General features: G+C 40.6%; 2 protein-coding genes and 2 long non-coding RNA genes across 7 annotated transcripts; 3 read left to right on the forward strand and 1 right to left on the reverse strand.

Annotated features, from left to right (window-relative positions):
* Positions 1-11,363: 11,363 nt before the first annotated feature.
* LOC146433390 (uncharacterized) lies at positions 11,364-18,682 on the reverse strand. Its single transcript, XR_014853945.1, has 4 exons — positions 18,565-18,682; positions 17,227-17,311; positions 15,287-15,368; positions 11,364-11,694 (listed from the first exon to the last, which is right to left on the reverse strand). It is a non-coding gene; the product is annotated as an uncharacterized LOC146433390 (long non-coding RNA).
* Positions 18,683-19,546: 864 nt separating this feature from the next.
* Positions 19,547-49,194, forward strand: SLC25A36 (solute carrier family 25 member 36). The gene is made up of 7 exons (XM_085069677.1): positions 19,547-19,750; positions 28,091-28,261; positions 32,708-32,785; positions 35,104-35,204; positions 42,637-42,703; positions 44,168-44,457; positions 45,183-49,194. Exons 1-7 carry the CDS (start codon positions 19,710-19,712, stop codon positions 45,374-45,376), a joined length of 942 nt encoding a protein of 313 aa, XP_084925803.1. The 5' UTR covers positions 19,547-19,709; the 3' UTR covers positions 45,377-49,194.
* Positions 49,195-82,594: 33,400 nt separating this feature from the next.
* Positions 82,595-235,458, forward strand: SPSB4 (splA/ryanodine receptor domain and SOCS box containing 4). 4 transcript variants are annotated; one of them, XM_085069682.1, is made up of 5 exons: positions 82,595-82,740; positions 84,987-85,062; positions 114,755-114,837; positions 178,111-178,967; positions 216,637-216,917. In XM_085069682.1, exons 4-5 carry the CDS (start codon positions 178,274-178,276, stop codon positions 216,672-216,674), a joined length of 732 nt encoding a protein of 243 aa, XP_084925808.1. In that variant the 5' UTR covers positions 82,595-82,740; positions 84,987-85,062; positions 114,755-114,837; positions 178,111-178,273; the 3' UTR covers positions 216,675-216,917. The 4 variants fall into 4 exon arrangements, with proteins under 4 accessions (XP_084925808.1, XP_084925804.1, XP_084925807.1 ...); XM_085069678.1 differs by lacking the exon at positions 216,637-216,917 and adding an exon at positions 234,156-235,458 and having other exon boundaries at positions 82,597-82,740; XM_085069681.1 differs by lacking the exons at positions 114,755-114,837; positions 216,637-216,917 and adding an exon at positions 234,156-235,458 and having other exon boundaries at positions 82,597-82,740.
* Positions 235,459-246,645: 11,187 nt separating this feature from the next.
* On the forward strand, positions 246,646-258,638 carry LOC146433393 (uncharacterized). The gene is made up of 3 exons (XR_014853946.1): positions 246,646-246,881; positions 256,905-257,046; positions 258,280-258,638. It is a non-coding gene; the product is annotated as an uncharacterized LOC146433393 (long non-coding RNA).
* The last annotated feature ends 29,720 nt before the right edge of the window (positions 258,639-288,358 follow it).

The raw sequence follows: 288,358 nt of genomic DNA on the forward strand, positions 1-288,358 counted from the left end.
TGGGCCTGCTTCCAGCTGAAGCTGGGCTCAAAGTGGGTTGGTAAAAGCCTGGCAGCTCAAAGCCTGGCAGGGAGGAGCTCAAAAGCAAGGTGGAAGACAAGTCAAACAGGTGAAAGGTGGGGAAAGCACATTAGGATTAAATAACCAACTAAAGTGAGTATGTCAGTAACTTTACGATGGTTGGTAGTTGAGAGCTCACAATCAACTACCACATTCAATTTGTGTTCTTGAGTATTTGTTTGCTTTGATGAGAAGCTGAAAGGACTTTGATAACTGCCTGAAAAAGACTATTTCCAGTTCTGCTTTGCCTTATCATGAGCTGTTGACACAACAATTCTCTTCAGAGCTGTTGCAGGTCAGACGGGGCAGTACATCAAGGCCAAATCCAAAACCTTCTGCATGTCAAAAGGAGGGGAAGACTACAGTATGCCTTTAAGATTATTTCTAGCCTAAACTAGAACTTCTGGATTTCCATTTTGTAATTTTTTTTAAAAAACTGGTTCTTTCCCATAATCTCTGCATGGTTTTACTAGATAAGCTCTAAGATATATTTCCTGTTGAGAAATGTTTCCATCTAACTTCAGAGTGAAATCCCAGCTTTACACAAACAGGCAATCTAGCTCCTAAGGGAACTCATCACACCACATGGCAATCAAATCCAATCTTAATCTCAGCTTTATCCATATCAGACTCAGAACACTTTGTCCTTCACCTCTGTGATTTTTCCAGGCAGACCATACAACAGCTCTTTCTCTGTCCTCCTCCAGTCACAGCAGTGGTATTTTCAGCCAAGCTTTTCCCAGTGCAGATGAAAGCAGTGGGCTTGTTTTGCACTGCTACCAAGGATCTTCCTGTCAAGGATATCAGCAGCTGTTAGTGTTAGCAAATCAACTGTCTCCACAGCATTACAGTTCTCCATAAATTTGTCTTTGATCTTGAAGTCAAACAAGTTAACCAAAACAAGGCCTCCAGCTACTGTTTGCATCAAAGAGCTCTCCATTTTCTCTGAGTTTTACTTGTTCTCAGGATTCTCAGCTAAAGAAAACACTTTGATATATAATCTCTCATATTGGCCATGGTTCCATAAAACAAGTTCTGTTTGTGTTAAAAATTGAAAGTTCACTGACTGTTTTCTATGAAAAAAATACTTTCTCTCTTGAAAAGCAAACAATGCAAAAGTAATTTACCAACAAGAAAATAAACTTTAATGAAAGTGAAAATACTCAATGCTGTAAAAAACCCAGCATCCTGGGCTTTAAGCTGTCTGATTTCCTGTTAGTTCACTACTTGATGTTTTCTCTCTCTCTGAGTTACAGAGGTTATACCCAGAGCCTGCCCAACATTACCCAAGCTGGCCTCTTCATCATCACATGTTCTGGCAATTCTGTCACTTAGAAATGACTACAGTCTATAAAGGTTTGGGGTTCTCAGCAGAAGGAGTACCAGCAGGGAAAACTGCTTTTAGAGAAGTGCCACAGCACAGATTGTAATAACAAATGCACTGTGACATCAAGACAATGACAGTGTATGGACAGTAGAGAGAAAGCAGCAAGAGCAGGGGGAAAATGTGGAGTAAATCAATGTTTTATCAAAGTCCTGCTGAAAAACCTACCAAGTTTTGTACCTTCTTTCTCTGAATACAGGGCTGAACCTGAAGTCCAACAGAGCAGTGCAGTGACTGTTCTCATGTTGCTGTGCACTTCCTCGAGGAAGGAGCTGGCTGATGAGTGTGGGGACAATCTCCAAGCACTCACCTATCCTAAACTCACTTCCAGCCCAAACGCTCACCATGCACAACAGCTGGTGAGTCCCAGCATGGCCACAGACTGCAGCCGAGTAGAAGAGGAAGACAGGAAGGAGAACAGTATTAGCTCATCTGTCTTATCTTCTTGGCAGTGCAGGCTGGTTCTCTGTGTTTAATAGGGTTTTAAATATTTCTTAGGAAAGCAGAACCTTCTAACTGAACCCAAGCCTTATGGGTTTTGCTGATAACAAAAATAGTTTTTCACATTTTTCAAAGCACATCTCAACATAACTAATGGTACAGCACTAATCCTCCTCTCCCTTGGCATTCATACCCACCAGAGATCTACTGACAGTGTATTTACACTCCGTACTGCACTACAGCTTAAAGTCTGAGCCAAACTCAAACTTTGCTCTTTAGAAATCCTTACTATCCTGTAAGATATATATATATATAGATATAGATATAGATATAGATATATAGATATAGATATATAGATATAGATATATATATATACATATATAAAAGAATTTTAATAAGAATATTTGCTTTTAGACTTAAATTTCCAAATATCAGACTGGCAGTTTTAATAATACAATTAAAGACCACTAAGTCATTTTTCTGCCAGGTTTAATATACCATAAATTCAGGCATACTGGATGCAAATACATGCCACCAAAATAAAATTTATCACAACCCAGCTGAAAAGCTAGTCTTGGATATTTTGATGAAAATTTGGAGAAATACCTTTAATGCTGGTCATTAATCAGTGTGAAGGTCTGACTGTGTAAATGCCTATGACTCATTCAAAATGCATATTTTAGAGGACTTCATAAAAAGGGCATCAAGCAATGGAAGGAAGAGTAGAAACAGACTGCCTTTGCTCTGAACCTTCAGGAGGAACTCACCAAGCCTTCCCCTAAAGCATCTGCACAGGTATGGCTTTGGGGTCACCAGATGTGCTTGAACCACTTCCTTGCTAGTAGGAATGTTTCAAAAAGTAAAATGGGAAAAATATTATCCATTGAGTTATTCTCTTCCAATACAGCCACACATTGATGCTGTTATTGCAACAACACTTCCACTGCAGGCAATAGTTTATGTAAGTTAGTATTAAAAGAAAAATTTCCTCCAGTTGTGGAACTTCATAGTTTACTGCAGTTTTCTCTTTGGTCTGGATAGCAGCTAGCAAAGAGTTAAAACAAGGACCATAGACAGAGCTCCAGGCAGTAGAAAGCCAGTTTGCCCTGCTAATTCATTTGGAGACTCTGAAGGCACTATTTTGTCTTCTGCTCTAATATGTTAAAATAGATGGATGTGTCAGGCATTAAACATAATCTGTGCTCTTGCTGTAGGCAGTTCCACTTGCAGGGCTCAAGCAGAAATGTTGCTGCTAATGGGTCTGCATTTGTCCAAACCTTGCCTGCAACACTGACTAGGCACAGAAAAAAGCAGCTTTTTGCTTTGCATACTTGTCCTAAGAATGGAGAAAGGAACAAATGGGGAGAGAAGAAGCATAAGTGCAGAGACAAGAAGGCTTTGATTGGCTCAGCAGCTACAGAAATGCAGCCTGTCTCTGCTCCTGTCAGGAGGCTGGAACAGGAGCTCCTGCCAAGCTCTGTACAATCAGTAAGTTTCCACTCTCTAGCAGCATGAGCATGCATTTTTGTCTCCAGGAGGAATGTGAGATCATCATGTGAACAGGAGTGGTGCAGAGTCCAAAGGGCTCCAGCAGAACAGCCACTGATATTGATAAAAACAGCGTATCTAGAGAAGCTGAAAACATCAGTGATAGGAAAAGGATTTTGCTTATCAAGATAAATACAAGAAAGGGAACTCCTGTCAGTTACAACTGCTCCAGTTCCAGGTCATGGAAGCACTCAGCACTGAACCACTTTTCTGAATCCAGCCGGTTTTATATGAAAGTAAATGGCAAGAAAGGAGGACAAGCAGTATGTCAGGCCTGAGCTTAGCTGCCCCACTTCACCCTGCATTCTCTGTAAATTTAGAACATTGCAAAAGCTGCCCTCCACTTTTATAACATCTATTAACTTTGCTCTTCAGTATGGTAAAACTGTAAGTTCACTGGTTAGGCTCCCTGCACCTGAACCTCACTATCACATTCTCTCTTTTTTTCCTTTCTTTTGTTACGGCTTAAAATTATAGGAAATGGTTATGGCAGGCACTGCTGTCTATCTTGAAACACCTGAGCTTTTTAATATTCTGCACTGTGGTTCCTGTAGGAGCAAGAAGCTTTCAGCAATACCAGACATAAAGTCTTGTCCAGCAGAATTGGTCTTCTAGTGGATGGCTCAGCTGAACTGCCCTATGGCATGTAAGTGTTTCACATACTGTGCCATATGTACATTTCATACACAAATGTCAAATGCATTTCTGGGTGATAATTTAACCATTCCAAAAGTTACCACTCACTTCCTTCTGAAGTTCACCTTTAATATTTGACAGCATTAGCATTATCATTCCAACCTGCTTGTCTGGAGCACTCCTAGTGAGAAAGTGAGAAGAAACCTTTACCTCTAGAGGCATTCCCTGATGCTCACAATGAACCACTACCACAGCACTGCAAAAAGGCAATTTTGGCCTTGTTTCCTGAACACCCTCTCAACAACAGAAGGTGAATAACTGGGCAGTCTGGTAGTGATTTGAAAACCTTGAGGGCTTATATCAGTTCTGGGACACGCACGAGTTATCTGCAATTAAAATCTGAACAGCTACCTGACGTGTGGGGTGATAGTGCACATATGGAAAACTGTGGGTGGCAACAAAGTGAGCAACCAGGCTCTGGAGAGGTGCTGTGCAGGAGTCACACTTCTGTCACTGGTGTTCTGCTGGCACTGTCTGCACACTCACAGAAGGACAGAGTCAGTTGCAAAGCAAGGAGATGGTTTCTCCCACCGGCCCTATAAAGTTTGATCACTTAGTTCTGTCAAATAGTTCTATTGAAGCATTCAAAGTACTGCAGATGACTTATCTCCAGTTTGTTTCTCCTCAACTACATCCTTAAGAGCAATTTAAAACTCCCCTGACATTGTGGCAAATCTATTGCAATACATTTAGACTGAAATATATTGCTCAATATTTTGAAGATGTTTCTTAATCTGCACCTTGTAGCTCCAGTTGCTCTGCCTTTCCCATTCTTCTGGGCAGGCTGCAGGCAGTGGGACTTGCTGCTACTGCACCAGCAACTCAGCTCAACTACCAGAAAGGCCAAATGGGAATGAATAAGCCAGCTCTTCTGGCTACTACTGTCACCAGAGGAGCACAGCAGGAACAAAAAGGAAGCCAAAAGGGTAGAAAGCAGGAACAGAGATAGGTGCCAAAATGTCAGATGCTGAGTGCCCTATTTTTCTGTTACAAGCTGGAGTAAAAGGAATTGTATCTTTTGGGTCCCTTTCTACCTTTCTTCAGCTCTTCCTGGAGTAGGCAGAATTTCATGTACCTAGAGAACTACATGTGTCAATTTAATATTAGGCAATTTGAACAGTGCTCAACACATCCTGACTAGAAATCAAGTGAGCTAATCTAGCACAGGGATAATGCAGCACTCTATGTGGTCTCTTAAGTCTCAGAAGTACTTAATAAAGCATGTTACAGGCTATAGGGGAAAAAAACACAATCTGCTTGGCTGGTTCTCTAGGACAACCCTGCAGCAGAAGGAAGGAACCCTCCATCTCCCAAATCATGTGGCACAGCAGTGTGTGATGTCACATAGCAGAATCTGTATTCTTGTGTCTGCTTGTCGGTATTGTTTCCAGCAGGCCATGGCTGGAAGAAAGAGAACAGCTAAACTGGGACACCACTGCCTAACTCATCTCCTGAAATTGGGACTCCACCTTTCAACAGACTCACTCATAGATTGGCTATGCTAATGTTTATAGCCCACCCCAAACCATTTACAACTTCCTATCTGGCTGTTAAGTTTTCTTGAACTTGTTTTACAATACATGCAGAATCCCTCAGCGTGTAGGATCCCTACTGTCTGAATTACTTTTGTTGATAGCAGTAATATCTGTCCCTCACAAACCAGTCTTCGCCAAGACAATGGGACCTACATTTTAGCAGTGCCAGTTATCTGCAGTTCTACAGCTTGAATTGAAGATTTGTTTAGTGTTTCTAAAAACTAACATCTCCTCAAGGAAATACATGTGATACGTAACAGAGAAATAGAAAATTACTAGTCATATGCATGTGATTTGTTCTAACATGACCTAGAAGAGATCTGCCCTCAAATGTTACAGTTTTTTTAAAAGTAACTTTGGAAGTGACTGGGTACCATTGGAATGAAAGATTTACAATTATGACTACCAACAGTATTTGGCTTTGCAAACTTTACTGCCTTCTCCCTCATCTGAAATTCTCTGTGCTTGCTTTAATCCCAGCAGTGATTTTTTTCCCCTTACTTACAAAAGGAAGAAAGAGTGTTATGGTACATTAAACTGACTGTAACAAGGGAAGGGAATTTGTTAGGAAGATCCAGTTATCTGTCTGCAAATTACCTTTAGTGCATTTCCTCAGCCCTCAACAGCTCTTAGCTGTGTGCACTCTGGGAGCTCAGTTCTCCACAGCACTGTTCTGATTTTATGTTCACATTAGAGATTTAATAAGGCTAAAACAGAGACAAGCCTTTTTAGTCCCATTGTCTCTAAAAGGCAGAAGATTAAAGGAGGCAGTTATAATAGAGAGTAACAATCTGAACATTAAAAAAATCTCCTGTAACTCACACCAGAGACAGCAGTCCTTTTACACATGCTGGCTATGAAGATGCCATGCGCTCCAGCTGTCCTGGGAGATACTGGCACTCCCTGATCTGTTCCCAGTCCAAGGATTCTGCTGCTTGGAATCAAAGCACTGCTGAATGAACTTTCTTCCCTCTACCTGATGCTACAGCAAGCAAGCAGGATCCTGGCTGGTGTCTATTCTCTGCTTTGCTGCAGAGGCTTAGCATGGCAGAAGCTCTAAGCTCATTTTGCAGTTTTTCAGTGCTGCAGCACGTGAGAGAAAAACATGGCATCTCTCTTCACACTAAACTTTTCTGGGTGCTAGTAGTGGCAAGGTGCCATTGGGGAAAAGAGAAGAAAGTGGGATGATCATTTCAAGTTTGGGAAAGAGACCTGCAACTCCTGCAATATTCTTGAATTCAGAATGGAATAATCTTCAAATACTTCTTCACTATTTACTGCTTTATGGACTTCAGTGCAAGAAAACTCTTTTATAGTCATAAAGTTAACACAAAAACAACCAATCCAAGTGAATTTATCTACAAATCCAGACATCTCAGTGTGAATAACCTTTGATATCATTCACTCAGCCTTATTTCTGACTGTAATTCTGTACACAAACCTCTCTCTTGGGTGTGGAAACATATGGGGCTCCATCTGTCTCACAGCTGGCTCTGCCTTCTTGCAAAATTATTGTGCAGTATCCAATGCAATGTAGGAAATCCCCATCAACTACCAGAGTGTGTTGAGCCTTTTGGCTCACTTTTCTAATAAGGTTCCTGTAAATCTTCTGAACTACAGCCAAATTAATACATCTGTTGTTGAGCAGCACACAACCCCATAAAGCTCTCATGTACTTCTCTCCTCTGCAAGCCCAAGATTACCAGCTCTTGGAGTCAGAACAACCTACTTCCTAGTTTTAAGGACAAACTCCCTGCCAAAGCACTTCTCAACGGATGTTCTGATTCAGCATTTTCTTTTCCTGTTAAAAAACAGTCTCAGCAATGGCACCTCTAACTACCAGAGGTATCACTGCTTGGGGCCTGTGAAACAAGGCTGGGAATCAAAATACCCACACAACAAAAACACAGATGAAATCATGCTAATTATCAAGTCTATTGGATTACAAGACAGTAGAGGAAAAGAAGGTATTTACATGAAACAGACCAGATTTAAAAGGTCAGTGGATAAATATTGTAGTTCCACTCACCATGGAAATGATCATTGTTGACAAAGACACTTAGGAGATAGCACAGCTTCCATTAGAGCCTCAAAGTGACATGTTGAGATTTGCTCAGTTTTTTCCAAACTGAAGTATTTCTTTCATCCATATGCGCATCACAACCAGCTTTCATTTTGAAAGTGGAAGTCATGCTGAAATAAGTAAAATAAACGCTGGAAAATTAATGAGATTGAAAAAAACCAAACCACTGCCTTCCGTAAAGCAGGTTTGGACATTGATGTTTTCACTCAAAATCTACACTCTGTGTTCTATGAAAGAAGTTTGAGCACTGAAGTTTTCACTGGCCGTGTCTGTATTATATTATAAACATAACCAATGATTTGGCTGCATTCTTTAAAGCTAAATTCACACTCCCATTTAAGAAAGGGAAATGCTATTGCACTGGAAGAAGCCTGTTGTTTATCCTGCTTTTAATTGATGTCTCCATTATCTGACCTCTCAAAAAGGCTACAAAAACAAACACCACAGTATATGTTTCTGACTTGCCTAATCTCTCCCTGCCCAGGCTGATTTATTGATTGCAGTTGAAGATTAGCCAACACTGAAGAGTAACTGATTACATTCAGTGTGAATTAGGTTCCACGCAGTCTGAGGAGCTGGAAATGTCACACTGTTTGAAGATGGCTGTTTTATTCCAGCTGAAGTAATTCCTTCACACACACACAAACACCTCCCAATGCATCACCTCCAACATAGTGGGAGAAGACATTTGGCCAAAGATCATTAAAGCCAATTGCGTCGAGCCTCTATAGTGGCTGCAGTCCCAAATTCCAGCTATTGAAGTTCTCAGAAACTGTAGTCAAAATAGGGGATATGCTTATCTGACCTGGTGGAACATAAGCTTGTCTTCTGATCACCACACAGTTTTGGTTTTGGGCTTTTTTACAGACTGCTGCTTAATTGCATATTCTTAATATTATGGCATGTGCTCCTTTGCAGCATTACACACCAGTACTGTTTAAAAATAATGAGCAACAACCTAGTTCAGCAGTCATTTTCTTTCTTCTAAAGCAGGCACAAAAATGAGGAAAATGTTGGATCTATATTTCTAAGCTATTCTTCTATCCCTTTCCTGAACTAGGCTGAGATTGAAAATAAACTTCCACAGCAATCCATTCTGATATAGCAAAACCAGCTATGTTTCTGAAATGGCATCAGCAGCTGGCAGTGCTGGCAAATCTTTCATGCATACAAATTTCAGGATATATTTGCCATCTGATTTTAATTACAGTTCCTCTAGTTATAAAATATCACTAATAACTACAAGCAAAAAGTGCAGAAGAAAACAATTTTCAACATATCCTCACTCCTTCACTCACTCCTCTGTGACTAAGTGACTGGGAAAAAAAATTGCATCCTAGACTTGGTCTAGGATGGAATTCCTAAAGGCAACTCACAGAATTAGAAAACAAAAATCCCATCTGCTCACAGAAACTATAAGTTATATGACATTGAAAGTCTCACTTCTATCATTTAACATATGTTCAGAGCTCAGGATTCCAAACCCACCCCCCTCCCCAATAATTTAAATATATCAATATATGCAATATATATGCAATTGGTTTCAGTAACTCAAATACTATGGGATGACTGCTTCCTGTAAATATCCTGGGCCCTTTTTCTTGTAACACTCACCAGTGTATTTCGAACTCCTTTTCACACCTACATTTCAAAGCTGGTTTGAACACACTCTTAATGAGAGTTCCATCAATAGCTCTTTTACAAAAGTGTCAGCCTGATAATTGTAGGGGAGTTGAATTATAACCTAGAGGCTTTGTTTCACTGTTTTTTATAAACAATAGGAAAGCAGTGTTCTTATTGTGATAAATCCTCGGTACTTGTCAAGCCCTGAGAATAATACATACTTAATTTATGTTTACCTGAAGGAAGCAGCAAATGTAATAACCTTAGATCCAACTCATCATTAGCTTATTTTTCTGGAAATAATTGTTGCAGAATGGCAATTAATTTTTACTCCAAATGCCACAAATTCAGATTTCTAAGGAGGAAATTTTAAGAAGGAAATTTAAAAATCCAGAATTTTTCAGAAGATAGTAGAAGTACTACTATCGGAGTACTGTGATTCAGTGCTTGTTCCTTAAAAAAAACCAAAATAATAAAAGACCAGAGGATAAAGCCATTCAAAGAGACCTTTACACATTTTTAAAATAAAAACCTGTCATTTTATTACTACCTTTTTTCTCAGAACAAAGTCAAAATGAGAACCCATTATCAGGATCTCTACCACCATCCCAGAGATACAGGCTCTACATATAAATTTGACAATTCCTTGAACAAAGTTGGAATGCTTCCCCTCTCCATCCTCCCTTAGATATTGGGATTATCCATATCTGTTTCTGAGGCTGATTTCAACATCCAGAACGATGGCTTTCATCATTTGAGTATTCTTATTCTTGACACCATAAAAATCAATAAAAGACTGTGGAGGACAGTGGGAAGGAGAAGTAGGAGCTGGGTCCTACCCCACCTTTATTCCAGGGAGGATGTTCCTTCCTTTCTTTGCAGTGACAGATGGTGGTTAGGAAAGATAGCTTGGTTTATGGTAACTGGTAGTATCTTTAAGAAAAATAATTCAAAACATCTGCTCTGGCAGAAGACAGACATAAGCCTCAAGTTACACAGCAAACCTCCCTTCAGACTCCACTTCATGGAAAAATGTGGTCAAATATCTCAGAATTTCAACACTGTGCTCCATTCTGGATAAAACACAGTGACAGAGAAGGAATCAAACTTCCACTAATCTGAGCTCAGAAATTGTAGGACACAGAAAACAAAGTCAGTACTGTACTACACAGCTGGATTTAGGAACATTTGAATTCTGTTTGGAGATACTTGAAGCACATGTCTATTGCATAATCTCACACAGACTTGGCTTTGTGAATACATAGACTTCTGCTTTGTGGCAAACTAAAATCAAGATAAGATTCAAACATAACTGCAAGTAAGAATAAGGAGTATATTCTTAGCCAGAAATTCTTGTCTTTTGAGAGATGGAAATTGAAAAGAATCTTTTTAAAAAGAGAGATGGAAAGTTTCATAATATGATTAAAAATAGGGGGGTTGAAATCTAGGTCACCATTGACACTGGGTTACGCAAAAGTTCTATTTCATTTATGGGGATAAATACATCATGTTTTACCATGAAATAGAGATAATAAATTCAATATCCTCATCACTTCATGTCACAGGTAAAAATTAAATATAGTTCTTCCCACCACAGTGACTAACAACCTAACTTCAAATCCAGTCAAGACTTGAAAGATTGATTTGTCAAAGCCACCTCCATCAAATCTCACTCATTTCCCATTACAAAAACCACTGCTCTTTCCACAAGGCTGATAAGATCAAATTCCTCCAAGCTGCAGTTTCATCAAGGGTAAAGCACATACAGCATGTTATGAATGAAACTACTTGAGGTTCATTGTGTCTAAACTCACAAAAAATGCACAGAAGATTTTTCAGACGATTTTCAGAGAACTAGGGAAAGATAACTCGCTGCATTTTGATTAGAGAACAGGTTAAAAAAATAAGTGAGCTTGTGGCTCACAGGAAAGGAAATAACAGCACTGAGAAATGAAGAATAACCAGGGCTTTGTATCCAAGACTGTGATGTATCCCCAGAACTTACATGAGCCTGCTTGTGCTAAGCAAATTCCAGAACAAATGAGGATTTCATCTTTTTGACCTGATGCTCTGTTTTAGAGCCATTAATTGCTCATCATAATCTTGTTAATTTGTTATCAAAGGTCAAGTAAATTAGTATTCCACAAAGTCTTGAATAAAATAGAGCAGCCTGTAAGTGTTCTTTTTTGTTTTGTTAAACATATTGTAAACTGGCATTGCTTACACTGTAAGCAGCTTCTTTCCACTTCTTAAAGAGCCTTTTCTAGGCAAAGGAATCATTTCCATTGGCTGTTCAGGGGCAGAAAATCAATTACAATCTAACCCTTCAAAAAAAAAGAAAAAAACAAACTTTGTTCCCCCACCATTTCTGGAAGTAAATGAGACTGTCAGAAGAATCTGGAACACAAGACATTTCCATAGCCTACAGGAAATAGCGAAGGCTTCACACAATGAAAATAAAATTTGAAATAATATTTGCCCAATTAGGATAAACAACCAGTTAACAATAGCCAACATTCTCCCTCTGTAGCAGAAGCTGATTTAAGAGTTTTCCTTCTGGTTATGGTTTCTATGCTTCAAAATTGAGGCTCTGAGCTTTGTGTCATGTGCACAATATCCAGGAAACAAACTATACTGCACAGCTACGCATCAAAACTTCCAGTGAATTATCTCTTGCAAAAAACAAGGCCTCCTGGCAATATTTCTTTAACTGGTTCATTAGCAGTAATGAAGCTTATGTCCCTAATGTACACCTGGGTCAGCAAATTCCTTGTCCAGGCTTAGACAAGCTAGAGAAGCAACATCTTGGATGGGCATTAATTATTAAACCACATTTATCAAGGGAGAGCAGCAAGGTAACTGACTCCCCAGGCAACTGGCTGGCCTGAAAACACTTCCATAGCCTCCATGCACATCTAGGATGGCTGGGTTTGCTGAGTTGTCCAAAGCAGGCTGCTCATGTAAAACACTAAAGGCCAGCACAGCCCAGAGAGCAATGTGTGCTGCTGTGATCTCCCCTGCACACAGACCTGGCTTCTCCCAATAAACACAACAGACAGGGGGGTCAGTGGCCACACTGCTGCTAAGTGTGGCTAGCACAGGCTTTTCCCATGAGAATTCTTCTTGTGTTTTATAAATAAAGATAAAGTTTGGATGTTATTAAAAACAGTGTCCCAAGATCTGGACAGTGCAGGCCTGGCCAATCTGGCCTAGGGGGAGGCTTCTGACCGACCAATCTGGGTGACTTTTGAAAACTCTATATATATGATGAAATCAAAACAATAAAGGTCTTTCCTTCTTGCCACTGAGAACTGACTTCTTTACTCTGCTAGCTGCTCAACAGCGACAGCTAAGCTCCCTGGGTTTGCTTACTCCGGCTTTGCAAACCCTATGCAGACACACATTCACCTTTCCTAAATGAGCCACACTTCCTTCTGCCTTTTGATTTAAAAAATGGAGAAGTTCTGCTTCATTTAGAACTGAGTAAATCTCTCAAATATTTGAAGCTTTTCACATCAGGAAACTTATCTCTGAATCATGGGACATTGTTCACACAGCTCTGTCAGAGTAAGCTAAGGGCAGAAGCCCTTGCTATGGTGATGGCTGAGACAGAATTGCACCTTGGATTCACACCTTTCAAAAGAGGGATGCCTTGAAAGGTAACCCACCCATCTTCTCACAATTTGAGACTCAACTGAGCACAGGGTGCATACAACACTTGAAATCTTTCATTCTGCCCTTCAGGTGCTGTAGAAAATCACATCAGAGCATCTCACATTTTTTTCCTCTACCTGAATTTATGCATGATCTCCTGTGACTCTGCTAATATTGATCTTTAGCTTATGTAGTATTTTACTTCTCTGGTCTCCGTAGTTTATTCCCCTGACATATTTTTTCAGCAGAAATTATATATTTTCTTAGCCTTTATTTATCCACTCTAAACAAAACAAATCTTTTAAGTGTTCTTTGATATGATAAGGCATCCATTTTCAGATAGTCTGAATGTGTCTTCTGTACACGATTCAGTCTAAATAAACCTGTCATAAAAACTGATGGCTTAAGTCACTCAAAATGCTCACCATGGCTGTCATGAGGGCCAACCATGAAAGAATTAACTATTTCCTTTTCTCTGTACTAAGTACCTGAATGTTCCTGACTGTAAAACCAATATACCACTCTCCCAATCCTCATTTTCATGATACTGATATCCCCACACCTCTTTTAAAGATCAACTGCTCCTCTTTTCTACTTTCCCTACTTATTTTCCTTTTCCCCTGTCCTCTTCTCATTTATCTTCTGAATATTCTGTAAGCTACAGACTTCAGATAAACAAGCAAATGAGTAATAGACTTACAAATATGTATTTACAAGTGTGCATTACAAAGGTTTATATGTCCTCAAGGAACAAAGGCTGCTCCATTCAAGCAAAAGAAGGCCTACACAAAGTATAATGACAGTTGTTTATCACACATTCTCACTGGGTTTTTTGGTCAAAAGGTTATTTCTAAATCCATCACTGATCTGTCCAATGGTTTTGATTGAACATCTGTCTTGTCTCATTCTGTTTCCTTGTTTGTGAAATGGAGTCAAAAATATAATAAACAGACTTATAGAAGTGTATTAATAACATCAAGGCACTTCTTCAATCTCTCAGAGTGGTCATTTTTGCTAGGAGAGAGTAGAAGTCTTGTACTTTACACCATTGCACAAATTCACTTCTACCTTTTCAAAGGAGCAGTACAAACACACTCATTTGGTTCACTTTCAGAATCAGCACATTTCATGAGCTAAAAAACATTCCTTGTAATATCTTGCTATGATTCCAGATTTGCAACTTAAAATATTCCCAACTCTTGGCAGCAAAAAACCCCAATTTCACCACTTATGTTGATGGTATTTATCCATGGAGTCTGAGTTGCACAAGTCAGAAAGCAAGTTATTTATAGGACAGTGTTAAGATTTTGGGGTTTATATGTCTACAATTCTTTTCCCTTCATTGAAAAGCTCTGTGAACATATTAGCAGCAAGAAAAAGGACACTGAGAACAGTTTATGGAAATGAACTAGATAAAATATCAGGAAAATGGTATTTAAAAGGGGAAAAAAAGCCAAAAACCACCCCCCACTCCCCAAAAAAATCTCATATATATCTCATATATATATAAAGAAACCCGTCCCGTTTCTTCCCAGTGGCTTACTTGAGATTTAAATTTAACCTTTCCGCCAGGTCTTCATTAGCAATAATGAAGCAGCTCAATTTCTCAGCTCATAATAGGAATGAGCTCAAGTCTCATTTTGAAGCCAGACATATCAGGAGATTAATGCTGGCTTCATCCACTTACAAACGTTGAATCAAATTGCTTTTAAAAATGCCTTCCATGGAACACAGAAAATAATATGAAAAAAGGAAGCCTTCATCACCCACCATTCCTTTCCCAAAGCACAAAAGTTGTAATTTAAAGTCTAATATTAGCCTGACTTCCTTGTGAGAGCAGCTCACTGTTTTCCCTGTTGGAGTAAGAGCCCACTCACATTTTGTTGCTGCCAAGTCTTTGAGCTTTATCTCACTTTGTGTACTTGTAATGATGCCTCATCTTAGCTGCCCCTCCAGAACCAGCTACCTTTAGCCATCCCAGTTTGGGGTGTGTTCCCAACACTTCATCCCCTGGAATTTACAACCTATGATCGTTCTTCAGGCATAGACACATTGTAACAGTACTAATTTAGGCCCTGCAGCTGAGTAAATGTTAAGCACTGGAAAACTGCTCCTGTCAGAGGGAATATTCCTTCTCCACTCCCTCCTCATTTCCTGTGCAGTACATGATATATTCAATCTTACTCCATTGGAAAGAAATACAGGTGAACATCACACATCCTCAGGGTAATCCACACCAAGTGCAATCACACAAAACATTACCTTATGAAATTTAAAGAAAATATGCTGTAGTGTCTGACAGTTTCTCAGATTATAAATGTTGAATTCCTAGAAATAAAAAATACTTAAAGAGGAGAACATTTAGTGGTCATAATTTTGTCTACATTCATTAGCTCTTCTAGAAGCTCTTGAAGAATTAGAAAGACTAAAGAAAATTAATAAAAAATTAACTTCACAGGCTTGAATTCTGAGTATTCACAATTTTTTTTATTTTCAATATCTTGTCATTCCTGAATGCATGTGTTTAAACACAAGACATCTCTGCTAGCTTTTCATGATATTTGGAGACAAACAGAGCATGGTGAATGGGATGATCATTTGAAGAAGGCATAAAGGAGATCAGGAAGAGAGTTCCTAGAAAGAAAACTAAGCAGCACACCACAGCAGGGCCTCTTCCTGTGCTCTCAGCAACTTCCATAGATTTCCTTCTCTAGGGAGATTGGTTTTTCCATCTCAGGGCCAGCAAGTTCACAATAATTGCTGTGCTTCCTGGGGCCTTAAAAGAGAGGCTGGACTCTGCCTCCACTCTCAGGAGCACCACAGGCTATCCACAGCCTGCTTTATCCACATGGTATTCCCTAAGGCAGGCCCTTGGCTGAGCTCTGTGCCACTGTCTGCTGCTCCTCAGCCTCAGTGCTCCATTCACCAACAGGGAAAGGGGGTTGGCTTTTGCTTGGGTTTCTCATTTGGTTTTGTTTGGTTTTTTACATTCACACAGACTTGAAAAGTTTATTGGACTGAAGGATCCTACTGACTTTTCAAGTCCCCTGGGGATACAAACTTCCCTCTGTCTGCATGAGCATGTAATACATACAACCATAACTGCATTCTATCAATAAATAATTTTCACAAGGCAGGAAGATTTCATAAGGAGAAAGAAGTGGATTAAAATTGTTCAGAAGCAAAATTCCCAACTGGATAAGCCTTCTTTTCCCATTTCTTGAAGAGAGAAAATATATTTCTGTGAGCTTGTTCAGGAAAAGAAACAATGTATCACTTAGATAAACAGAGCATCGAAGAATGCTAAATACTTTAAGTAGGTTTTTTAGTACAACTATTGTTTCCTGTTGTTTTATGAGGGTTAACCTTGGCACTGGTAAAAGACAGCAAGTGCTTTTTGTAGGAATACTGTAGGGTAAACAATGCCATGACTACACTAAATCCAGGTTTCAGATGGGGAGTTATGGTCCTATTTCCTGTATATTTTAAACTTGTGAAATGTGGTCATATAAATACTAGAAAAATTGAGGGTCATTATAACCATATTAAGAAGGATATGAATTAAAAACCATAGTTCTGAAAAGAAAGACAAATGTAATTTTTGGCAACCTAATTGGAAAAAAGGCAGTAGAGATTCTGCTCCTTGGGAAGAATCTATTCTCTGACCTTAGGCTGCTATAAAGGAGCAGAAAAAAACCAGCTGTATCAGGTATTCTAATATATTCTCTTGCTCTTTTTACATAGAAGGCCAATGAAAGCCACACCTTAAGAAAGGGTGAGTTCTGTTCCAAGGCTACATGTGGAAAAGTGCAGCAGGCGCTGTGTGTGTCCTCAGAAAAAGTTAGAAAAAACTGAAACAAAGTCTTCAATTTTTTGTTACATGTTTTCTCCTTATGACATCTTTGTTGAGTTCTATTACACCCCTAGCTAACACAAAGCAGAAGAGTAAAACTAAGTCAAAACCCAACCAAAAAAATTCTTATTAAATTATTAATTCTAAGGAATCAAGGGGTAAAAAAGACAGAATATTAAGTAGAAGAGTTACTCAGGCTTTTGCAATAAAAGTACGGAAAAACAGAATCTTACAAAGACTTGTATGAATGAGATCTTTTGAAAATGGGACTTCATACAATTTGGCTGCTTTTATTTATATTCTGGGGTCTCAGATGTGATCCCACATGGCATTTCCTCTCCACACTTACCCTCATGGATGAAAGGGAAAATGAACTGTAAGAATCCACATCCTTCAAATATTATGGGATATGCAGTCCAGCCAGAAAGTTCAGCCTAGCAAGGAGAATAGAAGTAGTATTAAAGACAGCTCTCAAGAAATACTGCAAAATTATTTTGAATCAAAGTGCTTCAGACTCTTAATAAAAATTGAAAATATTTCAGTTCAGGTCTTTTAAACATTTCAGTGGAATATCTAAATTTTCTATATGAAGATACATTTTTCAAAATTTCAAAGCATCTAATTATGTAAATAATAATATTTCAATGGCTCTATTTATTCTAGATTTTCAATAAATATTCTGGAAAGTCATCACATCACATTTTTTCACGTGTCACAGTGGAAGCCACGGGTGTCAAATGAAGTTAAAAGCTCCCAGATTAGGAATTCACCTATCCATAGACAGAATAAAGCAGAGCCTGTGTCTGGTAGTGAATCTTCTTTTGAGTTTACTGGGACATGTGCTCGCTGGATGGAATCACATGGCCTGCAGAAAACACATCTTCTGTTCCCTTTTAAGCTACTGACAGAATTTGAAAAAAAAATGGACCCACAACCTCACATGAAGTATTTGGCATATGATCATCTTTCATGTAGGATTTAATAAGATCACTGTGGGAGCTTTCCAATACTTTCAAAAGAATGTATCTGTTTTAATTAACCTGCATATATTTACTCTCTCTGTGTGAAATCTTGTGCCAAGCAGCACATAATCCTTTCTCACTTTTGAATATTAAATTTAATGTATCTCATACACATATGCTATAGGCTTGTGAAAGTATTGCATGTCTTTCTACTCTGGAACAATTATTCCTCATCCATTTGCTAGTTTCAACTACATGCTGTGTCGAGGGGCAACGCAGAATCCCAGCTGCAAAATCATTGTCCTACTTTTACTTGTCTCAGTTCAATGTGACAACTTTCTCCCCATCATCTCCACATCTCACACTTGTCCAAGCCTTCTCCCACCCAGCCTCCTCCTTAACTCCTACCACACTTCCAAAATCTCACATTGCACTTCCAACTTGCCTTCCACATGAGCTCACTTGCTCAGAGGAGCATTTCTTGTTTAAGAAATAGCTTTGAAAATGCGGTCCTGTTTTACCAAAAACTGTTCTGCTGTTATGAAATAGCTGCGAATACTTTTGAATACTTTTGGGGAGGGGGGAGTTTTGTGGACATTCATGAAGACTTTAGCTAGTCATTTACTTGCCTTTAGGTGCTTGGATTTTCAAAATATCAACTCTGATGACAATTTTACACGTGATGTTAATTGTTCTCCTGTTTAGCCTTATTTATTTTCCCTCACCTATATATTTTTGAGGAAAACCAAGATGGAAGCCTCTCCCTGAGGCAGGATCCTCCTTTTCAAACACACCCAAGGAGCAGTGGCTGTGTGCCTCTTTGGAGAGATGCATTGCTTCAGAAATGAGGGTATGACCCAGAATTCAAAACCAAGAGGAAACAAAACCCAAGGCTACCACACACCTCACTAATGCTGCTGCTTGGGGGTGCTGAGTGCACGGCGCTGTTTGCCATATCCCTTTCCCTCATGTTTTCTGTACTTGCTGGATGTGACCTCCCCAACTCCAGCGGCTGCAGGCATGACAGAATGGGTCACGTTGGAAGGGACCACAGCGGGGCATTTGGTCCATCATCCCTCCCTCAGGGTCAGCCCAGAGCACGGGGAACAGCGCCGTGTCCAGAAAGTTCTGGAACATCAGGCCTGCCGCCCGCCCAACGCGCCCCAGCCGCGGCCGCCTCACAGCAAGCCAGGGCAGTCCGCTCGCCAGGCCTTATGAGGCAGCGCGCGCGTGACGTCACACCCCGCAGCCAATGGCGGCCTCTGTTTACTTGGGGGGGCGACGAGAAGGTTCGTTGCATATTCACGAGGCGGGCCCAGTGTCCGCGTGACGTCACTCCCCCTCAGCCAATAGCAGCCTCTGTTTGCTGGGGGGGGGGTGCGTTATATATTCATCTCGTGCATATTCATAGCCGCGCGCTATCGGTGCCGCAGCCGCCTTGGCCAGGGGCGGGCAGGTCCCGCCCCGCCCCGCTCCCTCACGGGCAGCCTCGGCCCCGCCCCGCCCCGCTCCCTCACGGGCAGCCTCAGCCCCGCCCCGCCCCGCTCCCTCACGGGCAGCCTCAGCCCCGCCCCGCCCCGCTTCCTCACGGGCAGCCTCTGCCCCGCCTCGCTCCCTCACGGGCAGGCCCCGCCCCGCCCCGCTTCCTCACGGGCAGCCTCGGCCCCGCCCCGCTCCCTCACGGGCAGCCTCGGCCCCGCCCCGCTCCCTCACGGGCAGCCTCGGCCCGTGTGCCCGCGCAGCCCCGCCGCCAGCGGAGGCGGAGCCGGCCCGCCCCTATTTATGCTGAGCCCTGCCAGCAGCGGCGCCGTAAGCGCGGGGCGGAAGCGCCCGGCACCTCCTTCCTCCCGCCCGGGTGCAGGCGACGAGGATGAGCCAAAGAGACACCCTGGTGCATCTCTTTGCTGGCGGGTAGGTGAAGCGAAGCTCCGGGGACGCCTCCTGCGCTTTCCCGTTCTCCTCTCCGGGCTGCGGCTCTGGCCCCGCTCCTGTGCCCGCTGCTGGCTGGGCTGGGCTGGGCTGGGCGCGGGGGCGGCGGCGGCCTGGAGCGGCTGCCTGGGGACTTGTCGGCAGGGCTGTGAGGGGCTGCCCCGCACCTGTGTGCCCGAGAGGCCGCGGGGGGGAGAGAGGGGGCCGCGCTCTGCTTGCCGCCCCGTGCCCTGAGGCCCTTCCGGCCCGCTGCGCGCGGTCGGGCCCGGCCCCGGGTGTTGCGTTGTGTCACGGGTGGAACGCGGGCCCTTGGGGAGGCGGGGGTGGAGGCTTCCCGTAAAACCACCGCGGTCCCTCTGATCTGCCGGGACTCCCTGGCTGCTCCGTGGGCTGGGGGCGCCCCGCTGGGCACGCTCGTGTCCGAGGGCCGCTGTATCCATGGAATGCTTTTGAGCGCTCCGGTGTGCGCTGCATGACCGTGTGGGGCTTTGGCACGGTCATGCAGCTCTCCACCCACCAAGGCAGAAGAAATGGGAGGGAAGAGTGTACCCAGAAGTAAAGATGCAGACTTAGTTAGGTTTGAGGTAACTTTTGTACCTTCACAGTTATTAGTGAAGTTTCAAAATGTATGTTTTTTAGTTTCAAAACGTATGGGCTGTTGTATGTGGTTGCTCAGGCTGTGGTTCTTCCAGGGGCACGGTGGGAAGGGCCCCTGGCTAAAAGGGAAAGCTGAGAGTCCTCATGAGCCTGACTGTAAAAGTCTGTTTGGGCAGTGAGCCTGGCTCTGCAGAAGTGACAGGCTGAGGACATGCCTTTCATCCCACGAGAGAGCCTGAAGTGTGATTTCCCTTTGTGCTCTTCATTGACAAAAATGAGCTTGCTTGCTTCTGGACTGAGGTGTTTGAAGTGGAAGAATAGTGTATTGACTCTGAGGAAGTCTGAGTGACTTGAGTGCATGTGAGTACTTTCTCTGCTTCTGGCACACTTTGCAACACTGTGTATCTAGTCTAGGGCCTGTGCAGTGGCTTTTTTTTATCCCCTGAGTTTCTTGCTCTGTGTTTTAGAGGAGAGTGGTTATGCAGAGGGAGGCCCAAGATGGAGTAGTGTGTACTTTTTCCTTCAGACTTTGCATACTTATCATCATTCAGAAAAACAATAGCAGGAGCTCAAGAAAGATAAGGAGCTGCTGGAGAGGGTCCAGTAGAGGGCTACAAATATGATGAGGGGTCTGGAGCATCTCTGATACGAGAACAGACTGAGGGAGCTGGGCCTGTTTTCTGGCTCAGTCTGGAGAAGAGTGAGAGGGGATCTCATTAATGCATATGAATATCTCAAAGACATGCCAAGAGGATGGTGCCAGACTTTTTTCTGTGGTGCCCAGTGAAAGACAAGGAGCAGAGGCCATAAACTGAAACACAAAAAATTTCAACATTAGGAAGAATTTATTTATATTGAGGGTGGCAGAGCACTGGATTAGGCTGCCCAAGGAGGTTGTGGGGTTCCCCTCTCTTCCAACCCACCTGGACATGTTCCTGAGTTACCTGTTCTGGTGCCCCTACCCTGGCAGGGACATTAGACAATATGATCTCCAGAGCTCCTTTCCAGCCTTCAGGAATCTGTGAGTGTTGCCTTCTGGTAGCCCATCAGCTTGACAGCTCTGCACAAGAGCTCTCTTGGGCAGAGCTGTGTGTTATGTCAGAAACAGGTTTATAAACCTGAAGCTCGAGAGCAGATGAAGATTGCTCAGCTGCACTTGCTCATTCCTATTTATCCTAAGCAGTCTGGTCGATGGGTGGGTGCTGGCCAGCTGGGTCAGGGGTTATGCTCTGAGGAAAAGGCTGAGTGCCAGCCACATGTTTCCTGTAGCCTTAGTTCAGCTAAGCTAACACTGTGTGTTTGGTCACATTTTGCAGTAGAAAAGTTTTTTGGGGTCATCTCGTGACTTTGCAAGCATAGATCACCTGAGTGACCTTTAGCCTTCAGAAACTTAGAGGAAGAGAGCTTTGTTTTGCTTTAAGCTGCACCAGACCCTCTACGGAAACAACATATGATCTCTATCTGCTGGCTTTTGGGTTTTGTTTTTTTTAACGTTCAAGTTCTTTCTTCAGTTCCTCCTTTCTTCAATGAACTTTAACAGATGACATTGCTGGTGAAGTAACATAAGTGGGGCCATCCTGGGATTGCTCTGTAGCTTCCTAGTCTAGGGGTTTTTTGTGTATCTTCTCTTTTTCCACAGCTTAGTCAAATAGAACTGTTGTCACTGTAGACATTATGTTGGTAGTGTAAACTCAGGTGCTTTTATTCTAAACCAGGGATGCAGTTGAATATTTTCCATTCTTAAATTAAAAAGTCATGTGATTGAAATGTAGGCTGTAGATTAACATTTTTGCTTCAAGTAGTAAGTTGTAGTTACTTCTCTAGTTGTTAGACTCATGTTAGAAAGTAGTGGAAAACCTTAATGTTTTGCTTTATAGGAAAGATTAACATGTTTTGGATATACTGGCTTGCAACCATGCAGTGGAAATTCAGGTTTTCGCTACAAAAATAGCATTCAAGTTTTCATTATTTCCAGAAAGCTTATGACAGTAATTCTGTATCCTACCAACTTCCACCAGAGCAGTGAACTTGCCTGAGCATTGTTTCCTCACCAAAAGGAGGAGTTTGGGTTAGGACGTGGACAGCTGCTGTTCTGAGTTCGCAGTTGGATAGTCTCAGGTTTGCTTCTTTTCTTCACTGTTGGTGTTTCTTGTAGAAAATTGGGAAGAGTCTTTTTATTTGTCTTGATTATAGAAATGTCTGAAATTGGTCTGTTAATGAAATCACTCTGTCTGACAGAGGTCCTTAGCAAATCCCTGGCTGAAATGGTTAAGATGCAGAAAATGTATTTGAAATAAATGTTTGAATTCTCAGCAAGATCAGACACTGTTGAAATGTATGAAGTAAAGGTAAGAGACCCTTGGGCTTTTCTGATTTCAGAAGATCATTAATAATGTGTAGCAGGTATTGTGATGATGGGGGCTTTTTTACGCCCTTTCCGAAAACAGCCACTTGAGCCATAACTGAGTTGCCAAGTACTCAGCTCCTCTCTTCCCTAAAATGCATTCCTGGCATAACCCTGGATGTGTTTCAGAACAAGTGAGAAGGAGGTTAGTGCCTTTCTCTCCAAACTTGAGGTTATTTTTATATTCAGATACATTTTTGTGTGAAATAAAGCAGTGTTTGTTTAAAGCTTGTGGTTTGCTCCATGAGGTTACTAAATTGCATGAAAATTGCTGTCAGTACTTGAGAAACTGTGCCACTGGTATTCTTCTCATATTTCTTTCTAGATGCTTTGAGCTGTTTTTACCTAATAGAAATGTTATTGTAAATATTGATTTACCCTGGCTCCTAATAGAAGTTACACTGTTCATGTTGATGTTTATTTTGGATAATGGAACCCAGTGATGCTTAATCCCCTGGTGGTGTTTTTCCTGTTTTCACTTGTAAGTTTCTGTGTGGCAGCACATCAGGAGAATTTTATTTTGACACTGCTAATTAGAAATAGCAAGTTTGATTAGTATTTGTAGATTAAGGATGTGAGCTTAATTTACACTAAGTTTCAGCAAAGAAACATAACTGGTAAGGGTGTTAAGGGTTTCTGGCTGCTGTTACTCAATCTGAACAGTATAACAGGGAAACCCTGAAAATTCAGGATTAATGTATGCTGTTTCTTGCTGTTTCTGAAAGCTGTACTTGCTAAAGCCCTTCTATACTCTCTAAAGACTGACACTGTACACCTAATATCCAAAGCTGTGACTTTGTTAATGTAGAAGTAACTCTGGTTATAAGACAGCTCCATGAAACTGCTGTTAGATTTGGGACCTGAACTTGCAGTAAGTGATGAGGAGGTAAAAAGGTGTTCTGTTTGCAAGTGGCTTGGGTACTTTTTTTTTTTGACAGAGCTTTGAGCTTAGTTTTCTTGCTGTTTCTTTTGACAGCCAGTGTTTGCATTGAGCTTTCATTTTCATACAGGAAAGATAAGTAGCTGGTAAAATACATGAATGAATGTAGACCCAAGATAACAGGGTCAAGGGTTATCTTCAAGTCTTTAAAGCTGTGGTTACAAATACCGTGGAAGGTAACTCTGAAACTAGCACTAGGCAGCTATGGCTTTGTTTTTATAAAATACATCATTATCTCAAGGAAAAAAATTTGCACTGTTTTTCAGTTCTGAGTCAGCTTACACTGGCATTTGGAATACTAGTCTGCTTTAGAGCATTTTTACACAATCCAGAGTCCTTTGTCCCTACTGGAGCTCTTGTTAATTGCAGGATGAAAGGTAACAGAAGATACAAATAATACAGGTCTGTCTGAGGAAAATGGCTGTTAGAGCTGTATCTGTTTAACTGTTAACAGAATTTAAAGCCTAATAATTCCAGGGTTCTGTTAATGCAGTGAGGTGATGGACTTCTAAATGGACATTTTGCATCAAATTAAATGTGTTGGGGTGGTTTGGGGGGGGTGGTGTGGGGTTTTGTGGGATTTTTTTCAATGGGTGCTTCCAGGAGGAGAAATAGTCTCCTTAGTTTAGGAGAACATTGCTGTCTTCCTAGATTCTTCTGTCCAAGTGATGTCAAGTAGACAACTGTTCTTCATTTCATTGTTTTTCTTTTAGATTTATCGTGATCCTGCAGATGGTAACTATATCTTATCATGTCCATCTATCTTGTTTCACTGAGTGCGATGTCTCTTAAACAGTACAAGAAGGCTCAAGTTGAAAAGTTAATTTTCTAACTTGACTGTATTAATAGTAGTGGGATTTTAGTCTTCCTTTTTTAACCAGTGTCTTTATTTTTGTGTGTTTACCTACTGGTCTTTGCTTTTTTTCCCTTCAAATGACTTGGGCCCTACAGGTGGATTCTCATACCCCTTTATGATCAGGTGTTTCTGATGAAAGTCAGCTTTTTTATACCCACTTGGTAAAGCTGAGGAAGGCTTGTAGTAAACATTGATTAGAGGCAAATGTCACATTTAAGATAGATAAGATGATAGATAAGTGGCCTTCTGAACAGCAGTCACTGGAAACTGCAGTAAGCATTCAGACACAGGAGTGTCTCAGGTCTTGCCATTCTTCACTTCCCATTTGCACTATGTCAGCAGGAGTGAATTTGCTCACCTACATATTCTATCAGGTGAAATTCATCTAATCCTGGAGAAAAAGTTACATAATTAGTAAGTGTTCCTGCAAGTCATACTTGCTGGGGCCTAGTGCATGCATGAGGAACTCAAGCCCAGAATGGTTTCAGATAGTAGAAATTTCTAAAGTAGTTTACAAAATCTCATCTGCATTATCAAGGAGAAGAAATCTAATAATCTTCAAACTGTTAAAAAGATTTTCTGAACTATTCTAGTTCTTAATTTGTGTTAAACCACAAACTGAAAATACTCCCCCTTAATTTGAGCCAGCGAGGAGGGGAGCAGGAAAGGTGGCAGCAGTCTGCTGGCAATTTATAGAGCACTTGTTGTAGGCTGGAGCTGGTGGCTGCCTGTTAATGACCTGCCAGGATCTGAGCACAAAAACGTAGCTGTCTCTGATGATATTCCCAGCAGTGTGTTAAATAAGCAAGGCCGAAAATACATTTCCAAGTAAAATACACTGTCATTGATGCTGGTGACAGAACAGCTGCTGTGCTTCTTGGAACTTGCTTATTTGTACAGAGAGCATATTCTTGAATTGTTTCTCTTTGTTTACCCACAGAGCTCTGTTTGCTGACAGTTTTTCATAAACAGATTTTTGTCAAGCCTTGTGGTGTTTATCTTAAAGGTCAAGTGACGTAGACAAGTCAGGGTAGTTACTGGATTGTGCCTTCATTTAGTAATTTAATTAAAACTCTGTGGATCTTGTGACCATTGAGAAAGTTCTGGTTCCTCAACTATCAAGACCTTTCTTTCACTCCTTCAGTTTCAGCTTTTGTCTCTGTTCTATGGGGCTTTTTGAGGGCTGGGAAAGTGACGTATTACTTTGACAGAAGTAGAAATTGGGAATTTTGCCAAGACTCACATTACATAACCCCATAGCACTCTAAAACTTTTCAGCTTTCTTCGGCTCTAAGTAGCAATTTGAGATCTTGAAGATCAGGGACAGAGAACAAGTTTAATTGAAACTATCAATAGTTAGTGGAAAACATTGAAAATATTCTTGGGTTTAGTTGAGACATCTTAAAAATTGTTTAAGAAAAGCCTAAACAAAGACAACAGCAAGAAACTGCCAAGGGGGCTGATTATTTGAAGTTACTTGAGTGGCAGAATGTAGTGCAGGTAAAGGCTCTTAAAGAGAGGTGGGGGATCTGCTGCTTCCTTAGGATGGATGTGAACATAGTGCTGGCTGTGATTACATCTGCTGCCCAGTGCGTGCTGTAGGCAAACTTAGTAAGAGCATGCACAGAGTAGCTGTATCAGCTCTCCTCCCCAGTAATCCATTTCTGAGTGAAGGATGTCTGACCCATCCACAGTGCATGTCTGGCAGAAGTGCTGCAGTCGGCATCCCTCGTGATTTGGGTGTGGTGTAGGGGAGCATGCAGAGCATGAGCTCCAGGTCAGGGTTAATCTTCAACTTTAGGAAATTTTTCTGCTGTGGTGTAGCTAGGGGGACTATTAAGGGCTCCAAACTCCAAGCTATGTTCAAGAGTGCAGGTCAAGTTTTTTTGCCCTCATTTCTGCCCCACGTCCATAGCATTTCTCTTGTTAATATAAATCATACCTCGTGCTTTCTCTTGTGATTTCTGTTGCTTGAAAACAAGTTATTTTGTAACCTGTCCAAAATCAAACACAAAACAGTTTTCAAGAGAGTAAGCACAAGGGTAACAGAAATGGAGAGATTGCAAGAAAGGAAATAAACTCTAAAGCCAACTTCCTTCATTGCCTGCATAGGCACATTACCACGGAGTGGAGTCTGTTTTGAAGCAGGGAACACAGCAACTTTGTCTCAGAGCTTTAGAGCTTCTGTAGCTTCATGTCAAGTTGTTTTGAAAGCTGACCTACCTGTGCTGCTCACGTGCTGTTCATGTCATGAACCTTCACATGTTACAAGCTCCTACTGCTTCCAACCCTGGCTAAAATAAATATTAGCACATCTACTCTGTCTTTCTGCAACTCTAATTTTAAAATAAGCCTATTTGTAGCTTACTGTTTAAGCAAGTGAATTGCTCATTCAGAGCAGGCTGCTCTAAGGTCTGTGTCAGGCTGTAACTGCATGTGTTCAGCACGCACTGAAAGACTGACTTTCATCTTCCTGTGATGACACTTTTTTTCCAGACTGGAAAAGAAACTCGATATCTTTCCTCAATTAAACTTTGGAAGAGAATAGACTTCAGTCTAATGCTGGAGTTAGGGATGGGTAAGATGCCTTTAGGCTTAGTAATAGGATACCTCTAGGTCACTGGGTTTAAATGGAGTTAAGTGAACATCATCAAACTTGGCAGCTGTACTCTCAGTTCACTTCATACAAACAGATTAAGTTTGTAGGATGCAGTGCTGTAGTTGCACAGCTAGGAATGTAGGTATTAGTGACTGAGTTCAGAAGAAGCCCAGGAAGGCTCTGAGCAGCGCTGTGCAGGGCAGTGTGTTCCTGGCTGTGTTGTGCTCGAGCAGAATGCCAGGAATTGCTCTGTCAGCACAAGTCATGCATGGCTTGCCTTGGCTCACTCTCAGAAACAAGAGACAGACTGAAGCAAGCTCTGCAAGTCTTCACCTGCTCAGCCATGTGAGCTCTTTTAGCTTTGCAGGTTCTACTATACAGTGTCTCATCTGCTTTGCAGAAGTGGGCAGAGCTCAGGAAGCACTTGGACAATCACTGCTTTATGGTACAATGACCAAAATACAATTGGGCTCTTGAAGATGTTATTAAATTGCCACACCACAGATTTTATCAGTTTTTACGTGTAGCCCTGTGTGGATAGTGCATAAATCTTTTCTGCCCTTAAGGATTTTTGGCACCTTGTTTGTGGTCAGGAGCACACTACACATTAAAAAAAAAAAGTTAAAATTTACCATAAGAAGTTAAACATTTAAGCTACTGAGCTACTTTCCAGAACTGATTTGAACAGCATGTACCGAAGACTATGCACTTTCACTGGTTTTTGTCTGTTTAAATTTTCACTTCAAGTTGTGAGGTTTGCAAACTGACTTAACAGTTTGCTTGCCTTCAAGAGCAAATACCTGTCATTGTCACACATGTTCCCATTGGTTCTTCACTTTTTGTAGTGACTGTGTTGAGAATAATGTCAATTCTGTGTGAATGTATCTTTGCAGTTAAACATGGGATGATCCTATTTATCTTTGTAGATGTGGAGGTACTGTTGGTGCAATTCTGACATGTCCACTGGAAGTTGTAAAAACACGACTGCAGTCCTCCTCTGTGACTCTCTACATCTCTGAAGTTCATCTCAACACTGTGAATGGTGCTACCGTTAACCGAGTAACCAGAGTTTCTCCTGGACCTCTCCATTGTCTGAAGTAAGTGTACCTGGCACAAGGGTTTGGGCTCCTTTTGGGGAGGGAGGAGGACAGAGGTGTGTTGGACAAATCTGTATGAAAGATTCAGACTCTTAGATCTGTCATGTTCCCAATGAAATTACTTCCCATATGTTGCCTTTTAACTGTGTTTCCAGTTTTTTGAGTGTCCTTTGTGCTTGAGCTTGTATCTTGAATTAGCCAGAGCATGTATATTTTGTACGACTCACAGCTCCAAAATTCGCTGGGAACATCTAAATGCCAGACTCTCATTTTCATCCTGAAAAAGTGTTAGTATAAGACTTTGTTTGACTGTTTTGTGTCCAAATCATAGAAGCTACTGAATATGGAGGCAATTAAAATTAACTTAGCTTCTTAGTCTCTTTCAGCTTTCACCATCCCAGACAGTTTCTGCCTTTTAATGTCTTCTGCCGAGTGTGTGACTAGTAACACTCTTTTAGAGCTAGCTATAAAATAGCTAAGGCCAGCTTTTGCAGTGATCTGGAATGTCTCGTTTGTGTATTGCCTCACTGAATGGGGGCTGCCTTTCCCCTTCTTGCTGCCAGTGCTTGTGTGGTTCAGGAGCCAGCAGGAAAGTTGTAAGGCCACAGTTAAACTGCCTGTACAGCCCACAGGAAGGGTTCATTTCACCCTGGGCGACTCAAGGTTAGCTGGTTAAGGGGAGGGGAGGTACCTTCAGTATTTGGGACTGAGGGGAGATTTCCTCCAGGAAGGACCTGCTGCTCCTCACATTAGAAAGTTGGTCGTTTTGACAAATTCTATCTTCTATTCCCAATTAGTGAGTAGTTTGTAGAGAGCCCCTTCTGGCAGCTGAGGTGTAGGATTTAAGCTTAATGTGGTTAGAGGATAGAATTTGCTTAAATGGGGCTTGTGCCCAGATAGCTCCTTGAATGAAAGGATCATTCTTACTGTGCAAGTTTTCATTTGGAGCCTTTTCATGTGTGAGGATCTCATGGATGAACATGTTGGGAACAGGCGTGTGGGAAAGAAAGGCTTGGATTGTGGCAAGCAAGGAGAGCTTCATCTAACGCACTTGACTCATTGGCTTTTCTTGATGGAAGTTGAGCCCTTCAGCTTCTTTCTGAATGTTTGGTTATGAATTTATTTTCCATGTAGGAACATACATAAATGAGTAGCAGGTTGAATAGATGTGTGTTTGTTATGCTTCTCTGCTAGAAGCCGGCTATGCTTTAAATGCATCCCTAAAACTGAAAATAACTTGCTATTCCCAGGAAGCAAATTTAGATTGAAGCAGAGGTAGTCCATGATGAACTTCATTGGTAGGGCTTATTTTTTTGGTTTGTCTTAACAATTGCCCTCTTACACATGTTGTCTACCTGTTATACAAGAATGTGTCTCTTCTGCTGCTTTTGTTCTTTGCTTAGATGTGTGTTCTTTTAGATCATTATCAAAGGGCTGAGATGCAAAGCCTGGGTTTCAAATTCTTTAAATACAGTAAATATTAAAAAATCCCAAGTGACATAGCAGTGGGCTGTGACAATAAAAATACTTAGGTGTAGGACATAATTACCCTTGGTACTAGGGCTTTTTAATGAGGAAATAAAACTGGACTGCTTTGTCACTGTCATGCCCTTGCTGTCACTTCGTATTTTTTGACTCATAGTTGACAGTTTGGTTGTCTCATAGCAAATTTGGTGCAGTGCTCCAAGGCTTGCATTACTTAGTCTAAAAGCAGACTGAATCAGGCAAATTATGTCAGAATTTTCAGTGAACTGACTGCTGTGGAATCACTTCTGCATCTTAAGCATCGGTGGAGGTGACTTCAAAGGCATCTGTGTCAGGAAACAAACTCAGAACAGATTATTCTCTGGCAACAAAAGCAAGTTATTTTTTTCTTAAATATCTGTGTTGCATGTCATATTACATATTCTCATCATTCATCTTGTACAATTTTAACCTGAGGTTTTGCTAATGGAAATCTCGCCAGCCTCCATGTGACATAAAAAGGTCAGTTGAGGTTATATGGAGCACTTGTCCTGCTCTTCCAACCATGGATTTGCCCTTAACTGCTTTCAATAAGTGCAGGCTCTGGGATCAGCTCTTTATGCAGAAAGTTTGTGTCTTTATTTTCAGTGCAGTCTCTGGTACTCTTCCAGCTGGTGTCTGAATGCAAAAGAGTATTAGTATCTACCTCCATTATAGTCCTGTCTGTTGCAACCTCTCTTTAGCTCATTGCTGCTCTGTCAAATTCTGGGACTCTAGATCCAAAAGAAACTAATAGTCCTGGTACCCGTCACTCCTAAGTTTCTCTTAAGACACTGAGATTCCTGCTGCTGTGAATACCTGTATATGCTATATGTGCATATACACATGTGTAACACATGTTGTGGTAGTAGTGATGTCTAAGGAGTGGTTTAAGTGGACACAGATCACATTAATTTGGTTCAGCACTGCAAGGCACAAAAATGCTTTCAGGATGACAAACAGGTCCAAATAATTTGAATTTCCAATGTACCTTTGAGTATGTGTTCAATATTCCAATTACTGCTGTGGAGCAATGCTACTCACATAGTGAAATGATAGCTAAGTGTTATGGAGACAAAGCTAGGATGTTGCTGGACACATTATATATCAGCATTCCTAAACAGCAGTGGTAACTGCAGAACCACTGTTTGATTTTTTGCTTAGCAAAAGCAAAGGTAAAGTTTCAGTTTGATTCAACAGCAGAGCAATGGTGAAGCAGCTGCTGGAAGTCAGAATAGGCTCGGAATCTCCTTCAGTGCTATAGATTACTTACACTTCACTTGTTTGTTCTGATAGTAAATTCCAAACAAAATGGCCATTTATAGAAGGGTAGTTTACTTTATTGTGTAATTGAGTTGTCATTAACCTGCACGGCTCTTGGAAGATGAAATATTTTTGTGCATTGGCCAATGTTTCTAAATCAATAAGCACAGGGTTCTGTTTTGCAGCATCTGGGAATGTAGTTAATTCTTAACTTTAAATCTGGTTCTAAAGTAATTGTTAGAGCAATTTGTAGTAATGGATGCAGGTAGTCCTTGTTTCTCCTCCCATGTCCTACCATACTTTGTAAAATGCCAATGTGATTAGCATCTAAATTGTGGGGCAGATTGATTTCACCAAAACTGAATACAACACATAGTCTCTAACTGTGCCAGGGTACCTTGCTGCATAAGGATTTTTAACTCTTCCTAAAGTCCACAACTACTTGGGATCTGTATTGCAAAACGAAAGGATTCATAATGCCTTATTTGGGGCCTCAACTCACTGCTTGTATCCCTGCTTCTCTGTAAATTCCATAAATGGGGAATTTACTGCTGCCTCCCAGGCAGTGTTTCCTGAGCTGTGTTTGTAGTAGGCATGGTACAGGAGATGTGAGGACTGTGCTGTGGCTGTGATTCTGCATGGGTTATGCTCCTGTCTCAGCTGCTCTCAGTGAATTGCTTTGCATGGATAGATAAGGACTGTCTTTTCTGGAGCAAGTCAAAAAGCACAAAACCACTGGCTCCACAGCCCAGCAGCAGTGCTTGGGTAGGAGCACACAGGCAGCAGTTCAGAACTGATAGGAGAGAATCCCTGCTAGCCTCCAGGGAGGGCCACTTCTCACACTGACCTTTTCAATTTCCTTTTACTGTAATCACCATGTCTTAAAGAATAAAGCTAAGAATGGGCTTCTAGTTGAATACTTAGTGGATTTTAGTAATTTATGGGTATGAGGAAGGCAGGAAAAAGAGGAAAGCAGCCCTCCATATAGCAGCTTCTGCCATGCAACTTAGTGTCCTGTTGGGAATCTTGTGGAATCACGCTGGAGTAGCACATGCAAAGCCATGTTGAGGTTTTTCTCTTTTTGACTGGAGGAGATAATAAATTGCCCAAAGTGTCCCTGACTGGGTGTTGTAAACAGAGCAACATCTTCTAGAATGCCTCTTGGACAGCAATGGCTCAGTGAAACTGAACTTCTGAAGTATCTCTGCTCTGCTTCTCTCTTGCCCTTTGTTCCCTGGTCCTCCCACTCAAAAACATTCGCAAACATTGGGAGCTGAAGGGTGGTGAAAGGAATGTAGCATAGAATAAAGTATTTTTGCTTCCTGAACAATCTACAACCTACATGAATGGGAACCTTTCCATGCTTAGTATTTTCTGCCTGATTCAAGGACACTTCAACTTCCTAACAGACACCCTTGTGCATGTAAGTGTTCCTATATAGAAGTTAAATCTTTATTGACATCCTAGGTCTTACTTCTGCATTTCATGTATGGTTTTCATGGTACTTGGAGCAATAATGTAATTTTTTTATGCTGCTTCTAGGAAATTACTAATATTTTTGTGGTCAGCACTGTATTATTGTCAGTTACTATGAAGGTTTCTCACATGATGTAGTTTTGGTGGTTAGTGCATTCCTTAATTTTGCTCTGAATGTTACAGTAGTATCTTCTTCTTTTCTAGGATGATCTTGCAAAATGAAGGCCCTCGTTCTCTGTTCAGAGGGTTGGGTCCTAATTTAGTAGGTGTTGCTCCTTCCAGGTAAGTACAAACATGCACAATAAATGAAATACATTAAGGCCTTTAAGGTGTATTTGAAACAAGTCTTGCATCTGCAGTTGTAAATACTTAATTGGCAGCAAGTAACCTTTGGGGGAAGCCTGTTCTGAAACTTTGGAAAGGGTGAGACACTGGGTAAGGCAAGAGGCTCACCAGCTGTCCCAGAGAAAGCAGATCAAGCAGTGGGCTTGGCTCCAAAGGGTACTGGGGCAGTGCAGGGGCTGAGGATGTAAATCTGATCTAGTTGGCAGTGGTGTTGCTGTTGTCTGTTGCTCTGCATCAGCACAAACACTCCAGCTACTCAGCTGGTGCTGGCAGGCAGAGAGAGGAGCAGATTATGCCAGAGTTTGAATTTATATTTACCTTGAAGTGTTAGCTGAAGTTCAGTCTAAAAATAGGAGAATACATAGGAAATACTATAGAAACAAAGCTGTGTAAAAGTAATATAGTTACTTAATCCTGGGTTAAGATTCTTGAAGTTTCTTCCTGGCTCCTATTTTTTCTCTTCTATTTAAGAGAAGAGCCTTTATGCATAGGGAATATATTCCCCAAAGGTTTTATTCTTCCCTTGACTTAGTGCCTTGCTTTTGTTTATGTGTTTTGTTTAAAGAGAAAGCATTCCAATCTCCTGCACAATCAGTTGCAGAGTATCTTAATTTTGCTGGTTTGAGGTATTTGGGTGTTTCTGAAAAACATTACTAAACTGAGCTTTAGATCTGATGAAGTAATGTTCTGTAGATCCTCTGCATAAATACGAGAAAAACATAATGGAGGAATTGGATTATCTGTATTATAGCAAATTTTTTAAGGGTTTAGGAATACCTGAGGTATTTTCTGAGCACTAACTTAGCACTGCTCTTTGGAAAAGCTGAAGTAAATCCAGTAGCATTTTTGTTCTTGACACCTATGGGATATCAGCACTTCCTAGTCTGGAGAGCCTGTACTTTTGTAAAATAGACCTGTCTGTTCTATCAAATCTTCAAGATTGATATCTGTTTAATAGCAGTTTTTATCTAGGAATGGGATCCATTGCGTAAGTGACTACCCTCCGTGAAAAATATCCTTCATTGAAAAAAAAATATTTCTTTTCAGTTAATTACATGTTAAATCTTCTGTTTCCCTTTGCTTCTCCCCCCAGGTGAAATACTTAGCTTATTTCCTCCCATCCACCATACCAAAAATGTCAACTCGATGTAGTGTGCAAACCTTATTTATAAGCACATCTTTATTTCCCTCTGGCTGAGTCTGTCTTCATCCACTACTTCATTTCAATTAAGCATTAGCTAAGTGGGTTTAACATCAGCTCTTTGTTTAAATAAGCTGTAGAGAAGCATGTTTCATAACACATGCAGTGTACTTAACTGAGTTCAGGTTCCATTTTGGAAATTACACCCATAAAGCAAGCACTTTATCTTTTTTTTTGTAATAAAGAAAAACATGTTTGCACAGCTAATGAGGTTAATGTTCTGCTCAGGAAAAGCTGCACGTTCACTTTTTCCCTTGCACAGGGGCACCTGTAGATTTGAAACAACTGAGCTGCAACCTGAAATATGGGGTTTAGATGTGCCTGAAATAAGTTGGTTTTTTTTTCTTAAATGAGCAAAACCAAGCACTTTTCATAATATATTGGGATGCTGACTTTGGCTTTGTTTTGATACCAGCTCACAGACATGAGTGTAGCACAAGTTTGTTTTTCATGGTGTATTCAGAGACAAAAATCAGTGTCTATTATAAATGCTGAACTCTGGAAGCAAAATGTGAAGCTCAGCTTCACAGCTGTTCTAGCATTTAAGTCAAAATATTTATAACCATAAGTTATCAACATTTACATCTTAAATGTTATAGTAACAAGAATGTGGTTTGTTTTTTTTCTAAGGAAGCTACATACTTGCTAGTTCTCTTTTAAACTGTCCTGCTATTGAAATGAGTTTCGGTCCATTAGAAGAAATTTGTTCTGTTATTAGTGTTGAAGAATACTGGAACTTTTTCCACAGTCTTCTTCCCTGGCTGAACTTCCTGGTGTCACAAAAATCATTGCCACATTTCAAACTATCTGTCCTCCCCCTCACTAATTGGTGACTGGAGGTGTTTAAAAACAAAAAGCTCCAGTGTCACATTTTGTTTTTTCTTTTCCATTCCTGGAATAATCCCACTACTTTGCAAGAGTTAATTGTTGAGTAGTTCTTTGCTGAGAAAGGAAGTTTTAGCCCATGATCCCCTTCAGTCAGTGAATTTAATGGCACTGCTCAGGATTTTGACATGTAAAACATAACATAACTTGGATTTTGTTCTAATTTTAGAGCAATATATTTTGCTGCTTACTCAAACTGCAAGGAGAAGTTGAACAATATTTTCAGCCCAGATTCTACCCAGGTACACATGATTTCAGCTGGAGTGGCAGGTAAGGATCTGTAACTTTTTTGCCTCATCCTACAGTCATATCTGCAAATGAGAGGTGACGATAAATGTGAGGAAAAAATCCCCAACAAAACAGCACATTTTTGGTAATTGAATGATGTCTTTTTAGTGGTTATTTGCCTTGGCCTCTCATTAAACAGGGTCTCTGGAGAATATATGCATGAAACTGCACTGAGTGATAAATAAGTGTGTGTGAACAGTCTTCTCTAGAAAACCTGCATGCCTGCTTTTTCAATTGTAAATTCATGAAATGAAAAATGTAATCTTTCAAAACAGTAACTTGTTGCTCTGTAAGCTATAAACATTGTTTGCACTGACTTCTGGTTTAATTATTTTTAATCAGTTTTTTTACCACCACTTTCTGCTGCATCTTCGTATATTTGACTGATTTTTGTCTTTCAGAAATATGCCTGCAGACATTTGTAAATTATATGTAACACTCTCCCCTCCTTTGTTCATATACCAGTCTATGGGAAGTTTACCACTAAAGAGACAGAGAAGAGCAGACTTTTCATAGCTTTCATCTATTTTCATCTCTGAAGAAATAATTCCAGTTTTATATCTGCAGTGTAACTTTGGTATATTTTAGCACCTACCAACATTTGTTGATTTGTATATTCTATGCTTTGGGATCATTTACAAGAGGGAGTTAAAGGCAACTCAGCTGAGTTATGGTCATGGGCTTGTGCTGGGAAAATCAAAACCTGGGCTGGCAATGCTTTACCTGTTGTTGCCTGTGCTTTTCCTGCACAAAAACAAATTTTCAGATTTTTTTGTAGGCCATAGGCTCTTCACAGGTGAATCCTGACAATTTAATTGTTGAAGTTCCTAATTCCTGGCAAATTTTACAAGTCTATAGAGTGTGAGTACCAGCAGTGAATGAACTTGACAAATGTGTGATGTCAGAATAAAGAATAGGATTTGTTTTCTATTTAATGCTTGCTAATAATCTGATACAAAGAAATTTTATATAGCATATGAACTATAAGTGACATTAGCTTTATACTTAAATGACACTAAAGTTCATCTCTGGCACATGAAATGTTGTGGTAGTTTTTAATCTTTGAGATGCCAGGAAAGCTCTTTTGTTTTGTCCAAGTCAGACAAGGAGGATGCAGGGTTTGGGGTTTTTTTATCATCTAGAAGTGTGTGGTTTTGTTTGTAGTTCCCAGCATGGGGAATGGGATGGAAGGGGAGTTAATGAAGAGTTCATTTTTCTTGATGCAATTAACTGATTAGGATGAACTCTTCAGCTCCTTATAAAGGGAATACAACATGTCTTTAAATTTAGGAGCACAGGGAAGTATGGGTGATATAAACAAATCTGTCCTCAGTTGAAGGCAACTTGTGCATCTTGTGCAATGCTGCAGACAAATGAAGGTTCAGACTGTTCCTCATCTTTGGAAGTTCCTGCCCTCATTTTGTGTGAAAAGCACATTTATGGAGATTTGCTGTGGTGCCTTTTCCTGAGTGTTTGCAGCCTCAGGCTGTAGTTTGTCATGGAGTTCTGTAGCTGCTTCCCTTCCAGAAGGTTGGTGTTGTGCATTTGTACATACGACTGCAGGAGACTGGTGAAACGTTGAGCTTTAATTTCTGTTTGCCTTTTTTGCTTTTGTATGCAAGTTTTAATATTGAGCAGCTCTTGAGGCTGCTAACTTTCTCACACTTCCAGAGTTCTGCAGTTGTATTTCTAAACCACAGTCAGTAAAACAGAATGCTCAGTGCAGGCTCACACCATAGGTCTTGGCAATGGCATTTGGAGTACAGAAATTCTCAGGTTCTTTGACAAACCACATTTCAATACACTGTTCTGGTGTTCTGATACATGGAAAGGACTCTGCAGTTAAAATTAACAGTGCTTTCTTGGCAATGTGCTAACCATGTTTTTGTAATTCTAATATATTTCAGAAAATGCACTTAAACCAGCTATTAACAGTTTTACCTGTGAGGTTTGTATTGCTGTATGATGCAAATCACCTTAAAGACATGGCAAAATAACAGAGACAAGATCAAATGTGAGCTCTTATTTGGTTAACAGGTTAATACAGAAGATCATTGCAATATTTGATTTGGAACTGAAGGTTTTAGAATTGGCAAGGTAGATAAATACTTCAGAATTAGCAAAAAATAATCAGTATTGGTGTTTTTCTTTTTCAGCTGCCATTGGTTTCAGTAAGGAGTAATTCAGTTTTAAATGAGGGTTGTTGTTTTGTTGGTGGTTTTTTGGTGGGTTGTTTTTTTTTTATTTTTTTGGATATGACCTTTCTGTTTCATAAAGTCTAATACCTAATTAGCATGAAGTGGGATTTGCACTTGCAAAGCTTTTCCTGTAGGTTGCAAAATACAGTAATGATGCAAAAATATGTTTTTTTTAAAAGACAACTGTAACAATGTTTTATGAAAGTACTGCAAATAGTGAACTCTGGTCAACTTTAAATTCTGTTTATTTTTGTTATGTGCTAATACATGTCTCAGGCTAGATTAACGTCATTGTTAAATAAGGATTCTTTTATGCACATGGAGTTTTTGGGAGTGAAAAGCTGACACACAGTATTTTGAACTTTTTTTTATTGTTGGTTGGTTCTAGGCCTGATTTTTCCTTCTCACAATACATATTTATGGTTTTAAGATTCTTCTACCAAGTTTGTTTTATTCCAGGGAGAATGAATTATATACATATTAGTAACTGATGCCTTATGCAAGTGGAAATGAGTGCTGTCCTCTTGCTGTGCTAGTTTCCAGCATATAGTTCATGTCCCCTCATACCTAAAATATCTCTGACATGAAGAAGTGCTCAGCAGTCCTTTTTGCTTACTCCTCAGCATATCATGGTTCTCTTTTTGCAAACTAGGGCAGTGAATATATCTGAGCTTGCTACAAGACTGAGAGTGTTTACTTGTGCGAAGAGAGTTGATTCCTGAACATTTCCAAGTTAGGCTAAATTCTCAGATTCACTATAAACCCAGCCTTCTCGTTGCACTCAGCCTCTCTCACCACAGAGAAGAAAAGCTGTAGAAAACTGAATGAGATACTTGATTCCTGTATGGCTTTCTTGTTTGCTTTTTTAATGATTCATAGCCTCAATCAGACAACATGGTTGCAAATCTGCTGCAAAACTACTTTGCCTTGTATGCTGTTGCTGATGTTTCTAGAACTTTGCTGGCAAACCAACCCAAAGGCAGATATTTTTTTTCATTATTTCTTTATTAAAAAATAATTGGGACCATTTTATTACTTTAAAATGGTAAGTTTTAAAGAGTTAGTTTTTAAAGAGTAAGTTTTAAACATAAGAGTTACATTACTTTTGTAAGTTTTTAGTACTATGTACCCAGTTAATTCATACAAAATAAAATGAATATTTAGTTCACTCATCTTAGTGAGTTGATTTCATAAGGCATCTATCTTTGCTTTTTCAGTCCAAAGCTAGGCTAGCTTTTGTGAGTAATATTTTCAAAGGGAGTGGGGAAGGAGGAGGGTTAACTTGTAAATTTGCTATATAGGTAAGTATTTGGAGATGTAAAATTGAACTGCTGCAAATGAGCAGAAATTTCAGTACTCAGTGCATTTTACACATATTTTAATATCTGTGGCCTGTTGTGAGTATTTCTTTCTTTTTTCCCTAAACTTTTACCTGCAAACAGTTAGCTCTCCCAATAACTAATTGACAAATCCTTCCGCTGGGATTCGATTTGTACACTTGTGTCTGATGAGGTCACTGCTTGTTGTTATGATACAGAAAAGCCTGTGTCTATTTTAGGCATTTACTGTACATTTCTCCCGTGAAAAGAGTGAGATCGTGTCATCTCATGCTCCCCCTCCGCAGGTCACTTCCTGCAGCAATATGGACTAACTTAAACCTCGTGAGTACTGAACTGAGCGTCTCTTGCAGCCTCTAGTGTAAGAACCACACATTGGGTTTGTAATCTCTATTGAATAAACAACGTAAGGGGAAGGCACTTCTAGCTTGAACTCAGATGATGTGCATTGTGCAAAGACATCACTTTTCCTTAACTCTGCTTAGAGTGATTTTTTTTTTTTTTTTAATTTTTTTTTTCCCCTGTGCAGTTCAGGGAAAGGTAGGAAATACCTTTCACTGAGAGCTGCTACTGTACTTAGCTCTGGCTAATTGAAAGCCCCTACTGGGTTAAACAAGGCATTTTGGGGGTTTTTTTCAGTGTCCCAAAGCTGCCTTTAAAATGCTGCAGCTGATATTCTGTGTTGTCACATTTATTTCAAAGACCTCGTTTCTTTTTCTTTTTTAATATGTGTATATAATCTCCTTTCTGTCTTTCTGTTTACTCTTTTGGTTTGTTTTTATTTTACTCCTTTGGATTTTGAATTCAGCATTCCATGTTCACGTGTGTCTGTATCAATTACATTGGCTTATAGATAAAAAAGCACCAACCCTATCCTTTGAAATATGATGCATAATAGGAATACCTGGGATCTTACCTGTCAGTAGCTGGTATAGCTGAAAAAACAGATTGAGAATTCTGTCTGAAACTGGGGTACAATAAAATAAAACATAAAATCACAGGAGTCAGTAGTATTGCCCAATTTACCTGTACTTGTCATGAATCAGGATCTTTCTTGAGGATGCAACACATTGATAGGCATTGCAAAGCATTATAAAGTTTATCAAAGCTTTTTAAAATAAAAAAACAATTGATGGAGCTTTGTGGTAGTTGTTGAAAGCTTCCAACCTTTATTTCTTTAACAAATATTTTTACTACAGATTTTCTGCATTTAAAAATCAAAGCTTGTCTTCTCAAGGATCCCAAATGCTATGTTTCATGTTTTGGAGGGCTTTCCTTGGTGTCAGCATCACTCAACTCTTAATTCATTTTTCTTCACTAACTGCATTTAGTGCATTAGTTGTAAGAATTGAACTGTCAGTTTAGGCTTACAGCAGCCCTAGGGTAAAGAATTGGCCATGTTGCTGAGTGTCTGATCCTGCTGTTGGAGGTGCTGCATTTAAATAATGCTTAGAGTGACCCAGGGAGTGCAGTTTTGAGCAGAGTAGGGGCTGCATGCTATGCCAACCACTCTTCACTGGAAATTTCCAACATACTCCTCCCAGCCAGCCTAGAAGTATCAGGCTGCTGCTATTGGTCAGTACAGTCACTGCTGTCACTCAAACACTGCCACTGATGGTACCTTTGCGTTGCCTGTTTCTGATTTAGGATCTGCAGAGACCCTTAGTTTGGGTTGAATAGGAAGGAGGAAGACTGTTATGTTACAGTCTAACAGTGACAAAATCCCAAAACATGAAACTTAAATAGGAATGAGAGACTTTTTGGCTTTATTCACTTGTAATTAAGAACTAAGAGAGACTTAAAAACTAATTTTGGCTTTTAGAGAAGTCTTTCCTGGAAAATATGTTGTTAGGGGAAGTTAATTTTTCCCCACCCTATTTCCAAGCCTTTGTTGCAGTTCTGTGTTTGTCCTAGTGCCCTTCACTCCACAAAGATTCTGATTGGAAGTCAAAGAGAACTAAAACTTGCTTAGTGCTAGTGTAAAGACATTTAAAAATGCAAGAACAGTGTTTCTTTTCAGTGTAGTTGAACTTGGGCTCAAGCCCTGTTGGAACCAGTTGATTTTCTGAGACATTAAGTGACAAGTCAGACAGGCTCTGGCTACTTGAGTTACAGAGCCTGCTTTGCATGAGGGAGTGTTTTAAAGCATCCCATGCCTTGTTATGGCAGAGTAGCTCCCCTGTGCCTTGAGTTTTTACATAATTATTTACCCCCATGAACTAGAGTTATAAAACACTTGGCTAGTTAGGATTTTACTCCAGAATCTCAAGGGTCCATATGTACTGAGATATAGGGAAAAAAAAGAGTAGTGTATCAGGAAAAAAGAAATCCAACTCCAAACCTTTATTGTCTACCACAGGAAGTTGCTTAGTTTAGAAGTTTGAAAATAGTTTTAAAATCTATTTAATCCAAAGATTGATAACCTCAAATGTGTTTTTGTTCTTCTGATATAGAAAATCAGCTTAATCTGAGTAGCTGTCACATCTGGTAATTTGTTTTCAGAACTTGAACTGAAAACCATAATGACCTGTTTAAGATTTGGGGGTGGGCACAGATCAAACCTTAGAACAGTTAAGATCCTCTGGCATTTCTGAGTATTGCAGACCTTTGTATGCAATGTAAACCTAGACTGTGATTGAACAGGAGTAACTGTGTGCAACCAGTTCTGCTAAATCTATTTCTGTGAGCTGTTACTGATCTGATAAACGAGCTTATCAATAGCCTGTTTGCTGGATAAGTGCTGTGCCCCAGACATGCACTGAGCAAGGTAGCTGTCCTTCCCCACAACCTCAGTCCATCCCCTTTGCAGGAGGGCAGCATGTCTTTGTAGTGATAAACCAGCCATGTGTGTCACTTAGAGAGCCAAGTGTCTAAATTTATCATCTCTTGCCTGGCCATGTTCCAGCTTTTCCCTTCTCCTATTCTCTCCTGCAGACATGACACCTCATTGATGGTGCATGTGTGGTATTACAGCTCGAGATGATTTTTTTTAATTTTACTTTTTTTCAGAGCTGCCTTTCACTCTGCTTTCTCTCTCTCTCCACGACTGTGCAGAAGTAAGAGTGATTCTTACTTCTTTTTTTTTTTCTTTTGTTTTTTTTTTTTTTTTTAATTTGTTTCCTTTTCTCTTTTTCTTCATTTTTCTTTAGTGGACTGAAAATCAAAGCTTTAACCCTTGGCCCTTATGCAAACCTGACTAGCTGCTGTCTGTCTGAATAGTTAGAAGTCATAGTATTTACTTTAACAATTTAAACACTCATATGCTTGTAAAAGTATTCCAAGGCCAGCCAACAATTCCTGCTTTGAATACTAAATAAAAGATTAGCATTCAAATTTAACTGCTCTTTATAGTTCAGTATTAAAAGGTCTCTTAATTTACAGTAATAAATGCCTTTTAACTGCACCAAAAGTAGTATTTATTCAGTCTGCATGCTTTTAAACTCGGATTGTATTTCAGGTAACAACATAAATTGAGGCAATGTTTTATAGCATCTCAAATTGCTATTGCTGTCTCTGCAATGCATTCTTATTGATACTTTTGCCCAATTGGCTGATATTTGTCTAGTTGGCATTGCTGTTCTGTGGTGTCAAAACAGGGTTGGTATTAGATAGGCAGAGAACTGTACTTAATTTGGCTTACTTCATATGGGGCAACTCTTGCTAAGAATCAAATTTACTCAATATTAATGTAAAATTGAAAAACAAGCTAAGTTTATTGGCTGTATGGATTCACAAAATGTCAGTAAAACGGGGACTTCGGAAAAATCAGTATAGTCCGAGTTTTTGCATCCACTATACCTTACTGTGTGCGTTTGGAACTTAGATGCAGCTGTTCTTGTTCTTATCACATCTAATTTTGTTATTTTTACATTTTTTTAGGCTTTACTGCGATCACAACTACTAATCCCATTTGGCTGGTAAAGACACGATTACAGCTTGATGCAAGGTAAAGTGACAATGGGAAATATCACTGCTGTGATAAGGTTGTCCTCAAGTGTGTGAATCTGTTCTGCATCCCAAAATAGAATGAATTTTTGAACGTTCAACATTTCAGATGTGGAAAGTTGATGCTGTTCTTTCTACAAGTTATACTGTCATTTCTCTCTATTTCAATCCATTCTGAGACATGCTTGAGGCACTGTGGTAGACTGGCCGGTAAATTTGGAATTAATTACAAGGTTAACTATCTCATTAAAATCATGTTCTACCAGCCATATGCTTACGTTTTCATTCAGTAATACATTAACTGTTGAGCTAAATGTTCCTGAAATATGGATTAAGTATTATAGCAAATCTTCAGAAAAAGGCCTTAAACATCTTCAGGGCTTTTTTTTTTTTTTGTTTGGGTTTTTTTTACATACAATGAGTTCTAGCCTATAAAAAGGGAAAGACTTCTTTCATGGATAGAAACAGGAATTGTCCTAATGTGGGATAGTCAACAAATTGTTCGGACTTATGACAGAATTGACTACACAAACAGTTTATTATGAAACTTGTAATGAAGATAGAATGTTACACAAATAGGAAGATAGACCTCTATATTCCCATGTATTTAAAACTGCAGGGAGAGACTGATATGATGCCATGACATGTGTCCATATGAGTTACCATAACTCCTTTAGAGGTTATTTGCTGTTTTATTCTGTGACTTGCTCACTCAGACCTCTGCTGGCGCAATCCGTGTGGCTGCACTTGCAGCTGTAGTGAAGCACATCTCGTGCAGTGTTGTCATGGCTTTGCATAGCTGTGTACAGTATTCTAACAGCTTCAGTATGCCCAATTCAGTATGCTTAATTCAGTGAGCAAGCTCAAAATGGGAATAAAACTTCATTTGCCAAATATTGCTTGATAAATTCATGTCTAATGAGCGTTTTCCTTGACATCAGCAGTGGCTTAGTTCAATCAGCTACCAGTGTTGCTGTGGTTGCTGTGCCACTTGTTTGTGGAGAGCTGTAATGCTGAGGGCTGCTGTTTGAATCCTTAGCCACTGAATGCTGTGGAGCTCCTTACTGAAGCAACAATTAGGGCAAATCCATTATGCAAAAGGAAATGGTCATTTTCCTCATGATTTGCTGACATTGATAGCCCATTTGGGAGTCTGTTTTCAGGCAGTTGAGTCCTTTATTGCAGAGGACTGGGGAGGCCTAGAGCTGCTCAGCATTTCTATGTGATAGTTTTTCTTTAGTCAGTGTGAAATTTGGTTTGAATTCCACGTAATGCTTTACCCGCGTTTAGTGCTGAAGGCCTTTGAGATTTTCAAGTTGTGTTTCCTTAGCTGTATCTGACTTGGAGCCCCTCAGCATCAGTGTTGCATATTTCCTAAGTCTTCTCATCACTCCAAACCTGTTTAATTGTTTTCCAGTCTCACTGGTTGCACCAGTTGATATCAGACTTGTTTTCTCCTTTTTAGGAATCGTGGAGAAAAGCGAATGAGCGCTTTTGAATGTGTCCGCAGAGTTTATCGCTCGGATGGTTTTAAAGGCTTTTACCGAGGAATGTCCGCATCCTACGCAGGCATATCTGAGACTGTTATTCACTTTGTCATTTATGAGAGTATTAAGAAAAAAATGCTGGAGTATAAGACTGCTTCTGCCTTGGACAATGAGGATGAATCGGCAAAAGAAGCATCGGACTTTGTTCGAATGATGATGGCTGCTGCCACTTCCAAAACATGTGCAACATCAATAGCATATCCCCATGGTAAGTGGGGCATGTACAGAGTCAGATCCATCAAAAGGAGTCTTTTCAGTGAGATTTGTAGCCAACTTTGGTTTACTTGCTCAAGAATATTTCCCTGTCTAAAAATCAAATCCAGCAGGTCAACGTGAGTATAGTATTCAGAAATGGGAGTCTTTCACAGTGAATATCCTGCATGGCCTTTTCTTAGGTAATGTTTATTTTGCCAAGAGATTTGCCAGGGTATGGCCCAAGGTACTTAGAGATACTTTTTCAGTTGGAAACTTTCTATATTTCTATATATCAGCAATTTTCCATAATTTGCCAGCAAGTTCTTGTCCCCCTTCTAGGGAAACAGGTTTTCTGGTTTGTGTTTCGGTCGCACTTGATCTTCCTGCAAAGCAATTGTGTATACAGTAAGTTTGTTCATGGGTACTAAATTAGGGTCAACTTCTAAGCTAAAATGTAAGCCCAAAGATTCTGGATTGTAGCTAAGCAAATCAATTTGCCTTGTTCAGTCAGATACTTAATACTGCCAAAAATGTCACTTGTTCTCTTCTTACACACCTTTGGTTTGCTACTCTGTTTGTCTTCCTCCTCCTTTTTTTAAAGAGGACTTGTGAGTTTGAGAACTTGCAGAGGGGGATTTTCATGTAAAAATCACTGAGTAGCTGGGAAAAATAATGGAAAGTGGTGAATGTAACCACTAATTTTTTTCTTTTTTTTTTCCACTGGTTTTCTTTTTACAGAGGTTGTACGAACAAGACTAAGAGAAGAAGGAACAAAATACAGATCTTTCTTCCAGACACTCTCTTTGCTTGTGCGAGAGGAAGGGTACGGCTCCCTGTACCGAGGCTTAACTACACACCTGATCAGACAGATTCCAAACACTGCTATCATGATGTCCACCTATGAAGTTGTGGTCTACTTACTTGATGGATAGCAGTGTGACAAGGCTTCCTGGAAGAAGGTGGAAGATGGAAAGACTGGAGTGGACCACTGAATGTCAATGCCAGTGTGGTGGGCAAAAGGAACGTTGTATCAGAAACAAGCAGCTAAGGACAAAACAGAAGGTTGATTGTGGGCAACTCTGAATAATTTTGCTGCCTTTAATGTGTGGTTTCTTGTCAATGTGACTAATGGGAACTGCCCCTTAGGGAATGACTTCGTACATCTCTTAATTCAGAATTATTCCTTTCTTTTCATCTGTTAATCTAGACAAAGCCATTGAGTCATCTTCAGAGACCTGGTTGGTATGGGAGGGGCCATAAAATGTGTTCCTGGGCAGCCCTATTCACTTCTCTTAGTGATTGTTCTCAACTACATTTTTGTTGTTTTGCTGCACAGGAACCTGTTGGAAGAATGGGCAAGACTGTACTTTTATAGCTTTCTATACCTGAAACTTCCATTTAGTTGCTCTGAAGATTCATGAAGAGACTGAGGTAGTAGTCAGTGTGTAAAGTTCTCCATGTTGCTACCTCAAGACAAAATATGGTGCAGGGACCCAGAACAGTTACTTCTTCACTACAAAAGGTGATACCTTGTGTAGCTTTTTGGTTTGGTTTTGGTTCTTTTTTTTTTCCTTGACATTTGAGCAGTGTTGTAGGCTAGTAAGAGAGGGTCTGATGGTTCAACTCTTTAGGTTATCAGTCTGGTAATGTTGGTTGATGTGGACTTCTAGTCCTGCTGCATCATCCTTTTTCTGTTCTGGAACTTAAGTAAGAAAAACCTATGAAACATTGTCCTATATCATCAGTTTTCCTTGCCAATCTGCTCAGGTCACTGAGACAGCTAAAGAAGAAGTTGCTGAATGCTACTTTGTAGCCTTTTCAATGATTTGTAATGTGATGAGAAATCTCAACTAGTCCAGCCTCCCATATGTGAAGACAGGATTCACTCAGATGCTGTTTCATGCTGCCTAAGCACAAGCTGTATTACCTTTAAATATCTGGCAAATTCTGCTTTGGATTACCAGGATTTGTGTGAGTACTGGGGGACAACACATATCACTGTGGCTAGGGTGAGCAGAAAGCAGAAACCAATTGAAGTTGTGATAGATCTTGTCAGTGCAGACAGCCTCTGTGCAGAAGGATGGAGAAATTGTAATTGAGATTTTCTTGAAAGCATTCCCCTTGATAATTGCTGTATCACTTCTGTCAGCTTTAGTCTGTGTACTGAACTGCAGCTGGCAGTATAACCTTGTCCTCCACATTGTCTGATTATTCAGGCATTGTTTTTGTTCTGCAAGCCAATTGCAAAATAATGCCTTTGCATTCAGCAGTGAGGCTTAGCTGGTTTATTCTGTCATAATTTACAGAGTTTTCCAAAATCATACAACTGGAGTGTCAAGCAGTTTAATGTTACAGGAAGTTTTACAGCTTTCCAGACAGGTATTTTCTCAGTCTGCATCCATTATCCTTATGAGGAAGATGATTATTAAAAATTGGGGTCAATAGCTTTCTCCATATAAATGCTGCTACACTGGCATGGACAGAACTGTGCACTCAGCTCTTCCAGTGTGGTACTTCAGTACACTTGAACTGTGCATCATGTGCAATGGCTTTATTTTATGAATGACTTCTTATGCACTTTGTGGCCTTCTTAGGGCTTATGACTTTTCTTCCTCTTACTGATTATCTGAAATCAAACTGTGTTTGAAATATGTAGTTTGGCTTTAAACAAAGCATGTGGTTTGATTTCTGTGTAAGCTCTGCAGGGGTTTATGCTGTAAATCCATAGCATCTCTGTGGCAGTGGTTCTGTAGGCTCTATGTAAAACCTCAAAGCTTGCAGAACAATCAGTCTGGGTTTTCTCGTTTGCTTTCCTTTATTTTGACCCTTGTCATGTTCTCCACGCAGTGTCAAAGCATTTGAGTATTTAATGTAATTCTCTGTATTAATTGCTTGTCCTCTAAAAGCCACCCACAGTAAGTACAGTGACCTTGCAGCGCTGTATTGATTTCCCTGCTTGGAAAATGTTCCCTTTTTAAAGACATAGCATGGTCTGAGGTGTGACCATGGTGAACTTGATTGTCTCAGAGAAGTGAAAGGAGTGCTTAAATGTGTTTTAAAGTGGGCTTTTTCTAGTGGTCTCTCTAGGAAAAGACTGGAGTACTTATGACTGACCTAAGCCTTGATGTGATGCTTTTGTTCAGGTAAATAAATGCAGGAATAGTGACTTACTGTAATTTTTGTGATGTAGAAAGTGGGTCACTCTTCAGGTCATCCAGTTTACTCAGTTATAGCCAAAACTTAAACTGGCAAAGACCATACTCAGCTTTGGAGTTCATGAATACAGTGAACACTTGGAGTAGCCTAGGCACATGAGAGTTACTCCTGTTTGAACACATTGTCCCTTGGTTGTGTGTTTGTCTCCTGTTCCTGGGTATTCCCTGGGTCTTGTGTGTGTGCCTTCTCTGGGTGAGAGCAGAGCCCCTGGAGTTGATAAGTAGGGCATGTTAACCAGGACAGTTGAATATGGGAGACAGCAGCTAAAAGCAGACAATCAGCTTATTATTCCACCTCTTTATGGGTGTTCCAGCTTTGTTTTAAACTTCAGGGGTGATCATTTTGGTTTCCTTTACATAACCAAACATAACCTAAACATTTCTTGGGATTTTTCATTATTTTTAAACTACAAATACCTGCAAAATTACCTCTGATATATTTCCCAAAGATCTTTATTTATATAGTTTTGTTGATATTTATTATAAAAACTCAAAGGGAATAACAAGATGCTTCATTCAGTAATACCTTTAACTACAGGGCTGAAAGCGGTGCATTTAAACTTTCAGTAGCTTGGTCGCCTTGCTTTGTGTCTGGATGTCATGTATTTGTCCCCCTGTCTGTGCTAGAGGCAGAGGATGTGTGAAGAGCTCTCAGTGATCAATCGGTCGCTCATTTCCCTCGCTGAGCTCAGCCCGAGGTGGTGCCTGGTGGGTTCGGCGGGGCTGCAGTTCCCCCGCGCGGCCGCCAGGTGGCAGCGCAGCACGCGGGCTCGGCGGGACTCGCGGCGGGAAAAAGCCACGGCAGTGATTGCCGGGAATGCAGCTGCTGAGCCCTCCTAGGCCGGCAGTGCTGTGCGGGCTGTGGATCTGCCGTGGCTGTCCCCATTCCTGCTCTGGGTGCCTGGCAGCGCGTTTGCTCGGGAATGTTTTGGTTGTTGCAACTGAGACATCACCTGTCCACTTAGCCATTAACGCTGCCCCATCTCTGTTTACATAATGCACTCCACATCTTCCCTTGCTGATTGAGATATTAATGACAGCCCATTGTTTGTTTGTTAATGACAGTTTCTGCTATTCTGTTTTTCTTACGACATCTGTAACATTCCTCAGACTGTAGCATTGTCCAAGAATGCTTCCAGAGACAAAAGAGTGGAGAGCCTTTATAAATGTTGCTTCCTGTTTAAACTGTTCAAATTTGGAAAACAAGCTGAATGCTGAAGTGTGCCTAGGTAAATGTACTATTTTTTTCAACTTTCTGTCTGTTAAGACTGAGTTATGTAAGTTTTTTTCAGTTCTTCTATTTAAGAGTCTGCCTACCCTGCATATGTGAACTTAACTATGCCCTCAGAGTCATAGCTAAACACTCACAGATGACAGATTGAGAATACTTCAATACTCTTGTGAGGTTTGCTATTATTCTTGCATACGTGTAGTTGGCTGTAAACTATGTGCATTTACTCTGTATTTATAGTTAACTTTTTGTTTGGATTGCTTTAAACTTCAAAGCAAATTAAAATTATGTGCTTCTATTCAAATGTTGCCTTCTGTGCTAAACTATACACTGTTTTTAACCTTTTAATTTTTCTATCATTGCTACATACCAATGCCTGGATAGTTGTGATTAAAAATGAAAATTTTTTTTAGGAGATCCCAGTGAATCATTTTATCTTGTGCCATTTTAAAGTAGCTGAAAGTAATGTGTGTGTATTGTACCTTTAATATGACCTTTTTGGAAGGATTCATGGATGACTTAAACTACTGCTATGTGTTGTGCAGTTGGATTTGAACACAGTTATCTCTGCAGAGCCAAGTGGTCCTGTCTGTCAGCTGAGATTCAGGAACTGGTGACCATAAAACTCATGTCCATTGGAAGTGTCAGCTAGCACAGGCCACTGCTGACAAAACTGAAGGGCAGTAATTCCTTAAAATGCTCGGAGTTAATTGCATGTGAGGTTATAACCAAGTCCTTGAACGGTTTGATCTGAAGTGTGTTCACAGCTTCCTCGCAAGTCATTCTGGAAATGCGTCCATCGGGTTTGCTTGGTGACTGTGTGCTGTTTTTCCCCCTCAGTGTGTGCTCTGGAACTGAATCTTTGCAGCCTCTAGTATGGAGGCAGGCTGGATGTCTGATTTGATTCTTACAGCTATTCAAAACTACTTCAAAACTTTCATGAAATCAGCACACCTGTGATAACCTTTTTCTTTCAGTAGGTGTTAATGTGAATTGCCCTTTACCTTGCTGTACTTTCTAGCTCCCAGGCCAGCCAGGCTTAGAGATGATCAGTCCCGTGGAACCCTGACACATCTGACATGATGCCTCTAACTGGCATAGCTGTAATTGTCTCTAATTGATCTTTCACTTTTACCCTTCGAAGGAGGCACTTTGTCAGGGCAGAGCTCAGGGTAAGTCTGTGGGGATGTTTTGATGTTCATGCTGTTTTACAGCCCCTTCTGCTGGAGGGGTTATGTTGAGCTTGCCATGGTCAAAAAAGGTTGCATGTAAAATGAAGGTGTATTTCAAGTGCTAATTGTTATGACTTGGCATTAATGCAGCACTGCAGTCTGACAGAGATGCAACCTAAAAGCATGTGAGGCTTAACAATGATGCCTTTCACAAAGGAAAGCCCTTGAATTTGATAATGCACTTACACTAAAATAAAATGTATTTCCAAAGACAAACACTCCCCTCATCTTGTATGTGCTGCTGCCAGCCACTGTGTTCTGTGCTGACTCAGAACATCCTTATCTTCCTGCACAGCTTCTGTAAAAGGCAGAAATGCTAGGACTGGAATCCAGGTTTCATGAGTGAATTGATGCAAACAAAATGGTGTCTTGAGCTGTGGAAGGACTGGAGCACAGGAGCTTCTGTTTGTGTGGATGGAATATTTCAAGGAATGCTCTTAAGTCTGGTCTCTCTACTGCAGACACCTCAGTGATGATCTTGTGTGAAGCTGACTAGAAGCTTTTCAAGACAAGCTCTAGATGGTGAAACTTGCTGCTAATTCTGGTTAAACCTCTACAAAGACAATGTTTTCTCCCTTAACTGTGGTAGCTTTTCCTAATCCTGCGCTGTAGCAGACTCTTGGGATGGGAGTGAGGTTGTATGTGTTGGAATTGTCTGGAGTGTAACCAAAATGCAAAGCAGTCTGTTCTAAGACTTGGTCATGCCTTCAAACTTCTGAAAAACAATGTGCAAGTGAGGCAGTAAATACTTTAAGAGTTCTGTTAATGTGGGACTAACTACTAAGAGTTCTATTAATGTAGGACTTACATTCAGTTGCTATGTAATTAGAGACTAGGTAACATAGAACTAGTATCTGAAAGGGATATTGCAAGTTCTTGATGGCCTCTGTAGAAAACTGGTCTTGATATTGTCCAAATCATTTGGTATGGTCAAATTTATTTTTTATCTATATAGATGCAGATATCTTTAAGCAGTTTATCACTTTAATTGAACAATGTAAGTTATTACATTGCTGATCTGAATCTTTGCTGGTCTAGTGCCACGTGATGCTTTTCTGCCAGCATTATATTTTTGTCACTGTCTGAGCAATGACATTGTGATTAGCTGAGTTGCTAGGAGAGAATATATGGATTTCATAGGGAATGTCCTTCTGTACTGGTTCACCCTGGTGCATTCCTGTTTGTATATAGTGAGGGAGAGTTTCTGCATTAAGCAAGGGTGTGGGTGGGGTATTGACTGGGGGAGGTGTGTGGGCATTGTAAAATTTTCAAGGGAAAACTTGTGAGAATTTCTCACTTGGTGAGAAGCTGTCCTTTCCAAGTTACAGGCTGAGAATTTATCTGGAAAGAATAAAAAACTGGGAAGAATATACATCTGGAAGCTGGACATATCTGAGTTATAGAAATCTGAGCAATAGAAAGCAGTTTCCTTGCCATAACAAGAAGAAACAGGTAAAAATACAGTGGAAGAAGTGAACGGGTAATGTGATTGGGTTTGGTTTTATTGTTTTTATGATCTCAGCTTGGATGTGTAATAATATTTTTAAATGGAAAAGGTGAGGTGTCCCCTTTGTCAGCATTTCTCACCTAAGGGGAAAAAGCTCTCCAAGTACAATTCTGCAGAATTTTTATCCCTATTTAGCTGTGCTAGATGCTTCCATTGAGAAGGTAATATTATGGATACTTTTCAGAGCCACAGCAGACTGTGCTGTTTCTAGCACAATCTCAAAACCTCCACAAGAATGCCCAGTAGAAAGGTTTGTGAACTCATCGCTTTCCTCTAAAGAGAGAAGACCAGTTCTAGGACTGCTCAATATTCTCTCAGGATAGCCTTTGGCTAAAATGAGCATCAGCAAGAGCCTTGTGGGTGTGGATGCTGAAAGGAGAGCTCAGCTCCTGAGAGAAAGCGCTCCCAGTTGCTGTAGTTTATCCTTTGGGCAGGATAAGGAAGTGAATGCTGAAGAAAGAACAGCTCTGTTATTGCTAAGAAAGCCCAGTAAGTGTGAGTGTCTTCCCAGAAGTGGATCATTCTTCAAGGAATTCTGTGAGAAGTCACAATGGATTTCCCCAGGTATTCTCTTTTCAGTCCATCCAGGAGTGAGGTCTGCTTGGGGAAGAGTTTCCTTCTTCATTCCCTGGAAATAGTTGAAGACATATCCTGCTGTTAAGACTTTCACTGCCCACAAATGCTGCTTCCTGCAGAAAATTCTTACTGATGTGCAAGTAACTTTTTTTCCTCTGGTTGCTAAAGAAAGGCAGGCAAGCAGAATTAGTTTCTGAGCTGGTAAGTTTTCATTGCAGTTTACAGTTACTTTCATTCTGTCATTTCTGGAGGTATTTGTTTCCCTTCTGTCTCTCCTGGAATTCAGCTAGCACCAAAAGTTTAGAGTTCTGTTATCCTGCACTGCCACTGTAAATGTTTCTGGCCTTCGCAGTGCCTTGCAAGCTGATTTGGGGAGCTCCAGCTGGATTCATGCTGGATATGCTTAGAGACTTGGAAATATGCTTTGAATTACTTGAAACAGGCATGATCTATTATCATTCACACGTTTCCCTGAGAGACTACTTGCGGGGAAAATACTGAAAAATGACAACCATTCAGCTCTGCTTGTAGGGTGGTCCAATATTATTCCCTAATTCATTCAGGCAACAGACAAAGATTTAAAGTGCTTTCTTTGCAATACTAAAAAAAAAAAAAATCACAAAACCAACATAAATATTAACCTTTCCCCATTAGGGAGAAGAATATCTGCCCTAGTCCCTAATTGTTATAAACCAGGGAGAACATTGCCAAAACTTTATAGCTTGGATGTAAATGGAATATTGCCTCTCAAGTAGGAGCAGCTTAGAGCTGTTAAAACCACACACACACTTGGCCACACAGGGCTGAACCAGTTAGAGCCAGCATTCCCCAGAGCTCAGGGCAGCCAGAACTAAGCTTTCTTCCCATCACCTTCTTTCCTAGGGTAAAAAATTGTTTCCTTATGGCAGGGCAGGGACACTGGAGTGTTCCTCAGGTATGGGATATTTCTGTGGGACAGCATTCTTGTAGCTCTCAGGGTCTGAGATTTTTTACTTGGTGGGCTGCCACTTATCTCACCCTTCTCCCCCTCCACAAAAAGGTGGTCAGAATTAATTTGGGAGGGATGGGGTTTTTAGAGATGACAGACGTGGAAAGATGCTGAAAGCTGAGTGAAAGTATGAGAATTCTGGCTTACCAGAAAAGACAAAAAGATGTGGCCACCCACTGCTTCCCAAGTAGCTCAAGAAAGATAAATCTTCATGAAACTTTGGGCTTTAATCATCTCTAGCTGTAGAAAGACCTCTATTGTTCAAATGGAGAGTTGGCAACGTGTGGTGGCAGTATCTGCCAAGCTTCCTATTCCTGAAGAGGAAATAAGATTGGGATTCAGCACTGTAAATCCCTTCCTAAAAAAGGCTTCAGGCAAAGAGGTAGCATTTGGAGAAAGTAGGGAGTTGCTTTGGTTTTCAACTGCTTCTCTAAGTCCCTGGGATAAACAAGGCTCTGAACTGTATTCAGTGTTACACAGCATATACACCTTACTCAATTATATCCAGTCTTTGGAGTTTGCATGTTCTGGACAATGAGTAGAGGAGCTTTCCTAGCACCTGTTTGCTCCTCAGCCTCATGTCCACATGCAGCCTTGAAGGGAGATGGAGCAAAGCTGCAGCATTTCCCAGGCCTGTTGCTGTACCCCATGTCAGCCAGATATAGAAGAGAAATAAAAGATGACTTCCAACTCTTAACAAGGAACAAAAACTGTGCAGCTCTCCTGATTTGAGTCAGCATCTCTTTACTAGATGTTTACTTCCTGATGTGTGTTTGTACAGCTTTTCTTTCAGTTGTATATATTTGATGATAAAAGCGGTAATGGATGGAGAAAACTATTATCTCACTAAGTACAGCACTTTTTCTACAAGAAAACTGAAGTTAGCATTGCAAAAAAAAGCTTCTAACAGAAACATTCACAAACATCCTGAGCTGGCAGACTAAACAGCATTCTTGGGGCTGAGCAAGAAACCTGGCAGTCTCTGCTAAAGGCAGGGTAAGTGTGGAATGTCAGCAAAGTCACCCTGAAAAACAATAGGTGGGCTGTATAGAAGAGAAGGATAAAATGGATTGGGTTGGAAGGGGCTTTAAATTCATCTTGCTCCCTGCCAAGGGCAGGGACACCTTCCACTAGACAGTGTTTTTCATACTGAACCCAGCTAATTCACTCTCTCACATCAAATTAAGGCAAAGACAAAAGGAAAAGAATTGAGGTATTAGTCAGCCAAGCTTTGCATAAGGAAAAATGAGTTATCAGCTCACTCCACTGCAGGGAACAATTTAGCAGTAGTGTTCCCAAAATGGTTTATTATGCTTAAGTAGGTTTAGAGATGTGTTTCTACAGAAAGGACTGATGAGATGACCAAATTATGAGATGATTTAAAACCTCACTGTCAGCTGTAGTCTCCTATGGAATTGTGTTGAGGGAATTTGGATTACAATGATGATGATCATTATTGTAACACTGAGGACTGTTAATCATGAGCAGCCTGGGCTAGTGGGAGGTGGCCTTGCCCATGGTAGAGGGATTTGGAATGAAATGATTCTTCAGGTTTCTTCCAACCCAAACCCTTCTGTGATCAGGACCTCTTTGTGCAAGCCACAGTTGGGCACCTTTGGCATGCCAACAGCCTTCTAAGCAAGCCCCAATTAATGCAGAATATTTTAGGTCTCTACTTATACATGCAAATTAATTTTCTGCAAACTAAGTAAGAAAAATAGCATAGTCAAACTAATTCTTGATTTATCTTTCTCTTGGTTTAGTTGTCGAAGATTTAGGAGTGGTAGTGGGAAGAAAAACATTTCCACCTGTAAGATCTGATTTGATTTAACAGAGCTGTAATTTAGCCCATTAATTTGAAGTGTTACCAAGTGGTTCCTTGTGAAAAAGCAGTGTAAGTCCAGGCGACCCGGAGGGACCAGTGAAAAGATGCCTATTTTTGTAAAAGGTCATTCTGAACTTTTGACTCTGAAACTGGGGACTTGTTCTTGACCTTGGCATTTCTGGTCTCTGGACTGAGGGTCCAGATCCAGAATATTGAAAACAGAGCTCTAGAAGACTACCTATTTTCACTTATTATGGAAATTGATAGTTTTGCAAGTATGTGAAAATTTGATCCACTGTACAGTTTGCTTTTTCTGCCAGCCAACCCTCCTATTCACGGTGTAAATGACTGCACTTCCCCTCTGGGCAAAATGGTGATTTTACTCAGGCCCAAATATGTCTTTTCACGATGAAACTTTACCCTCTTCTATCAAAGGCAGCTTTTTTTTCATACAGTAACATGGTTTTCCCACTGTTTTTCTAGTCATAAGAATGTCAGTGCAGAAACAGTGGTGTGGTGTTATGGGAATTGCATACCAGCTAAAGCAATTCCAGTCATTGTTCTCCCAGCTGTATTTCCACCCCTCTGTGGACCCCCTGCTTCAGCTTTTCCAGGTTAATGGGAAGTCAGTAAGACAGAATTAATGAAGGTAAAATTACATGAATGCCTAAAAGATTAATTTATGCTGATTATTTCCTTGTTTACATGCAATCAAATATCTCCTAACATGAACAGAAAGTCTCTGACATAGTGAAAAGCTCAATACTGCTCAAGAAAGCACTCTGAAGGTTAAAGACAATGTTAATATCTTACAGTCAGAATTATGTGCAGCACAGTAGGGTCACCAACAGTAAACCATGAATGGGTCATAACACTTACAGAACAGAAGTACCACATGAATTCACATTCATAAATAACATCTGCAGTCCTCTAGGACAGGAAAGGAAGTATATTTGAGCTGTCTTGTACTTTCCCTCAGTATGTGAAACATTATGAGAATTACTTCTTATTTAAGGTGACTAACTGTAAAGGGATGTACATATAAATTGCAAAGATCAAGCTCTTAGGGTTGAATTGTAAGATTTTGTTGAGCTTATGATTGAGGATTCATATTATATTTGTAGTTTCTGATTATGTCAACCTATTATCAATCAAAATCTTGACCCACACTGAGTAAGAAATTTTTAACACCTAACAGCAAGTTTTAGAATTAACAAATCAAGTGAACTATCTACTGTACTTCCCACAGAGTCTATTTGCAGAGCTCTTTGTCTGAAATGTCCCTGCCCTCCAGAGATGAGGGCATAGGGCACTAGAAAGAGGTGTTTTTTATATAACTAGGCAATATAAAAGCATGATTTAGACTGGGAATTCTAACAAAAAGCACTAAAGCCAAGAGCCAGGTCTTGAATAGCCTGGATAGATCTGGAATATATCAGTGTATAAAGATGTTAATGCTTTTCATCACCCAACTGATAAATGTTTGGAAGTGGAGACATGGGTTGAAAGTCTCTAGTGGGTCGCATTTCTAGTAAAGTTTCCTTGTTGATATGTTCTTTACAGGTTGATATTAAGGAGAATTTTTGTGGTTGATAAACCTGGTAAATTCTAGTAAGTCAGCAAGTTGCTTATGACATGAAACTGTCTAACACCTTGTTGTGCTGTCTGTGGCACTGCTGTTTGTATAGATCATAATATAACTCCCAAGGATTTATAAAATTTGCAGAAATGGGACCTTAGTGTGTAGGTGTAATATTACTACTGAGAAACAATGTAATTTGCAGGTGGTTTATGGCTTAAAAGTGGCCTAGGAATGATGACAGAAGACTACGTAGTAGAAGATTAAAGACTGTTGAACAGGTTAATCGTTTATTCTAGTTCAGAACTGTCCTTGCCCAGCTCCCCAGAAGGGCTTTGTCCCTCAGCCAGCTTGGTGTGAACCTGGATTGTTTCTGTTCCATGACTTTTGTGCAAGGCTGGAGTAGCAGCCAAGGCAGCTACAGGCACATAAGGAATTAGTCTCCTCTCACTTAGCAATGCAGGACCAAACAGGGATTCTTGTGTGATTAATTCCCAGTCCTCTTTGTGGGAACTTGTGGCTTATACCATTCATAAATCTACCAGGCTTCATCTTTAAACTAATTAGGTTACTTGTTCCACTGGGAGGTTGCCTCAAAACCTGGCTTTCTTGTGTTGAAACTGTTCTAATTTGCCGTCCTAGCCAGAATCCCTACAAACTGACATCCCCAGTGACAATAAGTGCCAACAGCTCTCTAAAGAGTCACTTGTGTCATAGGTACTTTGTATGGGAGACAGTTTCCTTGTTTTCCCTTTTTCTGCTGGCTTTCTTCTGCTTTTGAGTAGCACAGGGGAATATCTTGCATATGGAAACATGGCCTGGGTTGCCTTGTTCTTGGATTTGTGTAGTAAAAACTCTGTCTTATTTTTATTTTAAAACAGTTCATCATATTTGTACAAACAAGCTGAATAATCAGCCAGCTATTGTGTCTTACGGTTAGCGAATGGCACAGCTGGCTCAGCTTCTGTGCACCCCAGCAATTAGTTCAGACTGACTCTCTGGGATTGTTTTTGCTGTATCTTGGCTCTCAATTGCTGGTTTGCAGCAGTGACTCACACATTCTGTACAAGTTTTTCTATGGCTCTATAGACACTAAATTTCCTTTTGGTTATATATGAAATTATGACACCATTGAAATACAATCTCATAATATTTTTGCTTGCATCTTTCTGTGGGGCTGATTCTGCTCTCCTAACTTGCCTAAATAAATCCTGCTCTTTTGATGCCATCATGCCAGCCTATTACTGCTTTTTCAGCAGCACAGTGCAAGGCTCTCCTGAAAAACCACTCCAGTGGATTTTTAGCTCTCCTTCATTGCTGCACACCTACAACTGCTGCAGTAACTTTGGGGAAGCTGTTGTCCTGATGTTATTGCACTGTGTGTGTGTGTCTGACCTTCAATTCTCCAGAGTCCTTCAGTGGTGGGGTTGTTTAAAGCCACAGGAGAGTCAGCACTTCCATTCCTGGCTCTGCAGCTGTGCACAGCCACCAGTAAATCACGTTCTCCTCTCGGTGGGAATTAGCCACACACTGACAGGCTGTGGATATAAATAACAACGTGTGTGGAATGTAAGGTGCATTCAATTGATCTGTCTGTTAATAAAATAATTCAATGGCAGCTGGTCTTTATTACAAATTTCATCACCGTTACTGAAAAAGCTGGGTTGTTAGCCTCCTTTTTTTCTGAGAAAGTTTTCCATTTCCCATTATTTCCTGCTGGGAGCTATATAATTCATAAAACAGGTGACTGCACTGTACTGATTGAGGCTAATGCCAACAGAAGGAGTTTTGAAGGGGTGAAAAAAGCTCTTCCTGTGGGGGAGAAAGCTGTTCCTGTAGAGAGTTAAATTGCTGAGTCTTATTTTAAAAAAAAAAAAAAAATCTTTGTTTGCACTACTCTCAATGCTGAAGAGAAGTAGATTTACAGGTATTTTAGTGAACCACAAAAAACTGTCTCTTACTTTTCCCTTTGACAGAAATAGCTTTCTGCTCATTTCAGAAAGACCTTCTGTGGACACTGTACTTAGCCTGGCTTCCTGGATTCCTCTAGATGAGAGTTTGTTTCATTCAAAAGGGATTATACATCCTGGGCTCAGAGAGCCTTTAAATTAGAGCTGCCTAAGTGTAACTTAATTTATGCCAGCATTCTCTGTTATCTTGTGCCCTCACAAAGCTCCAAGGTACTTTCACCTAACCAACTGCAAGGAGACTTGCATAAGTGAAGCCATTAAATTGACAAGACCCAATGGGGAAAAAAATATTATAAGTGTATGGCAGTCAAATTATAGACTTAAGTGAGCCAAATCATAGTTAATTTTCATTTTTATTATTAGAATTTTGTTTGGATTGTTTGGGGATTTGGGGAATCCTATGAAGCTGAGGTAAATCCTTTGATGTTTAACAGTTTATGAATATTTTCATCATGACATCTAATTGACATACTCATGCTTTGAGATTTTCTTCATTATGTGAATTTAGTTTATCACTGAAAGAGTATAAAACCCAAGTAAGTAGCAGGTTCTGTTATTCAAGTGAAGTGCTGTGCTGCTTTCAGTAAGGATTTTTCTTTGTCATAATTCAGTTGAGATTTTGCAGATGAAAACCTTTTGCATTTTTGCCCCTCTTATGAGACAAAGACAGAGGGATATTTTGATATAAGCAAAAATTGCTTCAAGATCTGTGATAAGTGAGCACATTGGAAATAATCTTTGCTTTCTCAGAAACAGAACATTTCAGAACAGGACTGGCTTTTGTCTGAAGCAGTGCATTGTCATCAGGTCTCAGCACATTTCCCTATGCTTCTCTAGGTCAGACACTTCTAAGGACAGAAAGTGCAGGAAAATGAAGAGGGATGTGGCTGGTGAGAGTGAGAAGTAACCAGAAGTATTGAAAGGCATCACACCTGCTATGGACACAGGACAGCTCAGCAGCTCCATGGGATGGACTGCAGGGAGGGAGAAGGGGAGCAGCTGAACGGATGAGTATTCAGACTATTTATAGGTTTCCTTCCAAATCTTGGTTGGAAGGCTGGCTTTCTTCCTAAATCTCAGTGAAGCTATCAGATCAGCTGTATTACTTGTAAGGATTTTTATTAATAGAACTGCTGGAGAGACTGTTGGTTTCTCATGCCAGAATGTAAAGGAACTCTCACCACAATGTAAAATGAAAAGCAGGCTTTTTAAAATCACCACAAAAAACCTCAATGGTTCTGAAATGAAAATAGAAGTAAACCCAGAGAACAAGTATAAAGCATAAATTTTGTTGCATCAAGCATGCTGTTCTGAAGGGGAGCTGTGAATTCAGCTTTGAATATTTTCTTGTCATAGGGGTTGCTGTGACCTTCACAGCAGCGAAGGGGAAGGAGATGTAGATTGAAGGGAACAGGGAATTCTTTTCCTTGCATGAGCGTCTGAAGCTCTCCAGTTTTCAGACTGGGAGGTTGTGTGTGACCATTCTGCACCCAGTTCTGACTGCCCTGCAAGAAATATTCCTGGAGCTGCCCATTGCCCTGGGCTGGAAGCAGCAAAAGCCAGAGATGGGACAAGCAGCTGAGGAGGGCTTTGGAGGGACTGTGTGTCAGTGGTCCAGGCACCTGGACACACCTGCAGGTGGGTATCTCTTAAAGCTGTCCTTTAAATGTTACATTTTCTTTAAATACTTGGTTCCCATTGAAAGTCATTCTGAAGGTCAGGAGCTGGGTGCTTTAACTCCCATCTGTGTCTTTTGAAAGTCTCCACTTTTAATTTTGCCAGTGTGCTGCAGCATTAAAGTCCAGCAGGCCCAGCTAATTTTGAGATACTCGACATAAGAAAAAAATTTATAATGTGAAAATGCTGTCAAATCTTACAAACCTGCTTTGCAATGCAAAACTCATTCACAGCAAAGAAGTTGAATCAAAGGCTCACCACTGCCAACTAATTATTTAATGTTCTCCAGCTAATGTTGTTATGCTGCCAAAAATTTGTGCTTCCATCTTTTTCTTTTCTCATTAGAGGAGGATAAGCTCATAAATTATTTTTCTGCTTGAGTTGTTTGATTTGGACTAAATTTTCTTTTGTGAAACTATATGTCTGCTCCCTCTGCTCACTAGCAAACTCGGAAAAAATGGCACATCATCTCTTTGTTGCTGCAGCTAGAAGCAAATACATTTTAACTGGGTTTTATCACACTCTTCAAACAAAATATATTAAAATTTTTTATATGGCAATCCAGAAACCAAAATGAACGTATGGCTGCTTGTTTCTACAAGGCTTTGACTATAAGGGTACAAAATGAGGAAGTGGTTGATTGCTTGTCAAAGACTTGAGAGATATGCCTTCAGTTTGTGGTGTTGTAAACCATTATAGGTGCTGTAAGATTGCTGACAAGTAGCTTAAAACAAGTTTTCTTGGTACACGCAGGAGAACAAACCCTGGAATTCAGGTGCAGTTCAGAGTTGTTCAGGGTAAAGCAGGGAGTTTAACCCCTGAGCACAGATGCCCCTCAGTACCACCTGCCACCAGCTCAGCGGGGTTTGCTGCACACCAGGACTGAGCAAACGCTGGCATTCTGTCCGTGTAACCCAGGGGCTGCTGATGTGAGTGCAGGTAGAATCCCCTGGGTTTGATCCTAACGTAAATTCACACCAAATATGTGCCTCCTTGTTGCATTATCCAAAGATAAGCATTTTCTAGTACAGGTTTGTTCTTTGGATACAGCAGCTTGTAGCTCTCCCTTCTGGAGCCAGGATTTCATCAGCTCTTTGCAAACAGTGTATTTTGGTCTGGTTCAGAGACTGGGAAAGAAAGAAACCCCAGGATGTTACTGCCGTGATTTAGTAAAGAGTGCTGTCCTGTTTCAGTGCCAGACTGTGCTTCCCTCAAAAGGCTCCGAGTATTGGTTGGTTACATTCCATCAGGACTCAGTTTCCTGACAGCACTTACTCCCACCCAGTCACTTGTTTGTGGAGACCTCAGTGGGATCTGTGACTGACAGGTCCCCCATGAGGCACCAGACAGCTGCTCTGGGCAAGGATTCCAGAGACCCTTGCAGGCCAGACTCCCAGCTTCAACTATCACCGTAAACAGACTTTGTTCTCTCATTCTTGCACCAGGTTCTGACTAACCCTCTGTGAAGCCTACCGGATCCCTGGAGATCACAGGTGAGGAGAATGTATCCATAAGGTGATGTGGCTTTTCAGTATTTCAGTGGCACCAGGGCACAGCAGTGCAATGGTTGGAAACAAGGGCAAGACACTGGGAAAAACAGGAGAATTGTCATCCCTTACATATCCTTAGTGAAGAGACAGCTTGCACTGGCCAGTTTGCAGTTCAGCTAAAGCAAACCTGAATTTATTGAAATAGAGCTGTTTTATGAATAGGAAGCATTTGTATTTGTTTTGAGAAGTAAAGCCAGCAGGAGATCCCTTTGGGCTTAGAGTCAAGGTCTGAGATCTTCAAACTGAGGTCTCATGACAAGGCATTTCTGAAAATGTGTAAATAATCAGTCTGTCAGATTTTTTGGCAGAGCTTTTGCTTATGCCTCCATAGTTGAACCTGACAGTTTTAGTGCATGGAACTGGTCAAAGAAGTAATTGAGGCATTAAACTTTTGTACCCCAAGATATCTCAGATCTGTCATAGCTGGATTCTTGTTAGCTAAATTCAGCATACAGCAGGCTGTGGAAGTAAATGTCTTCAATGCCATCAGGGAAAATGGAACACAGAGAGGGTGAGCTGAGGTATTGTTGATGGTGGTGGAAGAATCTGAAGCAGAACCTGGCAAAGCTGTATTAGAAGCTTGAATTTATCAGATCAATTTCAGCAAATGGATGTGTGAGACAGTAGTCTTAATGCTTGAATTTCATTGGGGAGAAAAGAGAACTTAATGATGAATTTCCATAGTCAGGGAGATGTCTCTGGATCTCAGCTGACTTCACGTGTGGTAGTGATCCAGTGGGAATCTAAAGTGTGGCAGGGAATATCAGATTATGAGTTGAATTCCTGTCCTGACGAAGGCATGAGTAGGGGTGGTTTTTTGTTTGAGTCTTGTTGTGGTTTTTTTTGTTGTTGTTTTTTGGGTTTTTTTGGTTGGGTAAACTGTATTTTTGAATTTATTGCTATTTTCTGGCTTCTGAATACACAATATGTTTAACCTCACACTGTGTAGAATTTGTAAATCAGATTCCTAAGTGTTCTTGGCCCCAGTGTGGATGTTCTGTTGCAGTTTGTTGTAGTACAAAAGGGAGAAAGATGCTACAGATGTTTAGATGGCAAGTTAACTTTCAGAGAAGATGTTTTCTCTGTATCATAGGCAGCCTTAAAGACCCTACACAGCACCTGCCTCAAAAGTCAAGCCTCAGAACTCTGGTGTTCTAACAATGACTGAGATGGTCCATGCCTGAGCCTGTTCAGTTCTGGCTCTTTAGGGGCATCACAAATTAAATCACAGCACCCAGGAGAGGAGCTTGAGTTGAGTACCCTGAGTACAATCCTACACCATAAAAACCTCCTGGCAGCATGGCACAGACCTGGAGTTTTGATCTCTTATTCTCCAAGTCTCCATATCCATTAAGCTTCTCAGCTGGGACTACACGCGCTTTTCAACAGAGACAAACCAGAAAATGTTCAAAGTGGTACAAATGTTACTCTGCATTCAGAGGTTGCTGAGCTTCCATTACCTATTTGCCTTCTTTGACCAAGGTCCTGCAGGCATTGAAATATGGCTGTGTAGCTGGGAGGGACTGAGCAGTGCCTGCAATCAAACTTTTTCCACCTGTGTTCCTGGCATCCAGACATGCAGTGATGAAATTCAGGGGAGTGGAGGTGACTTGCAGGGCTGAGCAATTGGGGTCCTGGGCTCATAAAGGTGCATTCACATTCAGCATGGATGTGTGACATCCTCAGGAAAAACACTGACCCTGAGAAGAGAGTACAGCAATCCTGTATATGCAAAAGCAGAGATGAATCCCCCTTGGATGTATCCAGGTCTCTTGCCAGGATTTAACTGCCAACTTCCTCCTCCTCAACTTCATTACAACCTTTTCATTGCAGTGGCCTTTTCCATATCTAACAATCTGAGTAAAATGGTCTCTGTGCAGTGGATACTAAACAGTGTAAGCCCCAGGCACTGAGTCCCCATTTAACCACTCTTCAGAAGGCTGAAGGGAGTCTAAAAAGAATTTTTAGAGGAGCTGCAGTAAAATCATTCAGAGCTGTCTTATTTGCTGTCCTGAGGTTCTCCTGCTGTAACTGAAATACTGCTCTTGCTCTAGGAGGAAGTGGCATTATTCCAGCTTACAGAATGTTTCCCTGAGCTGGTGCTCCTTGGTGGGTGGTGACTAATGGAATGATATCCTGAGAAGTGCCACCGTATGGCTCAGGGACACTGAGAACCATCACTGGGATCAAGAACTGCTCACAAGTAGCTCTGAACGTAACAAATGTTTCCATCAGGGTGAGTGGGATTCACCCAACTGTGCCCCTGATGAGCTGCTGTGAACGTGCACTGTGAGCTGTGATTTAAATTGACAGAAGCATCTAAATTTGTAATGAAGAATTTTTATCTTCCATCCTTTTTACTACATGGCTGTGTCCCATATGCCTGCCTCCCAACTGCACTTGTGGCACTTGGAAATCTTCTGTTTCTTCCCAGCTGAGAATCAAGTAAGGGGGTGAAAATACTGAGTTACTCTTTTTTCAATTCTTGCATTTGTTTGCTGTAGCTCAGAAATGTGTTGTGGTATTTGTTGCTGATGTTACTTTTCATTTACAAATGCACTCTGGGTAGAAGCAGCTAGTTTTAAAATGCATTAAGTAAGACATGCTTTAAAAAGAAATTCAGAAATCATTGCAGATGATGACTAAAGAATTTATTTTGTAAACTGCATGCTTTATTTTAAAATGCTGCCAAGTATTGATTACGGTCTAAAAAAAATCCAAAGGACAGAGAACCTAAGTCAGGGAGAGGATATTAATAGATATGTTATCAGGTACAAATAACAACTAATGTTTGGGTAGAGAAGGCATTTTCCTGTTAGTTCACCAAATGCCCTATAAGCAATACATTAAACTCATCTCTTCTGTTCTCTTGGCTTTCTGGTTTGCCACATGTCTCCCTAGTGCAACCTGCGAAGAGAATGAAAGGCAGAAATAGCTGTAGGGTTTGTACCAAATCCCTTTGTGCCTTTGACACGTTTTGCTTCAGATTTGTGCTGTAGTGTTTGACAGAGATGACAGTCTGCCTGCAGGTAACATAACAGCCTAATGCTGTACTTAAAAGTGAATGTATCCTCTGTCTGTGGCGTTCAGAGTGAGCGAGCAGGGGAGGGATGGATTGTGCCACTGCAGGCAGCTTCCACGTGTTTCATTGTACAGCTTGCATTGGAGGAAGTTGTGCTGCTGGGAGCTCCCAGAGAGTCTACTCCACTGCAGTTGCTTTCAAGGAGAAGTGTTTAATATGGTTTCCAGCTGTCCTTTGATGTGTGCTGAATGGTACTAACAGGTAAATCCTACAGAGAGACACAGTGTTGTGGGCTGTCCCTTCTCTGTGGGCTCCAGCCAGCCTCTGGGCAGAGAATGGGAATAGCTAAAATTGTTATGGCAACATATCCAGGCAGTGAGTGTTCAGGTCTCTCCACTGCAATCCTGTCAGTCTTGTGAAGTTGTACAGAACATCTCTGCTGTTACACCAAGATCTGTAGGGAAACCATGTTGCCTCCAAAGGACTTTTTGTTCTCTGGCCTCTTAGTTAGCCCTTCTTTTGGGCAGCTTTTCTTGCCTGGAAATGTTGCCGTGTGGTAAGCAGAGGTGGAAGATCTGGTACATCTGCATGCACTGAAGCACAGTCACTTGATAGATAACACATTTGAGGTTTTATTTAATTCAGTGTGGTCTGAAGTATAATTCAAAACTGGCATGAGCTGAGTTTAGGATGGTGGTGTAGACTGAAGTGTCAAGGTCAAGAGCAGAGTGGGTCCATTAAGGGTCTGAAAACTTGCAAATAGCTTTTCCCTGCTAATAGCACATATGGTGCTACTTTAAGACTATTCTGTTTGACAATATTGTAGTGGATGGCGATGAAAGAGGATTATGCTAAAACTGAGGGCATATGTTATCTAATTAACATTTATACATATAATTCTGTGGATTTCCAGTTATTGATAAGTTTGGGACTATTTTCAATTTTCCTTTTAAGTTAAATTAAGTGTAACTATCTTACTCTTTAGAATCATGCACACTCATTTTCACGTACAAAGCTTGTGCATTTTAACCAAGAAAAATACATTTGTACAGACTGAAAACTCCTCCTGAACTGAATGGGAGTTTTATCTTTGGAATGACTGTGTAACACACAGAGAGAATTTCTGCAGGGAAGATGTCAGAATATTTCATTTGTGTGAACTCAGGAAAATGTATCCTGGATAATGTCTTTGCTTAGGTTTAAAGCTGGATCTTAGAATTGGCTTTCAGAAAAGGACTGAGGTACAAAGAATGAAGCACAGACTGCAGATTTTCAAAGACTTTTCACTTGTCTATACTAGCATCCACCCATAATTTACACTTAACTTTAGTGGAATGAGCTGGAATGAGGTTTTTCATTGCTGGGGTTCAGTTTACAGCATGGATACTTGACACAGTTCTGGCTGAATTGTGTATGGAGTTGTGTGCTAGGACAAGTTGATGGTGTAGCGATGAGTCCTACCTTACACTTAGATCTTTCTACAAATGCATTTTTAACAGTTTCACTTTTACTGGATTATGCTCTTCCCTAAATGCAGGGGATGGTACCAGGTCTACACAGACTTTGGGGGAAGCTAATGAATTCCCATTATCCTTAACGTCTGTCTTGTGTCTCAAATTGCCTCTACCAATCCATTTCTCTCCCTGTTGGCTAATTTCTGTCAAATTTCTCTGAGGCAACAGTAAAACTGATGGTCAAACAAGTTCCTTCCTAGTAGACATTGTTTGGGCAAAGGATCTCGATGAAATGCCCCTGCTGAGGGGAACACCACAGGGTGAGTTTGCACCTGCTTGGGCATCAGAGAAACCACCACAAAGTGAGCTCTCTGCCAAAGCTTCAGTGAAAGCTCTCAGCTGTGGGAGATGGAGCAAAGTTCAGTAGTTCTGCTGCTCACAAAGCCAACTGGCATCACTCTGAGTTTTGACTGGTAACACTGGATTTTGTCTCTGTGGGTTTCTCAGGGCCTGGAGACTTCCAGTAGCCATCCTGTGGAGCTGAAAATCACAGTAATTAAATGCCTGAGTAAGATGGTGCTGTTGGCACCATGACAACAAATGTCTTTCACCAGAAGAAAATTTGTTTTCCGAGTTTGTAGTTTATTGGATTTAGTGGTAACTTGATTCCTCAACTGCTTTGTGAGCCCTTAGTCAGAAAAGCAGCTGAGACTCTGAATTTCTGCCCATCTTTATTGCATTAAACGAGGGGAAATTTCCCTAAATGTCCATCAGGTTTAACAATGACTAATCTTCAGAACAGCTGGAATAATGCAGAAAGCACTTGTTATGCAAAAATATGCAAACAAATGGCAAGTGCAGTTCCTTGCTTCTGTTTCCACAGTTGAAAATGAGAAAGCTTTTGCAAAGTCATGGAAACAAAATAGCTGTGCTAATCTGGAAACAGCAGCCCTGCATAGCTTTTCAAGGAGAAAAGAAGAAACCTGATGCTTGTGAATGGCTGAGTCTCTCACGTACCGGTTTTGGACTGGCAATTTAGTGCTTTTGTACCTCTTTCCCTAATATTCCACATGAGCCAGTGGTCCATCAAAAATAGTCTGCCATACTGCTATCCTTTGAGAGGAGAAATTCAAACGCATCTGGCTGCACGTTTTCATGCATTTGAAGAATATACTAGAATTAGCCTTGTTATTAAGAAAATCACTCTGTGTAGAGATACAGTACCACAGCAATCCTTCTTCCAGAAATACACACTTGTAGTTCTTTGGGGTCTAGTTTACTAGTCTCTCCACTGCATGTGGGAAAGACAAATGCGTTTTCTGATTTCCTCAATGACAGCACATTACGGATGGCTTAATAGCTAGCAGGGTTTCAAGATGGAACTAATAAAGCATCAGACAAGCTTTCCATCCATATTTCCTGTTAGAGTGTCACACCCCAGAAAGGTGACTATGAATAGAGGTCAGTAGCACATACTGAACATGGGAACAGTGCTGCAAGAACAAATTCATGTGGCTGCATTTGTGGTAAGAGGGATCCTGATTCTTCTTTTCTGATTCACATGCAATTTATGTGTAAATTCTCATCTTGTCACTGGATTTATGCTGAAATGAAGGTGAGGATGTATTCCCTCCATCTACAAACCATGGGCAGCAGGTTTATATGCACCAGTCACACTAGATGTGGGCTCAGTGCTCTACTTTTATATAGAGATAACAGGGGGGAAAAAAGTGCATGTCAAAACCTCCCTGGTGAAAGAGGCATTTCTAGTGATATAAAGTAAGATGGACTCAAACCAGGAAATAAATACTATTTTCTCTTTCTGCAATTGCTATAATTTGTGCTGTGGCAATGGCTGAGGTCCCACTTAGTTGGTCACTGAAGAAATAGACAGCCTCCTGAAGGTCTCAGTCCTGCAACTTTTGTAACTTTCCACTTTCTCCTTAAATGGTTTGTAAAATTGGCCAAATGATGAGAAAGTTTCTTATAAGTGAAACGTGTTTTAAATGAGAGAAATATTAATGCTGACCAACATTATTCCTGTTTTATGATATAAAGGAAGATTTAAAGTAGTATAACAGAATATTTTTCAGCTCAAATACATCTTCATACTTTTATGGTCTTGTCAAGTATCCCACTTGCATGTGTGAATCCTAAGTAGAGAAAAATGGAGTGTACAATAAGAGATGTGATTGCTCCTTTGAGAATTCCAGTGTGAATTCTTCTTGAAGTGATGAATAAATTAGGAGATGAAATCTGGGTGCTATTGCATATATCTGAGGGGATATGCTTTGTCACGCAGTGCAGAATCTATAGACAAATCAGTCTGCCCCTCAGAATTCATGCATTTCATTTTATGGTATTCTGCTTTGCTCCAATGCTGTCAGACAGCTCATGCTGTCAGATGACACCATCGAAAAGTAGAACAAACAGAAAATAATGTCATTACATAATGTCTCTGCTCTTTTCCTCATCTTAGAAAGTGACTTTGCCTCTGCATCAGACTGGAGTGTTTGCATCTCCAATTTCCTTTTAAGAAATAAATAGGTTAGTTTTCTGCAACAGTGTGGAAAGAGCCAGTCATGTCCATGGTATTGCCACAGGCATGATTACTTACAAAATACGATTATTAACCATGTAATTATGTGTTTGTCTACCATATTTTTCCTGGGGTGGTGCTGTTCAGTATTCTGTTGAAAATGTGCCTGGGACAGCCTAAAGGTTCTGATAACAAGGTTCCCTGCCTGGTGATTCAGTCCTTTCCAGTTTCCTCAAGGTCACCTCCAGCTGCCTCCCTGTTCACGCTTCAGTTTCTCCCAGTTCCATTTCAGTGCTCTGTGCAATAACAGGTTGCAGAATTCAGTTTCTTAAATTGGCATCCTTAAAAAGCCCTGCTCTGAAAATCCAAACACTTTAATGATTATGTGAATCCACTCTGCAGACTTTTATATAATTTTGGTTTTCCTCTTGTTGACATTCAAGCACTAAAGCAGAGAATCAAAAAAACAAGCAATGAATTCTTCCTGTTCTGAGAGCTCTTCAGCAATAGCTACTTCACTCCAGGAGCTTTCTTTTGTGATACCCTCAGAGCACTGCCCAATTTTTTGAAATGGCACTTCAGGCTTGATGATAAATTGCATTAATGTGTCCTCCATCTCCAGAGAAGCAGGATCTATGAATGGAGCCAAACCAAGCGACAGGAGTGGCTGAGCAATCCTGACAAGTTGGCTCAGAGGAAGTATAAGTCTAGTTCAAGTCACATGTTTTCATGATTACATGACTTGCAGTCTTAAAATACTTCAGACAATTGCTTCATCTCTGGTGTCGTAGCCAGGTGAATGCTACAGAGTAAAGTCCTTGTTTCTCTTTTACTGAAATCTTTAGATAAACCTATACCTTTGTCATCTGTGAAGGATTTTGTTTCATGATGTATAGAAAATTTGTATCTAATATCAGTAAAGACTCTTTGCTGTTAATATGCACTAAGGGATTCACCAAGGATGGCATTTTCAGCATCCTTAGGTCAGCACTCTTATACACTTTTGTGTGCTTAATGCATAGACACCACGATTCGAGAGACAGATTTGAACATGGCCCTGTGCCATGCACTTTTAAAATGTAAGTGCCTGAAATCAGCTGTAGGCTTTGGGATTTATGTTATTTGTGAATATGATAATAAGTTCAGAGTAGTTCTGAAGCAATAGTTATTCTGTGAGGTATGTATGGGAAACCTTTCTGTTTGCTTACACTGATGTTATGTCTTTGTAGTTTTTGTTTTCCTGGGGCTATGTATTTATCCCCTCTGCACAAGGCTTTCATGTCATTACTAAGCATACCTCAGTGTAGTGGTTTTTTGGTTAAAATTCTACAATATTTCAGATGGCTCACACCAGACTAAAAAGACTGTACTGGGGAAAGAAAAAAAATCTAGGTATTTTGGTTAGCCTGTCTCTCCCAGCAGGAAGTGGGCAATCAGCGAGTTTGTGGGTGAAACTGGTAATGTCAAAACAGAGGAGTGACAAACTTATAGAAGGAGGTTGTAATGAAAAGTTCTGGTCCATCTATGTCATCCTTTTGACTCACTACAACACCTGATGTTTTGGGGAAAGAGAACAGCAGGCTTTTTGGAGACCTAGACTATATGGGCCATCTCTGAAAGTTGAGAAGTGGCACCATGCGTTTATCTGCTTCAGACCTCTTGACCAACTTCAATAGCATTTTTCATCTGTCAGCTATGAAATTTATTTTTAAAACTGAAAAGAGCAGTTTGGAGAACTTGCAGTGGATGTTTAGAGCTTTAATTTCAAGGCACCTTACCATCTTAAAATGCTTAAAGGGACCTAGAGCCATTCATATGGCATGTTTAAAACTAGCTCAGATTGGTCTGTGCTGCACTGTCACCTGCATTAGAAATATCACTGAGGCTGTGCACTGCTGTAGGTCAGCCATACTTCCTGACCTCCTGACCTATGGGAATTTCCATTAGGATTTCTTGTCCAAGTCATGTGCCTGGACACAAAAATATTTTCTCTTTCTATGTTCTACTTCTGTCCTGTTTCTGAGCAGACACTGTAGTAAGGTGCCAACCATGTCCAGAGAGTGTGGTGGGCTGGGCTGAGCCTCCTGCTCAGGGCCTGTAGGATGAGCTCCTGAGTCTGACCTCCATCAGAGCACAGACCTGGCAGAGCTGGACAAACCCCTCAGCTGGCAGCTCCATGTCAGCTGTTCAGTGAAGTTTTTTGCTGCTGCTGCCTCTCTATTTTCTCCTTATAAAGGTTTGAGAGACAGACTCAACTCTATCTGGGTATGCTGCAGTTAAGGTAAAGGTGTCTTCACTGAACAAGAGTGATGTTACTGACAAAAATATTTTTTAAATAGTAAATATTAGGGAATACTCTGATAAAATGACATCTTAGCATATATGTTCAAATCCTAAAGTCATTTATAGAAGGAAGACATCCAGAATTAATTTCTCATTACAGATTTGGAGACTTTGAAGCTCCAGACTTCTCCTGTGCCATAAAACCAAAGCGCTTCCCTGACAAAAGGCATGAACAAGACAGGTCAAGTGAACAATACAGAGCACTGAATAGTAGTTCTGGAAGAGAAACAGCAGGGAAAATGCCAGAAATATCAAAAATCAATTTGCCAACATACAGCTCCCAAAGCTAATGTCTATTGGGGTGAGGTGCTGACCTCATTAGAGTTATCAGGAGCGCTTGCAGTGGCATCAGTGCAGTTTTGCCTGATGAAATGAGGATGAGTGCATGAGGGTGGGTTGAATTCAATTGATATTGCCTTTATTTCTCAGGTTGCTCTGAGGTCTAGCAGAACCAAGGGAGGAAAAGTGGTGAACCCAGAAGGGTGTGAATTCCTCAAGTTGGAAGCAGCTCAGCCAAGGTGCTGGAGCTCAAACTGCTTTGTATCACTGCTGCACAGGGATCTCCTTATCCATACTCCCAATTTCCCTATGAGGCTCTGTGATTCCTGAAACGTTCCCCAGGGCTGGTATCACTGAATCTCCACAGAGGCCTGCAAACCTGACTTTACTGTGCTCTAAAAATACTTTGTTACATTTCCTGTGCAAACTCAGAGCAAAGCAAAACACTGCATCTGCTTCTTGGAATAATTTTTTACATATCTAGAACCAGAGTTGAAATTATTTTTTAAGTTATTGATTTAATAGATATTGCTTAATATATTTTATTGTAGACATAAAGTCCTTCAATTACCAAGTTACTAGTTCCCAAAGAAAGTGTGGCAAGTCCTAAGTAAAAAAGTGAATTGCTGCCCAAAGTTGATAGTTTAATAGTGGAAATGCTATTTAATTTCATTATTATTCAAATTTATGTTCAGTTTACTCAATTAGCATATAAATACTATAAATCACTTATATGGAAAAAGCCTTATCCTGGGATATTTGTAATGATTATAAATTGCTGGGTAAGGCAAAATCTTGGCTAACACATAGCAGTGAACACAAATTAGGCTGAACAGGGTTATGGTACAGTGAAAAATGTTCGTTTTCTCCAACTTAATTCCTGTGGGAGAATTTTTGGACCCTTATGTAGGGATTAGAATCTTTCCCTCTTAAATCTACTCATGTGAAGGAGTAACCATTTATTTTATATGTGTTTATATACTTTTTCTAAATTTGAAGATTTGCACACCCATTCTTTAACAGAAGCCTTTTTTTAAGGATCAAGCTCCTCTTTGGCATCTTTAAAATTGGTGCTAAAAGGATACTATTCTTGTAGCCACCTTTTGCCCAGCATAGGTATAAATTAGTAATGCAGTTGAAAAAAATATGCTAAACCATTCTGCTCTCTCACTAGAAAGCCAGAGTAGAGACATAGCTTCAGCAATGTGGATGTTTATAAATGCTAAACCATTTTAGATCAATGAAAGGGAAGTGACAAAGCCAATGAAAAATGGTTAGAAAAATCTGTTTCCATCCCCATTTTGTGTGTGTGGCAACATATTCTGTTACAGAAGTAGGAGTAGGCAGCTTTCAGTTTCCAGTGTTTTTAGGTTAAAATTAACACCTTAATCTTGTTTTTGTTCTTAGCAGACAGCCAGATTAGGCAAAGGAATATCAATTTAATTTCCTCCCACAAAAATACTCAGCCTAGGAAGTGACCTATTGATACCATGTGTAACTTTTGACAAGGAGTTATCAACCCCTTTTGTAAAGTACAGTGCAGTGATCTGAGAGCAAATCCCCCTGGAGCATGTCAGGTGTTGTACTTCAGCAAGGGCAATTTGAGCCTTGAGTAGAGCTGAAAGCCAGACACTGGCCCCTGCCAAAAAGAGGCACTTTGGCTGCCAGAGGAGATGCAAGCCACCTCACTGCTCTGGATGTTCCCCTCCCTGCAGGTGAAGGACATTCTTCCAAGGACCTGTTCTTGTAGGCTCATGTAGACCCTTGCCCTTTGCAGGTGACACACACAAATCATGCTCTGCATCCAAAAGGAGCATCTGTGATTTGTAGTGTTCCCTGTTCTGGTTGTGCTGTGTTTTCCTAACAGGGGCTGGGAGCCACCCAAATCTCAGAAGGAGTCCCAGTTCCACAGGCAGATCCTCCCAGAAACAAGCCAGATACTCTCTCTGCCATCTCTTTGGGCTTTTGCATCAGCCTTATGTCATTTTTCAAACTGACTCTCAGGCTCTAAGAGTGACAATCCTTGCCCTAACTTTCCTTCAAGCCTTTAACTGGTTTGTTCCCAGACCCTTCCACTGCTGGATCTGGGAAAATGGGTATTGGCACTGATTTCTTTTGGGTGATATGAAAGTTTGGGAGTTATTTCTCACATAGCGTGCATGGCAATTGCCATTTGAACAGCTCTGAATTCAACTGTATCTGCTTCACAACTGCTGCTGCTAGGTCTGGTTTAAAAGGAAGAATAAATACTTCATTAACAACCGAGAATTAGATGTTGTTCACTCACACATGCATAAAAATGTACTGGTTAACCATACAAGGCATAGAGTTGCTGGGTCCCTGCCAAGCAATTGTTTGAAAGTGTTTGAGTATTTTGAACTGAGGTTTTTTTTCTTCCTTGGATGCTTTCTTAATCAGCTAAATGGCTCAGAATGACCATTCTGCCTGTTCAACCTACTTAAGCATCAGTCATCTCATTTTCTTGAATCTAACTATTTATAGTTATGACTCTTACAGTTCTGCATAAATTTTTAACATGGGATTGAACAATTACCTAGGCAATCTAGTAGAGCAAATACATATTTTTAACCTCTTTCTGGACCAAAACCAGTAAAAATAAAGTCTTTGTGGTGCCAGTTTTCCAGCCCAGCACAATCATGTTTTGTCCTGGTCTCTCAGCTGAATTAACTGCACTATATCCTTGTATCCCAGGTACTTTTGCCAGGAATTGTAGTTGGATGTGCTCTAAGGTGCTTTGTCTGGTTTATTGGGAGTTCAAGCAAAGACAGTGTGCATCGTGTTCATGTAGGAGCTGAATGGGCTGCTGACAGTTCCCTGCCTGGTGTGTCTGGGCTGCACTGTGACTGTGTTTGTTTGGGAAAAGAGGGAAACAAATGCTGTGTTTGATCTGGCTGCTTGCAGGGTCAGTGGGAATCATTAGGGATGTGTGAAGCATGTCCAGGAGCTCAGGTGAGCTGCTGCTTTCAGAGGTGGGAAACTTCTGTCAGTCCCAAAGTGCTGACACTCTTCAGCCAAAATCAGACCAGGGCACATTCAGACCTTCCTTGTGCTTTTTAACCACCTGAATTAGGAAGGAGAACTAATTAAAGATGTACAAAGCTTCATGTCTAACTTTATTATAAATGCAACAGTGACACAATTTTTCAGGTGAAACCTACAATGGAAGTGATGAAAACATGCATTTCAAATGAGAGCTCAAGATAAAAGGCAGGAGAGATTTTGCCTAGGCAAATTAACCTACCTACCCAACTCTTGTGTGCTGGAAAAATTATTTTTAGCATGCTTGTGACATGTTTGATAATTACTTTTTTCTGTAATCAAAGGCTGTATTTAACAAAATAGAGATGAAATGGGGAGTTCAGCATAAAGGGAGATGTGTGTAATCATCTTTATCTGCTCATGTTAATGCTGTGGGAATGCATTGCCTCAGAACCTGTAGTTACACTCTGAAAGAGAAGCAGAAATAATTACCTGTGCTGAGTGCTTGCTAATGTCCACTGTAATAAAGGTTTAAGTCACTGGTGGTGGATTTGGTCCCAATGAGTGCTTAGTAAGCTGCAGAACCAGAAAAATGGCATGTAAATGTGGCCACCTGCTTTGCCAGGTAGCTTCTCCTCCTTTTCCACACAGGCATCATTTAATATTGAGATACCATGGAATTTCCTGAGCTGAGTCAGCTCCTGTGTGGTGCTTCTGATGGGCAGTGCAGCCTGGATTGTCCCCAGAACCCACAGGGTGAGGCTTGCAAGAGCAGAATTGTTAGGAACTCCAGCACTGGGGTAGGCAGGCTCTGCATTAAGCTAACAGAGCTGAAAGCTGGCACAGCAGCCAAGGGCCAGGCAAAGCATCTTAGGTTTGCTTGCTTGCAAAAGAAAAGAGCAGCTTGGAGGGGGAAGAACCACACAAAAGCCAAAAAAGGATAAAATGTAGTAATTCACACAAAATTATAAAATTGATTTTAAAATTAGCTTGAATTTTATATTATTCCATGTATCTTGTCCATTTAGGGGTTTTGGGGTTTTTTTTGTTAAATTAATAGTGTTGAAGTAAAATGCTGAAGAATACTTTGACTGGAGAGTTTTGTAATGAAATGACATTTAATGTGTAGTTTGTCAGCAACTGGGGATAGAATTTCTCAAGCCCCATGTTGCTGAGGGCATTTTCTCTGTTGTTAGTCTCTTTCTGATCATCTCTGCTGCCTGAGAAAGGAAAAATCTATATTTTTATTAGCTGCACTGAAGAAATTGAGTGACAGGGCTTTTTTCCATGACTGACTGCTGACTTAAAAAAGAAGTCATGGCTGGGTTATGATTATTTTCTCCTGCTGTGATGAGATTAGAAAAAGTCGAAGTCAGCACCTAGTTGGAGACAGTCATCAATACAGATGATATACAATAAAAATGAAATTGTATTGTATTTCATTCACCATTCAAGCAGCAGCTCAGTTTCTGTGCTCACTTCCTCATTAAGAAACTTCCCTTCAAAGAACCATCATTAAATTATATTTCTCTACTTCTTGGGATGACGTGCACTTCCTAACTTAGCACTTTACACAGTAGGAAAGAAATAATTAATTTGGAGCTTTTCAGTTCTCTCCATTGTCTTCCAAGAGGAAAAAAAAATGGAATTGTTCCTTTCTGGTTTGAAAGAGGGTGAGATATACTTACCCATCAATATACTTGTACAGCATGTTCTCTACCATGAACATCTATTGTGTTCTTATAAAGTTTATTACAAACTTTGTAAAAGTTTTAATATGTTTAGCTTAATGGATTTCACTTGAAAAGTAAATGTAGCTACTTAAACTGTATTTTGAAATATCCAAAGTGAAAACTTGGAGTCCAGTATATTCCCTACATTGTGTTAAAATTCAGTGCTTTCACAGAAGGTATCAGTTAGAATTATTAGAAGGCTGCACTTATGTTTCAAGGCTTTACAAGTCAAGCATCAGCCAGATGAAAATTTATAAGTGGAATATAATTTTCTAAAAATAAACATAATTTGAGCCTGCCACATCCCTGTGCAGCATCACATGGGCACCCTCAGTTGCACACAGCTGCCTGTCCTGGTCTGAGCTGATGAAACTACCTGGCTGAGCTGTTATAGGATGGTAGAGAAAGCATAATTAATAGTTAAACACTCTATTTTTAACATTCATAGAATGGCCTGGGTTGGAAGGGATCTTAGATCATCTCATTCCACCCCCCTGCCATGGGCAGGAACACCTTTCACTAGATCAGCTTGCTCAGAGCCCTGTCCAACCTGAATTTAAACTTCCAGGATTGGGGTATCCACAACCTCTCTGTACAACCTCTGCCAGTCCCTCACTGCCCTCACAGTAAAGAATTTTTTCCTATTATCTAATCTAAACTAGTCATTCACAAGCTGTTTAAGAGCTGTACTATTATTTTACTCATTTTAGTTTAATTTTGACTTCATGCTCATTGTCTGAATGATTCTCTTCACTGGAGGAAATGGAAGGTAGCTCATTCTGTTACTCTGTGAAGAATCAAGTGGGAAAACTTCACCAGAGGCATCAGGTATTTTATTAACTATGCATTTGAGCACATTAATTTTCTCAACCCTGTTTGCTGAGAACAGGCAATGTTGCTGTTACTGCTCCATAATCCAAACATTGCTCTGGTTTGTACTTCCCAGCCTACAGATTTGTCACCAGACTATTGTGTTCTGCTCCACTGTTTTTTCTAATTACACTATATACCCCTCTTCCCATGGCTTCTATCCCATCCAAACAATACATTTTAATTATCTGATGGAACATTATTGTATAGCTTCCTCATAAATTCTGATTACCAGTATTATTTCACCACACAAAATCAGTTCAAAGTTACATGTTTCAGCTTTGATTAGCAGTTCTGCTTTGCTTAGTTCTCCAGGAAACATACATTTCAGCTGGGCTGGCTTTTGCTTTGAAAGCTGGGCTTAATATTATGGTATATGGAAATGAGGAGTATAACAAATGTGAGCGTGACAAGTTGAGTTTCTGCTTATTCCATTAACATTGCACTGTTGTGTTGGAGTTTGGTTGCTGTTTATTCATGGAAATAATCCATCTTTTCCTCAGCAGCTGGAGCACACCTAATACCAATTACAGCTTTTACCCTGTGTCAGACTGCTTTGAAATCCATGTTGTCATATTTACTCCTCACCATTTATATCTGGGATTTGAAATAAATAAAAAGTATAGGTCAAGAAAGCAGAGAAAGGAAAATATACCTGTTGAGTCAGAGGGCTCAGTTGTTTCTGATGTGAATTGAAGAATTCCAAAGTGGTACTTAGTCATCTAATTGCTCTCCATCAGTATTAATGTGCAGGTTATTATAACTACGCATGAACCATTTGGTGTGAAAAGCAATTAAGAAGTGAAATCATAAACCCTAAACCCTCAGGGTTCAGGCCATTTTATTATAACCCACTGATGATTCCCACACAGACTTGACTTTCCATTCAGGTAATCTAGTTTACAAGCTATTTGAAAACTCATCTTCAGTTTATACCTGATTGTTCCACATCTGAACAATATTACTTTGCTATTTTCAGATTTGGCTTCATTTATGATTGTTATGTAATGACATCAAGATAATTAAACCACTCTCCATGACAGGATCTGTTTCAAATTTCCTAGTGAAGCATCTCAATATGAGCCTGTTGTGTTACACTGTGCAGGAGAAACCTAACCCTGCCCTCATTAAAAAAAGAAAAAGTAATTTTGCTTGAAGGAAGACAACATAATATCAGAGGGAGCAAATTACATATCTTGCATTCTCTTAATTTCTCAGACATTTGGAGTGGGGGAACTCAGTCATTCCGCCTCCATCAACAGTCCCAAAGTGCTCTCAGGCATCAGACATGTAAAGGGAAAATCCCTGCAGCACAAAAGCCACGGAAGGGTTTCATTAAGTTTGCCAAAGCTGTCTGGGTTTCAGAGTCCTGGTGCCTGTAGATGGTTTTCCTGGGTGTGCACAGGCTTGCAGCTTGTGCTGGACTGGTGTGGTTAAATCCACTGCCTCCTCCTCATCTGGGGTGTGGCTGAAGGACATTCCTCCTCTCCTCAGAAACCTCTTCCACTGCAAACCCAGCCAAGCCTGAAATTGTCCTACCAGATGTACAAAGCTGTGCCTTTGTTGAGTCCTCCCCCTCCCTTCTCCCCTGCCTACATGCCTTGCAGCTTCACTCCTGGGAGAGCTCTGAACACACAGAACGATTTCTGTGGAAGAACAGAAGAAGCCACATCATTTTCCATACATAGCTAGGACATAGAATTTTCTTATCTTGTAGATGAGGAAATAGATTTGGCCTCAGGCAAGGTGCCCTGGGCATTATGTCCTGGAATGAGATAGTGAACAGAACGTTTTCATCTCTTCCTCTCGAGGTGAATTTACAGATGGCTTACTCCTGCCTCCATTTTCAGTAATTTATTCTTTCACCCGAATCAGCAAATTAAAATATGAGTTCTCTTCCTGGCTGACATTTGCATATTCATAAAACATTTCATTAAATTATTTCACAACATTTTTAATGATGCTCACTGACAGCTCAGGATGTACCTATCTCATGGCAATCTAAATTGGCAGAGCTGTACCTCCGACTTGAAAGGGCACCACCATTCCTCCCCACTGCTGCATTTTGGCAGTGTCAGAGAGGGGCTGAACTTCCAGCAGGCACTTTACCATTGCAGACTGTCTCCCCTTCAGTTCCAAATTCCTTTTAAATATTTCCATATTCAGCAGCACCAAAATTATCTTCATGAGCATACAGGCATAATAGGAATGCTTATAGGTCCTGGCATGTCATATTCTGATTTATATTCATGGGTTTGACACTAGGGTTTATTTTATATTTGACTCAAAGACTTTGTTAATATGAAATTAGCACAAAATGCAGTCCAATAATAGGACTGTCTTTTTAAATTCTGACTTGAACCCTTCTGGTGAAGTCAACATTTTCTAGAAAACACCTTTATTGAATACACTGAATTATATTATACAATCCTGGATTTTTAAGGACATCTGTAATAGCTGGAAGATTAATCCATTCAAATGAGAAAATAAATTACACTGGTATTTTATTATTTTGACAAACTATGTGAAAGACTGCGTTTTCTTGGGTGTGACGTAGAAACGTTGATTGTGTGAGCACTGCAAGGTGAGATTTGTGTAATCACAAGGTAGTTGCTAATTCAAAGAAAAATAGCAAAGTAATAAATCTTCATTTCTTCACTCAAATGCTTATTGATTAATGTTTATTTTCTCATTTTGGTTCAATACACATTTTGTGAAAAAGCCAACTGCTCATGACAAGATAGCATATATGATTTGGCAGTAAGCTAGTTTGGCACCAGAAAGCAAACTTGGCACTGAACAGAGTTCAGATCACAATTTTAGATATGACACAAAATAAAGTTGGGGCTGTATGACTGAATATTAAAAAGTTATTCCTATAAATTCACTAGTGGCTCCATTTTTCTCTAGGTGCCTAAGTCCCTGAAGGATTTACAACTGGCCCTGTCTTCTAGAAGTTTCATAACATACTTAATTGAAAAAACAGTATAATAGAAATATTTGTAAACCTTTAACAAAAAACAGCTCTGCCTGTTTGGCTCTTAACAGTTGTAATGAAATAGATGGCAGTAGAATAAATATGTAAAACAAATGTATGTTTAAGTCATATGCATAAGACAATGTTACTGTGATAAATTGCATGTAGCTTTTCTCCAGTGGGATTTACTGATTGTGAATACATGTGACCATGTTGGAAAGCACAGATGAAAACTGGAGGAATGTGAATTATTTCCTTCCTCAGTTAAAATGTGCACAAACTTAAACTGTCAGAGATATGTAAATAACCAGAATTTTCTAGAAGGCTTTTCTCTTATTTTCTTGCCATAGCTCTAATTTTGTTAAAATGCTTTAAAGAAACATTGCAGGTAGTAGCTTCTAGCGTTGGAAAACAAATGTGTAGCTTTCCTAGAAATCATATATTATATTAGAACATTGCAAAGTCACTTGCAATAATATCATTTTGACTGGAAACAGGTTCCAAGGTTTTATCTCTACATTACTCATGCCTAAACTTGATCTTTAGGGATGATCATGTAAATATAAATCAAAACTAATGTATCAGTAACACCACCAAAGATGACTTCAGGAGCCTATTTACAGCTTTCAATAACTTGGACAAAAGGCACATTTTCCCAGGAATGGTCTGGGCTTCTGACACCTTTTTTATTCATGAAGTGAGGAATGGAATAGATTTATTATGCCAGATCAGTAACAAGCAGTGGCAGGATTTGTGAGGCTTATTAGTACTTTGAAGTTTGTTGCTAACAAACTTTTGCTCAGGTTCCAGAAAAACTCCTTATTGCGTCTTTAACGTGGCAATGGAATATTGTGCTAAACCCATAATTGTATTTATTTTTATTATGTACAGAAACTACAGTGACATGAGCATTTTCTAGAATTAGGAAATTAAACAGGTTATTACTCTCTATCTGAACAAAATTATGACTGTCACTGCAAGGCTATTATTTCTATTCATTTTCAGTGCAACAAATTGGTTTTGCAAGATTTCGTTACTCTTCCCTCCCATCCCCCATATCTGTCTTATCTCTGCTGAGCTTAGGTTAATGAAGAGCCACATGAATGTTTTCTACGCAGAAAACATAGATCTCACTTTGGGTTCAAAAATAATTTTTCTTACAAAGAATATCAATGATGTTATTAATCACAGAGTGCCTTTTTAACTTATGTGCTAACTATTTTTGATGCTTACTCTTATGTTAGTTTATTCTTTTATGCCTAATTATTCTTTGAATAATAGACAAAATGATGCATGCATTTATTCCTTCAGATTATTCATTGGTGACATTTGAAGGCTTCTGTTTCCTAATGCAAGTATACATGATTGCTCTAGATAGTTTTTAATCTGATTTTTGTCAATGACTAGTGTTATAATTATTATTAAATATCAGGCAAAAAGCCCCAGCAGTAACAAGACTTATAGATAAGCCTCCTGTGCCTATCACTGTTCTACAAGTCTGTGTTGAAGAACAAAGAAAGTTAATTTGCTCTGACAAATGCATGAGCTCACTGCAAGTTAGAACAACTATGAAAATAAACTGGCATACTTGATGGCACTGGGAAGGTTTGTGATTGCTGGTTTCATTTTGCTGGTTTCATTTCTATTCTCTGTTGTCCTTTCTAAGGTCATCATCTGGTATTTTCTTTTCAGCAGGGAGATGCTCTAGGTTGTGTCTATGAATTAAGTCTTAGGATGAATCTCTAGGCTGGACAAGCATTAATAAGGAAAAGCTGTCCATCCCAGGTGGGACAGGTGTCTGGTTTGGGCCCGCAGGTAAAGCAGGTGTGTGATGAGTTATCCTGTGCCAGGCCTTCCTTCCCTGGCTCAGCAGGAATGCTGGGGACAGGAGGATGTAGCCCCACACTGCATGGGTGTGCTGCTGAAGCACACACAGGTCTCAGCAGATGTAGAGATTCCTTGTGCTTGTGAAAACAGAACATTTTGTAAATTGTTTAGAACACAAGCTCTGAGTGTCTATTAAAGAATCAGGACTAATTTATGCAGGTTCTTAATGTAAGTGTATAAAAATTACATAACCTGCCTATACTTCCCCTCAGCATGTATCGCATTTCCTGTGTGATCGCTGGTAACTTTGATTTGTGTATTACTTGATTTTTTCTTACACCTGAGAGGGCAAGTTACAAAGCAGACAGATGTTCACAACTCGCATTTACAAGCTTAGAAACTTCCTACCAGATGCCAAACCATCCCATACTCCCAGATACATGCTCCAGTACCTCTGGCCCTTCTGTTTCCGTGTGTGAGACAGCTGCCTTTCCACGGTGATCTACAGCAAACTGTTCAGTAAAACTCTCCACGGTCCACACCTGAAAGCTATGCATATTTCACTGATGTTTGTAGGAGCTCTAAATGTTACCTTAACGCTATTTTCTGTGAGAAGTGAACCTTCAGCAAGCACAGCCGAGCGCAGAAGGCTCGTTTGGCCGAAGCCGTGCCGGCTCGGGAGCGCTGAGCCCAACGGCGGAGCAGCAGCGGTGCTCCTCGGCCCGGGCTGTGGCCGCCGCGCCGGGGGTTGAGCGGGCGCGGGGCCGTTCGCTCCGCGGGCCGGGCTCCCTCAGCAACGCCTGGCACCGGCGGGCCTCTCAGCACGGGCACACCCGGGACCCTGGGCCGGACCCCCGAGCCCCGAGGGGTGCGGGGAGCCGGCCCGGCGCTGCCCGCCGCCGGTGAGTGCCTCCCGCGGGCTGGGGCAGGCGGGGGGCCGCGGGGCGGGCAGTGAGGGGAGGCGGCCGGGGCTGCGTGGGGTGCCCAGGGTGTGAGGGGGATACAGCACAGCCAGACTCTCGGTGCCCAAGGTGTGAGGGGAGCAGAGCACAGCACAGCACAGCCCGGCAGTGCCCAAGGTGTGAGGGGAGGGGAGCACAGCACAGCCCAACCCGCGGTGCTCAGGGTGTGAGGGGAGCACAGCACAGCCCGACCCGCCCGCTCGGCAGTGCCCGCTGCCGGGGAAGGGCACCCGCAGCCCCTCAGTGTCCCTCAGGCACCACCGCTGTCCCCGGCGCGGCCCCAGCCGGCTCCTCCCTGCCCGGCTCCTCCCTCCATCCTCCCAGCGCCTCGAACGCTCCCATTCCGAAACCTTCTTGCCAGCTGTGTGCTGAGTGCCTCCGAAATCTGGGGCGGAGGCACTCGATGCTGCCTATTTAACCACCTTTGTTTAAACTGCACTTTATCGACGTTGTCTGACGTATTTTCTTCTTGTTTCGCCTTGCTGCTGGCGCCGGCTATGTTTCACCTGTTGTGTGAGGCAATGTGCCATAGCCGAAGCGCGGGGAGGTCAGGGTGTGCTGTCCCGGGGTGCTGTCCCGGGATGCTGTCCCGGTGTGATGTCCCGGTGTGCTGTCCCGGTGTGCTGTCCCGGTGTGATGTCCCGGTGTGCTGTCCCGGGGTGCTGTCCCGGTGGCAGCGGGGCTGCAGGCGCTGCGGCTGGAGCGCTGTGGCAGCAGCAGCATCCCAGGAGCAGGGATTGCTGCGCGGAGCGATGAGCGCTCGCTGCGTTATTCCAGCACCGCTAATGAGGAGGCTGTGCGGCTTTGCCCCGCGGTGTCACGGGTGAGCTCCTTTCAAAGGGCTGGCAGCGGCAGCGTCTCCCCGGGATGGTGTTTTAACACTCGCTCGAGCTCGTGGCGAAGTGCTTTTCTCGCCGCTCCATTTCTCCCTCAGCGTTACACGCGCTGCTAGTGTCACACCGCACAGCTTGGCGCTTCCTTCAGCACAACGAAGAGATGTACAATTCCATTCGTAGTTTTCTTCACTCTGTCATCTCAGCTGGTGTAGAGCGCTGGGCAATGAAGTCAAAATATCTTAAACTTGTACTTTTGCGTTGTTTCTGGAGACACAGAACCCAAAGGGCTTTAATAAGACTGTTCAGGATAAAAGGAAACATTTGTTTCTACTGTATTGCAGATGCATCTTATTGAGCAATCCTGGTTTTAATTTTCCTTTTGTCACAATTCCATACCTATGACATTGTAGGGGATTTGGAAGAAGCAGAGAGCTCCAGGTGGAGTTCCTGGTCTTGCATTAACTGGCCTGAGAGCCTAGGTGACTGTTGAACTGTCTAACAGGTTTTGTTGAGCAAAGAAAGAAGTCCTTTGGATTTTTGCCTTTCTGTGGGTAGGGGTTTGTGTGCTCCTCACAATGAGTGGCTAATGGTGGCACCAGGGGTGTCACTGCTTTCTGTGTGGAGAGATGTCACCATGAGTGTATTAAAACCTATATACGTCTTCCTATTCTGTGGCAGTAAATGAAAAAATTGTGTATTTAAGTAAGTACCTCTTTAAATCAATCACAATTAGGCTCTTCATTAATAATGCTTTAATGGTTTAGATGTCTCTGTACCATTGGGACAAAGAAGCTGTTGTCACAGAAGACTTACTCAGACTTACACTCACATCTGCATCTGACGTTAGTGGCATTTAATCCTTATTTAATTCTGGAAAGCTTTAGAAGTTAAATGCTGTCACAGAAGAATTTGTAGAAGAGCTCAGTTTTTGGGTGACATTTTTGTTTTGATTCTGCATTTATCGAATGAAAAGTGAGTTTCACTGGTCTTTATAGTGACAGCAGGACCCGATCTGAAGAGGAGAGAGCTGGGCTTACTGTGTGCTCCACAAGGATGTTCTTATTGATTATAACCCATATTCATGATAATGCAATGACTGTGTACTGAGGAGGAAAAAGCAGTGGAGAAACAGGCAGGAATTCTGTTGCTGCACTGTTATTTTTGAGCATTTTCACATGGCCAATTTTGTAGCTATGCAATAGGTTTTAAAAAAAACTGGATGCTACTGTTTTGCAATGCTGGTTTCTAGCTCTCTTAAGCGTGTGAGGCTGTAAGTTCTACTTTCTTGCTGCCTTAATTTCATAAGGCTAAGTAGTGAATTTGCTAAACCAACACTAATTTATTTTGCAGATGCAAGCCTGGGACTGATATTTTCTGAATGTTAACCAGTCCTAGAAGAATTAGAACTGCCTGCTCAAAGTGTCAGGTTAGTTGTCATCAGGACATAAAAGCTCTCCTTTTTCTGTTGCCATTTTGCTTTTCCTTGTGCTCATGTCCTTTGCTTTGGCTTATAAATTCAGGTTTATTATGTAGGCTTGGTTTATTGTATGAGTTTACCAACTACTGGTAAAATAAATTAAAGTCATACATTAAAGCAGTGTAAAGCAAAGTATTTCAGCTTTCCAGCAGAATTAAATATTTTATTCTGACTTTGAACATTCAGGAGTTATCCACTTTTAAAATATGAGTGCTACATCCATTTATCTTTGGAATTTCTTCAGCATTTGAGACACTTAATGCCTGATTTTAGGCTGACACATTTTCTTAATCTCCACAGACAAACTTTACAAGCACCTCTGAGTGCCTGTTCCAGATGCTGGAGTGAGAGATCCCCAGTAATTCAGAACTTGCTTCTGGGAGGGGTCATTTCTGAATGGGATGCATCCATCCAGGGATTTTAGATGATTTATCCAAATTACCTTAAATTTGCTCTTAATTAGTGTAAATTAAAGCTACATCCCTTTAGTTTGTGTTAATTTTAAAAGCACAAACTACTTTTATTCTAAATGAGAGCAACTACATTGGGATTTAACAAGCTCACTGGAAAGTGGTTTTGCCTAATCAGAAGTGTTGCAAGTTTGTCAGTCTAGACAAATCTGACGTTGAAAAGACTGATCCTTGTTAAAAAACGCTTCTGGTAACTTCTCCAAAAGTTTCCATCTCCACACCAACACGTTGACCACATGTTAAGCAGCCCCTAAGACAGTATTCCATTGGCAGTAGTAAGTGTGAAGGACAATTGATTTTACATGGAACATGGGCAATATAACTCAGCTCTCAGTGCAAGCATTCCAATTATATAGGTTGGTTTTTCTTCCTCAGATAAATATTGCTTGTATTCAAGGCCCTGATTTTGAATATTTTACTGGGCACAGTAAAATACATGGTTCTCATGTCTTTTTTGTTTGTTGTAGTACCCATATGAAGTATGTGCTTCCAGTAAAGTTACTCCAGATTTTCTTTTAAGTGGATTCTGATGAGAATTTCTATATCAGATCCATTATATGAGAGGCAGGCTCTGATAAAATGTGTACAGACCTGACTGTGTCTGTGATAACAGTTAAATGTGGTTTTGCTGCAGCACAAAACAAAGATTACAGCAGAGGTTTCCTAAATTTTTCTGGAGACCTGGTGCATTCCCAGTAGTTGTGTAGTGTTAGTTGAATGGTTTTTTGGCCTACTCAATTATGGGCCTCTTAAACCCAAAAGTGCAATTTCTTGTTAAGAATCTCCTATTGTCTATTTATAAAACTGCCCTTTAAAACTCTGCTGAGACATGGACTGGTCACAGGGTGCTGGTGAATAATCAGCTTTATAGTCTGCAAATCCATTTTAAACATCTGTTGAACAACGTAAGTGTGAAACTTACAGCCAAATATGCCCTAGATGCTTCCCTTCTGCCCTAGAAAGAAACCAGCTTTTTAAGTCTTTCAGCTTTGAGACAAAGGAACAAAATCACTTCATTGCACCAGAGTTGTATGTTGTTTTAGCAAATAGGATATGTTCCTGAAAGACCAATTAACCTTCATATAAACGGACTGTGCTGTGTTGCGTAGTGTGCTTTGGAAGCTCTGTTGAAGTTTGCTGATGCTTACAGTGCCTGCTCACAAGGATAATTAGATGTTAAAATGATGATCCTTGGATATCCAGGAGGCTGTAAAGCATTCTCAAGGAATCAAGGCCCTGCAGAAGGAAAGGTGATACCCTGAAATCTGAGGGGGAGGTAGAGCAGTGCTTAACCAATACCATTCATTCTTATTTTGTTGGCTGAGAATAATATCCAGTTCAGAAATAGTTGAATGCTTCCTGATAAGTAGGGGGTGCATTTTTAAAAGGTGGTTGATAAGTCCTAGGTTGTTTCTTTGCACACCACTGCTTCTCCTAGGAGAATGAAGAGTGAAGGCAATCCTATGTCAATCCTGCTAACAAGCCTTGCTGCTGCCTAGCCAGCCTGCCTTAGTCAGTGCCTATTTCTTCTGTTTTGCATAAATAACATCGATAAGTTTTGCCTTCCTTTGAAAACTGTTATAGCATTTTTGATATATGCATATCTGTATGTTTTCCTGGGGCTATGGGAACTGGAGTGAAAGTCAATGGGATGAGGGGTGGGCTGTTGTCTGTTCACACAGGGAGCCTGATCAACATCCAGGAAGGCTGGGTTTAGCACTGTGGGACAGAGGTTCCTGTGACAGCAAATCCTGCACAAATTGGGTTTATCCAAAATGCTACATTAATTCAATTACAGCTTGCATGATGCTTACTTCTGCCTATAAGGTTAAACAACATATTATTGGCTCTTCCTGCGTAATTTCATGGTTTCTTCTTCCTTTGCCATATCTCACCTGGACAGCTGAAACAGGTTTAACACTGTTATTTGTTCCACTGACAGCAGAGATGATTCTTGCAGAAGAAAATGAGCTGTGTGCACTCTCATCACAGAGAATTACCAGAGTCCTGTTTCATCTGACTTCTCATGCAAATGGGTGTTTCAAGTTGTTTTTTTAAGAAGAAATTGCTGGATGCAATTTTCTGCTTTGATGACAAATGTAAGAAAAGAAACTCTTTGGGAATTATCAGGTGCTTTGGGAATTATCAGATGCTTTTTCTCAACAGCATTCTGGCTACTTAGGACAATGTGAGCAAATGGAATTTCCCCCACAGCTCATTCTGTTGTCAGTGGACTGCATGTGCAATTTCCAGCCTGTAGTTTATTGAATTCTTTCATGCTTTACTTTGCTACTGAAGTGTATTTTGTATGGATATTTAATTAGACATGAAAATACCCCCCTTTATATCTTCTTTTTACATACAGATGTGTTTGGTGTGTAGACACAGAGTGAACAAAGTTATTATTCTGTGTGAATAAAGCTACTAAAATCTTGGCTGTTAAGTGCAAGAGATGTAAGAATTATGAGTTAATGTTCACAGATCAATATATATGGAGGTTTTGGGGGTCAAACGAATTACCTCCTGGTGCATTCAGATGATTGCAGGGCATTTATTCTAGAAATATCTCAGAAGTGCTCAGACTTGAAAGACTTTTGGAAAGCAGAATAAAGCCCAAGTTAATGAAAATAAAACATTCACTTCTCAAAACTGTACATCATGAAATATTCATAGTTGTTCTACAGACAGGATATAGTTTGTGGAGAGGAATAAATAATTTTGTTACAGAATTGCAGCTTGATGTATGCTGATTAACACTGGAATGTAATTATTTGACATAATCAGAAGGGATAATATTTTGGGATAGACGATGTGTGGTTTTGACTGAAATGTTGATTCCTAAAGATGAGGGTGTCCTGCCAGCATTCTATGGGGTCTCTGCTGGTGACTAGGTTGAGAATTGGAAAAGTACATTACTGTTTCATCCCTTTTACAAATATTTCCACCATGAGAAACATTTGCTACTTCAAATGCTCTGAATATACTCAGCATCCTGTCCTGGTTTTGACTCTTTTTCTTGTTACCACTCCTTAAAATGATTTTTAATAAGATTGGTTGTCCTGCTTCAAAAATAATTACTTATCCTTAATTTTCTCTTTCTGGAAAGATTGCCCAACTTCTGGTGCACTACTACTTTAGACTTCTGGTCAACAGGGCCATTAGTCTTACCTGACTTCTTTCCTGTGCTTGTCAGCTCAGTTTCAGGTTGTCAGTGCCAAAGGAAATGCTCTTGGTGGTGGGGTAGTGTAGAGGGAAGTGTTAAAACCTGCTCATAATGGAGTTCCTGACTTCTTACTGCTGCACAAACCCACAAGGTTTTAGAGAAGAGCTTGATCTGTATCAAAGTTGTCTTATCCCCACTTCTTTGAAATTTTGCTCAGTGTGTGTTAGACTGAAATATTGTGTCACTTCAGATGCTGAAATTCTTTGTTGTACCTTGTGTGGTTGTTTAGAGATGCCATTTTTTCCCTCTTGTATAGGCTAGATTGTCAACCAACTATGCTGCAATAAAAATGCACTAGGGAGGAATGCATTTATTTTGCCACTCTAAAGGAAGTTGCAGCACAGCTAATTTGCAAATGAATATATTTAGAAATTCTTCTGTTCAAATCTTGTAGTATTGATCTCACAAGCCAAGTCCTTGTTCAGGGTATTCTTTTGAACCAGGAGGAAAAGTGAAGAGGCAGTAATTGCAACTGTGATGATCTGTGTTAATTTGAAACACTTCCAAAAACACCTTAAAAGACCTCTGAAAATCAAGTTCCTTCAAGTAAGGACTTTTCAAGACTTTTTAAACTAAAATGTGAATTTTTATTACTTCTAAACTGTCACTTCCATTTGTGAAGGGACTCAAGATGCCTTTGTTTCACAGCAAGCAGGTAAAGATAATGAGCTGCCTGTAGGTGTTAGCTGAAGTTCTTGACTGTATTTGTAAGACACTACTTGGAAGTGCAATAATTTGTTTTATGTCAGTAAAATAGGTGCATCCAAGGCACCACTACAAACATCATTAAGGTATCAAATACCCACCCTCTCTTTTCTCCTTTTGTTGAAGTTACTTATAGGTGGACATAAAAACAGAGGGTAAGCAGCAATATATTTTAAATAATCGTGTGACCAATCCAAAATCAGGTTTTTTCACAACAGTAATAAAGCACTGCCAGCCTAGGGGGTTGACAGCTATTGATCCTGACTTTTATAAGTTACTCAATTTTCCTCTGACATTGTGGTCTTGGAATTGTATCTGCAATTATTTCCAGGTCCAAACAGCACTTATCCAGAAATAATTTTTTCTGTTGTAGAGCTGCACTATGATATGTAGGCTTTATTTCAGCCCCCTTGCAATCAATAGAACCTTTTCCTGGTGACCTCGGTGAGTATTGGACTGGACCCATGATTTACACTTTCAGACAATTTTGGCAACAAAATCATATCTGCTGAAATTGAGGCAATTCCTCAAAACCAGGCTAACTTCTGCTTTTGAAGGTTTTTTTGGAAGGGAATTCAGTGACTGGCTGTGGAAACCAGTGAGTGGTTTTTCCTTCATCCTCTGGGGTTATCAGAAACACAGCAATTTTCAGCCATTGTCAGGTCAGGGTGGCATGATCTATGGTTGCTTCCTTGAAAGGAAAACTTTCTCTGGAGTTCAGAGGAGTTCCTGCATTGTGCCTGCTGTGATGAGTCACAAGGAAAGAAACTGCTCCTTTAGGGTAGCTCTGAGATTTTTTTAGCTATAATTTGGGGTTTCTGTTTGGAAACCTGTCAGTCCACAAAGCAGTTGATTTTCTCTAGCAAAAAGCACTGTAACTGGCTCAGGTGTGATCAAAGGTAAGGGGAAAATGGCTCCTGCTTGTAACAGAAACAAAGTGGATTTTGTTCTCTGAATCCTCTCCCCACAAATTCAGTCATGAAACTGTAAGGGTGCCTGTTGTAGGTTTAGCTGGCAGACACCAAATATTTGCAGAAACATGAAAAGCCTCAATGTGCAGATTTAAATGTTGGCAAGACAAAAATCCAATGTCTTTCTAATAGATTGTTTACCTCAGATGAACTAGAAACTGATTGACAACTTGAAGTCACACTCCAGAAAATATCTGAAGTACTTCTTTATTCTCAAGTAGAACTTTATTTAGAAACACTTTATTTAGAAACATGCTCTGGTAGAAATTTCAAGATTTATAAATGTCCGTTAATCAAAGGGTACAGGATCAGTGAAAGAGACAAATGGTTTGGTATCTCCTATGTGCTGGAGTAGAAGGAATGACAGTTGGACAAGATATACCTTTTATGTGCAGCACAGTGGGCCTGGAGCTGGAAGGCAGCATTATTGCTGTAGCATTAAGACTGATGCTTTCCAGTGAGCTGTGTCCTTTATGACTTTGTTCAGGAGGACTTCACAGTGAAATGTTTATTCTCTAGGATGGGCTATGAATGGCTTCTTTGAAAAATACTAAAAATCACATTACAAGTTAGTGGAAGGAACTTAAAGTGTTCTAAAAAGCAGAAACACCTGCAGTTTTCTTTGTACAGTTGCTTGCCTGCATTAATTCCAACCACGTAAGAGAAGTGGCACTGTCTTCCTCTACAGAGAATAAATAACTCTGTCAGTGATAGGACTTTCTGGAGATTTATTTTCTTTGCAAATTCTCAGTGTTCATGAGCATATAACTGCCATGACTTTCAGCATACTTGGTGTTTGTAAATTGGTTTGTAATTAATATTGGCAAGCCTCAAAACATGGTCCTTTGTACCTTGGTTGATGCAAATCAGATTCTGGTTTGCCTTGTGGGAGGGTTTTGTGTGTTTTCATATTGTTCTTTGCTTGTTCACAGCTGTGAAGGATATAACCTTGGAATTAGTCCAGTGATTGTTTACATAATGACAAGATGTGGTTTTCACCCAGCTCATCTAGGTGAAGAAGTCAATACCTATGGATTGTTTAGTCTATGGCTTCTCCTGTCTCAATTTTCAAAGATCAGAAATCATAGGTTTTAAATCTATAGTGCTGTCTTTAGTTGTGGTGATTATGGTGATGAATGTATAATTTTTAAATTATTACTTTTTCTGAAAATTACCAGTTTTCTGGAAATGTCACTCTTCAAAATAATGTCACTATCTTTAAACATTATTCATAGCTGAAGCATCAATTAAAGATGACTTCTTCCCTAACCAAGATGCCGAAGAAGGAAACCGGGACAGCCTTTTTAGATGGAAAATGTTGGTCTGTGACATCCAGCTCTAACTCTGTCAGGGAATTTAACAGAGTTTGCCAGATAAAAATTATTTAAATCTTGAGGGGTTTGGAGTCAAATGTGGTTAAGAAACTACATTTCAAACCATAAGTGCTGTGTCTACTTCATCTTCAAATGTAGCATGGCAAAATAGTAATTTACTGTATTTGCCTGTGTTGAAATGCCTTTAGTGTACTCATCACTGTTATCTCCACCCACTTTGGGAAAAGACTCACCTGGGAAAGAGGAAAATCTTGCAAGAGTACTTAACAGTTCAAAAAAAACTGAACAGAGAAGTTTTAGACTATCTCCTCTTCTATATGCCACTGCTAGGAATATTTTTGGGATTCCATTCCTGGATGAAATAGGGATATATTCACATTCCTGAAAGGAAGAATGAGTAATGGAGAAGATGAGCCTTGGCTGTCTTTGAAAGAGTTTAAGGGAGAGACAGTGTGACAGTCATGAAGCTCAGTGTGATGAAGGACAATAAATCCTTGAAGGTGTGTAGAGATGGTGAGCACTGTGCTCTAGGAAGGAGGAGTCAAAATCTCCAGGGGAGGAGCTGCTCCTCCTGCCTGCAAATACGGACACTCTCAGCTCTGTGTTTATACTGAAGCATGCTGTAATAAGTCCCAATGTGCTCAGTGCCTCAGTAAAGGACCAAATTTCCAGAAACAGTGGCAGCACAGTAGTGAAGTAGCACAGTTAGCTCTGTCTTGTGTTCTTCAGAACATCATGAAATTGCATTGGCAATTTCTGGATTCTGTTTCACATTCTGACTCCCAAATCCGATGAGGGCAAAGGAGGGAAGTGAAGGGAGCCTGCAGTGCTGTGCAGACACAGAGGAAAGATCCATCACATCCCATAACTCAGTGCTGTGTGGACTCTGCTTGTCTGGAGGCACCGGGGCTGGGACTGCATAGCCTCCTTTTGGGGTTTAGTTTGGGTTTTTTCTCACAGCTTTGTGTGTTCAGGCAGGGCAGGGTAGCAGAGGGCACAGTGTGGAACTGTGCTACCAAGTGCTGGCAAAGTTTTCCAGATACAAGAAGCCAGAGAGGTAAGGTCCAGCAATTACTCCTGACCATTTGGACTCTTTGGTTCCCAAATGCATCTTTTAGAATTTGGCTGCAAAAACATAAAAGGCCTGGTGAAACAGTCCCAGTTCAGAGCAACAATTCAGTGACTTGGGGGGTTGGGTTTTTTTCCACAAACTGGCTTAAGGAAATTTTAGAAAAATGATTAGTAGTCTCTCAGCCAATTTGGTTAAAACAAACACAAAATGGATGGAGCATTTGCACTGTAGAATTGATCTCTGAGGGCTGTTCTTACAGCATGTGCTTTGAAGAGAAATGTGCTGTCAAGTGCAAGCTATGCTGTATTTTGGGAAAGGGATCTGTACTTGGCATTTAAGCATGTTTTTCTCTTTTTTTCCCCCTTGTTTCTAATGGGGAATTAATTCAGCACAACTTTTTCTATTTCTTACTGCGCTCAGTTAAACTGGTCTGTAGAGGGTATGTGTACCAGGCTGGCTTCCTGGGGCAGAACTAATCCAATCATTTATGAGTTTAGCAGATGTTTTTGCATTTCAGGCCAGGTGTAATCTCATGCACCTTTTTTAAAATTCTTCCCTGGAGAAAATACTAGCTAGGCTAATGGCCAAAAATTTAATTACCTCTTTTCTTTTTTTTTTCTGTTTTCCTTCTAGATGTGTGCAGTGTCACTTTACATCAGACTTCCCTTCTTTTAGGACCAGTACCATGATGCATCTGTTCATACTTTGTGCAGAAAATTACCACTGACTGCCTTTCCTTTGCAATGGCATTTACTGAATTGATTGTGTCTGGCACACTGTTGGGCTTTGGTCACAGAGACAGATTTGTGTTGTATACCCTAATGGAAGGCTTTTCTGTTGTATTATACTATATATACTAGTTATATATACTATATATATACTATATATATACTATATATATACTATATATACTAGTTATATACTGTATTATACTATATATACTATATATACTAGTCTGCTTACTGTGCCAAGGATTTAATTAATCTTTTCTTTACCATGGTTTTACTCTGAAGTCAACATGAAACTTGGGTCAGAACTGGGCTAGAAAGGGAGACATCAGGGCTACAGACATGGAAGGAATGCTGAGTTGCTCTTTGGGAAGCCTGCATTTCTCTTGAGCCATTTGCTCATAATGGGGCTGTGTTGCTGCTCATTGACTCTACCAGTAGTTTGACCAGAGGAGAAAAAAAAAGAGTAATGGTAGCAAGAGGAGTATTGGACTGTTGGGAGGCAGGAGTGGTACCTTGGGGATCACTGTTAGGACTGCATTGATAAAGCTGTCTTTTGACTTACCTGGAAGGAGACACTGGCATGCCAGTAAAACTTCTAGAACTCATTAAATCGGAATAACTGTGCACCAGTGTCAAGCTATACAGAGGTTGGAATATGGACAAATGATAATAAAAGCCTAAAAACCACATAAAATATGAAAATATTGCCCATGGAGTCTGGAAATCCTTTGCTCATCTCTTCCCCTGACACACCTCAGGTAATTGTAAAACTTAAATGAAATAGATCACAATTTTTCAACTTTGCTGGAAAAAACAAACTGCCAGTATCAGAAAGGAGGGTTTAATTTTTTAAATACTGAATGTGAGTGCTTTGCCACAGAACTTTCTTGCAGAGCTGTAGTGGGACAAGAAAGGGGAGTTTTCTGCTCTCTTTTCTGTGCATGCAGGAGCCTTGGATGACATGGTAATTCCATTAGCCAAAATATCTTTTGCCGATCCATCTGATTTTGCTGGAGAAAGGATGTGTTTGCACTGTGCTGGCTAAGGGGTTGCACCTAGAAATGGCTCATGGCTTACATAGGCACAACTAAACAGGACAAAGAGCTAGAATTGTCATACTGGCAAAATGATACTGCAAAGAGCTGCCATTGCTTGGTTTAGGAAACAAATTTTAGGTGGTTTGATTCACTACTATTTTTAACTAAGTTTACATAATAAGCTATGGTCCCTAAATGAAAATCTTGGTTCTGCTGGCCTCCAAACCCAAACAGACTGATACTTTTGGACTCTGATCCAGCATTTTGCCAATTCAGGTTTGCTCTATAGAAGTCTGTTTGTAACTGATGTTCAACCACTTTAGTTAGAAGGTAGGAAGTGTGTAAGTAGGTGTCTGTGTTTTAATCCCCAGATGTGAATCTGGTTCATTGAGGTTGGCAGATGTGCTCTTGTAGTGGCTCACCTGCTGCTGCAGCATCAGGCAGTGTGTGCCTGTCAGCCCAGGAGGGGACAGCTGCTTCCTTGGGCTCACCTGAGGCCTGAGAAAAATCTGGGATGGTAAACTAACACCCTGTTGAGTTTATTCCTATCATCAAAACCAACACCTCTATTCCTAACACTTTTAACCATCTGGAATCTGAGCAAATTTGTTCTCTAAATGAGCAAGTACAGTTTTGTGGAGTTGCTGTTGTTACTACAGGCACTCAGCTGTCAGAGCAGCACAGCTTGGTGGTCTCTTATGTGCAAGAAAATTCATTGCCTGAACCAGTGTCAATTTGCAGGACATGTGGCATTTTAAAATGTCAGTAAGTTAAGTGGGGTCTGTAAACATTTCTAGGCAGGTTGTGGTTCCTTGGCTTATGGTTTGACCATTTTGAATGGAAACATCCGTGTGGTTTTATTACATCACGGCTTGATTAATTACAGCCTGTTGAACACTAAATTACAGCTCCAAGATACCTAAACACTGAAGAGCTTTTAGAAGAGAGAATTCTGAATACTGACAGAATTAAGTGTGGCATTTTCTGATTAAGATTGCTGTGGTGCAGATGTTAACACTGCCACTGCTGATTAAAACAAATTGTAAATAACACTTGCAGAAAATTCTGTGAAGGCTGCAGTTGCCTTAGTGGTTATTTCAATGACCAAATGTGTCCATTTTAGAGGACACTTAAGGTCTCCATTGCTAACTTCAAAAAATGGAAATAGAATAGATTGCAGCTTAATCAGCACCTTCATTTCTCCAAGAGCAAATATTCTTCAAGGTATTTAAGATGGAAATGCTGAGTCTCCCACAACATTTTTTGGTTTAAACTTAACTTCTTTTATGAAGGTGAAAAATACAAAGGATCTCAAGGCACAGTAAAGTCGTGGAGAATCCCAGACATTTTTACTTGCCTCTCTGAAGCACAAATACAACTGTAAAGGGTCTGATCTCTTGGCAGTACCCACTCTGCCATTAGGGCCCTCTTCCCATGAGGCTGGACACAGGATTTTTGAAAGTGAAAGCAGGATTTTTAAAACTGAAAGCATCCCAGCTCTGGTGAGAAATAGCAGTGCCTTTGAACAGCTTGACCCATAGCAGCAAGCACCCAAGGGAGTCTGGCACTCTGTAAATTTTCACTGCTTTCTTTGGAGATTTTGGGCTGTACCTCAGGTCCTGCTTTCATGAAGAGTAACTGTGCAAATGCGGGGTTTGTTTCACTGATAGAAGCCTGATAGAACACTGAGAGAAGTGTTATATAAAAAGCAGTTCAGAAAAGTAATAACTTTGAGTTGATATTTGTTTGAAGAGTATGAAGATTATAAGGGTGTGTGTGGTCCAAAAAATGCTGCATTTTTTGCTGATTAAGAAATTTGGCATTATCAGATAATGAATGGTGCTGTGTGACTCCCCATAACAAGCAGAATTTGGTAATAATAATTAGGTAGGGAGTTAATCTGTTCAGTTTCAATGGCAGTGCCATAAAAGGAGGCAGTAAGTTTAATGTGTGAAACTAGTAAACTGTCAGGTGTTAAATTAAACAGCATAACTCTCCTGCTGATGGGGATCTTAACTTTTTAGTGGTGGATATAAAACAGGGTACAACTTGATGTAGTTTTTCCACATATACCAATTTCAATGGAATTTAGCAGCTGTTGCCTTGGGAAACACTGGAGTCAGAGATCAGAGCTCTTAGACTGTGTGGTACCTCCAGTGCAGGGTGCAAGTCATGGCAGGTAAATGTCAAAATTGGATCATGCCAGTATGGAAGGGCTGGGCTGTTAAGAAATGTCATAGTCATGTGCTGAGACAAGGTTTCAATCAGTGGCAAACTTGGCCATTTTCTGGAGCAGCAGAAGTTTATTTATAAGCTGTGCTTTAATAGCAAGACAATTTTAAATCATGAATATTTCTGAATGGAAAAATCAGTTTTGAGTTTATTAGTGATAACAACTAATGCTTTAAATGCTTTCCCTCCATAAATAGAACATTGCAAATATATAAATAATCCCATTGCTTTGATGCCTAGATATGGTTGTGTCTTATAATTAATTCATTTCCCAATAAGAAAACCAATTTTAGAAAACAAGTTTTACTTATCTGCATTTCTTCAAAAGAACTTAATTTCACAGTAATTCAGTTATGTAACCATAATTAATTCATTGTTAATGTTAATTAGAGTAAATATTTCTAAAATAATTGGATAACTTTAAGTGTTGCTAATGATTTTGACTATTTTACTTTCAGAATTTCTCATTTAGTCAGTACTTCAAATGAGTATGCCAACAATACTTTCATGTTTTCTATTTCTTCTTTTGGTTTCTGTGGGTTTTTTTCTGTTTAATTTCTGTTCTCTTTTCTTAGACATGAAATCTAAAAAGTGTCAGTTATGACGAGATGTTGTTTGACCATCTCCTATATGCCCTTTTAACCTATTCTGTAGAGTTTTAAAACATTCATTCTGTAACATTGCAAAAGATACCTGTGGGGGCTCATTTCCTCTTGTATTAATCACTGCTAGTGGAGCAAATTGCAGTATGTCAAGTGAGGCAGATGCCTTTTTATTTAGCATCAAAGTTTAACTTTTCATTTCTATTTCAGGAAGACCTGTTTATGGTGATTTTTATTTTTAAAGGGCAGGTATGAGAGCAATGTGAGAACTTGGAAATGGCCTCAGTTTCTCATTAAACCAACTGAGGTGGAGTATTTCCACAAATCTTTTAGTGTTAGGCTGAAATTCCAAACAGAAGAAGAATCTTATCAGTGCAATAAACATGCTATGGGATAGACATGTAAGGCAGACTTGAAATCCTCCCTCACTGCTTGATTTTCAAGCAGAGAACCAAGAGGCAAGAGGTGGCTGTGGCTGAGGCAGGGCAGGGCTGTGCTGGCAGTGCCAGGCTGGGCACAGCTGGCAGGAGAAAGGTCCTGCAGCACCAGGTGCTCTTGTCATGCACTGAAGGCACAGCAGGATTGGTTTGGTGCTGATTTGTTCCAATCCCTGGCAGCTGATTTGTTTGGTGCTAATAGTGGGGGGACAGCCAGCCCTGGGGCTTAGAAACCCTGGAGTAAAAGACAGTAATTGTTCAGTCCCCAGGTATTTTCTCCAGCCTATCTCTGGGTGTGTCAAGCACTATCAGTTTTGCGTTAGGTGACACAGCTTAATGATGTTGTATAAAGCCAAAGAGGTATCAAAGTGCCTTTTTTGGTTTTTTGGTGGAAAAAACACTGTAAGATTTAGTAAGTGCTGTTTGGAAAGGGTAATTGATGTGCCTCATTTGTGTGGCAGCATGTTGCTGTAGAATATGGCAGAAATTTGTATTCTTCTGAGGACAGGGACAAGTTCACTTTCCTCTGTGATGGAGAGCTAATTGCCACACACAGAAGGGAGAGCAAATTAAAGCAAAAGTAATCAATAAAGCTTGAGTTCAATTTTGGTTTGGTTGGTTTATCTCCAGAAAAAGTACTTGACTTACAGTTCTTTGATGGAGAGAAGGTTCTAATTGTTGAAACTTTTCCTCATTCTCTTCACCCTTCACAGGTGCATTTCTAAGTACTTTTTATCTTGACTGAAAGTTTTATTTAGTTATTCCAAGGGAATTTTCTTTTTACCAGGTCAGAGATGAGGAAAAAAAAATCAATTATTTTCATTCTTAGAAGGTAGATGCTTAAAGAGAAATCAATAGCAGTGTCTGAATGAGCTGTTGGCCAATTGCCAATGTAATAGCCTGATTTTGGAGAAAACAGAAAAATGCAAAAGACAAATAAATTATATTGGAGGGAGATTAGGTTTAGGATAAAGATAGTTGATTTGAAAGCTGATCTAGCAGGCTGATGTTTTTTCCTAACATAATCTGTCATATAAGTCTTAATCTTTACTATAATGTGTGACTTGTCATTTTGATTTTTTATTTGTAAGGATTTTAATGAATTCTTAAAATCCTGTTTCTAATTAACCCTTCTTTCCATATACTTCTGCCCTGGGAATACCACTGAGCTAGCCAAAACCCATTAGTATTAGTTTTTAGTATTAGTCTTAGGAAAAAATATTATGCTAATTGTGCTGTGTCAAATTCTTTAGCACTTTTTCTGGGTAATGTATCAGGTTCAAAGTGAGCAAAAAATATTCTAAGATTCACCATTCATGGAATGATGGGAAGATTTAAATCAAGGAAAGATGAAACCTTGGGGAGCATCTTTCCCTTTTCTTCACCACTGACTCCAGGAAATTGAAGCTGATTTTGACTTTTCTGTGTATATGTGACTGGCATAATATTTTGATTCCCCCTGCACTCCTCATGCATCACGTGGCTTGGGAAAACCCAAGGATGATCAGAACATTGGTGTCTGTTTTAACTCAGCTGAGTAGTGTTAAAAAATACATGCAGCCAGCATAGCTTGTATTGGTTTTGGTTTTTCTGAAAACAAATGTCTTCTCCTCTATGTTGTCTGTCTAATAGTTATGCTCCAGTTTAGAGCGGTTTATGCAGTAAATTCTATCAAATACTGTATTCCAGAGGATCAGTGATAAAATCCTTGTCCTGTTAGAGTTGATGTAGGTTCTGTGACTTCAGGAGGATTAGAGTTCAAAGCCTCCCAGCTGAATGAACAGGTTTCCTTCATGAAATGGGTAGAAGATGAGACAGCATAATTACTGTGGAATGGATTCAACTGGGCAGATGTTTGCAAATCTTCTTCATTTGGCTTGTTACCAGAAGGAAGCCCATTGCTCTGCTGCCAGCTGGCACTTCAGTGAGTCCTTCTGCCTCTGCAACTCTCCATTTTCAGTTAAGCAAGTCACAAATGTACATTGCATAGAACAGCTCTATCTTGGCAACATCAGGAGATGTTGGCATCACAGATCTTGGGCTTGTAGTGATGGGCCTGTTTGCCAGGTTCCACAACTACAAACCTGGAGCTGTATGTATGTTGTCATGCAGGATAAAATTAGAATCTTCCTTTCTTATTTCTCCTGTAAATTTAAAGGCCATGTGTTATTTTTTTCTCTGTTCTATTAGATATAAATATAAATATAAATATAAATATAAATATAAATATAAATATAAATGTAAATATAGAAGGTATGATTTATAAAAGCAAGGTTTCAAATGGACCTCAGGTACCTGATGGATTAATTCTAGGAGTTTTGTTCCATATTATCTGGAATTAGGAATTTGAGGATAATTATTCACCAGTCCTCTTTAGAGAAGACAATGTAACATGGAAGAGAAACTCTACCTAAAGGTATTTTCCTTCCTTTTCTACATTTAAAAATTTAATTTTTTAATATGAAAGCTTGATTGATAATTGATTTACCTTGGTAAGGTATGATGTAAAGGCACCTCTCAGTTTCACATCTGAAGTCTTTATAAACTGAAAAGTCAAAAAACGTTTCCCTGGAGTATCAAAAGAGATGCTTAGCACAGGGGCTTAGTTAACCTGATTAGAATAAGCTCTGGACTCCAACCTCTTTCTTACTGAGAATCAGCCTGTGGCCAGGCTGGAACAGGGTTCAGGCTGTAGTTGAGGCCCATGGTGTTTGATGCTAATGGATTCTTTCTCTGGGAAGTTAATGTTTGCTTTGAGAGAAGCAACTGGTGTGTGGGGAATAAAGTGATGTCTCACAACTGTGGCAATCAGCCCTGGAGAAATGAGACTTTGTGCAGAGTGGTTGATTTTTGTGAACAACTTTTTGTAGTGTTGGCTTCTTTATCTGCAGCCAGGCAGATCCATGTCCACATTTCAATAATTAAATCTCTCTGTTTAGTCTTTTAAATCCAATTTGGGCTGTTTTTCAAAGACCATGGCTCCTTTGTCTGACATCTGAATATTTGGTTTATCTGAGCTCTGAGCTGGTCATGTAAATTGAGTGTCTCTGGTTTGGATCTGCTTTTTTGATGGGTAAATACCTCCTTGCAAATGGACTACGGATCCCTGGTTTGAGAGCTATGCTGAGTTTATTTCTTGATGTTGATTGGTTTTGTTATGGGTTTTGTCTTTTATGCGGATCAGGAGGGAGGCTGGGGAAGGCAGTGAAGGGCAAACAGTTTAAAAAAGTAGTATTGGGATATGAAATGTGTATCCTAAGGTGTTAAGAGCTATTACATAGATCTGCAACATTTTTGGTACCAACATGGAGTAATTACACTTCTGTTTATGTTTGATAGTTCAACTTCTGCCAGTGTTTCCATTATTAACTTCTGTTTTCATGGAATTGTACTACAGGCAGAGTCTGTATCTGGGTAATTTTATTAAAGCAGTTTTCAACAAGCTCTTTCGCAGTGCAAGTATGGAAAGAATATTAAATTAAAATAAAATTCTGAACCCAGGGAACCTAATGTTCTGATATAGGATGTTAAGCTATGTCATCACTAATACAGTGTGTAATTTCTGTTTTACTGTGTGTAAAGTCAATGATTTTTCAGCATCAGTAGCTTCACAACCAAGTGTTTTAAACATTGCAATATTAGCCTGAAAATCACAAGATCTTAAATAATGAGTTGGCTCTCCACTGCCTTGCCTTGCACTTTGAAGGGAAGTTTGACAACCAGGAGTAGCTGACCAGACTGTGAGCAACATATTGCTCGGAAGGTCTTCAAACACAGCTTCTGTGTGACTGTCCAAATGCTGGTACTGGTTTGCAGTGTTTACAAAGGCTATTTAGAATATCAGGTATAGATGTAAACTGAAGACACCTGACCTAATGAATTAATGGTTTTTCAAAGATGATAGCTGGGTAGTGATATCCTCAGTTTTTGTGTCTGGGCTTAGGCATAATCCCAGGTTATGATAGTCTGTGTGGGGGAGGCAGAGTAATCTGATAAAGTCCCAGCAAGATCAGTGGAGATTTTGGCTTTTTACATCTTCATCCATGTTTGTATGAGATATAATCTGCGATGACAAATCTGAATTATTTCATAAGCCTCGTCAGCACAGTAACTGGGAACTGCCTAGAATGCCTCCGAAAGACTTTTTTTATTCTCTAAATGAGCGTAAAATCTGGGAATTTGGCTTTGATTTCAGTATATTGAATGTGAATGAAGTTGCCTGATGCAGAGCAAGAGTCTGTGATGAATATAAATGTGGTGCTGCTGGTCTTTGTTAGTGCTGAGGTGCCTGGGGAGATGAAATGGGGGAGACCCAGAGTGCTGATCTAATGCTCACCTCTTGATGAAGGATGTTTGATAACTTATTATTTGAGGGTTTTTTTGCCTTTTTCTCTTCTTTTTAAAAGATTTAATAGAGCTCCCAAGTGATCTCTGACTGTAGTACTCCACAGCTTATTATTTTACCCTTTTTTAGATTAAGGGTTTAGTCAATTAAGCCTTCCTCCTTTCTAAACAAAGGAAACTTAAAATTTCTAATTTTTGTTTCAATCTCAAGACTTCCAAGTTAAAACCAAAAATCAGTAAGACAAGAATATATCAGAATTTCACTGCCTCTCCCCCCTACACACCTGGTACCCCACATTTAAATATAAATTATATTTCAGTTCAGATTAGTTAACTGATAAGAAAGATATAGAATTATGTTGTGCATTTTGCAGTCCTAAGTAGTATTTAGTGTATTTTTGGGGCAGTTATTAGAGCTGACATGAATTTACATTATTCCTTTTTCAGACTATACTTGACAAACACTTCTTGACCTATTTTTTAAATATAAATGTAATATTTATATTGTTTGTATATTCCTCCATAAATTGCAACTACACTCTGTAATTGTAAACATAGATTCTGACAATCAAATGATAGGTTTTTCATGAGTGTTCCAGTTTATTTTGGTTTTTCACAGGAGCTTCAGGTAATTAATTAACAAAAAACCCCAAACTATTTCTTTTCTCTCTCAAATGGAAAATGAAATAAATATAATCAAAGGAATTTTTACTTTAACTTGGAAGTTAAACAAGTGTATGCTGTACTTTTTTTTTTTAAGCACTGAAAGTATACAGGCTTCCTGCAGATATTGTCAGAGGAAAGCAAAGGTATTTTGGAGGTAGAATGGAATTCAGTAGATCTATTGTCACGTGAAGGATAGCAGGAATCCTGGAATAGCCTAGTGAATTGAATGGTTTTGCTCATGCTATGTATTTATGAAATGTCCCATGCTGCAGTCAAACTGTTGTCATCTGAGCTTCAGAATCAACACGTGAATTTAGAGCAATGGTTTCTTTATGAATATTTCTGGTAATACTTGAGATAACTCTCACAGAGTTTTGGGTTGTCTGCCTGTTCAATGGGAGCCTTGAGTTCTCAGCTGTCCCTCATAGTCAAAAGGAGTCTGTGATGTAGAGGGACTTGGGGAAGTCAGCGCGAGAAAGCTGGGACTGCACAAAAAACAGAATTGTAAAACAGTCTGTAAACAGAGGTGCTGCATGCAGAAAGAAGATGGAGGAGAAATTGTATTCCAACACACAAAGTTTCCCTAAGAGTTTCACAAGCACAACATAAAATTACAAAAAGTCTGCTTATTAAACTCTGGGAGAATTTTATTGCTTGTAGAACTGCAGTCTGAATGTCACAGCTGTTACTAATTACAACTAGGAATAATTACAGCATTGAAGATTAATGTAACTGTACATTTCAGAGCATACAGGATAATGGGAACAGAGTGGCTGCACACAGGGTGATGGAAGTTTAATGTAATGCACACATTCTTAGCTGATTAATAATAATTTGATGCCTTCATGTAATACCTTACATGTCTTTACCACTTTACCTGCCTCTAATTCATGAGTCTTTAAAACACCCCAGGAAAAAGAACTGGCTGAACATCCCAGGCTGCCGCTATTTTTGGATGTGTGTTAGATTCTTTTATTGGTAACTCCTTGCTCTTTTTTCTTCATAATGTATCTCACCTTGGTCTAGTTTTGTGGGTTTTCCGTGAAGTTTTCCAAAGCAGTAGATCCTAAGAGCTACTAACTGTGACTAGGTGATGCTGTGTTTCTATTTTTCGCTTTTTTAAGATACCGCTCTTGGGTTTTAGCTGGAAGGGTTTAATGTTTTGATGGGGCTTCTTTCACCATGCGACTTTTTGAAATTACTTTAACTAATTTCTTTGGCAATTCCATGCTGCTTCTAGACCCAGAGTTATGAAACTCTGGTGTGCAGACTGCTGGTACCTGCTGGGCTGGGGGAAATGATCTGCTAGGACAAACAGCCTATAGGGCCTTTTGGGATGGAGTTTGATGAGAGGGCCTTGCTCTTTGGGAAGAACCAGAGCTGACAGAGGAAAACACATAGCAACACTTTTCTCATGCTGTTGAAGCCAATGTATTTTTATTTTATATTTCCCATGAGCTAAGAACATTGGTGCAGTCAGTTCCTCAGGTCTGGTGGTGTCTGGTAACTTGTTAAGGAGTAGTAAATGGGTCACCTGCCCACCATTTCACCTAGTTTGTAACATGTTTTCTTGGTTCTATCTCTGCTGTGGACATAGCAAATCACCTTTTGAAGCTTTTCCAGTACACTTGGCATGGCAGTAACAGCACACACTCTTTGATGCCCAGATTTGGCAGTTTCTTGAAGGTGTTTCACTGCCCCATCTTCTTTTTAAAAGATGGATTTCATAAAGCATGATAGACTTCACCTTTTTTTCTCTTTTCAGAGCCAGACTCCTCCTTGTACTCAGATAACTTAGAGCCAACTGTTTCAGTGGGAACTTCATGCAGCTTAATTTTGTTACTGGCCCAGTCAGCTTGCAAAGCGCCACTTGACTTTGCTTCCCACAGAAGCTCTCTCTGGGAAAGGGAACTTTAATTTCCAGCTCTGACTGTCTCAAGTAAGCGCCTTGCACAGTGTGCTCATCCCCAGCGGTGGGGAGCAGCAGTCCAGGCAGCATTCCTGGAGTTTGGAGCTCAGAGTGCATGGCCTGCAACACAGCAGAAGGGAGAACCACATGAGGAATGCCTGCTGTGCTCTCAAGTGGCTGATGGGAGAAGCCTGGCAAAGCTCCACTCGCCCACACCAGCAGAACTGGAGGTGCTGCTGGAGGGTCCAGGTGCATCTTTTCACCCATTTTACGAGAATTAATGTAAAATCTCCTCTCTGTATTCTGGTAATCATTTTTATTTCCTTTCTAACTTGTTAAATTTTTTTTCGATCTCTGTGATGGTGTGAACCTCTCACACCTTATAGGAAAAGGATTTGGAGGACCTTGCCCTCCATGAGGAAAATGGAGTACCCCAGCTGTGCTTCCCAGGCTTGTTACTGGATGCGTTTTATTGTGTTCTGTTCCAGTGCCAGAGAATTTTGTCAGGCAATCCACAGTGATTGATTCTAGGGAAACAAAACACCATTTCCTTCTGTTTTCAGTCTTGAGTCACGTAGCTCTCATACCAGATTTTTTTCCCAGTAATTCCAGAATTCATGCACTTGTCTACCAACAGCTGTACAAAATTAACTGAAAATAACTTTCAATTCTGGTCTTCACGCCTAAAAATTATTACTCAGAGACTGATAAAAATGGCCCATCATCCTTCTGGATTTTTTATGGAACAAAAAAGGCCATGTCCCAGACAACAGAGTTTCTGTAACTTCTTGAGTTTCATATGGTTTTTCTTGATGTAAGGCGCTCCAGTGCTGTGTGAAATAATATTTTTTCTAACTGCTGGTCACCAGTAACAGAACTTGAGAATTTGATGCAACATTTACAGTTTACTTTGTCTTATTTTCCTTGCAGATGAACCTCTACAGAAAAGCTAGAAAGAAAGAAAGATCCAGAGAACATGAATGTTCTTTCCATTTGCAAACTCTGTAGGAAGCCAGTGTTCCATCATTAGTTGAAGCTGATATAGAAATATTTGCAATGGCAATACATTGCTCTTATTCACACATTTCAAGTGTGTTCTGCTAAGTAACAAAATGACAAATTTAAGCAGTGGCTGCAGGGGCCAGCATGCTGTCTGCTTAGCAAATTCCCCCTTTGTGACCATGGATTCACTGCACTTCCTAGGAATGCTGCTTCTCTTGAGGATCACACCCATACAGTTCTCTTCCCATTGGCATGCTCCATTAAGATGTTTGAAGTCTCTTGCTTCATAGTGAACATCTTTTATTGTGTTATTGTGCAGAACAAGTTGCGCGTTGAGCATGAGAAGGGGGGGGAGGATGAGGAATGGTTGGAAAAGTCTGCTGGGACAAGTAGGTTGAATAGAAAAGAGGTGATGGGGAGGATGGGTCAAATGTAAAAAACAGTCAGGTTGGAGTGGCTTGATGGCATGTAGTGAAATTTTGTAAAAAAGCTATTCCATAATGTAGCACATCCATTTTCCAAAATACTGTCATCCACGAGGCATGTGAATCCCTGTAACCTGACAAGGTGAATCCATGGCACTCCATCCTGCCAGGGTTACACTGCTGCCTGCCACAGCCTAAAATCCAGCCAAGATGTATTCACCTTTCCATTGCAATCAAATTCCAACACTTATTTCAGATCATGTTCTCATGGAACAAGAGGGGTAACGTGAGTTACCATTGGTTAATTTTATCCTAAATAGTTGGAAATTTACTCCTGACTTAGAATATTTGTGCAGTTCACTCCTCCTTGAAAAAAACAAGCAGCAATAGTAGCAGTACACTGTTTCTAGAGCAATTTTAGTTCTGTGGGAAGATCAGCCATGCTATTTGTGGTCCACCACATCTTCTGATGTATTTTATGAAGGGTTTAAGCCTTCGGTATTTCTCTGCTTTTTGGTTTAGCTCCCTGTTGATTCGTTTTCAAATTCTCCATGAATGAAAAGGCAAAAATTTTGTTAACCATGCTGTCATAGTATAATACTGCATTATGTAAAATGTAACATTGTTACACTTCCTTCATGGAATGATGAAATATTTTCATGCTCTTAGAAGTTTCGTCCTTTGGATTTTGTACCTGGTGCATTTTCCCAGAGCACTCTGGCTATGCAAAGCCAGCCAGCTTCCTTTCACAGAGCACGGTTCCATTGAGGACCAGTTCACTGGGGCTGCATCTTTGGCTTGGTGCAGACAGCTGACCTTTGGGTGAACTTCTAGTAATTTGCTTTTTCTATTTGTTAATGATTGGAGATTTTGTAGAGGATTTGTATGGCAGCAGAACAGCAGATGAACAATAATGTATGTCCTCATTAAGTCTTCAGTATTTCTTTTTCATTGGACTTCTCTTTGAGTGAGAAGAAATAAGCCCTTATTCAACAGTTAATGGCATCAGAATTGTCCTTCTTAAGTGAGCAAGTGCCTACTGTACTTCTTAATTTGCTTTTAGTGAAAGGATTGCACAGGGCATTATCTGGAGCTTAGCAGTGTAGCTGGCCAGTGTATGTTTGGTTGGGGTTTTTCTGTTTCCCCTGACATGGCTTTTTCCCCTCTCCAGGCTGATGGAAAGTTGCTTCATTATATGCTGTCCAAACAGCCTAGGAATAGCCAGAGGTCTTTTTATCAGTTTTCCAATACATTCCCACACCTCTGTTTCCCACTGATAACCTACTATTTTGTCACTGCCTTCCATGTTCCTTATGTAAATTAGTATCAAAAGGTTTCAGAATATTTTATGGAGCTTCTGGCACTTCTCCTTTTCTTCCCCACTTCTGGAGACAATATATTTTGCTGACTTCTACAGTGGTTTTAAATTTAAGATCCTGTTGTTTTTCTTTCCCCTTGTTTGTTCTCCTCACTATCCCATCCTCCTTTTTTATCCTATAGCAGAGAGCATTGCATTTATCTTTTAGCTTATGTTGATGATCCTCCATTGGCCTTGCTTTTTTATATAAGCATAAATACATTTCTGTGCATCACTAATGAGTGGTGTCTGCTGCAAAATCATTGTTTAGTTAATATTATGAAATTACTGAAACTTATATTAAAGTGTCTTTCCATATCATGCCACACTTTTCAAAGTGAAATTGCAGACACTGGGGAAGTTTGAATTCAATTCTGATGTGACATGTTCCTATGCATTTAACATATGGCAGCAGCTTTTCTTTGTCTGGCTATGATCCAAGCCTCGAGTCTCCTTTCCTGTTTCTTTGCTCATTGAAATGTCCATTGGCTTTGGGTGGATTTAAGGAAAGGCTATTAGGAAATAAATGGCAAAATAATGGTTAATGCAATGAAATGCAGTATAAACTGGATAATTAACTGCTTTCTGGTGCTCTTCATTCCTCTATCATCAACACCATTCCAACAGGTTTGGTTGCTTTTTTATTTCATTTTGAAAAGGGTTTGGGTTTGGATTGTCCTTTTTCTATTGCAAATGAAACACACTTATTTTTGATGGTTTTGTCATTGGTAACTTAAGAATTTAATGAGATGTTCCTATGAATACCTGTGTCCAATTACTGTGTGGTATCTCCTCATAATTTCTCACATTTAGATCACTTCTAGGACTGTGCTAATGAACAGCCTTGTTTGCATGTAACTTCCTATGTTATCATAACATGACAGTTCATGAAAATATTTCTTTTAGAGAAACTTCATTTTATCCTCTGTGGATAAATAATTACAGCACAAAACTTTTTTTTTTTCCCTGTAAACTATTGCATCCTCCTTTACAGCAAAGCATTGATTTTAAACCATACCCCATACTGTTTTCCAAAGCTTCTTTCTCTGGTTCTTCCTTGAGTTACTTTGTCTTTCTCTTCTGCTCAAACAGCTTGATGCACATGGTAACTTTTATGTCAATGTCAAACAGGATTGTTCTGAAAAGATCCACTGACAGAGTGAAAAGGAACAAACAAATCCATCAACTTGCTAAAATGAGGTTAAAAAGCCTGGAAATGTTAGCATTTAAATTTACAAAATGTTGGTCTCCTGCCAGCCTTCTACTTTCTGTGCTCAGTTCATATGAACTGGTAGGATATCAGCTGAGGCAAGTTGATCTCTGAGGCTTTTAGGGGGAAGCTATTTTGTCTCCTTCAGTTCCCTGCTTAGTCAGGGGGAAGAAGCTGGCAGGTTGAACTGGGAAGTGCATATTTTGAGTGGACACATTCTCAGAGTGATTTTACTTCCAGCTCTGCTGCAAAGTGAAGGATATATTTAAATACTGGTTTTGAAGGAGCCATGAAATAATCCTTCATGCTATGTTATCCTACTGTTAACGGAATTAGAGTACCTTCAAGCATTTATAGACAGGATGTGCAGAAGGCAGTGATTTGCAGTCTTGGAACCTGTTAAACTTGACACTTTCACTACCAGAATCACCAGCTACCCAAAGAACATGAGGCTCACTTAAAAATGACATAAGAAATTGTTATTTTCAGTTGCCTTCTATTCTGTGAGCCATTACAACTTTTAAAAGGACATCTTGGCAGTCATGAGAGCCAGAAGCCTTACTTTAAAGGCTAGGATGGTCATGTAAATGTTTCACTGTGTAGCTCACACCTGCCAAGGAGGGCACTGAATCTTGTGAGACCCTGCAGTTATTGGGAGCTGGCAACACTTTGGTTCCTAACCAAGTGGCATGAAAAATGTCCTTAGGCTGGTTAAGCAATGGGCCAAATTTCAATGATGGTTTTCCTTGCCATTCCTCAGTGATGTACTGCTTTGTCTTGCAGAGTTCTGTGAGCTTTGGGGATCACTGCAGGAATGGCAAAGTAAAGCATACTCTTCTATTTTTGTTATAATTACTTTTGTCTGGTAGCAATTAGGAAACCAGAGAGGCTAGACTGGTTTGTAAGTGGCAGGAAGGCTATGTTTGCTGAGATTTTCATACACTTTAAAATCAATTTTTCCAAGAGATTTTTCAGGGAGAAATCTTTAAGGACAAAGATAAACTAATGAAACTCAGACTGCAATCCAGTTGCTCTACCAATGTGTCCTTATTGCTCTTGAGAACGAATAATCTTCCATCTTTTGCTCAATAGCAAAAACCTACAGGGTATTACCTTGCAGTAGTATTTTCGTAGTCTGCATAAACATCATTAACAGGAAAATGTAAGAAGAATTGCATTATGTAGTTGACAGTTTGGTATGAGAGAGTAAATGAAAAAACATCTCTTTTATGATTCCTCAGCTGAGCAAGTTGCTGCTCAGGATGCTGAAAGGTCAAAGCTTCTGTTTCTTGGTGATGTGTCAGAGCTCATTTTGTTCTGTTCTCTTTCTTTGGCCACCTAATTATGGTTTGCCTGCAGAAGGGAACTGGGTGATCCATGATGAATACTGTGCCTTTGGCAGATGGGCATTGCTGTCATACTCTTGGGCTTTCATTTGCATGTTTCTTACATCTCTGTGTTTGCAGAGGAAGATTCTTAGAATACACATAAGTTTCAATTACTTGTTACATAGCAAACCATTTTAAAGACCCACTTCAGAGTTTTACCATGTGGCCAACACATAGCTGTTGTTTTTACACAAGGTGAGCCACTGCAGTGCAGACTGGGATTGTACTCCTATTTTTAACTGGCACCACACCTCAGTAACCCTTGTTTCTCAGCTGTGTATGCCTCAGCCTGGTTGTTGGAAAGAGGGTGGAGCATTCCCATCTGTGTGGAAAAATTCCTGGTGCATATTCATGCTGGATGGCATGAATTTCTCCCAGCATTGTCAAGATCACCATCCATCCCTCTATAGTGTGTGTATACCCAGTGCTGCTGATGTGCCTGGCCTCCAGGGTCCCCCAGTGTTACTGCTGTCCATGGTGTGCTCCCTGGGGCTGCCCTGAGCAATTCTGGTGTCACCTTGATGTTATTCTGCACACCATCAAAATTTGCACTTCTCTCTCTGTCCAGAACATTTTTTTTAATGCCTAAAAAGGCCATTGTTTGTAGCCAATGTTGCCATAGAAACCCACTGTATATTGAATAGAAAAGGATGAGCGCTATAGCAGTGAGCTGAACCTAAATGTTGGATGTGAAAAAACTTGCTGATACAGACTTGCTGTCTGTAGGAGAATGTTAGTTGAGGAAACACAGGGATTATTGCACAATCAGTTGATGATATTCAGATCATCCATTCACATGTATTAGAACTGTTCAGTTAATTATGAAAAATAACCCAGATGTATGATTCACGGGTATTAATTTCCTTAATGTAATGTTATGAAAAGGACTTCATCCAAAGAGATACAAGGCTGTGTCTTCCAGTCAGCAAAAAACAAACCATGTTTAAGTGACTTGCCGAATAAGAGTTTATTTAAACATATCCATAAATGGCTTAAAGAACTAGATGAATGTGTGTGAGTGTAAGAGCTGTAATTGTCTTTGAAATAAAAAGCAGAAATCTTCCAGACTGGAGTGAAATAAACTCCAACCTTCACTTAAATGCTTTTGGTGACACACTCGTAAGAATAATCCAAATGTGAAGATCAACTTGCAAATCTTGACTGAATGTGGAATATTTCAGAAACAGGTGAGCAGAGAAAGAGACTAGAGCAGGCAGTGAGGACATCCACAGGCAGCACAAATGAAGTTTGATGGGACAGGTTTCTACCTGGGGGCTTCCAAAATTCCCAGCACAATGAGCATTTTTTTCTCTCCAAGCCACAGCTATTACAGTGAAGCTGAGCCTTTCACAACAAAACCTGTTTCTGAACTGAAATAATCCATCCTGCCGCTGCTTTTCAGGGTGGAAATGGTGTGCAGCAGGAGGGGAGGAAAGGATTAAATGAACCTTGACTTAAATGCTCAGTGTTAGAATCCAGTTTAAAGGAAAGTAAACATCTTATCGTTTTGGTGCAATTATGGACTTAGAACAAATTTATGTTAGGAGTGGTTTTATTTTTGTCTTGAATTCAGTGTTAAGAACTTTAAATTCTCTTATTTGTACCCATTACCTTTTGTTTCCCTTGGCACTCCTTGTTTCTGTTGAGCCTTGTAAGTTTGTAATCTGTTGTACCTTTACATCTGTCTAAACACAAATGGTGTTTCTGATGTTTTTAACACCCTGAAGGAATTTATAAACTCTGACCCCATGGTTGACATGAATGGTTCTGACTGGCCGTGGTTTGTTTTGGGCTGGCTGTCCTTTGAGTGCCTGGGTACAGTAGCACTGATGTAGGGGGCTGAGACACCACTTTCAGTTGTAGGATTTAAGAAATAATTGGTTTAAACAGGAGTTTTCTTTGATGTTAGCAATAAAATGGGCTGGCAAGCACAGTGCTTCGATGCTTGTGCCTATAAATAGAACAATTTTTCCTTTTAAGCCTTTGATAAAGACTTGAACCAGCTGAAATGCCTGCTTTCTTATGTTCCAGCCACTAGCAATGAAATGGCTTTAATATTTAAGTAACTGTTTTTATTAGACTCTGGTAGGCTTTAATAGGTGTTCCTGGAGTGCTGTTGACTTGCTCTTTATTGGTTCGCTGAGAGAAAGAGCTTTTATTCTTTTCCAGCAGGACCCTCAGGGTGTCATTCAACACCCTAGGGCAAGATGCTGAGCCAAACCCAGCAATAGGAGGCAATGATAAATCTGGATTTGAGGGAAATACAGCAGGTTAGGCCTCAGCTGCACTCCCAGTTTGCTAAGTTCCACTTCTGACACATTCAAAATGTAACCATCAGGTTCTGTTTCCAACTGATGGCCATCAGAATATGTTTATTCACACGAAATAATTTCTGTTGGGCTTTGAGCTGGTCTAACTTTTACGTGAAAGATGGTTCTGATAAGTTGTCTCCTTGCCTTTCATCAAAGACAACTTTGTCACTTTCAAACAAACATTTTGAACAAATAATGAACAAAAGAAAATTTGAACATAAAACATTAGGTCTTGTGTGAGAGTAGACCCTGGAGTGAGACTTCCTGTCCTACGATCATAATGCTGCTAAGCATCATTTTAGCAGGAGTGGATGTAAAGGATTTTCATGGTAGACTTGAAAAACAAAACAGAAATGTCACTTCCACTGGTGTATGTTGAGTCCTTTGCAATGTAAAGTGCCATCCTTTTGTTGGAAGGTTTGGGAAAGAATAAAAAACTTCTGGCTTGTTTAAAACCCACCACCACAACAACAAAGTAGCAATAATCTTTAATATGGGGGGTGTTGAACTTCGTATCTTATGTTTGGGCTGCTCATTTAAATTAAGGGAGAAAAGTATATGTGGACTCTCCTAAGTTGTAGGACCCCCATTTGCTAGATAAATACTGCATTCCAGTAAGGAATGTTGAAGTATCATTTGTTACAACCCCTGTCCACAGAGATGTGGTGCAGGACTCTGGCTAAAGCCTGTCTGGAGGGAAGGGAAATTCTGCTGAGGCTTGAGAAGTAAACCCAAAGCAGCCACCAAGGCTGGTTCAGTGCAGAATGGGACTTGGGAGGTGTTTGCACTTGTCAGAGCATTGTGTTGATATGGTGTCCAGTCCTGGGGCAATTGCTAACAAAATAAATTATTAGCATTATTCAACTTTTTAGGCAAGGCTGTTCAGAAAAACTAGGCCTATTTATGGGAAGGGGTTTTTACATAGAAAATAGTTTACTGAGTGCTTACAGAAACTCAGTTTTGCTGAATTTGTACCATGGAGATGCAGTCATTTGTAAGCTACCTGAACAAATACGTAAGCTTGATGCATTATTCCATGATCCAAAGAAAATTAATGCCATTTTAAAATTTTAACTTTATAATTTAAGCCTTTCCCTCCAAATTACAGGGTAATTTTTGGAGTTTTTGCAATTTTACTCTAAAAGTCTAAAGTAGCAAAAGTATTCTTGTTCAATTAGGATAATTTAGATATCTTTAACACATCTTTCTTGAAAAAGAGGATCTGTAATATACCTTTGCAACTAAAAGACTATTCCAATTGATTTTGCTGGAAATACTGAAAGTATCCTCTTATACACAGGATCTGGCACAGGAAATACCACCTGAAAGAAGATTTTTTTATAGAAAGGTCTAAGCATATGTATCTAGGTTATAATAAAGTAATGACAGTATTTGCTGTCAGATTCAGATTCTAGAGTGTTAAACAGTCCAGAACTGAGAACTGAATGTGCATTTTTCTGTGTTTTCACCTTGTTTTTCTGTTATTGCTTTCAGCAACTACTGTTGTCAACTGGGCACTCAGGATATTTTTTCCCCTGCATAGAAGTGTTGATGGGTTGGGAACACTGCTTTAGGGTTAATTTTCTGAAGTGATGTTTTGAAGTGTGGTTATTTTTGTAAGTCACTAGTCAGAGTAAAGCAGACAAACTAACAAAATGTGAAATATTGGGGCTGCTGGGGATGGATTGAAGACTAAATATAATTAAATTGAAACAACAGGATGAATGATGTCACGCTCAAAATAGAACTCACATAATTTACAGTCCAATTTGATGTACTTAATGTTTCTTGCTTGAGCAGGTCTAGGACATTGAGCAATGGGCATGTAGTGGTTAGTTTTTAAAACATTACTGAAAAGAGGAGTTTAGTAACAGGATTCATTGTTTAATGTAAGGGATACAGCTTGATATAGAAGCTAAATAAGGTGAATCTCTACTTGCTAAACATAAAAAAGAATATATATTTACTTAGCTGGGGGGAGGTCCAAAGACATGGGTATAAATACGTTGTCCCTTTCAGTAACCATCTCTTTAGGATGAGATCAGAGAAGCAGAATCCTCCATGACTGAACTCAAGAGTTTTCTTGCTCTATGCCTGAGAAGACTTTACTATCTTTTCTCTCAGCAGTCACCTGTAGTAGAATGAGTCATGTGCTTGTGTAAGCACCGTTTTTAACAGCCCTGGAGTATTTTATAACAGCTCCTTCTCTTTCAGCTTCTTTCCTGATACCTGCTGAGTCTGTTCTAATCCTGACATTTTGAAGGCAAAAAGCACTTTCTTCTGCCCTGAGTTATAAGGTAGGATTCTGACTGTTATTAAGATGTCTCAGTGCTGCAGTGTAAATTAGGGATAATCACAACAGCCCTAAACTATCTCCAGAGGTACTGGATGGAGCCCAAGGGCACCTGCACCAGTAATTGCTCTTCCTGCAGTAACAGGAGACTGGGGCACTGTGCTGTGGCTGCATGTCCTGGTGTTGGAAGGATCAATTCCCACACACTGTGGGAGCTGCAGCTCCCTCAAAGCCCATTTCTCTTGGGTCTTTTGCCCTTTATTCTGATCCTTGTCTAACTGTGCCAGCAGCACAAAGAGTTGCTAATCCCCACGAATTTATCCTTAACTTCATGGATACCACAGTGGATTGACTTGTACTGAGCTGTGTGAGGAATTCAGGATCATCTCTGGTTATTCAAAGTACATTTATCTCTGCCTATTAAAGATGACCAATAGGAATTATCTACAGATAAATATGAAACCTTTTGTCAACTAAGGCTACCATTGCAAAGATTAAGAAATCTGATCAATTTTATATATATAAAAATAGAATATAAACACTGTGTTTTATGGACATTTGTATATTTGCATGTATACATTTTTAAGTTTGCTTCTTTCTTATTGTGGAATTGCTTGGAAAAAAACAGTTGATTACTTTTGCTATAAAAAAGAAAATGGATGAACAAACTTCTAGAAAGTTAGAAAGATTTGTTTGGCTTTCAGTAAGAATAAACATGTCAAGTTAAACATCCTAATCTAGGCAATTTAGTTCAGCTCTGACATTTCTGCCTTAGGCACTGATTGGAAAATTGTGGTTTATGTCACAACCAGCAAGCTAAGCTGCCTAATTTTGATCTTGATATTTTCATGATCAACATGTTTTGGTTTGTTTCGTCCTTGAAATTAAAACCTTTTATACTCTGCCTGTTTTTTAGCTAATTAATATTTTCCACTCTTCCAAAACATTTATCCTTACCATGAAGTAATGGGGAACTGGACCTTTTGCATGGGAAATGCAATTAATTTGAAATTTTTATTAATGCTGTGGGGTTTATTCTGAATTCCTCTCATCAGCTGAAGGAGTTTCCTGGAAATTCCCCATGTATTTAACCAAGCAGTCAAACTTACGGGGAAAAACAGTGTGCCATTCCTTATGAAGCAGCAGACTTTTCACTGTGAAAGGGTGAAAGACAAGAGACCTAAACTGAAACAGAACAGGTTCAGATTGGAGAAAATCTCTCTCTTTTTTTTTCTTTCTTTCCTTTTTTTTTTTTTTAATATATGAGAGCGAGTGAAACAAGTTGCTTTGAGAGATTATGCAGTCTCCACCCTTTGAGGCTTTCAAGACCTGACTCTATAAACCTTGAGCAACCTGATCTGACCTCCTAACTGACCCTGCTTTGAGCAGGAGTTTGGACTAGAGACTTCAGGTCTCTTCCAGGGTGATTATTGTGTCAATTCACCCCATTGCTCTGACAAACATGCAAACCCAGCCTTTTTTATATATAAGGAATAAATATGTATGTTACATAGGAAACACATGGTCTGAAAGTCAAAATTTCTGAAAAAGAGCTGTGCCTGAGACTTCAGTAGAAGGAGCAGTTAAAATTGTACCTGTTTTAGAAATACCTCCAACAGGCACTTGCTTCCCTTTTCTGCTGTCTATTTTTGGGAGCTTTTCTGCTTTTTTTTGCCCTAAAGACCTTAAAGTTGCCTTCATCCTTTCTTACCTGCTTAATCAGATGTGGAAGCACCTGTCTCAGAGCTGGTTGCTATTGACAGCACATTACAACTTGAGGCTCCTTTTTCATTGTATGAATAGGTTAAGATAAATAATCTGGGATATGCCTGAGAAGTTGTATTTAGGTATTGAAGCTGTTTCTGTGCAACCAATAAGGAAAGAATTACCAAACTCGAAGAGAAAGATACAAGATACAAATGCCTGATAAGATGATTACAGAACAGGAAAGAAAGCAAAGGGAAACTTAAAAAAGAGCACCTCTTTCCTAGGAAGGATTTTATCTTACTAGTGTTGAAGGTTTTATTTCTCACTCTCAGAGCTTAGGATTTCTTGGCTTGCTTGGAAAATATCTGGTTCTATTCACAGACTTTTCTTTCTCCATTACATGTCTCTGGTCATTATTTAACATCAAGCTTCTACTAACCCTCTGTTTCACTGCTCTGATTCAGCTGCTGCTGGGAGAGTTAAGCTCTAAGGTAGGTTGAGAAATCCTGTTTTAAACTTTTGAATGGGGAAAACCAGTGCAGTGGTAGTGGAAAAGGGGCAGAAGGTCACAAAACAGATAGTGATGTTTACAGCTCTCAAGTTTGCTTGTTTACAATGCACAACTGACAACTTAACTGGTCCAGTAAAAACAAATAAAAAAGCTTAAAATCAATGAATTCTCCAGCAGTCAACACCAAACCAAGTATCCAAACAAAAAAAATGACCAATGGAAAACAAACCCACATTTCTTAGTGCTCCTTTGACTGAGAGCAGCTGCAGTGGTAGCAGCAAAGCTCTGCAGAGGCTTGGCCTCTGACTTGCACAAATGGCAGGCTGCACAGGGAGTAACCTTGGAGGAAACCTGTCCTCTTTTCCATCTCACAAATCCCTTGTTTAGCTTTACAGTTACTTATTTAGATATGTTTATTTTTAAACTCAAAGTTCATCCCAGAGTAAGAAATCCAATTTCAGGTTGCCTCATGAATACCCCAAACAGTTTTGTGATTCCCAGGTAGAGCCTCTTCTGCGAGCTTTGAGTTATTTGTTCTCCTATCAGGTAAACCTTTGATTTACACTGATGAAGAAAATCTGGCCCCTCCTCTAATGCATAGTGTAAGGATATTGTCTGTAATGGCTGAGCAGACTCAGACCCCACATGGCTCAGGTCGTCATATTGTTCATATCCAGTGTAGAAAAACCTTGCTAACCAGCATGAAAGCAAATATTCAGTGGTCTGGGAGCTCTATGGAGAACATTAACCATAACACACTGTAAATGGATTTAAAATAATGTCATATCAAGAATATGGAAAGAGAATGTATACACAAGTTATTACTCATCTATAGCCATGTTTGATGTCTTTCCATCTTTGAGCTTGGATGGGATGGATTCTTCATTGCAAAGATGTGAAGGCCTCACTAATACAGAATTTTACTGTGATTCTGACATGAAAGAAAGCACTTCTTCTGAACCTGGGAAGAAGAGAAGCAGTGCCTTCAAAGTACTGTTGTTATCTGTGTTTACCTGAGCATGGCAGGTCCTGTGCCCTGTGCTCAGCTGTAGCTTCCAGGGATGAGAATTGAGTGCCTTCAGCTCTCAGTTGTGAGCACTTCTCTTGATTCTTTTCTTTTCTGACCCTTCTTTTTTGCCTTTCTTATGCTAAAAATATTTACTTTTTAAAAGCTTTTAACTTAAAAGAACATACTTCATAGAGAAATGGTAATTCTAAAGCCAGCTGAAAATGCCAACAAAAGTCCTGCAACAGCCACATGGCCTCTGCCTTCCTTTGTACACAGTTGCAATTTGGCCTTTAGGGAAAGACCAGCATTTGCAAAGCACCCGTGGGGTCTTTTGTGTGGCTGGGACCCCTGAGTGATGCTGGATGTGAGCTGCTTGTACCAAACTCCTGTGCCCAGTGGGGAGATGGATGAGCAGTGTCTGTGCTTCAGCTGCTTGCAGGAGAACATCCTTTGTGCTCACAGCTGACTTGGCAGCAGTGAGCAGACACTTTGTGGGATCCAAACCCCACCTTCCGGGCTTGTGTCACTGCTGGGAATGGAATTGCATGCAGGTGTAAAGGAAAAAAATCTGTGTTTGATGTGAGGATGGTTTGCAGAAAACTGATTAAAACACAGCTGATGCTGGAGTTCTGTTGTAAACTTGCGTGGAGTGCCCATGATGTTATTTGGGAAAGAGAATGCAATGCTGAGTGTGCCTGAAAGAAAAACCCACAGAAAGGAAATAAGCTATTAATCCTAGAAAACAAAGAGAAAAGGACACAAAAGAGACACTTTTCTTCCAAGCTACTTCTTCAAAGTGATTCTTCTTTATGCCATCTGATGTGATTTTGGCGCTGGCTGAGGTGATGTTTCTAGCAAACCACTTCACTCTGTGTTTTGTTTTCGTCTTTTTCATCTCTGATTGACAGTCCCACCAAGAAATAACAATGAAAAATTCATGAGGTCAATCCCCAAGTGATTCAGAAAGGACTTTCATGGGATTAGATAGAAGCAGTTAAATTTCCTGGGGCACAAGTGTGTTTTGAGGAAAGGGATAAAAGTGTATTATTCTCTGGATAATCCTGGCTGAAATATAAAGGACCATTTTTGGTGAATAATTAGAGAAAATGTCCCAAAAATATCTTTAATTGGTATGGCATAAAAACATGTAGGAACAGAGATGAAAGAAATATTTTTGCTTTGGCTCCTGGTAAGTAAATTGTCTGTAGTATTTTACTTGCATTGGATTGTAACATTTATTATTGGTTCACTTTAGTGGCAGTAGTGACTCAGTAATTCTGACTGAGTCAGAAGAGCACAGTATTATTAACCGAGTACTAAGGTGAATTTTTACTTTATGGCATGATTTGTATTCTTTTATTTTCCTTCATTTTCTTCCTCTGTAAGGAAGAATGTTTTATTTTCCTTTGTTTGTTTTTTAACTGCTCACAAGAAAACATCAAAATTATATGTATGATTGGCATTAATTTGTATTTATGACCTGAATTGCTAGGAGGTAAGAAGCTCTTTGTTCCTATCTATTGGAAAGTGTGCAGAAGTAGAGCTCCAGAATTAAACTATGCAGCATTCACCTCCCTCGTGTTGTGTGCTGGGAATCAGCCACAGGGCCGGAACAGGAGGAGGTAAAAATGTCCCAGGAAACCAAACACTTTTGTGTGTTGATCTGCTGGTACTTACAGAGGGACTTTCTGAGGGCAGAGGCAAAGGAAGTTCAAGTCCTGTAATGACATGTAGCCAGAGAGCAGCCAGCTCAGGAGCTCTGGAAATACCCAGTATTTCTCCTGGTGTGTGGGGAAGCTGCTCTGCTCACAGCTTCTCAGGGCTACTGGGAGAGCACCAGCACCAAAGCACATGTGCTCAGGGGTTGGCCTGGATCCTTGGGTGCAGCCCACAGGACAAGGCTGCTGAATCCTCCCTAGAGCTTTGGGGCTTCACTTGGATTGTCATGTTGAGCTGAGTTTGGACAGGTGTTCTTGTCCTTTGTGGAATGAGATTTACCTCGGTCTTGCTGCTTTTATCCTGTGTGCATTTTCTCTGTTTCTGTGGCTCATTGTAACTGCACTGTGTCCTTCTGCTGGGAAAAGAGGAAGCGAAATTACAAAATCTGCCTGATTTTGATAGAAGCAACATGCTTTGGTGCTTGCCAGTTTGAATAGTGTCAGCCGGGTCATTAGCACATCAGAACCACAGTTCAGAAGCATTGTCCTCGGATAATTCATTACCATGATAGCTGTAAGCTCTGAGCCACTGCTCTGCCTGAAAGAAAAACATAACATTTATAAAGAGATGTCACATGGAAAAGTGGTACTTATAAGAAAAAAAATCTGTACTTTTTATTGACAGTATTTTAAGTAATTCAGGCAGTCAAGATATATTGTGACAAAGTATTTACCTGAAGGTTACTGCCTTCTTTGTGTTTTACTGATGTGTAGGTATACATTTACCTATGTGCTGAAATAGGTTTTGTGTCTTTAAAGTTTTAGTTTTATTTAAAGAAAAAATGAAAATTTTTTTTAAAAAAATTTCAAATCATTTTGAAAAAAGATAAATATGCCCCCTTAGTCTGATGTCTTGGCAGTGAACATTCTCTGTCCATCTCATTCACACTGGGAATTGTCTCTGCTCTCCAGTGTGGTTCTGCTAAGATTGCCTAATTTCAGTGAATGATTTATAAATAGCACTGAACAAGTTTGGGGGGGATTCATTCGTATTGGGAAAATTTTGGGGTTGTACGGAAAGAAAAAATTACTAAGTAACTTTACTATCATGACTCACGAAACTTAGTTTCCATTATTGCTTAGTTTAATTAGATCTACAGATAACACATACAAAATTAATAAATTTCTGATTAGGTCATGAATCCTTAAACTCTCAGAACATTTGGACTGCCTGTTGCTGTTTTACCCAAACTCATTTTCTGCCTTTCAGCTTGTGCTTCTGCTGTTTTTCCAGGGAAGAGCTGAATCCCTTTACCTTTCTGTAACAGCCGAGGAAGCTGACGGTATGAGCACTTTGATACTGTGGGCATTAACTCAGCTCTTTCACAGAAAGCCTCTGGAGAGCGATTGGAAGGACTTGGAGTCTGAGATTCCACAGTTGGGTGGTCTGTGAAACAGCCCACCGAGAGTCTGGGTGAGATGGGAAAGGAAAGAATGCAATTACAGCCTAATTAGAAATCCAGATTCTCTTCTGCAAAATGTGTAGTTTCCTTTTCTGCCACAGAAGGGAAACAGACCTTTAAGGCACTTAAAAACAAATGCTCCAACAAAGAAATTACATAGTTCAGAATAGCCAGTAACCACTGGTTAGATTTTCTGTTTGATTCAACTCTGCGATCTCCAACCATTTTCCTAGTGGCTACTCTGATGGGAAAATAGAGCCCAGTCATTACAAATCCCTCCTACAAAACCTCTTTGACATGGGTATATTCCAAGAAAAAGGTTCTTTTTTCCCTTCCTCCTTCCCACACCCCTGAAATGAGTATATTCTGACTAGAAGACTTTTTTTTACTATCCCTAACACCTATAACTAGCAGCTGCTGAGTACTTTTTTTGTTGAGGACTGAAATAGTGTGCTCTGAGCAATGTGGGAACTGGCCTTTCTGGAGAAGTGGCAGTCACTTGTGAACATGATTAATGACAAATCCATGCTGTGGTGCTGACTGGGTACTTGCTCTGGGTGGTGTCTAAGGAATTTATTAGTGGGTAAAAACAGTTTGCAGAAAGATCAGTTTACTAAATGGGTCTAGCAGAGGTTTTTCTTTAAATTTACTACATGTTTTAGGATTGCAGGAAAGCATCTCTCTTCAAATGTGTTGTTAGATTCCTAGAGGAAATACTTGTCAGATATTCACAGTCAGATTTCACACCTGATTTAATCTCTACATAACTGTTAACTAGATTTTATTGATTATCTATGTTAATTATACATTTTAAAATGTCAATTCCCTTACTGCAGAGTTCTCAGATTATTTAAAGCTTTATTTTTCCCTTGACTTAGTCATGTCTCTTGAATCTAACCGAGGAAAGCAGGAAGCAACATGGAGCTGTGTGAATCACTCACACCAAGCAATATTTGACCTTGGGGTATCTTTTCTTCCCTTGCAGTGACTGTTTCACTGTCAAGGGATGAATTGTCCATGAGTCCTGTTAGAACCAAGCTGTGGATAATGAATTTCCACAGCAGAGAATGACTCAATACTTCCCAATGGCTGATGCAGGAAGGAGCAAAACAAATGAGGAAGATGTGCTGCAAGGCCCAGGCTCCCCACTCTGAGTCAGCTATGTCTGCCTTTAGCTTCTATTTCAGTATCCTTTTAAATCATCTGTTCCTCTGCTGGGCACCATCCGCTGAGGTCCTTTACAGTAATGCAAGCAGACTTTGTGAGTTGGGCCCTCGAAACTGACCTGGGATGGGGAAAGATTGCTGCATAAACTGGGACAGGAGTTCCACCTACATGTTTGGAAGATATAGTGTTGATGAAATCAAGTTAAAACTTTTTGTTTTACATAACCGTGGGTATTTTGTCACCATGCTGATGATTGGTATACTCCATATTGGTAACGGACTTTTTTGGGAAATAAAAATGGAACTCATCAAAATATTTCAAGGCAACGATGAGGACATCATCTGAATGCTGCTGGGGCAGGTTGGGAACAGAGATAGCAGCAATCCCAAGCCGTAGCAGAATCATGGGAAACAGGAAGGTACAGGATTTACGAAGTCATTTAACCTACTTCCCTGCCCCTGGGTAGGATTAATTTCATCTGGTGGAGTTTCAGACAAAATGCTACATGAAATGTTCATTTACAGTGCTAGGCAGAATTTCAGTTTGCCTGAGTTACAGAACTAGCTGGTGAATATAGCCTGGAGGGGAGGAAGCTCTGCTCAGAGTACTAGGCTGCGATTTGATACCTGAAAAGCGAATTCTGTGATACCTCGGATCACTCCGGTCATTCTTTCTCCACTGTATGTGTGCAGTGTACAAGAAAGGACTGAGCTGGCTGCCAGCACCTCGTGGAGCACTCAAATCAATGGGGCCATACAAAGACACCAGTTCTCATTGTCTGAAAAGCAGCGTAGCCCCGGGGCAATGAATGGCCTTTACTAAGCCCTGCTGGTGGGACTGTGCTGCTTTGTTTTCCATGGCACTCGGAGCTCAGGTGTCGTTTTACTGTTCTTTATCACACGATGCGGGTGAGCTCTGTCCAGTACCGGGAGACTCAGGAGGACAAGGTTTGTAAAGATCTCGGATCAGCTCACACAGAGAGGCACTACACACGAGTGCACAGCCTTGCTGATCACAGGTACCTACATGTGCTCTGTATGCCTCTGCCTCCCTGAACCTGGACATTTACCAGAGCATTTGTCCCTGTCCTGCTGGATTTTTTATTATTCCAGTACATGTCCCGTCTGTGGCATAAAAGTCGCTTTCTCCTCTCTCGCCGTGGTGATTGCGAGGTACACGGTAACAGGGAGTTGACAATACCCACAGGAGACAAAAGTTCAGCGTATCTATACCGGCGTAAGAAGTCTCTTGGGTCGTTCGTCCTTTTGCTTGTCTGAAGTTTTTCCAGATTTATATCATCCTGGTGGAATCATCAAGTCTGGGTTGGACATAACAGATGAATCTAGCACGGCTGAAAGGAGAGTCTCGAAGCTCGAAGCTGTGTCGGCAAACTCCCCCAGTTCAGTCCCAGGCACAGTAACCCCAGTCCCGCACAATGCCAGTGTCCTGTTTCACTGACGCCGTCGGTCCCCCTCATCCCGTCCCTGCTTTACATTTTGTCAGCCTCACAGGCAGCTCTGAGGAGCGTTTGATCTCTGGTGTTTCCATGTGTGACACTTTTCCTAAGGCTATCACAAGGAACAGAGAAAGGCATCTGCTCATCCGTAGCACATCTGAGCGCGGCGGGGCGCCGGGCTCGTTAGCACCTGTTAGCAGGGACAATGCCATTTGCATTTCTAAGGGTAAATGTGCAGAGCTGCGGTGGAGTTTGGGTGGTTTGGGGTGTTTTGTTTAGAATTCTTTGCACATGCTAGCCTAGTTTAGCTTCTTTATGTTGCTTTTCAGCAAAGAAGGTAAAACAATATTGAACTATCGACCAGGGTATTTAAACTGCTAAGTACCTTTGGATCTGTTCATTGAAGTCTGCTCAGTTTGACCTAAATCTGAGGCTCTTCTGCCCCATTTCAAGTTACTTTTAATGAGAATATTTTATTTCTTCTGCATTCATTTGTTTTAGCCTCTTGCTGTTGCAGTATGTTTATATACGTGTTGTGTCGGACCCTATAAAAATCTCATTTTTGAGGGCTTTAAAGATGACAGTACCTTATGAAACTGTAGTATGGTTTAATCACATTTTTCTCTTCTTAGTCAGCTGTCACGGGTTCTGCCACACGGTCAGATTACTGTCACCATTCGTCCAGAAATCTTGTGTTCTTTATCCTCTCTTCCTAAATCAGGGTACCCTCTTCTATTTCCTGTTTATATAACAGTCGTCTTTGAGAGAGCTTTCCTTTTCCAGCACTATTGTCTCTCTTAGAACCAAACGGAAACTGCCCCGTGTTGGTGATGGCCCATTAAGCACCATGGGCACCACTAAATTCAGCATATGCCAGCAGTTTGCTGCAGTTATGATGCAACTCTGATGAGAGCAGAGCTTGCCAGCCTGGTCCAGGCATTACAGAAACTCTTCCTGTTACTCACTGGAGCTGCAGCCTCCCTCTCAGGCTGAATTTAGCTGGCCTCAAGTGTCTTCTCTCAGCCTTTTTAATCAGACATCATAAAGTACATTAGTAAATGACTTGCTTTACCACTTCCATGGTTAATGAGCACAGGGCAGATCGGTGGGTCCCCTAAAAGCTCGCTGGTGAACGGATTGATTTCAATCCCCTTCGAAAGAGACTATTTTGTAACGGTGCCAAGTGAGGCATCTCATTCTGACAAATTCATTTAAGCACAGGCAGTTCCTGCAGGAGCCACATTCTCAGCTGACACACTGCTACAGGCTGGTAATGGCAGCGATATTAGGAGGTGCATTTGAAGGAGCTTAAATCCTGATCCTATCTACAACTCCCTGTGAGAGAACAGATTTGGCAGTGGACAGACAAGGATTATGTGTTACAGCAGTAATTAATGTGCTCCCTTGAGTTTTAAGAGTATATCCATGGTCAACGGGTATTCTTCTCTTTTTTTTTTTTTTTTTTTACCACAGCCATTACATATGAGCAATCCAAAAATATACTTTAATATGCCTCCAGTCTCAAAACAAAACCAAAAAACCCCACAAACCCCACTAAACCAACTCAAAACAGCAACAAAACATCACCAAAAACCCTCAACAAAAATAATATAAAGTTTCAAGATAATTTGTAAGCCTACAAAAGGTGGGAGAGGGGGATTGTGGTAGGGGTTTTGTTTGCTTTTTTTATTTTTTGTTTGTTTACATTTGTCTAAAATCTGGGATGATAGGAACACTTCAATTTTTTAACTATATACCAATAGTAAATCTCAAGACATGAAATCAAGACAGAATTCCCACTGCTTTTCCTAGTTGCCATTATATTCCAGGCTAGTCAGAGTAAGGTAAGGAAACTTGTAGGGAGCACTGAGCAAGTCCTAGCTCTCAATGTGTCTGAGTGAGATTTAAAATAAGAAACCTGAATTTCTTGTGTTTTTTAATGAGTATGACTTCAAGACAAGTTTATAATAGATAATAGTTTACTTTTTTTCTTATGCTCACAATATCTTTATTTCCTATATTGACATAATCTTGAGTTTCTTCAGTTATTTCCCCTTGATTCAGTACAGGCAATTAATGTCTCATATTTTTGCTTGCAAGCCTCAAGGATTTACATAATTTTCTGGGAAACACAGACCAGCTCCAGGCAGGTTTGTGAACCTTAACACTAATTAAAGAACAGATGATAGAAAATAGGAGTAAAATAAAATATCCAGCTTTGCTGTTTCACCATCAGATCTCATGGCATTTGTGGCCTGACTCAGCGTCTTTGAACACTTGGATCTGATAGTACTGCACCATCCAGAATATGTCCATGAATCAAAAGATGACAGTTAAGAAAAGCAAACAAAGAAAACCCCATAAACTGTTCATTTAATTTGCACTCCATGTCTAAATTTTAAAATTCCCTTCTGTAGTGGTAAAGAGAGCGGTCAGGAAACATTTGAGAGCATAGTGGGTCTTGGCAAAAACAGTCCTACTCTCACTTTCTAATAGACATTGATCCCAAAAAAGGCTCAGACCCATGTAAGCAGTTTTAGGTTATGAGCAGTGCTCTTGCTCCCTGTACAACATTTATTATCAGTGTATGTATTTCCCCTCCATGGAAATCCTCCAGCAATAGTCAGATTAGTAAAGAGGTTAATAAAGGATGAACTCCTTCCTAGCAGGCAACGAGTTACCAGCAGAAATTTTACTGTTATTTAATATTTTTAAAATTTAAATGCATGCAAATACATGGAGCAGGAAAAAAAATGTATAACAAATATTTTTCCATGTGCTATTTTCTTTTCATGTATAGCTTCTCCCGTAAAACTTTTGACATTCCTTTGCTTTTTTAAAAAGCTTTAAAAAAAAAAAAGGAGAGCAAATAGGAACTTTTTCCCCTCATTTTCTACCCTAAGCATGTTGATGTGCAGTTTAAATCACACTAGCTCCCCTTTGTGTGAACTTTCACTGGGCTCTGATGCAATCGGTAAGAACAATTAAAGTCCTGTAAACTACAGATTAATTCTTATTGATTGCTCTAGTTTGAGAGCCCCACAGGCTGTACAGCTTTATCCTACAGACAGTTATGCCCATGTATATCTGTACAACTTCTGGGAGAAGTCACTTTGTCATGTGGCTGGAAACGTAAAAACCTCTGATGCTCCTCAGCAGCAGTGGCTTGTGTGGCTTCATTTCATATATATATATATATATATATAATATATTCAGCAGCGTGTAGGTAGTGCTGTCTGAACTGGCAAAGGGCTCAAGGGTGGAAAGGGTTAAGGAATGAGATTTTCCCAGGCCACACACGAGCTGTAGCATTCCCATGTCCCTGTCAGCCTGGTGCAGATAGTGAAGGGACAGGGAGAGGTGTCAGCCTCCTGCCAGGGCTAACCCACAGCATCCTCCCCCTCTTGTTGCCAGCCTGAGGTGGCTGAGGAGCTCCAGCCAAGGCAACACAGAGGCAGAGCGAGCCTGGGGATTGGGACGAATTTGAGAAGCAGCTAAGGTTTATTTGGATTAGGACCTGTGGAACAGTTATGTGTTTTGGATGCACCGAGGCAGCGCTTGTCAGTTGGTGTTTCTGTATCACATTCTTTCCGTGGTTCCAATAATTGCGAGGTGCTAAAGCAGCCCAAATATAACCATCTGCATTAAGGCAAACCATATGAACTACTCCTCCCTTTTTGGGCACCTGCATTGCTGCGGTGGTGGTGGCTGCAGTGTGACCAGCTGACAAACTGGTTGTCCATATGGTGTGACACTTGGCTGCGTGCTGGTCGCTGGAGGAATGCGACCATGAACTGCCCAAATGGATGGATATGTTTAATGGAAAGTTTTCAGAGTTACAGAATTTTTGTCTTGATAATATATCAGGAGATTTTTAATCCCTCACAGCGTTTGCAACTGTTACTTCCCCAGAAGTCTTAGCAGCAGTTCATGTCATGAGATGTGTAAACCAAGGAAGGAAAATGAAGGCATAGGTGAGGGGAAGATAGGAATTCTTAAGGTAAGGGGGAAATTATCCTTGTGTGTGTGTGTGTGTGTGTGTGTACAAACCCTTTATTTTATTTATCGCTAGTCATTTTTGTGACAGGCAGATTTACAAGAAGCTCATGGGAAATATGTTGTTGTGCAGTAATTGAGATGTTCAAGATGGTAGTAGTAGTGGAGCACAGTGCACAGCCCCTGGTTTACTCAGTGTTGTGTTGCTTGCAGAATTTTCCATGCAGAAGGATTTGAAAGAAAACAATGGGGTTAGTTTTGTTTGGGGTTTTTTTTTGTTTGTTTTTTTGGGTTTTTTGGTGGTTGATGGTTGGTTTGGTTTTACCTTTTTTCCTATCCTTTTCTTCTTTTTCTAACACCTGTATTAATACCCTTTTATGCTTAGGAACCACATACTAGTTGAAAATAAATCCCAGGGACAAATCTAAATTTCACATTGTTTTCAATCATACTTTTGCAGACGTTGAAAACCAATACCAGTTCTCTCTGGAAGAGTTTTAAATCTTCGTGTTTCATTATTTGGGCGATGTTCTGCTGTAAATGAATAAGTGCAGTTGGCTGTGCAATCTGGAGCTGATTGACAGTGCACTTAAAGGGACTCTCAAATGTTAATGGCCACATGCACTCCTTTATGCATGTGAAAGAGGTGTGTAATTACCCACAGTTAGTGTGAACATCGGGATTCTTGCTTTCTGAGAGGACTTGAGAGTAAATTTTATGGTAAATATATGATGTTATTATGAATTTTCCCTGTAATTGTTCACAGGAAATACCACAACATGAATTAATGTTTGAAATTCTAAAACTATAAATATGTCCATTCTTTAACACAGATTTTTATACTCCTTCTGTTTATATTTAGATGGTACAAATGTTGTCATTTTCCTTCTTAATTCCTTTATTTTCATGGGTTGATTGATTGTGTGTCAGATGAGTTATGCCATGGGAAACTGACTCGTAGGCAGTTTTATTCCAGAGAAATCCGACTGAATTTTTTAACATGAAATCATTATGCTAGGCTTGACATTGAGCAGGAATGTCTTATGAATTTGGAAAAGGTATTGTTCTCTCCTAGAAATTTTAAACTTCTCTGAAGGAAATGTATTCACGCAACAGAATCCTATTACATTCTGTAGGAGAGTTTTGAGATAATGCATAAAAACCATTCCGTTTTATAATAGTAATTTTTATTAAGTTTGGATAACATATAGCCCTCTTTCTACTTAAAAAATAAGAAAATTCAAATTTAGCCATGTGTGTGATTGATGGTCTACTTGTCCTTTGAATTAAATTTAGTATCTAAAGTCTTTTAGTGAAAGTATCAGTACAAGAGCATGTTGCATCAGCCTTAGTTTTAACTAACAGAAAGGAAAGGTTCTGTTAATAATTATGCACTTGAGGAAATTAATCTGTGTAGAATTACTCAGGTAATGCTAGTAGATGGAAAATTGAAAGGAAGGGGAAACCAAATGGACTCCAGTCACCAATTGTGTAAACAGTGTGCTCTTATTTCTTTTTTATTTTTAACAGCACATGGTGAACTTAAAAATTGTGGGTATACAGTTACATGACATAAGTTGTTCATTTAAATATAGTTTTTAAGGAATCTTGTAAATCTTCGTCTTTATGCTATGGACTTTTTAATTTGTTTATACAAATGTTGAAAGTTTAGGCTCAGTTCAGCTGGGTTCAGCTGAAGGTGATGAAAATTGTAGGTTTGTTGTAAAGGACTTATTTAATGGCTCTTTTTTTATATTTATGAAGTAGACATCTTTAAATTATTTAAGAATTCAATCTGAAAAGTTTCTTTAAAAAATTTGGAATGATATACTGTGGCACTGATTGTCTAAACTGGGATGTTATTGATTGTCCCCTGATGCTGACAGAACTGTTTTTCTTCCTTTTGTGGCTTTTTCACCTTCAGAACTTGCACAAGGTGACTCAGATATCCACAGCCACATTCAGTGATATGTAAAATTAATAAATAATGAATCTCCAAGCAGAGTCTGAAGTTATAATTAAAAGGAAATGTTGGGGGGTTTTTTCACCCACAGTTTGTAGGTATTCTTAGGTAGTCAAACATGTAGAAATTAAGTTTTCTGAGGTTTGCCATCCAAGGGCTGTCTGTGCCACAGTTCAGAGTCCACAAAACAGGATCTCTTCTTTTACTACTAAGACACAAAATGAATATTTTTAAAAATATAGTCTCTGTTAAACATGTTTATTATATGACATAAATATACAGTTATTAATACAGACTGCAAATACACAACTGAAAATCCCTTATTTAGTTGTACTTTTGTGCTTGGGTAGGAGATGCTCTAAATTTAAAAACAACAAGCAAATGGAAGAAGTAAACAAGAAAATAATCCGAACTCCTTCAGCCATCTGCTTGAAATACCATATTTGAAATCTATGTAATGGGAGTTACCACTATTTGCTTTTCAGACCAAATACCATTGTAACACTGAATAAATTAGCAGTTCTGAGTTAGTGAATGAATTGTGGCTTTTTTTATCTTTCTATTTCCCCATTGTCCTCAAGCAGACTGTGGACCACTTTTTGTTTATTTTGGTTTTTGTTTGTCATTCACAGGTTATTTCAGCAAATTATTGCTGGTTGGCAAATCATTTGAGTCCCTTGCTGTGAAAATTTGCTGTTTGTTTTGTGATGGTTTGGGCTTCTGGTTCCACTGTGAGCTTCATATGTGTAGGATTCTCTTTAGTTTGATGCTTTTACATGAAATTTTGGGAAGAGTGCAATGAGAGTAGAAACTGAAATTGATATCTCAAACCTGTCAGAATTGAGTTACATTTTACCTCAGTTAAGGTTATGGGACCTTATATACCTACATATAGTTCTTGAAAGAACTGTAGGTTCGTGTAGCCTGTATAAAATCCGAGATAGAATTTGTCAGAGGAAAGGAAATGATGCAATATATTTTTCTCTGTTCACTTATACTCTGAACTACTCTGGAATCACAGGTTATTGTTAAACTGCAGAAATAATTTATACAAATGAAAATGCAAAAATCTTGATTCATAGCTTTTAACTAAAAAATTTTCATTTAGAAATAGCAAGGGAAACTTCTACATGGATTTCTCCCAGCACATCTGCAAAGAGTGAGGCAGCTAGTACTACAGGTGTTTAATCATAGTGCTTCTTATTTTATAGTTACTGCTGCATATTTGGAGGTTTGGAGGGTGAAGGAAAGAGTTTGTACAGCTTGATGGAGCCTCAGCAATCATTACAATCTATGTTTTGTACTGGGAATCAATAGAGCTCTCTTTTTTCTGTAGCAGATGGGGCAGATGATCAATGGTCTTCACCTCTTTCAGGAATTGGTGTTTTAGTTTTCGATTTGCATTCTGGCTGCATGAAGCACAGGAGTTTCTTTCATTTGCTGTTTAGATAGAAAAATACGATTTAAATATTGTGTTGGGCTTTTTCTTCATAGCAAAAGGTGCTTTTAAGAACACAGCTGATTTGTGATGCCCTTTGCTTGGTATCTGCTCTTGCACAGCTACTCTCAGACTCCTGCACAGCTACTCTCTACCCGGGCTGTAGCTGGTGGCAGAACTTACATGCAAACTAGGAAAAGGTTTACCTTCCTGAGGGTTGAAAGAGCTGCTAAGACCAAGTGGCAGGAAAAGAAACTAGTTAATGCCTCTGCAAAGAGTTGTACGCTTTCTAAACATTTGAGAAATCGTGTTTGTCAACACTCACAGGGCACAGATGTGAGAGAATGGGGATGATTCACTGGCAGATCTCTACCGGAGGCAAAGCCCAACTCAGCTGCTCAGCCAGGCTTTTGCTCTGCCCTTTAGACTCATCCGTTTGGATGGTGCAGCCACCAAATTCTTCATCTCCCACACTCACACTTGTTTACAACTATGAAATCTATTTCATTGAGATGAAACATCACAGTAGTATTTAGAATATTATCTTGTTATATTGAGTATTAGTGGTCAGTAGTTAACAGGTAGTACTTCTGCTTATTAGTATTTAGTCTTACAATCTTATTGTATGGATAGTGTGGGTCCAGAAGTAACATTTGTTAAATGTATTTACACTGCAAGTAGCTTCTTTGGACAGTAAGTGTCACTGATTTTCCATTCCATATAGAAAGTGGCACCAGGTTATAAAAAGTACCTCTGGAGTAAAAGTAATCCTGTTTTAGTATCTGCTTGATACAGTGGAAATTAGCTTGCTTAGGGCTTACTTTGCATTTAAAAAAACCCAAACAACCAAACCAAGCCTTTAGTCTGGCAGAAGTGTCCTTTATTTCCATATATTATTGATTTAAAATCTCTCAGTAGAATAACATGGATAGATTCTGGAGGAAACACAAATACCTGCCTGTGACAAGTTGACAACATCAAGGTGGTGAAGGAGAAACACTTGTCAGGAGTATCTGCAAATGCTTCCCTCACCTGCAGGTTGTCACTGTGACTGTCACCATCAGCGGGTGTGGCCAAAGAGCACCAAGAAAAGGTCCGGTGCCATGAGTGAGCACTCTGTCAGCAGTGAGTGTGGCACACAGGCACCTCGTTCTCTTCTCGAGTAAACCAGATTGCCTGGTGTAACCTACTTGTGACTTTCATTTGATATGGCAGGGGTACCTGTTACAGTCTCAAAAACTCCTGTGTGATTATGTGTTCTTGAGCCGAGGGTTAGATGAAGATTAGGGCAAACATCAAAGCTGCAGTTAAAACGAAAAAAGATGAGTTAAAGCCGAGTCATTAGAAATCCCTTTGAAGTGTTTACAGATTAAGCCCTGTCTCTTTTAAGTGGAATACTTATCTGCCTTTCAATATTTAAATAATAAGACATGACAGGCAGTGCTTTTCTGAAGGGTTATTGTATGGCTGTGCTGTGCTGAACGGCATCAGGCCAGAGGCAAGTGACTTCAGTCGTGGAAAACCTGTAATAATCCTTTCAATATCTCTCTGTGCTGATGTTAAGCAGACCTTTTGAAGGCGAGAAGACCACACAGTAACACACTTCCAGATGAGTGCTGTAGATGACGATGTGACACTGGCATTGGCCAGACTTGGGGGTGGCTTTGAATGTGTTGCTTGTGTTTTAGGACAGATAATAGATCTTTCTGTAAGATCTTTTAATGACATTTTACAAGAAACAACTTCATTGTCTCTTGATCAATTTGAAATTCTGCCTGTTCCTGCTACCTGTGCTAATCCCTTTTGGCCTGCCAATCTTACTGCGATTTTTAGGACAAGCACAGAAGACCTGGTGGACTGGTACTGTGCATATGTTAATGCAAACGAGGGCAAAGTGCTCAGAATGTTTTTCTGCATAGAAAGGGCCAGCTGGCTCTTTGTGTGTGGATATAGTGGATATACATATTGAGAAAAGTCATGACATTCCACTAATAATTCTAAATATTCATAGCTATTCCCAGAGTTATTACTCTTATAGTGTGAAATAAAAAATTGTGGTTTTTTGGTTGGGTCTCTGTACAAATTGTTTTCCTTGGAGAACCTGCAGTAAAAGGGTTAATGGAATCACAGAATAATTGATTTTGGAAGAAACTTCTGCAGGTCATCTGGGGTAGCTTCCTAGGATGAGCTATAACAGGAGAGAGAGATGGGAGGCAGGAATGGAATGATCAATATAAGTGCAAAAAGTGTGGAATTTTCATCCAGGTCCATCCACTGCCACTGGATGCAGACTTCTGTGTATTAACAAGTGGTGGTGAGTTGTGACAAATCCTTTGAGGGACAGCTTGGTCAATAGGTGCACTGAGCAGTGAAAGGCACTGAGCAGGAATGGGAGGGAAAGGTAGGCCTGTTTCTGCTTTTCATTGTAAAAAATGTATTCACCATTTTATAATGTTCAATTAGCATTCCATGGAAGTGTTTCTGTGCTTGGCTTTAAAAGCAAGAAACTACCTGTAAGCAGTGGAATGAAATACACAGTTCTGTCAAGTAACAGCATTTACTGGAGAAAAATAATCATAATAATGGCATTGGATAATTGCAACTATATTTCATGGCAAGATGGTACTCTAAACAAATATCTTCTGTGCAGTTTTACTGCAGCCTGTGTATTCATCCCTTCCCCTGAGAGCTGCTGCCTGTACTTTCTGTCGGGGCACCTCACAGGCTGTTGAAGAAGGGAGTGTTCCTGTTGGTAGTAGTTGATCTGCCATAGGAAATTGGAGTTAGATCAGGTGTTAACCTAATCTGAGGTGGGGGGAATACGTTTCAGAGGGAGTTGTAAAGTAAAGCTCCCTCTGTTTGAATGAACCTTGAACACCTACAGATGCCTCTGGTGGGCATGAACCTGTCCTGGCTGCTTGTCAGCAGGGAACTGGATTCCATGAGAATCAACTTTGCTAAGGTTCAAACCCTCATTTCCTGATGATGTGAAGATACAGCTCTGAAAACTGAGGTATTGCCAAGCAGCTGGAGTGCTCCCTTGCTTCCAGGGTCTTTTTCAAGCAGATGAATACTGCAAAATGATTATCTGTAGGTGTTCAGGCCTCATTGTTTAGTCAATATGCATCATAGTTTTTGTAGGTCACATCCAAAAAAAAACCTTGGCAGTCCATACCTTCATTTTCCTATTTATTTTTTTAGTGTCATTTACAGTACAAAAAAGGCAATTTTATTTTTACAGAAGGAAAAGATATCTTTTTGACATGGTGCCTTTCAATCCACATCTGATGCCTTTTTAGTGTTTAAAATTTTACCACTAGAATTACAGATCATTCATCATTGTCATTGCTGGAACGGAAGGTGTCTAATTGTAGCGCTTTTAGTATGACAAAGACTGACTTGCCCCTTCCCTGCTACATCACTGCCATTTTCTACCAAGATACCTGTGGAGTTTTTGTCAGGGCATGCTGAAGCAGCTGACTAAGTGCTGAGAAGCTGAATATTTTCTGTGTTTGACATCTGGTTCCGATATAAAGCAAAATGAAAGAAGTTACACAGCAAGCTGACTAGTTGATTACATTTAATATGTGTTTCTGATAATGTGAGAGGTTTCTAGGAAAAAGTGATTTCCCAAACTTCATGGTGCAGTCAGAGGAACAGCCCCTGTGGCCCAAAGCACCTGCCCAGGTTGGGCCAGCTGTGCTGCAGCTGGATCAGTGACAGCAGTCCCAGCCTGGGAACCTCTCCTTAGGGATGTGTCTGTCTCCCTGTGTGTGTGGAAGCTGTTATATGGTCTGGAGCTCTGAGCCTGTGGCTGTAGCCACGGCAGTGTGGGTGGTTTTCTTCTTTTAGGGATTTTTCAATTTAGCAAATACCCTTTGCTGAAAGGTTCACGTTAAATTCCAACCAAAATTGCTGTATGGATTGTATGAAGTCCCCTGTGGTTTGTTGTGGCATGAGAGCTCATGTGCAACTAGCAAGTACTTTCCTCTGGGCAGAAGGTCATTTTTCGGTAATGTACACCTGACACGTAATTGTCATGTTAAGCTGTTTTCTGCTTGCAACAGGTAAAGGCACAATATTTGGCAGCATTCCTGCTAAAAAATATACTATAGAAGATTGCTTTTTAATGATTTTTTTCCCAAATGCAAAAATTTATTTGGATTATAAATGAAACAAAATGTACCTTTATAAAATACATTTGGAAACTATACCCAGACACAAGCTTCCAGCTTCTCCCTGTCAAACATAGAGTGCCAAGACATCCTGTTAGGTGAGGGAAATGGATACAAAAAAAATCACAGAATTCTTGCAGATGTTTTAAGGGGTATTGAAAGGTCTCCACTGCCTTTTGGGTATCCGATATTGTGTTGTAGCTTGTGTGAAATGTTGTCCTCTAACATGGAGATAGCCATCAGTATCACATAATAGGAAAGCTTATTAATCATTCATGAATCTTGTATTGACTATTTCTAAATGTACCTTCATATGTTATCCAGAAGACACAGGCAAAAGGATTCTGAAGAAGGTAATAATTTATGGTGAGAATTCCTATTTTTGTCTGCCTCAGGTTTCCAGATTGCTGTGAGCTCTCCTTGCACAGGGCACAGCTGAATTGTTCTCAAGCAGTTTCCTGACATGTATCATTTTCAATTTCAATTCTTTTTGCCATTTCTCTCCAAAATTGTCAATATTTTAATTTTTTTTTCCTGTGGAAAACTCCAGAGTGTTTGTGTTTCTTTGCTAGGTGAGGAGGACTGGTAGATGAGTTGCCTATTATGTGTCAGGTGAGAGAAAGCTCAGGCTGAAAAGAGCAGGAAATAATTGCTTGATGAGAGTAGCTGTACTGCATGGTGGGACATGAGGGGCTTTAGGTTGGTCTGCCCGAGGTGTTTGGGTGGGAGAACACTTCCCTGGAATGGTTATTAAGAGTTGGGACTGTTGGATTGAATGCAGAGTTTCTATTTTAACTTGCTCTGTTTTACTGCTCAGCTCTCTAACAGGATGTAAGTGAGGAATGCTGTCTATCTGTATTCCAGGTCCCAATCTGTTTGGGATTTAGCTGTTTGGGGAATGTACAGTAGATGATGTTATTGAAACAGAAAGTTTTCCTCTCTTGGTGCCTTAGCCTCATTGTTTAGGAACTAATGGAGGATGCCGTTTACCTAGCCGGAGCTTTCTCTTCCAATCATATTTCTAAAAACGACTTTCACAAACATGTCAGACTTATATACACAGTAAAACTGTTCCCTCAAATTATAGCTCACGCTATTAAAGTATGTAACTCCCTCAGATCCATTTGGTCTACTTGCCCCTTTTGTTTCACTTGGCAGATTGAAGGTGGTAAGAAAAGTCTTTAGGATAAATCTTTAGATTGGAGTTGTCAGAATGGCCTAAGGGAATTCAGGTGTCCAAATCTCTGCCCCAGCCAGAGGCTTTAAAACAGTATTTTATTTCTGCCTATCAGCTCATCAGCAACCATGGGGCCAGATTAAGTCTTTCCATTCAGTCAGGTTTTGTGGGCTAATGTTTACTAAGTGTTTGACTCTAAGCCACTGGCTTTTTTCTACAGCACCTGCTGATACACCCCGGGGATTTCTCTCTCAACCCAAGGTCAGGCCCACCTTGGCTCCACTGTAGGGTCAGGTAGGTCCAGGCCAGTATGTGATTGTGAAAAGTATCATTTGCCAAAAATACTCTTTTTTTTTTTTTTTTTGTAAGATTAATTTTTCCACTATTGTTTTTTATTGTAATGAGAAATTATAGTACCTAAACAAAAACTAGTAGTGGTTAAAATAAATTAATTTTCCTCTTGTTTATATCGCCAAGGATTGTGCCTATAAAATTTTTTATTGACTACAGCATTGTGGATGTCTCATTAAAAACATTCATCATTGTATGCTGGCATCTTTTATTATGTCATAAAACTGCAATGCTACATAATGCCTGATTTTTCACCCTGCTCTGGTATAAAGCTTAAATGCTGCTTTCCTTTTGAAAGGTAGTTAGGTAGTTTTATACTAGCAAGATTAGAGCTTAATGTTACCAACCTCAGCCATATTCCTCAGGGAAAGCTGAAACAAAATTCAGTGAGATGGTTTGGAGTTGGAATTCTTCATTTTAGTCATATCCCCTACCACTGATAGGTAGTGTAGGACAGGAAGTCTGTTAACTGACTTAAAGAAAAAGAGCTGCCTGATTTAAATTTAAATTGTATTGTTCAACAATGTTGTGTAATTAGATGGAAAAGCAGCAAAGTCCTTTTATTAGCTATGTCTTTGTAGACAGTAGCCATGAAAGCTGCAGTGGTTGATGCTAATTACCATATTTTGTTTAAACTTCCATCTAAATGAAAGGATCATTCAATTCCGAAGCTGCAGCCATACAAAAACCACAAGTGCAGTTGAATTGCTGCTGCCAAGCAGATGGGGCTTTGATCAGAATAAGTTATTTGCAGCTTTATTGTCTGGCTGCCAGGGAGGGGCTTGTATTGAAGCACCTCGCTCAGAAGAAGAGGAAGGGGAGAAATGAGTCTTGCTGATCTGAGCTAAGTTCATGGGAGAATGAATTTTCCCATTCTTAGATTATTTTTGCAGATGAAAATCCAGGCTTGAAAAGAACAGCAGTAAGGTACTCGATATTGCGCTGCTGTAACGTGTCAGATGGGTTTGGTAGGATGAGATTGGAATGTTTACTTTAGAGGAACAGAGGGGGAACACAGAGTGTTGGACACAGCTGACTGCATATTTCTCCGAGGTCAGATCTGTCTAGAGCATACGGGCTAAAACTTGCACTCCTGTGCCTTTTCACTGATGTGTTTCACACTCTTTGGGATGGACAAAAACTGAGCAGCCTCACACATGCGGGATGCTTCCAGCAAAGACAGTGGTAGAGATGGGTCAATTTACAAAGCCATCGAGAGAGCAGGGCTGGGATGAGTGAGAAGAAATGCAGGAGAAGGGACTGAGAGTTCAGGGGGTTTTGGAGAATTGTGGGTTTTTTCCCAGCGATACAATATTTAGTCTGTACATAGTTATATAGTCTTATTGCTTAAAGACCTGTGCAGATGGCCACTCCTTCCACTGATCTGGAGCATGAAGCAGGAGCTGACACTGCAATTTGTTATCTTGACAGTACAATGGGCGTTGCAGTCTAATTTGCAGTTTTAAGAATTAATGGTGAAGCGATAAGAGGTGATAAAGATCATAATCTGTGTGAAGCAACAAGGAGCAAGACAGAGTTGTGTCATTTACTTTGATGCAAATAAGGCATTTGTTCCGCATTGCTCTGGTAGTTCAAATGAGGTGAAGCAGATGCAGAAAATCTGAGAATGAGGGTTTGTATTTACCATACCTGGTCATTTACCACCAAGCCATGCTAGAGACCAATATGTCTCTATTTGCTGGTTTAAATCTTTATCCAAAGATATTCTGGGTATATTTGAATATATATTCAAAATATATATCCAATATATATTTGGATATATATATTGGATATTTTTATCAGAACAAAAAAAATTTTGGTTAGCTAAAGAGAGCTATACTCAAGTAGCTTGTTTTCTTTTGGCTTTGTTTTCTGAAACTTCAAGGTATTTCACGAACCATTATCATAACAACCTCTTGATTCACAGGTTTCTGTTCTTAATGATTAATTAAAAAATAAAGCATGGCAGCTTTGTGGCAGCTGTAGTGATGGTTTGAAAATAAGAAATGCAGCATTTTTTTTAACCAGGAAAGAGGGAAAGACAAATGGAATTCCTGATCATGTGCAAGTAATCTAAAACTGGCAGCAAATCAGACAAGAACTTCCCAAATTGTTAAGGGTGGATTACAGCCATTTGGCATGTTTCCCTCGGTTGTGCAATGACATGTAATACAGTAGCTGGATGATTTTACCATTTTTTGGGGGGCTATGTAAGTACTTGAAAGCTTTCATGTAGTGATTTCAGTCTTTTCAGCCTTTCAGGAAATAGTTCTATTTTTGATACTGGGGTTTAAATGGTCTCTGTGAAAAGCATTAAGGATTACTAAAGCAAAAGGCTCTGTGGGTTATGGATTTGTGTTTCTTGGTTTCTGCAAAGCTGGTGGTGCATATTTGGGTGTTTTCTGATTTATCTGGGGAAATGATAAAGAAGCCCAGGTTGAGGGTGAAATCACAGTGTATTCCTGCTGTTGTACAGAGCTCCCACCTTTAGACTCTCCCCTGAGGCTCAGAGGATTTCCACACAGCTGTAAGTAACACTCAGGTATCCCCAGCAGGTGATTTATAAGGTCACAATAATTGTCACATAACGAATTGCTCTCTGGAGGAGTGTGCCCAGATCCATAGAGAGACACCCCTTGCTGCCCTGCAAGGAGGAGCGCCCAGGGAAGGGATGGGAGCTCTGTCTGTCTGGTTTTGGACGACCAAACCTTGGGAGCTCTGGGCTCTCAGCCACACCTCGGCAGCTATGCTTGGTCAGACTTCCACAGCTTTTGATGACCTCATTTTATAAACACACCTGTTAACGCCTCTGAATCACAACCATCTCAGAACCTGTTGATGTGGAAAGGTTGCTCCATGCAAGATTTTAATCTCTGTGATGTGCTTTAATATACATTTTGTCTATTGAGTGACCACCAGTGTCTCCATGTGCAGGGAGTTGTGATGGACTTCTGTTTTCTGCATAACAGAACTTTCCTTACATCATGTTTAAAGAACAATTTTTGTGCAAATATTCCCCACACACTTAGCAAATCTGCCACTCATTTCAAAGTGAGTCTACTTACAAAACACATGTAATTAAGGAAATAGTTTAAAAAGTTCCTATCCTGACAGTTCATAGTAGTTTTGTAAACTTTCACCAGAACATGAAAAAATCACAGGGAAAGCTTCAGCAGGGTATCAGTAGCACATTTAATCTAAATGTATGGTTCTGTGATAGATGCATGAAAACTCATGTAAATTTAATTTTCTAAAAACAAGAAATAAAACTTAAGAGATCCTAATCTAAGAAGAAGGTTTTCCTCCATCTTACTAAAACTAATCTATTTCAGAATAGATTCACTAGAACACTGATTAGTTTCACTAAATTGATCCTTTCTGTTCTGCTGTAAGAAAATCTGCATGATGAGTTGCTTAAACAATTGTAGTTAACCCATATTTTCTTCTAGAAAGAACATAATTGTGCGTTTAACCAATTTCAGGATGGTTTTCTTATTTAGAGAGAGCTCTCCTTTTGCAGAAGAGCCCTGGAAGGACAGCCTGCAAAGGAAACAGGGAGAGCTCCCTCCAGGTTGTTTTGCTAAGGAGTATTTTTCCCTTACAAGACCTTCCCCTCCCTGTTGGCTCAAGGTCAGCAGTGACTTTCCTGGCTCGCTTGAAGCACAGCAGTAATGAGAACACATTTCTCTGGAAATGTCTTTGTTGTCTGTTGCCCTTGGAACTCGTCCTTCAGAAGGGGTTTGTCCTCTAAAGTGTGGAGGAGAACCATTCCGCCTTAGCTCAGTTCCTTTTCCTTGGATTCACAGGTGGTGGGATTGGAAGCTGCGCATGTTCCTTGGGCTTTGTGCAGGTTTGTGCCTCTGTCCCCTGCCTTTGTGCAGGTTTGTGCCTCTGTCCCCTGCCTCTGTGCAGGTTTGTGCCTCTGTCCCCTGCCTCTGTGCAGGTTTGTGCCTCTGTCCCCTCCCTCTGTGCAGGTTTGTGCCTCTGTCCCCTGCCTTTGGGCAGGTTTGTGCCTCTGTCCCCTGCCTCTGTGCAGGTTTGTGCCTCTGTCCCCTCCCTCTGTGCAGGTTTGTGCCTCTGTCCCCTCCCTCTGGGCAGGTTTGTGCTTCTGTCCCCTGCCTCTGTGCAGGTTTGTGCCTCTGTCCCCTCCCTCTGGGCAGGTTTGTGCCTCTGTCCCCTGCCTCGCTGACCCTGCGGGGCTGTCACCCTGGGGACAGGCGACAGCTGAGCTGAGCTGCCTCCGCCTTAGCGCTGCTTCTCAGGGCTTGCCAGCCGCAATTCTCCGGAGCTGGACGTTAATTAAGACTTTGGTATATTGTCTTAAAGATTAGTTAATCCTGTCATTGTTTTAGCGCTGACTGCTAATGCAATTAACAGATATCAATCCCTGCGCTCTTTGAGAAATGAACAATAATAGATTTCCATATCAGCTTGGTTTTTGCTAGCATCTTTCCTGAGCTATTCCTTTATGGCAAGATGGCACTAAATGGAGCTATCTGCAGCTCCACTCGGTTGAACAAGTCCACCAAGAATTAGAAATGGCTTAGAAGGCCCTAAAAATACATTTGAATTGTGGTCACCTTCAGGTGCCTGTACCAGATATCAAGGTTTTTAATTTTTATTTCTTTTTTTTTTCTTTAAATTTCCATATTCTCAAAGAAACATTAATTTATGAGGTCTGTTGTCAGCAACATGAATTAATGCTCTCCATCAATATTCCTCTGTAACATAATTTTCAAAAGCCTTCATTTTGCCATGTTGCAGTGAAAACGAAGTTGATGCCTTATTTGGCAAAATGATGGCTGACGTTTTTATGTATATATTTTGGCTACTTTTCCATTTCTTTTGGCTTGAATTGGTTATAAAGGGTCCTATGCTTAATATTTTTGAAATTTTTTCCCATCAACATTTTAAGCTACTTGCATCATGGTTTCAATGTCACACAAGTAAATCAGATCTTGAAATGATTTAATGTAAATTTTCACAGATATGTTTAGCATCTTCATTTTAGAAATTTTGTAAAGAGATTATCTTTTACTGAGGGATCAAAAAAATTTCTGTAATTTGGTTGGTACAAGTCTGTAGATTTTTATAGGGGTTTTCCTTACTGGAATTTTTGAGGGTGTAATTTTGGGGTTCTGTTTGTTGGTTGGTTTTTGGGGTTTTTTTTTTGAGAATTATCAACACTTTTTTTTGTTTAGCCAACCAACCTTTTTCTGCACTGAAAATCTATAAATATATGTAGCTGAACTAACATTTTGAAATGTTGATTGAATTGTATTTAATTTTTTTAATTATCTGGATCCACTTTCAGGAAAAAAACCCCTGAGAATGTTCTCAGGAGTTCCTCATTCAAAGTCAAGTGTAACTATCTCGAAGCCCAGGGACAGAAACACATTCACAGGGAACCAGGTCCCAATAGCAAGGCTTCGGATGATTCATTGGCAAACAAGCAATTATTTAAATAATAAAACAAACACCTGCTCCTTAAAAGCCAAAAGCAAAGAGAATGCAACGCCCCCTGCAAGCCCCAAGGCAGACACACACTCCTGGGCACAGTGAGTCACTGCCTCGGCAGTTTGCTGACGTGAAAGGCTTCCCAGCTGAACAATACACCCAAGCTTACAGCATCCTCTTTAAATAGCTCTGCTTTGGCGAGTGCCTCTTTACTGAGCGTGCTTTTTGTTGGTTTGGGGTTTTCTGTAGCATCCTCCTCTTCCTTTCATCTCCTAGAGTTTGAAAGCATTTTTGACAGTGTGATGTATTTAAAGAAAACAAAAAAAAGGAAAAGCTTTATGCATCCTGTGTGTGTGACTTTATTATTTTTTTTAAACCTAAGAAAATTGTAAAGGATCTTGTCAAAGTTGAGTTCTTTGTGTTGATCTAAAGAACTTGAGTTAAAAGCTTTTTGAAATGTGTGGCAACTGCAGCAGCAATTTATATGGACGGGAGATCCATATAATAAATAACTAACTGCATATATATAACTTCTGAAAGCTTGCTATCTTGTCTATTAAATAACTTTATTTTTAATTAAAAAGGCCTCTAATTAAACATGTGGTAATGTTGAGGTGTGATTAAGGGAAGTTTCATTTGAGCTAGAATCCATTTATTTGCCAACAGTTTGACAACATATAATTTAACTGCATCTCTGACTTGAGCTTTCTGCATGGCAGTATTATTAGTTTAATGACAGAGCTGCTGAGTTACAATTCAGTGAGTGTGCAATTACAGAGCCTCCTGAGCAGCCTGGTCTCCTCCCTGCCCCACTGGCAGAGATTCCTGGGGATGATGATCCAGAGATGGCTCACACTCCATGCTTGTGGTTCACTTCAGCATCCCACAGTGGCAAAACATTTGGGAGAAGAGAGGCCTGTGTTCCTGAATGGTTAGTGGAGGGAAGGATTGACCACTCCACCCCTACTCCATTGTATCAGGGAATGCTCAGGTTCTAAAACTAACAGGCAACAGTGAAGTCTTCCTCCACAGCCTCGGCCATCACCTCCTGTGACTGTGTCCTCAAGCTTTGCTTAGCTTTCTTCCTGCAGAGGTTAGGGACAGGGTCTCCATGAAGGATCATTCTCCATCTATCTCAGAACAGGTGGGTGGTGAATGCAGTTTCATGCTCCTCTGAGCTGCCTCAGGGGCTTTCTCGAGTACCCAGCTCCCAGAGAGGTCCTTGTAGGGGGTGGCAGGCCTGGTTTTCTTTCCTGCTTCCCTTCCCAGTCCTATTATGCAGGCTCCTGCTGGAGGCACCTGCAACTTCCTGAGAGCTCACAGCCAGCCAGTGCCAAACCCACGGAGGATGCGCTGCTCAGACAATCCCTCAAGCTGTCTCTGCTGTCCAGTGTTCTGCTAATGAATGTGATTGTTTCGGTCATGTAGAAACACACACTGATTTTGTGCTAAAGCACCCACATAGTAGAACTCTGAGCATCATCTGAAATTTAGAAGTAACAGAAATTCTCTTCTTATGTGTTTTTGGATTGGACTGATTGCTGCCTGATATGAGAGGGGAAAAAAAAATCAATTTGACCCTCCTTCCAGAGGGTTTAATGCTAAACTTTGGTTTCCTAACCCATGATTGAAATAGTTGCCTTTAATGCTCTCCTCATGTGAAAAATCTGTGGCAAAAGCAGTTAAACACATGATCTCCAGTAACACACGAGATATATAATTCAGACTTGGCTTGTGCTGATGCTGTTCTGTCTACTGTGAGAAAACAAGGAGAGGTGACAAGATGACAATCTTTTTCTCCCTTTTTCTCAGCAAAGAGAGTGGTTTCTCCATATGTGTTTCATACATAACATTTTAGGTCCCATGTCTTTTCTCATTAAAAGTTCACTGCCTTTTTGGTACCCCTGAAATAGACTACAGTTTTGGTTGGTAAGGAAGGCAACTGACTGTCCAGAAGGTGTAAGAAAAGGTCTTTCTGAAAAAAAAAGTCGTGGAAGTTTGGCTTAAAACAGGGAAGTGCAGTTTTATATGCGTGTTTATATATATATGTATTTAGGTGCCATCAGTGATGTGTATGTCTGCTTTGGCAAGTCTTCTATTTCTGTTTTGCAAGAGTACGACATGGTGGGCAGCTGCTTTGGGCTGGGATAGAGGTAATTTTCTTCCCAGCACATCATCAAGGCCCTTTCTGCTTCTCACCCCACCAGAGAAGAGACCTGGGGGTGCACAAGGATTGGGAGGAGACACAGGCAGGACCCCAACTGACCCAAGGGAATTTCCATGTCATCATGCTCACCATGTGGAGCTGGGGGAAGAAGAAGGAAGGGGGGAACATTCGGAGTGAAGGCATTTGTCACCCATGATGGAGCCCTGCTGTCCTGGGGGTGGCTGAACACTTGCCTGCCTATGGGAATGACTGAATGAATTCCTTGCTCTGCTTTGCTTGCACGTGTGGTTTTTGCTTTACTTCTCCAACTGTCTTTACCTCAGCCCAAAAATTCATTTCTACTCTTCTGATTCTCTCCCCCGTCTGATGGGGGGAGTGAGCAAGCGGCTGTGTGGGGCTGAGTTGCTGGCAAGGGTTAAGCCATGACTGAGGACATCTCAGATGATGGCAGGACAGGCCAGAACCACATAAGTCAGCACCTTCTGTGGCACTGAACCTTGTTCTGTTTAGATCAAAACTCAGCAAACGAATTTTGGGAGCGTATTAGCATTTTTGGTACTGAGGGTTTTTTAAAATGGTACTACGTAGGCTTATAAAAACAGAAAGGGAGTCTGTAAGTAGTATCAGCTTTCCCCAGAGATCTTGCAGAGTGAGTGGGTTTGCTTTTTGGGAAGGCAGTTCTGATGAAGTTTAGTATTTTGCATGTACTGAAGATGGGGTTTATTTTTCTGGCACTACAGGTACATCTGACTGCTTGAGCATGCTGTAATTACCAGTCAAACTCTGAACTCAGGCACTGAACAACACAGGATTGCTGTTACATGTCCTCTTTCTTTCTTGGCAAATAGATCTTCTGTCATAGGACAGAACTGGGAAGAATTTACTGTTCAAACATACCCATTTTTCTTGACAGAACAATCTTCAACTGCAGATATTAAACATTCCGTTACATAGCATGTATATAGAACCCATAAGATATTTTATAATATATTTTGGAGTATACTCTGAGGATATAGGTATATATCCTATCTTATTATTATTAGAGCTAAACAATGACTTTGTTTCCCTTGAAGATGTCTTGATAAGTTTCTGATTACAAGAAAGAAGTTGTTTTCTCTAAAAAAGTGAAAGCAGTTGTAGTGCTTGGAATTCAGCATTGTGAAATCCATAGTACCATGCAATTATTATCTTAGATACAAACCAGCTAATCTTTCAAATGAAAGGAGCTCCTGGCATATCCTGTTTCATGCCCTGGCTGCACTTCCTTGTGTCACCAAGTGAGGTATGTGACAGCACTCCTTCCCAACAGGAAGGAGTTAAAATCTTTGGAGTCTTGTTAAAATCTTTGGATCACAGCATCTAGGAATAAATTAATTAGAAGTGAATAGCTTGTAGGGAGGAATGCTGTGTTGCAGGCTATGTGTTGATCCAAGTAACTGGAGGAAGAAAATTAGAGTTTATGAAGTCCTTATTTAACTTCCAGCACACAAAAATATTAATTTTTCCAGTCTTGCTCCCCACAGTTTCTATTAAATGTCTTTTCTTCCCAGTGAATTCAAGGAAACTCAAGCTGTTAACTGGCTTGTAGGATGGTGTTTGGAGCATGGAGTTTGTCTCAAGCTAAATGCAGGCTAAAATTTGGAAACTTAAGAGACAACATATAGAGTAGCATTAACTCCTAAGAAAACCAGGTTGTTATAGTGGAAATTCTGCCTGACTCAGCTACGTCGACATGAACAGGACCATTTGATTGATGACAATGTAAAACTCCAAAGGTGAAAAAACAAAGGTATCTCCAACTGCACACACACTTCATTTTCATTTCTGAGTGTTGGAGTTCTGCTGTGACAGAAGTACAAAAGAAATCCTGGGTCTCAAGGTTTAGGGGCCTTTGCACCAAAATTGCAGATAACAGAGGGGACTCCACATTAGCCCTGAAGAGTTTTTTCTGCTTTCTCTAAAGAAATTAACATAGCCCTGTTTGATTTCTTTTTTACATCTTTAAAGTTGCATTGTGTCTTCTCTGTGCTGATATGGTAGTGACACATTTCTAAATTGGTGCATCTTGATCTCATCCAAAATTCCCATGCTTCCTCAATGTATTCCTCATCCTTATTCTTCCATGTCCTGCTGTACTGGTGTCACAGCTCAGCCCCAGCTGGAGACTGAGCCCCACTCAGCCCCTCACTCACTCCCCTGTCAGATGGGGGAGACAATGGGAAGAGTCAAAGTGACAAAATTCGTGAGCTGAGATCAACACAGTTCAACAGGTAAAGCAAAGCAGAGTAAGGAATGCATTCACTACTTCCCCTGGGTGAAATGTTCAGCCATGCCCAGAACAGCAGGGCTCCATCACATGTAGCAGTGACTTGGGACAACACCACCATCACTGGGAATGTTCCCTCCTTCCTTCTCTCCCCCGTTTCTTTGGGGTCAGCTGTCCTGGCTGTGTCTCCCCCCAGTCCTTGTGCACCCCCAGCTCACTCACTGGTGGGGTGAGAAGCAGAAAAGCCCTGACTGTGTGTAGTCACTGCTCAGCAGTTACAAAAACACCTCTGCATTCTCAACATTGCTCCCAGCACAAATCCAAACTATAGCCCTACACAAGCTACTCTGAAGAAAATTAACTCTATCCCAGCCAAAACCAGCACAACTTGTGGGAGCAGCTGTTACTACAATACCACTTTTTTCCCCATCTGGCAGGCAGATGGGCTAATCCACAAAGAACCACTATTTGTTCATGGATCAATTTTCAGAGTCTAAAGTGAACAACTGACAACCTTTCCAGAGATGCTGAACATGTCCATGCCTGGGCAATGTTTCACAAAACAAGAAAAGTCTTTCAAGACTTTTAAATATTCCTCTCTCTCCCTCTATCAGAATAGGAAGAAAGACAGACCACAGTAAATTCTTTTAAATTAGGAGGTTGTTTTGTGTGCCGATATATGCAAGTGCTCTACATTTTTTAATTTCATTCTCTTACTTAAGAGAGAAAATATTACAAAAGGAAAAAGAAGGACTTTTCTCTCCTAGACAGCGACAACTGCAGTAGTTTAAGTATTTTACAAATTCAGAAAGGATTGTGCCTGATCAGAAGACTCATATGCTTGTTTGTATTGACCTATGATCTCTTTGATTTTTTGCTTTTCCTGCTGACATTCCTGCTCTTTATTTAAATGTTTGTGCTTTATTGCCTGTTGAGTCACTGTATCCTTGCTGTTTAAATAAGATGTAAAACATTTTATCCTCTCCTCTTTAATTTTTAGAGAAGTACAAGATGGGCTAGAAGTCCCCTTGGTATTTCAGAGTTTAGTGAGCAGTGGGATGTATGCCATAGTATATCTGACATTGTATAAACTGCAATGGGAAAAAGCTCTGTTGGAGGGCAGCTTATTACTTTATGAATCATATTCTCAAATCAATCATAAAAGATTGCTAGATAAGTGAATGTTGAATGTGTCAAATGATGCAATTGTTTTCTCTGTGCTCACTCGTGGAGCTGCAAAAAGATTGGTAGATAAGTGAATGTTGAGTGTGTCAAATGATGCAATTGTTTTCTCTGTGCTCACTCGTGGAGTTGCTCTTGCAGAAGTCAGCCGGTGAGCTGACAAACAATAAGCCAGAGCAGATCTGGCTGCAGCCTGTGTTGTTTTCCTTCACAGAGGTGCTACCTCTCTGGTGAGCATTGTCCCAGGTAGGGCTGGCAATACTTCAGGGACAATATTAACAGCCAGTTGCTGCCCTGTAGGACCACACTTTCACTTCACAGCACAGGACGTCACAGGAATTGTAGCAGGTTTGAAGGGAGGAGTGGAAGTGCTCTCCTGGCCCACGTGCATTGTGTGCTTTTCACCTTTGTTCACCATCTGTCCTTGCTGGAGCTGACTGCCATCTGAGGGCTGCCTCCCTGATGCTTAATTCTCCGATTAGATGCTTATGGCACCCTCAAAAAACCCCCTCAGAAACCCAGAGACAATCGGGTGTCTTTGTAAGGCACACACTTCCCTATCCCCATGGTGCTTTTGTGTGCACACCCTTCCCAACAGCCTTTTGTGTGTTCAGACCCCAGATGGTTGCCTGCAGTCACAGCCTTTAGCAGAAGAATCATATCCTAATTGTCTAATGGATAATAAACAGTACTGACTTTGCTTTTGATGTGAATGGATGTCTTCAAGTTGGAGAAACAAAAAATCTCCTGGGGAAAATTGCTGAAGATATGGATCATTGTAAATCTCAAAGTGGGGAGGGAGGGAAGCTGAATAAATTAAAACTCCATATTGGGTTTGCTGAGGAAACAAGCACTGCAGAAGTGGAAGATTAAACCCCAGAAAATATCATAGAATTAATAGAGTGTCTTTTAAATCCTGCTTTCTAGGTTATTGCAGCTAAGCAGCTAATACAGCCTTCTTTCTATCTTCTGAATTCGCACGGGCCATATTTGATACCTGGAATGCTTAGCAATTTATTTTTACTGAAACAAAATGCTTTCAAGACGACTTTACAGTTGCTAGAGTATTCCCAGAAATTTCCAGTGGCAATAACTGAAAACCTTTGAGGCTCTCTTCCCTCCCTTCTGCCCTTCAAATCAGGGAACAGAAAAATGTGACACATGCTAAGAGTTTCAGATGGAGTTTCCTGGAGTTTCAGATGGTGGTAGTCAGTCTGAGCAAAAAAAGAGCCCACACCAATATTAGTCAGGCTTAAGTGTTAACTCTGAGTAAGCATTCCAGGCTTGGAAAAGAAAGTTGTAGGATTTTCTGTTTGATTTGGTTGTTTTTTAATGTGATGAAAAAATGTGTTAATGTAAATTTTTTTAGCCTTCTGAGGCATGCCGCTAAGACATGTTTTTCTACTATCTAAACAGAGATTTTTAGTCTTTTTTGAAGTAGTAATTATCACCAGACTTTTTTTAACACAGAAAGTAAGATTATGAAAGAGTAAAACATTTAGGTATACTAATAGCTCCAGAATATTATATATACATATATATTTTTTAAAAACCCTGTAAATCAAAGGTGAATGTCTAGAATGTGCTGAGTAACAGCAGAGGTATATTTTCACAGGAACGACTGGAATAAATCCATCTTTGATACAGCTTCCATAACTTTTGGAAAATGCAAGATTTTTCTTCCAGAAGCAAGGCTGAATGCAGGATGAACTCTGGCTTTTCAAAGAGAAGGATCTTTTTTGGATCTACCTCTTCATTTGTCTGACAGTTAGATGTGGAAATCTCACAGAAGTTACCCACTAGGCAGTTCAGATATGCAGTTTTGAAACAAAAGGAGTCTGTTTCAGTTCAAAAATTTCTGGGCATGACGTAAGAGAAATATATTATTATTACTTATATGTCCAGAAATACATTGTGGGGAAATCTGGGTGACAGACCTACCCACATGAGCTCATGACAGGATTTGAAAGAACGGCTAATGTGCTATGGTTCTGCACATTCAGATTGCCTGTGACCAAAGTATGCACCTTGTGGCTTTCCACAAGTAATTATTTTGGGATGTTGTGTTCACATTAAAAGAAAAAAGATAGGGGGAAAGATCATTGCAGTCACTTCTTGCTAACTATAGTGTCAAAACTTTCCTGTGGGAGGCCATAAAGACCTATTGTCTCACTGGCTCAATGGACAAGAACCAATATTATCAAAAGTATCAATAACATCTGACTTTCCTTCACTTGTGCAGTAGCTGAGGTAACAGAATGAATACACAGGGACCAAATGTAGCCAGGAGGGTTGGATCAGTCGTGATTTAGCCTAAATCATGCTGAGATGCTATTGATGCATCAAAAAGTCTTAAGTGAGCTAATGAGGATCCACTTGCACCCCAAACTTGTTAGTGTCACTGTCCTTTAGCAAAACCACCACATTATATACAGTGTCAGTAGTCTTTTATACTGACTTGGGTTTAGGTGTTCCTGTGGCAGCCATTGTCCCAGACTCTATATCCATCTCTCCCAACTGAAAAATTTGGTTTTGATTTTTCTCTTGACATATGTGTTCCTCTATTTGCATGTGATTGCTGCAAAGTACTCCAGGCAGTGTGATGTAGTAATACCACTTGAAATTACAGCTAGTGCAATATGTGATTATGGCCATTATTAGAGTTCAAAGCAGAGACCACAGAGTCTGGGATGTGAATTAGCCACCAGTCAGGTTCTGATGGGCTTTGTGGCACTGTAATGACTTAAAGGGTCTGATGTAGTTTCAAATGCCTTTATGACCTGGACTGCAGCAGTCGGTGGATGTACAGGCTCTCTGAGCTTCCCAAACAGGAACTGCCACCTCAGAGGCCATTCTCAGACAGAGGTTTCTGTGTTTGAATTTAACCACTGGAATTTGCTCTTTAGGTTGTGCAGAACCCAAAACAAGTAAGCAGAAGCTTTGGATTGTTTTCAATACTGTAATAACAATTTCCATTGTTTATCAACTGACTCTGTTGCATCCTCTGAGATATCCCTACTCTGTTTACTGCTGGCACAGGCCAAGGAGTTATTACAGTGTTTGAGAGAAAACCCTTCCCTTCAAACCTTATATTCTCTTGTTTCCGTGTTGGTGGAAACTTACGGTTGTCAATGTCCAACTAAATTTTGCCTGAGGGAAAAATGTGAATACCAGCTCCATGGGGAAATTAGCTCCGTAGAGAAATCAGCTCCTTCACACAGTCCTTGAGACCATGCGCTCTAATGGAGATAACACAAAAGGAAAATAAAAGGGAAGTTGAGCTGCTTTCTTCTTACCTGAGTGTATTGTGTGTGTACAACCTGAATTTTTTTCCTTATCTGATGTGTTTGAGAAAGAGATTTGACTGTGTTGTAGGACATGAAGTACATAGTAGGCTTTGGAAATACATCCGAGAGAGTAGGTAGCTCTGCTTGTGGATAGACAGACTTCTGACATTTTGAAATACTCTACATTTGCATTGTTAAGTATTTCTGAATGCCATCCTTATTCCTCAAATGCAGTGTGCAGGATTTCTATCCTCTATTAAGAATCTTTGAACTAAGGAGACATTTATGCAAGTGCTGACTTCCTAATCTCTGTGGGTTTTTGTCATTGTGCTTGTAGGGGGATGAACTCTAAGAAGGTAAATTCTACCTTCTGCCCAATGAAACATCTCGGTTTCAGAAGCAATTTGTTAGTTCATTAAGACATGCAGTATCCTGGCTTCCCAGTTAATGGTTTTGCTAGGCTCCAAGGAGCAGAGGTAAAGTGTGAATTCATGGCTACCAGGATATGACCAGGTCAGAATGGAAACAGCTGTGCAGAGAAGCTCTGCCCAGACAGTATTTTGAATGGCTGGAGCAAAGCAGATGATTCTGTGCTTCTCTGGTACTTTCATACAAATGTCCAGTGTTCATGGTAGCAGAGCTTTAGGACTGGAATACTCTTAAAGTTTAAACATCTTGTGTGGGAATATTCTGGACTTCAGACTACTGTAGTTAAGGTCACTTTTTCACATGTAGATATCTCAAATGCATGATTACATAGATTTGCATCATAATTTTCAACTTTGGCTCCTGTGTAGGAATGATGACTGTATAAGAGGGTTGTTAGAAATAATATGCATTGCTTAAGCACCATGAATGGAAACTATAGTGCAACAAAACACAGTTCTTTACAAGCCATTTGTTTTCTTATGGATTTCTAGGTGAGCTTTGTCCACACTGTCCATTCAGCTGATAACCTTTTCTTTGTGGCCTCACTCAACTCTCCCCTCTGCCTTTATCTGGAGTTCACTCAAAACTCCAACCTGCATCTCCCTAAACGGGAAGAATTCCAGGGATGTAAACACACAGGATATAGAAGCAATGTCTAAATGGTGTTTTGTTGCAAGCTCCTTCTGCCTGTGCTGGGAGACAGCTTTGTCTGGAAAGCCAGGCAGCTGCAGGGCAACCTGGACTGTAGCAGAGCAGCTCAGCCTGCTACTAAAAACCAGAGATGTAGCCACCCCAAGTATAGGAGTGCCCAGAAACCCAGAAAGGTGGAGAAAATATTAGTGATCTGATGGGATATTTAGAAGGATCACAGAATCAGGGCTCAGTACTTTTGTGAGTGTGCATAGGAAATGTTTCCCAATTGGTTCTGAGTGAAGTTAAGGGTGTAGAAAGGTTCACCATGCAGTAATGTGGAACTTACCTTGAAGGTGAGTTTGAAGGGGAGGAACAAATTCAGGAAGTTACATTTTTTTGGCCTGTTAGCAATCAGATAACAAGATACAACTTCAAACAATAAGTCTCATGTGAGACACAAGTAGAAAGCAGATTACCATCTTCTTGATCTAAAACAACTCTATTTTTCCTAATTTCTTTTTCTTGACTGCACTTACTGTTTCATGGGCAGCAGTGAAAAACTTTTACTCTCACCTGTCTGCCCAGCAATTCCAAGGTGACTAGGGAGGCAGGTTTCTCACCCGGCCCTCACCACCTAGCCATGATGTTTCTCAGTCAAGTATAAAGTATATTATTCTTAAGATTTCCTTTCTGACAGTGATTTTTATTTTGTGAGGTAATTTCAAACAGTGGAAGACTTTGGGAAATGTGAGTAACGCACAGTGCTTATGATACAGCCTGCGTTCTGCCCTTTGTGATGCACAGCTCCAGTAACTGTACCAAATAGTTCATTTTGTTGACTTTGTGTCGAAGAGTTTATCTTGAAAGATTTGTAATGTTACACAAACATGTGCCTCTTCCTCCTCTCCCCAGGTATTGTATTTTGATCAGCTCAGAAGAGCTGGCTGTATCTGTACCATGCTCCAGTCTGTTTTAAAATCATGTTAATATTTTAAAATGTGATTGTTTCCTATCCTTTTACATTCTCATCTATATACAAATAGCATGTTGTAGCCATCATTAATCAAAATGACACTTTCTACACCCTCAAGTGTTCTCACATTTGCACATGAAGTGTGTTCCCAAAACTCTGTGCTGCCCGACTGATCTCTGTATTGTGCACTTTTCAGACCTATGTGTCTAAAGCTGGCTGAAAAGATACAAAGCTTGACTTCTAATGTGATTTCTTTAATCTCCTTTGGTAGAATTAGTACTACAAACTATGTAAAAAGTCTTTCCAAGTTCGCTTTTTGCATCAAGCTTGGCAGAGGCACGAAGGACCACATCCCATCTTACACTGGAAAACACACTGCTGGCTGCCAAAAGAAGTGTTAGGAGACACTGCTGTTTTGGGAAAGGGTGTAAGAGAAACAAGGCTGTTAAAAACTGAGGAAAGCAAAACATCCTCCAAGTCACAGGCGTGCCCCACGGACTGTTCAGACGTGGCTCTTTCTAGGGCTCCTCTCCCAGATGAGTGCCACAGAACAGACATTAGCCGGTGCTCACATCCAAGAGAAGAATTTAAATTCAGTAACTTGTCTGCTGGTAAGAGCACAGATGACTACTCATGTCAAGACTTCCATGTATGTATATATAAACCAGACAGAGACTGCCTGAGGGAATGGGAAGTGGCAGAAAGCCTTTTCTAGGCATAAAGAACTGTGGAGCAGAGAGAAAACTCCCATTCATCCTTTGTTTTCTATATGCTGTATATCCCAAAGGCGGTGGGGACGGGTGTGTATGGAGGCCCTGGAGAACAACTGGAGTTTCATACTCTCTTTAAAATATTTCATTGGTGTTCAGGAGTGTCTGACCCCTGGGGGCACCTCTAGGTCCCCACAGAAGGGGTGCTGCCATTATCTGACAATTTTTCTGCCCACATGGCATGTGTGAAACACACACAGTTTTACTGCAGCTCGTATGGAGGATTTCTTGACTGAAGACTCTCAAAGAATTTGCAGAATTTCCTTTCCATTTTTTTATGGTCTGAGCACGGGTATTTCTCTTGTCTGGCTCAGTTTTTTGCTGAAAACCTGCCTGAACATTTTAGTAAAAGAAATAAAAATAATGTAGAAATAAGTAGCACCACGAAAGTGGAGGGGGAAAAGATTTTGCCCTCTCCATCCCCAGAAGTATAAAACATAGGCATAACAGCAGAATTTGAGGAAAAATACTAATGTAAGTTTTTAATCTTTCTCAGTTTTTATTGTCTTGTCCTAGAAGAGGCAGTTATGTCACCTTTCTGGACTGGTCTAAGGTCTCTAAGAGAGGATAACTGAGCATAGCGTGAGGAGAAGCAGCATCTCACATTGCCTGAGTGTGGACCTAAGCACTGTATGCATGACAGAGAAAACACAACCCGTGTGTGAGCCTCTGTTGGTGTTCCTGGCGGGCAGGGAGGGCGATTTAGGGCCGGAGCTTATTAGGGTTAGAAACCGCTGATCTTGAGGTTGTTATTTACTGATATTAACGAGCGCTGATGGAAGCGCCTACCTTACGACTGTTTTGTAAGTTCCACTGGTTTGACAGGACTTGCCTTGTCTGTAGCCTTCTAGAAGACGTGAAGCTGACCTACAAGTGTGGGGCTGGTTTTGGCAGCCAAAAGGATAATTAGAGTTTCACCCGCACGTATCTAGCTTACAGAGCCCAAATAATGCAAACCTGCCGTGTCCTGCCGGCAGCCCCAAGGAGGCGAGTGCCGAGTTTTCATGGCACTGCCCGATGCGCGGCACTAATCCCCGTGCGATCCCCGCCCGGCTCGGCTCGGCTCGGCTGTGCCCCGCAGCCCGTGAGCCGCCCGCAGGGACTCGCTAGCAGTACTTTGGGCACTTCGCTGTGGCTTCCATCGCGAGCGGCACGCCGGAAGATGCTGCCGAGCTTTGCCGGAGGTGCGAAGCCGCTCGCTCTGGCCCGCGGGGCGGCGGCGATGCGGGCGGCAGGCGGCGAGGCGAGCGCCGAGAAAGTTTGCCGGTGCCCGAGGGTGAGTTTCACGCGGGAGCGGCGCGGCCCGGCTGGGCGGCCCGGTCGAGCGCGCCGCGCTGCCCTCAGCGGGTGCCGGAGCCGCGCCGCGTCCGCGGGGGCCGGGCCGGGGCGGGGGGAAGGGGCGTCGCCATCTGCTGTTAATTCCCCGGTCATTGGATTAGTAACCCGCGGTGATGAGATCAGCGGGATCGGCTTTCGCGAGGGGGCACGGCGCTCGCCGCGCGCCCCAGCTGCGCCGGCTCTCGCATGAGGCGGCGGCGGGCGGCGCAGGGGGAGGCAGCGCGCACAAAGCCCGGTAGCCGCCGCAGGCCGCCGCCCCCGGGCACCGGGCGGGGCTCCCGGGCGGCCCGGCCGAGCCCAGCGCAGCCGCCCCGAGCCCCGCAGCCGCCCGCAGCCCCCCGGGCGCGGCGCCCGCCTCGCTCCGGGCCGCGGCTCCCCCCGGCCGGCCCCGGCTCCCGTCGCCTCCCCGGGGCAGCCGGCGGCGGGGAGCAGCCTGTGCCGGGCGGGCGCGCTCCGGGCGGGGGGCACGGGCTCCGAGCGCCGCCAGCTCGGCTACGGCGCCTCCCGAGTTTGTTTACTTGTGCTCCGCGGCTCGGCCGCGGGATCCCCTCTCTGCCGGCGTAGCGGATCGGTGGCGGTGCCGTGCTGGGGGTTTATGGTAAGTTTGCGGTGGGCGAATCCTTCACTTCGTGGGAATTCGGTGTTTTGTTGCAGTGTTTGTCAAGGCGCGTTTTGGGGGCTTTTCTTGTATTCTTTTTAGTAGTGCTGGTTTTCAAGCTGGTGTTTAAGGAAATACGCTTGTGAGTCGTTTTCTGCTTTATGATGAAACGATTTACAATAGAAATTAATTTCATGAGGTATGTAAGAATTATTTCTAGGTGTTGGATAACTAGAGATGTACATTTCTCATAAATCGAATGTATCTGACTTTGCGCTGGCGAACGCAAACCCTCTTGCCTAATGATTGCCACAAGCTAATGTTTTACAGTGCTTACTTGGGTGCTTTTTCAGGCAGTAAAAGCCAGACCTCAGTTCAACTGTTTAGTCGGATCTGAAACACTAAACTATCTTCTCCGTAAGAGGCAAGCTGAACCTTTGTCAAGACAAGCCTGAATTTGTATGCGAGACTTGTGTTTCAACAAAGGAAGGTATTGACTGAATTTGCCCTCACATTACTTGTAAGAACTCGGAGCCAGGCAGTGGGTTTGCTGTCGCTGGTAGGAAGCTGTTCCTGCCGGAGGACCAAGGGCAGGAGAGCTGTACGCTGCCCTCGCAGCCCCATTCGTTCCTGGAGGGGCTCCGGCGTTGATGTGGCAGCGTCCGTGCTGGCAGCAAGTAATTTTTATTTCTTTGTGCCTAGGACTAGAACTGTAGACTGCTACAGGGTGGAAAGTGTCCTATATAGAGAGATGGCCAGCTACCACTTCAGCTGCTGGTTTGATGTTGGCTACAGCCCTTCGGTGCTTAAGTCATACCTGATATTTTCACAGTGCTCTGTTTGCCTTCCGGTGACAGAAGCAATCCCTGATAAGCTCTTTTGCAGAGTGCAGATATCTTATCAGGAGAAAAAAAACCAGTCCCAGAGAGTTGATGCTTGTGGCTCAAACTGGCCTGACTTGTGTAGTGTATCTCGAAGGATGCTACATTTTTAATGTTGTTTCTGTAACTAAAGCAGCCCGTCAGGGACATGAATATCAAATTGCTGTTAGATTATTTGGTGCTGCTGACAGAGAAATGCCAGATACTGTATGTTCTCCTAACAACAAGCGGAAGTTTTATAACTGGACTTAGTCATGTAAGTCTGGTTTCCTTGGTAGCTAATGTGCCTCAGTGTCTTGCTGCTAACTCCGGATGTCCTTGGATGACCGTCCTGTGCCTCAGTGTCCCTGCCAGGGCTGAAGGGAGGCCCGGTACTTCCCTGCATCACCAGGATGAGAAAACTTCCCAGCTCCGTGCCTTGCTGAGGCCCTCATGTGGGTGTTGCTCTGGAAGTACACACTGGTGCTGTTGGGCTCGGAGAGCCCTGTGTTCACACCCATCCCATCCCATCCTACCGGCCTGTTTGTCTTTGCAAATGTCACTGCAAAGCTCTGAAACACCGCGCTTCCTGTTCAACAGGCTCTGGGGCTCAGGACTAAGAAACCAATGCCACCTTTTTGCGAGGAGCTTTTCAGAGCTGTGAATATTTTAATTTATTTTGGGCCTTTTTTTCTTTTTTTTTTTCTTTTTTTTTTCTTTCTTTTTTTTGCGGAGAGGGGGGATTAATTGGGGGGGGGTGTAGGTTTTTTTTTTTTTTTTTTTTTATTTTACCAGAAGCATAAACCACCCCATGAAAATCACTAATTGGATATTTTGTTTCTTGAAAGAACCAATACTTCTGATTTTTGGTTTGATCATCTTTATGACTGACTCGTGTTTGTGCAGCATGGGAATTTCTGAGCGATGGGACATCTCTCCTGTGACTCCACAAGCAACAACTCACTAACTCATCAGGGTTCATTGTTGCTGTGTAAACTTTTGTAATGGATTTTCCATGTACCAAGAAAAGTCAAGGAAGATATTTTTGTCTTGTTTTCCTTCACAAGCACTGTTTTCCCCTCTTCTGTGTACAGAACACTGACCTCTTTTTGTGGGGAAGGCAAATAATTTTCACAGTGGCAGTCAAAACCATGTCACAGGACTGCCTGGGATGGTTTCTTTGAGTTGGCTTCTTCTAACTGAGACTGGAGAGTTTTCCTTTGAGGAGCTCATTTGCTTACACATTTGATATGTAGTGACAGCAATCAAGGAAGAAGGCATTATGTGATTTTCTGAGATATTACTGTTAAAAATACTTGGCTAAAATGATTAGCTAGATCATGTTAGATACTGAACTATCCCATCACTGTAATCTTCGTGGCCAAGAAGAGGAGAGGGTGGAGAGAGGGATGCCTCATTCAAATTCTGTAAGCCATGCTGAGTTTTAGCTGTCTGCTCTCTTCAGCCTGCTTGGCTGCTCACTACTGCTGCACTGACATCCTCTGCTCAATTCTTTCTGTGCTGAGGCGACTTCACTTCAGAGTAAACTTGAGGCTCCTGCAGTGGTAAATCCCAGGTTGAATAATGGTAATGCAGAGTGGTCTTGATACATCTGTTTCCTGCATCAGTTAGTGAGGATAAATGCACTCTTCCTAATAGAATATCCATGTAGAGGAAATCTAGATGTGTTTTCTTCAAAGCAGGTTTACCCGCATAGAGGATGGATGTAAATGTTGCTGGACTTCATAAATCCTCTCTGAAGACTGAGGTGAGGCTGATGGTGGAGAAGAGTGGAGGCTGGTACTGCTGGGTGCCTGCCTTCCTGGCACCATCCAGGAAGCAAAGCTGGGCTCATGGCTCCAGGGATGAAGGGCTCCATGCTGGCAGAACTCTGGATCAATGCCGTGTAGTGTCTCTGAGCTATGGCAATGTAGTATGGACCTTGAAGCTAGTGGAGATGCAGGCCACACATGTTGTCCTGGGAATTTCAAGTATTTCTAAAGCCAGAAGGGATCCATTTTATGTGATGAAGGCATTGCTTAAACCTGCCTGCTTTAACTTTTAACCAGTTTTTGAAATCAAAACTCTCTGTAAAGTTTCTAAGTATGGCTAAATATTTACTAATAATTCTGGAAGTTGGTGCTGTGGGACTGACGCTTTGAAAATAAACAAATGCTGTGGATTGAAACTTGGCAGACCAGATGGCTCCCTTGCCCACTGTAAATTTCATGGGATTGTGCATGTGTGGTGAACCTGTGTCACTCCCTGCAGCACACACAGCCTTCAGGGGTGACTTTAGGCTGTCCTTGCAACTTCCAACCCAGGCAGCCCAGGGATCGCTTAGCTCACCATAGGTTGTGCTGTAGGATAAGAGGTTAATGCATCACGCACTTCCTGGAAGGGCAGTTCATGTCTTCTGACTTCCTTGACTTCAGTCAACTCATGCTCAGGTTGTTTGTGGGGTTGGTTGGTTGGGGCATTTTCCTCTTTGCTTTGAAAAGGTGTGTGTGCATCACTACCACTGGTGCTGGGCAGTGTACTGCAAATGCACTGCAGACTGCTGCTGCAGAAGGGCTGAATGCAGCTTCACTGATAACTTGCCCAAAGAGCAGCAGTTGTCTTTATTTTGTTAGTGTCCAAGCTGCTGTTGCTTGAAGCCAGCAGTGTAGTGAACTTGACCTGTGCTCTCTCAAGAGTTAAAGTATTTAAAAGTTCTGAATCCTGCTTTCAGGTGATGTTCGGAATGATGTCAGGAAATGCCTTTTCCTCAGCTGTTTGTATAGCTCTGCAGCCCACAGCCCTTTAGATTGCATGGTGATAACGTTAGTTTTGGTTTGTTTTTTTGTGTTTGGAAAGCTGACAGTATAATCAGTAGCATTCACAGCCTATCAAGGAAAAATCCTTGCCCTGAAGAGATTTAACAGTGTGCTCCAGTGGCCTTGGTTTCAGCATGAAAAAATGCATAAAGAGGAGAGGAAGAAAATATGGCTTAAGTTTTTTGGGAGCAGTCGTGGTTAAGAGAGATCAGTGCCCACAGGATTCCAATGGCTTCGGGCTAAGAACTACCAACTGACTGGCAATAATTGATTAAAACTTGATGACTCTATTTGGCTACTTCTGTTGTTTTAAAGACTGGCCCATCAAGAGTGCTGGGTAGAGCTCACTACTTTTCTTCCTCTGGCTCCTTTTCCACCAAAAATGGAGTAGTGTCAGGTTCTAGTCTATTGAAATGTACATATGTATATGTTTGTCGTTTTTATGCAAGTGTCTCTTCAAAGTGGATGTCATCTTTGCCTCAGAGACCGGTGTGGTGCAGCACTCAATTTCTGTAGCAATTGAAATTCAGAAATTTTACATAATTTGCTGTGGTTTGGCCAAAGTAAAGAAGTATGTGAGGGGAATTTATATCTATTTCCATATTTAATAAGAAGTGAGGTGCCTGTACTTAAATATGGGTGCTCTGTGACCTAAATCTGTTCATAGTGAATAATTTGAACTTAGACCAATGCTGAGCAGTATTCTGTATAATTTTTTGCTTCTCTGTGCTTATTTTGTGTATCTTTGGATTGAACATCGTGGGGTAATCCTGCTCCTGACTGGCGTCAGATGACAAGTTTTATTGTGTTGCATTGCAGAGTGTGGTGACTTAGCAACTTTATCTTTGAGGATTTGTCAGAGGCTGAAGTGACAAGTAAGCTTTGGTGTATGGCGTGAAGTGCAGCAATGTATGAAATCCATCTTGGAGCTGATTGCAAGCTAATTCTTTCAGAGCTGTACAGCAGGCTCCTTAGTTGAGTTTGCCTTCTTGATTTAAACTTGCATTTCCAAAAGCTCATTCTTGTACTGCCTTTCCTGACCTGTTGTTAAAGTCTGATGTCCACTTGCCTGCTGTTGTGCCTTTCTGCAGTAACAACTCCTAAGGAAAATTTTGCCAAGAGATTTTGCAGAAGAGACTGGTTGTATTTATAGTGTCTCGTTAGAGGAATGAGGATTTGCTTCCGACAGAAATGGGTCCGTGCCTTGGGACCTAGCCAGGGTCCAGACTGCAGCTCATCTCCTGAAAGCTGTCCTTGCTGGGGTAGGGAGCTGCTGCGGGAATTCCCTGTGGAGGGCTGGACAGCCTGGGACGCCTCTGTCCTGAGGCAGCAAGGCACTGCTGGCAGCTGACTTGGCTGTTCTGTTTCTTCAGTGGTTTTTCTGCTTGGCACCTGAATATGGCCCAGCTCTGTGTGAGAAGGCAAAGTCAGGCTGGTACCTAGAGGCCAGTCAAGCTCCTTCTACACCATGTAGCAGCAGCAGCAGCCTCATGTAGCCTCTGTTAAAAAGGGTGTTTCTTGAATGTTTAGAAATCAAGGTATTTAGAATTGCTTTTTCAAGGAGTATTAATTGTGTGAGAGTGCTTGCATAACTTTAGGCATGGGAAAAGTGGGATTTTTCAAATCTGATGAAAGGTTTAGGTACTTACTTATAATTTAATTTTAACTGCTTCTCCTCTATCTCTTCTTCAAATGAATGCAGAAACAAATTGCCTCCAGTAGAAGGATACCTTTTTTCATTAGATATTGGAGGTCATACTTTTAAAAGAAAGGCTGCTGCACCAAGTATTTACATCAGTACTACGTTTCATGCTGAGAATGTGCTGTCCACAGAAATCTCTAGGTGGGGATGGTAGGTATAGTCATGATCTGCGTGTTCGTTCTTTGCTTTTCTATAAGAATATTCTAAAACATAGTTTTGCTTCAGAAGGATGCAAACAGCTTGGAAGAAAGTTGGCTGTCTTTGAACACTGAACTAATTCTTCAAAATGTTGAGCCTGTTTTCTGATTAAACTATTTCATGATAGAAGCCACACAAAATTAAGCAATAAATTCACAGTGTTGTCAAGAAGGATTGCGTTTCTTCACATGTGAGAAAATGCCATGACAGTCAAATATATGCATAGCCAAGGAAATAGTTGGTTTAAGTGGTAAAGGGTATTTTGAATTTTGAACTATTTTCTGAGTTACTAGTGAAATTATAAATGGTTTCTTGTTTTGAAAATGACTTTAAGGGTAGCTTGGACACACACAGTAATCTGGGGGCCAGTACCGGTACTTGTGAAACTTTGTTTTCCAAGTGTTTTAGACTCAATTTCCAGAATAAGCTCGGCTGTCATTTGCTTTTTACAACAGAATCATTGCAGTATTATGAAGTGAATGGTTGCTTTAAAATCAAGTTTAAATGTCAATTCGTTAGTACTTTTATTCCTTGCTCAATGGTGTCAATGCATGTAATTTTGTAGCGTGCCCTGTATTTTACTCCATTTATGTGAATTGCTGACCAAAGTGATAAATAATCCCAAAATCCAGTGTAGCTGAGCTGGGGATTTAAGAGTTAAAACTGACACCTGGTCCTTATGGTGCTGTTTGTGGCTTTCTGGCTTCACCACTTTCTGTCTGAGACACTTTCTTGAGTTTAAAAAAAAGCCTGTTAAAATTTAACTACTTCATTTGTTTGATTATCTTGAAAGTTTATCCTAATTTAACTTGTAAAAAGGTGTACTTGTAGATGCTTCAGATTTGTGTAACATTTTTGCATGGGGAATTGAGTATCTGTTCCTCATGGCTTATCACTAGTTTGCTTGGATTTAAATTGAGGAGGCTGAGAGTGTGATAGGAGCACATGCTGAACTCTTTCAGGGACTGAGGGTATTTTGAGGCTCCAGCTGGTTCACTTGGGCAGAGCCATTACTTTATTCTTTGCCGAGGAAAGGAACAGCAGCAGTGCACCTCTGGGCAAGTGCTAAATCTGAGACTAATAAATTAAATGAGAATTATGTCAGGCTGATAATTTAAATTCTGACCTTGGATATTTTCATTCCATTCTTGAGCAACGTCCCTCTCTGTGGAGCACATTTCGGGGGTCTGACCCTGCAAGGAGATTTAGGTGTATTGTCATCTTGCTTTCAAAAGTTACGATGCAGCATAAAGAAATCAAAATACTGTTTTCCTTGTTGTTGAAAGCTGTTGTCAGGCATGTCAGAGATGACAGAAGTTGTTTGAACTAAAGATGGTGACACATCAAAGTCTCTAAAAGACAGAAACATAGCTATCCCAACCTCATTTTACTGTTACTGCATATTAGTATTACATCTGGTTTGTACCAGCACCTGACTATCCCTGCATTTCAGTACCATCAGCCTCTGATGCTGTTAACATCTGGGTAATACTTGCTGTGATATTCTCACTTCTAAGTGTACTGATCATTTACTAAATATTTATAGAGTCCTTTGGTTTTGATGTTGCAGGATGAAAAGGGTGGATTTTCTATCATCTTTTGTATTCAAAGGCAAATACTGCACTGAAGCTGGTGATTATTTAAAATATTATCACATCAAGAAGTTCCTTTGTACTTTGGTCAGTGCTGATGTAACTGTTTCCAGTAGTCTAGAAAACCTTGCACATAGTTCACTGAGGGCTTGTTTAGACTAAGATGCATTGTTGAAAGTGCAGTGATCATCTACCAGAGATGTGAGAATGCGCTCAGGAAGAATTTGTTACAACATGTGTAGTATCTTATCCTTTGAGGTTTAAATAGAATAAGATGTATTAAACAAGCATGAGCATGAGACCTGGAATATGCCCTCGTTGTTTTAAAATTTTTTAGCATTCGTATTAGTGTTACTTGAAACAAAATGTGTGGGTGGAGAGAATGAAGGCAGGCTCACCTGTGAGATCTCTTGGTAGCAATATTCTGAAGTGTGGACAGGGAAAGAGAGGAACATTCAGCAGCAGTTCTTGAAGATGCACCGGGGGAAAAAGGTGATTCATTGGTCAAAGGGACTAAACCTAAGTATTTGTCAGGATTTAAAAGATGAAACAGAGTGAAAACAGACATCACAGGCAGGGTGCACAAAGGGAACTGTCAAGAGTTGCTGCAAGATCCTCCTGTGATGCTCCAACTCCTGTGAGGGGTCAGCAGTGATGTGGTAACAGAACTTCCCTCACCTCAGTGAGCTGCAGTGTGTTGGGAGGGAGTGCATGAGACTGCTGCCTTGAGTTCATGTCTAGGGGTACAGTGGGCTTGCAGTTTAAAATAATTACTTTTTTTCAGTGAGTCACCTTCAGCATTGATAACTGGCTTGCATTTCCTGCTCTCCTACCCTGTAACAAGAATCAACAGTTTGTTTTTGCTCAAATACAGGTCTGTCTAGCAATGCTGAATAGTAGTGCAAGGGAAGAAAAGATTCATACATTCTAGTTCATCACAGTTTGACTGCTGGAAAGAGACACCAAAGGGAAATTCAAGCTGAAATGTCTCAACACTCTAGGGACCTGAGAGTGACTGATGAGCTCATTTTTACTCCTTTACTCCATCCACATCCTGCTAATAGAGGACATGGGAGCAGGAAGTCTTCATCAATGCAGAAGCCAGTCCTCTCTCTTTACTTTATTTTTAGATTTTGTTTTGCCTGTGATAAAATAGTTCAGAACCTGAGAATCTGGGTGAGCAGTGCCCAGGGTTAGACAGAAAGAAATGTGACTTAGCAGTACCTGCTGCCTGGTGTGCAGTCATTCAGGAGATGAGCAGAGACTGCTTCTCTCACCCTGTAGCTAGAGGTTGGGGATGTAATTCCAGTGTGTGGAGTTCTGACATCATGTTTTCTTCTGCACATGGATGAAGATAGTGAATTAATGCAGACCTGTTTTTCTTTTTGTTTTGACTGTTGGAAGAAGTGGAAAAACCACTGGCTAAACCTGGCATCTAAATTTAGACATCTGAATTAGCAATGCAGGAAGCAGTAGCGCAGCAAACAGCTCAGTTCCTCTGGAGCACTGCTGGCTGGCAGGAGAGAAAATCTGGGTACTTCACAGATGCAGGCATCTCTTTACACCTCCTGGGAAGAATGTGTGTGGGATGCTTCCTCTGGATAATCCTTATGCCAAGGCTAAACTGGCAGTTTAACTTCAGTCAGAACTCCCAGTGAAGGGGATTTCACAAGGGATTTTTTTACTTGTAATATTTTTTGTCTGAATATTTGCATATAGTGGGGTTTGCTTCCACAGCTGTTCTGCATTTGGTTTCCGTAGTGGTAAGGAATGTGGTGTGCTGAAATCAAAGCTGTGCGTAATAGTCTATTGTACAAATAGGATTGTAAGGAAAAATTCAAGCAGTTACTTTATTACAGCAAAGATGTGTGGGTTGATGGTCTTGGTAGAATTCAGTTCAGTCTCATGGTACAAGAAGAAATTTCATTACATGTAATAATTAGCTTTTGAAATAAAGAGGATTATCTTTCATTTTAATCACCTTGCCTTAATAGCAGGGAAAAAAAATCATTGTTTTATAAGAGTCCCAACTCTGTTTTCAGTGTTTTCTAGAATGACATTTTAATTGAATTTTATATTTATGGGACTGATACTTAAAACTTGTGATTCTCATGGGTTCTTACCCGTTTCCCCCCTGTATATTAACCAGTTGTATTTTTAAAGAGTGTAAGCTACTGTCCTGCTTGTCTTGTGACATAAACAGTTCTTTGTAAAGAGAATTATTATTTCTATTGGTCATTTTTAATATGCAACTCTTTAATATTCAGCCACATTTCTTTTGTTAACACAAAACATTGTATATATTCTTCATATCCAGTATGTGAATAGCTTGTAAATAAATTACAAAAGTAGGTTTAAATTTCATGCCTGTACTTAGCCAAACTAATGGATGGTAATCAGTGTAATGGCTGATGATAGATTGTTCTGTGCCAGCAGGGGAACTGGCGCCCAGAAAAAGTAACAGCAGCTCAGGAATGGCTAGAGAGTGCCTGGTGAATGTGTTCTTCTCCAGATGCTTTTTTAATTCCTTCAATTAACTTGATTAAGCAGCTTAGCTTAAGTAAGCGGAATTTGTGACTTGGAAGTTGTCCCATGTAGTATTTTCCCATTGCCTTAGGAATTAATTCCTTTAATATTGTGTCTGTGTAAAGCAGGCAGCCGTGGTCGCTCCTGTCTCGCACAGACAGGAGATGGTGTGTGCTTAGTATGAGAGGCACACACAGGGGTGGTGTTTCCCCTCTCTGCAGTTGGTTCTTGGCAGAAGTCATAAATCACAGTGATTTCTGCACAGTGCAATTGAACGGAGCCTCACTACCTTATTTTTTTATTGGTGTTGAAAGTTCCCCCCTGCTTAGCTCACTCTGAATCCTCCATCAGTAGAGAGGAGCACGCCCTCTCCTCTGTGCCTTGTGGTTCCCAAACAAGGGAATTGCTCTCAGGGACCACTTTGGAATAAAACTGAATTTCCTAACTGTACCACCAGTGTCCCTTCCAGGTAACCTGCTGCATGCTCTTTTCTTGCCAATATTTTATCTTCACAGCATGTGTCATTAGATAGGAGCAGGGATGTTAAATAGGGAGTTAGATGGTAGCACAGAGTTCTGGTCCATCTGTTTGCTTTCCTTGAAGACATCTCCTCCCTGTCCAGTAAGGATGGTGGTTATGTTACAGTATCCTGTATCTTTCAGAGCACAGAAAAGTGGCCTCAGCTGGAGCCAATTTCTGTGTATCCTACAGACCCTGGTGGTACTGGGGAACCTCCCCACTAGTAACCACTGCAGCACAAAAAGGATTGGCTGCTGTGGCAGACTGCAAGGCTCAGTTCTTGTGTTTACAGCTGCTGGCCCAACAAATTGTTGTTTTCCAAATGGTAAGTCTTTTGTTCTGGATCTGGCTTGCAGTTTTTTGTGGAAATATAAGTCTTTCTGCAGTATCAGAAGTTGCAGTGTCTCACACAGATTGTCATTTAATCCATGCATTTCTAAATTCAGAAATTTAGATCTGTGTTTACAAGTATTTTTTAAAGAGAATTTCAGAGATGAGCCTGACACTACATCTACTTTTTCTGCTCCCCTTGATGATACTGTGTTAATCAGAAGTGATTGTGTGTTTTGATAAATACTCCCGAGTCTAGATGGGGACTGAACCAGGTATCAGCTACCTAATGAAAGGTGAAGGTTGAGTGTGCTTCCATGATGCTTCTTTTTCTAGCAGTGCCAGGTGAAGAGATAAATGTCTTAAAAGGATGGTAAAAAATGGTTGAAATTTGAAGCCAAGTGTGGCTTCCCAATATTAAGAACACTGACAATGGGATGTACAGGAAAAGGAGGGGAAGGGATGACAAGGAAAGGGAAACTAGAAAGACTGGGCTTGTAACAAAAGCCCATTGCCAGAAATCTGTGATGAAGATGATATATGGGACAATTGAAAATACTTTCACTTTCCATTCCTTCCTTCACTGTGGAGGAAGATGTCTATTCATGAGAGAGATTCTTCAGGTAGTTAGAAGTGTTAATAGAGTTCTGGGTTTTAATGCTCCATTGAACTTACATACTGTATAAATTACTTTCTTCAAACTTGACTATTTTTGATCTCTTTACTGTAAATTGTAACAGAGTTCATGCTAAATATGGAAATGCATGACTGCTCTTGATCCCATGATTCCCGCAGTGATTCCTGTGTCTGCACAGCGCTTCAGAGAAAAGTGTATGTCAGTTTATCTGTTCAAAGAATGGTTGGAATTTAAACTCCAGTATCCTTAGGTACTTTTTTATTTAACCCATTGGCCAAAAGGCTTCCTTTCCTCCTCTGAAAGTATTTGTAGTGTTTGTGTAGTATCCCATTCAACAGTGGTGTGGCTTGCATGTGACTTCCAAGTCTTTTGCAGCAGTAAATGATGGTTTGATAAATACAAATTTGCATTTAGGCGCAAGTGAACATCTCGATTAGTTGTCAAATGATTCTGGAAGGATCTTTGTATAAATCTACTTCATTTTATGCTACTCATGCCGTTCTTGAGGATGTAGTAAACAAAAACAAGTCTAGCTTTAATGAAGTTGGAAAAGGAATAGTTTTGCCTGTGTTTGTTCAGGAATGCAGGACATGCATGAGTGTGTTATAGTTTTTATAACTCAATGGGAAGATGACTTGTTTTCATGGAGATAGTCCTTCACTTTTAAGGATATTTCTAAATGTTACTTTTTTTTACGCTGGAAATCAATATGATCTATATATCCCAATGCAATCGAGGGTTTTGTTTTTCCAGAATTAAAAACTCCGAGCACTTTGTTTTCAATACATTACACCTGTTGCTGGAGCTTAGCTTGTAATTACTGATGTGCTTTCTCTTTGTCTAAAGTACAGCTGATCCAAATTTAGACTGAACACATTTTTCTCCTGGGCAGAACAGGTCCCTGCCTGAGTTATTGGAGAATCACAGTCTGGCAGATTTAGATGATGTCTCAGAGATCCTTTGCAATCCTAGCAAATGTGGGGGGTTTGTGCAAAGATTAATTGGAATATGCTCTTTTAAAAATTTTTAATACAGCTTTTGCAAGGCTTCCAGAATGTGATGTTACTTATTTTATTTTAGCAGCAGTACACCTAAAGATTAAATGCCAGTATATTTTTATCCCCATCAAAACTTGCATCCTGGTACAGTTTTCTTCCAAATAACTTTCAATCTTTCTTCCCCCCCATTTTCATCCAATGTATTAAAGAAGGAAATATAGTTAGTAATTAATTGTTACAAATAAAATGCTGCTTAAAAGAAAATTCCCTGTGGAAGACTGCTTAGCAGGGGGAACTAGAGTGTAAAGTTATTTTGAGAAATACAGACCTTGTGTTTGAGCTTATAGATCACACTCTGTGTTGAGTTGTCCTGTAGGCCGGCACAAAGCTGATTTATTTTTATCCATACCTCTGTTAGGAAGTCTAGCACGGGGTTTTTTCAAGTACTTTCCTGTGCTTAAAAATACCTGGAATTGTTGGCACTTGTAACATGAAATTCTTTGAGGATGTAAATTGTTAGGTTGGTAGTAGAAGGATGTAAATGGTTCTCCAAGTAGCAACTTCTTTCGCCATGGCTTTTCCTAGCTGGAGGCTGTCTCTGATTTTAACACTGCCAAGTCTGGGATAGCTTTTCTCTATAGAACAGTATTGATTTGAAAAAGCACCTTTCTGCTTAATCTGGCTCTAGGACAATGAAAAAGCAAGAAAGGAGATAGCATTCCACACAGCCAGCAGGGCTTCACTAAGGGCAAACCGTACCTGATAAATTTGTTGACCTTCTATGGTCACTTGATGGATAGGGAATTGGCTAGAGCAGGATGGCCAGAGATTTTGTGGATGCCCCATCCCTGGAAGTGTTCAAGGCCAGGTTGGATGAGGCTCTGAGCCACCTGGACTAAGGAAAGGCGTCCCTGACCATGGCAGGGACGTTGGAACTAAATCATAGAATCACAGAATATCCTGAGTTGGAAGGAACCTGACAGGATCATCCAGCCCAACTGTTGGCTCTGCACAGGACACCCCAAGAATCACACCATGTGCCTGAGAGCATTGTCCAAATGCTTCTTGAACAGGCTTGGTGCTGTAACCCCTTCCCCGGGGAGCCTGTTCAGTGCCCAACCACCCTCTGGGTGAAAAACTTCCTGATATCCAACCTAATCCTCCTCCAACTCAGCTTCATGCTGTTACCCTGAATTCTGATGATCTTTAAGGTCCTTTCCAAACCAAACCATTCTGTGATTCACCACTGTGAGACCCATCCTGGGTTCTCATCAAGGTGTCTGTGTCTTCGGGAGTCAGGTTCTTGACATGGGGACATAACTGTCTGTAAATCTTTAACTCCTTAAAGCCTGTGCCTTGTCCCAGCCTCTCCTGTGTTACCAACTGCCCTATTTCCTGAATTAAAAGCAAACAGACACAAAGACACTACTCAGTAAAATAGGAAAGCTTTTATAGCTTAGGGAAGATCAATTTTGTTGCTTAGAGCTTAGGTGGTTTGTTTCTATGATATTACTTTCTCCATCATCCCCATTTGTCTGTGCAATTGTTCTCTACTGACAGATGTGCTTTAGCAGTGGCTGGTGTTTGAAACAGATGAAATTCACTGCTGTTGCTTAAAGAAGGTGGGGGTTTTGAGTAAACATTTATTTGTTTAACAGGAAGTTGTTTTGTCTTTTTGTCAGTACTCCAAAGAAACTTGATTTGTTGCCTCACCAGGGAAATACAAAATCATCTGTGCAATCTGATTCTGTGATCGTGCTTCCTGAACATATGTAAAGTGTGTTTACTTAATTTCTGTCCTTTACAAGAAGGAACTGTGGGACTGATGAAGCATTGCTTCCTGGTTTTGTGTCTTGTGGCTGCCTTGACATGACATCTTCAGGTCGCTTTGCCTGCAGTTACAGCTTTGATGTGAGCGCATTCTCTTCAGGGTTTCTTGGCAAGATGTGGCCTTGCAGCCCAGCCTGGTGTTCCATGTGCTCCCTTCTGGGCTGTGTGTCCTGTCCTGTAGGAAGAGTTATCCTTGAGCCTGCTGCTGCTCCGTCAGATTTGGCTGAGGGTGGCTATTGACTGAAGTAGCTGAGGGGGAAGGGTTAGGAGGGATGCAGATGGTGTGATTGTGTAAGTCTATTTTCCTATTAAACAAAAGAATACGCTTTTGTTCAGGATCAAACTTGTTCTCATGCATTCATCTCCTGCATGTTTGTGCAAGAACAATGGCTGGGTTCCCTCCAGCCTTGCCCTTCCCCTCGCACTGTGCAGCCCTGAGTGGGGGGAATGGCCTGACCCCCTCGTGCATCTACATCCTCCATGGTTTGTCGAGGACAGCCTTTTGGGACATCTCTTCTGCACCAGTCTGTTCAGTTCACTGCAGGGGGAAGAATACCTTCCGCTCTTGTCTGCTGTGTTTGGCCAGAGGCATTGTGTGTTTGTGTCACTGGAGTTTTGCAGCACTGCTGGAAGTATTAAAGTCATCCATGTCACATCAGGAACTGCCTCTGATGAGCTGCTTCAGCTGGAACATCAGTGGGTTTGCTTCCTGCCCACCAATAGTGAGTGCATCTCCCAGGTATTGTCTGTACGCTGTTCCTTCAGTCCAAATGGGAATTAAACAAAGAAAGGCTTGGATGCAAAAGAAGATGATGAAAGTATCCTGGTCATTCCATAAGCACTGCAAATTTTAAGCTGTCAGTGAATGTCTTTTTATAAATTATACAGAGGCGAAGCCCTAGAATCATCCACTGCAAAATGTACAGACAGGCACTGTGAGAGTGGAGCCATCTCTTGTGGAGACTGGCAAATCCACAGCAGCCTTGTGATGCTGTAGATGCTCACAAAACTGCTAGTAGGTGTTCCTCCATATCCCCATCCTTACCATGATGCTGCCCCTAGAAAACCAGCTGCAGACCAAGGCTCCCTTGTGATTTACAAAGACTTGCCAAGCTTGGAAAACACTGACACAATCAAAGACTGAAGCTTGAGCTGAGGGGCCAAATTTTCACTGCAATGTGTTCTTACAGTTCCTGCAGTTGCAGTGAAGTTCTGGTGAATGACTGTGTCAAGCCAGAGGAGCTCTCATCAGTCTGATTGTCACTTTCTACCATCTGCACGCCTTCCCTCAGTCTGCTCAGGGATCATCTCTGGCACGTTCCCTGGGATTTGCAACTGGCTAGACTGAGGAATGATGCTTTCCAGGAGTATTTCTCTCATTTATGGCTTTTTAACTTATTTCATTTTAAAGGCCAACTGGCCCCAATATGCATTACAGCAAAAGGAACTGCAGTAAAAGAAAGGCAGTGGGAATGTATTCAGCCACATTTTGAGGCCATCACTTAATGGATGTTCTGGATTTGAAATTGAAGCTGTAGGGCTATTGATCCTCTACAAAGATGTAGAGTAAAATGTAAAATAAGTTGTCTAAAAAGAAAATGGTTAGGCTGGTGAAAAGTAGTAGACTGGTGAGAAATTGCAATATCAAAACTTAATTAATTCTTGGGCTTTAAATCTCACGTGTGTGACACTATTGGTATTACTTACTTGGTGAAGCACAGTGAGCAGAAATGTGAAATGGCAAATGATCCAGTAAAATGCAAAGTGGAGCTGAAAACATAATTTTCAATTTAGTGTTAAGACTTTTTCGTGTGTTAATTTGCTCTTTTAATATAACCCTGACACTTGAGTATTAGAAATGGTCACATCAGCTGTTTGGGAAAAACAGGAAGTATTCACTGTGACAGAAGGGTGGCTGAAGGGTGAAAGATGAATGATTTTGTGCCAGAAGAGAGAGGCAGATGTAAGCAGAAGCTCATGCCTGTGCTGAATTCAGACATGAAGTTCAGCTGTGCCCCTTAGGGCAGCTTGAAGTGACTGTGGAAATTTGTTCCATGGTTTGGGCTGCTGCCTAAATAGATGGTTCTGCCTTTGAGCTTTTAATTTTTTTTCTTTCTCTCTCTTGCTTTTTGCCAGAGCAAGTATTTACATAACTGTCTGATATTCCAGATCAGAGGGCTTATCCACCTGAAAATAACCTGGCAATATAAAACTAGATTTTGCTCACTTTAGTTTTCTGAGGCAGACCCATTTCAAGGCCATTTGAATGCAGGTGGCTGAAGACAAAAGGGAAGAATGACTAGGAGGGAGTGGTAGAAAGGATGTAGCAGCTTGAACATCTGTACCCTTATGGTAATTGTGGGATCATATGGGTATTCCTGTTAAATACCCTGGAAAGAAAATTACTGTTTCCTTTCAGGAACTTTGGAACTGAAATATTGCTGGTTTTAAAAGTACTTGCACAGTAAAAAGCAATTTTTGTTGTATTGTGTTACTATATTTGTTTTTCAAATTGCGTTGCTGTATTCTGAGAAGTGATTACGCCGAAAAACTGTTCACAGAATTGAAGTGTTCTCAGTCATCTTTCATGTTTCTTCAGAATAGAAACGCCTGCATCTAAAACCAGCTTTCAGTATGAAAGGGGAGAATTCCAGAAACACATGCAGAGAGAGGAAAGCATAAAGCCTACCCAAAACCCCAAGTGAGCTCTGTTCCAAAGTGTACAGTAGATGGAAGTATTTAAAAATATACATTCCACTGTATTCATGGCTACTCAGGATTCTTTCTGCATTCTTCATCATATGAGTAAACTGCTTCTAAGTCGGGTGGTACAGGTGGTGTGGTATTTCAGATTATTATAATTCCAAGCAGCTAAATGTACAGTCTTTTTTAATAACAAGCTTATCCTGAATTTTGAAACAATTGCATTTTTGTACCATTACAAACCAAGTTACTCTTTACGGAGGAATGTCCTTGGGTTTTCAGGATTTGCATTCCTTTCAGGAATTGAAGAAGTCATGACTTACTGCTGCATTGTTCATCCCACATATTAAATGTCATCTGCTAAGTGTGCATGCAGCATAAAATTTTGTCTGTAACACAGGATAGCTTAGAGTAGCCAAGCATTTTTGTCTGGTTGTATTGTTACTGCGTATTCCCAGTTTGACAAAGGAAGCCAACATTGTTGATTTATTGCCCATTTTGAACAATGTTGGATACCAGGATCTGTAGTTGAATCCAAGCTAGCCAGTCTTTTTAAGGTGCCAAAAATGTGCTTAATTCATTGTCACCCTCAAAACAGTGTTGTCATGGTTATGGAGCTGTTTGCACACTGGGAACAAAGTTGATAGACACTGGGCCTTATGCCTTTACATTGTCTGGGTGGGGGTAAAAGTCCTTGTCCTTGAACATATAAATGCTTTTCATCGATTTGCCCAGCACAGCATATTATGTGTTTTTCTTCTTCCAATCCCTTCTGTAAGGGACTTTGGGACTGGAGTTACATTCAGAGTGTTCAAACACTGGGGGCATCTGTTCTCTTCAGGCATGTGGGGAACGAACAGTTTTGGTGCCCACAGAGGAGTGGCCTTGGTTCAGAGCCTCCTGCTGCCTCTCTTGGCATTCAGGAGTCCTTGCTGGCTGGTGACAAAGCCCACGTTGGCAGGGGAGGTGGCACTGAGGTCTGGCTGCAGGAGGAAAAAAAAGGAATGAGGGCCAATAGCAGAGTGAGAACTGCTCTGTAGGCACTGGGAATGCTGTTGGATAGAGGCATCTCCTTGCTTCCCTGCTTTTCTGATAGCCACTTCTGCTGGTCACTGTCATTAGCTGGGACTCATCTGCTGCTTCTTGCTCTTCGGGTAAGCGTCAATTTAGCAGGATTAACCTCAGCCTTAGCGTGTTCCTAATGTAGTTTTGAATTGTATTTGTGTGGTGTCATTTCTTATGCATGTTTGTCAAGCTTCCTGCACCTCTAGTTTGTGATCCAGAGGGAAATGCAACTATGAATGCTGAAAGCTGACTTTGCAGAAAGTGTGTTTCTTTTATCAGAGTTATGTTCTAATGATGCCAACATACCAAACTGTTTAAAAATGCTCCCTATTTAATTACAGCAAAGTGATGTCCCTGCAAGCCTTCCTCTGGTAAGTATAATTTGTGGTTTTATTGTGAATAATTTCCCTAAATATTTTAGCAGTCTGAATGAAGACACTGCTAAGTGACATTGACATACTTTTCATGTTTGGAGTTGTCTTGTTCCTGTACAGTACATTTAGTCTAATCGTAGCCTGACAAAGCTCGGCATGAATGGGAAATTGAGAGACAGAAATTATTTGGGTTGCAAAAACTAAGTCTCCTCAATCAGAGATTTCCAGGTGGTGATTATTTTCCACAAAATACCTTTTGTCTCAGGGATAACTGGTGAAATTTCGTGTTAGTCACTAAAGCAGTGTAATGGAGAGGTCATCTATTAAGCCAGTTTGAAATTTTTTTTTTAAACTCCTGTAGTGGTTTGAAATTACTGGAAGAGCTAAGATTTGGAAAAACCTTCAAAGCAAAACTATACAGAGAAAATTCATGTTCTTTCTATTTCTGAATACTCACGTCTGGTGAGAAGATTTAGGCAAGGAAATCTAAGTTTCTCTAAGAGGTGTAAGATTGCAAAAAGTCACAGCAGTCGAATGACACTGGGCTTTGGCAAGTTTTTATTAACTCAGGAGACGGTAAGAAGGTTTTACAACCAAATATTTCTGTAAATGGATTGAACAGTAATGAGTCTGACAGGAATAATCTGTCCCTAACCTACAGCTTTTGCTAATGCTGGGTGGTGTATTCATCCAGTGCTGCAGACAGGAGGGAGACCTGGGGTACCTTTGCCAGATGAATTGTTTGTCACTCCACTCCCCTTCGGGGGCATGTGCTCAGCTTTCTGAGAAGCTGCCTGCATGTCCCCATAGTAGTAGGGCAGGTAGGACTTTGCTGAGTCTTCTGTGCTGGAAGTGTGACCTGTGGAAGCAGGGAGGGGATGTTTGATGGTGGAGACAGGCAGGGCCCTGGGGAGCTGTGTCCCTGCAGCAGCAGCTGCTGGTGGGCTGGAGGCAAAGGGATGCTTCTCTGCTCTTCTGTGCCTCAGTTGGGCCTCTGCTTGGTGTGAAAGGACAGGACACAGGCAAGGGAAGGCAGCAGATGATCTGGGTTTTGAGACATGTCGCTCCTGCAAGCACCCAAGGGAACTGTTGTGAGCTGCCAGGAGGGCTTTGTGGGTGAGTTGCTCCCTGTGGAGCTCACATTGCTGCTGCCTGGCTTGCGAGGCAGGGCTGCTCCTCACATAAATCTGCTCCTCACATAAAGGCTTTGTGTCAGATGCTACTCAGCTCCAGCAACCAGAGCTGCGTAACTGCAAGATTTTTCCACTGTTGTTCCATCCTATGTCCATACAATGCTCTTTAGCAAAATATTCCATTATTTAATGAGTTTATATGGTAATGCTCATTTGTGATGCAAGACCTTATATCGTAAGATACAGTTTCAAGTCAAAGTACTTACTGAGGCATCCCAGAGTGCAGGCATAGTTGTGTGTGTATCACGGTGATCGTAATGATGCATTTTACTCCACTGAATTACTGATCTATCTATTAGCAGCCTATTTATGTTACAGTTTGGGGCACATGAGGAAGAATGTCTATGGCTTGCCAAGTGAGTCAATTCAGTGTTTATAATTTCTTGGTGACTTGCCAGGTAAACATCTGTGCCAAGTTTAGTTTCTCATGTGATCAGGAAGTGATACAGCAGGATGCACTGAGGACTTCCCCGGCCGTCTCCCCTCAGCACCCTGACAGGAATGTGGCAATTGTCTTATGCTTTAAAGTAGAAATTTTCAAAAGCACAGAGAGCAAAATCTCAAATCAAAATCATTGAGGTTCCCTTTGAAACTGTGACGGTTTCCCTTTTCATTTCCTTTCAAGCTCAAATAATCACCTTTTTAAAGGAACTACCCAGTCCCTGAGCACATTTCCTTCTATGAAAGTTTGCTTACAACATTTTCTCCTGTTGCTTCCCTGTGTGTGTATTAGTGTCACTATTTAATTTCCCCTGGGATTATTATTGTGAAATAAAGTACTGAACTTGCTTTGCTGGGCCAAATTGGCATTGTAGCTTTGAAACAACCCATGAGTGCTTCTGCGCTTCTGGAAATGGGAAGCATCAACTAAAATGTAATTGCTGTTTAAAGTTGTGGTTCCTCTTCCATAGTTTGGAAAGGAATAACGGGGATCATTCATGTTGATCTCACATGGAGAGCTCCTGTGAGTTGTGAATCTTCCTGCAAATGTGGTAGGAAGGGGTTGGATACTTGGGTATATTGTTGTATTTTCAAAGATTAAAATTAGCTGTAATGAGTTGGTTCTTTTACACTGAGGTGTGTGCCTATGCCCTTGTGGGAACCAGTCACCAGAAAATATTTTCATATAGTAACTTAACTGTCACATGACTTTGAACCATTAACTGTCACATGACTTTGAACCATCCGCTTTTTACTCTTTTTTTTTTTCTTTTTGTTTTTTGGAAAGAAGGCTTTCACCTAACATAGATGTGGTTTAATACATGCAGAAAACACTTTACACAGTATTTGCCATTTGAAATAGTATAAGGATTTCTTTCACTTCTCAAAATCGGTAAATTTTACAGGGTTTTTTCCTAAACTTTTGTTTCCTTCTATTCTGCATACATGTTTCTTATCTTCTTTCAGAAATTATCTTTGGAAGGGGACAGTGTGTTTGGAGTAGAAGGTCTTTAAAAGGAAGGACATGGACTTGACTTACCAAGTGAAATCTTGCAGGATGTTTTTTGCAAGAATGTTTCTACCCATCTGCTGTTTGGTGACAGCATTTTATGACAACCAACTGTCACCTGGGCTCTTCAGCCTCTTGAGCGTGTGGAGATTTTTTGCTTCTTGAAACACTTCATCACCCTGTCAGTAAATAAACAGAGTGGGTCTACTCAGCTATATTTGAGCATTCCTGGACTTGGCACTGATTTTGCTAGAAGACAGAAATATGTCTGCTACTGCAGGCACGCTGTTTGATCCCATGTCAATCACCTATTTGGGTTTATAGGACTTTGTTGTCATTTTTATTCCTTTAGTACTTTTAGAGGTTCTTGATTTTCCTCTGCACTTTACCTGAGCTCTAAAATGTGAATAAATCTAACTTAACCAGGCCGCAGAGAAGCGCTTCCTGGTTCTTTTTTACCATGTTTTTCTATGGAAAGAGAGAAGTAATGCATTTTAAAATCATGTATTGCCCTTAATGTGTCTTACTGTGTTCCAGATCAGTTGAATACTGAAATACAGGAACTGTGGATTAGCCTGCTGTCCATTAGCATGAGGAACATCCCCAGTTGCAGTAGCTGCCCATTAGAAATGTCTGCCAGAGAACTGAAACTGCTGTTCTTCATTTGTCCTTTCATGGCTCCTCTTCCTCACTCCTTTTCTTTTTTTAGCTCCTTTATAAGAAGACCCCTAAGCCTTGATGAATTTTTGGTTGTTTTCTCCTTTTATTTAATGCCAGGATAAGTTAAAAAGAAACATTTACATTTTGCTGTACATTACCATTTACTGTTGACTTCATTTGTTTTAATAAGGGCAGAGAAGCTGAAGTCTCTGTCACCAGGGCCCAGGGCAGAGCTCGTCTGGAAATAAAGGGAGATTCTGACCTAGTGCATGTCTGAGACTGAACCAAAAGCACAAGTGAAAGTGAAGCTGCTGCTGCACATAAAGTTTATCACTGTTGCTGGGGAACAGCGTCCGCCTGCTTCAGGCCCGCTGTGAACTTGGCTAGACAAAATAGGTGGAAGGGCAGAAGGTGGGGAATGTCTGCATCCTATTATGAATTGGAGGAAATGACTGTCTGCGCTCTGTGCGCCGGTGGGCTCCGCATCCTGCCGGCAGCCTGGGTAGCGCGGCAGGACACTGCGCAGGGAGGAGGGAATTGCAGCTCTGGTGTTTAAAATAGTTCCCAGGGATGAGAAGAAGCGCTTCAAAAATATGCTGTGGGTTTGCCATTGGCTTTCTTAAACTAACTAAAAACTTTCTGCTTTCTTCCAGGAGCATTTTTTACTCTGAAAACACTGCTGCTAAAAAGCTCCGAACAGGAGGAGCAAATCCAGTCAGCTTGTCGGGTCACTGGCTCAGTGTAACGGTGCTTTCATGAGGTGACGTTGGGCCAAAGTCAACTCTTCCTTCTCCTTTGTAAACCTGCAGCCAAGCAATGGGCCAGAAAATCTCAGGGAGCATCAAGTCTGTGGATGTGAGGGAGCCCCCGTACAGACCGGTGAAACGAGAGCTGCGAGGCCCGGATTTCTGCAAGCCCGCGCGCCTGGACATGCTGCTGGACATGCCCCCCGCCAAGCTGGAGGTCCAGTACAAACACGCTTGGAACAACGAAGATCGCTCTTTGAATATCTTTGTCAAGGAAGATGACAAACTGACTTTCCACAGACACCCGGTGGCCCAGAGCACGGATTGCATCCGGGGCAAGGTGGGCTACACGCGGGGCCTGCACGTGTGGCAGATCCACTGGCCCACGCGGCAGCGCGGCACTCACGCCGTGGTGGGCGTCTCCACGGCCGACGCGCCGCTGCACTCGGTGGGATACACCTCCTTGGTTGGGAGCAATAGCGAATCCTGGGGCTGGGATCTGGGGCGCAACAAACTCTACCACAACTGTAAAAACCAGCCCGGGGTCACGTACCCTGTCTTTTTGGAACCAGATGAGTCTTTTGTACTCCCAGACTCCTTGCTGGTGGTATTGGATATGGATGAAGGGACGCTTAGCTTCATGGTCGATGGACAGTATCTTGGAGTGGCCTTCAGGGGACTTAAAGGGAAAAAACTTTACCCCATAGTCAGTGCAGTTTGGGGGCACTGTGAAATTACAATGAGATACATCAACGGACTTGACCGTAAGTGTTACCACATTTCTTCATTACCCTCTCAGCTTTTCTCATGTAGGAGTTTTTCTTTCTGCTTTTGCTGTGGATGGTTTGCTGAGGGAGCAGACTGTTCAACTCTGAGGAGATTGCACCCCATATTTACTGCCCACAACTAATCTCTGTTGTGTCTTCTAATGATGGTATGGATTGTATCAAAATACTTTCCTCTTTGGCAGGCAGAGTGGCAAGAATTCTATGTCCAAAGAAACTGAACCGGCTGAGAAAAAGAAATTGAGAAACTTTCTGGGTATATTTAACAGTAAAACTCTTGTTTACTGGAGGATATGTTTTAAATCTGTGGTTTCCAAATAGGATTTGCGAATCCTGTAAAAATTTCCTGTAGTAGTGGAAACTCTTACATGGTGTGCATAAACATACTTGAACGCAAGCCAGACAACTTTCTTTCTGTAGTTGCCTTCCCAGGACCCTCAGAAGCAGCTGTGGATCCCCAAGAATCTGGAAACTCAGGTCAAATACTGCTTTCAGCAGCTTTTCTGAAAGAGAGCTCTGTTCCTTAGTTTATTTCAGAAGGTGCTCTCTCAGGGTATTTTCTTGTCCAGAAATCCAGGTTTTTGGACAAGTGTGAGCTATTTCTGATCTGACAGGGTAATACCTAATGAAATTTTACATAATAAGGAGCAGCATGTTGCTGCTGTGACCTCCAAATAGGGCCCACCAGCAGGTGAGTTGCAGAAGTGGGTCCTGTCCAGTTTTCCATGCACAGGAAGGCATAGGCTCTGCTGGGTCTGTGCCCAATTTGCTTGAGCCCAGCTATTCACTGTCAGCTCATTGGCTGCTGGAAACTGGGGAATAAAAGGATGGGCAAGGTGATGAGTGAAACTTGGTTCTTGTTTAAAACCATATTTTCTGAGGTGTAGTAAGAGCTACAAATATCAATATATAGAAAAAATAGATAGCTGGGCAACATTTTCATGTTATTTTGGGGTCTTTGAATGGAACTTGGTCTTTAAAAAGAGAGCAAGTGTTCAACACTTGCCTTTCAATTAGTAATTTCTAAAATAATTTACTCTTCTTTTCCATTAGGATGGAGTGGTCTAAATTTTTTTCTGTCAAAAATTAATTCTCTGCTCATTAACCTTACATCTACATACCAAGTAGAAACATAATTAAATAGTTTGACCCTGTTTAAGGTTACCTTTTCCTAAACATCTGTAATGAGCTCTGGGGGAAAGACTTTTTATCCACAGAAGCCCTGCAGGTTTTACAGCTAGATGCTAAATGGCAGCTTCCCAAGTGCTTTCATACAGGGGAATATCTGAGGATCTTAAGTATTTTGCAATTAACTCACTCATTGCAGAATGATGTGCTGACAGTCTTTTTTCTTTTTTTTTTGGATGGTGGGGGAGAGAGACTTTTGCAAACTGAATATTTGTTTGTGAAAGCAGTTTTTATAATACTGTAAATATCTGCCAAACTAAGCAAAGTACGGCTCAGCTTGGTCCACCACGTCCACACAAGGAATTGTTCTGCATTCCTTTTGTAGCTTTCACAGGGCTGCTCAAGGGAGCTCTAGAAGGATGAAAACACAGGAGGAGGATGTGAATGAGTTCGGTAGAAATTATAAAATAAAAGGGGCTAAATGGAGAAGGATAGCTGTGGTCTGTGAGATGGCAGAGAGAAAAATTCCCATCCGGTTTCTCGTGGGATACTTTTGCTGGAAGAGGCAAGATAGCTTCCTAAACTATCCCTGAGAAAGTCAAAGTCTCTATTTTCTTTTTCTTTTTTTTTTTTTTTTTTTTTTTTTGACACGTAAACTGATGAACTAAACTTTTATGTGGGCCTGAGTGTTAATCTGACCATGTGAAGAGGAAGTTTAAAGTCAGTTCGCCGTGGGGCAGTTTGACATCCTGGAATCACATCATTTGTTATCACATGTTCACTGATCCATTACTGTCCTGCAACAAAAACAGCATTCAAGAAACCAAATGAGCTTGTTTAGCTGGTGCTCTAAAGCAAACACTGTCTCTTTTCTGCTGAAGGTGTTTCTATCCAGCCAGCCCTTGTGCAACAGTGCAAGTTTGGCTGTGGCACTCTCCATGTTTGCTCTCACTGCACTGTTGATTGCAGGTTTTTATAATTGCTTGTTCTTGTGAAAAGCAGTGCAAGTGTTAAAGAACAGTTGTGTTCACAAATTTAAATATTTTTCAACGTACATGTGTGTAGGGTGTTGTTACTGTTTGGTTCCTTTCTAACCTTACTAATTACCTCTTTTATTTCCCCTCTGCCCCCTAATCTTTCCTCCCATTCCCTGGAAGGATCTCCTCTTCGTGAGTTCAGCTTTTAGTAGATTTGGCCACAGCAACTTAGCTGGTTTTGAAGCTGCTGTCAAACAGTGCCTCGTAACTTGCTATTTAGTGATTGATTGTTGCTGCTCAGAATGCAAACCACAGCTTGTGCTGGTTGTTTGTGTGATGTCCTGCAGAGCAAATGGAGACCTCCACGGCAGGGATTTCTAGTGTTTTCAATACTTTCTGTTTAAATGGAAGACCTCTGAATGCTTTAAAGGCCCATGTATTTCAGTTGCTTGGCAAAGAGTGAAAGGCTCAGATGATGGGCTTTCATGCAGCTGCAATGAACTTAAACATACGTCACAGATGATGCAGACTTCCAAGTGTGTTAATTACTGCAGAGATGGCAGATTCACAGGAGGATAAGGCTGCAGGTCAGAGATCAAGGACCTGTGTGCCCTCTGGACTCTGGATATTGCTCCTAGAATAATGCTGTAATTAAAAGCAGTTGTATTTCTTCCAGCTGCATCTGATACCCAGAGTATCCTGCTTCAGAAACTACTTTGAACATCACATGAAAAGTCACAGATCATCATCATAAGATCTTTTTTTTTGCCTTTTTTTGAGAGACTTGGAGTTGCAAATATTTGTCAGGGTTTGGGAGGAAAGGCAGAGAGACAGGACAGAGAGTGCTCATAGTAAGTACATTGAGTTCTTCCCAGCACAGACTCCTTTGATCAAATACTATCAGTATTTACCACACTGGTGTTAGCCGAGCTTCTAAGCTGGACAGAATTTTACATCAGCCTTCGGAATTACTGTGTATTGCAATAATTAGAAACCTCCAATAACATAAAAGCAGTAAATGTTACTTTTCAGATCAGGGTATGTGCTTGTTTTACAAAAAGCTGATCTATTTATATCTGGTGTCTGATGAGGAGTCCTGGAGACTATTTATAGACTGGAACAGAGAAATAGCAAAACCTTCTGTGTAAATGTACATTGCAGATCATGACTGATCCATTAGTGTTTAAACAGAGCATTGGGAGGACAATCAATATAACAATGCTGTGACAGAAAACTTGGTCGTTAAGTAGGTAAACTGAAGTTGTTGCACTAAACCTCCCATAGCCCTTACTCAGTTCTGAAAATAATGGTTGAGCTCAGGAAGCTGGGAGCATTTGTTTTGGAAGAGAAGACTTTACTTACAAGTATAACTTATGGAATACATTTGTCTGTACCTATTTGTATTTTAACCTGCAGATCCTCCTTGCAGTATTTGGCTGTCACCAGCGAGGGTCCCTGGGCTCTGTGTCAGCAGTTACTGACAGTGCCATGCAGCAGATCCACTGCTTTTAACATCTGTATTTACAACCCCAGATGAAATAGATGTACTATTCAAAATATCTTCTTCAAACTTACCTACCATGAAGGAGTAGGTGGACTAAAGATCATCCAAACAAAGTCTGGCTCCCGTTTTTGTATGCCAGCAGCCTGCTTGCTCTGCCTGCGAGTTGGCTCAGTTCAGGGAGTTGTGCATGCTCCTGTGTAGGGGCCCAGGAGCAGTAGTTGATGCTCCTGGATCCTGGGTTGCCTGGGGAGAGGCTGATGATCCCTTTGGCTCCTGCTGGGGCACTTGCAGCCCACCAGGCAGGAGCTGGGGGATTGTTCTGTGCTGCAGGTGTGAGGAGGAAGGGAGGGAAGAGGAGGCTTGAGGCACATCCTCTGCTCGCTGATGGAGCTACAGAAGGTTTGGCATGTGGGATCTGCTCACACATTTTGCCTTCAGCTGTGCAAAGACCACAGTGTAACCCCTGAAATTCTTTCTGGCGTGGGGCTCTGTGAGTTTAGCATTTTGAATTAAGGGGCAGAAGACCACAGTGTAACTCTTGAAATTCTTTCAGACCTGAGGCTCTGTGTGTGTAGCATTTTGAAATAAGGGTGATGCTTCTGAGCTAAAATACCAATTTTGGAGCAATGCACAACTTCTCTCCTGTTTCTTACTGTTATCAGTTTATTTTAATTTGCATTGGTCTGTTTCTAACATACCACAATTGCTGATTATAAACATACTCTTCATCTTGGAGCCTTTTTGCCATAAAGAAATCCAAGTCAAAATTGTGGCATTAACAACTGCCAGGAGAAATCCATAATCTCACATCAGACTCTGGGTTTTCCCCCCAAATGGTTTTCAATTAGAACTTCTAAATGGATTTGTTGTTTTGTTTATCTAAACCCATTTTATGCTATTTATATAATACATGACTCTGGAGACTGCAATGGAAATAATGTACTCTGAAAATCCAGTATTGCTAAACCTTAGAAAGGATTTTCCCTACAGACATGCAGTGAGAGCATGAAGCAGCAGCAATTAAGCAGCCAGTGCTGTGAAGAAGCAATCTTTAACTTTCAAGATAATTTAACAGGGAACAGCATTTTCAGTGCCTGCTTTAGGAATCAGATAGCTGTTGTTGGGGGTTTTTGTCTTCTACATGCACCTGCCTTCCCTGGCTTAAGTGCATTTTTTGTCCTTTAATCCTAATTTGTTGACACTTTCTAATTAATTCCCAGCATTTTCCCAGCAGGTTGAAACCACTGTATTGTCACTAGAATATGCTACTCTGTTAAGTGGCTTTTCACCCAGCCACCCCCAGCCCCTTCTTGGTGGTCTCTGCATTACAGCTGTCTCCCAGATAGTCCTCATTTATTCAGTCCCTGTTTCTTTCTTCCCTTCCCCAGTTGAGTTTCTCTTCTGTTACCACACTAAGCAGTAATAAATTCTTACTTATCTTGGTTTTTTTTGCTTTGTCCCTAACTTCTGGTAGGCATTTTTGTTGCTGCTAACTGTAGAAGATCAGTGCAGTATCACTCTTCCAGAGAAGGACGTTTCAGATTTAAATGTGTGACTTTAGCTGTAATGATAAATGGGTTTTCTAATGGTCCTTTTGGGTGACTGTTGAGTATTTGTTTCTGTCTTTTGAATAAATTAATTGTAATTATTCAGAAAATCCTCTGATTACCTCAGGTTAATAGTAAATAGCTGCTTGTGAAATTATGTAGCTAGAAAACCTTCTCAAGCTCTTACACTTGTAGCAATAGCCTTGACAGATTTTATATGACTTTGTCCTGTTACGACCTCTAATGACAGAGCCTCCTCAGACAACCTAAAGCACACATCAGCTTTACAGATATCAGGTTTTTTGGTTTGGGGTTTTTTGAGGGTTTGTTTCCTTTTTGTTCCTTAGAGTCTTGTAGAATTTGTTTATTGGCAAGGAATCCAGGTATCATTGGCCTAGCACTTCAGAAGGTGCTGGGATGCTTTATTTCGAGCTCAGTAGTTCCTAAGGCTAAGAACAGGCATCAGCAGTCCACAGCTGTGTTGTGGCTTCTTCACATCCTGACATACCTGTGCTTTTTCTTCCCTCTCTGGCTCATGAAGGTGCCATGGCAACTGCCAAATCTAGTTTTCAGGAAAAGGTGCCTAATAATGTTCTGATCATGTTTCCACTGATCTCCCATGTATCCTATTTTTAAGACATAAGAACCTTGAAGAGCAGTGACTACACCTCTGTTCTTAAAAGTGAAATGAATGTTGCAGTCTAAAGTTACAGTGTGATTACTGTACTTAGTACACTAAAATAGCAGCTTGATAGTGTTGCTTAATTCTTTTATGAATTTGCTCAAGCTATGATGCTGGAATTGCTCAGCAATGTGAACTAATTCTCACAGATTTGTATTAGAAGCGGAAATTTGTAGAGGATTTTATTTTTCGATTTGCTCTATTTGTATTGGTTTTGGGAATTGCAGATTGTAAATCCAAGTTTCAGGGCAAATAATGATGCTTCTGTCATTCAGTGAAATATTTATTTTATTGCCGAAAATGCACATGCTTTTTTCATTTTGACTGTTTTCATACACATTTCCTCGTAAGTTATATTTCTCCTTAAGACACTGCTTTGTCTCTCTACCCATGGAAGTTTCTACCCTTCCTGAATCACAAGCTCTTTCTACAGATGGCCTCTTTCTCTTAAATCCAGTGTAGCTTCTCTATGCAGAGAAGCAATTAAACAACCTGATTTCTAGTTTGAACTCAGAGAAAATCCCACTTAGAAAAAGAATGTATTGTGGTGAGTGGCAATTCCTACACCAGTCTTCATATTATGGCAAAATCCGTATTTTTATGGTAAATTGACAGTCAATGAGCCTGAAAATGATCCTGCCCAGAGCTGCTGCTTTGTTCTGCAGGTGGCCACTGAAAGCAGTGCTGGTGCTGTCTGCCTCCCTGTGTACATGTGAATGTTTTAACACTATGTGAAAATAGTGCTGAGGCTGTGAAGTCAAGCACTTGGAAGCTGGCAAATGGCACAATGGGATTTGCTTTTTTGCTGCTGTAATTCTGAGCTGGGCGGCCTTATGCTGCTTTCTTGAGATAGTGTTTCAGTCTGCTAAAAGGTGGCTAGTTCAGCTGCAAATCATCCTTTTGTACACATTCTTTCCTTGACTCTTTTCTCCCCAGTCCTGGTGTATTTTGTAGTTTTCCCTGGACAGTCAGTGTGGAAAACCCCAGAGCATGACAGTCCCTGTGCTCTCAGCTTCAGGTTTGTGTTGCTCTTTGAAGATAACAGCAGAAAAGCCCTGCTAGCAGGACAGCATGGGATCAAAGCTCTCGCTCATCTGGTTTGATTTGGCAATATACCTTCAGTCTTTCACTTTAAACTGCTTTGGGGTGGGACTGATGATCAAATCTGTCTTCAGGTCTGTTACCAAACCTGATTTTTGCTGACATATTCCAACACTAGAAGTGTGAGATGGGGCATTTCAGTCCAGCCCTGGAGCTCAGGGTTGAGGCAGTGGAGATGTTATGTTAGAAGTTACTGACAGAATTGAACTTCATGTACAAGAACTGAGACGATGTTTTCAGCTGATTAAATGTTAGTTGGTGATGAAAAAAGATAATATGATGACACTACAAAGCTAATTTCTGTTGGTAATTTCCAGTGTAACCTCAGATCACTTAGTCAAAGCTATACCTGTCTTTTCCATGGTCATGCTTAGGACACCACAAGCTTCATTTTCGTGCACGTGTTAAACTCGTGTAATGAATAACAATATAAGAGTATATCCCTGCCTTCTGTGAGCATTTCTTTCTGAAAGTAATGAACTTCCAGACATAGGATGTCTTTGAGCTGGGTTGGCTTTTTTTCTCTTTACTTTTTTTTTCCTAAGAGGGGATTGTTATCAGCCAGTCTCTTATCACTAGTTGGCTGAAAATATTGCCTAGTTGCAGGGAAGTGATTTGTACGAAACCAGAATTTATTGTGAGCAATATAGGTAACATTTAAAGGGGATAACTTTTGTTTGAGAGTTACATTTCTCACAACAGACACTTTAATTTTTGCAGCCTGCTGCATCCTCATTGGAAATGGCAATTCCATTTCTGTATGTGTTGGTTCAGACATGACATTTAAAGATGTGGTGCTTCTGCTTTTCAATAAAAAGTAACTATAAAGTTTATAATATTCTTATGTATGCCACATATCTGCATGTCTATTCAGTGTGCCACTGAATAGACCACAAAGGTTTGAGATGGCATCTTGAAGCTAAAAAAAATCTGCTTCCTTCTCCCTCTAGTTTCAGCAAGCTTGACAGCTACAATATATTTGAGCACGACAAAGTGATTAATTTCTTTTAGATCCTGGTTCTTTTCCTCATTTCTTGTACTGTTTACCTTTCGTATTTTGGCATTCTTGTAAGCATAGAGCCTGCAATTGTTCTCAAAAATACATTCCTCTGTCCATCAAAACAAAACTGAATGTGGGTTATACTAATGCCCTGTTCACGTGTTCAAAACTGAAACACTATATGCTTCTGAAAACACCTCATTTTCAAAGGATTTGTACGATGTAAAATTTACTACTTGGAGAGGCTTTTTAAGAGATCTTTATAAAATTTAAAATAATTTTTACAGGCTTAGGAATTTGGTTTGTGTAGAAGCTGATCCTCAAACAAACGCAATCCGGCAGCACATTTGGGGTTTGTGTACTGTCAGCCACAGCTTCTCTTCCAGACCCACTTTTTGAGCTTTTATATTCTTTGCTCTATTAACTGCCACCCAGCTGAATTAGCTCATGCACTTAAAATTTTGTAATATTTTGACACTGGTGATGTCAAAGGCTGCCACTTCTCATGAAACAAGCAATGCTGGAGTCAGTGACTCAGACTAGGTTGGTGTGGAATGTGTGCCTTGGCTCCTGAAGAAATACCAGTTAATTTCTTGGTTTGTACTGAGTTTCACTGCACTGGAAGGTCTCCTCATCACGTGTGTGGACTCACTCTATCTTTGTTGTTTTAACTAAAGCAATTGCTTTAATGTGCTGTGTTGTAGCCATGACTCCAGCTCTGCTCCATGCATGCTCGCCATATGTGTAAACAATTTGCTGATTTTAGTGGTATGACCTGCTGGCCTCTGCCTGTATAAACAAATGAAGGCCAAAGTTCAGAGAGATCAGAGGGGAAACTTTAAACATCCTGCAAAATCTGCAGTCCATTAAGTGTAGGTTAGTATTTGGTTACAGCCAATCCTTTTGTACTTCTGGGTAATTTGTTCATGGCACGTTTGGGAAAGGAGGGATGGCTTCACCTGGGGTTTGGGCTTACACTGAGAAATCAGCTTCAGTGGTATTTTCTTGACTTGGGAAGGGAATGCTAGCACATGCTTCACTTCTCATTCAGATTGCAATTCGAAAATTAAAGTTGTGGGGATATTGGCCAAAGGGCTGTAGTGTGCAAAGGATGAAGGATATCATGAGAGACCTGTGACCCACAGGCAACAGAATGAAATGTGAGGCAAGGGAGGAGGAAAAGCAAGAAGTAAAGGGAGAAGTGGCAGCAAGACCTATGAAGATGTACTTGAAAGAGCAAATGTGAAGGCACTAGTGCTTGAAAGGAAGAGAGAAGGCAGACAAGACTGGAAAGAGTGTTTAAAAAACAAAAAGATGCTGAGATTTTGACAGAAGGAAATAAGCGTTGATGTAGTAAGCCAAGTAGCACATGGAAAAGAAAGGTCAGGACTATCCAGACTCCTGAATGACCAAACATCCCTCCTGTACTTTCTTTACTTTCAGCGCCAGTTTTTTTGGCAGGAGCTCTGATTCCAAGCCCCAGCTGTATGGTAGGGAATGAAAATTCACCTGGCTCCTCCTGGTGTTCAGCACAGCCATGCTGAGCTTTCCTGGTCACTTCTTATAACTGCTTGTTCTTGTAAATCAAACTAAGAGCCTGTGTAAGTCAAAGAACCTGACAAATGTTCCCTGTGTTTTCAGTATGAACTTTATAGGAATCACTGTGATGCCATTGGCATCTCCCAGCAGTTTTTGTCATTCGTGACTTTACAACTGGAGTTTTCAATTTGAGTAGAAATGAGCAAGATGTTATTATTTGTGGATCTGAGAGGCTGAATTAATCCTGCATATTTTTGAGTGAAATATTCTTAATTTCTGATGGACCTTTATAGGCTTTTAAAATTCTTTTTCCTTTCAGTTTTCTGAACTTACTGTAAATTTAAATCTGTTACTTCTACATAATAGACCTTGTGTCCTTTAAAATAATTTGCTAAACTTCCAGGTGTAACTGATCATCAAGTAGATGTTCAAGGGTTTTATGATTTCATTTCAATAATTAAGCAGAAACTAAATAGTCGGTGATGCAAATGTTTTTGGAATCTTGCATGTAACTTTATGTACTTAAAATACTGGAGTTCCAGCCTTCTAGCATCATCCCCAGCAACATTTCTGATATGAAACTCTGATAACATTTCTGGAACGAAACTCTGATAACTGGGCAGCATCTGTATGCAAGCAGCAGCTTCCTGAGAATGTGATTTTTTTTCCTAAGTCACTTATGCAGAGGAAGTTCCAGGCTTCCTCTGGCCCATTTTTTCCAAACACCTTTAATACACAATGCACATATAGGCTATAATCTTAAAATGTTAATGAAAATGAGTTTGTCTTGAAAACAGAACAGAGGTGGAACAAACCAGGATGGTTTGGACTTTGTTCCAAAAAACAGTGATGCTTTCAGCAGCTTCCCTGGCCACAGAGTAGCAGTTCTGTGCTTCTGCTTCTTGGCAGGGTTTGGCTGGTGTCATGAGAGGTTCTCTATCAGAGGGGAAGCAAGAGCAGCCATTGCACTGTTGTGGTGGATGGGTTTCTCAGCAACCCACGGAAAAGTGCTGATCAACAAATCCCACAGCTCCCAAGAACTTCTCATCAGCTGGAACCACCATCTGCTTTCTGTTCCCCAGGTTTCTGTGCTGAGAGAAACTTCCTTAAAATGGAAACACCGAGAAACATTTTGTGTATGACATGTGAGCAAAAAATCTGAGGGTCACTTTTATTGTGGTGCACTAAATCACTTCTTCCCTGTTATTGTGAATTACTGTAATTTTGGTTTAACAGAAATTCACTTGTTTGCTTTATAAGGCATCTTAAGCTGTTGCAGTAGGCATCTTACATTAAGTAAGGCAAAGGTTTGCTTTCCTAGGTAGAAAATAACAAAACATTTTGTAGAATTATTTGTTTTCCCATCGCTGACAATTCCTTGCAATAACAAATGTCATTGTTTGCTATTTTTCCCTGTTGTGTGTTTAGCTATAGATCCAAAACCCCATAAATTTTAGCGTATTCTAGGTATGTTTTCTCCTCAGTACACTGCAAAATTGCCTTTGCAGTGGTAATTTTTAAAAAAGAGATTAGGCTTTTAAACTAGAGCTTTTGGCTAACTCTGTATAATTAGTTTTTGAAGTAATGCATGAATGGTGGTGTTTGGTAGGAGCTGCTCTTGGAGCAGATGAAAATTAAAATCCAGTGTTCTTTCTACTTGGGAAGTTGCTCAGTACTAAGAAAAGAAGAAAACCACATTTATATAACCAATACAAGAATACACATTAAGTGTACAAAAACTTTAGTTTTCATACTTTTAGGATTGAGATTTTGAGCCAAAAAGGCAGATGGTAAATCCATTTCCCAATGCTAATCTGACAGTAATGTTCTGATCCTCTGTGGAGCTCAGTAATGCCTCATGCTTCTCCAAAATCCACAGGCTGCTGGGAAATGGTATCTCCTTGTACAAGGAAGTCTTCTCTGCTTTAGCTAGAAATGGAGGAGTGTCTCCTTTTAGTGGGCAGGTGGGCAATACTGTTTCTCTGCAGGTGGTATTACAAAATATTGTTTTTTCAGGAATTGGGGAAGAAGAGTGCTTTGGTGTCCTTCTCTGAGTGGCTGTAAGCTGTCTTTTACTCATTCTTTCCTTTCTTTAGTCTGCAAATGATACTGTCTTTGTTTGTACAGATTTGAAAAATGGCCTGTGTTCAGCTGATTCTGCCAGTTGTTTTGTAAAAACAGTATTTTAAAACAGTCTTTTGAGATAAAATGTGAGAAATTACCTTTGAAGAAACTGGGGTAAATCAAGTGAGTCATACAAATGCAGTTGTGCAAAGCTGTCTAGATGTGTCTCGAACACAACTAAATTTTACTTGTTCCCCTGAATAAACTCTAAATTTCTTTTATTTTTAAAAAAGAACAATTTTCTTTGGTTGTCAAGAAGTCATTAGTTTTGTTTAATGTGGAAAATAATGATAAAGCTGATTCTATTGCAGAGCACTCCTTTAACCTTGCTGAATAAGAAGCTGCCAAAGAGATGGATTTTCAGGTGGTAGGTGGGGGAGGTGCTGACTTTAGGCCCTTCTGGATCTTCTGGCTGCCAATGTTTAGAAGGACTTGTTTTGCTTCTCTCTGTCAAAGTTAGTCTCAGTCCCAGGGTTTTTTAGGAGCTGTTTCACTTGGTTTGACAGCTTGTTATTCTGCTCTACCTAGAGTGCAGTAAATGGGTTACCCTTTTCACAGAAGGGCTGATGTTCTGTACTACATGACACTTCCAAAGAATGAAGTGTTCTGGATTAAGCAGGATTAGACCTGTATTTATTCTAGATCTTTATCTGTTTTTTAGGTAATAACTTCTACATTTAGCTGCATTATAATTTTACAAATAAGTTTCTGCAGACAAAGCCAAACTGTCCATGTCCCCAGTGGACCATCCAAGATAAATTTATGTATATATTTGATATATGTATATATCTCATTCTTACCCATTTTAAGGCCTTTTGAAATTCTCATGGAACACATTCAGCCATTTTTGGAAAAGTGAAACCAAATCCTTTATTAAACATGTAATTGTGTGGTGCAGAAAGCTCTCTCCAAAGATGCTACCACTCCTTTTGCCAGGTTAATTGTAGCAGGGAATTCAGTGCCTCCCAGGGCACTTCTGCCAGCAGTCTCCAGTGGTTTCCCACCTCTGGGGGAGAACAAATGAAATGAAGTAAATGATTTCTGGTTTTAATTAGGCTGCCAACGATGCATGCCCTGAAGTACATTAGAAGATGCAGTCATTAAGTGTAGTGTGTCTCTGAAGGCATTTCCTGCCTGTGCCTTGGGAGCTGCATGTGTCCTGGGATTTGCTGGTGGGCAGCATCTCCTTTGGCTTGCATTGCACTGGTGACTCTGCAGCCCTTAACTGACATTTTGTGTTCAGGCTGCAGAAATTGTCACAATTGCTCCTGTTGACACCTCTTGATACCTGCTTGGGCAGTGCTTTTCCTTTTATCTAGATGTTCCAACTGAGAAATCACCTATATTTTCAATTATCTAGTCAACATTATGTACAACAGATTCCTTTACAGAGGGCACCTGGTCTAGTTTGTGCTTCCCATTGATCCAGGTTGGAGATCTAGTATTCAGATAAAGATTAAAGAAAAGTTTTAGCAAGAATTTGGGCTCTTGGTAGTAGAAATTATAATAAAGAATAGGATGATTAGACAGGTGAATATAGATGATGCTTATTAATAGAAAGAATTGTAATTGGTTTTAGTTCTCAGAAGGTGGTAATGCAAAAGGACAGTCCAGTAAGTTTTGAAATTTCTGATACTGCAGGGAACCTGATGAAAGCATCCCTTCTGAGAAACTTGTATGTTGTTAAATGTGGGCAGTTATTTTGGGTATCTTTTTTAAAAACAGGCAATAAAAGAGAAAAAATCAGATTCTAAGTTGGGAGCAGATTATTAGTGGGGTCTCTGCTGGGATCTACTCTGCTCAGTATGGTAACAATGAATTGGAAAATAAGGTGAGGTAATTTACACACAGTCTTTCAAGGTAGATAAATCTAAATTGGGCTCTGAGCAGAGTCCTGCAGTGATTAACTTGACAGTAAAGCAGTAGGTGAAGTTTGGTGATGTTATGTGCCCAGTAATGTGCAGCAGGGGATGGGGTGAGGGCAGCAAATCTGCCTCTGTGTGCTGTGTGAGGGGTTGTTTGCACAATGAAGTGTTGCCATCTGGGAAGAGATCCTGTAGATGTTGTGCATAACGTGATGAAAATGTCACTAACAAGTGACCCACTAACGAGTGACCCACAGGGTGCATGTGGTGCTGTGAGCTGGGACAGGGCAGGGAGCCTGGTGGTGTTACTGTGGCCAGCTTGTGCCTTGAGTACTGCATGTTCTTGTTGTTCCTACCTGCCTTCCCCTACCCCTTCTCCCCAGATGTAAAATCATGCAAATAAATACTAAACTAAATAAATACTAAAAATATAATATTTTTAATAAATACTAAAAATTACTAGGCCGAATAAGAATAGAAATATGGCTTCTGCACAAGGAAAGAATAAATAAACCTGGATCTGACCAATAGTCCCCCTAGATGTGTATCCAGTCCTCAGCAGCAGCAATTAGCAGCTGGCTAAGGGGCAGTATGGGAACTGGGTAAGCTTAGAGACAGAGTGATCCCTTTCTTTTCCCTGATTCCTCTGCAGCTTTATTTCATCTAGGTGATCCCTTAGCCTCTAATCATCTGGATTTCATACTTAGCCAGATGTATATGTGTTTAGTAACCCTTAATAGTTAGTTTCCTAAACTTCTGGTCTCCTTTTGTGGAGCTGTGTAAGCTTTTTGCATCCAGAGCACACTGTGGCAGCTTACATATGTGTTATGTGACAAAACACCTCTCTTGGTTTGTTTTGGCTTAACTCTTCAGCCTGAAAAAGAAATAACTGCAGAGAATATTAAAAAAATGTCTGTGCATTCATAAATGTCACAGAAAAAGTGACTGTGGAAGGTTCTGTGTCAAAATCTGACGACTGAGGTGTTTCAGTGAAATAGCAGGTGCCCTATTTAAAAAAAAATACATTGAAAAAATCAGTCCTATAAATTATTCCAGTGAGATTATGGGAAAATCAAAAGTATAAATGGGCTTGAAAAGGGATGAAATATATTTGTAAAGGATCTACTGATACTAGTTGAATGTGGCAGTCCAGTTACATCCTTCAGCATAGGAAATGTCATTTAAACAGAAAACAAAATAGCACCAGGCAAGCTATCATAAAATTACCTGCTCATAAAAAAAGTTGAAATTTTATATGGTGCTTCCTTGTATATTAAAATAAATACAAGATTTAGCTGTAGGTTTTTTAAAACACCAGAAGGTAGCGGAAGTGAATCTGTGATATGCACATTCTGTCATCTCTGACAGGAGAGACAGGATAACTTGATATTTAGTAAAATGTCAAGTATTTCTGAAGAGCACTAAAGCTGCTACAGGAGTTGCAGCAGGGATTACAGGTTTGTCTGGTCATGTAAGGTGAATTTCATTTCCACTCTACCTCTATGAATAAGATGAAAATAAAATATGGAGATACTACTGCTAGAATTATTTGATATTCTGTTTCTCACATGTGTTTTCCATTACCAAGTAAATGCTTAAAAATAGTTCCAGGAGACTGAAAACAAGTTTTTGTCAGACACAGTTTATAAAATAGTTTCAACCACTTAAAATGGAAACAGCTTAAAATGGATTATTATAGGTAAGCCTAAAAACTGCCCTCAATAAAGATTAGACCATGGCAGAATTCCTGCTGTTGCTTGGTAGTGAAGTTAATTCCACCTTTTTTCTTGAGTTGAATATGGGCATCTGTTCATATTTAGGTAACCTTTAGACCGAAAAGAAAGCTGTGCATGTTGTTTGCAGGTATCCTTATGGCTACTCAGCAGCTGTTCATTCACAAGTGGTCATAACAAGCACACTGTAAATGTAAATCCTCCCCTGATGAGGGAAGGCAGCAAATCCTTTGCCTTCTCTCTCACTGCAGAAAGCAGATGCAGCCTAACCTGTGAAGAGGGACAATGTTCTGTTTAGAATGAGGTACCTTATTAGGCCTGAACTAAAAATCCAGCTGTTAATTCAAACCCAACTCCAGTGCTTCAGCTATTTTATAAGAGTTGTGTTGCACTGATCAAATAAGTGATATGGTATCTCAAATAGGAGTTGTATTCAAAAAATTGGGAAAAATGGGTATTGCTAAAATTCCTGATAGGTATCCTTGAAATGGCTCACCTTAGGCAAATTTCTCTTGACTTAGAGCAAATCTGCCCTTTCCAGTCTGCTCATACTGTGTATCTGTGGATTGAGTCCTTTCAAAGATGGTGTATTTCTATCCTAAATGTGTGGTGACTGACATAGTCTGCCCTGCCCTGTTTCTGCATACAGCTGGAGACTGATAATCCATGATACATCCTTAAAGCATCATTCAGCATGGCACAAAAGCTATCTTTTGCCTCACATCCTTGCAGTGCTGTCACTCCCAAGTGTTGGTGCAAGTTGGCTCTCAGTGGGCTCAGTGGTTGAGGAACATAATTGCTGCTGAATCTGAGGGCAGGCAGTGAAGTTGGTGTGACTCTCTTTGTTGGAAATCCTCACCTCCACCAAAGCACTGCCTAAAAATACATCACTGAAATAGTGTCCCAGTGGAGCTATCTATTAGCAACACTTTGCTGTCTAAAAAAGATGGATTGTAAGAAAAAAAAAACCTGTTTGTTTTTAACTTATCTCTTTTTTAACCCCGAGAAGTTTATTGGAAAAGATATTGAGTTTTTAGAAAAATTAGTTACGGATACCTTGAATCCCTGAACCAGCTGGGAGTAGTTCATTTGCAGATTGACTTATCTGCCAGCAGCCTTAATCTATTTGACATCCATTGATCCAGTCCATTAAAGAAGGTCACTTTCTTGTTATTGCCTGAATTGGAGCTTAAAATTCCAAACTGCCCAACTTTGGCAAGGTCTTACATTAGGTAACGAAGTCTTCTCCCAGCTCAGAATGACACCACCACCCTCTGCCTTGTTTCTTCCACATTTTATCCTTCAATAGCACCAGATGTTCATGAGCTTATCTTTTCAGCAAACCTCCGGGGCCTGTTTATTGTCAGACTGTTGCACTGCAGTGTCAGGGAGGTCAGCAGTTGACCTATTAAAAAAAAAAAAAAAAAAGTTGATTTCAGAGGAAAATTAAATGCCTGAGGTGACATGTGAAAGCAATGTGCATTTTCAATGTTTAATTCTGTGTGAGAGAGTGAGTGAATGAGAGATGGTTTGTTGTTGGCACCTAGTGATAAATTCTTGAAATAAAAAAACCAAACAACTAAACTGTGGGATTTAATTAATTGAGCTGGAGAGCCTGCAGTAGCTTCTGCATGACAGTTTAAAACCATACCACAAGCTTGTTTGGTCTTTTTTTTTTTTTTTTTTTTTTAAATTTGGTTGGTTGATTTAAATTCAGTGCATTTCCCTGCAGAGGTAGTGTGTTGCTGAGGCAGGGATGCAGTGGCTCACCCCTCAGCTGCTGGGGTTGTGCTGCTGGTGCTGCTGCAGCCCAGCACTGGGCCAGCCTGTGTTAGGTGAGACCTGGAGCAGCTTGAGGGCCCTCCTGAGCATTTCCCGTTTGGCTGAGGTTTGCAGGGTGTTGTACAGGCCACTATGGCAAGGCAAATTCAGCTTGATACCTGCTTCACCCTTCTGGCTTTTCCCTTCTTTGGTTCAGCCCATGGTTTCAACATTAAAGCTCTTGGAGTTGAGTGTGTGTCCTTCTAAAGGAGTTACCTGAACTCTGTATCTCTTCTACTTTATTATTTTTGTGTCTCTTAAATGCTCTTTTTTTCCATTTATTATTTATTAAGCAGTGTAACATGACAGCGTGGTCTGTGCAATCCTCTTTTACACTGTCTGCTGCTGTTCTACTGAGAGAAAGTGACCTCTTTGAAAACAGCAATGTAACAGTGCTGTGATGATGTCAGGGCTTTGAAACACTCAGTGTTCTTTCTCAATATTAAAGTCTCAATAAAGCACCAAAAATACCTAGGAAGGGAACTGATAACATGTTGTGCACATCACACAAGGAACATGGCTGTGAAAACATTGATTTCCTTTTAACATTGATGTTTAGTGCTTATTGCCTGGGTGCAGTTGAAAAAAATGGTGATCTACCCCTTTCCCCCCCTCTTTCTCCCCACCCTGCACTGTGTGTACTTGGGGTCACTTTTGGAGGTCTGGCCATAGTTTGGTTTTTCATCCTTTGCAAGCATTGAATTTGCTTTCCCTTGGGAAAGTGAAAATATTGGAAGTAAGCAAACTTGGACTGCAGTCACGAGATAAGAAGGGACTTAGAGGGTCAGTGTTGTCCAATGACATTTAATACTTGACTAGATTGCTCCCAGAGCATAGGAGCTAAGTTTAGATTCTGGGGCTGTGTTAAACATACTGAGTTAAGCTTCAAGAAAAGCACATGAAACCACACAGCATAATTCTTTGCGTTACTTATAAAGCTCATGTTCTCAAGTATCTGGGAGAGTAACATATATTTTAATGAAATTGTAATAAATCGTGGAGTGGAAAGAAAGGAGGGTAACTTCACAGTATGGTTGCTTTGGGCTACAGGATGATTTTGAGGATAGTCTTAAGTATGTTTTCATAAAGAAAATTATTTGAGCTTCATATTGGGATTGACTCCCATTTATACAGATATCAGCATACTTAGAAAATCAGAAATGTGAAAAATGGACAGAGGATAAAAGAGGCTTTTGTATAGTAACCAGTTTTATCAGATGCTTTTTCTTGTTTATTTTTGAAGCATTTGTTGCATAAGCTCTCCGTGCAAATTTTTATTTGCTATTAGAATCTATTACAAAGCCCTTTTGACTGGAGTATTACTGTATTAAAAATACAGGCTCTGTCATTAAGACACATTCTGCTTGACATTGCTTTATTACAAAGGAACTTTTTGTGGAGAAAATGGTTGTCTGTCTTGCTTTAGGTAGCTGTGATTACTGCAGCGTTAACGTGGCCATGTGCTCCTAGAAAGTTCATAAGGCAAGGGAGAAAGCTTGGCACTTCTTGAGCTAAAGAGCTTGTGTTGGGATGAGGCCAAGCTAAACACCTCCAGGTTTATGATTTGCATCTCTCTTCAGCTGTTGGGGTTCCCTGGGATTTGTACCATTGCTCGGGGGCTGCCTGAAGGCACTAGGGATCCCATTATCTTGTAGAACAAATACATGGAGTGCATCTGGGGAGAAATAAAATTCCCATTCTTTGACCTTTTTAAGAGAAATTTTACTGTATCTGCCTTGACAAACAGTCCCTGTAGGTGTGTGATTCCTGTTTTCCATGAGGGGAAGTGTTGAGAAATGTGTGGGTGAATCCATGCTTTTTTCCATTGCTGTTTAAATGTGTACTTCAATGGCAGATTTTAAAAGTATGTGTAAACCAACCAGCAAGCCATAAATCCTTATTAGAACTTACTGAAACTGTTGAAATGTGTATTTTTCTTGAAATCACACTCAAGCCTTATTTGCTTCTTTGGTTTTTGTTTAAAAAAGTTCAGAAAAATTTGATTTTCAGAAAACTCCACATCAAATCCTATATCAGATTTTTCTCTCACTCTCCATACACCTACATATTTTTATAGGTATAAATAATAACCATAACATTCTTGAGGTTGAATAACCCTCTTCTTAGTCCATCAGAGAGGAGGTTGCCCTCTGTACTCGGCTGTCAGCTGCCTTGCTCCCCTCCCTGCATGGTTCAGTGCTCCTCGCTGAATGCTCCTCCAGCCAGAAACCACATCATGCTCTAGGAGTTGGTATTCAAGGAAAAAAATGAGAAAGAGCTCTTTGAGTTAGCATGTGCAGGGCCCAGCAGGATCTGCTGGTTAGAAGGAAAATATGAACTAGAAGTTGTATGTTTGAATAGTGCAGGTAATTTATTATCCTTTGGAACACTTGATCAGGATATGCAGTAAATTGCCTGGTTGTGTGGCTCTTTAAATTTAGGTTCAGCTACCTCAATACAGCTGCTAATTCTGCTTCCTGGATCAGATGGGGGAGTTGCAGGGTGATCTTTTGGCTGTGCAGGGTTAAAGTTGGGTGATTTTGGCTCTTCTGGATGAAGAGAAGCTGCTGAGATCCATTCAGTCACAGCAGAGGCGAATTCTGCCTTGGCTTCATTCTGCTGCAGCCAGGCAGCTCTGCTCCTGATTTTCCCGTGGGAGCACAACTGATCACCTCTGGAAATGCCCCCCTGGCCACTGGTGTAGTCTGTAGCTATGGCAGCCAAGGTGACTGGCCTGTTGCTGCTCAGAGCACGTTTATAGCTGTGACAAGGCACATAATGTGGCCTTTGTGTTCTCCATTCTGGAAATGGAAAAGCAGCGCAGGCTGGGGATCTGTCAGTTCCTGGGCACATGCAGGCAGCCGCTCATCCCTCCCTCCCTATCAGATCTGGAAGTTGAAGGTTTTCAGGAACACATGCAGCAAAGTAACCTCTAATACTGGGTGATGTCCCTGGCCAGCTGGATGAAGCACAAAGGCTGTGACAGATTTTTGGTGTGCAAAGCTCTGAGGCCCTTGAGTAATGCCTGGCTGGCAGCTGCTTCCATGGATCCCTGGGCAGGACGAAGGGCTGGCGTGTGAGATCTGTGCCATGGGGTTCTTGTCTCTTTGTCATTAAAAATCATGTACTTACTAACATTTCTTTCAGACAGCAGCTAATGGAATTAGGGATATTCTATGTCATCTCTGCATCAATAATGCAATATGGGCCACATCAAGAATTGATTTTTTTGGTGTGTGTTTGGGGAAGGAAGCGGAAAAATAATTTAACTCTCGACGGTGAGAGATTTCTTACTATAACTCCAGTTTGATGTAGATTCTGGTTGTGACCTTGAAGTCACATCTGGAAGCAAGGAGGCTAATTAGTAGAATTTTGTAATTACTTCGGATGACTCCCTAAATTACAGCCATGCAATAAAATCAATACCCCTGGAGCAAAGCAAGTTGTATTGTAAAGACAGGTTAGTGTGTCAGGCTGCTCTGGTTGCATTGCTGTGCTGCAGAGGTTGTAATTACAGTATTTTATTGTGTCTGCAAACTGGGCGTTGGTTACTTTTGTTTGGTTTTTTGGGGTTTTTTTCCCCATGGGGTAGCCTGTGAGCAGAATTGTTAATTCTTCCATGTGCTATTTCTACGCCTGCTCTCCTTCAGTGAGAGAAAAATCAGTATTTTTGTTGGCTGGTGCCAAGTTTGCTGTGTCCTTTGAGAGGATCAGTGGCGTCCTCTAAGCTGCTTCCAGAAAGGAAGAATAACTTGAGCCTGCCTGTGCCTTTGCAGATGGCGAGGAAATGCTGTGACTTAGCAGAAATAATCCAAGGCAGGAGCATATCCAAAAGGAGATGGCAATTCCATGGGGCAGTAGAGAGCACTGGCAGTGTTTGCCACTTGTAGATAAGCAAGGAATGGACTCTTACAAGCTGCAGGTTCGGTTGACAAAACTTCCCCTGAAGGCTGCCAGGAAGCTTTTAATTCAACATTGAACAGTTCAGAAGTCTGGAGTTTGCATGCATGAGCTGACATACACCTGCTTAGGTTTGTTTGCCCAGGGTATTAAGTATTGAAAAAACAGTATTGATGTGTTTATTTCAATAATTTGATTTTTTGTTTGTTTTGCGCATTGTAAATATATATTCAAACATTTGTAGCAAACATGTGTTTGGGGACATTGATGTGTAAGAACTGATGTTTTTAACATGGAATTGTTTGTTTGTTTTTTAAGGAGAAAAGTATTTCAGATGAAGTTTTTGTTTATCTCTATGGTGCCAAAAACTTCCTGTTAAAGATGCAGCATTTCTATGTAGCAAATAATTCAAAAGTCTTATGGCCATTAGTGTTAATTCATAATTCTAGTGCAGATTATTTGCTTATTTGTCAGTGGAAGGGTAGCATTCCGGTAGCATTTCCAGATTAATATCTTGCTTTTTACCTTGTTTTATAGGGTGATCAAGATAAGTGGAATTTCTCTTCCATGCTGTTCTCTAGTGATTTTAAGTAATTCCTTGAATTTGCAAATGGGGTACTAAGAAATGAGGAAAGCATTTTGGTGCTGAAAATCCCCCTGCATATATAGTTCTTTTCACAAGAAGGCTTTTTGGTAGGCTAAACCTTGTGTCTTGATAGAGAAGCTTAGAAGGTCCATTTTGATTTTAGACAAGGGCTTCAACCATAAACAAGCAAACTCTGTAGCTGAAGAGACATGAAGTCAATATGAATGTGTTGGATGCCTGTTGCATAACACAGAATATTGTATTTTATTAAAAATTAAAGGCTCTAACCCTGTGCTGGGATACAAACAGCTCCAGGGTTTCCTAATATTTTTCAAGTTCATACAGGCACTATTTGTATGTTTGGCCACCCAATGTTTCAGGGCATTGGTGTAGCACAGAATTCAAACTTCAGTGTCCTCAGGTTTAGTTTAGCAAAGGCATTTTGGCTCTTTTTGTTATGCAAAGTGCTCAAGCCATGGCTGTGTACTGAGTGCCACTCCCAGCTCACGGCATCACCTCTGCTTACCACATTCTCCCAGTGCCTAAATTTATTGGAAGTCAATACAATATAGGTACATGCTTAACTGTACTTGAGGACCTCCTGGTGCTTAGCCAAAATCTGTAGAAAGAGCCTGAGCTACCTGTGGCAGAGGCTGGTGATGAGCACATCCTGCTGAGCCAGCTGATCCATCATTACTGATGGAGCTTAGGGAGCCTCCTCTTGGTACACCCTGCATTAAGGTAATAGGCTGTGATTACAGACTGACTTAGCCAGTTTGAAAAAAAACAAACCCACAAGCTCTTTTCAGCCTTTCATCAAATATTCTTCTGCTGATGCTGACAGAAATGAGAGCAGGCAGGCTATGAATACACTTACTCTCTCTAAATTTGTCTGTGGCGATGCAGACTCGCATCCTTGCCCACTGACACACGGAGCAGACGTGCTCCTCGCCTGCAGCCTTGCTGAGTTGACAGTCTCTGTCACCAGTCTGTGCTATCAGCCCATCATCTGGTCATATTTTTGTTCTGCTGGCAAATCTGCCCCATCGAGATAGTTGATGGAAAATGTCATTTTTTAGTTTCTTCTGACGCGTCATCTTCCTGTGATGTGTTTATGATAATCGATTTTTCATTTATTGCACACTGTTTAATGTATGTGGCAAGGAGATGTGCACTCATGGCACTGGGATATCAGCCTTTGCAAGCACACAGGTCCTGGAACTTTGGTAGGTTTACATGTGCCAAAATATTAAAAGTAATATATATTCTAGGATTATTTTGTGTTGTTGCATACATGACTAAAGGCTTGCATTTTAAACACAGAGCAAGGTCTTTCCAATTCACCTCTCCCTGCCTCCCTTGGGCTGTCATTCTGTCTCCATCCTCCTTTGTGTGGTTTCAGCTGAAGGGGGAAAAAGGATGAGTCATCCATCAGCTTATTGTAAGACAGTGTAGACAGCTGTAAATATATCCTGTCTGGAGATTGGATTCTAGTAATCAGCACAAAATAACCATTGACATCACACAGGGTAACTCAGCTTGTCTCGCTCAAAAAAGGGGGTGGGGGAAAGGGATTAATGGTGCCAAAATAGCAAAGGGCAATGCTCCTTGTGTACATCGTGTGTGTGTCCCTGTGGTGTTTATGGCCTCCACAAACTGCATAGGAACAATTAACTTGCAGACTGTTGCTGTGGGCTGGGATCTTAATATGGCTTTCTTTTAAATTTTAAATCTTTCTTTTAATATGCTTTTCTTTTAAAAAGTATTAATATTAAAAATCTAGACACGAGAGTACAGCAGTTTCTGTAGCTAGGGCTAAACTCGTGGTGTGGGGAACAGGTACATCATGGTACATTTCCTAATTGTAGACAACTTGGGTTGAAATCTTGAATTCCTCTTGCAGAAACATTTGAGGAGGATGTGGCTAGAATAGGATGTGTATTTAATATTTATGAGCATGGCTTTTGTATACCTGTGGTTCAAGGCTTATGACTTGCATGTCTCCACTTGAAGTCTGAAGTGAGTGAAGTGAACCAGTTTCCCCTGCATATCTTGTGTTTGTTTATTTGGAGTGCTCAAAGCTACCAAGGCGTTAAGGCAAAATAGCTGCTTCCAAAGGCAAATGAGAAACATGGCCAAGAGCTAGGAATAGCATGAAGTCTGGCATTATTTTCTGTCTGGCTGAGCAACAGCCAGGGAGACAACAAATATTCAGGATAGATTGAGGAAGAGATTGCACTCTCTCAATGTCACAATGGCCAGCTGCTGTTTCCTTCAGGAATAGTGTTTTAGCAGTATGAGTCTTTATTAAAGCCACTTTTTCTTTCTGGAGTTAGTAGAGTGGTTAGGCTCACTCCATAATAACCCTGCCCAAACCAACACTTACAATTGATATATTTTATTTTACCTACCATTATGAGTTTCATAATCTTTTGAATATGTGCACAGTGTAAATTAGGGATTTTGCATTCATTTGAAAAAGGCTAATTTGTAATGCCTCATGTAAATCAACTCTTTATCAAAAAGTCTCAGGGAGCATGCGTATAATTTGTTTTCATGTCCTTCTCAGATGCATCTGTAGGTTGGAAGCTTCCACAGTACAGACCAGAAGAAGCAGGTCTCTGCCTGGCATACGGAAACAAGATTTAAGAAATCATTCAGTGATGCCTAGATTTGCTGCTTTGAAATGGAAATCGGTTGCAAAACAAACATGTTGGTTTTATATGGGTTCTGATAGTCTTGCTAGTGCTGCTACAGGAGGCAGGAATGAAGTGAAAGATATTAAAATAACTAAACCACCAAATCCTCTTTTTTTCCTTTCAGCCTAGCTGTATGTAGTCAATGTTCAAAGAGCTGTTGCTTCTGTTGGAAACTTCTCAGAATAACACAGAGTCTGTAATTCTATTAAACAAATGTTTGAAATGTTCACATCACAGGTGCAGTAGGATCTACATACATAGATCTGGGAGTGAGTAGCCTGCAAATCCAGCTTGGCTGGTGGCTCCCCAAGCTCCTGTGCCTTCAGGAGGCCCCGAACTTGGTGTGCAAGTGCTGGCAGTCCTGGGCCTCTGTGTGTGGCTGAAAACCAGCAGGAAATGGAGGTCCTAGATTGGGGATTTAAGATGCTTAATGTCCTGGAAATAGTGTCTCTGTGGGAGCATGTATGAATTAATCAGTGCTATTACATTGTTTGCGGGGTTTTTTTTTTTTCCTTCTCCTTGTTTTCCTCCAAGTTTTTAGAACCTAATTTTATTAATTGTAATTTTAGTTATTTTAGTGTGTCTCTTCCTCCTTGAAGCAGCAGCAGGTGTGCTGTACCTGCTGTTGCTGGGGACAGAGTTCAGGTGACAATGCTGCTAATGAAGAGCAGGTCTTGAACCAGCCAGAGCAGCAGCCCTTTCTCATACATACAGTACAAATAATGAGAAGTTTCCTCTTCTGATTCAGGATTACTTCTCATGCATTAAAAATTTCAAAAGAAGAGGGGGGTGGTGACTGTGTGTGGTCTGAGGAAAGAGATTTACCAGTTTAATACTGAAAGATGTGCCATAACTGCTGAATCATCCTCTTGGGGATCCTTTGAACTTTAATGTGGCTGGAAAGAAGTGAACATACTGTTTGTGTGCAGTATAGCAAAAAAGTGGTGTCTTTCTCTAAGGGCATGGTATTTAATGTGAAATTTGTTATTTGCATTTAAAAATTTATTCAGAAGTTTGTAAATAAGCAGCTCGGGTTAATTGTTGGAATTAGCATGTGCAAAATGCATGGTGTTTCCCAGAGGGAATGCTGGATGAGCTCTTTGAAGTTTATTCCTTGTGCAGCTCCCTAATTTTTTTCGGATGACCTGAAAGGCTGCCAGCATCTCTGCTGATTCAGAACAAGCTGATAGTGTTCTCTGCAGAGCTGTCTGTGTCTTTGGGGGCTGGCCTGAATGAATTAACACAATGTTTACGGGGGAAAAGTCTGGGAAACCACGGCAGAGTCAGTTTTAGAGAGTCTCTCTTTTCATGTAAAATCAAGCAAACCAAAATAGAAGCATATTTCATATACGTGTAATTAGGCAATTTCAGCGGGGTGTGTGGTGAGCGCTGTGCTCTGGAAGCTCATGCCTGGGTGGAGATCAGGAGCTTGTGTTTCTGTGTGTTTTCTAGGAATTCATGCATCAGCTCAAGCTGCTGACACAAGTGGTGTGGTGGTGTGCACTTCTTACAGCTCTTGGAATTGGTATTACAGGAATCACTGTTCCTGTGTCAATGTCTCATTTAATTTGGAAAAACCCTTGACTTGAACACTATATATTCTGTAAGATAATGGAGAATATGCACAAGGTTGTTGTAAACAGTTGCATGCAATATGGAACATCAAATTCTCTTTTATTCTTGATTCTTTTCCTTTACTTTTCTGGGATGAGGTGATTGTTTTGCTGTATTGTGGTCTACTTCCTGCCTTAAAAACCTAGGGATGAGTTGCAGCCAAGAGCAGAGGAGAATTTCTGTGGCTTTGCTTGGACCTGGTGTAATGCTGGAGGAAACCCTGGGCTCCCTGCTGTCAGTAGAGTTTGCAGGACTTGGTTAAAGTTAATTCCTGTAGTAATTTCACCAGTAATTTCATCCGCTCTTCCCCGAGGGCATCTTGCCCTTTTTCTTAGTGTTTCCAACCCCTCAGCCTTTTGGTTTCAGCTGATGTGCTGTAGCTCCGTATATTTGGAATAGTGTTTATATTCTGGCTCTCCAGGTGTGTTGCTATAATCGAGGGTAGCTTTTATCCTTTTGTTAACCAAGGAAACAAGTTCAGAAGCATGTAATTGTGTCACATTGCAATTTATAAAAGAGAAGTTATCAGATTAGGATTTACAGGATGGTTTTTCAAAACGTATTTCTTTCCACTTTATTTCTGCTTTATTAAAAATCTGATAACGATACTTCTGCGGGAAGTTTGAGCACAGAAATAAAGTCAGTGAAATGCAAGAGCTGACGAAGCAGGAGCAGCCTGTGTAGAGAAGCCATGCTGGCTCCCAGGAAGAGTGGTGTTCTGGCCACTGGCTCTGCCCCGGCTAGTGGTGATCCGTGATGATGGAAGCCCATTGGCAGACTGCTGCAGACTGTCGGATTTTTTTCTTAAAATCTTTGCCTAAGAGTATGAGGAGAAGGAATTCAATCCAGGCCACATGTGTGTGTGTGAATAATGATCCTCAGCAAGACAATGTTGGGGAATAAATCTGTTTTTTATGAACAAGCACCTGTTGCTCCTCATGGAAGCGATAATCCTGGAGCAGCTGCTGATCAGGACCAGTGGTATCAGCTCTTGGCCCTGCTTTAGCACAGTGTGTTTCAGCCCCCTGTGTGGACTCACTGATCTGCTTTATGATAAACACAGGCAGCCCTTGGATCACGAGGGTTGCCAAATGGAAAGTCACAGAAGGCTCCTTGTTGCAGCTCCACATAAGTTCCTTTGCCCACTTGAGGAGGCATCACTGCAGGGCTCAGTCACCTCCATGCTGCCCTAGGCACTGCCTGCTCCTGTCCTTCCAGCTTCCCTGGAGCACAGAAACACCCACAGTGTTTTAAAGGGAAGAAATGGGTATGTTTCTGTTTCTTAAACTTCATTTTTGGAATGTCACATCATAGAAAATTGCTGGATTGTGGTTGTGCTGCTTCTCTTGTGTGCTGAACTGGCACTGACAGGGAGACAGGACTTCAGGAGGTTCTGATGTAACAGGAGCTCGGAAGCCTGGTGGCACAGATGAGCCCTTAAAAACTTATTTTTAGACTGGGAATACTGAAGACTGACAATGTAGTCCTTTGGGATCAGTCTTTTCCCATCTTTCTCTGTAATGCCAGCTCAGTGGCTGTTTTGTGTGCAGAATGTTTGCATAAAATGAGGGGAGAAAACCAAACTCACAACATTTTAAGCTCTTGTAAAATCTAATAGAGGCACAGAGTTGTTTCTCTGTAATTACAGGGAGCTTGCTTCTGAAACAAGTCATGTTTTTTCATGTACCTTTCTTTCTTCCTCTTAAAGCACCTGCAGATGACTTTGCAAAGATGCAATTGCCCTTGCAAGGGCTGTGCAACATTTTGGTAATGTCATTTATGTAAACATGCATTAGAAATTACCATTTTTTAATCTATGTTCATCACAGTGCTTTTTGGAAGCTGGGAGGAGGACAAGAGGAACAGCAGTTGCCTGTTAGATGGCTGCAGCCTAAAGCACACAACTAGCTCTGGAGATGACCAGACATTTATTCATCCTTCAACTTCTTCCTGTTTAAAATACAAAAGACAATTTTTAAAAAGTCTTTGTTCTGGCTTTTGCTGTTCAAGTATCATTTGTCAAGCTCAAGCAAGCGTGGTAAATCCATTGGCAGAGGCTTATCTGGGCCTGCAGTGCAGCACCAGCAGCACACTGAGCCCTGGGCCTGGGCCAGGTGCTTGGCCAACCCAGATAGGTTGATAAATGTTGATAACCCAGTGGACAGTGAGGCAACTTCCTGCATTTGTCAAGGTATCAAATATGTTTTTGGCAAAAATCCTGATTACAGTATTTTTAGGTGTGCAATACACGCTAGCAGTTGTATTAATTTTCTTTCCTCATCACTGCAGGTTTTCCATTATTCCTTCTTTCACAACTGATGAACTTCAGGGTTTCCATGACTGAGGATATAACTTCGTTAATTTTTCAAAACATTTATCACAGTATCGTTAGCCCCAGTGACTGAGACAATACACTTTGGAATGTGCACAGATGGATAACTGTAAGCAATGGGTTTATATCAGCAGAAAATAAAATCAGATTGCTAGCTGAGGCACTGGAGTGCCCCTTGCACAGAGCACAGCCTGTCAGGAGCCATCTCTGTGTCCTGTGCTGCCCAGTGTAGGAACACCTGCCCTTGACAGGACATCTCTGGCTGCACACAGCAAGGCAAGTTGGTGGATGCATCTCCTGAGCCTTAGAAGTGATAGCAAGATGAGGCCACATTTCACAGAGCTTTTTTTAGGTCCTTGTGGCTGTTTGCCTGCAGAGGATAAGCGTTTGTCAGTCAGCACTGCTGCCATGAAGCTCAGTGATGTTGTTCTGCTGGCTGCAATAGCAGCAGATCGAGCCCCCTCATGTTTGTAACAGCTGAAGCTCCGTTTTCCACCTCACTTCCCACTCTGGCAGCATCTGGTGAGCATCTGCACACTCTGTGTTGAAGCCACAACAATGAGACTTCTGTTCCATGGAGTATTTTGGGAGAGGAGGAGGCTGTGTGAAAGTTATCTGGGGGGGGTAGCAGCTCATCCTGCCATGTTTCCCATCAGCCGTGGGTTGGTGCTGCTGATGCAGTGATGTGTTGCCTGGTAAGGAAAATTGAGCAACTTTGTCACAACAGAAATTAAACCTTTGAAAAAGAAATAATTCTCTGGAGCTGTTTGTGGCCTCCTTAATGGGTGGGAGCTGGGATTTGGGCAAAGTACAGAATAGGGCTGATGAAGTGAAACTTTCCCTGACTTTCATCTCTCGTATCTTACAATTCAACTATGGCTTTTGCATTCAGTTATTTCATTTGGTCTCCTGCTGCAGCCAGGTTTGGAGACACAAGCTGATTGAATTATTTACTAGTAATAGGTCTGAAGCACTCACATATAAATTTACAGGAATATTAAAACAGTGAAATGCTGTTCCAGGTGGGAAATAACATTTGAGTAGACAATTCATAATAACATGAGCTCCTAAAACTTTCTCAGATTGAGGGACAGAAGGCAGTTTGTAAAAACAAACTCGAAATGTCAAGTTTATTGCTTTTGTTGTTAATATTTATATATTATTGATAATAACTTATACTATAACTGTGCTATGCAACCAAGTTACTGTTTTCCAGTTAAGCAAAAGGGTTTAGTGTCTGATCAAAAAGCACAGTGCAAAAGAAACCATTAAAAGTCTGTGCTTATGTTTGCTCTCAGCCTCTTCCTTAATAACAGAAGTGGCTCAAAGCTGTTTAGGTGGGCAAGCTGGGGGTGCTTTTTGTTGTTGGTTTTGCCCAGATCTTTCGGTAGAAAAGCCTTAGGATTGAGAGTGGGGATTCCTGTTTCTGGATTGCCAGAGGGCCTTTCTGCTGGTCACACTGCTGTCCCTGTGTCCTCATACTTAACACGGGAGTGGGCACAGTCTGTGCCCACCCAGCCTCTTCGTAGTCTAGTGTTTCAGTCACAGATTGCTTTTTTAGTACACATCAAAATTTACTCTAATCCAGCTTTTAAGCAGTCACTAAGATTCCTACAGATTAATGTTTTTAACAAAGTCAGAACTGACAAATACTGGTTTTACACTGAAGGCTGAGCAAGTTTTACCAGAAGTTAAGAAAGCATGACCAGTGATAAACCTGCTTAATGCGTTCATTCCCTATTTACTGAATGTTATTAGCTGTTGTGTTTTTAAAAGGGGAGGGACTGGGCAGCCTGGATGAAGACTGTTTTGTTTGGTGCTGGGCTTGCACCCTGCCAGCATGTGGGAGCCGGGAGAGGAAAGGAGTTACAGTTCCTTCCTCGAAAGCAGCTCTGTCTGCTCAGCCACGGGGGTGGGAGGCAGCCGGACATGAGCCCAGAGGTGACCTCGAGCTCAGCAGGACTCGAGTGGCTGCCAGAAGGAGCAGGAAGCTGATGCACGGCCAAGGTCTGTGTCTCTGAGGCAATGGAAGAAACAGCTTCTCTGTGGAGGTGTTGGGGGAATTTGTTCCAACACGGAAAATGGCCGAGTGGATTAGCAAAAGGCAAGCCAGACGACAGGACCTCACTGCCAAACCATGGCAGGAAGTTTCTTTACAAACCCTAACTTGAGTAGTTTTACCCATGGGAGGCGAACTTCATTATTTAACATTTTCTTGTTCTAGTTTGTTCTGATGAAATGAGGCTTTGAAAATGGGTGTTTCTGGCATGCTTACTTTAGGGCAAAGGTTTTGAGAAATTTTTCCCCAAATATTTGCAGACCTGCACATCCTTTCCTGTGGATCTCCAAATATTAAGGGGCAAGTAAATTTCTTGAACTAGAGTGCAATTTGAAAAATAACCCTTTCATGTTACCAACCTTCTTGTTTCATATTTAAGCTCTCTTTATTTCTGTGAATAGAATAACAAGCCAAAGGGAATGTATTTGCTCTAAATATTTGAGATCTGCAGAACTGGTGTATGTGATGATGAAGCAGTTGGATTCAAATATTACACAAGATACAGCAAGGAAGGTGTTTGAGGTGACACTTGCTAAGGAGTTTAAAGCAGAGCTTTGTCATGGGATTTAATGTCTGTATGCTCTGGAAAGGAGGGTGGGATTTCAGAAGGGAAAGTAGGCTGCATGGAGCAGTGGAAAGGTCTGTGGTGGTGCTGTAATGTAGTAGTAATTCATCAGTCTGGCAACCTGCAAAGGGATCGTGTGGGGAAAAAAAGCTCTTGGCTGAAATGATGTTTGACAGATAAGTGCTTTTACCATACATCTACAGAATAATAGAAAAATTTTACTGGAAAACTCCTTACTTTTATAGTCTTAGTTAAACTTTGAGTGTGGGAGATCTGTCTGGAGCAGCCAAGCATGTTGCTCTTTTCTGTCCCCATCTCTGGGTTGGGCAAGGCTGGGGGAACTCTCTCTGGCTTGCCCTGCCTGCAGAGGAGCTGTCAACAGCAAAGAAAGGGATATTGTGGGGGAAAGTACAGCTAAATCTTCTGTAAACAGTGAAACTACCAATGCCTCTGTCTTTGTCCCAAGGTTCTGGAAGTTGCAGCTGGGTGGGGCAGTGGGAGCTGGGGTTGGTGCCTGTGTTGGGGTGGCTGTGCTGGCAAGGGACAGTGTGCAGGGCTGGGGGCAGCTTGGAGCACCCAGGCAGCCTTTGGAGCCAGGGAAGAGGGAAGCTCTTAGGCATAGAAAGATAAATAAGCAAAGAGGTTTGAAGCATTAAATATTTCCCTCACAGTAAGGGATTGGGCTCACAGTTTTTGCTTGTAAAGGAATCAAAAACCCTACTTGGAGCTGATTTGCAGAGCACAGTGAGCACCATGATTGACTTACAAAGCAATGAAAAACTGAAGCCTCTTCACTGGCAGCAGCATCCCCAGCACGGTGTTTCTCATGGCTGTGGGGAGGGCAGGAGGTGGCAGGTGATGCCCTGTGGCAGCTCCAGTGTGTGGTTGGAGGGACAGTGGAGTTGAGAACCAGCTTCTTTGCAATGCTCTTCATGCTGGGCACAGCTCAACAAGCAATTGTATTTCTGTATTTCTGCCTCGAGAGCTTTGCTGTCACACACCCACCGCAGGCCAGCCAGAATGGACCAGGATGAGCCTAAGGCTGCACAGAAAAGGAGATGCAGACAGTGGAGGAGGGGCATGCATAGCCAAAGCAGAAAATGGGGGAAGGAGGGAAGAATCAATAGTTCATCAGATTTATAGAGTAGAAGGAGAAAAGGGATCGATAGTTCATCTGCTCTGGAGACTCTGCTTGTGAGATGTGGGTGGTTAAGACAAGGACGTCATGCACCAGCTCATATCAACATATGGCAAAGAATGAAGGAGAAGTAGGAATCAAGGACAGCCAAGTTGTAAAGCCTGGCTTAAGGGAGAGCACCCCCTTAAAGACAGCTTGTTGACAAGTGTGAAATAATTCTTTGAGGTTCTTCAGCCTTCCTTCACCAGCACTCTCTGTGGCATGAACAGCATTGCTCAAAATTCTGCAGTTTTCAATTAGGATTTCAGTGAATGTGAGGTTTGTCTGCACAATTTAGCGTTGTGGTTTTAATAGTTTACAGCCCAAGTAAAAAGTAAATACTGTATTGTAACAGACAGATTTCAGACATGGGTGTGAAATTTTCTACAAAATGAGCTCACTTATTTAACACATATGGACTAGAAGTAATGCAGTCATGCAGTTTCCATGATTATACTGTAGAGAAATAATAGCTACTGTACTGAGAGGGTGTATTTTTAGAAAGAAGGTTGCAAACATGCAATGTTAGCTTGGACTGGCACTTCATAGAGGATGTAAATAGTTTAGGTGTAAAGGGCTGCTTTTAGTACAAAGCAGCTATTTTCTGTGGGTTTATTAATTTCAAGGATTGTGTATTGGTCAGCATTAAGTGCTGATGGTCTCATTAGAGCCCACGAAAGCTCTCTCTGTGTAAGAGCCACATGCACTGACATCCTCTAGTAACACAAGAATTCTTTCTTGCCTTTAGGAATATCAGTTGGCTTAAATATTCCTTCATGTTTCCTTGCTGTGCCTGGGGGACAACAGTCAAGTTCTGCTGTGAGCTCTGCAACAGAAGCTCCTGCAGTGCCTGTGAGAACCAGAAGCAATCCCTTTGCCTACGTGTGGCTCTGTGGGAGATGGAGCAGTTAACAATCTTTTGCTCTCAGATAAAATAATGCAGCTCCCCTTTTTAATGGCTACAAATCATGGGAGCTTCAGATTTCGAGTTCCCTGTAGCCCTCTTAGCTGAGTGTAGTCCTGTCCTCCATGCATGAATAATGGATGACCTCACTGGCTTTAGTAAGATACAGTTAATTCTCTTGGCCTTTAAGGGCTTTTTCTCTCCCTGTTACTACTTAGCTGCCATCCTGTTGGAAAAGAATGAATTAACCACAAGACTACAAATGCTGGTGAATTCAGGAGGCAATAACATTATATGGATAAAGCAGCTCCAGAGTTCAAATTCTTCAGCAGAGATTTGTCTCTCGAGACTTACTAAACATCTCTCTTGTGCTGTGGACACAATTGGTCTGCCGATATTCAGCTAATTTTGCGTGTAAAGCTTTATTAGACGCAGTGAAAGCCCGTGGGTGTTGCTGTGTGGGCAGGGTGGGCAGGGCAGAGCAGGGAGCTGCACACCTCGGGCAGGATCTGCAGCTGGTCCCACCTGTTCTCCTGGCCTTGCCAGTGAGTGTGGCACTGAGGTGCTGGCAGGGTGCCCTTTGCTGTCCTTTTTCCACGTTTGATACCATTTCTGAAGGTCAGACAACCGTTGGAACACAGATGCCCCCTTCTAGGGAAGAGAAACCTGCCTTTCTGGATTTGTTTATCCAGATGGAATATCCTTTTGAAAATCTTCAATCTCTTTTTCTCCTATTTACCCAGCATGGCTGCAGGGAGAATTTTGGCGTGGTCTGTTCATTTTAGTGACATGTTCTCTCCATGTTGAGTAGGTAAGGCAAAACTTGAGAATGGTAGGGATTGACAGAGCACCTGCTAAAACAGACTGCTCTTTATAATCTGTAATTCAAATGTTTATTTTAAAAGGAAATACTTTGGTTGGCAGGCTGAGGAGTGTGTGATGATAGCTGAGTAAGCCTCAGCCTATCTGGGTAGCAGGAGGTAGAGCCAGGTCGTGACATGTTGTGCTTTTTCTCAAGGCACAATTTCTCATCTGGTTAACTTGATGTGCTGACCCCTGTGAAGAATAACTGAACCCTAACAAAATGATTTTGAATTCATGACAAGCTGTAGCTGGACTGGCAAATCAGGAACATTTAAAGTCTTTTGTAGTATCTAGTGACATTTATATACAGTCCTAAATGGTTGGCAGTAGGTGAGATTTTTTGGCATAACATGCTAACAGCTCAGTGCTGGGTCTTACTTTTTATTCATTCTACAGTGAGAAAGGGAGGTGATTTACATTGTTTCACAGTACAGGAGAAAAATTTTAGGAAAACAGGTGATGGTAAAAGTAATTTAGGCTGACAAAATTGTGTTATTTTCTATGCTTAACTGGTATTTTCCTATAAAAGAGAAGTGTTATTGTAAGATAAGATTATTTTAAATCCACAGATGCTGCATGTTATAAGCAGTATTTATCTGATTTAAATTTTTGCAAGTTCAAACAATTGTTTAATTGGTGCATAAATTACTTACATGTCTCATTCTCCCTGACAGTGTTTCACTGAATTTTGTAAAGGCTAATTGCTGTCATCCCCAGTAGAGTTGCTCTTTTACATCAGCAATTATTCACAACTTACTAGGTGCCTGCAGCTACAAATCAGTCATTTAAGCAACTCTGGAAAGTGTTTTATAATTTATTTTTCACATTAAACAGCCCATCTGGTAATGGCAGAAGCTAATAGCTCTAACCATATTATCAGCCTGAAATCCAGCCATTTCAGAAGTGTCGTACTTCCCAGTTCCCTCCGCCAGTGACAGGACTCAGAGTGTGCACATGTGCCACTCTGTGTGCAGAGAGGACAGCAGCTTTTCCTCTTTTTTGTCTGCCTGAAAGACTTCTAGGAGGACAGAAGTGATAATTGGAGCTCTGATGTGAAGACAGGTAATATGTACAAAATCTAAACTAAAGGCCACAGCTTTGTTCAACTGACCAGGCAATCTCTGAAAGGATTTAAAAGTTCCGGGAAAACAGTTTATATCTTGAGTCCCACCTTGTTTGAGCTATCCCTCTGTCCGGAACAGGGCAGTGACAAGCTTTAACTTGGGAACTAGTCACTCATGCATCAGTTTAAGAGTCAGTGGAGGTGACTTCCAGGAGCAGGAGTCAGGTTTGGCCAGCAAGAAGAGCCACCTGTCCCTCAGCCCTGTGTCACCTGCCCCTGTGCCTGTGCTCTGGCCAGAGGTGCCTGGGAGCTGCCAACCAGCACAAGCACCACGTGGAGCCTGCTTGAAAGGCATATTTTGCATTGGTCCATGGTAATAGAGGGTATATTTTATAGCAGGAGTCAATTTCAAAAATAAAAATAAAAAAATAATGAAAAAGGTGTGTGTTGTTGGGTTCCTCAGCCATCTATCCAAAACCAGTTTATTTTAAATGGCCTTTGAACGGAAGCCAACTAGAAGTTTATTGCAAAAATGCAAAGTAACTTTCCTGTAGGTCCTGTAGGAAACAATATTTCTCTTTTAGCTGTATATTTGGTGTTTCATTTTCCAATGCCTGTTGGAGTAATAAGAGGATAGAAAATAAAAATTTTTACTTATCCCTTTTCCAATTTACCCAGTCTATTTCTAGATGTTTGGACTGACCTTTTGCTACTTTAATACTTGTTACAAGGGAAAGGAACTCAGACTGCTCTAAGATAAGACTCAATCAGCTAATTAATTAGTGTATATTGCATTATTTAGAGCAGCAACATAGTAAACTCAATGAGCCTTTTGTTTTATTTTTTCAAGGCTTTTGTTCATCTGCCTGAAGGTTTTGTTGTTCTGGGCTGAACGGTTTTAGCATCTTTCCCCCCCACACCCCCATTCCTATTCTGCACGTACCACATGATAAAACTCCCATACTCTGGCTCAGGAGGTTATTCCACTGCTCATTTCTGGTATTCATCTTGGTTCACTTTTGTTTCCAAAGTTGTAGGATTTCCTGAGCAGTTGTTCTTCATGCTGAGAGCTGCCACATTTGATTTTTGTGTGCCACATCATCTCCTCATTACAGCTTTCATTTTAACAAGTGCTGTGGTGTGAGTTCTTTTAATCTCCCCTCCTGAGCTAAATTTAGTCAATTTTAAATCAGGCTTAAATGTTGCATTATTGCATACAAGTGTTGGAACATTAGAATTATACTAATGTAATGCAGTCATGTACCATATACTACAATTTAATGGTTCTGCACCAGGAAACTGGATTAGGGATTTCATTTTACACCAAATTTGAGAAGCCGAAGGCTGGTTTTTTTCTTGCAGTGAACTGGAAGGAGCGGGAGATATGGCTGAGCTTTGCCTTGGACTCACTCTCCATAATTCACTGCTGAGAGACACTTTGTGTGTCCATCCCCCTGACATGTTTTGCTGCCCAGTCTCAGAACAAGCCATCTGTTACGCTCTCGTTATATTTCACAGTCACTTTTATTCAAATATGCTGAAAGCTGCTTAAGAAAGAGATTTTTTTTCGGACTCTTAAGTGTGACTGCGTGGAATGAGTGATGTGTAGCTTCGTTCTGCAAGAGTGAATGGTTTAATAATGGAATTAGGCTGAGCACATCCAAACCCAGAGCGCTCCAATGTCATTCCTGCCCACGTGAACAGCCACTGTGAGTCTTTCCAGCTTGTCATGATAAACCAGGCTAAGACAACAGTATTCATCCTCTGAAAAATGAATTTGACAGCCACTTTTGGTAAATTAGCACTGGGAGTTTTGTCAGCAGTGCCCAGGCTGGCTCTTGGTGCTGGGAAGTGAGTAACCTCATCTCTTGGCTTATTTGCAGGAACTGTTGGTGCTTAGGTGAGCCTTTCTGAGAAGAATGCTCCAAAGGCAGTCTTGTTTGGTTGTTTTCTTTTAAAGCTTGATTTGGTGATTTTGCTTCAAAGGCAGGGATGCTGACAGAGTGCTGGAGCTGTTGGTAAATAATGCAGGCCATGGGTTGCCACTGGGTTGTGGAGCACTGTCTCCATATTATACCCTTTATGAGCAGTAATGAGTTAAGGGAAGGTGAAACTTCATATATAAATATAATATATATATATGTGTATATATATGTATATATGTATATGGTCCCTTTTTTAACCTTTAAGGAAAGGTGAAACTGCAGAGTAACCTGCAGTGAGCGAAGCTGTGGGGCCTTACAGTTCCTGGCTTTCCTTGCCTGCCCTGCAGCAGGACAGGCAGGGCACGTGTGCTGCTGGGGGAGGAGGGGATTGGGGTGTTCCTGGGGTTCCCACCATTCCCAAAGCCCTTGTTCCCTCCCTCCTTGCAGGACAAGGTGGTTTCACAGTTTGCTCATTGCAGGTCTGTCCCGTCTGTCCCAGTAAGGTGGGGTGTGTGAGCCAAGTGGATGGCCCAGGCTAAGTGTAATAAACACTGTAGCTCCTCAAGAGGTGACCAGATGTTACAGTTCATTTATCCAGCTTAGATATTGTAGCATCTCTTCTGGATTCTTGAAAATTGAAGTATTTAGGTCTCTATCACTCATTTTTATTGGTAACAAGAATGAAACAAGCATGTGATTTAATACGTGAATTGTCTCCCTCCCTGTTCCTCCCAAGTGGCACAGCTGGTTTGTTTTCAGAACTCCCCTCTCTGGTATTGTTTTTAACTGAGCAAACTTAATTTCATGGAGGAGGCAGGTGCTCGTTCTGTTAATATCTTTATAATTTTCTTCACTGTGTGAAAACTGCTATAATGGAAGCCAGCCTGGCAGAAAGGTCACCTCCTTTTAATGACTTGGTTTTTTTCTTTTCTTTCTCAGTAATAGGAACAGGAGAACCTTTGGAAATTGGTCTTTAACATATGTGCTCTGGGAAGGAAATGTTTTCCCCAGTGAGAAAGGCAGACCATGAGGATGTGTTGTGAAATATTGCTGACAAGATAGAGGTCCACTAAATGGACCTCTCCTGGTGATAAATTACAACGGTGAAGAGATGGTCAGGTGACAGCAGGAGATTGTGGCAGGAGCCACTCGCAGCTCCTGCTTGGCACAGGCAGCTCAGGCATCCCTCAGCACAGAGCCCATGGCTTTCCTGTGCCAAGCAGGAGCCACTGCTTTGAACTGGAGTGGCTTCTTGGATGTAAGTGCTGGGTGACAGATCCACCAGGCTCCTTGTGTGGTTCTGTGAGGGTGTTTGCTTCTGGACCAGGCTGTGGACCTGGCTGAGGTCATTGCAGTAGGATGTACTTTGTGGTCTTTTATTGAAATAGGCAAATTTCTCAACTCTTCAGGCCTGCATTATGCACAGACAGGATTTCCCAGGGTTGCCTGCCAGTTTTTGCCATGTCTCATGTTCAGCACATTCCAAGCAAACACTGCAAGACAAACACTGCACCTGGCACAGCCCCTTGGGCTGTATCTTTGCTGCTTCAGACAGGACACAGACAGGAGCCTCTGCATCTAAATGTTCTCTTACAAGACGCTTTTAAGGCACAGCAAAATGGTGTAACTCTCCTCCAAGAAGCCCCCCAGGGATGTGTCAGGTCTCAGTGCAGCCCAGCTGTGTTAGCTGGGACATGGCTCAGTGCTGCAGTGCAGCTCCACGAATCCAGCTCCTCTCCCTACGTGCAGCAGAGCTCACTGATTGCGAGAACCCAAGTGGTGTGGCCAACCTTGTGTAGGAAATGTGGCAGAGTCCTCTGTGACTGCCACACTCACACATGTGCTGTGGTTTGGTGTTCTCAAAGCCTCCAGACTCCCAGAAAAACACTGGTGGTTCTTACAGTGTTGACTTAAAGATTTTTGTAGAGTTTTGAAGGTTCTGGGTAACCAACCCTGATGTGTATTTACACCAGATGTCCATGATCTTAAAGTGATGCAAGATGATAATTTCTTTCTCTGATGTTTTATTAGTTAAATGCATCATTTTAAGTTGATGACACTGTATTTTTTTTCTTACTACATATGTGAGCGGCAACTTCTCAGTGCTCTTTCATTATACATCTAAACACCAAAGTTACATAACTCAAAATTTGCTGACAAACAAGTAAAGTATCACTGGACCTGAGTGAACATAGCTCACTCTCTCCCATGCCTTTCATGTTGTTTTCCTAGTTAATTTCTTTCACTGCTGACGGGAAATAAAAGTGTGCATCAGATGATTAAATCATCCTTTAGTGGTAAAGAAAACTAGTGCACCAGTTTGATGCCAGGTGAAAGCATTTACCTTCAGTTTGCTGGAGTGTCTACTGGCTTAAGAACTCGGCTCTGTCATAATGCTCAGCTTCAGTGAAAACTTCCATTAGTAATGCACAATCTTAGTTGTACTTTATTTATTCCTTTCCACACATCATTTTATAAATACTTTGAGAGCATTTTTTGCCTTATTTGTAGCCTACAGTGGTCTTGCTGGAATAAAAGATTCGATGAGGAGATTGGCCTGTGAGTGTACATTCCTTTATTAACAGAATTGGTGTGTAGGAGAAGCTCTTGCAGGGAAAAATGTACCTGCTGTCATGTACCAGAGCTGCAGCACTTGGAAAGGTGCTGCCTGTTGCCTGGCCACAAGTCAGATGCTCTTACCCGACTTAAAAAAATACTTTGCAGTTATTTAACAAACCATTTTGGAGCTCATAAAAGTGAACTGTTCTTTGCAGAGTGTTTTGATGCCTTCCCCAAAGCTTTCTTGAACTCTTGCAATATTTGTTCCGTTTCAGATGGAGCAGGTTTCCATAATAAGGGCAGGTTTAACTTCCTCTCTCTATGGCTGTTAATCCATGTAACATATAATTAATGTAGAAAAAGCAATATATAATTTGTTTATGCAGATGGACCACACTATTTTATTTTAAAGAGTCTAGTAAAACTTGATGGTTTACCACTTAGAAACATTCTTAAGCATTCAGAGTCCCTGGTATTTCCCCAGAGTGATTTATAATACAGCAAGAAATGGAAAGCTTAAAAAAAGGGAGGAGGGTTTGGATGGGAACACTTAAAATTTCTTGGCAGATGTTTACTGCTAGGGAAGCTTAGGGTTTTTTCTCTTTCCTTCTGGGAGTGAGAGACTTCAAGGAGGAAATGGCAGATCTGGGTTCCTGAGAGTGTTTTCTGAAGGCATGCTGAGGGAGCATCTCATTTACATGGCAGACCACATCCCTGGGAAAGTGGAGCCTGGGCTCCTCACCTGGGCTTTGGGCAAGGAGCCCCAGCTGTCTGAGCAGCGTGGCTGCCACTGCTGCCTGCCTGGGGCTCCCTGCACTGCCCACAGCTCATCGGGGAGCACTAGCAAACAGCCTTTTTCTCCTTGGAGAGAGTAGAGTCACAGAGGTGCAACTAGAAATTTAAATTATTGTTTCTGAAACCCAGGGGTTGCATAAGATTTAAACTGTTCTGGCAGTGCGTGAGCAGTGCTATTTTGCTGTTATCAGATGCACTTCAGAGTTGTGAAGTGATGTTTGAAATTCTCACAAATGGTAAATGCAGGGCATCGTGATATTTATTACATTAAAACCAAAACCCATCAAACAAATGAATTTCCAGCATTATGCATTGTTTATTACACTTGGGAGAATAAGCATTATTTAAATTTCAGATAACAGTTAATAGTTTTACGTTCTTCTGAGCAGAGCTTCCCAAAAACCTGGCTGGCAGTAGGCAGAGCTTCTCTGAGGCTCTGCAGGGTAAAGATCATACCCCTGTTAGAGCTGCAGAGCACAGCTTGCACAGAGCAGTCCTCAGAAGAGCTGGAGGCTTCAGAGAGCTGCTGATTTGCTTACTTTTTGCTTTCTTTGTCGTTCTTTCAACTCCCCTGCTTTGTGGGCTCTAGATTACTTTGTGCATGAAAATATAATTAGTTTAAATGTCAATGCTAAAGTTTTAGTAAGGGGTTGGAGGTTTATTATGGACATGTTCCATCTGTATGGCAATGGGTTTAGCTGTACATCAGCAGTGTATTTGCTGTAATACTTGTATGTCTAGTGCACCATGCTGCCCAGGAGGTGTGTTTTGGGAAAACAGGAAAGACAAAGCATGGCAGGTGTCATCGTGGCTACCTGTCAGCCAAAAATAACTTTGGTGTTGCCCTCTCCATGTGGTGATGTTTGCCTTCATTTTCTCTGCAGTTCAGCTCTGGCTTGGATAGGCAGTGGAAAAGAAATGCCAAACTCCAGAACTGTGACTCTGAAATGTGTTTTCAGGAAGGAAACAGGCAGTAGCTATTTAGAACAGCACTGAAATGCCAATGTCTATAGGGAGCCATCTCTGACCTGAGGGGTCACCAGGCATTGGGAATTTAGGGAAGACAGAAATTCATGTAAGCTTGCTCTGAAGTCCTTTTTCTCTAAATATTTTGTTAGTACTGATAAATCCCCTACTACTCCTCTCCCTTCCCCCTCTGGTGCATTTGTCCTAAGGAGAACCACAAGTCCTGGGCATGGTTGGAATTCTGGTGGGGAGTGGCACAGTTTACTCTAGGAGCTCAGGGAGGAACTGAATCCATGCTGCCAAGAGCGTGGCAACGAGCTGAATCTATCATCAAAACTGGGTAAAGCCCATAAGGAAAAATGTACCTTAAATTAATTGAGCTTTGCATACTTGGAAGCAAGGATTCAGTCATGCTGTGATTACTGAGCAGTGGAAAAGGAAGAGACGAGTCTGGAACAGGCAAAATTTGAGACCTTTCCTGTCAGTGGTAATTGCTAAATCTGTATGGACCATCCCAGGCATGAATTTGATGAAATTACAAGTATCATGCCCAACTGACTTCTAAAATAATATGGGATGCTTCTGAGAGAAGTGGATGAAATGTTCTTTATTGGGTATGTGTTCTCAGGGTGCTGGGAGGTTACAGACCCAATGTGCCCAGTCCCAGTCCACACTGGAGATCTCTTCAGAAGGGCTGTGGTCTCCTGGCACTGCACGGGGAATGTTGCTCTTCCATGAGACCCTCAAGCAGTGATACAAGTTGCTCTCTCTGAAGTTTGCTTGTGCCCAGGCAGAGAAGTTCTTGTTCAAAGCTGAAGGGGAGAGAGGTCTGGGAGTTTGGAAGAATTGTCATCTGGCTTTGTTGTTTTGAAGGGAGAATGTCCTGGAAGGTCAGTTTTAGTTGGTGTTACCTACCAAGGAAGGCACAGTGATGAATAATATACAGTCCTGCTTTTTTCTTTGGAAGATATATCAATAAAAGGAAAAAAAATAAAAACATTGCTCTTTTTACTAATCTGGAAAGTTACCTTACAGACAGTGAAAAGTATATTTCAATTGGGTACCAGGATCCCAAATATACAAAGCCCAGAATTCTGGTTTTATGTCAATAAATAAAAATTGCACTACATATTATAAAAATATTTTGTTCAGAATATGAAACCCATGACATCAACATTCAAATATGTCATCATAGCAGAGATGATGAAAGCAATGCACTGAACAGAAACACAGCTAAAGGAAAGCCTTTTTTATTTTACTTCGTGCATTGACATTTTTCCACTGATCTTGGTGTGGTGCTGGCCAAGTTGCTTTTTTTCTTTGTCAATTGGTAATATTTTCCTCAATCTCCTGATCTCTCAGCCTTCCCAGGAAAGGGGTCAGCAGGAGGAAGCATGCTCTGCCTCCCTGGGAATGTCTGCAGTGGAAAGCAGGAGGGACAGGCAGTGGAGAGCTCCAGAGCTCCCCTCCATCACTGCTGCACAGAGCTGCATTTTGAGTTCCTGGGGAGTGTCTGGGTGGTCACAGACCTTCTCTCCTCATCACCTCTTGTAAGATGCTTGGAAGGATAAAGTCAGCCCAGTTCTCTTTGCTTTGGTGCCCCTTTAGTTTTTGCTTCTGTCTCTCAGCTCTGAAGGAAAGCATCTTCCCTGATGTGTTAATCTTTCCTATTGAAGAAATTTTTCTGATTTTTGAAAAGACAAGGAGATGTAAAACAAGTCCCAGCACTTTGGGAAGTGAGATGCATCCTGTTTCTTCCCCTTAATGCTGGACTACAGTCTGCTTTGGGGTTGTGGGTTTGATTCTCTGTGGTTGATTAAGATGTAACACAAGCACGAGGTCCTGCTCTCTCCTGCTGGGGTAAATGCATATCCAAAGTAAACAGGGAACTAATGCCATGGGTTTAGAGGATGGGTTAAATGGAATGCTCCCCAGGAATTCTGCTCTGGGTGGTTGTTCCCACCCCTATGAAGGATGGTTTTGGAAAGCTCTGTGTAGCTTTTTGCTCAGTCATTGTCTGCATGATTAACTTAATTAGTTAAGAAATATCCGAGGCATCAGAACGGCCTGGGCATGTTCTTACGCCCGAGGGGTCAGTGTTTATCTCAGAACTGTGAGTACTGGGAAAAAAATCCAATTAATCTTACAGGCAGATTGACTTGGCAATCAGGAATGACTTGGCAACAGGGCTAAAGTGAAATATATATGGATGGGGGACCCCATTTAGCAGTATTTACCCTGGCAAAGATCCCTTTGGCTTTGCTGACAGTGCTGGTGGAGTCAAAAAGGCTGAGTCGCCTGGGACTGGAAGGAATTCGGTGGGAAGCATTCTTTTGTGCTCTGTGTAATTCTGAATGTGCTTTTAATATTTTGGGGGGGTTGTATTTTGCATTAAGTACCAAGTTAAAGAATTCAGGTTTATAATGTAGCGTTTCATCTGTTGCACCAATGTCACCTAGATTAATACAAGCAAAATATTCTGAGCCACAAGTAGAAGGGCTTTTTCTTTTTAAAACCCAGTTCACTGAGTGACACTGTGTGAGAATAGGAGATTAGAGGATAGGGAAGAAGATAACTGATAAAAGAGAAAAATAAGACATGTTTAAATGGTTTAATAGGTCAGAAGATTTGAGCGGAGGTTTACAGAGAGAGAGAAATAAAAATAATACGTATTTATATCTGTCACAGAAACATAAAATGGGATTGAAATTTGTCTCTTACTTTTTGGTTTTGTAATCACATTAATAAAACACTAAAAATTAGTGGTCAAAATATGAGTCTGGTAGTAAAGGAGTCTGTCCAGAATCTATTATGGATAATTAGAATCAAATTGATAGTCCGCTAACTGAAAAAAACTAAAACAGGAATTCCCACTATTATTCCCATTGAAGAAATTACTGTGTATGTTTGAAATTCATATTCCAAACTGTAAATAAAATGTCAAAAACCCAAAAAATTACCAAAAAAGCCATCCCTGTTTTAGGGGCTGGAAATGGCCTCATTGTGTTCAGTAAGCTGTGCTGTCTGCTTGGCACTGTAATGAACCAAGTAATTTATTGGGGTACCTCAGGATGGCATAAACTCACTCACTGTAGAAAACTGTAACCTGCATATTTACCAATGCCCAGGTAAGAAAATTGACCCTACTGGAGCTAAAACCACGTTGAAAACAGTTTATGTTTTGTATTAAGAAATTATTATGCATCTGCCCAGGTTGTAGAATTCTAGAAGTGTTTTTTTCTGTGATATTAATCACACATATGCATGTAATAGTGAGCTGAGTGCCTCAAGCTCCTGCCTGAATCTCTTCAGGAATCTGAAAACACAAACACAGAAACAGTGATAAGGTTTTTGGTACATATTCAGTTTCTTCTATCCTAGTTTTTTATTGGCTATCAGCTGTATTGGTGGGTGAATGGGGCTCCCTTTCCTACAGAAATCAGGCATGCAAGTACATGAAAGAGGTGGGTGAATTGCTCGGCTCTGCTTTGTTGTTCCCAGATGCCTTTTTTAATTGCCAGCCTCACAGATTGACTTTGGGACCTGAAATTCTAGATAAATCTTTGTTCATAATAGCTTTTCTGCCAGGCCAAATGATGCTTTCATTTACACCTGTGCAAGTGCTGCCAGCTGGCAGCTGGGGCAGAGCGAGCTGGAGCAGGCTGTTTATGGCCAAGGCGTGTTTGATAATGAATCAGTGCAAAGCAATAAACCCAGACCCTCTGTGGCATTCTGTAGCTCCTTCCAGAGCACAGCCACACCACTCAGTGCTTCAGCTGCTCCTGGCTTCCTGCTCTGCTTGTCTGACACAGTTGGCTCCTGTGCAGATGGTGGTCATAAAACCACTGTGGGGACAGAAGGACCAAGGTAAGCTGGGAGATGTGTGAGGAGAGGGCTGGGGTTAAAGTCCCCCTGGTCACTTCTTGCTGCCCTTCCCTTTGTGTCTGAATTCACTGGAACAGCAGGGGAGCCCCACTGGGAGAAGAGTCATGGTGTGGAGTTTGAGAGGTCAACAGGAGCTGTGTTAGCTGGATCTGGTGGGCTGCAGAGGACGGGGAAAAGTCGTGAGTGGTATTATGCTGCAGGCCTTGTTTTCAAAATCTATTAAGCAGTGTTGTGAGGAACAGGCTGTTGGCTGGCTGGCTAGAAAATGGCAGCAGGTTCATCACAACTCCCCCTTTCAGCTGTTCTGGACAGAGAAGACAGCTCAGAGGGGGCTCCTGCTATCCATGTATCCAGCAGGATCAAGTACAGGAAAGTTTTACTCAGTGAAGAAATTCAGTGTGAGCAGAACTCGAGCTAGGTATCAGATTCTGGGAATCCTGTGTGAAATTCCAGGGGGTGTTTCTGTGAGTTTTAATGTTTGTACTCGTGTTGTATCACCCTACCCCAACATGCCCAGGGACAAGAAAAGTCACTTCAGTGGGCAAACCACTCCCTAGCCCACCTAAACTGCTCCCTATCCCACCTGCCCTCTCACCTCCCCCATCCTGTCAGTGGGTTTGTGCTGGTGCTTCAGAGGTTTAGGGGGTGATAACACATCTCATACAGTGGCTGAAAAATGCACAGTATGGAAATCCTCTTTCCACACTCGTATTTCTCACAAAATAGGTTTGTAAGATGACATGGCAGGAGTGCCGATTGTAGGTGGGCACTGGGGTGTGACGTTTCAGAGAGAACTTTGCCAGCGTTGAGGGATGGTAACAGGAGGAGCTTGTGATTGAGAAGAGCTAAGCAGTGATGAGAGGTGGCAGCCCTGTGTGCTCCACCTGTGCTGTGAGAGTGCATTTGTGTTCAAACTGAATGCTTTAGAAATGTGTTCAAAGAGCATCAGCTGTGCTTGCTTGCCAGGAACAATGATGAATCCTCAATTCAGTGTGAAAAGAATTCAGATCATCTCCAGTACCCATTGTCTGCTGGTGAAGATTATGGTACTTAAGAAAAAACTCACTTTCAAGAAGTCCAGATTATCAGTGGTACTAAACTAATGGGATCAAATTCATTACATGATCTTAATTGCAACTTCATGGCTCCAGATTTATTCCAGTGTAATTCTGTTAATATCAGAACTAGAACAACAAAGTGATGAGTCAGGCCTATTGTTTGTGAATCTCCACTAGAGATCATTAGCTTGTATACAACTGCATTAAAATTTAAATGACATGCTGCTGTCATTTTTTCGCTTGGTTTGAGAAAATGTGCATATATTGGAGCCTCTGGGTAATTTAAATTGAAGCAGTTGAGGAAATGTCGTGTAACGATGATATGAGGAATGTAGTCAAATATTAACTGTCTTAAACAGCTCAGCACAATTTGTATTAATGTAAGTAGGAGAGTCATCAATTCCATTACCCTGTCAATACGGTGAAACTTTGAAGAAAGCTGCAATGTGGTGCAAAAGATGCTTTGAATAAATTTAATTGCTAGCTAGGATAGATAACTTTAGTATAACACCAAACAGCCATACAGAAAACTATTGTGAGAGGTTCCAGCTGAGAGTGGGAGTTGTAAGCAGTGGAAGTCTCAAATGAGGGTTTGTTATTTCGGTATGGTAGTGTGGAGAAATTCTGGTGAGGCTCCAGCATGCTGGGCACAGTACATGAGAAGATAGCAGGGAGTACTTTACTGTCCCACACAATGAATGTGTCACACAATGCAAGAGGTAAAAAAGAGACCAGCGGGAGAAGGGCAGAAGGGGCAGTCAGGCAGCCAGGGACCCACTGGGTTCACATCATTTTGGTTCTTTGCATGCTTCTCATTCATTCTCTTCCCTTTTCCCTCTCCCTTTGTCATCCTTGATTAGCTAACCCAAAATAAAAAAAATGTGTTTAAGAACAGCTGTGAAAATGTACAGGTTTGAATTTTGGAATGTTTTAATCAGTGTGATTAGGTTCCCCACCAAGAAATCTCATCTGCTGTCATACTATTAAGGCAGAAATAGGAGGAGGTTCACCAAAAATATCTTTGACTTCCTGCCTCCCTTTCCTGAGCAATAAGGACTTGTTCACAGCCATAAATGTGGTTATAGGTGTGTATCTATGCATGCTATTTTATATGCCCTTTTATGAAGCACATCTCATAAAGAGATAAAATGCAAGGAATAGTTTCAGTGTGTTTCAGTCAGGATTTTGCTCGCAGTGTGCTGGTGCCTGTTGCAATAGTTGTCTGCAGTGGTTCGTCCTTGAATCTTGAACTTTCCTTCAACTTTTTCTGTTATTACTTTGTCTATAAATCTGTCCATAACCCCTGAACAACATTGTCTTTGAATTTCAGTGCATCTTCTCAGTGAAATTTTCATCCAAGCTTTAATCTTCTCTCACCTTGATATATTTCAACTTCCCTCTTTATGGGCTGGCACACAAGCTGAATTTAATGGTGATAAATGTGTTTCTGAGATTAAAAGCTATAAAGTATACATTACAGATTAATCTAAGCCAAATCTTCATTCCCAACGTGGTAAACTTGGGTGAGTTGGAGCAGGGTGGAGCCAAGGAGCCTGTGGTTGTAGCTTAGGCACATCTCTGATGTCAAGCACATGGGTTTTTTGTTGGTTTTAAAGACCATGTATTAATTTTTTGTGTCTTTGCTACTACAGAACATTTAAATCATCAGTGAAGCAGCTGTCCCAATTTACCTTCACACTGTGTTCAAGAGCAAAGCTTGAGATGTGGAAGTATCTGAGGGGAGGAGAACAACAAACAAATCAAGGCAGAAAAGAAATCTTTCCAGCCCATCCTCCTTATTTGCATTTTCCTGATGCACACAGGGACTGAAATCATATGTCTCCTTCCTCTTTTGGAAGGGAAGTTGACACTGTTTTTGCTTATGCTCTTTGTCAGCAGGCAAATTTATCAAGATATGGCAAAACCAGTTTATTACACAGCTTTGCTCCATTTTAAACAAAGCCTCTTGTTTGCTGTTAAAATTAGTTATTATCTGACTCTGTTTTGCAGTTTTGGCTTCATATAGAGAAGTACAATTTAGTAATCTAAATTGTTGAAATAGCGTATTAAAATGTTTTAAAATGTGAGTCATACCCGTGGTTTTGGTGGTGGTGATGGAAATTGAATTATTATGATGCATACATACATTTAAATTAGCAGTTGTAATACAGAAAATGAAGATTTTCAAGTGAATTTCCACCGTGAAGTGTGCTTGTAGATGTGGCCTGGGCCAGACTTTGTACTGTGCCTGTTCTTCATATTAAATGTGGTGGATCAGGGTCCTTTTTGGGTGGATGGTAAACCTATCTGGAGGGAAAGAACTACAGAGACCCCACGGAGCCTCTCAGAGGAGGCTTGCTGCAGGTATAGATGTGTGTATCTATAAATATAGCCTTCCTACACATGTACACTGACAAATTACTTTTCTGAAATGCTCCTGTAACCAATATGATTTAAAAAATGTTTAGGCCTATGCTTAAGTGTACTAAATTGAAATCTTTAGGAGTAAATTTGAAGCCTGTGTTGAATTAATTGAATTTAGGCTCTGGTGCTCGTGAGTCAGGACCAGAGTTGTCTGAGCCTTGTGTCCTCGCAGGAGATGACAAACTCTGAACTGCAGAAAAGCCAATGCATGGAGGTGTGTATTTGTGCTCAAAGGATGGATTCTTTATGGAACCCATAACAAGAGGCCACTGGCTTTAGGGCTTGGTTTTGGTTTGTTTTCATTCTGTTCTGCTTTTCACCCATTTTCCTCTCAAGAAAGCACAGCTGGAGAGCATTAACTGAAAACAAATGATGTTGCAGAATATCTGCTTGTTCACTGCTGCTTTTTCAGCTTAATTCTGCTAAATGCTGCTCGATTGGAAGTTTTGAACTGCCCTTAACTGCATTTAACACTTAAAAGCCAAAGGGATCTGTAAACCAATCCTCCCTGCCCAGCCCAAGGCATGCAGAGGAGGGGGAGGGAGGGTTACCCCTGAGTCCTTCCCTCCGTCCAAGCTTTCTTGCCTTCCTTTCTCCCTTTAACATATTAAATTTCAAGTGCAGAATTTTTGCGGGATGCGGCTGAGCTCAAATACAGGGCGGTGTTGGTGTTGTTTTTGTATTTCACCTTCCCCTCCGTGCCTGCTGAAAGCAAGGTGCTGGTGTGGACAGCACAAGGCTTTATTTGTGCTGGCAGACAGCTGCTGGAGACAGTGGCTCCTTATCAGCCGTGCATGATAGCACAGCATCTCCCCATCTGCCACCCGGGACGCTCTGCAAACGCGAGTGTGAAAGCTCCCAGCTGCCGGCAAGGCGGGGGGATGGATGGAGAAATGTGGGACTTAGGGAAACATGGCAATGCTCTCCTTAAAACCACGCTGTGCCCTTCAGAACTGCAGAATTCTTGAGAGAGGTGATTGCTCTGGATCGTCCGGACCGTGATTTAAATGTGATTTCTAAGGTGCTTCACTGGGTTAGGCTGCAGAGCTTAAAGACATCTGGGGGGAAAATAGATAAGTGTTATCCTTTGTCCGAGTTTTCATTGCTGTTAGGAGATTTATTAGCATTTTTTATGGCTGGTCATACCCTGTGTTCTTTAATATATTATTTGCAATTTCCTTTCTCTAGATTGTGCCATTTGAGGAACACAACTCAAATTTTCCATCAGTTGCATCAGGGAAGCCATAAATATGTCACAGGGGGTGTATTTATGTACCCTATTATGCGTTGGAAAGAATTTGGCCTGTACTGCGTAAAATTAAAACAATAATTAAGCTTTGACAGAAAGGTTGGAAGGAAAACTCCTGGCTTACATATATTTGTGTGCTTATTGTGTGTGATAATTAAATGCTAGTTAAAAATTTCTGCATACTCTAAATCATCCTAATGGAAACACTTAGGCCACGTTACTTGCTAGCAGGTGTCTTAGTACCTGGAGGAAGGGTGAAAATTGAGGAAAAAGGATTTAACAAGAGTGTGCTGCAGTCTGTAGTACAGTGGGCACTCTGGGGGGAGGGACACAAGATTGTCCCTTGGAGCAGGTGGGTGTCAGGGAGGGTGACAAGCCACGGAGAAGCTTTCCCTTCCTGCTTTCTGGATGTGGGATTCCCATCAGAACAGGCCCAGTGCAGGAGTGTTGTCTCATGTCCATATTGCATCCTTTTCTGTCCTTTGGGAGAAGGACATGTCATGGTATTGACACGAGACAATACCAATCTTTTGGGGATGTGATGCTCACTGATCTTGGCCCAGAATGAGGTAAAAATGAAGCAATGAAAGCAGGGCAGGGCAGAACTGGAGTGCTGCTGACTTACAGAGGTAAAAACTAGGGGCAGGAGGGGAAAAAGCAGGCAATAGCCACAAAGTACAGAAAATACAGAAAACCTTGGGGCCAGGTAGGATATGAGCAGTGGCATCGGGATAGGAGCAGTGGCATTGGAATAGGAGCAGTGGCATAATGTTTTTTCCTCTTTTCCAGACTCCTCTCTAGAGCACCAGGCATGCAGGGCTTCTGCAAGAGGTTACTCTATTCTCTATTTCCTGTTCTTGGGGTATTTATTGTGACTTCAGCTCCTTAATGAGCTGGCTCATGCCTTGTGGGGAAAGCAAAGTTAGGACTGCAGAGATGTCCTCCACTTATTTAATGATGTGCAGTCACAGATCTGGCTCCTAACACTGTATTTTATTTATTTATTTATTATTTTACTGACTTTAAAACTGCCGGTCAGCAGTTGGAAACATTAACATGGATCACTGAATATAAGTGCTTTTTAATAAGTTTAAGGCGAAAACTATGGAAATATAAGGTAGCTTAGTGTCTTAGGTATGTCTGTAAAACAACTAAAAATGTCTTAATTTTTGGCGCCATCAATTCTTATAAAAACTTCGTCTTTCACCCAGCTCTAATTCTGATTGTGGTTCCCCCTCCCAGTCATCTCTGCTTTTATAACATGAGATAAAACTATGTTTTTCATAGATTAAGGAAAGCCATGAACATAATGTGCTGTTAGAGCGTTACAAATTTATTTTAAAATACAGTATTGTCATTTGGCAAATAAGTGTTGTGTGCTAAGAGCTGCTCTTTTGTGTGAGCCTTATGTAACATTGCAGTTAATAACATTTAGTGTTATCGGCTGCTAGATGACTTTATCTCAACTACAAAAGCCTGTTTGCAGAGAGGAGGCAGCCTTGCTGGAGTGCCAGATTGTTAAATAACTACAGGTTGCCAAAACTAAATGAACTTTTCAGCTGGTAATGATGTGCAAATTGCTCTCAGAAATGTATGTGCACTGGAGGAATGCTCACAAGCACAGGGTTGTGTCTGCTTACAAACGTTTCTTTGCCTTTGTCCTTAACCCAGCAGTGACACCATTAGAATGAATGCATCTGTATTGTATAATAACACAGCTATTTTGTGTTGTTTATAGCTGAATTGTTACTAAATAGCTGTTTTAATTAATGTAATTAACAATATAGATATTTAGGCTATTTTTAATTTATTAGCTGTTATGTTAAATAGCTGTTTAAGCTGTATTGTAGCCCACTTGGTTAAATGCAGTGAGAGGAGTGGCTGGGGTTGTGCTCCCAGGTGTTCCCCTGGGTGTGACTGTCCTGTAGGGAAAGCAAGGTTTGCTAGTGGGCCTTTTTCAAAATTACTGGTACCAAACTGGGAGACACAGGAATTAAACTCTGACATGTCAATTATGCAGTATTTTTTTATTATTATTATTTTTCTTTTCTTGAAAAATACTTTTCTGTACTGTGGCAGATATGAGGAGCTACAATGGGTGAAGAGGTCTCAGAATAAACTCTAAATGAGAAGGTGATTAGTTAAAGCAGGTTCAGGAGGGTGGCTGGAGCTGGCCCAGGTGTGGAGCTGTGTGACCCAGGAGCTGCAGTTTCTCTCTGGGTGCTGCTGCAGCCAGAGGAAGCACTGGGTTTCCTGCCCAAAGCTTGCTCCCTTGCCCTGCAGTGTCTCGCCTTGGAGCCTGGCTGGGAATTCAGTACAAAGAGCCATTCTTGTGAATCGTGTTTGAATGTTTTCTTTGCAATTTTGCATTCCAGCTCTGCAATTCATTCCTCCTTTTTCTAATAGAAAGGACATTACTGGAGTTCACATAACTTTGGAAAAATGGTTAGTTTAGGTTCTTCTGGGGCCTTGGGTGTTCTATTCTGTTGGGGGTTGTTCTAAAAATACAACTCTTAGTGTACCTGATATGCATGATAAGTAGTGGGATGTTCTGACAAACAGTTAATATCCCCAAATTTAAAAGTTTTACAAAGTTAAATATTTAAAGTGTGAAAGAAGGGATTTTTCTGTAGCCAAGTTAAAGCTAATATTGTGTCATCAGAGTATTCATCTTCCCAACTCTCGCATTATTAGACTCTTCTCAGCATTATTTGTATGATCTCACATGAAAACAGCATTTTGAAAACACTACTTTGAGCGTTTGAATGTGCTGTGGAGTGTTTTGGGTAAATCAAGTCTGTGTGTGTGTTTCAGGTGAGGTTAATGGTAACATCCTCAGGTTGAACCAGAATTTTTCTCTCTGAAAGGACCGAGTTGCTCCTGCTTTGTAAAATATGTAATAAAAATGTGAGATGTGGTGAAAAGGGAGTGTCTGCATTAAGGTACACACCAAATGGGCAATAATGCTTCAGTTGAGCTAGGCTGCCTGAAAATTGTCAGTCTTTCATTTTAGAGTTCTACCTTTGTCCCATAAATTATTTTGTGACTAAGATTATTTCTTTTTCTGAATTCATTTTTTGTTCATTCAGGACTATGCACAGTTACATACATTTTTCAACTTAAAATGCTATTATAATTTTTATCAAGCTCTTACAGCCAGCACCCCAGAAAACACAATTTTTATTTAGTGTTGTAAGACTAACCTATTCTGAATTTGTTGTAGGTTTGAAATGCTGTTGGGTGGAATAAAAAGAATATAGTTCAATTTTCAAGTTGCAAAAACACATTTAGTATGTGCAATTTAGCAGCTGTTGCAAACACTTGAGGGCATTTTCTTCAGCATTTGAAAATTCCCTGTAGAAGTGAGACAGGAGACATTCATTTAGCATTTCAAGCTTGAAAAATAATTTAACCTTTCCTTAAATTGTGTTTTGAAGTTTGGGATTAACGCTGTGCCTGGCTGCACAGATGGTTACATTTTACATATTCCTTTGTCTAGGAAAAAAAAAGGAGACCACATGGTCAGTTAATGACTTTAAACACTCCTAGTCCTCATTTTATATCTTCCTAATGGGACCTCAGAGATTGTGGGAAGATACTCAGAAAATTGTTGTTTATGGTGTAAGACTTGTAAGATGTGCTGTATTCTGTGTCTCAGAACTCATGAGCTATTTTTGCTTCTGCTTATTAATCCTGGTTAATGAATTTTACAGCTTCATCCCTTAAGATTTAGCATTCATAATTCTGCTATGGAAAAAATGAAAACTAAGATCACGGATGTATAAAAATGTTGCTTTATTACTGGATTGTGAGGACTCTTATTTTGTAATTTTTAATAGGTGAAATTATCAATGAGGTGTATTTTTAAGAAGTAGACTCCATATCGAGTCACTGAAGTGGGTTATAAGCTAAAAAAGCTTTTTAGTCTTTCAGAATGCTTTCTAAGCTTTTTTGCAGCCACTTCAGGGAAATATCATAGTGAACCATGGACGACACAAATCAAATGTGATGCTGGGATAAATGATGGAAAATCCATTAAGTCAGTGGTGTGTCACCAGAGCAGACAATTATAGCACATAAAACCAGTGCTTAATTGGGTATTTTGTGCTTTGTAATGATTTTTTTTTTCCAAGCAGTTTTAAAAAATATCAGCTAACAGATTGATAGATGAACACATGGGATCATAGAATAAGGTCATGGAATGGTTTGGGTTGAAAGGGACCTTAAAGGTCACCTGGTTCCACGCCGTGCTGTGAGGGGACACCTTCCACTAGACACAGTGGGTCTAAATCTGCATGTGGCACATGACAGAAATCTTGATAAAACCACTGAGTGCTGTACCATGTTGAGCACTTGTAAATAATCTGTCAGGTTTATAAAATGTTACCACTACAATATAGGCATGGTGCTTTTCCCAGCCCCTTAATTTGAAAGTGCTAGTAAGGCTTTTAAGGCTACTGCTGTTTTGTCATGTAAGGAGGAAGAGTTTCCTGTAATCTGTTAAATTCTTACCCCTTTAAACTAGCATGTGCAACAAAATCCATCTGGTTGGAATTCCTAAAGATAGTGGTAACTGGTACAAGACTTCACAGCTTTATTCCAGTTCCTCTGGCAAAAAGATTTCCATTGCCAACACTGCAGTCACAGTTGTGATTCTTGCTGCTATGAGGTGGAAATTTTACGATGTTCCTGCAATTCTGTGTGACCTCTGCAGGCCAGGATGGGATACAGGGGTGGGATGGTTTGTGGTGCTGTGGATGAATGAGTCTCCAGCCTTAGGTGCTGTCAGTGAGGTATTTCTGACAGATATTTAACTCACCTCTAATAAATTAAACCTGAGAACATCTGCAGATGTTGTTTATGTATGTGGGGGGTGCTTGTGTATTTACATTTGAGAACACACACCCTGCCTTTCAGTCAGCCAAATCCTCCTCCCCTAATTTATTCATGGAGGAAAAGGTTATGTTTCCTTTAGATTTGGAGGGTGTTTTGTTTAGTTTTTTCTTGCAAGGAACTTCCTAGAAAGAAAGGCTAAGGGAGTGTTGCAGGAAAAGCAGTGTTGACTGAAAAGTTTGGTTACCCCTAAGTGCCATTCCTAGTTCCTAAGATGCAGAAGGAGCTGGGATGAAAAGGTCAGAAGTTGCCAGTGTAGTTCATGTTAATACAACATGACAAATGTTGTGTTATAAACACAGTAGAAACTCTTTGTCTTGTTGGAGATATGGAAATGTAATAACTTGGTAAGCCTGAAGAGTGGTTTGGCATTATTATTTTAAACCTCACAGATAAAGAAGCTGAGTGTGAAACTTTGCAGCCCCTTACTATGGCTGAAATGTAGAGAAGTCTGCCTTGGCTTCTATTGATTATCTTAATTGCCTCAAGATATCAAGGTTTTCCCAATACCATTACTATCTTTGTGACTGTTCGATAGAATACAGAATATATGTTGATAAATAAAACATTGTCTGTAAATGGAGATGCTGAAAAATTAACTCTTCCTTTTCTCTCTCCTGTTTTTGCAGCGGAACCCCTGCCTTTAATGGACTTGTGCCGAAGATCAATTCGTTTTGCTCTTGGCAGAGACCGCCTGCATGACATAGAAATTCTACCTTTGCCTCTGTCTCTGAAAAATTATTTACAGTACCAATAAGACATCTAGAACCCTCTGGCCTCACATTGGACTTCATCAATGCAAATGGCAGAAAATTGTTTACAGCAAAATATAAATCTTTGTGATGGACACTTAAGTGTTATTTAATTTTTAATATATATTTTTTTCTGAACCAGTGAAAGCAGATCACTGTGGGGGACTACTAAAGAATGTGAAAACATTGATTTGATCGAGGTTCATGTGCTATCTGTTGCCTGTTGTGTTTACAGTCCTGAAGGCTATAATTCTCATCTTTCATTCATTGGTTTATCTTTGTTGCCTCTGGTAAATGCCAATAGAAAATCTGACCTGCAAGATTCACTGTCCTGCAGGACAGAGCATTCTTCAAGACTATGATTTTTTTTTTTCTCTCTCCCACACGTCACCCCAATAAATAAAAATAAATTAGCAAAGGAAAGGTCTTGACAGTAACTTTTGAAAAATGTTTAAACTTTGTCTTTGGTATGCAGAGTTGTTGAGAGTTCTGAGTGTTCGGTGCTCAACATAATTAGGCCTATAATATCTAAAAGCTCTAATGTTTAAAAAAACCAGATTAATGTCTAGAAGAAGAGTATGTGATTTAAAAACATGAGGGGACAAAAACCAGTTTATGTGTCAGATCAGTTTCTGGACTTGGTAACAGTAAGGTGCAGTTCATTTTCAAGACCAAATCTAGTCCCTCCAAAGTTCTGCAGTTTATAACGAAGTGTTCACTGTCCCAAGAATTTAGGATATTCATATTTTAGAAAGCTTGTGACTTTTTTTTTTATTTGAACAAATTTATAATTTTTATGTGGTATGAACTCTAAGTACTTTGTTTTCTTTTTAATGTATGTGTGGTTATAATGTTTATTTATCTGTTTAGCGTCTGTGGAGTTCTCATTTAACTGTTTTCCCATCTTGGGGTGACTGATTTTGGTTTTTCCCCCAACTCCATCTGAAATGTATCCATTTTTCAGGCTCATCCCTTTTTTTTTTAAGATGCTGCTTTCTATTTGCGTTTCTTACATGTTTCAAATTATCTGCCTGAATCAGTTATCTAGTTTTTAAACTGGAAGTTGTTGTTACGGCAGAATGTCAAATGTTTAGACTGAGCTGCCTTCAGCATATTTTAATGTGAATTTACTGATGAATGAGGAGAAAATTTCTAATAAAGTCTACTGTCCAAAGTAAAACCCCTATCTCTTTTGATGAAGTGTTAAAGCTGCTCATAGCCCAGAGCTGAAGTTCAGTTCCTTGTGCAGCTTTGCAAATGTTTCTGTTTGGCTCTTCTGTGGGATTGCTGCTCTGGCCTCCTGTGTGACAGACATGGCAGGCAATGTCCTGTGCCATTCCTGATTCATCCCACTTACCCTGAGTATGGCTGTGCTCTTGCTTTTAACACCATTCTGCTCAGATGCCTCTGAACAAAACCTCACTCTGTGCCAAGCTGCACTTTGGGACTTGCTGCTTTTGAGGAAGGTTGGAGTTTGACTGCTGTGCACTGAGGATCCAGGCAAAACCAGTGACCCACAGATGGCTGCCCTGCTCTCAGTCACTCCTGGGAACAGAATTACAGTTCAAGCTGGAAAAGAGAAATGTGAGATAAACAGAATACAGCAACACAAGCAAGAGTGGAAGCAACAAGTGCAAGGTAGCACAGGGATGTCAAAAATTAAATAGCTAATATTTGCGTGTCTGGGCTTAACTGTAAGCTGATGCCTGCTTCAGCATGGAATTATTTTGGACTTGCTTTCACTTAAGGTGAGAGGAACATACTGCATTCTTTCCCTTAATCTTACAAAGGGGAAAAAAACTACAGCTGGGATCCACATTTCTTACTTTTCCTGCTTGCTTTATTTCATTTAAACATTTTGTCTTAGTAGGTACACAGGAAGAAGGAGCTTTAAAAGTATAAAAGCTCACACAAAAGGCAGAACAAAGCTGTGTCAAGTAATGTGTCATAAGAAAACTAAGCAGCTGCTCAGGAATGGCAGAGCAATCCTGGTAGACCTTATTTTTCCACCACTGAAGTCCATGTTAGGTAAGCATTTCCTAAAATTAGTGTTCTACTGTGTGTATCTAGAGACGTCATGTTCCCTTGAATAACTGCAGTGACACAACTGTTCTTTCACTTCACCCAGGCCAACAGCTTTTTAATGTTATGGTAAAGTGGAAATCGATACCATAGGACAAATTAATGGTGCCTCTGTATATTAATTAATCTAATTACATTACAGTTGCATTGGAATTTCACTTCGTGTCCCTTCTGTGGTGATTCCTCTAAACCAAACATCCTTATTTTAGCTTTCAAATATTTTTTCTAACACGTCTTGCAGGAGTGCTAATTTCACAGGAATGATAATTTTGTTCTTCTACTGTTTCCTAATTACATCTTGTGATTCTGTGGATGGTAGATACACTCCTTCATATGGGATTAGGGCCATGTTTTTGAGGATCAAAGTTTTTTTGATACAGTTTTCTTGGTCCTCAGAAGCCTTGTGATGAGAATGCTCCATGGGGAGTATTAATTTTACTTCAGTGTTCTTCCTAATCATCCCTGTGCAAATGGATTCTCTTCCAAGAGGGTTTATGGGAAACACAGAGTACAGGTAAGAATGAATCAAGCATTGAGGCTAAACAAGTGGTCAGAGATCCTCACAAAGTGTACCAGGAAGAGTCTTCTCTGCCAGTGAGCTCCAGCCTGGCTGTGTCCCTCACATTGATTCTCCAGGCTCCCTTTACCAGAATGCAAACCTTGTTTACTGTCTGCTGCAGGAGGGCATTGAGCAATAATTTATGAAGTGGCCATACATTGGCTTTTGCCCAAATCAGAGGTCAAATATTAAGTTGTTACCTTTCTTCAACCAAAGCAGTTAAAACGTCTCAGAATCACTATCCTGGCAATCTAAATGCAGGAAGATCCTTACCCAGAGGTCCACTCTGGGGAGTGTCTGAGAGAGGGGATGATCCCTTACTGCAGAGCTGCACTGCGTCGAGATTTGGAGTGAGATCTTCCTTGCCTCTGTATTTTTAATTTCTAGCCACTTCTGCCTTTCATCGCATGAAAAAGCACAGACAATAGGTGTGATGGTTTTCAGCTTTCATTGTGTCCCTGTGCCGTAGCAAAAGGAGCAGAGCTTTTCTAGACATGATCTGGAAGTGCATTTCAGAATCCCAGAACATTCTGCGTTGGAAGGACCCACAAGGATTGTTGAGCCTGACTCTCCAGTGAATGGCCCATATGGGGCTGGAACCCACAGCCTTTTATTAGCACCTTGCTCTGAGCAACTGAGCTGTCACACCCAGTGTTCCCATGGCTGGTAAACTAAGGGGAACAGAAGCTTTGTCATGCAAAACACAGGAGTCTTTATCATATTATTTGAAGGGAAAGGGCACATGCCTGGGACCTGCAACCAAATTGCAACCTTTGTAATGGGTACTTGCTAGTTAGTGGGTTGCAATAGGAAATATTTCACTTACTCTGCACTTGGTTCTCTAATGTGGCTCCTTCGTAGGAATTACTGAAGGTTTCAGAACCCTTCTGTGGTTAAGACTTTTGGGAGCATGCATCATAGCTTCTCTTTACTTTCTCAGTATTGCCATTCTCCCTTCTGCAGCTCCTGTGAGGGAGGGGAATTGATTCATCCCCCTGGAGGTGCTGCTTTGGTGATCACAATTCACAGGTGCTTTAACCTGAGTGACAGACTCAGCTTTTAGACTTACTAAAGCTGTAATTTTATAACACCTACATTTGGAGTCAAATTTGAGAAGCCACTGTCCTTTGGTGTAGCAGCTGTCACACACATATCCCACTACTAGGCTGACAAAATCTGTTCTACAAAAGCTTTATTTCTGCTTCTGATTGAACCACTGGGGATGTGTTGAAATGTCTGCGTTCTCATCCAGAGACAATATAGTACAATCTGTAGAGAAATCATGAAGTTTCATTTTAGTCTTCACATGTAGTCTTTCTGATGCTCAAGTTTTTATATCAACAGATCAGCTCTTGCTGTTGAGGTAGGACTTAACTTTGGATCAGTTTCTCAGTGTTCACTTGAAGCTGGGAAAAGCTGTTACAGAGCAGACATGTACAAATCATTTGAGTGTTTTTGATAGTTATAAAAGAGCAGCAAGCCAGAAATGCTATAAAATTTCCTTCTCATCTCCATTACAGTTGGTATTGTTAAACTATAACCATATGTTCTGCTGTCAGTCAGCGGCCGGCGCTGCACAGCGAGCTCTGCATCAGCTCCAGCAGAGCTCATTCAGGTACAATTCCCACTGACATCAGCGGGAGATCTGCCTGAGTCAGCACGGCTGCTTTTGGTTCCCATGTACAGATCCCCAAACATTTCCAATACATTGTATTGAGCCATACTTTATTATATGTAAGCAATGTCAAGCAGATGGTTTCTGCAGCAGTTTTTCTAATTTGGCAAAACATGCTGGCAAGTGTAGTTAGGTGAACGCTGTGAGAAAGTTGAACGAAAAAATGCATCTCGTTGAGGCTGAGAGCAGCATTCAAAGGGGAAGCCAGACTTCTTGGCTCCTTGGTGATGGTTTTTCATTTATAAACCTTTAGATTCTCAGTGGTTTTTATTCTGTATGCCTAAAGGAATGTAGGATCTTTATCCATTCCTGTTTATCTCAAAAGAATGTCTGGTGATCATGAAGTGGAAATCCCTTTGTTTGCTTGATTCAAAAGGACACCAAAAAAACTCCTTCCTCCTTGGGAAATGTTCTCTGTAGACACAGAGCCATGGGAAATACACAACACACATCACACACATCAGCCTGGATGTCCCCCTTCCACCTCCCTTTTTTTTTTTTCTTGAGGTAGCAACTGTTCCTTCAGAGATCTCAGTGTGTTCTGCAGGCATTGTCTAAAATAGAAATGTTTTGAAACGTCTGCAGCAAAGCTGAACACCCTGCTGAAGGTATGTTGAAGCAAATTTGGTTGTACTGTGGTGGGGACAGAGAGCAAAGAAACAGCTTAGGACAAGTGTGTTTGCCTTGCTTTCTTTTTTTAGCCCCACTATAGAGTACAAGTAAATTCAGAAGGGAAAGGGATAAAGAAAAGTTGTTCATGCTTTCATCACCAGCAGGTGTTTAGTGTTGATGTTTAAAGCTTAAGCATCTTTCTTCCCCACTAAATCTTATTTGCACGTCATCAAAGCTCTACCATCCCAAAGCTCTACCACTGACTGCAGGTGCTTCAAGTGTCTCTGAATGTCTCTGGGCTCTGCAGCTGTATAAAACAGCACCCAATTCCACAGCTTGTCCTGTTAGAACTGGATTCGTTTCCTTCCAGGCAAAGAGCACAGCTGCTCTGCCATCATTGCCACTGCTGCAGGAACATGTGGGGTACCCAAAGCTGCTCCCATCCTTGGCAGGGCAGAGCTCAGTGTGGGGCAGTTCCTGTGCCAGGAGCAGCAAGACAGCAGAGCGAGCACATCTGCAGCCAGAATGAATGGCTGAGCTGAAGCAGGGCTGCGTTTCAGCTGGGAGGCAGCTTTGCAAATCCTGTTTAAAGCAGGCATCAGGATTAGGTACTTGCACACTTCCATTTGTGTAGCTGTGAAAATTTGTAAGTTACATAGGCTCTGCTTTCTGCAGGTGACAGTAGATGTGAAGCAGAGCTCATGTATTTAATAACTTTAATGTATTAGAGGTGCTTACAGTGGAGACAGCTATGTTGGGTTTTCACAAACTGTGTCTCTGCCTTTTGAAAGCTACAGCACAAGAGGCAGGTGTCTTCAGACTTCTAAGGAAAAGCAAACAAAACACACAAGTGAGCTGATCTTTCTGCCAGTCCTTGTGTACAACAAATGCTACTGCCAGTTTTGAATACCACTCATAAACCAGCATCACAGAGGCACTTAGCTGAGATCAGAATCTTCTTGATGGTGCCTGCATCAGTTTCCTCCATATTTATCTATTTTTTAAGGAGAAAAAGGTTTTAAATAAAGTTATTAAAATTGCAAGCTTAACTGGAAAATGCAGTCTTCTAATGAATAAAATGCTTATATCACACTTAAGCCTTTATTAGCAGACACACAATAAACTGCTGCATACATGCCTGGGAAACTAATGCATGTTTTTAATGGCAAAATGGTTCAGCCTTTTCTCATTTTACTGAGAAAATCAGTTTGGCAAGTGCATTGCTTCTCATGTAGCAAAATGTGAACAGCTCTAAGGCATGGGGCCAGAATTTCAATGTATATATTTTGGAAGTGTCTTCTGAAGCACAGTAAAGGTACCTGTGGCATTATTTTGGGGACTGAAGTTTTACTTTATTTGTAGATAACTTTTAACTTTTGGGAATTAATAAGATACAGATCCTTCTGAGCTAAATATTCTATCAGGGCTTGTCTAGAGATGAAACAAACCAAAACCAAACTCCCTTCACATAAATTAAGCTAGCTGGGTAAACTTGGCCTGGCATTAGGTGCTGCTGATATAACTATCAAAAAGTCCTACCATCTAACTGCATAAATAAACCTCCATTTGAAAAAGCCACCTAGAAAAGGAAAAGATGTTTTGAGTGTTAGATTGGCCTCCAGAAGGTCTAAGTTGAAGTCCAATTTGTGCCAGAAACTCTTATGTCCTTAATTATTTGCTGATTCTCCCTCCACCCCTGCCTCTATAATTTCCTGTGTACATCCAAGACAGAAGTCCAATTTTTCCAGTTTTCCTTATACAAATAAAAGCACTCAACTAATTTATTCATAATTTTTAACCTTGCTGCATCTTTTAGCTCACTGGTATTTGGGACTGGGTCTGTGTTTCCCAAGCTAAGCTTCATGGAAATCCACCTTGTAATGTCATTCTTTTCCTCACCATTCACACCGGGGAAAGCGTCTTTACTACTGAACTGAGCTGTTCATGACTCCAAGAGCCCACTCCAGAGGATGCTGGGTTATGTCACAGTAGTGGCTTGCAGTTGGACTGAACTAATTCATTCAGTCCAATACAGTTTTTAATGTAATAACTGTCCAGTTATTAAGTCCAGTGTCCCCAAATGGCCTCATTCTGCACTTACATACAAAGACACAAGAGACCACTCCTAACCTGCAGCTAATACACCTTTTGTCTTGTGTATTTGCCTTTTATATGCAATTTCTCTTGACTCTTCTACTGGGCCCTCGTTCTGGGAAAACCACAGTGGGTGCTTCAGCCCTCTGTGAGCCTCGTTAAATTTGCCTTCTCAAAAGGATCAACAGTATTTAAAGTAAGAATTTGTTTTAGATCAAAGTTCTTTAAACTGTCATTAGAGCATTTCAGAAGATTGGAATAAATATGAATTTTAATAATAGAGCTGCTTAATGTTGAGGTTTAAAACTCCACGCTTCAATTCCTCTCACATCATTAATTCTCCCCCACTAAGGAATGTTACACACAACTTTACTATCAGTGATTACTCTGACATAAAAATAAAATAAATAAATCTGTAGTTGTATTACAGAAACTTCCTCCTCTCTGAGATCCATGACCTCCAGGTTCCTGCTGGATGTGAGCTGAAAAAAAGAGATCTGGAGAGGCTGGTTCCTTGTATTGCTTGTGTTCCCTTCCCCCACAGAAGTGGGAACAAATGGTTTTAATTGTCAAATAACAGATGATAAATGGACAGCTGTGAAAGAAACCTCTCCTAGGATGTTGTGTCTTGTGGACTGAAAGGTGAAATAAGAGATTTTTTTTCCCCAAAAAACTTTTATCTCCCCAGAAAGATCTCCCAAACGTTTGTTTTCTAAACATGTGCATCCCATTGGGCATGAGGAGATGCTTCTAATCCTTTTGAAATACCTTTTGGATCAGGGAACTCTGTGACTTGGAAAATGGGAGGACACTTTAGATCATGCTCTCTTTTTACTTCTTTTATCTTTAGTTAAGGCTTTGAAGTTTTCTTTGATTTCTAGGTTTGGAATGTATTTGTAGAGATATAAAAATATTCTTTTTTTCTTCTGTGAGTTTCCATACTGAATCAATGAGTTTTTATGGTCTTGCTATAATTAAAGTAATTGGAGGGTCAAATGATGTCTTTTATGAGACCAACTGATTGAAATTCAAAAAAAGAGACACTTTCAGGCACAGAAATTCTTCACTGAAATACAAACACCAGTTTTCAAAATTCTAAGAACAGTTTAAACTTGATTTCACTACATAGGAATTTGAGAGTTGATAAATGTACTGGTTCTGTACCCTATTACAATTTTCCCCATTCCTGAACCAGCAGCAGTTCCTGTGTGTTCTGATGAAGCCACCTTTCCTCTCTCTAATGGCTGAGTCTTCCCTCGTTGTGTTGCAGGTACAAACCTCTCTGATGATATCATTGATTAACTTGTGCAAGCTAAACTTGTATCACGAGTTTCAAGCTGTGTTTTGCCTTGAGGATCAAAGCTTCAGCCTGCATATCCTGAAAGCTGGTCTGGCTTTTAGAGTATAGCATTAGTCACGTTAAAGATATTATCTTTGTAAATTCAGCCCTGTATATATCTTGCAGTAATGGTGTTATGTTCACACCATCACTTCTACAGAGAAGGTAACTAAAAAGAGCAGATGTCATATATTTGATCAAGATCTTTCCCTTTCATGAGCTTCCTGTTTAAAGAAAACAAAGATGAATGAGTTCTGAGAATTTGAGTTCTCTGCTGTTTGCACAGAGCTCCTTTTTGAATGTTTTTGTAGGCTTACACCTACTCTACTCTCATGCAGAAACACGGCAGGAGTTTACTAGGAATTTCTGTAATGGAGTAAAAAGAAGAAAAAGACCTCCAAAGCTCTCTTTTAAATACAATAGAGAGAAGGAAAAAGCAACCACAGCAAAATTGCTAATTTTCTGGGTTTTTTACCAGTTAGAAGGCCAATAGTGAATTAACAATTTGTATGCAATTCTTTTATTTTCTCCCAGCCATCCCATCCACTTTCAATTCTCTTTTACTCACCTCCCTGGTTTGCCCAGGCTTCAAAGCAGCCAGCTGAAGGTACTTCTCTCCCTTGCAGTTCATGTTGTTCAGCCAAAGCACAGACTGAAGTCTCGCTTCCCTTGGCCTGTGCAGGGCAGCCCCATCAACTGTGGCCACGTTTCTTGGCCTAAAGCTCTCTCTGTTGGTCTGCAGTGGAAATGGGAGTTCTCTGCCTACAGGTCCTGGTGAGTGAAGGTGATTTCTAAACAGGCAATCCTGGCTTTTGGTAACACAAAGTAGTATAGAAACAGACAAAACAAAACACATTTTCCGAGATCTTACTTTCCATGCCACCATGAACTATGAATAGGGGTTTTTAAAATCAGTGTTTGGGATCCCCTGACATTTGCACATCAAAGCTTTTATTTAAAATTGAAGATTTTTTCCCCACTTTTCAGCGTCTTAGCTTTTGGTGAGAAACTGTCTCCTGGCAGAGAATATGCCCTCTCTGTTCCTCTCTTATACTGTCAGTTCCTGGAATTTAGAAATTACTTCACAGTGATTTGTGTCCTTTTGTTCTAGAGAAACTCCTTCACTCTAATCCTTTCTGCAAGAAGAGCAGCACGAAACTGTTGCCTCCAGTCTTCTCAAGAAGGGCAGCTACTCTTGATCTATTAGGAGGAGTGTGAAATGGTAAGAGGGAGGCAAATCAACTAGAATTTAGAAATTACAGATATAGGTTCTTCAGATCATAAACCCTGCATGTCTTGGCAAGTGCGAAGTTGGATGAAAAGTCAAATTTCACTCGTACTCGAACTTGCTAAGCAGTGCATGGAAAACACAGCTCCAGAGACATTTCTGAGTTCCTATGTCAACCTTAAAGCAGATTTTCAGCTGTCTGGTTCCTAACTCAATAAATTCCAGGCAAGCAAAGCTGCCCTTGGCTACCTGTTGCTCTCCCAAGATCCTTCTGCCTGATGTTCACTTTCTCTGCAATACAAGCACACCAAGGACATCCCAAAACATCATTATCTGCAGTACACAGTAAGCAATGAAGAGAAAATCTGTTTCTGTGGCAAGCTTGTCTGTACTGCTTGCCCTGGCTGGTGAAGGGAGGGAGAATAATGAAGATTTTCTTAAACAGCTTTTTTTCCTTAGCACCAATATGGGAATATAAGGGGGAAAGAAATTACATGTTTTCACAGATTTTTAGGTCTAATAGGAATTCTTATTTCATAATTTTAGAAAGAAAGTCATAACTTAGCAAGCCAAATTCCTTCTGTTGGACTATGATGAAACACTTCTATTGGACTATGATGCTTAGCTAGAGAACAATAAATGTGTTTTTCATTCACTTTTTCTTATTATAACTTGTTCCAGTTCTGGAAAACAACTGCAATTAATGGCAAGAATTAAGTTCTTTCCCCCACCTGAAATTATCTACCTGGAGCTCTGAGCCACTGGTGCTGGTTCTTGTGTGAAATTTAAGAATGAAGTAGCACTGAGTATTATCTTACCAGTCTGATGCATATGCACTGTCAATTAGTCACAACTTGATCTTCTTTTGATGATCTAACCATACAGTGAAATCTAAAATTGTAAAGAAACATCTCTAACTTTTGCTAAAGGTCAAATCTCTCTGTGCCAGATTCTACAATCTCTTTAAAATGGTTTTATGAGTCAATGGTCTACAGCCAGGTAAAAAAAATTCTGTCTCTGGCCGTCCTTCACTTCATTTTTGATGTGAGGAAGAGATTATCCCTTGCTTTCTCTTTCTTTCCTTGTTTCACTTGCCGTGGAATTGCTTTGAAAATTTATATTAGCTGCATGTCTATTGTGACCCACATGTTTTTTAGCTTCTACTTTCTGAAATAGTATTTCATAATTAAAACCTGGTAATTTGTTCTTTGATATATATAACTTTTTTTTTCATCAGCATTTGAATGGGTCTAATTCTTCAAGTTGTCCCATTTTTTTTTGCTGTACAACTGCCTTGTTCTCTGTCATAATCTCTCACCCCATCAGTCCTATTTTTAGTCTGTAAATTTGATAACCTGTGATCTGAGAGTTGCAACCGAATCACCATGGAAACTTCAAACAGCACCAAACTCCACTGGAAATACTTTTCAGTAATGATCACCTGTGGATGACCTCTTCAGGGGTTAGCAGCAGTCACAGCTAATCCACAAAATGGGCACTTTGCTCAGGGTGCTGTCATTTCCTAAAATAAGCCATCAGGTACTGGGTCAGATTGTTCACCAAAGTTAAAATAGTGCTTTCTTTTTTTGCAGCTTAAAATGAACTATGTGAGGGAGAGGTGGAACAAAAGAGCTATGTGAGGGAGAGGTGGAAAAGACTGGTGAACGAAACTGTGGAGTTCAGGAAGGGAACCAAAAGAGAGAAGGCAATGGGAAAAAAAAAAAGAGAATCTTTGTTCCAAATAGAAGTATAGTAAAGTTTCCTGGTGACCTAATGACTTGACACAGTCATTGTGACATTCTCCGAAAAACATTGAACAGGTTCTTCAAGGTCATATGGTTATTTTTCTTTTAACAGCAGTTTGGGTTTTTAAACTTTTCTTTGTATTTCAGTTATGCTCATGCTGTGCACTTTAAGTTGTTGATTACATTGTTTTATTTATTTTATGTGTGTGAGTTTTCTGACTAAAATATTGAGGCATTGTCAGTTCTCTTCCATTTGACTGTATTCCATGAACACCTTTCAAAGCACTGCATAGGACAGTTTATATTAGTGATCTGATTTTGTCCCATGTTTCTCATGGCTCAGTCTGTAGGCAGTGTTGGAGGTCGAAAGGATGTGAAGAGTTATTGCTGTACAAGTGATTGCCTCAAAAGAGACTTGCTGAACTGAAAAAGCATTTCCTGCAATGCACTTCACAAAGAAACCATAATCACTTGCTGAACACACAGTGATACAAGTTCTCTTTCTAGTTTGGACACAGACTTGACTCTTCTTCATTTATAGATGTTTAAACGCAGTCACTCTTTCCAAGGAGTTAATAAGTGAAAATACTTTCTCTAAATGTATCAATCTCCGGTGCTCCAGACGTACTTGGAGAGATAAAAGGACAATGAAAATGCTAATGAAGTACTTAATGTTACAAAAGCACCACTGGGGTAGTTTCCATTAAGCATCAGTTTCTTGGTCCTGCTGATGGACTTATAGTAACGATGCTGGATCAAGTTTTCAGGATTTGCAGTAAGTTGCTGTGACTGACCTGTGCACACAGGTTCTCAGGAGATGCCAAGGTCTCACAGCCTGGCAGCCTCAGGTGTATCTGCTCAGGAAGGAGTGCATGGTTTGGCACCCTGGCAGGTGTTACCCAGGCTTGGCTAGCAGCGCACATTGGGAATGCGTTGGGCTCATTAGAGGTGATGAGGGACAGCTGGGGGAGCAGTGCTCTGACAATCACCTCACACACCTGGCCTCGAGTGCCATTCGCGCTGCCACAGCCCAGGCAGGAGCATCCCAAAGTGGGATTCTCTCCTCTCACAGGAACTACGAGCAAGGTTGCCTCTGAAAGGTCCTGCTTGCTCCCTGCCTTTCTGTATTAGGACTCAACATGTTATAATGTAATTTATTTCAAGTCAGATAGAACGACTGTGTAAAATAGATCAGGAAATGCAAAGCCAAACCAAAGCTGCCATTGCCTTTACATCCTTGTAAAGAGACAGTTCTTCTGCTCTCCAGGGGTAAGCTAATCTGTCTTTTCTGTCTTAAAGTTTCTGCTGATTTGTGTATTTTATATTGTGTTTTATTCACTTGATGATACCAAAACCCATCATTCCCTGGCCCTGCTGGCACCTGCAGGGTGAAGGTGTGTGAGGGCTGCTCACCTGAGGGACAGTGGATGAAGGTGAGTGAGGGCTGCTCACCTGAGGGATGGCACAGTGAAGGTGTGTGAGGGCTGCTCAGCTGAGGGATGGCACAGTGAAGGTGTGTGAGGGCTGCTCAGCTGAGGGATGGCACAGTGAAGGTGTGTGAGGGCTGCTCACCTGAGGGATGGCACAGTGAAGGTGTGTGAGGGCTGCTCACCTGAGGGGATGGAGTGGTGAAGGCATCTGAGGGCCTCTTACCTGGAGGGATGGTGGATCAGGCCCAAATGTGTTTGTTCCTTCCTTGAGGGTGTTTTTTCTCTAGAGAAGGGAGAGCTGGTGGAGGTGGGAGGGCAGGATTTGCCTCAGTCCTGTCTGTGGGGACCGGGGCAGGCAGCCCGGATGGTGGTGGGAAAGAAGTGGTGCCTGAATCTTGGAAAAGACAATCCCCAGCTGAGGGGAACCCCTGAAACAAATGGCAGCAGAGGGGCAATGTCAGTGTAACGCACGTGCCAGGGAGGGAAACACAGCTCTTAAGGTGAAGAAGACAAATATATGCTCTCCCAGCAAAGGGTAACGTGGCAGGTGCTCCTGAGGGCTGGCCCTCTCCTCAGGGGTGATGGTCATGGTGCCAGTGAGGTGAGGAGCACCCTGCAAACCCCAAAGGCTTAGCTGGGGAGATGAAACTGTCCCAGTAATGGCCTTGGTGATGTTTGCTCTGCCCAGGTAACACAGGGTGGGTGTGATCGTCTGTCCTGAGCCACAGGAAGGGTTTGGCTGAGCAATGGCTCAAGTAGCATAAACCTCTTCTAAGGTTTGGGTGTATTTTGTCCCTTCAGCCTGGTCACCCTTGCTGGGTAAAAGTAAATACTGAAGGGGAGATGCATGCGTAATTCTTTGCCCCTCAGCTTAGGCCTGGCACAGTTTTCATCTGTCCTTTTCCACAGCTGTGTTTTATTGATCATCTTCTTCTGGCCTTAACTGCATTGTTATGTTTTGGTGTATTTCATGTTATTGATGTATTTTTCTGTGGGTACATATGTATAAAGTGAGGAATCCAGTTTTGGTTGTGGTTGCTGACATTGCATTCAGTTTTTTTCCTGAGTGAAATCATGATTTGCTGTTAAATAATTCAAACCCTATTCAGATTGATCCATTTTACTGTCTAAGACCTGCAGAGATCATGTGATATGGCAGGAGGCCACGAGCTTATCAGTTAGCACAGAGGGGAGATACCTGGTGTTGGCACAGCATCAGATGTCAGCAATTCTAATAACCCACCAGCACCCACTCAGGCAGACTGACAGATATTTCTGGGCTTCTTCTTTTTGTTGTTGTTTTTCTTTTTTTTCTTCTTATGGTGTCCTTTTCTGATTTCTTTTAAAAGGCTATGCTATGATAATTGTGCGTTACTAACTTTTGCCTAATTGCTTCAATATTCTGAATTTGACTTTCTGTTTTACAGCACCCCATTCATAGATTATTGCATGATGATTCATGTCCTGTTGTGTTGGTTGCTAAATTAACTCAAAAGAGTGAAGCATAGCATGTATTCAGCACTTTCTGCACAGAAAATTTGTGAATGCACTCAGCTGCCTGCCTTGGAAAACTGATGCCAAATGGCTTGTGATGTACTTTATTGCAGCTCTTCCAGCTGGGTGTTTCAGGTTTCTCATAATTCAAAGTAATAGAAAAGATTAGAAAAATGTGGTTATTCTATGATCTTACTTTCCCAGGTTTGCTGTCATAAATCACCCTAAGAGCCTGTAGCTGCTGATGAAAAGGGTAATCCAATCTCTCCCTCTAATCCCCAGCAGTGACTGTGCACTGCCTTCCCTGTGTGGTGGCAGCAGTTGTGTGGCCATGCAGGCAGCAGAAGAGGAAGAAAATAAATAAACTTTCAGCTGTTTCAGCATGTTTTCTGACTTGCCACATACCAGTGATTGCTGGTGGTGACGCAAAAAAGGGCAGGAGCATACAGACATGAGTGTGGGCTCCAATGGGTTTGAAGTGATGATGAAATCACATCTGAAGAGCAGCACAAAGGGAAGAGGAATTCATCTTTTGTACAGATATGCTGTGTCTTTTTTTCCCCCCCAAACTAGCTATTTGCAAATAAGAAACACTTTCTCAGTTTTCATCTGCAGTTTTTAAAGCTTCCTCTTGAGCTGCTCATCCTGTATTCCTCAGAACAGCAGGGTGTTTACTGAGCAGAGGGAAGTACATTAGCTGAGGAATCATGAGATTTTGAGTGGAATTCTTTTGGTAACACTCATATTTCATGTCAGCATGTTTTTGTTTTCTTTCTGGCTTCTGTTGATCTTAAAATGTATGTAGACAGCTCTTACTAGAATATGAATTATGCCCATTATGTATTTTTTAGGCTTTCAAATCAATCTTAGTGCAAGTACTATTCCTGTTATCCTGGTAGAAGTTTTCTTTGGACTTTTTTTTTTTGGTTCAGGTTGAGCAGACTTGAGGTTTGCTCTGTGTTTCAGGTAGTTGTAGAGTTCTCTGTTTCAGAAGGCTGCATGGGGTTTTTTGTTTGAGTTTTTTTCCCCAGAATGTTACGGGAAAGCAACTCAAAGTTACTGGTTTAGGCAATTATTCTTATGAGAGCTGTGTAGGTCATAGGTCATAATGTATTTTCTAGGCGTTCCTCAATTCTAGACTCTTCCTCAGGAAGGTTTTAATTTCCTTATTTTCTCATTGTTCACTTGATACTGAATGCTGTGGGGAGGGTTTGTTTGTTTGGTTTGTTTTCATGATATCCGTCTTACTGACAAATTGATTTATAGTCCTCCTGCTTTTAGGGCAAAGTCCTAGATAATCTAACAGAAAGATTGTGTTTTTCTTTGAATTTTCTTAAAGAAATGTAAGGATTTTCTAATCCTCTCTTAAATCTGGATGGTGTTTGAGCTGTAGATGCAGAATCCTTCCTAAATGCTTTATCTGAAATCCTGTACCCTGGCCAGGTAAACTGGTGCATCAGTGGGTGAGCTCTGGTGAAATGTTTCTGTCCTGATGGGGATCTTCCGTGTGAATGTTGAGGTAGTCTCTGTGATGCTGTGGCTTCAGTGAAAGCCCACGTGGACTGTCACTCTTTAGTTTGGGTTTGTTTTCCTTACACTGCCACTCAGCGGTCAGTAATGTGCCATCAGGAGACTCGGAGAGCTGAGAAATTACTCTCCCAAATGGTCAGCTCCTTGTTTTGGGCGTTTTCCTTTCGTGGTGGGATTGCTCTGGAACTCTCTCAGGGTTCAGAGGAAGCCTTGCTACATCACCAGATAAAATCCTGTTTAACTACAAAGTTTTCAAGCAATGCAATTGAATTCCATGCCAAGAACTTGCTGTTCTGCTGTAGAGAATCAAGATTGCACTTCCATTTAGAGAGAAGAGAATTAAATAAGAGGTTTGCTTTGGTTTTTTTCCTATTCTTTTCCTATTGCTGCTCTGTATGTCTTGAGATTTGTCTCACTTAGATGACTCATCTCTCCACAGTCCAGTAAAGAAATGGGAACATCTAAAGGGCAACCCAGCCTAGCCTGAACTCATTCCAGTGAAATGAAAAAGAAAGGTGTTTAGGAGGAGAAATGAAACGTTTTTCACATCCAAAAATAGAGGCATGTAATTTAGAGTATTTGTAATATTTTAAAATTTAAAAGTATTCTAATTCCATATGGATAATTGGATACATTTAAATTAAAAATGTGCATTTACAGATAATTATTTCAATTGCAATGCTTACTTTTTTAACAGTTTGATTAAATGAATTGCAAAATCATGAATGTTTTTGATCAAGTAACCAGCTGGAAAATTTTGCTCCTCTTGGTTTTCCAGAACCATTTCATCTTCAATGTGCATTTGGTGTGTGGTGGACTCTTTCATGGGATGCTGCAAAACAGATGTGGCAATTCAGTTTTAAATGAAAAATCACAAATGGGGTGCTTTCATCCTTTTCTCTGAATGTGTGAGGAAATCAATGGGACCTATCTGTGACCTATTTTTGAGCTGAACAAACATGGGTGTTCTCTAATACTTTTCTATGATTATTTTTCAATCTGTAGGTTTATTGAAACATCCAAATCTTGTCATTTGAATTCCTGTTCTTTGGTTATCTAAATCTCATGAAATAATTTTTGCAGTCTCTGATTGCATAATAGTGGCATCTTCCAGCTTATAAATTATTAGGTAGATAACTTGGATCTCAAATTTAAGTAGCTACAAAATGTTCCTGCAATGAAAGGTGCTTGTGAAAATTAGCACTTGTGAGTGCAGGAGGTTCATCAGACTGGCTCAGGAGTAGGGCATGTGGTGTGTGTGGTCACCAGTGAATTGGGCCAGACAGGACCTAAATTTTGCTGGTATTTTTCAGTTAGGAAAGTTTGAAAATGCTTGGAGATGGGAAAGTTTAATTTATGATGAAAGGTGCAGTTTGAATGCTTCCTTCTCTCTCTGTGTCCTTTACTGGCTGCGTTTCGCCATGGACTTTGCAGAGTAGGGATGCAAAGGGCTCCAGGTCAGATATTTGGGTCAGATTAGAAGGTGACTTTCTGCCTGTGTCTTGACAGCTTAGAAGCAGCAGGGCCAAAGAGAGAAGCACAAAATAATGGTAAATTTCTCTCCTTTCTGAAAGGAGAGACATTTTTGGGAAAGTACAGTACAAGTGATGGGCTTCAAGAACAATGACCGTTGACTGAGCTGGAAGAGGACAGAGCTGATTGTAGAAACATTTGATGCTATTAACCTTATTTCCAGGGTCATCATTAGAAAGGGGGATGAAAGGAAGAAGAAAGGAGGGCACACTGGATGATAGGGAGAAGCAGAAGAGGCAGCACTTCGCCATGGTGTGCAGTGGTTGGGACTGCTTTGGGCTGCTGCCATGCAGTGCTGGATAGCATCACTGAGAGGCTGGAATGCTCAGCAGTTAGGATGAAACTCAGTCCCAAAACATCAAGTTAAAAGAATGTTTAAAAGAAATGCTGCTTTTTTAATCCCCTGCTAGACAATACACTTCAGGGATAAACTGAAAGTTTGTGCTTTGGAAAGAGAGAGGATAAAGCAGGTGGAAGCAGATGGCTTGTGGTGGTTACCAATTGAAATGTGAGATGGAATTAAATAGAAAGCCTGGGCTATGTATTTCTGTGCTGAAATATGACTAAGCCTGCAATTCAGCAAAAGCTTTTCAAAACCATCCCCAAATCCAGCTTTATTCAACAACGGCATATTTTTTAAAAATGCCAACCTGCAAGTGAACAACACTGAGTCTGCTAAATTACTTGTGTGCTCTTGAGAATGTCACAGCATAACATGCAAATACTGATTCAGGAAGACATCCCTACTAAGCAAAGGGTTTAAACAAAGGGTTATGTCCATTTTGGAATTAGGAGAGTTAACATTGCTTCCATGACAAATTTCTTTCCATAAAGCTTAAGAACATGTTTAAATTTAAAGAAAATTAAATGGTCTCTTGAATTAGGGGCTAGCTCAGCAGAAGGAAACAGCTGAAGCAAGTATTATAAATTGATTGAAAACAACCAGAAATTGTTTTGGGAGGAATGTGACTGAAAATAAGGACTATGGTTTTAAACTAAGCTGAAAAATATTGTGATATTAAGAAAATGTGTTAATTCAACCTTTTTACTTTACGTTCTCTTGTGCTGTGAACAGCTGTAAAAAAAGCCCTATTTTACGCCTATGAGGTAGGACATTTGCAGGTTCTGAGGATGATTAACAGTATGCAGCAGTCTTTGGCAGGAATAACAGAGGAGTGAGTGAGAGTGATGGAGTTTAGTGTCTTGTAATGCTGCTGGTGCTCTCCATTTAAAACTTTCTTGCCTATTATTCATCCAAATCAGTACAAGCTATCTTCTTTCAAATTTTAGGCTTTCACAGCTCATTAAAATGTGAAGTTAGTCAAGCAAAATAATTCTGTCACCACTCAGTAACAAATCTTTAAGGATTGTTGAATACATTTGAAAATAGTCCAGCAGAACAGCTGCATAAGATTAATCATTCCAAGGATAAAACTTGATTTTTCCAGACCTGTATATACACCTCTCAGTTTCTTTTTCTCACATGAAAAGCCTATTCCTATTGAAAAGCTGAAACAAACCACGCAACAATCACTTTTGACAAATTTGTCTTCTTTTCCAAACAATCAGCTAATAAAAATCTCAGGCAACGAGCAACTCAGTGCTGAGCCCTCTGAGTGTGGGGTTTCATTAAATTCCAGCCTTATCACTGCACTTCCACCCTCATGTGGAATCAGGCCTGTGCATGGAGGTTGGCAGCTCCAGGCCTGCCTGCCTGGTTCTTTGTGTGAGGCTTGGTGGTGACCCCAGGTCTGAAGTGTGTCAGGACTGAAAGGGCTCTTGAAGAGGTCTGGAGCATCTTTTCACGTGGTTGTGCAAGAAGCACGTGTCACCACTTACCTTATATCAACCACAGGAATTTAGCAGATGTCTGCTGTCTGTCTCCTGGGTTACCAACTGAGTGTTTCTCACTTCATACATGTGCCAAAAACAATAGAAGTTACAATTTATTCTTATTTCATCTGGTTTTGTTTCCTTTCACTAAAGGGAAGCAAATAAAAAGTTTATTTATTACAGAAGGAAATAATATTTTTGCAAAAATTCCATATTCCAAATTGTCCTCTGGCTTTGTGGACATCTACTCCAGGATGAGAGTTCTCTGTCAGCTCTTCTCCGGCTGTAGCTCTATCAATATTAATAGAAACACTGAAGTCTGTGGAGCAAGATCTGCCGTGTAAAGAAATGTCCCTTTAATGAAACAATCATTGGTCTGGAGCAACTTATACTTTTGGAAAAAACTGATCTCTGAATGCCCAAGAAGTCCCCTCACATTTCAGCTAGTCTGTTGAATTTTGCATGGTTAAAGATGAGCAGCTTTTTTTTGGTGTGAGAAAATGGTGATGGGTGTGGTGCATCTATAAGTACAGACAGCAGAGGTACAGCAAACTTTCTTGACATTTGAACATTCTACCTACATGAATTCTAATGTTTATTTCATGGAAACATATTCTTTTTTGAATATATTCATAAAGGCTATAAATTTGAGATACACTGAATTTTCAGCAGGTGTGAGCTTAGCAGTTTGGTGATGGACAGAATGAACAAGCATTCACTGGGACATATTTTCTTTAGAAAGCTGAACTCTAAGCACCTGATGAACCTGAAAGCACAGTGGCTCCAATTAAGAACTGGTTGGCTTTTTAGTGAGACAAACACTTTTTGGTGTTTACTGTAAATAAATAGCTAAGGTGCTGGAGACATAAAAGCAAAGAAGCACTATGATCATGTGGCAGTGGTGTGGGGTTTTTATTCTGTATTGTAATTAATTTAAATATATTGAAATTAGAAACACATACACTATATATATATTTCTTACAGGCCATAAGCCTGCAGTTCTGTGTATATTCTTAATTGTTAATAGTTGGATATGGATTTTTCCAGTTTATTTCAAGGACCAGGAAAAAGAAAGATGTTTAAGTAAGGGAGCAACATGTGAGCATTGCTCAAACAAGCTTGCTAGATTTTTCCAATGGAAACAGGAGGAGATCCCATTGGAATAACTGAACATCCCATCCGCCACCGCAGTGATTCTGGGATTCAGCAACCGCAGTGCACCTGGCGCCAGACAGTGTCTGCATTTGCAGAGTGTTTCTCTGGACAGGAATGGCCCAGCTGTCAGACACTGAGTCTGGACGACTGAAAGATGACTGTGGTACAGATGGACAAAACTCTCTTGTCAGATTATGTTTCTGAAAGAGCAAAGTTTAAAAGAGGTTGTCAAAAATAACCACTGCATTTTTGCAGGACAAAAATAAACCTCATCATTTTGGGAGTAAGTCAAATACTAAACAGGAAACAACTGTTTATTTTTAACAGTGAGGAGTTGGGATAAAACAGGGTTGCATGAAGCCACTTGCAAACACATAAATTATTAAGATGTGTTGCAGCTATTACTCAGATGCTCAATAGGATGAATTAAAACTTGCCTGTAAGGAACTAGGCAGGAATCTTTTAACCCTCCTACTGCTGTTTAGAAATTGTGATCCGTGCTTATGGCTTCTATCTCTGGAAAAGGGATGGGGATGGGATGCTTTTGTGAGAACTGTTACATGACGCTTGCTTTGACAGGAAGTTGTTTAAGTTAATGAAAGCCAATTATTCCACTGTAAACTTTTTTTTTTAGTATTTACACCAGTGTTTTGTGGAGAGCAGTGTTCTGTTCTTCACCATCATGCCCTTTGTAGCTTGAATCTTGGGTATTATTGTCCTAGTTTTATGTCCTCTGCAGCCCACCATCAAAATGGTGCCAGTAGAGAGTAAGGCTCTTTGACAGGTGCATGAATGTTCATTCTGCTGTAGTAATTTTTAGTTTTTGGATATTAAAGTACTTTTCAAGGGAGTTATGTTTATGCTATAGTTGGGGATATTGAGGCCAGTTGCCTCCCCAGGGTCACAGCAGCAGAGCCAACACAAGAACAAAGCTCTCCTGATGGAAAGCTGATTTCAGGCTTTACTTACAGCTGCAAGGGGCACAGATCTCTGTGTTGTGAGCAACTGAGAGCATTCATGCTCTTTTCAAAAAACATTTTATAGGCAAAACAGATGAGACCAGTAACTCTCACATAATATAGTTGATAGGCAGGTTTAAGTTAATTTCCATTCCTCATTTATTGTTTATTCAAATAACATCTTTAGCACTTAAACTTGGTGGGAGCTGGAAGCACTGGACTCAGAAGCAAATTGAAGTGAATTTCATATAAAGGACAAAACATTTCTAAAGGCTGTCCAGATAGGCAAACTTTGAATTAGTTCTAATACATACTAATAACTTTTAAATGTTCATGAATCAGAGAAAGGTTTCCTTAAATAATTTAGTGTTTGCTAATGTCTGTGCCAACCAGAATATTAATATATCCAAAACTTCATGCAGATATAGTGACCTTCTTGTCTTACTTTAATATTTACGCTGTTTACAGTCAGGTAATTTATGGGCTGTGGTGTTCATACTATGCCTATAGAGTAAATATTCAATAGAAGGAGAGAAACAGATTTTTCTGTTAATCCTTCACAGGAGGAATATACACCTCTGTAAAATGGAATCCTTTCAGGTATTTATATAATCCTATTCAGGTATTTATATGGTGTTCCATTTCTTCATAAACCAGCTGTTGGGGCTTGGTTTTTTTTCATGAAAATGTTTTGAAACTCCTTGCCTTGTATGTTTGACAATGCTGCTTGTTTGTGAAAAACTGAAAATGTGATCATCCCCACCAGTATGATCAACAGCCTCACTTTGGCTCTCAAAATCAAGTCACTTACTCACTTTGAGTCCTCTAAATTCCTCTTTAATCAATGAAAAAAGAGTCTACAGAATGGCCACTTTCCCAAACCCTAGATACTGATATTAATGGGAATGTTGGATTATTTTGCATTATCTGGCCAATATTAGTGTACCATAGAGCAAAATGATCATTGTAGTTATGTAAGATTAAAATAATAAGATTAAAATATATTGTAGGATTGTTTCAATGAGCAGTATTTAGGTCTATATCTTGTGCTCAGTTGTAGACCAAGTAATAATAAACATTTACTTTAAATAAAATAAATACTTACTTGACATGGTAAAGTCTCTGAGGTGACAAGGCAAGTTCCTAACAGAGATTTCAGCAGGTGTATGGTATATTATCTGTGTGAAGTTGTCCCATCTAGATTGGTTATGAACTCAGTTTGGTGGAAGAAGTTGAGGTGGAAAGTCTATGTGATCCCATGTTTCTACATAATTCCATTTCTGCTATTTCACTTCTTTTTTCTTTTTGCACCTGAACTATTATTTGATTTCTTGATTTATGGTAGTTTTTCTTTTCAGAGATGGGTGGCTGCTAGAAGGCAAAGCTGCATTTGTAGTCCCCAGCTTCAATTTCTCAATTTACCAAATGCCTTCATTGTGACCTTGAGTGAAGTAAATCTCAGGTATCCAAAGGTGCTTCTGAGCACATGAGCAAATTAAGGTCAGTCATGTTCTACTTCACTTCCCTGTCTTCCCCATTCATTCCAAAGTGGTTCTGAAGGTAAATAAACAAAGTAAAGGCTTTGTGGTGTATTACTGTGAGAGCAATTACAAGAGTACTTGAGACAGTGAAATTATAATTCCTTTCTAGACAGTCCTTGACAGAGTCCTCGAACACTTCCCTCCCAATGTCATTGTGTGCAGTTAATGAGCTCCTGTAACAGAGCTGTGCTTTGGTACTTGAAATTCGGGGACATTCTCCAGCCATAGCAGCATCTCAAGCCATGAGAGCTGTTATCAGTGTTAGCAAAATGCCACTTTCCTCGCATCCAGAAAAGGCACATTGGCCATTAGCAACAATCTGCCCACCTGACAGTGGATTTAGTGCACAAATCCACACAATCACTTGCACTGTATTTCAAGGTGATGAAACACCACTGCAGAGATGGCATCCAGGAAAATGTTATCCTTTGCCCAAGCTGTCAAGTGGAGACTGAGTATTTGTTATTTAGTAAAAGGGGACATACTTATTTTTGTACCACATTCCTGAGTAAATTTTATGGCTGAATTTGAATGATGGCTCAAATGTTACCTCAAGCAAGCTCTCTCTTTATGTCAAAGAATGTAAATCAAATCAGGTATAAAAATTCAAGAGCTCTTGAGAGCACTATGCAACTGGTACAAAACAAGAGTAGCAATAAGTAGGCACTCTTTATTGAAAATGTTTTCTAGTAGGAGAAAAGGAATGTTTGCTTTGAAGTGAATGCTGAAGTGAATTAAGCAAGACTCTCTCCAAGTCACAGTTAGCAATGTGGTTATTGGGCTCTATTTTTATCTGTTTACAGATAAAATTTACAGATACATTTACAGATGTTTATGGTTATAAGTAAAACACTTACTAGCCCCATCCTTGGTAAGGCTGAATATGGAAACACTAAACATGAGAAAATAATGGTCTCCAGCAGACCGGGTAACTGTGATCTAAAGCAGCAAAATATTTTAAGAAAAAAGGGGCAAATCAACAAGTGTTGAAGGAGGTAGAAAATACTGGTAATTAAAAAAAAAAAATTCTGTTTCATTCAATGAATTATTTCCATATCCCTACAGTTACTATTTTCATCTGATGTGGTAACAATTATCTGATGTTATCTGAGAGTCATACTCATGAGGGTTTGGTAATGTGTTAATTTCCATAGTAATGTGCTTCATTTTTCTTCCTGTATTACAGAATCAGGTTTCTGTCAGTCTCTGGAGGAACTTCAGAAATGTAAGTTGGAAATGAATGAACACTGCATCAGTCACATTTTACACTCTTACCATGAGAGAAAGGCAGTTGTGGACTGGGCTTCAGGTTCCAGTGCTGTAGGTGCTTTTCTTGACATGTAGATAAATCATGTCAGTGTTGTAGGATTGCAGGAGAATATAAAGTCAAACAGATTAATGTGAGTGCCTAAGATTGCTGATGCATTTGCAGGAAGTGTCAAAAACATTAGCAGCACTACAGTTTTGCTTACAAAAGCGACAGGTTAGCTAAAATGGAATTGCTGTACCTTGCCTTAGCTGCATTATAATTTTTGTATGATTATACGAATACAAGCGAGTGACAACTGTGCTGACTGCAAAGCACTGCTGCTTGGTGGCATTAGAGAATCAGCTCTATCACTAGTATTGCTTCTTTCTGTGAAAGACTCCCACCTGGGCTTACAACTGCTGTGATGACTGAACTGCTTGCTGTCTGATTTCTTATTTTACCTTTCTGTGATATGGATGAGTTCACAGTTGTGATTGCCTGTGATTTTCCAAACAGCAAACATAGCACTTAATTTTGTAAAAAATCATGAGCGTGAAAATGGGCACAATAGCAGCTGTTATTTGGTTTAGTTTGAAACTACATTTAGTTTCAAAGTAACACACAGATTTTTGAATCATTAGTGAAGACTCCTGTCCTTCTCAGGTAGTAGGAAAGATGTAGTTTACCAGATACTGTTGTCTTAGCCATTCCCCATCACCATATTTTAGAAAAAAATGTTAAGTTCCTTAATTTAAGCTGTTTCTATGATTGTGCTTATAATCTGCTAATTATCCCTACCAAAGAGAACTTGTTCTTTGTTTGTCAAAGGACCCAGGTATGGCTCATTGCTTCCAGAGCAAAAAAGTTGCTACCTTAAAACAACTCATTTGCCTGGTTTAGTACAGGTCCTGTATGCTCCAGAGAAACTATTTTAGTCACACACCACTGCCAGGACAGGAGTGGAACTGTCAGCCACAGGTTGGCCCTGGTGGTTGAGCAAATCTCATGCCTATAGCACCCAGTCAGGCAGGTCAGTGAATCCTCTCCTCTCCCACTCATACTGGGCTGTTTAGAAGACCAGCTTTGGCAAAAGTGACCTTCCTCTGAGTAGCCCTCTTGTGTATTTATGCTCTGTGGGCTCATGGTTCATCTCTTGTTTTGTAGTTCTTTTCGTGTATGGTGGAGATTGTTTTGTTCCTGTTTTAATAATTACAGATTGCATATTTTGCAAAGGTTCCAGCTGCTGCTGCCATCTGTCCTCTTCATACACCACATAAAACATCTTTTTAATCAGTACTTGGTCTCTGTGGCCATAGGAGCTGGTGTGATGCAGACTCAGTACTGCTAGGACAGGCAGCCTAGCAGAGGGCAGAATGAATCCTGAATGGTCCCTGTGGGGCTGGACTCAGCATATGGACTGTTTCTGTCAGTCTTACAGCTTGTGCCTCTGGATGAGAGCTCTGCAATGGGCTGTTGCTGACAGGAGCACACAGGTCAGCCTGGGAGCTGCACATTTGCTTTAGTAGTCAGTGGGGTTTGACATTCTCTGTAAAGACATCCTACTGAAGCTGTGATTTCTCTTGTCCTGAGGGGTCTCATCTGTACCTGTCATTGCCTCTCACACATGGTAAACCTCATTCACAGCATAGTAAATGTGCCCCTGAAAATATTGATGACTTCTTGCTCTGAGTGACCTCTTCATCTGTCATTACATTTAGTTTTCTTGTCAGTACCTTTAATCTTTAGTTTTTGGAGTGACCAGAGATGAATGCTTCAAAGCACAAAAGAAGATAAAAATCTGTTACATCAAGTGGGACAGTCCCTCCTGTCCCAGTAACCAACAGATAAGTGTGATGTGGATTTATCAGATCTCGCTTTGCTTTATTTTGAGTCATAGTTTCTTTTTAAATTTTTTTTTAACTTTGGGGAGAACAGCACTGTCCTCTTCTTACTTCAGGTGCAGAACATGGACTATCTGATACAGCAGTTTCCAAACAGATGGTTTATCTCTTTCTGTGCTTCAATGCAATTTCTTTTCATTTTTCATCAATATTGTAGCATAAGGGAGATCTCTACAGAAAGCTGATAAAATTCTCCTTGACTTCTATTACTGTAATAACCTAGGGGGCCACTCTGTGATTTCCAGCATTTTTCCTTTCAGCTTTCTGCTATCTTAGCCAAATTCTCCTCTGTGAAGCTCTCTTGCCACTATGCTCTTAATTGAAATACTTTGCTCTTAATTAGCTGTAATAATGTTCAGTCATTACAGTGGCTCAGTGGCCAGTGTGGCTCATTTATCTCAGTTAAGGAGTTATTTATATTGCCGCTGATTCCAGCTTCTTTCAGAATCAGAAAAACTGGATCCCAAGATAAAGATATTCTTTCAAGGAGATAAAGATAAATTAAATTTTTCAAAAGACATTTTAGAAGTAGTGAGTAAAATATGCACACTCCTGTTGTTACCTTGATTTAACCGAATCTAAGAATAATAGGACTCTGGTTTAAGACCCCCTTAATTACTAGAACAAAAACTATAAAGAATAAAAAAAATATCTTACATTAATCCTGAACTCAGCTGCTCCAATGCAGTGAGCCATTGAGAAGGAAGAGATAAAAGTGTGAACTGCAGATTTAGATGATCATTATGAAAAACTAATGATGTTTGGAGAGAGACACATTTAAATAAGAAGGTATGGAGAAATTTACTAACTCCTTTAACATTTATATTATAAAGATTCCTTAAAGACTTCCATTAAATTCACCTTGCCAGGCAGTTGGGCTCAGCATGTAGCTGGAAAACAGAAGGGATGAAGGGAGTGTGTCGTGGAATCTCATGGGGATTGCACAAAACCTCTCAATCCTGTTGTTGAAAAGGGGCTTATCAATTCAGTCTATGTTTTTACCTCTCTGCCAGCTAGCAGAGCCTCCATTTAGGATGTTTCTGAAATAGCTTCTCAGGTTTATAGAAGGGTAAAAGTGATCATGCTGTAAAGCCACTGATCTCCCTTGCTTTGCTCAGCGGTAATTCCACCTCTCCTGGAGGAGTGCTCCATCTTAGAAACTATTTCTTTAATGTTTTTACTTCCACTCAGATTTTTAACAGATGTCTAAAGCTGCAGTCACTATGAAGGGTGAATGGAGACCATGTGTCTGTTGGCTGATTGGACGTTTTATTTATTCCATGTGGAATAAAGAAAAAATGTTTAAAGAACAGTATTTTAGTGCTGACAACTGTGTCAAGAAGAGCTTATCTAGCAAGAAGAGCAGGAATGATCTGTGTGAACTCCTTGGTGGCCTGCAGTTCTGTCTGGATGAAAAGCAATGCAAACGAACAAAAAGTTTTGAAGAAAAATAACTTTGCTTTATTCTTTATTGCTTTGCTAGTTCTGTTGTGCTCAAGCTGAAGCATCCAGGGAATCATGGAATCATTAAGGTTGGAAAGATCCTCCAGGATCACTGAATCCAATCTTTGACCAAACGCTGCCACATCAGCTAAACCAGAGCACTAAGTGCCACACCCAGTTGTTTCTTGAGCACTTACAGGGATGGTGACTCCACCACTTCCCTGGGCAGCCCATTCCAGTGCTTAACCACCCTTTAAGGGAAGTGGGAAGGTGATGGGTTAAGACAGACTTGTGAGATAAGTAGCAAAGAGTTGACTCTAGTTTTACTTGAGTCCCACCATGTGTGCCATTGTCACTGGGAATGTCATGGCTCTGGCACCTTGCACCTCTCTTGCCTCAGGCAGGCAGCCTCTCAGCCAACCTGGGAAAGAGTACTGGACAGCAACAGGACTGACAAGTGGTTTTGGTATAGCACATGAGTTTGGAGAAAGAAAGAAGTCAGGGAACGTGTTTAGTTCAAGTTTTTTTCCCAACCCTGAAGTTCTGTTGCAGTGTTTACAGATCAAGGGTACACCCAAACTCAGTCTCAGCTGAATTTTTATTTCAGAAGCTACTCTGTTGTCTCCCCTGAATCACTTTATCTGTTCATTTGAATGTTTGGTAAAGGGAAGTGACCTTCCACACTCACTGATGCTTACAGGCATTGTTACTAATCAAGATTTATATTTATTTATACTTCTGGATCATAACATCCATGATGTTTCTCAGGCTGTTGGATTCATGTGACCTTCAAGAGAAGGAGAAAGATGAATTATTCCTATGCAATGTTATTTCTTCTGTCTTTGTGTTGGCTAAGTATAGGGCTGCATTGTTGCATTCAGAAGCTCTGTATATTGCATATTTCACACTTTACTCTTAAATCTCTGCATTATTTGGTTTGTTGCCCCTTGTAATTTATGACACTGTTAATGAAGTCAAATCACATATCTCTGCACACCTTTTCCTTTGCAGAGGTGCTGCTGGGAAAGCTCCACTTTTCAGAGGTTCTCAAGTATTCTGTATCCAATTAGCCTACAGTCATGGATAGATAAATTTCTCTTTAATTTTTCCACGCTCAAATTTAATGTGATCAGATAAAATATTAAACCATCAGAGAACTCAAAAAATGTTTTGCTACATTGGTTTTCTACAGTTACAGAATATAATTAATGAATTTGATGAAATTAATCAGCAAAATGCCTTTTTGAGTCTTGAGAATGAGGTTTCTTTCCCACTACTTCCCAGTTCCATTCTGTCACCCCTGTTGTGCAGTGCCTTGCTGTGCAGGCATTCCTGTGGAGGTGTAGGTCTGGGTAGATCAAAGAAGGTGTTCTGCCCCAGCAAGGGTGACAGAATCAGGCCTTCTGTCACTTCACTCCAGGCTCAGCCATTTAATCCCTGTTAATAAATGTGTAACCATGGAGGGGATGACCAGTTCTGTAGGAATTGAAACTTTGAGGAGTGCCTCAGGTCCTGAAGAGAGCAGAGTTAAAGGCTTTCAGTGGGAAGGTCACCCACTGTCTGTCCCCAAGTGTGCCATCAGCTGAGGGTGAGGAAAACACATCTGTTAGGGACTGCCTTGCTTGCAGGATTAGCTCTGATACACAGCTCATCTTCAGATTGATATAATTAGTTCATGTTCATTCTGTGGGCAACTCATTGCTCTGATAACTTACAGCTCCGATTCATTAAAGTCATAATTGGTCATCATATTTATTTAATCACCAAGTGTTTTACATAATGAGTGAATACACTTAGCCGCTATTGGGAAAGAGTTTGTTAATCTAATTAAAAATGACACACATATGGGGCTTATGAACTTATTAAGAATGTATAACAAGTTCAGGAAAGGTCTTTTAAAGCATAAGTTTGTTAACCTTGACCACAGTGTCTTTTCTACAATGTGATCTCCTTTTTACCAAATAAGAATGTCAAAAAAGAACACATCCACACATCAGGAGCCACTGGTCCAGGCAAACTGCGGCTAACTTGGTTTTAACACAGATGAGAAAATCAATTTAAATTCTTTTATCTCAACATTTTCAGTAGACTTTTTATCCTTGCTTTTAATTTATAAGAACATTATTTTCCCTTCTTATTTCTCATGTAGTATCAGAATTTGCTGTTACTTGCCATGAAGATTATTTTTATTTGTCTATGCTGTGTATATAAACACCATATCTATATTTAATTAAAAACCTTAAATATATTCATCTGTAGAAATATAATGACAAATTACTACGAACCCTAGTTTGATGAATTTAATATGCACAAAGTATGTTAACTTCATAAAACAAGTTTTATACAATGAAAAAAAAGAAGCATTTGGGAACTTCATTGATTCTGTAATGAGTTTGCTCTCCTCAGAAAGAAAGCAAGTGTTGAGAATCTGATGGGATGGCTCTTCAAAGCCTGCCACAATTGTGATGTTCTAATGAATATTTTGTTCCAGTGCTGCAGCACTTCAGAAGTGCAGAAAGATGTTTTAAAAATAAAGGGGCCTTTTGTCATCAAAAAGCACCATCTAGTGTTGGTTTGTAAAATTTTGGCCAAAAATATGAAGAATAGTGGGGAAAAAATGCACTTCAGGACTTCACTGTAATATAAATAAAAAAATCAAAAAGGAGAAATAACACTTGCTCCACAAGTGTTAGTTCATGGGAGATAGAAGATTTCATTGGCACTTGGAACAATAAATTCCCTCTAGGAGTCTTCCAAGATGTTTTGAATAATCTCTGAGCCTCATGTATTTTGATCTCTTGCCTTCCAACCTGAGGTACAGGGCAGAACCATCTTGTTGTGACCTAGGTACTTGTAAAATGGCTATCTGTATTTTGTGCAGAACCTAAGAAAGAAATTGCTTCATTGAGCAGGCAGGAAGCTGTAGGGAAATATGATGGTTTTCCTCCTAAGTATGCTTTTTCTTGTCACAATGTCAAAGCTTTTTTTCTCTGCTAGATTACACATTTTATTTTGTTGGCCTGGATTGAAATCTATTGACCTGTCATGCAGTGCTCCCAGAGAGACACTGTTTGCACCTAGCCCCCAGGGTAGCCCAGTGTCTGTGGCAATGGCAAACCTCGGGTGATCAGTGCCCCTAACTTGTGTGATTCAGGAGAAAGCTGAAGTCTTGGTGGGGTGAAAGTGAGCAGAATTAGCAGTAGAAAGAGGATTCTCCTTTGTTTGCCGCTCACATGCCTGTTAGGGCTGCACAGATATACCTGGGCTCTTTGCACACCCCAGTGAGCTCTGCACAATTCCAACAAACCACTTCAGACAGAGCATGAGAGTTCCAGCAGAGACTGCTCAGAAAGACCTGCCATTGTATTCCCTGTAGCCCAGGGCTTGGCACAGCCTCCCTGAGGGGAGTGACAGCTGTTTATCATGTTATCACATTTTACCTAGCAAGGAAAACAGATTCCTGCTCACTGGATGAGTAGATCATGTGAATGATTCTTGAAGCTGCAGAGTACTAAGAGTCTTCTTATCTCAGTAGAAGCTCTAGGTGTAAAATCTCTCCAGGAATTGCTGATATATAACCACAGAGTGGTGACTGCTGTAAGGAAAATATCTGAGACATGGCACAGCAAATGTGGCATACAATTATCTGTTTTGGGAAAATGACAGATTGAAAGTTAAGGTTCAGCTAGAAGAAGGATGGAGCAGTATTTGGCTGGCCTGATCTCTCTTGAATCTGTAATATTTAACATACATCGGAATTTTAAATTTCAGTCCTTGGTGACCAAACATGGGCATAAATAATTATCAAGAATTTGACCTAAAACCCACTGGAATCTGGAAGATATTGCAGTAACTGCTGAGAATTTTGGATCTGTCCCAAAGTAACCTGTTTGATCAACAAAGTAAAGCATGTGATAAAGAAATTAAAGGCTGTTAAATAAAGGAATATATAGGGCAGCCTTCACAGAATGCCTCAGTAAACGGATATCTTTACAGTTTAAATCAGCTCTAAAGTTCTAGAGAACCATTTTTCATGTGTGGCAAGATTTTGCTTCTGGGAAAAAAAAAGGAATAAAAAAGGTCTGATGTCCTATGGGTCCTTAAAAGAATCCTAATGAAATAAGCAAGTGGTAGAGGGAAAAGAAATACAATATTTTCAGAACTGGGGGGCAAAGAAGATGCTATAGAAACCATCTGAAAAAATGACAAAAAGTCTGTGCAGTGAAAGTCAAATTTACTACAGACACTAGCAGTAGATCACTTGTATTGTTGCCTTTACTGTGGTAGCTATTGCTTTAGAATAATCTAGTTGTTACTTCTGAGCAAAACTTCCCATGCATTAAGCATGTAAAAAAAAAATTGGAAAAAATGTGTGAAAGCAACATGTATTGCCCTAGACCAAGCCAAAGCTGAACCAAAATATTAAAATACGATGTTTCAGAATATTTGAGGGGTTTAAAGTGAAGTGTTATCTTTCTGCACTAATCCATAGGGGTTTTATATTGAAAGATTAATTAACTACCTTTGGTTTTGGAGACATCATTAAAACACAACACTTGAGAAATACAGTATGACTGATTCCAAAACTGGTGAGGTGATCCTTGCTTTCCCAATACAAACCAACTTTCTTAATGCTCCAACTTCATAAGTCACAGTTTATATGAGAATCATAGATGTCTCAGTGCAAAATTCAGAAGCTTTTCAAGGTAATAGCACAACCTTAAAAAATTATGGACTTTGTTAGTAGAGAATTCAGAAGATGTCTGAAATACATGTCAAAATATCTCACTGCGTTTAAGACAATTTAATGACTTTTGTAGATGGATTCATGTTATCAGAATATCAGGAGGGGGGATGTTTAAAAAGGAAAATAGACAAAATAGTCTGTGTTACACCTTGCCTTCTGCTTGCATGGAAGCTAAATGCTTGGGTTTTATCCCAAGGCTCCAGGTGAATTTTAGATAAAAGGTGACTTCCTACACAGATAAACACTGTGTATATGTATAAATGTCACTATATGTATATATAGTGATATATAGATACGGCAGATATGGATTTGGACATGCATACAGTGATTCATCAGTATCCTTTGATGTATTGACCTGTAAAATTTTCCCAGAGGAATGAACCACTAATTGAAAATTTGAGCCTGATGAAAGTGAATGTAGTTTATAGTGAGGTTTTGCAGCCTTCCCAAATAAATTCCACGGACCTACTGACACTTGGGAGGCTGGATTTAGGTTTAAAATATACCTGTGGGTACATGATCAGGGCACTAGATGGCAATAGAATGACATTGGAAATATTTCTGTGCCCTTCTGCTTTGAATGCAGTAATGATGAAATGAAGGACAATAAAATTACTTTGAACCTGTGTTTGAAAACGTTGATCAGTAGGAATTGATATTTTGCCCAACCAAGCATGATTTTATATTGAGGAGGGCTCAGGTTTTCATGGACAGGAGAGTTTGAGAAGAGATCAATGAGAAATTACCTCAGATGTTTGATTGTTTAATTCTGAAGATTCAAAAATAAACTTTGAATTGCATTGGTAGCTGTATTGATATTGGTTGGAGCTCACAGCCATCTCTTGTTAGCCACAGCCTCAGGAAAGCATGGAACAATAACAAACACACCTGCTCTGGTCAGGAATAGCACAGGGAAGAGCTGCTTCAGCTGGCAGTGCCCAGGCTGGGCAAGGAGAGCAGCACAGTGAGTGCAAGGGCCCAGGGGTGTGCTGGAAGCAGCAGGTATTAGAGTGGAGGATCACTGGTTTCACTGGTGCAGCTCTATGGACCCAGTGGAGAGGGAATTTAGGTGTCTCACTGATGTTTTGCAGAGTTGCTCATGCATAAGTGTGTGCATTCCTGTCTCTGGCATTAGCCAGAGCTAAACCTAGAAAAGGTTATGGTCTAGGAAAAGTGTTAACTGTCTAGTGGCCTCAACAATGTATTAAATATAAAAAATACAGAGCTATTATTAAAAAAAAGATGTGTTTGTAATGGAGATTTGAGTTAAATCTGCAATTCTGAGTGAATGTGTCCTGTTGTCTGAAGCCCAATTTAAATTTATATCTAAAATGGCACAGAGCTCACAAAGATGAGAGGTAATGGTGCCAGCAGTGAGCACAGGGTTCTGAAAGTGGGACTCCAAGTACAACTGGTTTTATTCTTTGTTGAAGCTTCTCCCCAGAATAGCCTCAAACTTAGTTTTCACAAGAACATCTATTTATAGCCATTTTATCCAATAAAGTGGCAATTGTTTTGTTCTGAACCAGTAGAAAGAAGATTAACTCTGCTGTGTAGGCTTTTATATGAGATTTTTGGTGTGTGCTTATGCAGCCAGGGGAGGCTGGTGACTCTGCAGCTATCTGAAAGAATTAGATTCATCTTCAGTCAACAAGATGCTTTCTGCCTGTTAAAGTCTGAAAAAGCCAAAGTGACACTTGCTAAATTATTCTCACCATCCGGTTGAAAACTGTTTTCTCATTCAATGTTTTTTTTCCCTTTTATGCTTGCAAGGGGTGCTTGCCTGTGTTACTTACAGAAGCACAGGAAGGTTGACAACCTTGTTTCATTTTCATCTCAGCTAAAATGATTTCTCCCCTCCAGAGATCTGTGAGGGATCTCAAACTGAGAGTGTAGAAATGTGAAGTTTTTCTGTTAATCAAAATGTGTCGCAGTTGCAAGTTTTAATCCCAGCCAGGATAAATATTAGCCTGTGATTGTATTTAATGTTGAAGAAGTAACCAGATAGCTGCCAGCCCTGTGAGCTAAGAGTGCAATAAAAGTTTTAATCATGCTGAATTTTGGCCATGAATCAGTATAGTATTTTACAACAGAGTCTTACATTGATGTAGGTGTTTCTGTGCATGGGAATAAACACACCCATGCACATCTCAGTGGGGACAGTAATGATATATCTGTGACTCTTGTGGAAAAGTCTGCAGTGTGTTAGAACAGAACTGGTAGCAACTTAATTGGTAACATCTTTTCAAAGGAGACATCTGGGTGCAGTAGAAAGTTACCTTGAATCTATAGCAGTGTTTAAGATTTCAGGTTTAGTTAACAGATGGCAGATAGGAAGCTGTAAAAGAGTAAGACTGAATTAAATGCCTATAACCCATTTTGTTTCCTCTAATAATCTGGAAGACCTTGGCAGAGGTCTGAAAGCTCATTTGATTGCAATAGACTAGGTGATATATTCTCTGAGGTACAATGGGGAAAACATTTCTCAGTATGTCACAACAGTAATATTAAGCTGCAAATAACAAGGCAAACTCTGAATTTAGCTACTGGTGTACGGTTTATGTATGATACTCTCCACTTTTCACAAAGGACTTTTTCTGGTCCAGCCTCAAGCTGTAGGGAATTGAATCTCTCATTTACTACCTGTACTACTACTTAACTGCACTGAGATAGTGAGAGAGTGAAAACATTTACTTCCCTTCCATTATATTGAAATATCCTGTTTACCCAGAGGATGGAAGCACCTGACCTCTGATCTCCAGTGAGCCATTTCTGTTTGTTAATTTAGTTTTCTTGTTAAACAGACACTGTGTGGGGAAGATAGAGGGGAAAAGCTCCTTGTGTTTTTTAAAAATCAAGTGTTCCTTGTTAGATTTGGATGCAAACTGATCTACATTTCATTGTCTTTAATTTTGTTCCTGACATAAAATTTTTCTACATTATTCTGGCAAGTGAACTATGTCAACATATAAACTGCACTTTGAGCTTACACACTAATGGATTTTCTTTCCTTAAAGCCATTAGAAAATTGTACCAAAAAATGGAATGGGGATCAGCAGTGCTTCTAACTGCAAAGTATATATTGAATCATCTCTTGTCCATTTAAATATCTATGGAAAATCTGTTTGGTCAAGATGGATTTGGCCTTGAGACACATAGAGACTGAATGGAGAGAAGGAGGAGTGTCAGATTTGCTGCTCAGTTCTTTATTTCCATTTTGATTTATCACATAGTTTTAATTTCTAGTTTTATTCTTTCTAGGCAAAGCTGGACCTATAGATTGACTGTGGTCAAAAGCTTATTATTTTCTGACCCCACTGTTACTAGAAACATCTATCACCTTTGTGGCATTCTGAAAAATGGATGCTATGGATGTTTGGTAATCTTTACTAAATGAGATGAACCATCTTCAATTAGAAGAGCTGAAAGGGAATTCCATTAATACAGGATCATCCCATGGCCACTGCTTTTGCTTGAACAGTTAGAGACTTGGTGCTGCTGTTTAGGAAATATCATTTGACTTTAAAAACAGAGGCAAATCTCTTTTGCCAAAAAAAGGCTATTTTCCTTTTCCAGTTCCTTTTACAGTTCTACTCAACAGCTTTCCATATTCATGGCTTTCATCACTGCCTCTTGTCATCTTTCTTAATCTTCATTGTATATAGATAATCTAGAGCAAAAAGGGTGATTTCACTGCCTCATCTATACTTTTATTCTCTGTTTCACACTCTGAGTTCTGCATTAACATATCTACAGTTGTGGGCAGTCTCATGACCTGCTGGATGATAAGAAAGACTACTGATAGGAAAAAATCACAGCCAATAAGACACTTGAGTATGAAGGCCAGTGAGAGGAGGAGCTATGCAGATAATGCCATTTCATGTAGCAAGATTCCAGAGGTGCTTCATATCAACCTTCTCCAGTCTGTTTTCAGTAACTCCAGGCTATATCTGCACAGTATGATGAAGGCAAGCTAACATGCTTTAAAAAGCAAGGAAACCAAAGCACTCTATATCACAGCAGGCTCTAATTTAAACTTTGTTAAATGTCATTGTATTTCCTTGCAATCTGAATTTTCAGGGTCTTTTTTTTCATCTAGAAGATTCCTATGTTATTATTCTGTCAATATACCATATGAAAAACTTCTGTAAACATTTTTTGATCTGATCATTATCATCTTCAATAATAGATACTGCTTTTATTGTACAGATGGAGGATTGAAACACATGGTTAAACAGCTTTCCTGAGGTTGCCTTATTCATTGCAAAGCTGGGCTGAGATGGTACATATCTAAAGCAAATGGCTCTTTATGTATGTAATAGCTGTTCATTTTTCACAGAATGTATTTCTCTTTTTCAGCACTTTCAATGACACTAGGAGCTTGACATTATAATTAAGAAGTTATCTAAGTACCCAAAAGATTGTGTTGATTTGGGTTTACAAAAGCCTTTTGGATTCAAGGATAAAGCAGTATCTTTGCTGGGAAAAAATGGAATTACCAGTTCTGTCAAAGTGCCACCTTGTGAAGGCTCTGAAAGGCAGTGGTGTAAGTTAGGGCAGGAGCAGTGACTGGTGAGGGGCTGTTATAGGAACAGAGAGACTGCACAGGGCTCAGGTCACAAGAGAAGTGGGGATGTTGAGGAGGAAGGGCAATTGTGGTGAACCTTATGAATTTAGGCTGCACTGCTTTCCCAGGCACAGCAAAGGAAAATAGAGCAAGGTGGATGGGCATCTTTCAGTGGGACTTGAGGTCTTTGTAGCCCTCCAGGCTGGGTATGGTGAATCCTGGACCATACCTTTACAGGAGTGTTCCTCCTGATGAGCACAGGCTAGTGCTTCTCCTGCAAGGAGGTGAAGATGGGATATTTGTTAATCATAAACACACTGGGTTCATGACAACCAAGTCTGTCTTTGTTACTTGACATATTTTGGTCAAACTCAGTTAAAAATGGAGTGTACTTAGAGCCTTGGACAGGGAACCAGATATGGTTACCAACTGGAATGGATCAAAAATGGATTGAGAGGATGCTTTACCATCTGTTCTCACTTAAATCTGAATACAATTATGCATCATAAGAAGCACATGGAGTGTACATGTAAGCTTCTAGTATGTTAAGGAGAGTAACATAATCAAGCACTTTTGAATGACTGAGGTGAAAGGGCTACTCCAGCTACTGTCACTTGTATTTTTTGAAATTTCAGCTCTTGCAACTGGGGAAACTGATCCTGGGGTTTCTAGGTGACTCTATTATTCTGAAGTGTTTGTTGATAAACGAAGAAAATATCCCAAGTTGTTTTAAAAGTTTGATTTTTAGCTTTTGTCAGATGTTTACCATTCCAGAGGCTTGCTGGTCTATTATCTACCTTCCCTTGGGAGCTCTGAGGTGTTTAGAAAGAAAATAACAAATGGTGCAATTTCTGTGTCAATTATTTTTGTGGAGAATGTTAAATGTTTGATAAACTGAGCAATATTTTCAGTTTTCAAGGGTCAATATGATGATCATTCTCATGATATTGCACAATCAATGAAATCACACCACATATATCAATGAGATTAATTTGCATACTGATGAAATATTTGCTAATCTGACTTTGTATTTGACCAGAACTATTGTGGAAAAGAAAAACATCCCATAATAAAAAATTTGTAGCCACTGCCTTTTATGTGTAGCACAGGATTAATTGTACAGTTTGATGAAAAGCAAATTGAAAAATAAGAGAGAAGACTATATTAAGAAATAGATAGGATAATGTATCTTGGAGCTAAATTTACAGTGTAAAACCAATAGTGTACATTGATAGCACCTGAGAGTAATGCATGTACTAGAGAAAATTATATTGCAATATGCCTTGATTACCATCTGCTTGATTTTAATTAATTTCCTTAATTGGAGAACAATGCATTTTCTAATTACACATGAAAACACCACTAGCTATTGCAGTCTTTATCTACTGCACCAAGTCTCCTGGTAGACCCACTGCCTGTCTAATTTATAAAGCCTCATCTCAGTGAACACAGGCTGTTTGGCAGACCCATGACAATTAGTCAAATTAATTACATGTGAAGCAACATTCCAAACTTGTAATTTAGGTGCAATAAAATTCTAACTGTGAATAACTCAGCTTACATGGATATAAGGGTGAAACCTCCACCAGAAATGTAATTAGAAAACAGTGCAGTTGAAGCTAGAATCAAATTCAAAGTGAAATGTACCATCTGAGTAAATGCTTTGGAGATAATGGCTTTGACCACAGGAATGGAAATTAGTCTTCTTACTTTGGACCAAAAAGGTAGTATAATATAAAAATAACTTATCAGGTAAATAATAGAATATTTAAACCACCAAATCAAAACATCAATCCCAGAGACAAATTTATTCTCCTTGTAGCTCTATTGAGATCTAACTTAGTTACTGCTGAAATAAAATTGGCTCAGTGATTTAAACTAGAATTTCTTCACATTAAATGTCCCTTTTTTCTGCAAACTAATGGAATAAATCCATCAAGGTATTTCTATCTTGTGGCTTAATCTTCTTTTGGCTATAGTCCATCACAGTTCAGCAAGGTACCCTTTCACAGATTCCCTTTTCCCTGGCTGAAGCTCCAGAGTGTCCTGAACAAGAGGGGGGAGTGGCTCTTATCTGAGTTATCACCTGTCTGTTTTTTGCAAGATTAATTCTATGCCAGCTATTTGAGCTGTTTTGAAATGGGATCACATTTAGCTGTATTAAGTGATCCTGTCTTCAAGGGCAAACTAAAATCTGGGCAGTGCCTGGGGTGGGAAGAGGAAGCAGGGGGTTCAGGCAGAGAGCTCCAGGGGTTTGCTGTTCACCTTGAAGGGAAGCAGTTTGCAGCACTCCTGCCAAACACTGCCCTGATGAACATCTGCTGTCTAGTTGTTCATTTGAACACACTTTCTACATGTACTTTGGGATCAAAGCTGCTAAGTGACACATTTCTGAAAGTTTGAGATGCACAAAAAAAACCCAAACTACAAGTCCCTGTTCAGAGCTTGCCGAGTAGAATATCACTGATGTGTAATTAAAAATTTCACCCTGGTGCAGAGCTTAGCACAACCTTTTCAGTGCATTTGAGCAATACCTACTGGACATGAGATCAAGTTTCTATGCATGGTTTTGATCCTCCATTCTCTAATACCACGATTAGATTAACAAGTTTTGCACTGAATAGGATTAACTTGGCTAAGAAAGACAAAAATAGTTCAAGTTGCAGCATATGCAAGGCCTGGAAGAAGCATCAGACAAGACAATTTGTGGCTAGCACAGGTTTTTCCCACGGGAACTCTTCTTGTGTTTTGTAAATAAAGATAAAGTTTGGATGTTGTTGGAACAGTGTCCCAGAGCTTGGACAGTGCAGGCCTGGCCAATCAGGCCTGGGAGAAGGTTTCTGACTGACCAATCTGGGTGACTTTTGAAAACTCTATATATATGATGAAATCAAAACAATAAAGGTCATTCCTTCTTGCCATTGAGAACTGGTGCTTTCATTACTCTGTTAGCTGCTCAACAGCGACAACAACTGAGGACAATAATCAGCCAGAGGGCGACTGAAAAGGGTTTAATTTCCAAGGAGAGACTGAACAAGGAATTTGGGAGGAGCTGCTGCACAGGTGAATGCCTGCCTTACACACAGAGGGGAGGAGAGAGGGAAGGCCTGATTACTTCGTTCTGCAGTTGTGTCCCTGACTGAGAGAGGAATTTTTGGAAGAGCTGACATATACATGATTGCAATATTTACACAGCAAAGGACATGTTAAGTATGTTTTCCTTAGAAAACAGAAAAACATCTCCAGTGCATTCTTAGGATCACAGTTTCTTGTTGCTTGAGTACAATGTGTTTGGAGGCTTTCCTGTGCAGGTCTGAATTTCTCTGCAGTTATTCTATTGTCTTCATTATATGAGGTCTATAAATTTGTTTTAAACCAAGTTTAATCAAAGAAAAGGGATATTTATTTTGAGTCTTGATGTGCTTTTTATGCTACTCCCATACTCTAAAACACTTCATTCATCTGTTGTGCATCTGTTTGCCTGTGGCACTGATGACTGAGTGTCATTCCTTCAAAGGAACTTGAATGGAGCTCTTTGAATGTGTCAAAATGTTTTCAATTATTCAGTATCAGGAAAGCTACAAGGATATGGGAAATTGATCTTTGGAAAAAAATTATCTGATTCAGGGAGAAGAACTGATTTGACTCAGAGCTAATCAGCCAGGTTGTGGTTTTGGGTTGTTCTCTGATAATCCAGTTTCACAGCTTTACAGTCCTGTCTATTATTTATGAATTTATTTAACCTTTTGTTGTCATGCTTAAATGCAAAGGCTGAGCCTGGACCTCTACCTTCAAGGACTGTTGTTACCTGAGGTAAAAAACCCAAGGCCTCCCAGAGAATAGATATGGCAAACTGATAGTGTTGGCACATATTATTTCTCTCTTTATCCAGTAGATAGACTTCCCTTGCTGAAGTTAGCTCCATGTAATCATTTTGCTCTAACTGCTGCATGAAAACTGTGTAACCTATGGATTGCATCTCCAGGAGCATTGGAAACAACTCGCAGAACATGGGAGAGAGTGATGTAAATGATATGAACTATGTGGCCCTGTACAGAATAGATACTGATATGATAATGAGCTTGCTGAGAAGATCTAACATGAATATATAATGATGATATGAAATTTTCCACATAGTTTTAAAATGAAAAGAATGACAATAGTCCAGTTTCTCTTGTGCCTTCGTTTTTCTGGGTGATACTGACTCTTGCTAGAGCAGTATTTTGTTTGACTAGAAAACAACCCCCTGTAAGTCTGGGCTTACTTTGCATTTTGCTGATTTCATCACTGAACCCAATGAAGTTGTCTGATATCAGCTTGAGTGTTGTATTACAGCTGCACTGTAATGTGTGTCCAGGTTATCCCTTTGTGGGTGTTCACAAAAAATGCACTTGAAAACTTTCTGGCAAATAATCCCTTCTGTTTATGTGAACTTTTTAATTTTTATTAGTGATTAGAAACTCATTATGTATTCCAGAGTTCTCTGGCAGCTGTTACCTGCCCTCCTTATTCTCTTTCTATCTCATAGATGTTCTATTTTAACACTATTATTCACATAAATAAAGGTGATCTTTTTTCAAAATGGGAGACCTAAGTTGCTGTTAGAAATATTTATAATGGTCAAATAATAGTAAGAAAAACTTTTATATGTAATTCTTCTGTATCTGAATTACAGAAAACAACTCAGGAGAATATTATTCTCCTGGTTTTAATCATTTGCCTCATACCCCACCAAGTAAGAATGAGGAAGATATTCAGTCTTTTCTCATAAACTCACGATAAATATTGTGGTTCAAATATGTTACATACAGATTTCAGGAGGGATTTTCTGGGCCTCTTAGGTGATTTAAAAATTTCAGTCACAGGAAGTACTGCATTTTATTAAACTCCTGATGCTAATGTAACTTTCAATCATTTTAGAATATTTAAAGAAAAATTTAATTGTTGGAGAAATATCTCATTCCTCAAGTTTGCTCTCAAACAGTCCATCACCTCTGTGTGGAGCAGGGATTCCTGGCATTCTTACACTTGTTTCATCAAGGTGTTGCATTGGATTATTTCATGTAACTCTCAAGCACCCTAGACCAAAATATAAACAAAATGGGCAGAAAGTTATGGTCTTTACATGGGATTACACTTTTTACAGCAGTAGCAGTATTGTCAGAAAAATGGGAGTGAGCAAATTGAAGGGAGTAGAAGTTTGTTTTAGGTGGTTTAAGTTAGTGTGCTAGGTGTAAGTTGATATTATCTCTGCTTCCAGTCTACTAATTTTTTAATTTAGGAATATAGTTAATGAGCATGCTGTAGCTGACAACTCCTCCAGTCCTTGTGATGCCATAAATATTTAGGTTGAGACAGGACAGCTTTCTCTAGCTGAAAAAGCAATCAGGCAACAGAATCTAACAATGGTGATGTGTATCATGGAGGAAATGAATTTCTCCTCAGGAAAGTTCCATGGAGGAACTGGGCATTCCAGTGCAAGGCAGTATTAGGGGCTTCATTTAACATCTGTACCTAAGATGAAATCTCTGTATGAGTATTTGAGGACTGCCTTTCCCTTTCCCTGGGATGTTTTTGACAGCATTTGGTGGAATACACAAAATTTGTGCCTTCAGGTGACAGTTGCATGATGCATTTTTGACAGAATGCTTCTCCTCTTTCATTGACGACTGGTGGGAAGCCAGAGAGCTGCAGTGCAGCAGGAGGGCAGGACTGACCTGTTTGCTGGGTGGTCCTGAAGCAACAATCTCATCTAACAATGATCTGTGAATTTCTTGTCAAGTGGGTTTGTACAATTACCAAACCCATGCTAACTTTGACAGCAAAATCGTGGATAAATGTCTCTACAGTCTTTTTTTGACATGTGCATGTAAAGCCTGCCAGCAGTAAGGATGCAGGAATGCAGACTTGCCAATGTATCTTCAGAGAACTGATCTCGTGAGATTTAAGCTGAAGGGGATGATTAGAGAGTGGCTGTATTTTAAATGGCACAATTCTAAATTATCTTCCATCAGCTTTTCAAGAGTGGTTTTGCAACAATCAGAGTATTGTCTATTAACTTTTTTTTCCTCTGAGAATGCCTTGGGTTTTGTTTCTAAGGTCAGTGTCTTTCAACGATTTTCTGCTGAACTATTAAACTTTCTGACTCATTTCTCTCTGAAGGAACAAAAGATAAAATTCCAGGGTAGGCTGCAGAAGGGCTAAATTTCTAGAGAGCAAAGAGTAATGATGAGTTGTGTGCAGAATGGCACTGGTCCTCTTGCACCCTTCCCTTGGCAATTTCACTCTCCATCTGGATGTTCAGTTGCCTAAAACTATTCCAATATCAAAAACGAGGAAAGCTTTCCAGCCTGGAGGTATATGATATTTCATGTCAGCAACAGAAGAAAATGGATTGACATGATTAGCTACATTTTGTATCCAGCAAGAGTTTGCCAGGAAGATAAAAAATGTTATTGATGATCAATTAATCTTTTCTTTTTGAAAGCCTAGGATGGGAAAAGTCCCCTTAGGGTTGATTTGCAGGAACATATAGGCACTAAATCTTCTTTTAGATGCCAGTATTTAGATGTCACTGGCATTCACAAAAACCTTTACTCAGCTCTTGACTGACCATGGGGCAGTTGTCCCTCAGCACTGAAGTTTTTTCTGGTAAAGCACCTATAAATCTTCTTCTGCTGTGTATTTGTGTAATTACTTGGTACCAGTGTCTTAGCCCATCCCTGAGATGTGCCAGGATTCACCAGCAGCTTTGTACCCATGGCCAGAGGCTCCTTTAATGGACAGTGGTGCCTCTGGGAAACGTGAGAACTGTCCTGCCTTTGGCTGATGTGGAGTGGGGATTGGAGGGTGGACCTTCCACTTGTCCTGACAAAATCTAATGTCTGATGCAGAGAATGTTCTGGAAATAACCCCAGGTCTCAGTCCTTCCTCTGGTTCCAGTTTATGTAGAAAGTGAAACATTTCTTAGACTGTACTTCCAGCTGAAGTAGCCATCAAACTGTGGAGTCACTCTCAATTTGCCACTGACCCAAAACTTCCTTAGAAAGGGACAGATGAAAGCTGTAATTTCTAACAGAACAGTCTGGGTGGGATCAGCCAGTCACATCACTGCTTTTGACAGAGGTACAGTGGAAATTGTAACTTTATTTTAGAAACTTTGTTTGTTCTACATGTATGTGAACAAGAATTTAAAGAAACAATCATTTACATAAATAGAAAAAGATAGTAAACTGCACAAAAGGATTTGTATGTAGGGCTTACATGTTCAACTGCAGTTCCATTTAGTCTATCCAACTGCTCTTAGACACTTCTCCAAGAGTGTTTTTGTCTTTTAGGAGTGATTCTGAAACAAATAGTTTAACTTAGTCATTGCTTCTAATGGCAATCCTTTTAGAGAAATGAGAGAAAAGAGAGAAATGTGCACAAATTGCAGTACTGCATAGGAGAAGCTAAGATTCTACAATCTGAAGGTTAATGCTGTTGGTAAAATATTACATTTTAGTACTCCCTGATGCAAATTTAAGCACAATATTAGGCTCTACTGCTCTATCACTGAGATTTCACATTTTATTTTGAAAAAATGTATTTCTCTTTTGAGAAGTACAGATGGCAGTGTTGAATAAATTACTGAAGCTGTATCTTCACAGAAAATATGGAAATTTAGTTTTTGTGCTGATAATCTAAAGCTCAGTGACTGTCTCTCTCATTATTCTCCCAGGTCAGTGACCACCTCATTGTATTATCTTAAATAATTAAGAGGGTAAAGCTTCTGCTAATACTGGAGAAGAGCAAAGATTTTGTATCCTGTATAAATTGAGCATGAGTGAGGTGCCTGCCAGGTAGTTAATCAAAGGAAAGGGCAGCATTTTGAATCCAGCTTTTTAGTTCATCTAAAATGGTGCAGTTCTGTCGATGCATTGAAATTATGCAGATTACATTAGGCGTGAATTCATTGAATTCATATTTTGAATTTTTTTCCCTAAAATGAAAATCTCTTCTGTTTTAAGCAGAATTATTTAATAATTAGATGTTCCTTGAATTTAAAGGCATTAAAGGGACTTGTTGGCTTCCCAGCTAGGTGAGGTCAGGGGCTGGCACTGCTGCCCTGGGTGCTGTGAGTGTGAGCAGTGCCACCAAGTGCCCTGAGAATTCCAGCATGAGCCCCACTCAAGGCTCTGCTCTGAGCTCAGGGGTGTTCCCAGTGCTGCAGAGAACCCAAATGGCTTTTCTCAGCTGTGACTGAGGGAGCCTGCTTTCTTCTGGAGTTGGGCATCATAGCTGACTGCCTGTTGTGTTAAAGAAGCCCTGAATGAAGTCTGTGCCAGAGTAAAGATGTACAATAAAGTGCTTTATTTCATTGTAGTTTCTCTGGCATCTAGCATGGAATATTTTTAAGTCTTCTATCTTATGGTTAAGCTTCAGGGAAACTGGCCAATGAATTTATCAGGGAAAGGCTGAGCATTTTTTGTACATATAGTAGGAAGGACCCAGCTTCCCACAAAGGAAACAATATGTGTGGGTGAAGAGGAATGCTCAGAGTATGAGAGGGACCAGGACTGCACCAGCTCTGTGCAGCTCTGTGTCTTCTGCTTTGGGGGGACATAGAGAAGTGCAACAAGTCTAGAGGAGAGACAAACTTCAATACAAACTCTGCCCAGGCAGGAGGGCTCACCTTCTGCTGGTGGAGGATTGCCATCTGTCATCACCAGGTACATGCTCTGCTTTGCAGTGTCATTCTGGGGCAGTTCCTCCTCGTGCATTTTGTCTCTCTCCATGTCAGACACATAGACGAGAGGCTAGGAAACAGGCAATAGGGGATGCTACAAACACATCACCATTACCTCTCTTCTTATTTCTATGGACTTTGTTCACTCTGACTGACTGAGATGTCTATACTCATTTTTTTCAGTTCCAATTACTCTCCCTTCTTCATGAACCAAGGGAAGTTCAGGCCTTTCTCTTACAAGTAAACAAAGTAATATGTTTTTCTCTAATTTTGTCTTCAAATTTGACTGAACCTGTTGTGCTGAGGTATTGCCAAAATATTCATCTTGAAATGGGGCCAGAATTTATCTGACAAGATAGTGCAGGAAAGCACTGGTTGACTTTTAACACAACCAACACCATTTGCATGTAAGTGAAATGGGTCTAGGCATTCAAAAAACTGTGTGAGTTTAAGGAAAATAGCTGTGTATTTCAGAAATGTCAAATCTTGAACTGCTGTGGATTGAGGGTTTTACCCTGTGAATTCCACAGTCACACTAGAAGTATGTTAATGCTGGCAGAAATGTAATACTATGACTTCTGTTCTTCATTGCACTTATCTCCTCCTACCTCTCAGCCTACTCTTATCTGAAGTGTCTGCTGAATTGTGCTGGAGTGTCTCATCCACAGATGAAGCCAAGGCAAAGCGCATAATCCCATGTCTTTGTCAGGATGTGTTGCGTTCAGTGTGCTCACAGCACTTCCAAGGAAAAGAGCAGGAAAGTGAGCAAAGGCAGCAGAGTTAGGAAAGGTGCTTGGCATTTAATTCTGCTATTTTATGAAATGTGAGCATACAGGACAAGGAAAAGGTGAATATTTTCTGTTTACATGATGCCCTGCTGCTAAGACATAAACCTTTAGATTACTTATCTGTGTCCTGTGGAGTGCCTGATGGCTGGGGAGATATGTTCTGAAGATCAAACTGCTGTGATTTTTACATGCAATATTTTCCTAGGCAAAGTTCTTGTTTTCCTTTATAATTGCATTTGTTGGATAATACAGTCATGCGTGGGCTGGCTCACCTGCAAACACAATCACTGTCACTATCACAGTTACATAGAAAGTGAAGGGCTTTATTCATATCTACATCAAAGCTTCCCCAGTCTTTTTTTGTGTTTTAAAGTTGCAATAAATATTATTCAAATCTCTTTATACTGTCAGAGTGGGATGAAAAAACCTTACTGCATTATGAGAATCTGGCTGATAGTGTTGCCTCAGCTCACACCTGGGGACAAGTCTTAGAATGGTTTGAGTTGGAAATTACCTGAAAGATTCTATTTGCATTCCAACCCCCTGCCATGGCCTGACAGGGCCACTTTCCACTGTCCCAGGTTGCTCAGAGCCTCATCCAGCCTGGCCAGGAACACTTCCAGGGATCCAGGGGCAGCCACAGCCTCCCTGGGCAACCTGTGGCTCATCAGCCTCGCAGGGAAGAATTTCTCCCTAACACCTAATCCAAATCTTCTCTCAGTTCTCTCAGAAGCTGTTCCCCCCTGCCCTGTCGCTCCAGGCTCTTGCACAAAGTCTCTCCATCTTTCTTGTAGACTCCCTTCAGGTACTGGTAGCCCATAATTAAGTTACACCAAAGCCTTCTCTTTTCCAGGCTCAACAATCCCAGTTCTCTCAGTTTTTCCTCATAGCATAGGTATCCCATCCCCCTAATCACCTTGGTGGCCCTCAAATCACATTATGCAGAGCAAGAAAATACAATCTATTAAGGATTTTAATTTTTTTTTGCCTATATGCTGATGGGGTTTTGCATTCATTTTTATATTTAAATGCCACCTTTTTGTCTAAACTCCTCAGAAAGTAAATTTTTGGTGATTTTTTTTCCTCCTAAGTCATTGTAACAGAAAGAAATCTGTAGAATGACTTGTGAAAAATCAGTCATTTCAGAGGTGGCTCTCTGTGTAAAGGGCAGCTTAGCTGAAGGGAAGGCATGCTTGCATGAGAAGCTGACAAATGGGCAGATGAGGCTGGGAGCTGTGCCCTGAAAAGCATCCTAGGAGAGATGCACATGCTCGAGGAGGTGCTCTGGGAACTCTGAGACTGTACTGCTTCATTTATCCTTGGAAATTAAAATGGAGCAGAAGATGCTGTGAGCAGCTCAATATGATTATCATTTGTGACATGCTGCAGGACTTCAAATTGCTTGTGGCTGTGGCCTTACCTGCTAATGAGTAAATGCTCTCCTTGGTTACACCTGTGCTGCTCCACTGACTCCATGGATCTGTAATGGCAAACTGGGAGTGAAACTGGAAAAAAAGCACTTAACATTCACAGCTGTAACTGAAATGCTGATCACAACAGTAAGCATTTTTAGAGAAGAAATTATAAGAAACAGGCACCTATGTTTTGTTTGTGTTACTCATTTACAGTCTACTTCTCTTTCTCCTGTGAATAAACTGTAAAATTATCAAAAACAGGCTGGATCGTAAAAAAAAATAATGTGTGAACTAAACATAATGAGTTTTGTTCCTTTCTCAGAAGATTCAAATGAGAAGATGCAAAGGCTGCTCTGCTATATAACACATGTTTGTGGACACACACAGGAATTCTGTGTGGATGGACCACACTGATGTCCAAATTGGCTCAGAAGCTGACATTATGGGGTTTGAAATATTTGAAGCTGAGGCTAGGACAGTTTCCTCCATTAATGTGGCTTCATGAGTTAAAACTCTACAGTGTTCTGTTTGATGTTAATTGCTCTCAAGAAGCCCTTGTTAAAAATTTTGCTGGTTTTGACAATAAGATAGAAGCCCCCTAGTGAATGGTATCTTTTAAATGAAACAGTTCTGCTTACATCACCTAATAGCAACTTTGTCTGACTTGCACTAGTTTTTCATCTTCTGTGTATCTTCTGTGTGTTTCCTTTTGCTCAAGAGTCCTTCCCCTCACTTGAGGTCAGAGACATTTGCCAACCTTCTGCCTGAAACTGCTTCAATGAATTTTCTAAGCTTAAGTACCTCAGCTATGTGACTGATGAGCTATCAGCTCCTTCAGAGAAATAATATTTAGCCACTGGCACTGCTGAATTAAGACAGACATGTAAGAACCTCTTTTTAATTGTGGTGTCATAAGAATTCACAAAATTACCTACGTGCAATGGTTAGTGCTCACATGTGGGAACAGGACATCTTGAAATACTGAGATTACACAGCTGAATTTAGCCTAGTTTAGAAATAGCTGGAGTTGTTTGGTGTCTACTCCTTGGTCTCTGCAGCATGGATAAGAAAGTTTCCAGTGCTCAACAGCCAAAAATTTGGGTCATTCATTAGTTGCAGCCACTGTGGTAACTGTAAGATTGTTGTAACAAGTTAATAAGAAATAAGGTGGTAATGAAACTGTCATATTTAATTGGATAGGAATAAGTATGGTAGATAAAATGCTATTCCCAGCCCTGGAAGCAGCCATTCCAGAGCTGGACTGAAGCACAGCAGTACACAGGACCTGCTGTTCTCTGCTCCTCTACTGATAGAAGAGGGACCTGGATTCCAACATCTCCAGTCTGGCATTTTTCACAAATATGAATAAAGCATTGGCCCAAAGGAGTGGCAATTTGAAAGGAGTTCAGTATATGAGTTTTATGCAGTTGGTGTTATGGTTGGTAGGAGAGTTACTTGCTGGGTTAATGCCCAGTGGACCTCTCCTGGATTACTGCTCAGTCCATTTGGCCTGTTAGATCTCCTTATCACATAATTCCCCACTGGACCAAGGAAATTTTCTGTTGAATCTGAGTTTTAAAATAATGAATCAAGGTGGATTACTGTTAAATACATCCTGATTCTACCAAGTGGTGTGATGGGCAGTGTGACTGTTTGATAGATGTTTTATTTCCGAAGTAAAATACCCCTGTTGGTGACACCCTGGCTGTTTCCATCTGGGATGGGTGCCAAGGGGATTCATTTTCCCTCAACCACACAAAGCTCAGCTGCCTGAGGTCGTGGACTCTCATCTGCCCTGGGCATTGCAACCATAGTTACATTTTCTCTACTTCTCTTTGGGTAATGCTGCAGGGGTTGAACCCATTTCTGAGAAAGAGTGTCCTGAGTTATTCTGAGCTGCATTGCTGAAAATGGTGTGTGCAAATTTTGATAAAGAAGCAATTTCCTGGCCCTTTGTGTTTCACCACCTTTGCAGCTCTAGCCCAGTGAGCTCAGCATAGGAAGGTTTTAACCAAGTGTCTCTGTGACAGGTAGATTGTTTTCAAAATGCCTGGAGCTTTAGTTCAATGTGGAGATCTGCAGAGAAAGGTGTAGCAATGCTGTTTTACTGTCGATCATGAAATAAGTTTGACAAAGATGAATTACTAAATTGATGTTGCCTTGAAAATGCTCTAGTATTTTCTTTCAAATTTCCTGTTGGGTAGAAGTTTATTACTTCTGAATTGAATTTCATTTTATAGCTAGAACATCTTGAATGCATGTTAATTGTGCTATATCAAATGAGCCATAGATTTCTGTAAATGTGTTAAAATAAAAATATATTCAAGAAATAAAATGCCGTATGTCCCTCTCCCTCTGTCATAATGCCTATAATTCCCTAATATTTTATCATTGTTTCAGCAGAATTTCCCAAAATTACTATAGATAATGCTGGTTATGACAGGCAGATTTTCCCAGTACCTTTTCCCAAGCACCTGGGGTGGAAGTTCATTTGAGTTTCAGCATGTGAGAGAGAACTAAGAACTATTACCTTTGCTTATACAGTTTCCTGATTAAATATTAAATTAATCTGATGATTAGTGCCTGGTTTAATTCAACTGCTCCAGGTATTTGGACTAAAATATTAAGTTGATGTCACCTGGAAACAACAGCAGACATGCAGCTGAGTGAGCACGAGCTCACAAGAGATAGGGGTAGATGAGCTTCTTGTGAAGAGGGATTGTGGAGGAGAACTACCAGGACAGTCTGAAAAATATTACCAAAGTCTTGCCATGTGCCTTGTCATCTCACCAGGGTGAAATATTTCATTTCCCTTCTCTAGGATGTTTGTAACAAGAGACAAGAAAAAGCGGGATCAGGTCTCTGGCTCCTAGCTGATAGCTTGAGGACACCTAAGGCAAGCGGGGAACAGATTGTGGAACCAAGAATGTTGTCAGTAATAATTTTAGGATGATTTTAAACCCTTATCTTTCTGGTTGCTGGAAGTCCACCAAGGGTATATCTACACATGACAAAGAGCCAGCTGAGCTCTCTTTAAACAAGGTGCTTTCAGGAAAGGGAACAATACAACTTTTTTATTGCGTCATTATATGACTTTTATAACATATTGTGAAATGTGAGTAATTTCAAAGAGGTTGTTGGTAGAAAGTTCATGTTATTCTACTGCTCTTTCATGGGAGTATTAATATACACATCCACATGACTAAATTGTTTATTTATTTTAATAATGACAGAGTTCTCAACACAAAAGAAATGTTTTACAACTTCTTTCTATATACATACACTCATATGTTTTCAAGTCTCCTTTTTTCTTTTCAAGGTATTTTCTAGTTTCACCTCTCTTTCTAATTCTCCTTAGCTGGCAGGTGTGTTTCTGAACACTGGTGTTCATATTCTAGCAGCTTGTGAACTGTTCCAAAGTTAATGTGAATTAGATTATATGTAAGAAACTAATGAAGAATATCCCTTTGGATAAAAATCAGTAGTTGCTATTTGGATTATGTATCAAATGCTGATTTTAGTTTTTTGAAATGCAGAAAAATAGAAAATATATGCTACCTGTAGAGGTTTCTGTATAGCATATTTTTAGTGTTAATTCTGTTATTTTCATGACATTCATCCTTCACTTCAATGTTAATGAGGTGGCTGGCAATAGGGTTTCTAATCATCCAGACTGTTTTTTCACTGCCTATTGAGACGAGTCCTCCTCCCATGGGACAGGCACTGTTTGGTTGATTGCCTAGCTATTTGCATAATTATTCACTCAAAAAATAGTGTATGTGTGGATCTCAACAGCAGAGTAATAGGTAACATTATTCAGCCTCATTTATTAATGCATTATTATTTACTTATTTGAAGTATTGAATTAAATACTTAAATACATAAATGAAAGTAGTAAAAGTATTATAAGTAGTGCATTTGTTATGAGCAAGCAGGTCTACTCTCCAGCTAAATTCTGCTTTCCGTTGCTGTGATGAGACCTTTGGATTTAAGCAAAATTAACATTTTGCCTGACTAAATCTTTCTTTTCTTCTTCCATTTTTGTAGTCTATATGGTTAAGCTGGGAGCCATTTTAGCATGTGATGACCCTCTTTGGATGTTAATCCAATCTTTGTCTTTAATGTAATTAGGCACAGTGGTGGTTTGTCACAAGTAGTAAGATGGGCCATTTTGGTGGATTCCATAGTTCCGCCTTTTTCTAAGGAAAATATAGAGCAAACATTTCAATATGACCAAAAATCCCAAACAAATAAACTTCAGGAGGGAAAAGTGTGCGTTGGTCAGATGCTGAGGAAGAAAGAGCAGAACTATGGCTGTTATTTAAATTTATGGTGGAAAGCTGAATGGGGCAATGCTGCATTTAGAAACAACTTTGGGGTCTGTGGCAACATGGCCAAAGGAATGTGTGAGGGATTCTGTGGAACAGCTGAAAGCACTGAGAAGCCCAACTACTGTACTCTGTTTTTCATGCAGTCATTGCAGCCAGGATTTCATCTTTTTGGCATTTTTGCTGATGGTGACAGGAGGGTTGGATATTTATGCGAGGGAGACCACTGATTAGGGCTGTGGAAGGGAGCTCGTGTTTTGTCAGGGTATTAACACAGCTCAAGGTCCCTTGTCACAAGTGTTTATGGTGATGAGACAAATACAGAGCAATTACAGTTGCTGGGTAATAATTTGGCAACATTTTCCAAGTGGTAAACAGAAGTGACTGGAGTAATATATGAGTTGGGGCATCATCCCAAAAACCCATCAACACTAATTACAGATTCAGTGCACCAGGTGATCATTCAGCAAACATTTGCAACTCTTATGCTTTTTTTTGTTTGGTTGTTTCCATGAGATGCAATCCTCAGCATGGGACCATAGCTTTTCCTTGCCAGTCTCCCACACTGTGCTTTCCCTGCTTCCTTTTGCAATGGATTTGCCATTGAAATATGAGATATTTCAGAATTGTCTGGGCTGGAGAAAACCTGCTGCACCTCATGGGCTATCTTTCAAGGATGAAAATGATACTGTTAATAATTGATATACATGTTAGTGTTTCTAATGAGGGTAATAAGGAATGTATTTAATTGGGAATTGTACATGAGACACTTGAGATCTGTTCTCAGCTCTGCCAGACTTTCTGTGTCAATGTTGGTTAGTGTGCTCGTGGTTACATCTCCTGCTTTTAAAGAGGAAGAATATTTCTGTGTGAGGGTAGAGCGTGTGCCTGTGACTGAAGGCAGATACCTCATCATTCAGGTGTATATAAATATCTAGAATAGATGTGAAATTGTCAGACAATATAGGTCAGAGTTGTGCTTAGGGATTGCTTTACTTGTACAATCAAAATACTCCAGTAATAAATACACTGATATGTGGCGAGCACAGACCTTTCCTGTGAGAATTCTCTTCTCTCTTCTTCCTGTGTTTTATAAACAAAGATAAAGTTTGGATGTTATTAAAAACAGTTTCTCGGGATGTGGGCAGTTCAGGCCTGGCCAGTCAGGCCTAGGGGGAGGCTTTGAACTGACCAATCTGGGTGACCTTTGAAAAGTCTATATAAGATGGAATTAAATAATAAAACTTTCTTTTTGTTGCCACACTTTGAACCTGGATCTTCTCTGCTAGCGGCTCAACAGCGACACTGATAGGCATATATTCTTAATGAATGACTGGGGGGGGCAAAAAAATCCAATAAAACCAAACCTTAAATACACAACCAAAGTACCCCCACTAAGAATCCTAACAAAACAACTGAACAAAAGAAAAAAACAAACCCTCAAAATAATCCAACAAACCAAACCAACAAAAACCTAAGAGATTTATTATGGCAGTTCTTACACTAAACCTTTAAAGCAAATTTTTTCCAGCAGACTGAACAACCTCATTTTCAGCTTGTTGCTCCCATCTTCTCCCATGCAAGAAAACTGTGTGCACAGGTGAGCTCAAGCACAGCAGCAGCTCCACTGAAATTAGTGAGGCTCTGCATCTGCTTATCTGCACAGGCTGCAGCTGGGCTGAAATGGGGACACAATTAAAACTTTTGGTTCTTTCTCCTGTTTCCTGGGATCTTTAAACACTTTTACATGGCATTCACTCCCTTGTGAAAACAGGGAGTATAGTGGCAATATTGTAACTACTTCAGATTTGTATTCTTCCATGCATTTTGAACACAGGGATAAGGTGAGAGGAGCTTTAAAGGGTGAGAGACTTATACTATGCATTTAATCTTTCTTTTGGGGGGCTTTATTTTCAAAAATACATCTGTTTAATGACTGTGTTACTGTACTCTGTGTTCTGATGTCTGAAGGGGAGTTTAATGTTCTTGTACTTTGGTAGGTTTTTCCTTAAATTATTGACGGAATGATGCTGGTGGGAATGCTACTGCTTGAAGGAGATAAAGCACTACTCTGGCATGTTTTACTTCTAGTCTCACATGCGATC

Source organism: Lichenostomus cassidix, chromosome 9 (assembly GCF_008360975.1).
Source record: "Lichenostomus cassidix isolate B80296 chromosome 9, HeHo_3.0, whole genome shotgun sequence".
NCBI classification, from domain to species: domain Eukaryota; kingdom Metazoa; phylum Chordata; class Aves; order Passeriformes; family Meliphagidae; genus Lichenostomus; species Lichenostomus cassidix.

Bases quoted from the DNA above. Each gene is read 5' to 3' on its own strand.
- SLC25A36 (XM_085069677.1), top strand. From the start codon at position 19,710: ATGAGCCAAAGAGACACCCTGGTGCATCTCTTTGCTGGCGG. The intron at 32,786-35,103 runs GTAAGTACAAAC...TTCTAATTTTAG, and splicing joins GTAGGTGTTGCTCCTTCCAG to AGCAATATATTTTGCTGCTT. The intron at 44,458-45,182 runs GTAAGTGGGGCA...TTCTTTTTACAG, and splicing joins ATCAATAGCATATCCCCATG to AGGTTGTACGAACAAGACTA.
- SPSB4 (XM_085069678.1), top strand. From the start codon at position 178,274: ATGGGCCAGAAAATCTCAGGGAGCATCAAGTCTGTGGATGTGAGGGAG. The intron at 178,968-234,155 runs GTAAGTGTTACC...CTGTTTTTGCAG, and splicing joins ATACATCAACGGACTTGACC to CGGAACCCCTGCCTTTAATG.